General features: G+C 45.5%; 5 protein-coding genes across 13 annotated transcripts in view; all 5 read right to left on the bottom strand.

The window, feature by feature from the left end:
• Window positions 1-21,032: 21,032 nt before the first annotated feature.
• Window positions 21,033-36,114, bottom strand: TXN2 (thioredoxin 2). Of its 4 annotated transcripts, none has more exons than XM_077339634.1 (4): window positions 35,894-36,114; window positions 32,600-32,883; window positions 28,536-28,659; window positions 21,033-21,834 (listed from the first exon to the last, which is right to left on the bottom strand). In XM_077339634.1, the coding sequence occupies exons 2-4, from the start codon at window positions 32,881-32,883 to the stop codon at window positions 21,718-21,720; spliced, it is 525 nt and encodes a 174-aa protein (XP_077195749.1). In that variant the 5' UTR covers window positions 35,894-36,114; the 3' UTR covers window positions 21,033-21,717. The 4 variants fall into 4 exon arrangements, with proteins under 4 accessions (XP_077195749.1, XP_077195750.1, XP_077195751.1 ...); XM_077339635.1 differs by having other exon boundaries at window positions 35,903-36,074; XM_077339636.1 differs by lacking the exon at window positions 35,894-36,114 and adding an exon at window positions 35,516-35,661.
• A 1,023-nt stretch (window positions 36,115-37,137) lies between these two features.
• On the bottom strand, window positions 37,138-55,065 carry FOXRED2 (FAD dependent oxidoreductase domain containing 2). Of its 3 annotated transcripts, none has more exons than XR_013231379.1 (10): window positions 54,908-55,057; window positions 52,210-52,975; window positions 50,697-50,948; window positions 49,246-49,509; window positions 48,035-48,201; window positions 45,294-45,459; window positions 43,144-43,385; window positions 42,015-42,185; window positions 41,127-41,503; window positions 37,138-39,616 (listed from the first exon to the last, which is right to left on the bottom strand). XR_013231379.1 is itself a non-coding variant. In XM_077339630.1 (10 exons), the coding sequence occupies exons 3-10, from the start codon at window positions 52,773-52,775 to the stop codon at window positions 41,241-41,243; spliced, it is 2,091 nt and encodes a 696-aa protein (XP_077195745.1). In that variant the 5' UTR covers window positions 52,776-52,975; window positions 54,118-54,195; window positions 54,908-55,065; the 3' UTR covers window positions 37,149-41,240. The 3 variants fall into 3 exon arrangements, 2 of the variants coding, with proteins under 2 accessions (XP_077195745.1, XP_077195744.1); XM_077339630.1 differs by adding an exon at window positions 54,118-54,195 and having other exon boundaries at window positions 37,149-41,503; window positions 54,908-55,065; XM_077339629.1 differs by having other exon boundaries at window positions 37,149-41,503.
• Window positions 55,066-60,870: 5,805 nt separating this feature from the next.
• On the bottom strand, window positions 60,871-75,936 carry EIF3D (eukaryotic translation initiation factor 3 subunit D). Of its 2 annotated transcripts, none has more exons than XM_077339627.1 (15): window positions 75,668-75,936; window positions 73,679-73,812; window positions 71,648-71,693; window positions 71,097-71,233; window positions 69,602-69,687; window positions 69,124-69,196; window positions 68,830-68,942; window positions 67,918-68,050; window positions 67,024-67,171; window positions 66,407-66,537; window positions 65,337-65,422; window positions 65,025-65,154; window positions 64,350-64,492; window positions 62,008-62,288; window positions 60,871-61,027 (listed from the first exon to the last, which is right to left on the bottom strand). In XM_077339627.1, exons 2-15 carry the CDS (start codon window positions 73,799-73,801, stop codon window positions 61,014-61,016), a joined length of 1,644 nt encoding a protein of 547 aa, XP_077195742.1. In that variant the 5' UTR covers window positions 73,802-73,812; window positions 75,668-75,936; the 3' UTR covers window positions 60,871-61,013. The 2 variants fall into 2 exon arrangements, with proteins under 2 accessions (XP_077195742.1, XP_077195743.1); XM_077339628.1 differs by having other exon boundaries at window positions 75,501-75,734.
• A 41,774-nt stretch (window positions 75,937-117,710) lies between these two features.
• CACNG2 (calcium voltage-gated channel auxiliary subunit gamma 2) lies at window positions 117,711-258,033 on the bottom strand. Its single transcript, XM_077339622.1, has 4 exons — window positions 256,663-258,033; window positions 145,977-146,060; window positions 128,375-128,515; window positions 117,711-118,310 (listed from the first exon to the last, which is right to left on the bottom strand). The coding sequence occupies exons 1-4, from the start codon at window positions 256,871-256,873 to the stop codon at window positions 117,775-117,777; spliced, it is 972 nt and encodes a 323-aa protein (XP_077195737.1). The 5' UTR covers window positions 256,874-258,033; the 3' UTR covers window positions 117,711-117,774.
• An 18,531-nt stretch (window positions 258,034-276,564) lies between these two features.
• The window catches only part of IFT27 (intraflagellar transport 27), a 15,177-nt gene continuing 11,685 nt past the window's right edge, over window positions 276,565-280,056 (bottom strand). For all 3 annotated transcript variants that reach the window (XM_077339625.1, XM_077339626.1, XM_077339624.1), the window contains one exon: window positions 276,565-276,858. In XM_077339625.1, coding sequence (XP_077195740.1) covers window positions 276,840-276,858 — 19 coding nt within the window. In that variant the 3' untranslated portion in view covers window positions 276,565-276,839. The remainder of the gene's footprint in view (window positions 276,859-280,056) is intronic.

Genomic DNA, 280,056 nt, shown 5'->3' with positions numbered 1-280,056 from the left:
ATTATTAGCAACCTACCAAGACATTTGTCTGACCAAAAATATTAACTATAGAACTATGCAGCTTTCAGCCTGTGACCTCCTCTCTCCTTGATCAATCCAGAGCAAGGGACACATTTGTCCATGGCTCTTTTCCACTTAGACTTGCCAACCTCCAGGTGGTGGCTGGGGATCTCCCACTGTTACAACGGAACTCCAGGGAACAGAGATCAGCTCACCTGGAGAAAATGGCTGATTTGGAGGGTGGACTTTATAGCGTTATAACTCATTGAAGCCTCTCCCTTCCCCAAAGCACACCCAAGACCCAGCTCAGGATCCCTACCCAAAATCTCCAGGTTTTTCCCAACCCTATTTCCACCACCAGTCTGCCAAATTGTGCCGGCATGCTATCTCTTTTTGATCACCACTTTAGCATCTGTGAGTCCTGAGACCTCTCTACTGCCTTATCAGTTTCTTGGAATTCTTGTAGGTCTTCATATTATGCCTTGCCATTTTTACGATTGCTGGCAGTATACAAAGAGGATAGGCCACCGAGTTATTAATTTCTGGTCTAAAGGAACATTTTCTGAGTTACTGTGAATAAATATATATTTGAAGTTCCTTCCCCTCTAGCTTTGATGGGAGATCACCCAGAAAGACCCAAACTGCTATGCAGAGGAAGGCCATGGCAAACCACCTCTGCTCTTGTCTTGGAAACGCCATAAAGGGTCATGGTTGCGACTTCAGTGACCCATTATTCACAGCAGCAGCCATACCGGGCTGCTGCCAGACATTGCACCGGAGTAGCATGCCCCAGTGCTTCCCACATATTCACGGATGAGGGAATCCCCCGGCGTACATGGGTTGTCCCAGTGTAGCACGCGAGCACAAAAAGCCAAGGCTGGAAAGCCTGGCACACAGCCTGGAGGCAGCAGCAGTGGGAGGGAGGAGTGGGGGGCATGCTGACAGAGCCGTGCGGTGTCCCTACAGGGACACCGTAGGTTGGGGGAAGGGCTCTGCTGATTATGCACGGCGTTGGGCTGACCCAGCCCTCGCTGGTGCCCGCAGCATCCCGGTGATTGCGGAAGATTCTGCATTCCCTTGCCGTGGGCCTTATGGGGTGCTGGCCAGGGCTGGGATGGTGGCAGCATCATGCACAATTGGGGCTGCCCTGCTGCTGCCATCCCGGATTTCCTGCCCTGTGCATAATCCATCAGTCGCACTTAATTATTAATAAACATGGAGTTCCTGAAAATGGCCTTTGTAAAAGGTACTGGCTGTATACCTCAAGCGCCTTCCCCCCCTCATGTCACGTAAAGATTTGCCCTGTCTTTTTTGTACATTTCAAATCTTCACAGTGGTTTCTAATCTGGAAATTGCCCACAGTAGTCAAAAGGCCAAAACCTGAAGAAGTCAGGGCCAAAAGAACACAGCTCCTCTGAAAAGCACACAGGAATTTGGCTTCCTCCCTTTAGCACAATCATATAATCACTTTTCCTGGAAATAAGTCTCACTGAGTAAGATTTGGGATAAACTTGCTTAAGCTGTCACTGTAGATCTCTTGTTTTCCACCTGCTCTATCTAGAAACCCAGGTGAACCCTTTAGCCTCGACCAGGTTAGCTGTAGCCTTGGCCCGTTTAATGGGGAAGATACCCTACAAATGAAGTTAATTCCCTTCTGATTAACCTTTCATAACCTTTCATGGTGTGAGGCTAACGTTACACTAAAAGCTGGGTGCAGCACTGTGCCTACCCAGGGGAGAAAGTACTGTTGTTGCCCTTAGGATACCATAGAATCATAGAGTTGGAAGGGGGCCATACAGGCCATCTAGTCCAGCCCCCTGCTCAATGCAGGATCAGCCCAAAGCATCCAAGAAAAGTGTGTATCCAACCTTTGCTTGAAGACTGCCACCACCTCCTTAGGCAGCCTATTCCACTGCTGAACTACTCTGACTGTGAAAATTTTTTTCCTGATATCTAGCCTATATCGTTGTACTTGTACTTTAAACCCATTACTGCGTGTCCTCTCCTCTGCAGCCAACGGAAGCAGCATCCTACCCTCCTCCAAGTGACAACCTTCCAAATACTTAAAGAGGGCTATCATGTCCCCTCTCAACCTCCTTTTCTCCAGGCTGAACATTCCCAAGTCCCTCAACCTATCTTCATAGGGCTTGGTCCCTTGGCCCCAAATCATCCTCGTCGCTCTCCTCTGTACCCTTTCAATTTTATCCACGTCCTTCTTGAAGTGAGGCCTCCAGAACTGCACACAGTACTAAAGGTGTGGTCTGACCAGTGCCGTATACAATGGGACTATGACATCTAGTGATTTTTATGTGATGCCCCTTTTGATACAGCCCAAAATGGCATTTGCCTTTTTAACCGCTGCATCACACTGCCTGCTCATGTTTAGCTTACAATCCACAAGTACCCCAAGGTCTCGTTCACACACAGTGTTGCCTAGAAGCGTATCCCCCATCCAGTAGGCATGCTTTTCATTTTCCTGACCCAGATGTATAACTTTACACTTATCTTTATTAAATTGTATCTTGTTCTCATTTGCCCATTTTTCCATTGTGTTCAGATCTCGTTGAACTCTGTCCCTATCTTCTGGAGTATTTGCCAGTCCTCCCAATACCACATCATTAGTCCTGCTTTACTCACAAAGAAACTTGTCATATGGCAGAACTGTTCTGGGGCCAAGTCCCAGCATCGACAGAAGCGAAGAAGATAGGCTTGTCTTTCTGCTAGTGGTTTGCCCTTATTGTTTGACCTCATGAGCTTTTAGGTCAGTACAGTAGAACAAACAAATTGAGCCATGCATTTATTTTGTACCAAATCAACAGCTATCTAAAAATTGTCAAAAACTAAGATGGACGTCCAGGAGGAGTTTTCAGTTTTTGGTTTCTTTCTGTTACATCTTTAGCTCACCTCTTTTCAGTGAGCTCAGGGCAGTATATGTGGTTCAGCCTCCTTCCATTTTACCCTCATGATAGCCCTGTAGTATTGGACAGGCTGAGAGAGACTGACTAGATCACCCAGGAAGCTCCATGGTTGGGCAGAGAGTTGAAACTGAGTCTCCCCAGTCCTAGCTCGACACCCTTGCCACCATCCAATCCCATCTGTCAGTATATTTATTTGAAATTCTTGTACATGATAAGGCCTGGTGGGTCACAGTCAATCATGGTTTATTGTCGCCTCCGTTCACAGCTCCACTCAGGGAGCAAAAGGAGACGTTTATCAAGCTGCAACTATCCAGGGTGGCCAACTTGTAGGAGGAAGCTGGAGTTCTCCCAGAATTACAATTGATCTCCAGACTACTAGAGATAGACATTCCTCTAGAGAAACTGGCAGCTTCATCCCCTATCTGCTGAGCCTCTCCTCTCCCCAGACTCCATCCATCCCAAGTCTGCAGGAATTTCCCAATTCAAGAGTTCACAGTCCTTTGGTTTCATGAGTCATAAGGTATGCAGAATACCAGACTTGCAGAAATATCTCCCTGCTTCACACGGGAAAGAAAATGTTAGGGAAAAGGCACTTGTCATCTAGGCAAGTCAATTTCTCCAGCGCTGAAATAGACCTCCCTCATGTACAGTTTTTAACAAAGGCTTCCTTTTGGAGCCTTAATTAGGCAGTAGAGTTAAAAGTGGTGGCAACCAAAATAAATAAACCCTAAAGAATTCCAATTAAGCGGTGAGGGCTAAGAATCCTTTCTTCTGTTAACAGTTTGAAATGCTTACTCTCTCCTGATGGTCTGACAATTCTCCTGTTGTCATGGAAATCTGTCCGCAGCAGAACAATTTCTACCTTTTAAATTTTTTAGAAAAAATATTGGTTGTATAAACAGATCATGTTCTGCTTATGAATGATAATTAGGAAAATTATATAAAATATCTGCATGCCACCTTTAAGACAGAATCTGATGCTATTTTAGGAATCCCCTATGAACAGATGGTGGGAGCAATCCTAAACAGATCTACTGTTGGTGGAGCCATCAAGTTATATCTGACTTATGGTGACCCCAGAGGGTTTTCAAGGAGGTTTGCCATTGCTTGCCTCTGCACAGAAACCCCAGACTTCATTGGTGGTATCTCACCCAAGTTTTAACCAAGTCTGACTCTGCTAAACTTTCCAAATGTGATGAGCTTGAACCATCCACATCAGGGCAAACGTATTGTGCAAGCGGTTGGAGATGACCCTGGAGGTCCTTTCCAACTCTGTGATTCTATGATCTACTCTGTAGTAAGTCCTGTGTTATGCAATGGGTCTTATTCCCTCTAAAATGTTTCTAGAATTATTGCCTGCAATACCTAATAACATTTACCTGGGAATAAGTCTCACTGAATAAACTGGGACTCACTTCTGAGTAAACATGCGTAGGCTTGCACTGTGAGAGATGCAAGAGACACCTGAACAAGATTTGAAACAGTAGAGATTCAGTGCCTGACTGCTGGAGAAACGCATCAGAACAAAAGAATCATCTCAACTGGAAAAAAAAACACAGGAGTGACTGCAGCTATTTCCTTCTTCCTTTCCCCTCTACTTATCTGATTAAGTAGGCTGAGTTAAGATCCTGCTGGGCTATAATGTGTCACCTTTATCTTCCCACTTTCCTGCATAGTTACTCAGCCTGCCTGCAGGTATATCAAGCTTCAAGGAGATCCTACCAAGAAGGGAGTGGCCTCTGTGCTTTGCCCTAGTTGTCCTGATAACATAATGAGCTCACCACTTGGCACCAGATTCTAGAGAGGAAAGGGGCCAGCAACAATACTAACAAGAATTCCTCTAAGCAAGTGCAGAAATCATAATCCAAGAGCTACAGAAAGTGGTGGTGAGGGACTAGAAGCAGAGGATGGAGGGACACCTTTTTGACACTAAGTAAGACCCCATATACAAAATGGGGCCCATTTTTCAGGCTCCCCAAGACACTGCACATCCTAAATTATTCTGATTATACCGACATACCTTATGTCTCATCATTATATTTCCAAAATAAATGTGTCCTGGAGCAGCTTTGTACCTAGAAGACACTTGTGCAACATAGCTTAAAACTTTGGGGTGTGATCTATTCAGCTCCATTCCTGTGCCTTGAATCTGGAAAATCTGCCTTCATGGTGAATGGGGCTAGCTGGGACAAACTGTAGGAAGCCATAAGATGGCACACGCATATTATTTTTGTCTAATGTTCCTAACTGCCCTGTTTAACAATAGCTCTTTGTGAATCAAAAGCTTGCTTCCAGCATTTTAACTGAGCCAAAGGTGAAGATAGCTTGGTGGGCCCAACACAGCTTTCCTTTTTTCCCCCCAGCTGATGTAGCAACTTCCAAACTAGAAAACATTGCATTAAGAATTGAATTGCATCCTTGGATTTTTTATGTCGTTACAACCTAAACTTGTTCCCAGTTATGTGCTGGATGCCTTCTGAGAAGCAATTGAAAAGCTATTGTGTGACGCCCTATGCTTCTTTACAGTCATGCTGCCAGAAAGGTCTTGATGTGATTTTTGTACTGTAATTACTTCAGTCATGCCATTACATAGTAGGGGTGCTCGCATAACAAGGTATTTCACACTTTCCACCAGTTAAGATGATTGCAGTGCAAGGATATATATGTATGCAATCATAATGTGGATTTTTTTGTTTTTAAATTTGGCAACTTTGCCGCACAAAAGGCACTCATGGCTCACATTGCACTGTACTTTCCTACATAGCGATGACCTCTCTGTAGGAAAACTGTAAAATGTGAATTGGCACTCAAGACAGCATTTTCTCGCTTTCGCTATCCATGAAGGAGCCCCCAAAGTGTAAGGGGCATGGGGAGCCTTCTCATATATGTAGCATGACTTTGCATATAGTTTAGACTAGGCACAACAATGTATTATTACATTATGATCCCACCCTTCCTTCAAGGAGTGCAGGGTCATTCCGCACCTTCATTTTATTCTGGCAACAGCCCTGCAAGGCAGGTTAGGCTGGGAGCGACTGGCCAAAAGGTAACCTTCGAAGCCGAGCAGGGACTTCAAAGGAGGTCTCCTCTACCTCAGTCTGGCACTGGGACCACTACAGCACACTGGCTGCCTTATGAGGGACTCCAGCGCCCAAGTCTATCATGGGGGCAGACTGGAGGGCACCCGCTGAGAGTATAACTGATAAGGATTTTGGAAGAAGGGGCTTTTGTGTAGTTGAGCTATATAATATTGTTTTTAAAAACGTATAACCCACACTTTCCTTAAAGCTCAAGGTGGGTTGCAACATATACAGAACAAACAAATAAGATCTCCCAATAGCCATTAGCACCAGACACAGGGCTTTGAATTCCCGCCTGGCAGTTCTAAGGAACAGCCTCCTCTCACTTTGCATATAAAGCAAGATGGTTATCCTTGTTTCTTCCTTTCTTTTTTGGCAATGCTTTTTGATGGGGAGGGCAGAAGTCTGCCGTTCATTCCCTGTTTGGCAGGCCCGAGCTGAAAGCGAGCCGCAGGCGCGGAGGCTTCTGCAAGCTGCCCCGGAACAGCCTTCCCCCCGCCCCCCGCCCCCCTCCAGCTCGTCTCCTGGGCTGCCCCTCCGCTCTGCAGCCCTCCTCCGCTCGTGATGGCCGGCGAAGAACGGGCTTCGCACACCCCTCAGGAGGCCGCTCGGCGAAGGGGCGCGGGGGGAGAGGTGTTCCTGCCAGTGCGCGCGTGCCTCCGCTCCTCCGGGGCAGCCGCTGCGTCGGGACACGCCGCTTGGAGAGCTGCGCCCAGCAGGGGCGGGCGAGGAGCTGCGAACTGCAGGCAGGCAGGCAGGCCGGCTCAGGCGGGGCTGGAAACGGATCCCGGACCGCTTCGGCGGCGCGAGGGCAGGTGATGACAACATCGCCGCTATTTATGGAGCTTGGCGACAGTCGCGGCCTTATATGGGCACGAGAGGCCCGCGGGGCGGAGCGGCGGGAGAGCGACGCCGCGCCACGAACCCACTGGCCTCCTTGGACCGGCCCCGCCCGGCTGGCGGCTCTGGAGGGTGCCGCGCGCCTCGCCCCTCCCCCCAGAGGTCCGGCGGGTGGGCTCCGGAGACGACAGCTCCCTTCACTGAGAGGAGCTCAATACCCTTTCCCGCGCTCTACGGCCCTTCCGGTGCAGCGCAGATTTTCGAAAAGGGAAACTGGATCTAGAAATCTCTCGTGCCAGACAGGGAGGAGCCAGCTGTAGTAGTCATTCAGCTTTGAGAGAAAGGCCCTCGGCACACGCTCAGAGGCAACTTCAGACCTAGTAGTAGAGGATAAATGAGCTAAGAAGCCCCTGGCTGGAGAAAGAGAGGCGGGAAGGACCTAACTCACTTATCTGGCTGGGAAAATAGTACTTTTCCAGCAGCTGCTGTGCAAGAGGGTGGTGATAACACTGGACAGAAGGGGAAGAAAAAAGAAAAAAAGGGGGAGGGGACTGAGCCTGACCTGTCTAATAGTCCAAGATCAACAGGTAAACCTTAATGGGTGTGAAACCAAGCCCTCGTGGTCACAGCATTTCACATTGCTGTTAATGACAGAGCCACAGTAGGGGACTAAGAATTTGGCAACCAAGATTAATGATCCCCTCCCCTGTGGCTCCTGCCAGTGTGTTTCCTGATGCCCACTTGCTTCTTGGTAATAAAATCCCTAAGCTCCCCGCCAGCTGGGCAGGTATGCCTTATCCACACCTTGATTTTGTCACAGGTACAGACTTTCTTAGGTGTCTGTATTTTTTCCACTGTGACCACACAAAACCTCCCCTGTCTTTAGAATGCAAATCCAAAATAGTGTCTCTTTTCCAAAGTAAAGAGCCAGCTTAGCTTTCCACCTGTCCTCCTTGAGTGCAGATGGCACTTCAGAACAGCCAAGGAGGCCTCACTCTTGTACCTGCAGGAAGAGCTCATTCAGAAGTGGGTTTCAACTCCTGCCATGTTGTAATTTGTCTTGGTGGAAGCCATTGATTAGCAGCACTGTCACTACCCTGTCTCAAAAAGCACCCATAGGTGCAACAAGATTGGGAATCCTGAGGTATGAGCACCTTGGAGAAAATGCTATTATACCTCAATTTCCAGGCCTGAGCCCAGACAAGAGAAACAGCTTCTGCGGCTGAGCCCCACTTCAAAGTAATGCTTCAGTTTTGTTACTTAGATATTTATACCTTACTTTTCTCCACAATGGGGACTGGAAGCCGGTTATAACATGGCTCTCCCTTTTCCATTTTATCATCACAACCAGCACCAGTAAGGAAGATTAGACGTAGAAACCATGGCAGACCCAAGGATATTCAAACTTGGGTCTCCTAGACTTAGACCCTAGTCAAACAGTATCCTGGCTCCCACTTTCAGTCCAGCTGTCAATCCATCAATCATACAAGGACTTGCCTCAGAGTACATAGGTTAAGGATCATGTTGGAACACCTGCCTGTAGAATGTAATGGCTGCCCTTTATTGCAGAACTGCTAGAACAAAAAAAAAAGCACTGCTTTAAAGAGTCTTTCATTTTTTTTAACATTTAAATTGTTGTCAGATTGCTGGCAGGGCTGCATGAGAGCAAAAGGTCAGCAGGCCCAAGAGCTCTGCCTTGCAGTAAGATCTCATCTGTGCCCTGCCCCTGAGTGCCTCCTCCTCCAACCGGCTTGCCTGTCCAGTGGCCAGCTAATTGCCTTCCGTCCCCACCACCCCTGACCACCCCCTGCTCCTTCCACTTCCCTCTGAGGCTTGGAGGCTGCAGATCCCTGAAGCGTGAGAGCTGCCCCTGCCAGTGAGTTCTCTAACAGCTGCCTGTAGCCTTTCCAGGTCCTGGTGGGAAGGGGAGGCTCTCTGCAGAGTTCTTCCACTCCACCCCCCCCCCCCAACTAGCGCCTGTTGTGTTCCTGAATGCAATGGGCTTGGCCCCTAGTATGTGTGTGTGTATATACATACACGCACTCACACACACATATACATATGTATGTCTTCAGTAGTTTTAAGAAACAACAGCTAGGTAACAACAGTGAGGGGCAAGGGGTTAGATACTGTCATTGCCGTCTATTATATAGGTTATCAGATGATCTTATTTAATTGTTCTGTATATTTTGCTGCCCACCCTGAGCCTTAAGGAAAGTGTGGGTTATAAGTTTTTAGAAACATTATAGCTCAACTACACAAAAGCCCCTTCTTCCAAAATCCTTATCAGTTGTACTCTCTGTGGGTGCCCTCCAGTCTGCCCTATGATAGACTTGGGCGCTGGAGTCTCTCATAACACAGCAGTGTGCTGTAGTGGTCCCAGTGCCAGACTGAGATTGTATTGGAATTGTATTTTAGTATTTTATGTTTTAATGTAAACCGCCATGAGCCAGCTGATCCGAGAGTGGCGGTTTATAAGTGTAATATATAAATAAAGCCAATTTACCCATTGGAGAATTCTTTCTTGAACTCACATTCATCACTGAAAGCTCTGAGCATGAAGGACATCATATGTATCACATCTCCTTCCTTATTCTTGCTAAGTCCAGTATTCTGCTTCTAGTTGTTGCAATCGTTAATACCCCTGGAGAAGCCTTTGATAGACCCAGAATGCCTCTGTCAAACAACATAGCACTTGGCTGGTAACTGCTAGTCCAGTCCAGATCCAAGTTCAGTAGAACAGGTTCTGGCTTTTTCATGCTGCTGTTTCTATTTACCTCCCACTGCAGCTATTTAGAGCTGTGTGGATGCACTCCTAGCTATGCAAGGATAAATGCCTGTGTGACTTTGGCCTATTGTGCCCGGGTGTTTTCTCTCAGTTTTACTGTGCTTGTCTGGTTTTTTTTCCCATCAGTCAGCATTGATTTTCTTCCCTTCATCACTCAGTTCACTTTCTGGTCATTGTTTCCCTAGCTTCTTTGAGAGTATTTTGTACCGATTTCTCCCTTGTTTTGCTTCCAAGCCAAAGGTAATTCAAAGAATATAGATTCCCTTGGATTTCCCCTCCCGCCCTTTTGCTGCTCCTCAAAGGATGCTATCAGCCCACATCAAGGTAATTCCACCCACTATGAACCTTCAGCCATGTTCCCAAGCAAGCATCATCTTTCCCTCATTTTTTAAAAAAATTTAAGCATTAGACTGGTGATAGGAGACTAAGAGGGCTAAATTAAAAAACCTAAAATGATGGAGGGGAGTTTAAAAGGAGCTGCATGAGGTTTCGTCACCTGCTGGTATTTACTTGAAAGGGAGATCAGAGAGGAGGCAAACAGCAGAATCTCCAGTACAAACAAATAAGAGGATTTCAGTGCTTCATGCAAACAAAATAAAGGGGTGAGGAACAATCAGCGCGGAATAAAATTGACATGGGATGTAAAGAAAGAGAGACCCTGGGATGGGAAGCCTAATGTTTTGAAAACATTTTCCTCTGTATTGCTTTAGGGAACAAAGTTTTGGGGCAAGAACCATTTTGGCAGCCTCTGAAAACCTAACATTAAAATGGCAATGAACCATGTGGACCTTCTGCAAAATGCCAAACTTAAGAATTGCTTCATCTGGAGGAAGTGTGCAATCTGCAAAGGAGAGGTTTTTCAAAACTGCTGAGATCACAACCAGTGTGCAGGATCAAATTAGAGAATTTGATAGAGAAAACCACGCACTTTTACAAGGAAGGGCAGAAAATTAATATTACTTTATAGCTGCACAAAAGCAAGGGCAAAAATAGCCTCCTGTTCTTTTTCAGTTTAGTGGCGCACAGCTAAAAAAAAGCTCTTCTACACTTCTACTAGAGGACTCCCTCCGCAAATGAACTACAGCCCTGTGCAAAGTGAGGTGGAGTTGCAGTGGGCTTTGCACAGGCACATACACACATTGCCAATGATTGCAGCTTTCCATGGGTTCTGCAATGCATGCTGTGCACATTTCACCATATTATGAGAATATTGTGACTTTCCCATTATTCACAACGGCTAATAACACAGCAGAGCATCCCCTAATGCTCCACAGTATGGAACATGGGACTTCCGCACCTGCTTGTCAGTTTCAAATGTATAGTCTTATCAATTTCAACATTGGGTTTTTCCCCTTTGCCTGCGTTCCTTTGTGTTCCCTTTCATCCAACCAACTAATGCTTAAATGCATATGCAAAACCTGAACCACAAGGAATTAAATGAAAGGCACTTGCTGGATGCTACTGCACAACTGCAATAGGACAATTTCATTTTTTTAAAATTAAAAACGGGACAATGCCCCCATATGTTACAAGCGACGTTCCACCGTGATTTAGAAAAGTGCATTATAAAAATTGTAGCTTCAGGATAAATATACTGGAGAAAAAAAAGAAAGCTGCGTATGAATCCAAAGTCAAGATAAAAGTCTTATTGCTCTGAAAATCTGTAGCGAGATGTCTGTGCATAATGGCCCTATGTGTAAGTTACCTATTCTCAAGCAGGTCTGCAGCTGGGCAGCCCATGGATCCAATTACTCTTTGTTGCCCTGTGGATATGTTTACATTCAAGCTTAGATCGAGTCAAGTAGCTTCTATATTACTCATCTGCCAGTTTTGATTATGCTCCAGCAACCTTGAAATGGGGCTATCAGGTTTACGGGATATACCATGCTCCTCCAACTAGCAGGGAAGAATGACAGACATCACAGCCTTTGTTTCCCAGAGAGAACCAGACATGGCTGCTGTGGTCTCACTGCTGCAGAACAGAGCCTTTGAAAGCTTGAAAGAAAAATAAATGAGTAATAGACTAACCAAACATGTCAAAAATCACATTACTATGAGCAAAGGAATCCAGGCATTTTTACTGCGTTCAAAACCAAGGCAGTGCATGCTGAAGAGCAGGGGTCCCCATCATGGCACACAAGTATTTTTAGAAAATAAGTGCAGCCATTTGGGGCTCTTTGCCTACCATGGGCTTCCGACTGGCCACGGGATCTCTGATTGACTTGCAGATTAAAGTATCATCATCTCAATGACAGCTGTCACTGCAGCATCAACTGTATGCTCCTTCACACCTCTTTCTTAGTGTATTTTTAAAATTACCCCACTTCTGTTCTGCATTTCCTCTGGGTACATGGTTTCATCTCATGCTGCAACCATTTTGTAGTTGTGCCCAGCACATGTCCATAAGTGACCACAAGCTCCTACTGGTCTAGGGTTGTCAGGTCCTTCCTGGGAACTGGCGGCAGATGGGAGGACTTACAAGGAGCTGAAGAGAGGCTCAGCCAACTTGCAGCAACGTGCCTATGTCACACTGGCCACACAACCTAGAAGTGATGTCATCACATTGGGGTGATGCTCTGGTATTTGGGCAAATGCTCAATGGTAAATTTGGCCTCTACCACAAAGTTTTTCCCCAAACACCAGAGCATCGTCCCAACATTATTATGTCACTTCCAGTCCACATGGGCCATGATGTAGACATGTTGCTGCCTGTTGGCTGGGCTTCTCTCTTTTTTAGAGCTAGTTCCCTGCCACCAGCCAGCTGAGAACATGGTTGCGAACTGTGGGTTGGAAATCCTTGGCAATTTGGGGGTGGCGCCACAGAAGAGTAGGGTCTGGGGAGAAAATTTAGTGAATTATAATGTCATAAGAGTCCACCTTCCAAAGTTTTTTTTTTCTCCAGGGGAACTGATCTCTGTAGTCCAGAGATTAGTTGTAATTCCAGGAGATGCCCAGTCGCTACCTGAAAAGTAATTTAAGCTAAAAGCAGCTAGCCCAAGATCACCAAAGGAGTTCTAACAGCAGAGAGAGAATTTTAAACTAGGTGGCCCTGACTCTGGTCTCATACCAACCACTGCACTCCACTGTCTACAACAGCCTCCGCACCCAACCCACACGCTTAACAAAACAGGCTGGATTGGGCTCCCAATGTGTCAAGAGTTGCAGCCAAGGCCCCTGTTTCCGGACAGAACGTTTCCTCCTCCCAAAATGGCTGGCGGTGGCAAGAGAGGTTGGAAGGGGGCCTCAAGAGTTCATCCCATCCAGCCCTCTAGCCTAACAATTGTCCAAGGGCTGCATTCCCTTCTCTTCAATCCCAAGGAAGATATTTTTCCCGCCTCTCCCCAGAGCCTTTTATTATTTTAGGAAGAAAGAGCATTTGCTCCTTTGGTATTTTTTTCTGTAGAAGGTTTAGGAGGAGGTCAGCATAAGCATCTGTGATGGAGATAACATTCCTGTCTAATTAGGGAGCTGTGAGCAGAGAGGACTTCCTGTCCTGCTCTTCCCTCCCCACATCCTAAAGCAGCCAAAACAGCTCAAACGACTACCCAAAGAAGTCAGGGCTTACAGCTCAAAGGAGAAGAGGAGGAGGAAGCTGCTCCCCCCCCCCCCCCCCCCGTTTGCTGTTGTGTCAATCTGTACGCTTGAGCAGAGACCTCCTCGGCAGGGTCTCTTGGTTCCCACAGTCTGTCCAGAGCTCTTCCTCCCAGTACAAAGTTTGCAGTTGCTTTTTCATAAACATATTTAGAGTGGCTCTTGGAACAACCAACATTCTTTGGAGCGATCTGGCACGGCTATCCAGGCAGGAATGTTGCAAAAATATAGGCACTTAATGTACATTCTGGAGGCACAAGTCTGACTGGCCATGCATGGCGGTGTTGTCATTTCCTCCAACAAGCCCACTAAATCATACCTGCCCAGCAAGGTAGGAAATGGTCGGACTTTGCCTTGACTTGAGATATAAGCCCTCCAAAGCCTAAATAGATTCGCAGTCTACTGAATGAGATGTGTAGCAGTGTGGTTTAGTGGAAATGAGTACTGGGGAGCAGAGAGATGAGAGCCAGCTGGTGGGCACCAAGCAAGGGGCCCACTTCATCACACTGTGCTATTTTTTTTAAAGAGATGACAAAGTTTGCAAGCATTATGGTGAGAAAACTTGCAGCTGAGAACCACCGTGGAGTGAGCTCCTTATCTAAGGAGGCAAAGTCCATGTGTTCGCCTCAAAACCATTCTGTTGTCAAGAGCAAAGCTCTGCTTGCACATGCTGTTTCATGATCCATGGGAAACTCAGGGCCACTTCTACAGTGGTACATATAAGGTATATATAAGCCAGGGATTCCCAACCAGGGTTCCAGGATATCAGTAGACATCCCTGGAGTCCCCTTCCCCTGTTGCTCTACAGCCACAATACGGAAGTGGGAAATGATTGACTTCTGCATCTCATTTCTGTGCCCACTTCTCTGAAGGGCTTGTCACTACTTCTGGGGTTCCATGAAGCCTGAGAACTATTTCAAGGGTTCCTCCATGGTCAAAACATTGAAAAGGTCTGATTTCTCCAGAGGTTTGTGTTTATCATTTTTGAGAACTCTTCTAAGGTGCTTTTTAAACAGCCAATACTCATCAGTTATCAGATTCTACCACAGCTTACATCATCAAGATTTAATAATGCCGCATGGCTCTCTACCACCACAACAATTTGTTCGGGTTGGGCCCTTCCCCATCTCCCAGGCAGCCCTCCCCTAGGGACACTCACACCCTTCCACATCACTCATGCCGGGACTCACTGCCCTAATCCCTGCCATAAAACAACAGAGAGCTTATGACGTTTGCAAAAAAATTGCAAATAAAAGTTAAACGGCACCCATACTCGAACGATGTTTAGATAAGGCTAGAGCCTGGTGGCTGTTATCCCAGGAAAGAAAGGAAGAACTAAATAGCAAACTTCTTGGGGGTTTCCTGCCCGGTGGCAAAGCTGTACAATTATAAACACTGAACAATGGTTCTTCTTGTTTCTGCAGCTATTAAACCAGATACCTGCAGGACTTCCTGCAACCAGGAGGATGAAGGACAAGGGCTTTTCTACCTATATATTTAAAAAAAAAAAAATCTGTGGTATGGCTTACATTCTGGTTCATCTGCCTTGTTCCCTGCAGAGTGAACACTGAAGCAGAATATTTCAGCCTCAGAAAGTAAGATGTGGTTACTGGCCCTGCCTCTGTTGAGATGCATTTTCATCTCTCAGCCACGTTTCTCCATACAGCAAAGGGTTCAGGGATGATTCTCCCCATTAACCCCAAGTCAGCTCTTAGCCTGTTACAAAGAACATTCTATATAGCCTTAGTCACGGCTTACAGGGAGGAGCTATATCCTCTCCCCCCCCCCCATTTTAATAATTGCATAAGATTGCTGCAGGAACAATTCACTGGCCAACAAACTATTTAAAGGCACTACTAATTTCTAGAGCACCCTCCTATTTCGAAAGCATTTCACAAACATCCGCCAGTTGGCACCACTCACTGCAGCACTCAGAAGGTTGCAAAACAAATTGTGTTCTGCTCCTGTCTCCTGAATGCTGTTTCTGACCAGCCTGGCATTCCAACATTTAAATACTAGAACCAGAAATTTCCCCCCCCCCCTCACTGTCAGTCCGTCGGCTCCCTCCCAGCCCCTCTCTTCAATCCCTGCTCTAGGTGATTATTTCTGGAAACTCTGTCCTTAAACCACTTTTAATTATAGCAGTAAGGTTGTCTTCTTCTTTTAAAACCCACTTCTGCAGGAAGGTTTACAATACTTGTAATCCTTTTCCTAGTCTACACCGTTGTAAACTTGTGAAGATGAAAACCTGGCATGAAGGGACCAAGGAGGATCCCCGCTGAGGCAAAGTGACCTTGGCAACTGTTAAAAATTCAGATAAAGAATAACAAAAGTTAGATAAGTGTTTGAAGACATGCCCTGGCAGATGTGTGAGCTATTTTTAACAGTGCATCTTATTACTGCTAGAGAGGAACATGAGGCTTGGCCTTCCTTGGGGCCCAATCCTGCACAGCGGGAAGTAAGATATACGTATGAACTGTAATTTTAGAGCAGAGCAATGCATGTTATGATAGTCAGGTAGGATAATACCTTTTATCAGGAACGACTGATGCTCCCAAGTGCAGCATAGAAGACTAGAGTAAACTATGCATTGCAATCTCCAGGTGGGACCTAGGGGTCCACTGGAATTACAGCCCATCTCCAGACAGAAGTGATCAATTCCCCTGGAGAAGATGGGTGCTTTGGAGGGGAACTGAGCCCCAAATAAGGTTCCTGCTCTCCTCAGACTCCATCTCCAAATCTCCAGGAGTTTTCTAACTTGGATCTGGCAAATGTATCCCCCAGGGCAGGGGTAGTCAACCTGTGGTCCTCCAGATGTTCATGGACTGCAATTCCCATGAGCCCCTGGCATCATTTGCTGGCAGGGGCTCATGGGAATTGTAGTCCATGGATATCTGGAGGACCACAGGTTGACTACCCCTACCCCAGGGGGAACAAGGAGCCTCAAAGCCCCAGGTATGTGTTCCACATACCCAGTGAGAGTCAGACTGTCACTGATTTTTTTAGTTCTGTATTAACAATAGCAGACATTTTAACCAAATTTCCTCAAATCAGTTACCCCAGTTACCTGTGTGGTAATTCTTCTTTTGGCATGCTGACTAGTCATCTGTAGTCACAATGATGGCCCCAAATATGCCCACTGTAAATAAAAAGAGCTTTACCCCCCCCTCCCCACACACACTTTTCACTTCTTGATGGAGTCCCAAAGTGGCTTACCCATCTCTTTCTCTTCCTCTCCCCAAAACAGACACCCAGTAAAGTAGGTGGGGCTGAGAAAGTCCCAACAGAACTTCTCTACAAGAACAGTCCTAACAGAGCTGTGATGGGCCAAGGGTCACCCAGCTGGCTGCCTGTGGAGAGATAGGGAGTCAAACTCGATACTCCAGATTAGTCTGCCATTCTTAGCTACTACACCATGCTGATTGTCAGGCAGCCTAGCTTAATTCAGCTTACATCGTCTTTCAATATATAACCACAGTACTAGAGCGGTTTCATATCTGAGATTTCATTGGGGCACAGGATGTGGCCCATTAACCTCCAACACAAAGTGAGCACAACGCTGCACCTACTAAGCAGCATGGCAGCTTGCACACAGGAAGCTCTTAACCACTGGGAGAGGAGCAAAGCAGTTCAACATAAGCAGAAAGGCAAAAGCAAGCAGACAAGTGAGCAAGATCAAAAGATTTATCTCCCCCTGACCATTGGGTGACATTTTCTAAGCCAGGGGTGGCCAAACTATGGCTCTCCAAATCTCTGTGGACGACAATTCTCATGAGCCTCTGCAAGGGCTCATGGGAATTGCAGTCCACAAACATCTGGAGAGCCACAGTCTGGCCACCTCTTCTTTAGGCCATAGCCAGACACTGTCTGCAGAACCCTGTCAGATTGCAGCTGACTTCTGGCCATCCCACATAAGAGTTTGTAAGTCAAAAGACAGACTAGTCTGGCCTCTGTGTAGGAACCTGCAACATCCTTGGTGGTCTCCCATCAAAGCACTAACCAGGGTTGACCCTGCTTAGATCCTGAGAGTTGACAAGACTGGTCTAGCCTGGGCCATCCAGGTCAGGGCAGCTGCTCTCCCCCTGAGGGCAAACGAGGAATGAAAAGACAAGACAAGAACATGGTGTGTCAGCTATTTTAGGAATGAGGTTTTTGAAGCCAGTGGTGCAATGATACGAGAACTGTAACCTCTGAAGCGGAGCCCAACACCTTTGTCACTAGAATCACGGCTTGGTTTTTATTAAGACAAGAACAGAACAATATATGGCATCCAAAACAGACAATGACAGTGAGGGGGGGAAAGGTAATACTGTCAAACCCCTTTCTACATTATTTGGGGGAAGGGGAGAGACACAAGTCCTTCATGGTGTCTAACATGCCACCTATTATTCCAAGAGGACTTTCTTTCTCTTTGGCCAGTATCAGGAAGGCCAACTCTAATGGCAAAAAGGACCAGAAACTAAAAGTGCGGGGCTGGCTGTGCAATTGGGGGGGGGGATTGTAAATTCAGGACTCCAAAGCCTCCAGAGATCTTGAGTGGCTTTAAAAAAGCAAGTAGAGATTTGGAGAAGGCTAGTGGGGTGAGATACCTATGGAATCGTTGCCCCCTTTTCCTTCCCCCAAAGCATTCAGGTCAGCTTAACATATAAAAGGAGCAGCAATCTCGCAATCTATTAAGGTTTGCCAGTAAATCTTTGGCTTGTCTCGCTAGCACACAATACTACCCAGACCCCGGAGCCTTGGGAGGAAGTGATAAAACAGCCCATGTATGCAAGCTCTTAAATACACAATGCAAAGTCACAGGGCCTGCAGCTGTTTTTTCCTGCCCGGGTGTTTACGGTGGAGCATGGAAGTTAACCACTGCAAAAGCATACCAGGGCGAATCCCCTCCCAGGCTTTTCCTGCCTGTCGCTGACAATGCCTCTCTTTGCTACAGACAGGAAACATGCCTGCTCCAAAGGGGCACAGAGCAAGCAAGGAACTGGGATTCCAGTGCAGAAAAGTAAGCTATGGAAAACCAAGCTTCTGTCCCTCATTGTTCCAGAGAACACTTTGAAAAGACATTGAGAATGTGGCAAGCAGAAAAGCAAACAAGCACAGAGTCACCTTTCCCACCTCTTCAAAAGCACTAATTAAAAATACTTACCTATCACCAGCAGAAAGAACTTGCCAGGTTGTTCGTCAAAGATGAGCCTGTTACTTAAACTGACTGGCGGTTGTAACCAAGAAGGCAGCTGTGTTTTTTCTATGCCCCCTTCCCATCACTCCATTTCCCCAGACAGCTTGGAGGTGGCAACGCAAGAAGTCCTCCTGGCAAGAAGTCCTCCTGGCTCCAGCAGACGGAAGGCAAATGGAGCACAGGAGGTGTGAGCGGAGAGACACAGCTGCATCCTCCTTTGCTGCCAGGCATCCATTAAAGAAATAGGCACCATCTCTAGGTTGCGGCCTGGCAACCGTACAAGGGAATTATTACAGAGAAGAGAAGCTGGGTTTTTTCTACCCTGCTTTTTACTCCCCAAAGGAGTCCTAAAGTGGCTTACAATCACCTCACTCTCCCTCCAACAGACACCCTGTGAGGTAGATGGGGCTGAGCGAGCTCTGAGAGAACTGTGCCTAGCCCAAGGTTACCCAGCTGGCTGTAGGCAGAGGAGGGGAGAATCAAACCCAGCTCTCCAGATTAGAGGCCACTAGTCTTAACCCCTAACCCAAGCTGGCTCTCACTACCCGAGGGCAAATGAATTACATTAACTATACTACCCTAGCTCTTGACATTTTTAGAGAGACTTTTGGAGAGGGTTGCCATGGGCTGAGTACCCCATGGAGGGCAACACAGCAGAATGAAAGAGTCTTGCTCTTTGAAAGTACACTGAGGAATCCTTAACAGCTAATAAGACAAAACACTGTGCTTAAGACCTCTCCCAAATGTAATGGCATCTTCAACAGCAAGGCTGTACAGCAATTCCTCAAGGATTGAGCCCAGCCTCCTCCCTCCTCCTGCTTCCATTTCCTGAGGGACTCGCCCAGCAAGCAACCTGGCTTGGGAAACCTGGCTGGCAATTAGGGTTGCAGGAAAACACGCAAGCACATTAAGTGCGGCTTGCTAAAGGATTTGCTGCAAATTGTCTGAGGTGACAAGTTAACGAGTGAAACTTTTCCTGCGCAACAAACCCCTGACATTAATTACTATTATTAATAATTACATTTCTTACCCGCCACTCCCAGCACACTGGCCTGTGGTGGGTTACAGATCCTGTACGGTGCAAGAAAGGGAAGCAATTGAGGAGATCCAAAGGTTAAGCATCCCAACAATACTGAAAACTATCTCTGTAGAGGCAAAAGCAATTGAGGAGCCTATAAAGATAACATTGAGAAGTTAACAAGTATTGGCATTTGCCGGGAGGGGGGAACGCAGTTTCAGAGGCTGTGTTAAGGAAGCAGGTGCTGGCCGGCCCACAAGGTGCTTGAAAGGACGTAGTTCCTAGGAACACGCAAAAGCGGAGTAGCTGGGAGGGGCTACATTCAATAACAAGTAAGACCAACTCGTGACAGTCAAAAGGTTGCAGTAGTTGTAGGCCAAAGGTACAGCTTGACCAGCCCTGCTGTGTGACATAATTTCCACCCGCTGTAAGCTTAACAGTTTAGAATAAGAATTCTTTGTTAAAATCAGGTGAAATTTCAAATGGCATAGGGTAGAAATCAAGTGCTGAGCCATACGGCAAAGGAAGAACAGGCTGTGGTTGGTTTTGGCTGCCTTCCTCCAGAAATTTTTAGCCAGTTGTAATTATACTGAATTTCATTTCTGAAAACCGTTAGCGCCCTGCTCCCTCTTCCATGCCTGCAAGCGACTCTCCTTGCGGGCAGGCTGGCATTCTTGAAAACATGTGCTGGAGGCCAAAATCCAAATCCCGGGGTGCCAGTCATCACAAGAATTTGCTTGGATCCATAACACAGAGACCTTGAATGTCTTTACTGGAAGAATCAGCCTGATCCAAAAACCCAGCTCTCCAATGAGGGCCATCTGTGTGCCTTCGGGCACACAGTACAGTAGGGAACACCCTGGGTTCGTGTGAAGTGGGTTAAAGCACATGGCCTGCCCAGATACGCTCCTTTGCCTAGGGAATGTCCCTGAGGACAAAATGCAGAACTGAGAGACAGGGTTGCAGTTGTGCTGTAGGGACATTCCCAAGGGAAAGGAGCATATCTGGGGCCTCCTGCTTCACAAGACACTGCTGCTTTTTTGATAAACTGGCATGCTTCTCACCAGGGTTGTACTTTTGGCCAATACAGCATCCTTTACTAGAGAGTTCCAATTTCATATAGATAAATGCTCCCTTTAGATGGGTGATGGATGGATGATGCATACAGCCAGCTCCTTATCACCAGGCAAGTTGAAACAAACCGGGGAGATTTTAGGACATGGCTGAGCTGCGAACTGGGGCAGGCCATTAATATTTTTAACCATGAACTGGGGGTATCATTCTGCCAGTATATCCTATCTCATGCAGTGAGGAGGAGCAACTGGTTTGTTGTACCCCACTTTTTTCTATTCAAAGGAGTCTCAAAGCAGCTTACAATTGCCTTCCTTCCTCTCCCCTCTACAGATACCCCGTGAGGTAGATGGGGCGGAGACAGCTCAGACTGTCCCAAGGTCACCCAGCTGGCTGCAAGTGGAAAGGGGAATCAAGCCCAGTTCTCCAGAGTAGAGGCTGCTGCTCTTAGCCACCTCCCAGAGTGACCTTATCGATCCATCCTATAGTGCCCCAAAGGAGATACCTTACATAGCAAGTAAGGTATTCTCTACAAAAAGGACAAAAATAATTAAAGCAGTCTTTATTGCAGCTCTACAAATGAACCCAATCAATATTTCTCTTTATTTGGTATATAAACAGCAGCATGGTGGGAGGGCGGGGAGAGAAAAGACACAGGGCCTGTGGGAGCAACTCTAGAGCTGCAAACCAATTTAAAACCACTCTAGGTGGAAGACACAGGCCTGGCTGAAATGTGAGGCCAAAGCACCTGCTCACAGGGGGCTATCTGCACTGGTGCCTCATTTAAACTGGTCTCCCAGTGGCACAAAGCAGATAGGTATAGCAGGCCAGCTCAAACGTATCCCCAGGCAGCTGTTTTTACCTCAGCCAGGACCTAGTCAGGACAAACATTTGAAAAATAAAGACTGACATAATTTTGCCCCTTTCTCACCAGCAGCAGTTATGAACTACATTGATTCTAGCCTGGACCAGGTTGGATAAGGAAACTTCTCTCCCTCGACATGAGTCCCACCTTTCTTGTCCCTGGCTACTGGGCCATATCTCCACCACCAACCGACTGGCCTTCCCCTTGAGCGCAAAGCCTCCTGGGAGTGTTGCTTTCCCCCGCCCCTCAGCAGGAAGGGGGAAGAAGATGGCATGGTCCACTCCATCCAACCCACACGTCCCCTCCAAGCAAACAGACAAGAAGGACAAAACGTAAGAGGCCTCAGTGACTGCTGTCCTAGGCTTGCTCAAGGCCCAATGAGTTTCTTGAGGAAGGCTTCCAGCTGATCCTCATCTTTAATCCCCACAAATTTATCCACCACGTTGCCGTTCTTCAGAGCCAAGACTGTTGGCACAGCCGAAACCTTTAAAAATGAAGACACAAAAGAAACAACAGCTGAGCTCAAGTGACCTGTGACCATCATCGCAGGAGTGGAAGCAAAAGCAAACATTAAACAAAAGGTACAAAAGTGAATGATTAAGCGTCCTGTCTGTCCCCCCCCCACACACACACACACAGGAAGGTTTGCGAGGAATTTAGCAGTATCCTTCAGCTCTCTGAGAGGCTCCATGTGTACTTAATGTCTGTCACGTTGAACTGCAGGGAGCTGTTTACACGATGGAGAAAGAAAGCTGCCACTGAGTGATTCAAACATCTTGGATCTTGACGTTAACAAGCCTGCTTTAGGATACCAAAAGCTACATGTTTGGGCAGCCCAATGAAAACCATAGCTGTCTTGGTCTCAAGGGTCAGGCGCCACAATCCTTTCACCCAAGTACAAGGCTGTTCAAGTCGGCGCAACTTTATGAACACAAAAACCTCTGAAAATAACAAAGGCAAGAGAACAAGAGAGAACTGTCCCCCCCCCCCCCGACATTTTCTTTCAATAAGACCAGAACTGTTTCCTGCCTGCTTTCTAAACATTCCCAGGGGTTCCCAGTAAATGGAAGTTCTAACTGTTTGTAAAAGTTCTGAAGGGAAGCAAAAACTCTTCACAGATTTCAGGCCGTACTGCCGTGGGTGGAGAAAGACATCCAGGACACTCTCTGAATCTGCTTAGAAGCTTTCCCATGAGGCAGCCTATGGCAGTATGGATTGCTGGTTATCAGTGACCATAGCATTAGCCGCACCCTCTTCCATGCCCTGCCCCAGCTGCACAGGAACAAAGGTGATGCAGAGCTTAACAGCATGGCTAGGGATGACAGGTCTAAAGCATTTTATGCTGCTTATTCTGGTCACTGATTGCTACTGTGTATCTGCCATCTCATTCACCGATGCCCTCAGTCTGCATATGCTCGTAAGAGACCTTGTTTTCCCTGAATGTGTCTTTAAAGAAGTACAGATAAACATGGCCAAAGATGGATGTCCATGAAATGGGAGTGCTATAAAGTCCAAGCTCACACTTGATTTCAGCTATATGGTGAGAGGGTAGGAAGGGATGAGTCAAGTGCATCGTTCTTGTGGCCCTTTCTTATAAGCCCATGGAAATGCCAATTGCCACTTTGTAGTCAGAAAAGAACTCGCATCCAGGCCAGACTGCTCCAGTGATCCTGGAGGTTTTTTGCATCTGTCTGAGCATAGAGTACAAAGTCATGTGGGTGGAAGGGGGGTATAGCCTGCATTGCACAATGGCTTGGGCTAGATGACCTTTGGGATCCCTTCCAGCTCTGTGCCTGTGTTTTGTACACATATTGAGGCGGGGCAGCTCTAACCTATGGAACTGCTTTTTACTCAGTCAGACCACACATCCACCCTGCTCAGTATTACTTAGAACTGATTCTCAGCAGAGAAGGGCCTGCTACCCGAGAGCCTTTAACCGGACTGCCAGGGACTGAGCGTGGAGCTCCACCCATGCAAAGTGTGTCCCCTAGCACTCAGCCACAGCTCCTCCATTTCAAGGGACTCTCGTGCACGCACTGCCTTTCCATTAATGGAAGAACAGGAGGGTAATTCTGCCCTCTTTTCTCACTGCAGCCCCCCTGGGGGGTCCATTGATCCATAATATCAGGAAGGCACAAATGGCTGCTGCTGGACAGAAGCAGCAAGGAAAGTGAGCCATTTACTTGAACACATGAAGCTGCTTTGTTCTGAGTCAGAGCTCTGGTTTGTCAAGGTCAGACGTGTCTACTTTGACCGTCAGCATATTTCCGGGGTCTTAGGCAGAGATATTTCAAACCGTCTACTACCAGATCCTTTAAATTGGAGATGCCAGCGATTAAGTTTGAGACCCTCTGGATATCAAGCAGGCTCTCTACAGCTAAACCAGTATCTCCATTATTTTGCTTAATTCATTCTCTTTGTCATACGGAGGGACAAAGAACTCTTGCAGGGCACAAGCCCCCCCACACACACACACACACACTCGGCTGCCTTCCTGCTGTTGCCCATGTAACTAGCTAGTGACATGTCCTAGAGCAATATAAGGGGAAATGTCAGAAATCCAGTCTGAAATTTCTGCCCCTCGTAGTGTTCTGTCACATCCTATTATATTCTGCAATTCAATGTATTGTTTTATCAGGTGCCACCCTGGGTAGCTGTTTGTTTTTTGCTTAAGGACAAGGTGGCAAGCGAGGAGCCGGTTCGTGCAGAAGGAAGAGGACTCTTAAGACACGCTTATGCGGAACAGTCTTACACTGGAAGGCTAAAACAAAACCAAAAACCTCACAAGTTATGGGCAACACAAGGGCAAGCCCTTTTAAAACTGAGAGAACGACAGGGGGATTTTTGTAAATGCTTTAGAACAGGCCGACACATTCCACAGCTCCTCTGGCGCCCTTATCTTCAGGCAGCCCAGCCACTGGGTCGTGTCCCATCCTTATCTTGAATGCTGTCCATCCCTGGAATGCACCCTCTCATCAAACACACTCCCAGCTGCCTCGGGTCTTGCTGCCATCAGCAATTTACCACTAGCAAACCCACCCCAATAGACAGCTCTTCCAGAGCGGCTGCTCCAGACACAAAGGGCTGTTTCAACTGACCCCACCCTTTCCCCTCTGCTGGCCAATGCAGAACAGCTCCTCTGAGCACTACATGCCACGCTTTACCCAGGGAGGGACCGGTTCCACCAGTAAAGCAGTCACCTTTGGTGTTCTTTAGTGACCTCTAGGGGCCAGTTGGAAAACAACATGGTAAGCCCTCCAAATATTCCCCGCTTTGGGGTGAGGCAGGGTGGAGAATTTGAATATTCATAGGAACACATGTTTATGGGAAAGTGCAGGAATAGAATTTATTAGCAACACTTTTTTATAGATTAAGGGCTTCACCCTTCCATCATGACTGAAACGGGTAGAAACCAGATGGTAAAAGATACGCCTAAGCTGTACAGGAAGCTTATGCTGTGTAGGGTTGCCAGTTCTTGGCTTTGGGGTGGAGCCAGGAGTAGGCAGTGGGAGGGACCTCAGTGGAGTATCATGGTATGGATTCCACCCTCTAAAGCAGCCATTTTCTCCAGGGGAATCTGGAGGTGAGCTATAATTCTAGGGGATTTCCAGGTTCCACCCAGAAACTGTCATCCCTAGAGGCACAGCAGTGGTTTCTGCATAGCACTGAAAAGCACAACCTTTGAGTCACTTTGCCATTCACTACTACATGGTTTTCTAGAGTTTTCTAGAGTAGGGGGAGATCAATAATGAATCCTGTTCAGTATTGAATCCAGAGCCCCAGGGGAGGGCGGTATATAAATGTAACAAAATAAAATAATAACTGCTTTACATAAAAGTGAACTATCTCTACTTCAAACCTTTCTCAAAGGCCATACCTAACTACATAATTATAGAGATTTGGAGCCTAAACCCACCATGAGCCTGGGTTCCCTGGATTGGATAACTTTGTGGGTGCTTGTTTAGGGTTGCCAACCTCCAGGGAAGTGGCTGGAGATCTGCTATTGCAACTGACCTCCAGGCAACAGAGAGTCAGCTGCTTTGGAAGGTAGACTGACAGGTGTTATTCCTTATTTAAGTCTCTCCCCTCCCCAGGCCCCACTCTCCTAGTTCCACCCTTAAAATCTCCAGGTATTTCCCAACCTGGAGCTGTCAACCATTGTACTTTTAGATTTTGAAAACAGGCAGTACCCACCCATCACAAAATGTCTGCCACTGGGATGCAACCATCACACAACAGCAACTGATGGGAACAGGATTCAATTTTTGCTTTGCAGTTTGGCCTAGATTTGGAAACAAGGTGGGAGGAATATTTGCCCCCCTGCACTGCTCAGGAAGAGGCCCTCAAGCCCAGAGTTGTGAAGTGTGCATCTGTGTCCAAGTTCACAGTGTACAGCAATGTCACGACTGCCCAGGAGGTGGTCAGTGCTTTTGACAAGCAGACAGCTTGTACAGAATGAACAAGCTCCCATTTTTGTTTTCTTGTTCCATTCAAGACGCTCTAGATTCTTCCCTCCAAAGGATCAAATGGAAACACAGAGGTGGCCACCAAAGTGCTCAAGGGAATTACTCTGGGCAACCAACCATGTAAGCAGAAAATATGCATCAAGTGATTTTTGTTGCTGGAATGGCCACTTGCTTGAAGGAGAAGGAGTACTGCATTCAAGATCTGTGTAGATTATGCTGCAAAGGTGACAAATGGGGGGCTCTGGGCAAAGGAAGCAGCAGCCACCCTCTCCCCCCTCCCCCCACCAATCTGTCCATCAGCAGCACAAAGAAAAGGGTTACCACTGAATGCTCGGCTGGAAATTAATAGGAAGAACAGCAGCGAGTCAAAGCGAGCCCCAAAGAGCTCAAAGGGAGGTGGCTGCAGGCTGAGGCAGGCCCAACTTCCTGCCTTTCTGGCCACCACCACAGGAGTTATATATATATAGCAGGGAGAGGCTCTGGGCATGGAGTAAGAGCCATCTAGTTGAACATTTGGACACCCACAGATAAACCAGGCAACAGGCTTCCCTCATCCAAAAGCCAGAGAAACAGCAGAACTAAGGTCCAGGTGTCCAAATGTGAATATAGTGTGGTGGTTAAAATTCCCCACTAGGATCCTAGAAACCTGGGTTCAAATTTGACACAGAAGTTTGCTGGGTGGCCTTGGGTCAGTTACATGCTCCCTCGCTCTCAGCCTAACCTACTTCACAGGGCTGTTGTTGGGACAAAAATGGAGGAGAGAACAATGCAAACTGCTTTGGCCCTGCTCTTGGGGAGAGAAGCAAGATACAAACACACATGCCTAACCCACTTGAGAATTGGAAAACAAAGTCCTGGCTGATAGACAACAAGCTCTGGGAAGACTCTTCATGAATGTTATGCTCCCCACCCCCAGTCGGAAACCCATCATGGATGAAGGCTCCTCTGGGACAGCCCGGAGCCAGGGGCAGGCCAAGGCTTGTGTGAAAGAATGCACAGGCATTCCAAGGCTCACAGAGGGGGTCTCTTGCTCTCTCTCCATCTCCCTGCTAAAGAATCCACTGCCAAGGGGTTGTGAAATGCTCAGGCTGAGATGTCAGCCAATGCCTGGTAAACAGAGGGTGGGAGGCTGAGTTGAGGGGCTGACTGGCAGTAGGGAACAGGGCCAGGAAGAGAGCTTTTGGAAAAACAACAACCAAAATGATTTGCAATCAAGAAAACCACAAGCAGAAAGGCTTCAAAAGGTCAGAAACAGGGCTTCTGCTGTACCAAGCTGCCTTAAGGCCTGAGTATGCTGGATCTAAAAAGAACTCTGGCAGGGGCTGTAGTGCCTTAGAAAGTTGTGGGAGTGTTAGATCTTCCCCTCTATTCTGTTTTCCTCAGGCAAGACTGCCCTCTGCTAGTTGCGATACACCCCAAAGCGCCCCCTCAAATAAGCTCTGGTGTGGCCATGAAATTAACACTGGGGAAATGGTGCAAAGGTAAAGGGTCACACCCCACTCTTTCCCCAGCCCTGATCTAAATAAGCCCAAACAAGCACTTAGCATAGTTTAAATTGCTTTACATGCATTATACATTGTTATAATCCTTACAAATGAGCCACTCTGCAAACGAACAAGAGTCAGTATTATTGATTCCATATTTCAAATGGAGGGCTGAGAGAGGACAGCTTGAAGACTGGAGTCCAAGTAGGCAGTACGGTTTGACCTGAAGGTCCAATTCATAGCCCCTCACAGAGGGTAGGGGCCCAAGGCTCAGTGATAAGAGCATCTGCTTGGCATGCAGAAGGTACCAAGGTCAGTCAGTATCCAGCACCTCCAGTTAAGAGGATCAAATGGCAGGTGATGCTGAAGAATTTGGAGACCTTGGAGAGCTATACAATATGGACTTTGATGGACCAACCTAGCACTGTATTCTAGGCCTATGGGCTCAAGGGCAAAAAACTGAAAAAGTTATCAGACTTTTTCATGCTGTTACACCTTGAACGTAAAAAAAACAACAAAAACAAACAAACCTTGCCTAGATAAGCACTATGCTTATACTGAAAGAGAAAAAATATATATCACAGGCATTTTTCTTAGTGCTCTCTATATATTCCAATTTTCCAATGAAAAAATAAAAAGTCCATCCTAACAAACAAACAAACCCAACAGGGGGAGAAAAAAAATCTTTCCCTTGAGGGATTAACTGGGGAGAGCCTGCTCCAGGTCTCAGTTTATTCAAAGGCAAGACTGGTATTCTTCAAGGAGCAGAATCTTATCAGGGAGTGGCCCCAGAGTTTTGGAACGCCATTTCATAGGAAGTTTACCTGGCTTACTCTGGTAGTATTCTGCAAGATGGTGAAGACCTCTTCTGTTTTAGGCCAAGCCTTGGCAAGCAATATTTTGAGTCTTCTGGTGATTGGGTTTTTACTTTATTTACCCTACTAAATGGCTACTCTTTTTTTATGTCCTCGGCCCTGAGCTTGCAAGACCACAATAAGGTGATAGGACGGTCTGGAGGTCCCCAAAAATCAGAAGTGCCTTCATACACACACACACACACACACACTCTCATTCATACAGTTTCACCTTAATGTCAGTGGTAGTAGTTATGTTATCCAATGGCAGTATGCCATTTTGAATGTCGTTATGAGAAGTGCGATATTTACATTATGTAGACAAGAATTTGTCCCGCTCACACTCTCTCTCACCCCCACACAGCTCTTAGGGGCACATACCTCATACTCAAGGGCTAGATCTGTGTGGTCGTCAATGTCCACTTTGGCCATCAGCACTTTGCCCTTCTGCTTCGCCACCATCTTCTCTAGTCTCGGCCCCAGGATCTTGCAAGGTCCACACCACCTTCAGGGGAAGAAAGGGACATTAAATGTTCAGTCATGGGAGAGGCCAGGGCAGTGGCAAGCAACAAGATGCTTTTCAGGACACTGAGCTTTTCCTCATTCCCTTCAAGGGGGAACAGATTGTCAAACTACATGGCTGAACTTTGAACACTCACCTTGAGTTTGCTGTGATACCGTCAAGCATTTATAGGCTTGAATTAGACAAGGCCCCCAAAAGATATTTTTGAGTCTCTTCTGTGTTATTTATACCTTGTGTGAATTTTGTTAATCTGGGATAGCAAGCAAGAGTGTTTTGCTTTCAGAGACAACCACTGTGAAATCCAACATACACTCCAACCAATAGAACAAAGTTTGAATCCATTGTCAGCTTTAAGACCAGCAGAGAGTGTGTCCTTTTTCCTCAGAGACCCACTTGAAGCAGAGTTGTGTTGATTTCCCAGACTCTGCAATCACCTGCTTCCTTCTGAAGACCATCCTTTGACCAGAATGTCTCTTTACCAGTTCTTACCAGGGCCAATTACCTGCCATGCCTGGAATTTGAATTTGGTTTTCTTCACACAGGGCACTACCGACAGCTCCCTCCCCTCTTGTACAGGAGAAACATCAAGGGCCCCCCGTGGCCACAGCAAATGCTCAGTCTGCACAGAGGCACTTTTTAACATTGCCTGTACAACCATCAGAGAGCCTGCATTCTCGCCAGTTTGCAAACTGAGCATTTTGACCCAGATCTTCACACAGCATAACGTTCTTTCCTTCCAGCCAGATGGCCCCAGGCCCAGTTCACACAACACCATGATGATGCAGCGGCTGAAAACCAGCCTGGCTCCACATGGGTAAGTAAAGTTCCAGCACACAGCAGCAACATATGCAAGCAGTGGTAAAAAGGCACAGACGGCTGTCTGGCTTGCCATGCCAGCAGCCACACTAATGGGCACAGTGTCACGGAGAGAAGGGGCTTCAGGATCTGGCTGAATTATAGCTGGCACCTGGATCTGTTACAGCTTGTGGCCATGTGAGCTAGTGGGCAGCTTCTATGTCGCCACAGGTAAGGTCCAATTGGCTCTCCAAATTGTAAGGTCCAGACAGAGGAAACCCTGACAGGTTTAGGAACCAATTCAGTATAGTATGTCGACAGGAACACAATGACAAGCAAGTCAGTTTTCTAAACAAAGGCAGGTTACCATTGCCACATCTTTAAAAACACTAGAAGAGCCCTTCTAGATCAGAGAGGGGGGATTTACTGCCTCTGACTACGGAAGTTCTCTTTACTCACTGTTGCTAGTAGCCACTGATGGACCTATCTTCCCTGGATCTAACTAACCTTTGCAGCTACCTATTCTGGGCTGGAATAAACCTAGTCTGTATGAAGATGCTATGGAAATCAGCTCCCACTGTTTCCATGGTTGCCATGCAACCACCCACATGCAATCTCCACTTCCTCCTTCTCCCAACTAGCAACTGAAAGTGAAGAGAGAGAAAGATTTAGCATGATTTAAGAGTCTGATGGAGATTTTAATTTATTTTATGTATTCATTCATTCAATTTATAGTAGAAGAAGAAGAGTTGGTTCTTGTATGCCGCTTTTCCTTACCCGAAGGAGGCTCAAAGCGGCTTACAGTCGCCTTCCCATTCCTCTCCCCACAACAGACACCCTGTGGGGTGGGTGAGGCTGAGAGAGAGCTGATATCACTGCTCGGTCAGAACAGCTTTATCAGTGCTATGGCGAGCCCAAGGTCACCCAGCTGGTTGCATGTGGGGGAGCGCAGAATCGAACTCGGCATGCCAGAATAGAAGTCCGCACTCCTAACCACTACACCAAGATGGCTCTTATAGTCCACTTTCTTCCTTGGACTCAGGGCAGAATACAGAATATGAACAAAGGGCACAATCCAATTAAGTTAAACTTTATACTGCTTTGTTTCAAAGGTCACAGAGTGAAGATTTTGCCTCTTTCCTATAGTGCCATGAAGTAATTATAGTTATATCATAATCCACACTTGTATTTGACAGCCGTCAATCAGGCAGTAAATGCAACTCCACAAAAAAACCCCAAAACTTTTCTTTGTCACTCATTAGTGAAGTGGATCCATTGAATGCACTTGTGAATCTTAGTTTCAAAATGCTCTTTCTGTTCTGATCACAAAGCAATTGAGACAAGCAGGTAATGAAGATGCACTCAAGCAACACAACTGCAGAGCATGTGCAGAGTTGAAAACCACATTACAAACATATTGTAAACTAAAGAGTGACAGGTAATTGGCATATTATGATAGGATGTAATTCCCATAATGCATATATAGAATATGCAGAATTTGTCAGATTATTATTAGTGGGCTTTCTTTTTAATTTCAATATTCTTATTCTGAAGACATTCCTCCTGAATAGCCAAACAAAATTAAGACTCAGCCCTTGAAAAAAGTTATTTCTATGGATTTGAAATGATGGAACTTTAAATACTATGGGCTTTAAAAACTCTGTTCAGTTTTAGTACTTAACACAAACCCTTTTATTGCTGTCACAAGAATTAGAATTGAGGGAAAAATAAAGCCAGTTATATGCCAGTCTGCTCTGTAGGACAGGAGAAGGTCTCCAACAAGCAGAAGAGCTCAGCTAATAACTCATTCTGGACTGTTACCCTAGAGCTTTATCTCAAATCTGCCTCATTGGGGTTAAGCCCAGTTCCCATAGCCCTAGCTTCTACTAGGCTTTGTTTTATTTTCATTACCTTTGAAGAGGCTCCAACAGATTTGTTTCCCCCTCCACTGAAGTAGGGCCCTAAAACAAAATGATGATCCCAACTTCTAAATCACTCTTGACATAAAGAAATATAAGGCACACAGAGGTGCAACTGTCCACCCTCAGTCATTCAAGTGGCAAGAAGGATTTTCCCCAGTTAAACTACATGACACATCCTTGCAGCTTTTCAGCATTTTGCAATGGATTTGTTCCTACAATGTGTTAGTGAAAAGGGAAGATCACCACCATTTTATGGGATTTGAATCCCAACCTTACAATCAGTCCAAATGATTTCAGGCCAGGATTGTTCAGCCATGAAGGAGAGGGGGAAGCTGATGCCTTGCGCAGTGGATAGCCTCAATCTGACCTTGAAGCAGATATTTCTTCACAGCAAATTCTTGCCAAGCTCTATTAGAGCTGGAAAAATCCTGGTTCAAATAGCGAGAGGCAATTAATTTCTCATGTCTGGCAATGCCTCCCCTTAGGAGAAGCAACCTCAAAAAAGCAGATAAGCACAAACACAACAATGGTTAACTTCTTCAGCACAGGACTGAGGGAACGGAGAGGCAAAGCTGAGCCTCCCAGACTAGGGAGGATGTCATCCCAGCCTCTGGGCAGTTTGTTTAAGGAAGCACAGGAAGTCAATGCTAGAGAAAGAATGAAAGCAAAGGTTCAGACTAGATGTTCAGACTTTTAATGAATCAGGTTTGAGTTCCCAGATCTGACTCATATTCCTTGCAATCAAACAGGAGTGACGGGAACCTGCTTTTCAAAGAGATGCAGGGCCCCAATTCTGCTCGGGACTACAGCATGGGGGAAGAGAGATTTCTGCCTTTCTCTCGTACCTCTTCTTGGAGCTGAAATGGCCCCCAGAGAGTGTTATTTGCTCCATTCCAAAGCTACACATGCATTAAAATACTGCATAAGCAGATCTAAAATGCAACAAATAACACACACACATTTCAGTTTGGAAAACAGCACACAGGAGAAGCCAGGAGTTCTCCTAACCCCATGCAGTCCCAAGCAGAACTCAGCTCCTGCAGTACTTTAGAAAGTAGTTCCTTGCAGCTTCTGTCAGTTAGGAGAACACAATCAGTGCCGGCAAACCCAGACCCAAGTCATTAAAAAGCTGCAGCTCTCTGCCTAGCCTCTGGCAACTTGCAGGGTGAATCTCATATACACAGAGACACACACTTCCTACTCACTGCGCATGGAAGTCTACCACCACTGGCTTCTGGCTCTTCAAAACTCTGTCTTGGAAGTCATCCCCATCCTGGACATTAAAGGTATCTCTGAAGACCTGAGAAGTAGAAAACGTCCTAGTAGCTGTAGCACGTGCAGCAGTGGCGGGCAAGGAGCCACAGAAGATGGGGCAGCAGGACACAGCGGTCACCCTGGAAAGTAATGATGATGGTGGGGATTGAAGTGGCACAGAGAGATGCTTGAAAGGGATGGACCGGAATGGCCTGAGGAGGAGCTTCTGGGCCATCTGCAAAAAAGAAAAGGAAAAAAAAGGGGGGGGGAGGGACAACAAATTATCATCAGGGAAAAAGTACAAAAGTAGGGCCACTTAGATCCCTCCATCCTGATTTGTGCATTTCACTTCCAGTTTAGCTATTATTCTGAGACTCCAATTTCTCCCTTTTCAACTGGGCTCGGGTTTCCCATTCCCATTGTTGCTCAATTTGTTATACCCCATATGGGGTGCCCTTCACAGCCTTGGCAGCTTTATCATGTACCCTTGGAAGGTTATTCCTGCCCTCCAGTGTTCCTGGCACTGCCTCCAATAGCCTGGGATGCCAATAATATTACAGTACAGACTTTTGTTTGAGCACCATACACACATTGGACCTACAGACCCTGCCAAATGGGGTATAATCTAACCTACTTGGTGGGTTACAACCAACTTCTCTCTCTACTTTATCTCGGCTTCTCTTTGAGTTGCCAGGTCCAAATCTCAACATTTCATCTGCTCTCTGGAAACAGAACGTTCGAAAGAGAGAGGAACTCCGGGTAACATGCACATGGTTCCAGTCTTTCCTCAGCTGCTACCCCTTCCCGCCTTATCCCACCAAACATCTAACCATGAGTCCTTGCAGCTGAACTCAATCAATTCATTCCAGCCAATACACTCTTAGCTGGAGTTCAGTGGATTCATAAAGATGTAATACTGCTTAGGATGGTACTGTACACTCCCTGTTTTAAACAAACGGCTCCTGTTCCTCAATGCCCGGGCTCCAGCAAGCAAACTGGATATTTTAATCCCAACCTCTTTGGTCCTTATTATTATTCGTACCATTAGAATTTCATTCAGGATTTTCTGTGGACAAGTAGTTTTACAATTTTCATTTAACAAACTGTAAGGCAAATGCTAAATGATTTGCTGAAGGTCACTCAGAGTTTGCAACCCACAAAAAATCCTGTCCTGTTGCAGATCTGTTAACCACTATTGCACAATAGGACTTAAACTGTGACTGCACAAGTGTGTTTCTATCCAAATGACAGAACTTCTTTTGTTTACTTCAGAATTTTTCTACCTTCAATTTTTATGTTTTCCTATTTCACAAATGGCAAAAACGAAGACATTTCTAAAGTATGATACAGAACAGCAAACAGTCTGTCAAATATTGGACATATTTGATATTTTTATTACAGAATATTAAGACATTTATACTTCTGAATTCCAAATATGCCATACTATGATTTCATGAACAATGCATTTAGTCAAATCAGCAAAATATATTTAGGTTTGATAGGAGAGTAAGTAATGCATACATTTCAGTTTCCCCCAAAATTGCCCCCAAGTGTTTTTTGTTTTCCGAAGGTTTCAAAATGTCCAGAAATTTTATCTGAGACCAACCTTGTTAAGGATAGGATAGAAGTGGCACAATAAGCAAACAAATGCCACTTCTATGAGATGAAGAAGCAACTCACCCCAGAAGCATTTTCAGATTGAAGTGTTTTCATGAAGTCTTGAACACAGTTTTTTACATTTAAATCATTGTCACATTTCCATACATTTGGAAATACTAAGACTCTTACCATTTCAAAGCTTAGTATACACCACTAACAAAATCATGAGATCAATTGTTTTAAGGAAGAAAAAATACACAGCATTATTTTAAAAATGGGGCAGCTGAACTTCAACACTAGGTAAATGTTCTCCATGGTGGTGGAAAGCACATTATGCTAAGTTATGGCAATTCCATGGGGCTTTCAAAGCAAGGGATGTTTGGATAGTTTGTCTTGCCTGCCCCTGTGTCATGATTCTGGCATTCCTAGGAGGTCCTCCATTTAGGGCCAGCCCTGCTTAGCTGCTGAGATCTGAGGGGACAGGACTAGCCTGAGCTGTCCAGGACCCCCTCCACCAAAACAGCATATCTCCAACAGTACTAATGAGACCAGTAGCACCTTTAACACCAACAAAGTTTTATTTAAGGCATGAGCTTTCATGTACACAAAGCTCATACCTTGAATATAAGAAGTTTGTTCTTCTATACCACTTTTCTCTAGCAGAAGGAGTCTTAAAGCGGTTTACATTCACCATCCCTTTCCTCTCCCCACAGCAGACACCCTGTGAGGTGGGTGAGGCTGAGAGAGCCCTGATATCACTGCTCGGTCAGAACAGCTTTATCAGTGCTGTGGCGAGCCCAGGTCACCCAGCTGGCTGCATGTGGAGGAGGAGTTAGGAATGAAACTTGGCTCACCAGATTAGAACTTGGCACTCCTAACCACTACAACCAAGCTGGCTCTCTGAGAAAAACGTTGGTCTTTAAGGTGCTACTGGACTCCAAATTCGTTCTGCTGCTTCAGACAAACATGTACCTGAGCACTAACAAAGGGCATTCTTCTCCAGCCACTTTTATCGCTTAATACCTCTACGCTTTTCCCATCCAGGCCCTTTTGCCTTTAAATGCTACTTAACAAATAAAAACAAGTAAAATATCAGACTGCTCGCAGTCTCTTTTGCTTCTTAGAATTGACACACATTGGTCAACGGCATTTATTACTGCTGTGATAACATCAATCCGATCTCCTGCCATAAGACTAGAAGAACAAGAAAGGCTTCGCGAGCTGAATTTCGGGAGCAGGACCCCTGCCAGAAATTAGTTGGCACGCACACTTCCGGGCTGCAGCTGTTAGGCACCGTGCAGCATCTGGTTTCTGTTCTTCAGCCACACGGAAAGGCGGTCGGCATATGCCCAGCCCGGCACAGCACCCACTCTACGGAGCCCAGCTCAGCCCAGCCCGGGGTCCCCGTAGACTGGCTGTCCCCCCCCCCCCCGGGGTCACTCCGGGCATCCTCGGCCAGCAGCCTCCGGCCACTTTTCTGCTGAACCGCCAAAGTTTCTCATCCACAACCTCTATCCCCCCCCCCCTTCTTTTTTATTGCGATGTTTCCCAAGCCCCTCCCCCCCCCCTCAGCCCCTGAGGGTGAAGAAACAGCCCGACAGACGGCCAAGAAAGGACCGACCCACCGCCGCCCCCCTTCCTCTCACCTTCCTCACCCTCGAAGAGCCGCCCGCGCAACGGAATCAGAAGACTGGAGCAGCCTGGCCGCTGATTGGCTGGAGAAACGTCTCTTCGTCGACACCGCCTCGCTGAATGGCGGGCGTGAGGAAGGCCTCGAGATCCCCGCGAGGGGATTGGCCAGGGAGGACGCCGTCTGGCCTGCGAGGAAAGGGGAGCGCTTCCCGAGTGCTTATTGGCGGGGAAAGAAGCAGTTCCCGAAGGGGGAGAACCGTCTTTTCCCAGAATAAGTGCCGATTGGCTGTTGCAGAAGTCCGCCTTGGCGGCCAAATTCCTCCCTCCAATAGCGAGGCAGGGGCCTTTTCCGTCCCTCTGTCGCGGTTCCGCCCCTAGAAAGAGAGCCCCAGTATATACATTAGGATGGGGCGTGTTGGGCCTTATTGCATTCTTGCGCCTCGTAAGCGGTGCTCTGGCCGGCAGGGCTCAAGCTAGTACGATCTCATCGGATCTGGTGTAGCTAAGCCAGTAATTGGGTGGGAGACCACAGAGGGATCCTGGGGTCCTTAGGCACTGACTGGCAATGGGAAATCACCGCTGCACATCTTTGGTCTAGGGATGTCAGGCCCCAGGCATTAGAGCGCCTCTCCCGACTAAAGAGATCAGCTCCCCCGGAGGAAATGGATGGAGCCGGGTGGACTCCCAGGAATTTCCTAACCTAGGAAGGGAAAGTTGGGGGTACTAGCGGGAAGGTACCTGCCCTCTAAAGACCAGTGGAGTTCAGAAGAACTCATAAAAATAAAAACAAAATAGGAATGTTTTGGATAAACAGTGACTACATCCTCTTGGTGCTAAGAAAACTTAACTAAGAAGAGCTTAAAGAAACCCCCTTCAAAGCCTGTGGGAAATAATTTTTAAGCTGAAATAATTGAGTTGTATTTAGAAGCTCAATCTCCTCATTCCAGCTACTCTTTTGTTGTAAAATAAAATCTTTTGTTCATTGGTTATTAAAAATGCCTCAGTGCCATCTTGAAAAGCGTTATAAGAAAAAAAAAAAGCTCTACACTTTCTCAAAAAGTTTCAGGGCTAAGTAAAGCCAAGATATTGTCAGTGGCAAGGTGAGACCCCAAGTGTCATTTCATAACAAAAAGCAAAAACCACGCTACAAAGTCTGAGGGACATTTCATTTTGGAGGGAGAGACTTTTATCATTTTAAAAAGGTACTACAATTTCCTTATGTTGATATGCTGCTGTAAGAAGAGCCCTGCTGGATCAGACCAATAATCCATATAATCCAACATATATGGATATATAGTCTCACACATATATAGTCTCACATAGTGGCCAACCAGTTCCTCTGGAGGGCATGGTAGCCGAGGACGTCCCCTGATGTTACCTCCTGGCTCTGGGATTCAGTGGCTTAGTGCCTCTAAATGTGGAGGTTCCCTTCAGTGACCATGGCTAGTAGCCATTGACAGGTTTATCCTCCATGAATCTATCTCATCCTCTTTTATAGCTGTTTATTCCTGTGGCCATCCCTACATCCTCTGGCAGCAAATTCCACATTAACAAGACACATTAACAAGACACATAGACACATAGTTGTACTAGCTTTTGTTGTATGTTTTTTAAAGTCAGTTTTTAGGCTTTTCCCTTGCAGAGAAATCCCCTTCTCCTTATATCATCCTCAAAGCACTGAACTCAGTGCAGAAAGCCATGTGAGAATGGCCAGAGGCAGCCAGACATTGATGAGCATTGCTTGCTGAAGCAACCTGGAAAGGGCAGGCAGATCATAATTTTGAATGTTGCCAAGCTGCTTTGCAGAACATTAGTAGCCTACTGCACCAAAGAATGTTTGAAAGTTTATTCTAAACTACCTATCTGCCTTCAAACCCACAAACAATTTCAGTTCTTAATAGTCTACATACAGGCATTCTGTGCACACACCCTGCTCATCTTATTTTCACACACTGATATTTTCAGAACAAAGATACATAAACAGGATTTCAAGGCCAGTAAGGCAGACCATGCCATGCCTAAGCCCACTAAAACAATATGCTCAGACACTCCTACACTTGCATAAGACCAGTTCGTAGTCCTATGGCCCCACTAGCACTAGCAGTGTAGTTGCATGCTTTGAAATTCACTGACATCAGTTTAGAAGAGTGCAGCTCTAAGGACTGCATTGTGAAAGTCTAACTGTATGCAACAGCTCTCTCTGAAGCAGGCAGCCTTGTCTCTCTGCTGCCACAGTTATATAAAGTCTTTTTGTTTCCAGGCACAATTCAAAGTGCTAGTTTCCAGACATCTTTGAAATTCCAAACAGTGTGGAGCCAAGGCAGCTAACACCCCAAGCCACCCTAAGCAGAGTTATACCTTCCTGAGTCCACAAGGGACTTAGAGGCAGGTAACTCTACTAAGGATGGCATCACGGAACACTGGCTGATTTTGCATAAACTTTCTGAAGATAAGTCTTCAGAGACTTCTTGGTTGTGGCCCTTCATCTTCGGAACGGGCTCCTTGCAGCCATTTGCCACGTTTCAGACATGGCTTGTAAACACTTGTGCTCTCCCATGTATTTGTGGTTTGTTGCCAGTTGCTGTTTTGTGTTATATTTGTGTTGACTTCCTTTCTCTCTCGTTACCTTCTTGCCTGCTAGGTTTTGGGATTCTTTCCTCTGGCTTTCATGCTGTTGTTTTGCTGTTGATGTTTATTATTTTGATTATTTGTAGTTGTATTCTTACATGGATTTTGTTTTCATTTCTGTAATCCAACTTGTGAATTTCTTGGGGGGAGGGAAAGGGTTTAAAATCCTAGAACTTCCCACTCGACTGCAGGGCCACCAGGGAGAAAGGACTTCTTTTTATGGTCTTTGCAAAGCCTCTACATTCAGAGGCAAGGAGCATTATTTCTCTAGCCTTCTTCCACTTCTGCAAGCCTTTGACATTTCATGATCATTTAAAAAGCAAATAAGGACTAGTTTTCTGGACCACATGACTCTACAGATGTAAGATGGCAAGGCCCATGCTTTCGAGCTACTCAGTATTTTTAAAACCAAACATATTTCAATGTTGTGTAGTTTCTTAAACCCACGTTAAGATATTATGGCTGAAAGTCACAACACTGGTCATTGGGCAAGAGCAGAGGCACAGATAAAAGTGACTAGAGAGAAAATTTTGAATCCTGGTCAATTGCACATTAAATTGACGACAGCCACAACCTTCTAGCAAAATAAATGCAGTCCACCAACAACCGGGGCTTGGAAACGTTTTTAAAAGTTCATTCCAAAAACACAGCCATACGTGACACACTTACAATACAGCAACATTGTCAGCTCTCGACTTGTTGGGGAGGGATATTTAAAAATAATACTGTTCAGCAAGAAAAAGAGCATTAAAACCAGAGAGGTGGCTGGCAACTGCCTTGCCTACTGTGGGGCCATGAAGCTCTCTGCAAATGTCTTGAGAGCCAGCTTGGTGTAGTGCTTAAGAGCAGTGGCTTCTAATCTGGAAGCCCACTCCATTTGATTCCTCCTCTCTCCCAGGATGCCTGTTGTGGGAAGAGGAAGGGAAAAAGATTGTAAGCCACTTTGAGACTCCTTCAGGTAGTGAAAAGCAGGTTATAAAAACCAAGTCTTCTGAATGTGATAGGCACTGAGAATAAAGCCATGAAATGCTCCGTCCTGGCTTGGAACTAGATTACTGTTTGTGGAACAGCAGCACTGTAGATACAGGGCCTGGCCAGGAGGAAATCACCTGCAGAACAGGACAATAAAAAAACATCTTTAAAGAAAACCATTAAAGGCAACGCGTATAATGTCAATTTACAGCATGGAGTTATCTGGGGTATTTATGGTAGTTGGAAGAAGAGAGATTGCCAGCAGAAAGGCTGCTTGAGGCAAAGAATTCAAATCTGCCAACTTGAAAGGTCTTTGAACACTCCACTTTGACCACGGCAGCCCCAAAGGGTCAGAGAGGCATTTGTTGTTGGCTCCTACTGAAGACTCAGTTTTGCACAGGACTCCTCACTCATGTGAACCTCAGCACCTGCCTTTAAACAAGCACACAAAGCTCCCTTTGTTCCAATTAGCCACCACTGGCTACGTTGAATGGATGGATGTGGCACTCCAAGGCCTTGAGATCTTTTATCTGGTGACGCTGAGGATTCACCCTGGGATCTTCTGGTGTGCAAAGAAGATGTTCTCTGGGCTCTTGTGTGGCCACAGAGATTGTCTCAGCCTGTCCACTCAGCCCAGTGGGATTCTAACTTGCAGCAGCACTTTTGCTTGTCTCCTGTTAACACCCCAGACTCTTTCCAGCTTCACTTTCCAGAGTAAGCAGGTGAGACTGAAGGATTAGATGTTTACAGGTGAGCAAGGGAGCTAAAAGAGCATTAGGGCATCAGCTGCTGGAAAGGTGTCACCAAGGAAGCACAAGGGCAGAGATTAGAGAGGATTTAAAGGCCCCTCTTTCTTCCGCCTCTTCTAAGCCGATAGGAAGATCAGAGGCAAGAACTTGAACTCCTTCCAGTCGTCTTCTCCTGACTTGCAGGAAATGTGAGAAGGCTGTGCGATAAAGTGCAGATAGCTTTCCTGTCTGATCTATAAAAATGGATTGTTTTTTAAAAAATAAAACAATTGGAATAAGACACAGGATCACATCTTGACTCAACAGAACTAAGGAAGCCTTCTAAAAGGGGGAAAGTGCAAAGAAGAGAGATGTTTTGAAAGGGTACAGGGGCCTCCTGAGAATGGCAAGCTGGCACCTGGGAATACCCCTCCCACAGGACAAACTAATGCCTAAGGAGGTGGGTGCAGTTGGGCCACGCAGCACAAAAGGTATCCTGGCTTACGATGCCTTGGGAGACACTGGTCCCTCATGGAGGAGGAGGCCCCTATTTCCCAGCCTAGGAGGTCCCCAAACCCTTTCACCCCTCGCTCCACTCCTTCCACCACGTTGCTTATACATTCATGCACATACCATCTGGCAAGTCTATGCAAGCACACAACACAGACAGCACCCACAAACGACACGTCCCTTGCAGATAACCACAAAACATGCGATCAAGAATAACACTCCCTGGCAAGTCATCTGGGTATCACTTTTTCACCCCTTGCATAATAGACTGGCTCATATAACAGAAATGCAACACCATCAGCAGGCAGGGAACAGGAGAAAAGGGGTGACTTAGCATTACCCAGCGCCTGCTTTGGTTAATCCCATAAAGCACTTTGTCCCTCTCGAATGTGAAAAGACCCACACAAACCTTTGGCAAGTCATGGCCCCCATGAAGGAGTGCACAATGGAATTTAGAGCTCTTCGGCAGGTCCTTGTCACAGCACCAAGGTCACAGTTCCTTGTGGATTTTGACCAAGGAGTGCTAAAGTTCATCCTTGGTGCTCATAAGATGCTGCAGGTGATGAGTTGGCATCATGCGATCCTCCAGCAGGCCGTCATGCAACAGTGCATTGCCCTCTCCCGGGTCTTTTAGAGAGTCCACATCAGCATAGTCCTCCATTAATCCAGCTTCTACCGCATGACGTCTAAGTCTCTCATTGCCCATCAGTCCTTGTCTTCTCATGTACCCCTGCTGACAGAAGACTGGCAGCTTCTGGTGAGTCAGTGCAAAGAGGAAGCAGGACTCTGTAGAAGAGGGAGGGGGAAATATTACAATCCTTGCAAACATCTTAAATTAAGAATTTCCCAAACTACACAGGGAACCAAAGGACTAACCTTGCTGGTTTATAAAGAAAATGATTAAAGGTTCTTCCGTTATGATATGAAATTGGGGAGGTGCTGTGGCTCATTCATCAAGCATGTGTTTTGCACACACAGTAAAGTGGACTGGCCCTTTAACTTACTGAGGAAGTTCCCAGTGGGCCAACTGGCAGCCTGGCACTCCCTGCAGCATGCTCAGCCCAGCAAATCTTCCAAACACTGCAGGGACCCTCTGACTGACACCCGGTCTTGACAATGCAAAGGGGGTAGGGTTGTAGCTCAGTGGTAGAGCATCTGCTTGACAATCAGAAGGTCTCTGGTTCAATCCACAGCATCTCCAGGAAGGGGGTGGGGGTTGTCAGTGATGTGAAGAAACACCCCTGAATCCGGGAATTTCTCAACCCAAACCTCACAACCCTACTCTAGCCCCATTTACCTGCATAGAACCGGCGCAGGTCGATTCCCAGGCAGTTCTCCAAGAAACGTCTCAGAGGGAGGATGTGGGCATTCTGAGCCGTCCAGTCTGTCAGGAAGTCCTCCACAATGTGATGGATAGCATCTGGGCGGGGCAGGGGCCAATCTGGGGGACAAAGCCTCATTTCACGCTCTGTTGTGAGACAAGTCAGAGTAACAAGTGATTAAATAGATCCATGGAAAAAGCCAAACGGAGAAAGCACAAGAGGCCATAAAGAAAAGCAGAAAATTAGGATTTCCTTGTCTAGGTACAGTTGTTTAAAAGAAGAGTTGGATTTTCTACCTGCTTTTCACTACCAAAGGGAGTCTGAAAGCAGTACAATTTACTTCCCTTCCTCCCCTGTGAAGTAGATGAGGTTGAGAAAACCTTCATAGAACTGCTGAGAACAGCTCTACCAGGACTGTGACTAGCACAAAACAAAGTGTCCCTTCCTCCAGCCTGTTCACAGGGTTGTGGGGGTTTTTTTAGTGGAAAACTTTGTTTTTTCCAAACCTCAACCTACAATTTGTTTTATTGCTCTGAAAATGAAAGTCTTTTAGCAAGCACACCTCATACAATTTAAGAGAGTCCTGTGGAATGTGCAAAAGTGAGGTGCTACTGCTTCAACGCTTGCATGCAAAAGGTTTCGAATTCCACTAGTAGCATCTCCAGTTCAAGGACCAGAGTAGCAGATGTGAAAGATGCCTCTTTACATACATTATGGCTTAGAATTAGAAGACCTTTATTGGCCTACAGATTGTGGATTAGAAGAGCTGTTTTTTTGTACCCTGCTTTTTACTACTTGAAGGAGTCACAAACCAGCTTACAATCACCTTCCCTTCCTCTCCCTACAAGACACCCTGTGTAAGGCTGAGAGAGGTCTGAGAGAACTGTGAGTGGCCAAGATCAACCAGTTGTCTGCTTGTGGAGGGGAAGTAGGGGAGGGAATCAAACTCAGCTCTCCAGATTAGAGGCTGTCACTCTTAACCTCTATACCAAGCTGACTCACACCCATGAGGAACCCTCATGGAGAAACTCCAAGGTTCTAATGTTTCTGACTACTCCGTCATTATAACTGGTGGGAGGAGGAGGAAAGAATCACTGTACTTACCAGTGGGGAGTTGTTTGTAGTAATAAATGACAGGGTGCAAGAAATTAGACTGCCAGGCATGCTGCGCTTCACCCACTGCCCGGTTATAATAGAAGACATCCTTGTCAGGGCCAGAAAAGTTCTTCCCATACTCCATCATGATGACAAAAAGCCCATTCTGAACTTTCCTTCCTGTGCGCCATTCGAGGTCTTGCAGGACTCCAACTGGAAATTCTTCCAGATACTCAAATTCCGTGGCATTCCTAGACACAATCATCAGATACTGGTCAAGGGTACAGTGTATCGATTACTCTGCAGAAACAAGAAAGCTGCACCAATTGAGGGGGGGCAGGGAGGAAGCTGGAAGAAAATATCTGAAACGTGATCTTTTTCAGCAAAAAAGACACAAAGGGAGATAACCTGTACCACTGGACTGGATTGTATGATGATGATAACACCACATTGTACCTCCATATCCTTCTCTCTCCATAGAAGCCAATGACAAAGACTAGGGATTAAGACTATAAATCAGCAGGCTTTATGAAATGATTTATGAATTCCAGAAATGGGTACAACTGCTATCACAAAGAGGGCCATGTTCCCACAGGGAGTAGTAAACATATTGCCTCCTGTGAGCCCCTCCTGTCAATGCTCAACTGGACACTAAGAGAAAATTGGTGGGAGCAATTGTTGGCCTCCCAACATCCTGGCATGCTGATGTCACTTCCAGTGTGACCAGAAATCACATCATCATAGAGCTAATCCATAGAATCTGGCCTGAATGCAAAAGATTCAATGGAGATAGAATGACAGAACTCCATCTCCAGTGAGGACCTCCCATCAACAGTGAGTCTCCTGCCGAAAGATATGGTGGGAACTGCATGAAAGCTAGGTTTTGTGCTTTGCTGGCAAGCCTATGGACCACAGAGCTCAGAACCTGACTTTTCAGAACCAGAATACCCAGAGCCTAACTTTCATGCATTTCCCACCAAATCTTTCCAATCTTAAACGGAGGGAAAAAAGCATACACAAGTTTTTCATTTGTGTGAACATCTGAAAACCCACAGACAGCTTGCATTGAATGCTTGGGGTCTGTGTGATACAGCCTGAATTGCATGGGACTTAAAAAAAAACCATACAGAGAAGGTGTTTATTGATCATCTTGTTTTTTCATTGCAAGTAAAACAGCTTCTGCAGGCAACGTGGCTGCAGTAGGATCTCACAGTATTGTTGGGAGGATAAGATGCAGAAGGAGGGAACGATGCACATCCCCCTCAGCTCCTTGACAGAGGGCTGGGAGAGAAATGTGCTAAATAAATAAACCAAATCAATACTGGCCTAGGTAAACAAGGGTATAGCTAAACCCTCTAGAAATGACTACATAAGGGGGCTTAGAGTTGATGAGGCACTTACTAGAGGGAGCATATCCTATATGAATAACATAATATGAAAGTCAGTCCACAATACTTGATCAATACTTAACTCCAAGTTTTCAAAAACAGTCTATTCAGATTGTGGCCTGCCAGCCAATACTCCCACATCACCCATTCATTCCAGTGGACAGTTCTGAGCTGAGCTTTTGGACCACAGTATTGTGCTTTGATAATGCAGAATTCTAAGCTTCCGGCGTTAGCTACAAAGCTGGTGGCATTTATTTCTCCAGTCCTAATACAAAACTGGTATTTGCTTGCTGGGCTGATTTTATCCCCACTGGGCTACTGAATAGCTCTGATGAATTTTAATCTGATAGAAAACTTGGATGTGGGAGGAAAAAAAAAGCATTAACTTGTTGAAGACAAGACCAAGGCAAAAGCTGTGCCATTCTCCATCAATCTCTTTTCATTTCAAAATGATGTTTGAGTCCTGATGGCACCTTTAAGACCCACAAAGTTTTATTCAAGGTATGAGCTTCCACGTGCAAACACACTTCAGCAGATAACAGACTGTATCTAAAGATGTGGGCATGCACACGGAACTGTATACCTTGAATAAAACTTTGTGCCTCTTAAAGATGCCACTAGGACTCAAACTTTGTTCTGCTGCTTCAGACCAACACGACTATGCACCTGAATCTATTTTCATTTCCAAGTTATGGAAGTCCCTGGCAGCAAGACACGCCTCTTTTTCCCAAACCACAGGGGAGGAAGGCACTAGAGGCCTAATATACTCACTCTTTCAGCAGAATGACATCTGCCAGCACCGTGAACATCTGGTAGAGGCCAGATGCTTCGTTCACCCGCCTGACAATGGCGTTGGTTAGCTGAACAATAGGGTAGGTAGAGGATGGCCATGGGATGCCATGATGACGTACTTCTAACAGACGATGGACGACACGAGCTGCATGGTGCAGAAGGAAAGAAAGAGGTGTGCCATTGTGGTTGAGAAATCTAAACCTTGCAGTGATACCACCGACAGCGCAATCCTAAACAGTGGTGCATCCTTCAAGGACCACTGAAGTCAATGAGTTTCATTGCCTACGATTGCCCTACGTGAAGCAGGCATCTAGAGAAATAACGGATGCCAGGCAAACAAGCAAATTCCTGGCCCACCTTTATCAAGAGTTGCCCATTCCAGTTTGGGAAATTCCTGGGGATTTGGTGGCATGACACGGAGAGAAAGCCCAGTAGGGATGCAATGTCACTCTGAGTCTTCCATTTCTCCTTCATGCTATGGTATAACATAGAATCTGCTCTCCAAAGTTACCATTTTTTCCAGTGCAATTTCTCTCTGTAGTCTAGAGATTAGTTATATGTTAGGGAGAACTCCAGGCCACACCTGGAGGCTGGTGACCATGGTTTCACCCTACAGCAAGTAGCAGGGGAGGAGTGTGTGTGGAGTTACTGCTGTATTGCTGCCCAAGAGATCTTAGGAGAGTTGGTTCTTATATGCTGCCTGAAGGAGTCTCAAAAGAGGGTTACATTCACCTTCCCTTTCCTCTCCCCACAACAGACACCCTGTGAAGTAGGTGAGGCTGAGAGAGCCCTGATATTGCTGCTCAATCAGAACAGCTTTATAAGTGCTGTGGCGAGCCCAAGGTCACCCAGCTGGTTGCATGTGGAGGAGGAACAGGGAATCAAACCCGGCTTCTAACCACTACACCAATCTGGCTCTCAAAGTGATAGGTACAGACAGAGTTTGCAGCCAACCCCCATGGAACACTGGAGCTCTGTAATTATTGAGTTTCTGCAAACACTTTCTTGGGAGGAAGCCCCACTAAACAGACCTAAGAGGGATTAGACCTGTTTAAGAGGGCACCCTAAGTGTGGACAGCCTGACAATGGGGAAAGTACCCCAACAACTTAGCCGCCACCTGCTGTCTCCTCCTCTCCCAGCAAGACAGCATTGGCCCTCTCACTACTCATCGGCCTCCTTGTGTCTGCTGACAGTTACCTGAGCAAAGCCCGGCAATGGGCACATGAGAAAACAAAACGCCCCACCAAGAGGGGGTGGAAACTAGGCATGCTAGAAGCACCTTCCCATTTTCGTTTTCTTTGCCCTTTCAACGTTTTATGCGAGTGGTTCATAGCAGATGGGAATAAATCACAATGAATTTTTGAACAAGCTTAGTCTTTTATCCAAACAAGACCCAAAATACCATCTGGTACTGTAAGAGAAAACAGATTCCAGCCCCCCTACCCCCCCCCAATAAATTAATATAAAAACCTTTTAACAGCACATTACAAAGCCTATGAGAGCAAAACAATTAAAAAGAATAGCAGAACATTAACTTCTCTTACGTCCAACCACAGTGTTGTCCTACCTATACCTTAATTAGATAAAGCATGGCTGTAAATGCAGAGATGCCTTGTTTGCTGGAATTGAAAAGATTTAGGATAGTTATGATCCTATTCTTCAGTTTCAGCATTTTAAGGAACTGCACTGTAAGGAACATGGGGACTATCACAAAATTGAAATGACTTATGTGGGCAATAAATCAGTTTTTGTAAACCGCCACGAGCCGTTTGGGAGTGGCAGTATAGAAAATGAAATATAAAATACAATAAATAAAAAATAAACATTGCAGCCCTTGTCAGAGACATCTTCTCCCAAGCCCAGGGAAAGCAACTGACTTATGAAGGTATTAACTCTATTAAGGATGTCCATGCCAAGAGGACTGTATACATTCTTTCTTAATGTATTTAGTTAGGTAGTTGGGAAATAACTAAGAAAAATATTGAGAAAATGGCAGGTGTGCTAAGGACAGAAGATGCAAAGGACTAACTCAGCCTTTTTCAATCTTCTGAAATATTCTTCAGGTTCAGGTAACCCCAGAAGTGATTCCAGATGACCATGTTTCCCTGCCACACCCCAAGAAGCCACTTGTTTACAGTGTGCATGGCATTTCCTCACAAATTAAAATGCTTGTTAAATAAGTTAGTTTCATTTTTGCGTGTGCAGTACCTTGCCTGAGCAGAACAAGGAAGCATTTACCTCTGCTGTCATAATGTCCATCATGCAAAACAGCAATTCTCCTCTGGGGAGGGGAAATGATCTCTATAATCTGGAGATCACTTGTAACTCTTGGAGATCTACAGGCACCTCAAGAGGTTGGCAAGATTTTTCTAGGGTCAGAAATGGCCACCAGGGCTAGGGGAAACGTGGGAAGAAAGGCAGTACACATTCCTTACACTGGATCCAGTTGTAGTAGCTCTCAGCTATGGATGGGACCTTGGGATCTCCTGGATTCACAGTTCATCTGCAGACTACAGACTGCAGAGATGAGTTTCCCTGGAGAAAATGGCTGCTTTGGAGGGTAGACTCTGTGGCACGGTCCTCTCCTGATTTAATATCTGAATCCCTTTGTTTGCATCAGTCTTCCTCCAGCCATTTTCTGCCAGTGGGACTCCGAGAAGAAATCCTGAGGGAGACAAATTTGAGGAGCCAATGGGGGGGAGCGCAGCTTTGAGCTCACCTGTGTATCGGAACCCATGAATAAAGCCTCCGGCAGATTTGCGGAAGTCAACTGAGTGGCTTGCTGTGCCCAGTACGAACAGGCCTCGTGTTGCTTTGGCTTCATAGCTGGGCTTGATCAAAGGGTATTTTTTCTTATTGCCTTTGCCATGCATCAGCCCCACAGACCTGATTAGAAAAAAGAAACAACACGTGCTGTTATTATAGAAAGTGATAACTGGAAGTTTGCTGGATACAGAGAATGAATCAGAAGTGATGAGAAGGTCATTAGAGAGGAGTTCCTCCAACCCTCTCCTAAAAGCATCCTCCAGAGGGAGCGAATGGCAAGGCTAACACAGCCTGAGCCACAGGGTAGCTCTTTACAGACACTGCCTGTGCAGCCAGGAGCAGGCCATGCAAAAGAGGCTCCTACACCACAGTGGTAATGTCTGAATGGACCTCATTCCAAGTTTAGTACACAGCCGACCTTCTGTACCGTGGTATCAAAGCAGGGTAAATCACACACCTTCTCATCCCTTCCCGCTTTGAACACTTCAGAGAATCATGTGATTGCTTACATTGCGATGACTCTCCACTCTGTGCCCTGCAAAGCCTGTCTGCCATTTTTAACACAAATTTCTGACTGAGCATTCTCCTAGTCGCCTGTGGTGGGTAACTATTATCTCCGGGCAACAGAGAACACCCACGGCCACAAAACCAGGGGATTAGCTTCCATACGCCAGGTTTTTTATTAAGGCCAGGATGTGGAGGATCTAGGGACCCCTCCATATTTAAGGACAGCTTTCTTACCTGACACCCCAGGAGTTTCCCTGAGGCACAGGGGGGGGAGGGGGGGGGAGGGGAGGGGTTGAGGAGATGTCCTTTTTACTTTTTTTGCCACTGTTTTTTAAGTATTGATAGTGGTTGGTTTTTAACATTTCTATTTTATGTGCGTTTTTAATCTTTGATTGTAACCCGTCACGAGACGGTTCCCTGATAGCGGCGGGTAATACATCCAACCAATCGATCATTTATTTATATTAATTATATTTATATACCGCCCTCCCCTGAGGCTCTCTTGCCGCTCACTAGGATCAGCATTCTGCTATCAATGGCACAGGGAGCGGCTCAGAAACGTCTCCGCCTGAACTCAAACCATTCTATTTCAGCCACTTCATATAAGGCCGCCTCCCACCCAGCCTCCCTGTGACTTTAGAGCCACTTCATTCTTACTTGTTAAATATGGAGAAGTCAAACTGCCAACCCAGGCAGCGGATGGCGCGGTCATAGGGTGCCCGAGTGGCAAAGTTGTCCAGCTCGTCCTGGGGGAGGGTGACGGACTCTTCACTGCTGTTGTGGTGCTCCAGGTAAAAGCGGAGGGTAATGTGAAGCTTCCCTTTTTTGTCCTTCACAAGAACCAGGTCTTCCAGGTCACCTTCCAGTAGGCCATCCAGAGACTTCAGCTGATATGTGTCCAAGAGGCCATTGTTAATTGCTCTACAGGAGGGCGAGTTGGGAACAGATCCAGAAGAGAAGGAAATTTAGAAGTCTGCGCATCTCACTTGGAAACATCACAGAGAATGAATGCGGACAACCTGCTCAGTTGAAACCTGCAGCAATTCACAAAAGCTTGAAGGGATTTTTTGCAGAAGTGAGTCAATTCCTGATCCCCAACAACTGTGCTTGGAGACACCATGACACTTGCCAATGCATTTCCTGTAGGCCACATTGTACTTTTCCAAAAACCCTAACAAAACAAAGAGCCAGTTCTGGCTTTCCTCACATCACTGGGGCAGGAGATGCTTTGGAAGAGCTCTGGCATAACACAGGCATAACAAATTACAAGTCACAAAATACTAAAACAAAATTAAAAGCTGAACAAAAATCCAGCATTCACTAAAAACTGGCTCAAACTTGGCAGCAGCAGAAAGATCAGTTAAATTATACAGAATCAGCAGAAGCAGAGCTTCCCCTGGAACCCAGTCACAAAGGCAGCCCCAAGAGACCAGGGAGTGCCTCTTTTATGTGGGCACTCAGGTGCTCATGCTTTGTGATCCACCAAACAAAATACGATCTGCCAGCCATGTATAAAGATCAGAGGGCTCAATAAAATTCCTGCTGCTCCTTGCCTGGATGTGCAGGACAGGTATCTATGTGTATGAGGATGAGAGAGAAGCACTTGGTAGACTACAAAACTCAGTTGCTGGGTTTTGTTTGGTATGTTGGGTTACAATCTGTATAGGCCTGGTGTAGACATATCACCTCTAATGCTTGTCATTCCAGATGAGCAGCTGAGTCAATAGGGTTGCCAGCTCCAGATTGGGAAATACTTGATTCAGAGAGTGAAGTCTGTGGAGGGTGTGATTTGGGGAGGTGAGCAGATATAATGCTGTACAGTCCACCTCTCAAGATAGCCATTTTCTGCAGGGGAACTGATCTATTGCCTGGAGATCAGATGTAATCCCAGGAGATCTCCAGGCACCACCTGGAGGTAGGCAACCCTATGTGCTGATCTCTGCCCCCCAAAAGAGAGGCACACTAACCCTTCACGATTCCCGAAAGCTTATGCTGAAATAAATTTTGTTAGCCCTTAAGGTGATACTAGTTTTATTCTGTTCATTTATTCAGCTTCTGTTCTATCGCTAGATATATTTACTACTCAATTCACTTTGGGGAAGACTTACCTCAGATCCCCAACATAGTGGGTAGCCCAAGAGAGTCGAACTCGAGAGCGGCTCACCATGTGTATGAAATTGGTGACTCCCAAAATGTTCTCCGCTGTTTCAAAGGCAGAGTTGCCTCGGCCCAGGATCAATACTGATTGGCCAACAAACTCCTCTGGGTCGACAGACACTGACTCGTAGCCCTCGACATATTCCGAACCAGGAAAATTCACTTTGTGAGGAATCCATGTCCCCGTGGCCACCAAAAGAACACTGCAAATCCAAGGTAACAATTCTGATCAGGCTCACCAAACAAAGGAAAAGATACTTTCTCAACCAGAGTTTCATGACACCCTGGGGTTTCTTGATGGCTCTGTAAGAGTTTCCCAAATGGGCACGAGTTAATACATTTTAAATATATTTTTTACTTTGCTAAACATTTATTTGGTGATATGACCATATACGATCATGTCGACCCACCCACCCCTCCCAAAATGGCCAATGATGGGCCTGGAGGGGGTGGGAAAGGGAGGGGCCCCGAGTGGGCATATACACAGCTATGCTTCCCAACCATATTCTGCATAATCGTGCCACATCTGGGGGGTTTCAAGGCCTGAAGAATGTTTCAAGAGTTTCTCAATGTTAAAAAAATTGAGAAAGGCTGACATAGAATCACACAACTGTACTCTGAGGTTTACCTCAGTTATATTTAATGTGGAATGAGGAATGTGAAAGCTAGTCAGGGCTATGGAAGCATTAAGCTGGCTTTAATTTGAAAGATAGTTCTCCTTAGCTTTACCCTTACCAGTACAATGTACAAATGCTGGAGGGGAAAACTGCTGAAAGCGTAGAGAAGTGCACACAGGCAGGTACCCAGTGTCATCTTGGTGTGCAGTAGCATAAGGAGAAGCTTGTAAGAGTATTGGAAAGGGACTGGAAATAAAATGGCTAATTTCACAAGACCTTTATATCATGCAGCCCCAAAGAGTTCTGATCACCCCACCTCCTAGAGTGCAGAAAAAGTGTAGAAAATGACAATGAACACTGGAAACCCCTCTCTACAAAGAAAGAGGCTTTTTGTTTCAGAAAAAAATGATGACTAGGGAGATGAAAAACATGACAGAAGTTAATCAAATGGCAGAGCTTTATCCCTCCTTCATACTACGAGAATTTAAGGTTAGAAAATGAAGGTCGTACAAATCTCTTTGTATCCACTGGGCCGCAGACCGGGGGTTGATGACCCCTGCCTTAAACGATTTCCAATTGTAGTGATTCCAATATTCCAAGAGTCCAGAATGCCTTGATATAGGTAGCAGTTCATCCTTGTTTAAAAATTTCACAAGGAATTCTACTAACCTGTTTTAGCTCTACCTTAGGCGGCAATTCAAGCTGTTGTTGTTGTCGTCTCTGTATAACAAAGAGCCATCATGCTAGGACAAAGGCCAAGACCGGTGGCCCTTTGAGGGGACTACCATTTTGTAATCAGGACTCAAGTATGCCTTAGCAAGCTAAAGTGGGCTTCTTGGATACTTACCTGCATTTATAGAGCTGAGCGTTCTGATCGGTAAGGAAAAAGTAGTGCCCGTTCCATGCCTCGGTGTCCTTCTCCAGCACCACATGAGTAATGGATGTGTTGTAGCGCACCTGGAGGTCTAGGAAGGAAGCAAAGTCCCTCAGGTAGCGCACCATGGCATCAGCGTCAGGGAAGTAGTCAGGGGAGTAGTGTCGGAAAAGAAGTCTACGATCATGGCTGAGGAGCGAGTTCCAGTCGTGGCGGAGGTTGAACTCACGGTTGGCTTTGCCCGTGTAGCGCTTGTTGATGCTGATAAGCTTGCGGTGGCGGGGGTACAAGGCAAAAAAATGTCCTGGTATGTGGCTACGTTCAAAGAGCACATAGTCCCGGCCCGCGTGTTGGAGAAAATAAGCCATCTGCAGTCCTGAGGGGCCAGCCCCAATGATGCAGTAGTCGTGGTGCAAAAACACTGGAAGGTCGTTGGCCCAAGTAGAGACCAAAGAGAATGCAAAGGTTAGCAAAAGTTCTAGCACATACTTGGAGGCAGATGGCAGCATGGTGGCAGCAAACAAGTCAAATTTGTTCATCACAAAACTTAAAAGCAAGGCACTTGGAAGAGCCAAGGCAGCAGGAAGTCAAACCAATCCATGAGAAAGCCACTGTGAGTTGAAGACAAACCAATGATGGCATTTGCACCAGCACAAGTCACCAATTGTCCTGGAGAAAAGTCACCTGTCCCTTCAATGAATATCCTTCTTGATGTTTCCCATCTGGCTAGATGTCAACCCTGGAGAAGATGGAAGACACAGAGTTGCCTGTATGATGTACTTAGATGGGCTGGTACCAGTGAAGCCACCTCTATTCTAGGAATGCATTTGGGAGGCAGGGCACAAGCCTTGTGAGCTTGCATGACACATGCCAACTTTTGCATGTGGCAAATATGTTACAAAACGAGTGGGCGTTCTCCCTGTGGCATACTCTACAATGGCCTAACACCAAATGCCCCCATCCTACCCAAGAACACCCCATGAAAACATCTCTGAATAGAAATTATGCTACAGCAATACCTATATGGATGCTGCTGGTAGCTCTGGAATGTGGTTTTAAATGTGTTTAAAATGTCTATTGCTTTTGTCGTACACTGCCCTGAGCCAGTTCCTGGGCTGGTGGTATATAAATCAAATAAATACATTTTTTTGTGAATGGAACATTTTCATTTGTGGCATAGTTAGCTGGTGGATGCATGAGAAGTGTCTGCTGGTTTCATAATGAGCGAAGCAGAAGCCCCACTTCTGCACAACAGTTTCCCAACCTTTCATGCCACTGCTTCTCTCCCCAGCATTTCGGTTAATTTCCCTCCCATTGGTCATTTCCAGTTGCTAGTCACAGGTTGTATTTTCTTCCTTTAACATACTCCAGCTAGACACCCTTCTCCACCTTCCCCTGAGGATCAGACTCAGTTACTTTGGGCTTTATAGAATATCTCAGGCAGGGTGGTATTTGGCAAATGTTTACTCTGGACTTGCTCTTTGCTCAGCAGTTATCTTTGAACAGCTGGTCAATGTCATATGGCTCAGGGTGTACCCTCTGTTTGCACATACAAAAATGTAGTAAGATTAATCTACCACACAGATGACATTCTTCGCCATCTGTGGAAATCTAACATGATTGGGTTGACTTCCCAGCCGTTGGGACCCCATCACAGCTGCAGCAATAGATCTGGGATCAGTGCTTCATTTAAACAGTGCAATCCTAACCAGAGTTACTTACTTCCAGACCTGTTGACTTTTGAGGACTGAGAAGGTGGCGACACTTCTTAAGATGGCACTGCAATGTATTGTCTTTAACAAACTGGTGTGGGGACTCTGCAAACTCAATCTTATCCATTTTTATTTGGAAATAAGTTTGACTGAGTTAAATGGTAGTTACACACTCAAGAAAGCATGCCCAGGACTGCAGCTTGAATCATCCATGTATTAGTTGGGGCAGCTATGCTTATCTGTTTACCTGGAAACAAGAGCACTTCTGAGCATTCACAAGGTGCATATCAGAAGTGCACATTTTCAGCCCATTCACCTCCCGGTTAATCTATTGATTAGACTCACTGATCCTCCCCAGGACTAGAGCTCTCGTCAAGCCCTGGAAGCCGGATACAAACACAGGATTCCTATCAATTCGAAAAGGACGTTGTTGGGTCGGTCCACAGAAAAGGCAAACCCATTACTGTCTTTTATGAAGATCAACAACAATAACGCAAGAGCAGGAGATCTCCATAAAATAGTTTCCCTCGGTTTCTATGCCCAGGGATGGCGGTGGTCTTGCACACCTATAGCAACCAGAAACAGACGAGCCCCGCCTGCTCCTTCCCCTCCCCCAGCCAGAGGAGCCAGCACGGCTGGAGGGGGCTTTGCCAAGAGAGGCTGGAGCGAGACCCCGCACACGTTAAGTACAGCGCTTTGGATGCCCTTTAGGAATATCTTAGCCTGTTCCTCACGGGAAAATGCAGTTGCAAAAGCACAGTACAAATTTTCTCCAACGCGAGCGGCATATAGAGCAGACCCGCGGGTCGCCCCTGAGAACTCTCAGCGCGGGGCGCCCTCTACCGGCCGCGACGCGAAGGGACTCGGTCGCGCCCACGGCTGACCGTCTTTCACCGCCCAATGGGAAAAGGGAGCGAGACCAGCCGCGTGACGGTCTGCGGCGTGACGCGCTGACGTACCTGGCGTGTCCCCCAGCCGCCGCGAATCGGGCAGGTGGGTCTCGGCCTCGCGCGGCTGTCCCACGACATCACAGAGGCCCGGCCGCTCCGGCCCTCCAGTAAAAGGCCTTGCAAGGAGAGCAACGAGATCCCCGGCTAGCGCGGCCTCGCTTTTCCTCCCTGCAGACAACCACTCACGGAGTGTCACGTGATCGCCGTGGCGACTTCGCTGGAGAGAACACTTTCGTGCTGCGGCTTTGGTCACGTGCGGGGAGGAAGGCGGAAGCGCGTTGCTCTTAAAGGAGCCGTCCGCCCTCGTCTGCAGCCCCGTAAAGCCCCCAAGGTCGGCGTTGGTTTTACGGGGCTGGCTTCATTAGGTGCATTAAGTGTCTAGTCAGTTGGCAATTGGTTATAGTTAAGAAAAGGAGGTGTGGCCAAACTGGGTCTCCAGATGTGCTGGCAGAGGCTCATGGGAATTGTAGTCCATGGACATTTTATTTATTTTAATTAACATCTAGAAAACCACAATTTGGCCACCCCTGGGACCAAGGGAGCAATACAAAATATGAGTCCAATAGCACCTTTAAGACCAACAAAGGTTTATTCAAGGTGTGGCTACTCACTTGAATCTATCTTCATGGGAGCAATAGGCATTTAAATGAAATGACCGAGAACTTCCAGAAGAACAGGCAGGATTTCAAAGAGCAGAGGAACTAGAGATCAAATTGCCAACATATGCTGGATCATGGAGAAAGCTAGGGAGTACCAGAAGAACGTCTACTTCTGCTTCATTGACTATGCTAAAGCCTTTGATTGTGTGGAGCACAACAAATTGTGGCAAGTTCTTAAAGATATGGGAATACCAGAGCATCTTATCTATCTCTTGAGAAACCTATATGCAGGTCAAGAAGCAACAGTGAGAACCGGGCATGGAATCACTGATGGGTTCAAAATTGAGAAAGGATGTATACTGTTGCCTTGCCTATTTAACTTGTATGCGGAGCACATCATGAGAAAGGCAGGGTTAGATGAGTCACAAATTGGGATCAAGATTGCAGGGAGAAATATCAACAACCTCAGATATGTAGATGATACCACTCTAATGGCAGAAAGCGAAGAGGAACTAACGAGCCTCTTGATGCGGGTGAAGGAGGAGAGTGCAAAAATTGGCTGGAAACTCAACATCAAGAAAACGAAGATCATGGCACCCGGGCTTCTCAATTCCTGGCAAATAGATGGGGAAGAAATGGAGGTAGTGACAGATTTTATTTTCCTGGGCTCCAATATCACTGCAGATGGGGACTGCAGCAAATAAATTAAAAGACGCTTGCTCCTGGGGCGGAAAGCTATGGCAAATCTAGACAGCATCCTAAAAAGCAGAGATATCACCCTGCCAACAAAAGTGCGTTTAGTCAAGGCTATGGTCTTCCCAGTTGCAATGTATGGCTGTGAAAGTTGGACCACAAGGAAGGCCGAGCGTCAAAGAATTGAGGCTTTTGAACTCTGGTGCTGGAGAAGACTTTTGCGAGTCCCTTGGACTGCAAGGCGAACAAATCGGTCAGTCCTAGAGGAGATCAGCCCTGCCTGCTCCTTAGAAGGCCAGATCCTGAAGATGAAACTCAAATACTTTGGCCACCTCATGAGAAGGAAGGACTCCCTGGAGAAGAGCGTAATGCTGGGAGTGATCGAGGGCAAAAGAAGAAGGGGACGACAGAGAATTAGGTGGCTGGATGGAGTCACTGCAGCAGTCAGTGTGAGTTTAAATGGACTCCAGGGGATGGTAGAGGACAGGAAGGCCTGGAGGATCATTGTCCATGGGGTCGCAATGGGTCGGAAATGACTTCGCACCTAACAACAAACAACAAGGCTCAGGCTATGGGGTTTAGATGCAAAACTTTTAAAACATAGAACCTAATGAGCCTTCACAACAGCAAGTCAAAACAACAGTGCAGTTTACTGGAATCAAAGTGGTTGATAAACCCTGGTGTAATATTTCACTCTTATTAAGTTTCTATTTGTAGTCAGGGTGTCTGGGACTTGAGGTCTGTAGCACTGTTGTGTTTTCAGTAACAACAAAATCTTCAAATGGAGATTGCAGCATGAAATTGCTGCTCTAGAGTTGATGAACCAGTTTGATTTCTCTTCCCCTGCAGCTGTTAAGGCAACATGGAAGATCTGGGCAGAATGTAGATAGTCTTGTAGGGTAGCCCAGTTCAGATTTTTGTGATTTTATTCTTCATCAAACTGCCCACTATAAAGGATGGATTTTGTATTATTAGAAACTGCCTTATGAACACGGTGCTGAAAGGCAGGGTGGGGGCCAGGAACTGTGGCTCAGTAGAGGGACTCTTGTGTTGCATCCTGAAGGTCCCAGGTTAAATCCCTGCAATCTCCAATTAAAAAGATCTGACAGTGACATGAAAGATCTCTCCCTGAGAGCCTGGACAGCCACTACCAGTCTGAGTAGACAGCACTGACCATGAAGGATCAAGGGTCTGATTTGGTGTAAGGCAGCTTTCTGTGAGCCTGTGACACATCTCTAACATATGCAATATAAGTACATCCACAGAAGTAACTAGTGGAAGACTGTGTTATTACTAATAACTATTACCATGTGGAGCCACTATCTCTCAGCAGCCCCTTATGAATAATATGGTGATAATACCCTCCGGTATGGACTCTGGGATAGAGGAAGGCCTGGAGGATCATTGTCCATGGGGTTGCGATGGGGTGGACACTACTTTGCAACTAAGAACTATACCCTCTTTATAGCATTGTGAAGCTATGAAGGGCTGAAGCATATTTTCTTCCATGACCCCAAGCTTAGGAGGACAGCGAAATGCACATGCAGGGCCAAACTTCACTTCTTCAGAGCACTGGGCAGCTTTGAAATACACCTTCAGCAATCTGTGAACGTCTCTGGGAAGGACATGCAACTTCATACTGGAATGTTTACCTTTTGCATACATACAGAAGATCCCAGGTTGCCCCAGTGGGGCAAGTTGCAGTTCCCTGGAACTGTTTCCAGTTAGGAAAGTAGACTGGGTGAGGAGGGTTGCCCCTTCTTTTTGCCCTATGTGCCTGATTTTAAGACAGAAAAGGGAGATATACACACATACATGGTAGCTGTTCCCTGCTCAATTGATATATCAACTCATTTCATTTTTTCTACAGTGAAACTGTTATGTATAGGCTTTTAAAAAACGTGAATGACCCATACAGTTTTGAAAATCCCATACATCCCACACATCATAGTGAACTGCATATTTATTAGGTATTTGGTAATCTTATATATATTCATGTTTATTGAAGTATCTTTAAGATTTCATGATTTTTAAAGAGACATTTTTTTTACATTTTTGTATTTTCTACATGATTTATTGTATATTGAACTTAGAAAGATCAGGTAGTGTTCTTTGAAGAGTGTATCTGATCTGCATTCAAAAAAGAAATGGTATTTATTGTTATTGTGTCTTTCTTGCATGTGAACTGATTGATGGTTGGGTGGATCTGACCTCTGATGAATGCATTACAATACAGTTTTGAGTTTATATACCTTATATTTTTCAGATATTGAAATGTTGGAGTTTGAAATTTATTCCCTCACCAGTGTTTATTTTTTCGTTGTCACAAGCTTTTGATTACTCACCCTCCTGCCTTGAGTAAGCTTGCCCAGTAGAGACAGAACAGCAGCATTAAATCACATCCAGGCCAATTATTTGTCCTTTTTCCCACTTTCAAAAGAAGTGTTACTCTCACATATGAATAGGTTGAAATAGCCAGTTCCAGCAATTAGTCAGAATCAAGTATACCTATGCACTAACACTGCAGTCATGCCTACAAACCTGGGGGTTAGTTCTATTGAATATAGTGGGGGATTGCAGGGAAATTTGCATAAAATTGTGCTGCAAAGCAGCTAGTAATTTATAATGATCACAGCAAATGTACTTCATTTCTCTTCAACGGGACCCCAAACTGCATGCATTTCCTCCATTTTATCTTAACCACAACCCTGTGAGGAAGGTTAGGCTAGGTGTGACTGGCCCAGGGTCTCCCAGATTTTAGTCCAACACTGTTCATGTTCACTGGTTAAATCCAGTGTCAGCCAAAGATAACCTCAAGGTCCAACTGTAGAAAGACAAATATAAAATGCCTGCAAATGTGTGCTACTGCTTTGGACATAGTCAAGACACATTCACACTGAGCAGTCGCATGCCTTCTTTCATGATACCAGTTGTTGCTCCTTGTTCTTCCCTGTGTGTGTGTGTGTGGGGGGGGGAGAATTAATAGCTTCTGTTGCTGCTACAGTGCTGCTCCAGCTAGTGGTGCATTGGTTCCCTGCTGTGCATTGCTAACGAGGCTGAGAGCGCTGTTTATTATTTTGAGAAGGACTTTGGGGATCTAAGACGATAATGAACTCAGATCTCGGGCTCCAATCTCTCAACAGTTAAAACGCTTGGAACAGAACTTCCCGTTCTTCCTACGGAGCACCAAGCATCACACGTATGCCTCTCTGCAGCAGCTGGAGAGAGATAAGGCCACGCGGGAACTATTGGGATATGAGAGAAAACCCCGCAGTACCCTCATCTAGCCAGGTTTGCCTGCCAAGGCCATTAATGAGCAGAATGCCGAGGTTCAAGCAATTGCCCCCTCCGGCTCTGCAGCATAAAAATTCATTTAATTGACAGCCGCTTCCCTAGCAAGACATCCAAGGCATGCTTCTGGCAACGGAAGAGTACAAATTCCATCCATTAAAATGTTACTGATAATAGCTTTTACTAGTTTATTGCAATTGGTGAGCAAAGAAAAAAAATGTTGTATTTTGTATTTGAATTCCGTCGCTGAAGGCCCTGGCGAGGGAATGCGCACAATTCCCTCTAAAGTGGAGAACAGAAGTCGAGGCTAACGACAGGAAGACTCTTCAGAAGTTACGTTTTTAGTGCCTTGGGTATGTCACAGTACAGAACCAAAGTCAAAAGCTGCTTTATACCTTTCTTTGCAATTTGCAATGGCAGCTCATTACTGAACAAAATTTCAGAGCAGATTATTTTACAAACCTATTTCAGTTGTTTCATGAGCACAATCACAGCCAACTTCCTCACGTAAAGGAACCACACAATGCAGGTTCTCTTACACTGTATCACATTACTTTATTTTCTAAGCAGACCTGATCACTCCATTGTTGCTTTGAGAGCATTGCAGAGAGGGCCTAAGCAGATCTAGGGGCATATGAAATATTGAACATCTTGAGGAGCTGGCCATGTTGCATCTCAAGGATATTTACCACCACTTGCTCCACAGGGTGAACCTCTCAGTGTAAGGTCCATTCTGTATGTGTTTTATATGTATATTACATTTACAGAGCGCTCAATTTGAATTTTACCACTGAGGAAGGTTTTTTAGCTGAAAAACATTTAGTATTGGTTCTTGCATATGAATATAATTTTTATCTTTTAACTTTTATTTATATGATTTGACATTTATCTTTATACTAGGGAATAGGTACTTACATGCAGAACCCCTGTATTGTGGGTTTTAAATATTTTAGCACTTTTGAATGTATAATTAAATTATATGTGATATTTTGTACATTAGCAGTATGCACACAACTATATTTTACTTTCATTTTTTTGTCTCAACCTTTTTGGTTAGCTTTCTTGTGTAAGGCTGAAGGTTGTGCTTTTCTCCCCCCCTTTTGGTCATACACACACAGGGAGTCCTTGTCGTTCCCCCTGGGAATAACAAAGCTTCCCTGCTTGCAGCAAACCATTACTGTAGCTTTCTCACCCAGATGGCTGTTTTCTATATTCAAGAGCCTATTTTCCTTTCCCAAATGAACACTCATATAATTCCTCACCTGCAGTCTGAAGCGGTCCAGAAATACTGGTATCATGCAATTCAGACTTAAAGCTAGAAGGGCAGTACTTGTTGTTAGATCTGTCAATGTCCCCTGCAACATCCTTAATAATTAGACAAAAGGAAAATTCATTAGGAGAACTGATTTTATTGTATTCTTTAGGCTGTAAGTAAGTGAGGCACGGATTCAGTTTTGATCCCTCTGCTGAGAGTACACTACAAGTTGTGTGTGCTTTTAAAGTCACTGTCACTTTGATGTCTGGCGTGATGCTCAGCTCTCTTCCTCTGGAACACAAAAGAAAAATTAAAAGAACATTTCTTTCCATCCCAAGCCAGGCAGTAAAGCAAACATCAGAAGAGGATACCAAAAAATATATCCATCTTTGGTCCCCCTTTCCCACACAGAGCTAAATGTCAGTCCATGCACAGCCAGACACTAACTTCTTACACAACAGGCCTTTCCAGCATGTTGATAGTATATTTTTTAAAGCACACATTTATTTTAGCAACCTCATTTCCATGTCTTTCTTCTGCCCATTTTCCCCCCCCCCCATAAAATATTTTATTTGGATCGTCTGCCCATTTTCAAAGCTCAAACAAAAAAGAAGAAAAAGGCAAGCAGATGCTTCGCTACATCACACACAGGATACCCTAAAGATGACGAAGTGTGCCAATTGGCAGGTAGGCAGTGAGATTCTTTTGCAAAAACAGCTATTTGGTAACATCATTGGACATTTGTTTCACCCACTGGGTACCAAGAAGGCATGGGGAATGGGATGAGGAAAGTCCTCAATGTTATGTCACCTCCAACAACTGCAGACCTCATGCTCTGAACAAGCAAATCCTTAATTCTTAAGTATTCTCTTGATAAACCTGTTTCAAATGATCCTGTCACTCAAAACTATTTTATTTGTTAGGCTTCTTGACTCTTCTTACTACATGGTCTAATTTGACAAAACTGTAGATTTCATTAATGGTTTTCTCAAGTCCGCCCTGCTGAGACTGCAGCTGACAGCTGGCTTGGTGTGGTGGTTGAGAGCATCAGCCTCTAATATGGCGAGCCAGGTTTGATTCCCCGCTCCTACACATGCAGCCAACTGCGTGACCTTGGACTGGTCACCGTCCTGTTAGAGCTGTTCTCAAAAAGCAGTTCTGTCAGAGCTCTATCAGCCCCACACCGCATTGTGTGTGAAGGGAAGGCGATTGTGTAAGCTGTTGTCCTTTACACTGCAATGACAATATCTGAAGCGTAACGTTTTACAAACCTTCCTCTTCCTCCTCCTCCTCCTCATCATCATCGTCCTCATCGGAGCTGAAGGTGCCATCAGGCAAGCTGTAGACCCGAATGACTTGTTTGTTTGGGTCTTTCAAGATGAGGTACTTGCCCTCCTCCAACTTCATGCAGATGTCAATGACACAGCGCAAGATGCCCCAGGCGTTCTCCATGCTTAAATTAATTTGGCTGGCAAATTCGTTCGGCTTGAACTGCTGGGTGCCCAGGATCACATGCCGTGCGGAGTCTTTGACATGGTAGCGGGAGACATACCTGGAAAGGTTGGCCAAAGGAGAGTCAGGAAAGGCAGTAATGCAGCCCAGTGCCACGGATATGGGCGGGGGGTCAAGGTTATTTCAATGAAGTTCATGGACATTCTTCATGCTTAGCTCTGCACAGGTGTCATGTCCATGTCAGCTTTTTCCAAAGGAGACTGATACACACATTATTTAAACATCTATTTGAAAATTACTCTTATATTCAACGGGACATGCTTCTGAAGTCTACATTTTTTTAAATGCAAAAACGGCTAGGAAAAGAATGAACTCCCATTTTGCTTGTCTTAAATATCTGGATGCTTATTCTGTGGGCCTGAAGTGTTTTACTCCTTGGGGTAACTTCAGTTACTAATTTTTACTCAACATTTGAGGTGAATTTGTACATTTTTTGTCTGTGTAGCTTTCTGTCTATGCAGTCTATTCAAGGTGTCCGAAGGGCTTACAGATTAGGAGAACAAACGTCAAACTAACTGGAGCACTCTGCCAAAGCAGCAGCTTTTGAAAAGTCTTGAGCTTCGGAAGCTATAAACCAAGAAACCAATTCCAAGGGCCTTATATAGATATACAGCAACTATATCCAGAAATTGAGATTTAGTACAAATTAGAGGATATAAAATGTCTAGAGTACCGCGGTTGATGCTATCCACCCTGGAGGTGATAATCACATGGATCACTGTGGCTAGGTGTTCTGAGGCCAGGTAGGGACTTGCAGGTTTACTTGGCACAGATGGAAAGACACCTGCTGAGCTACTTTTGTGACGTGCGCTTCCACCGTAATGGAGGCATCGAGGGTCACTCCCAAGTTCCTGATGGCATGTGTAGCTGTTAATTGTACTCTGTCAAGACAGGGGAGGCACACTTCCTCTTATGGCCCCTTCCTACCCAGCCACAGGACCCCCATCTTGAGAGGACTGAGCTTCAGGAGACTTTACTGGAGCCACTCAGTCACAGATCCCAGACATCTGGCCAAAGATCTGGGTGGAGGGTTAACAGAGCTGGTCGTCTTGCACATACTGGTGACAACGAAGCCCATATTCCTGGACCAGCTGTCCTAGAGGGTGCATGGAGATGTTAAATAATATCGGGGAGAGAACTGCGCCCTGGGGAAGTATCAGGGAGAGAACCGCATCACAGCAACTCCAACATTGTTGGCCAAACAGATTCTTCTTCTCATTTTGTTTAACAGCCTTCCAGCCCGTTGCCAACGTGGTCTTGAGCAAATTTATGCCCGCAGCAATACATCGCTTTCCTCTGCTGCAGCAGCACAGATAGAAGATCCCAGACCTCAGCAATGCTGTGCTTCTCCCCAGGAAGCGTGCATCGCCAGTAACATACCAATTGTGACCTTGTGCTGCCTGTGTGCGCTTGCAACCAAGGATAAATGAAAATCATTAGCTATGCCACAAAGCACTAGGGACCCAATTAACGCTGGCTGTAATGGGGCCAAGGAGACTAATAGACAACCCCGTAGAAGGTGGCAATGTATGATTGCACAGAGAACCAGAGAAAATCTTTTATAAAAAACACAAAAGCTACTTGGCATCTCTGGGGAATCTGCCTCTTGGTTTGGATCACTCGCTTACTAACAGGGTTTTAAAATAGCTATTGGGTGCTCCATAAAGCTTCTACCAAAGCAGCAATCAATTCCTTGACAAATAGGCGATGGAGTCCAGTTCTGAACGGTGGCTCAGGTGACGCCCAAGGTTTCATTAAACACATCAGGCTCCCGGGGAAACTTCAGAAACATCAATATATTACAGAACTAAATGGTCAATGTGGGCTAAGCCTCTTTTGCTTGTATAGGCAGCCATTAAACAAGAGTCTTAACAGCATTTAAGGAAGACACAAAGAAAACATGCCCCACGCTATGGACATTTCAAGTTGTCACCCTGATCATTCAGTCACATTTCTGTTTCTTTGGAAGAAGTACCAGACGGGTTGCTGCAGTTCTGACTCTCAATCTTATCACAGGGGGTCTCTGATAAAGGGGCATTTCCCTATTCTTACACACCCAACCTTCATACAAAAATCATTTGAGAGGCATTTTTGGTCTCACCCAAGTTTCAGGTATTCTGATCCAGCCAGGAGTGCACAACATGTCCAACGGGCAAGTTTGTAGCTGTTGTTTTTCAGTTCGGTGGCAATCACGGCTCCCCTCTGAGAGTCCAGTTTCTGACGCCAGTCTACTCCATTGCAATGCTGGAAAAAAGTAGGTATAGTTATGAACAGAACATAGTTTCAGTCCAGTGGGCCCTTTAAGGCCAACAAAGTTTAATTTGGGGCATAAGCTTTTATGTGTATGCATGCTTGATCTACTGTACTGTGCTTACATACTTCGCCCGATTCCCAGAATTAAACGCCTTGGTCATAAAGGGGTCATAAAGGGCTGAAACTGATTTCGTAACGGTTCTCAATGGTGAGCAAGATGTGATGATCCCACATTCCTACCTAATATACTGTGAGCACATTAAGGGACTTCTCTGGGGTCCTTCCTCTATCACAAACCGACTCCCCTTCAGAGGAGAGGGGGAAAGACTCTGGCTGCCACGTATAATTAAAGAACGCTAGTTAAAATTGCCCAGCACGCACAAGTCATAGGCAGCTAGATGACCTATGAAATAGTCTTCTGAAGTCGGTGATACAGTAGGTTAATGTACTGTTTAGTGACTTGGATACTGTACCCAGCGACAACAGACACCATAAAAACTTAAAGTGCCAGGATCTTCCTCACCCTTGAATCCCATTCATTCAATGTTTTAATGTTGATGAATGACACTTCTCCGTTGGCTCCAGTCATCACTCCATCGTGTTCACAACGTACAATCAGGTCTATGTCATCTCCCAGCTTCCATCTTCGATACCTACACCCAAGAACGCTGGTCAGTAACATTATCACTAGAGATTCATTCATATCTATCGTTGCAACAAGATATGCAGGCAATAGTGGGCTTGCATGGAGTCTCCAGCAAGTCTGGAAGTTATCCCCATCAAAGCAACGTGCCCCTGACCCCCATCTCTTCACAAGGTAGTAACCATCATGTACCGGTATGCAACAGAAGCCACCTCGTTCTTATCCATGTCATCTTCCACAAATGGGTTTGGATTGGGAAAGGTGTATTTTTCTTTCCCCTGTAAAAGAAGGCGTGCAAAAATTTTAACCCAATGAATGACATGAGAACCTGGGTTTTAGACAAGTCTCCTATTTTTTCATCTCAGCGATGAGAAATCAGAAGGCTTCCTTTCTTCACCAAACCCTTCCCCCTAGAGCTTGAGTAGCATGATAGATTTCCTTATAACTACATCAGCAGTATCTTCCTAGGCATTTCCTAGCATGCATATTAATCTCACAAAATAAATCTGGAGACCTTGTATTTTACTTAATATTGCTGATGTGGAACACACCTTCTGGTATACCCCCTGGGACGGAAATAGGTACGGACATGACATCTGTAGTCCTGCCCCGCATGCCAGAAGAGACAGGGAGACAGCTGTTGGTGGAGGAGGCTGAGGCACAGGCCAAGTTGGTGCTCTCAAGGCCTCTTGGGGCTGGGGTGCTAGCCACAATGCCGGTAGAGTCTGAGGTGGTGCCCATAAGGCTTCTGTGGGCCAAGATGCTGCTCATAAAGCCTCTAGGGGCCAGGGTAGTTTCAACACCAGTGCAGGCCAAGGTGGCACCCACAAGACCAGAAGAGGCCACAAGAGGTAAGGAGGGAGGGAGGAAGGAGTCTTTGTTTGCATCTTTGTGTGTGTGTGTGTCTGGGGGGGGGCAGAGAGGAGGTTGAGGAAGGAAGAGGGAAGAGGGAAGAGGGGGGGAGGAAGGAGTCTGCGTGTATGTGTGAGGGAGGGAGGGACCAAGGAGCTCTGGATCAGGTATGTGTTCTACATACTTATGCGAGTCTGGCTCTCACTACTTTTATTACCATCAGCCTTTTGGGGGGAACTGTTCAAGGTGGCTATAAGCAAAGCAACTCCTTGTCTGTAGATATGATCCCATTTCTGCTTGCTAAGAATGGAAATCCTCTCATGGAAAAGTAATTCCGAACGGCCATAGCAGTCTCCCCCCCCGCGTCTTTACACAATGCAAAATGATTCAAGCCCATCCTTTCGTCTTACCATCCTCAGGCACTGCTGAGAGAAATTGTGGTTGATGTAGGTGGCTTCCATAGCAAGGTTGCGGGGTGAATTGAAGGAATTGCCCTCATCCTGTGGTGGCTCATTAGCAGTCTCACTCACTGTTAGGAGATCTGAGGAGACAGCAAAGCCAAAAATATCAGACATTCAAGATATCACAAGGGGCGCCAAGTCAGTACATCAGGAAAATATCACAAGGAGCGCCAAGTCAGTACAACATGAAAATGTGGCTCAGACACTGCAGCAGATTGGTGTTTTCCCAGCCCTCCTTGACTCTTAGACTAATCTTTCCTTCAGTCAGAAATTACAAAATCCAAAATTGACCTTTCTCAGCCATAAATTGAGCATCCTGGCCTGGTGGAACACTCTCCCTAGTGAGGTCAGGGCCCTCGGGGTCCTTAAATAGTTCTTGAAGGCCTGCAAGACAGAGCTATTCTGCCAGGCCTCTGATTGAAGCCAGGAAACTAACATCAAAATATAAGCCTTCCGGCTTGAGAATCCACCCAACTGCCCACAGACTAGCATCTACCACCCCCTCAGAAGATTTGAAAATTTAGAACAGGCAGTTTTAGTATAATTCTAACACACTAGTGACTCACCAAAATCAGAGTTGTCCCTCTTGTCAAAGAAGAGCTTGGATCCAACTCTCTGAACAATGATGTCCCAGGAATACACTGAGCGGGTACAGGACATGAGTGTGGCCAGGATCGCATCAGTAGCAAACACATTTCCCTGAGTCTTGGCCAGCTGTGCACAGAAGACAGTCAGAAAGAGAACGTGAATCTTTACCCTCACCCCATATGGCCCTCCAAAGCATTATTTTGTCTCTGTAGGAGGATGACACTGTGTCCAAGCTGCCCTTTTGGGAGGATTCTATCTTTCAACAATTATAAAATGGGGTAGAGGGGAAACAGGCGAGCTCACCTCAATGAAAATGGTTCCTCCAAGCCTGGGAAGTAGTATTCAAAAACCTTCACAATCCATTATTTAACTAGACTTTTATCAAGGCAGGCTCTAAGGCTCACAGAAAAGGTTTAAAAAACTCTCCCACCTCTATAAAGTCTTATATCTAACTTCCCCCTTAATCTGTTAACGATTACTTGCTTTCCATGTGAACATGCTTAACTGAGATCTTCATCAGAGGGTAAAAGCTAATGGAGAGAGTGAGATACCTGGATTGTGGGATGCCTCCCCTACCCATCTGGGGCCTGTGCAAATCTGGAATGTCTTTCCTACTTCCCCCTCCTTTCAACCACAAGTGAGCCTCACTGTGTTCTAAGCTCTGTGGCTATTTTATCATTTCTGATTCTATATTGGATGTTAACTGTCTTTATTGACATGGAGCGTTCGCTGCTGCACGTGCTTTCCTTGCATCAGGCACAGCTTCCTTCCTCACTGAAGTATGTGGTGCCAGCTGCACTCACTCCGCATTTTTTAACCAATGCCTCTTAAGAAGCAGCAGCTAGTCTGCATGGCAGGCCTAAGAGGCAGACCTTGCGGATGACGGGATCATCAGTCGTGGTTACGGTATGGAAAATGCGCTTGATGCTGCGAAGGGTCTTCTCGTTTCTTGTGGTGACGCGGTCAAAGCCTTTGTCATAGTATTCCAGAGCCCCACAGCACTCTCTGCAAGTACAAAGGAAGGACCATCAAAGGGGAACACTGACAGCCAAAAGCAGAATTGCCAGTTCCCCCATCTCTGGATGGAGTTGGTTTCTTCTAGGCTTTTCCTTTCTGTGTCTGCTGTAAAATAACAAGCAGGAGAGCTGCTCCTTTCTGAATGCTTCTTCTGACAAAAAAATCCAAGAAAGGAATTTTTTTTTATTTTACAGCAGACACAGGAATTTTTAAATTATTTATAAAACATTGACTATATTTATTTATTTTTCACTGATTCTTGATCCTCAACCGAGAATTCACAGTCAAAACAAAAAAGGCTTCTTGGGAACTCTGAGGAATGAAAACAAAGTAACCAACGTCATTATGTTCTTCTCAAGGTGAGATCAAAATCCACTAGGACAGCATATATGCACCACAATCTGACTTTATGTTGACTGGATCGGAGTTGAGGGACCAGGTCAAGTCTCCAAACAAAATAGCCACAACCACAACTGAAAAATGTTCCGTATGCATGCCTACCATATCACTTTGGGCATAGGGCCCAGCTTCTGTACTTGGATTATTTATTAACTAAAACTCCCAATGTCTGTCTAGAACATAGTTGTACTGATTGGGAAGAATAGGGACCCACAACCGTAACCAGTTAAAGATGCCCAGACAGTGGATCCTAGCTTGTGACTTGGTGAGCATATGATTAATCATCATCATGCCACATCTGAACAAGGGTACAGCCCATACACAGCCAGTTCCAGGACCCAAAACCACCCACTGACTCAAAGTCTTACATGTCTTGTGGTTCTGACACTTCCAGATATCTCATCTTCATCAGCCTTGGGAAATCCATCTCCTCCTTCACCTCCCAGTCACTACGAACCTCAACAGAAGAGTCACGAGGCTTCTGCCATGTAGGCAGCGGACGTACGATGGATGGGGGGAAAGGAGACAAAACAGCCATAGTTAACAAGGGAGTAGGAGCTGAAAGGGAGCAAGAAGGTGGCACCCCAGGAAATATGTGAGGCTGGCTGCAAAAATATCAGGCAGAGAGAAACCTCACCAATTTAGAAAACAGTTTATGTTACCTGCGATTTTTGGTCCCACTTCTGCCTCACTCCAAACTGTTTCTGAAACTTTTTTTGCAGACGCAACCTATCCCTGCAATGGCATAAGAACAAACAGCAACATCAGGACAGAGGGCCCCTGCCATTCCCAGTTCCTTCCTTTGCAGCGAATATTAGAACTTGTTGTAAATTTTGAAGGATGTTTGATGATCTTTTTGGAACTAGAATGGCTGGAAGCCGGAGTGTAGATCCAATTCAATAACCAGCACTGCTCCTTAGAATCAAATGAAAGATTTCTGGCTCTGGAGTTGGTTTTGGGGTCCACTCAAGAACCATACATTTAGGATAGATCTCAGCAGAGCACACCAAAATGCTTGGTTACCAATATACTTTTTCTGATGAATCGATAGGTTTGTTAAGCCAGCTCTGCTCAACAACTGCCACCTCGAGGCACCCAAAGACCAACCTGGATGTTCTCTCACAAGCACAGCAAACTCACCTTTCCTTCTGCTTGGCACTTTTAGGCAGCGTCTGCAGGTTGAACTGAAGTATGTTCCTGCGATCCTTGTCTCTCCGAAGGTTCCTCTGAAAGAGGTCATACATGTAAGCAAGAGAGCCGGCCAGCATCACGTTCTGAATTGTTTCCTGAAGGGCACGTGCTGGCAGACAACCCAGCAAAGGATTTCTGTCTGGAAATCCTGCATGGAATATGCATTCAAATGCATCCCTAAATGAGCCCAGAAGCATGGTGAACATTACACAGACAGGAACCCAGGGAAAAGCATTACTTGGGAAGCAAACCTAAGCAGGTCTGTACTCAGAAGTAAGTCCCATGTCATTCAGTGGGGCTTACTTACAAGAAAGTGCTCTTAATATACAGTTACCACAGTTCCAATTCCTAACCCTCCTCACACACTGGAGAATTAAAATAAAATTTTAAAATAATAAATCTCGCAGTGATTTGCAATCCTTCCAAATTTTGTTTAGGATGGCCAAGAAGCAGGTGGGCTTTGGGTCCTGTCCGACTTACTGCAAGCACAGCAATCATTTTCTAACTAAAGAAAACTAGAATCTCTATATCAGTAACCTGATTATTTCTTCACAATAAGCTTTCCTTTCTTTTCAAATGATCTAACCTTGTAACACTGTAAACTAGACTTGAATCTAGCTGTTCTACTGCAGACAACACTTCCCAGGTGTGCAGTTTCCCAGGACTATCTCTTAATAACCCATGAGATTAGATTGTTTTTCTACTTTGGCATCCGATCAGTACAGCAATAATAACCGTTTCCAATGTCAGAATGGAGACAGAATGGCAACACAGAAAGCTGAGACTGCCAGAGCCTTCTCCACAACAAATGGAGAGGAACATTCCAGCTGTTGCATCCCAGCAGAGTTGAGAAAGAAGGACCAGCTTTTTTGATAACAGGGAACTGTGCAAATGGGAAAGGTACTGAGCACTTTATATGTGGTTACGACCCATGTTATTATATACCCAGTCAAACCCGGTCACCAATTGTCCTGCAACATCTTTTAGAACTTTTCAATGAGTGCGTCCTACTGGACAGATTTCAATAGGACTGAGTAAACTGCTCTACTCAGAATCCAACACCCAGGAAAATAGCATGGCACTGTAAGTCCTCTCTGTCACCCCAAGCACAGTAATGGATAGGAGGCAAACCAGAACATTTTGTTAGGAAGCAGTTCAATGCAGGAAAATAAATCTTCAGCAGACCCTAACAATACATCAAGATGGCTAGCCATGTGAGTCTATGCATCGCAACAGAAAAGAGCAAGAGTCCAGAAGCATCTTAAAGACTAACAACATTTTTGCCAGGGGATGAGCTTTCATGAGTCACTGTTCACTTGTTCAGACACCTGAAGAGACTCTGTTCATTAGGAGGACGGCTCTCAGCTTTACATATGTGCATGGAACAGAAATCTCCCCAGGTGCAGGGGCCAAACCCAAGCTTTAAAAGCAGTCTCTATCATACCTGCGCAAACCTCATGCGATTCCTCTGGTAGGCAGTCTTCTGTGTCCGTGCTGTGTCCACCAGCTGGAAACTGGCCTCATCTTCCTCATGGAAATAAGCATACTGGCTGCCTCCGCCAAACTGGGATGAATATTTATCTGAAAACACAATGACCTCGATCACTTCACTGTTCAGGACTGGGGTTTCCTTCTTCGCCTGTACTGAAAAACTGGAGGTGACATACCCAAATCTTATAAAAATGAGAAGTGAAGTACCATTGTGTGATTTTGCAAAGAGGTCACAAACCTCCCCATGGATCACAAAACGAAAATGGAAGCTTCCTCTTCTGAAGCTTGAGAAAGGAAAAGCAGCTACTTTTCTATATATCAGCACTGAGATATGACATCCCCTGGAATTCGGCCTAGCGAAACTTTTGCTCTATTACTACATCAGTGTTTACAAGATTAAATCCCAACGCAACCATCTGGAACAACCTGCAGGTATTTATCAAGCTCCTAATAGAATCTTCCCCTTAAAGCACAGCAAGCAAAAGCAAGCAGTACCTTACTTACTTGTGTATCGCTTATCTTGATAAGTAGCTCCAGTCCAATCTGCAACCTACCCAACAATAAGCATAAATAATAATAGGTCTGTGATCATTTCCAACAGAGTCACTAAGAACACTTCCTATGCCAGCTCAAGTATTGAGCTTTTTCAGTCTGAATTTTAACACCAAGCCCTCCCCCTAAAGAGTCAGTGTGCATTATGCTTGCCGATGGACTTCTGCTAAAGGGGGCAACCCCATCTCCACAACCTTAGCTATAAAATGCAGTAGCATAACGTGCTGCTGGAATTGCTGATGTCACAGGAAGCATTCCCACGCCCCTGCTAGATAGCTCTGGTGGTACTATGGAGACTCTTAATGTGACAGTAACAGTTCTTATGAGGCTGAGCCTACGGAGTGCTAGAACCATCTTAAGAATGCAAACTGCAAATGATAAGCAAAAAATAAGCCCCCCCTATGTTAACAAATAATCAGACATTGACATGTATCTGGTACCTTCATATGGATTTTTGTATCTTATTTGGGGAGATCTGATTTCTGGTTATGACATTTCTCAATAAATTTGTGGATTTTTAAAAAGTAATTTTGTCCTGTTTGAAGAATACAGCTGTATCATTTTATTGGATCTAATGAGCTTGCACTTGTAAAGAAGCCAGTTTGATATTTAATTTGTTTTAATTCTGCATTTCAAATGTTCCATTTAACTGCACTTTGATATACTGTATGAAAGAGGAATTATTCACCGAATTATCCACTTTGAGGCAGTACATCAAAGCAGTATTCCACGCACTTTTCTGATCAACCGTATTTATATCAAACCATCCACATGACTGCACATTATACCTGGGAGAATGCACCAAGGGAATGCCTTTTTCAGCAGGTCATCCCTAAGACCTCCCCAACGTCTTAAAGCAGTGGTCCCCAACCTTTCTGAGGTTGGGGACCGGCAGGGCATCGGGGCGCGGCCCACGCGGCCCGCACCCACGCATCGGGTCGTGCCCGCACGGGTGCGGCCAGCCCTGATTCCCTCTCCCCGCCCTCCCACAGTAAGAAGCTTCCTGGGCCGCAAGCTTGCGGCCTGGGAAGTTTTTTTACTGCGGGGGGGGGGGGGGCGGGGAGAGGGAGCCGCGGCCCGGCGCCATGGCCTTCGCGGCCCGACACCGGGCCGTGGCCCGCGGGTTGGGGACCACTGTCCTAAAGGGTACAGAACTGGGAATGTCTTAAATCTGTATTTATTAAAAGTTTCCAAAGAGCTGTGTTTAACAAAAGTTTAACAAGAGCCATGATATAATTTTATAATTAAGGTATTCACTTGGTACTAACTTTTGTTTTGTTCCTTTGTTTAAACTTGCCCTGCAATGTTCTAGCAAGCTAACTCCAGAGCTGACATGATCCATCCATCTATACTGTGAGGTCAGCAAGTCCATATAAACTACCAATTAACAATGACATTTAATGTTGCAGGTAACTCCCTAAATCCTGGCATGTATTTACATGAACCTTCCTCCCCTGAATCTTTCTCCAATGTTCTTCTGTTAGAGGAAGCTTCAAACATTGCTCAACAGAGAGGCAGAAAATCGGGGGCAGCATAAAGAGTGTTGTCATTTCTGGTCACTGCAGCAGTGACATTCTAGGTATTTTTTCCAATCTCTATAGTCTTAACAATAGAGATCGAAGAATTCATAGTGCATTGGTCAACAGGGTGAAGTCACTGTTGGGTCTTCACTTAAAAAGTGGTGTCACATGCAACTCCTAGCTCCCTGGGCGCCAACAGCACAGGTCTGACAATTCTACTTAAGAACCACCCCCACTGTTATATAATATGGCTTAATTTTAGTCATTTTTAAAACTGTGCCATGTGAATAGCACCTTAAAAACTGAGATATGAATTCCTGCAGCATTTGATAAGAGAACACTGTCAAGAGCAGTACACTAACTGACTAGCTGCATATTTTGCAGCAGCATAAATGGAAACACACATATCTTGGGGAAAAAAATAACTCTAAGTACAGGTAGCAAGAGCTGACATGCTAAGTACCTTTCCCAGCCGGTCCCCTTTACTGAAAGGCTGATAAGGCATGTCTTTGAACTGCTCAGGAACAGCACATGGACCCCATCCTGAGGGATTGTCCTGAATCACGGGTGTCATGAATCTTGCCATCTTCCACAACCCTAGGGAAAAAACAGGCAGAAGGAAAGAAATGTCAGTGAATTAATTATAGTGCATTCAAAACTGCTTTTCAGTGAGCAAGATTAAAAAGAAATGGAAATGCTAGAAAAAGTCATCTTGGAAACCTAACCCAAGCTGTTAGGACTCAGTCTTTATACTTAAGAGTATGCTTAAACAACTGACAGACATTAAGAAATTAACAGGGAATGAAGTATGCCCTTGTATCTCTATTCCATTTTGGAGGTACGTACAAGATCCTAAAAATGGGCAGGGCACTCTACTGGCTTCTTAGATTCACACCAGTATTTCAGACTACATCATGAGTTCTGGGTAGTGTACATGGCCCTCTGCTTTTATCACCATGACAAACTTGTGCTGTAGGTGGAGTTTCATGACAGAGGAGATTTAAGTTTGGTCTCTTCCTCAGAATCTCAATCGCAATTCAACGAAATATTAACTTCCTAGCTCTCATGTCCATAAAGAAAATCTTCGATGTCTCACAATTTTCAATATTTTATATTTTATCTACTAAAGCCGTATAACCTAGAGCGAATGCACCTTTTAATTTCTGCCTTTGGCAGTTCGTATTTCTGAGATGTATTTTCATTCCTAAAATATAACTACTGAGGTTGCAATTTAACTATTTAAAGATGGAAGCACTATACTTCACCTTACACCAGAACCTGCTCAACTTATACAAATGTGATGAACCCACTAAAGAGCAGTGGTTAATGAAAATTAATCTGCCTTCTGGTTGAAAAGATACAAAAACAGTCACATTCCCAGAGCTCTTCATATACTTCCAGAAGGAATATGCCTATACAATCTTGTGCCCAGAAAATTCTAAGAAAGCAAGAAGACAATTCCAGCTTCCTCTAGATGCATAAACAGAATTCTCAATCTAAATTACGAACTAACTACTGAGGATCTTGCATCAGAGAGCATGCAATTCTCAAGGAGTCTAATTAAAATATCATTGCACCTCTATAATTATTACCCCCAAGAAGTAAATCCAGAGTAGTATTTTAAAACAGTAATCTTGTGACTCCTTAAAAGAGGCTTTTATTCTAGCAAAACGTTTGTGGACTACGATTTTAGTCTGTGGAAACTTCTGTCTGCAAAAATACTAGTCTTTCAATTTAATTTGATTAGACATTTATTTATTGCCTAATTTATATACTGCCCTTCTCAAACCAGTCATCTTGGGCCAGAGTACAACCTTAAAATATGAATGAACACAGCACAACATGTCCCCCTTTGCCCTCCAATGGTGATTTACACCACCCCCTCCCTTATGTAGTAGAATAAGGGAGAGTTCTTAACCCAGTGTCAGACAGTGAGCTTCCAAGGCAGCCTGAGAATGCAGCCTTTCTTTTTCAGATCCTAGGCCAGACTCTAATGACTACACCCTGCTAACTCCCGTGTAACTCTTTTACTAAATTCCAACGAGGAAACAGATGTTCACTTTTTAGGGCATAGAAGAGTATAGTGTCAGCGGGCTGCTAAAAGAAGGGCCCCAAACACGAATCCAACTGCACAATTATTTAGGGACTGGGTCTATATAAGCCGCCTGGGGGCACTTAGCAGTTTAGACCCCCACACATTTCACGGGGTCGCCCCCTCGTGCGTTACTTGTCTAAGGGACGTGGGTCACAGCAGCCGCCCCAAGGAAGGCCGAGCAGGATTCTACCTGGGCTAAAGAGGCTAATTCTCACACGAGCCGGGGCCTAGTCTCAGACTCCAGGCCTCTCCCTTCACTCGAGGGTCTGGAGGCCCGCCGCCTCGCGCGCGGAGGCCAAATGAGGCGACGGAGGAGGCCTCCTCCGACCCAGGCCCAGCCCTGGGCCCCCGTCTCACCTCTGTGACCCCCGCGGGCCCCGATGGAGACGGATTCAGCCCGGGAGGAGGGGGGCCCGGACAGCTCAAGACTCACGCCCGACACGGAGGACTCCGACTTCCGGCTCGGCTTTCCGGCGATGACGGCATCGCGATGCGACGCTAGAGCTGTCGCAAAAGCTCCCGTACCTCACGGGCGGGCCGTAAAGCACCGGCTTCGTTAACGAAGCGAGTTTTTCTGAAGCTCCGTGTCCCGTGGTGTACACTTATAGAATCAAATAATAATAAGTAGTATACGATCGCTGTAGTTGTAGTCGCACGCAAACTTAGCCGTTTGAACACGCTGGGGCTTAAAATGGGCGTGGGTAGGATGCGAATGCAACGCCCTGCCCCGTCGGCCACTCCCCGTCCCAGGGCGTTAGTGCTGTCGAGGCACGCGTGTGAATGGAGAAAGACAGGGGGGAGGTTAACGGCCCTCGCCGGCTCTTTGGGGCGTGTTCAGTAATAGCTGCCCGCCAGCCCTATCTACCGAAGGGTAGCAAAGTGTGTAGCAGTTGCAAAGGTTTTTGCCTTTTAAACTCCAAAAGTGTTTGTTTATTTGACCACCGTAAACGGAAAAACAGGCTGGAGAGAATAGTTGCTTCTGCTCTAGCACAGACCTGTGCACCCTCTGGATAGCTTTCATCCCCCCCCTTTCCCAGGCACTTCAAGGATTTTTTTTGTATTATTAAAAGGGATAAGTATGACAACCACCATCCACCTTTCTTCCTCAGAAGCAAGATTTCCCCCTCTTTTTTTTCTTTTTCATCTCCGTGACCATACTGCTGTAGTTTTCTGTTTTGTTTTTTCCTAAATGGGAGCCCCCCTTAACTTATACAGCATAAATGGCTCCCAAGAAATATTAGTATTCCAATTTAATAACATATTTTATTCAACATAGATGGGAAAGGTCAGGTGAAATCAGGGCTAAAATTTCTGGGGTATCTCAATATAGAGAACTGAGGCAAAACCAGTACATGCACAGACTTCAGTTATTTTGTTTCAGGCTAAGTTACTTAAGGTATTCAGAGTTACTTGAAATCTTTGTTAAGAGGCTTTTGTTCCTGTATTGCCCCCAAACACTCCAGTACACATTCTTTGAGTATTCTCTGACTTTTGGTTTCCAGAAGGCTAGTACACTCTTTCTAGTACCCAACCCCTTTCTCTTGAAATGCCAGTACTTGTCTTCAGTTTTTAACTGAATCTTAAGGTCTCCAAAAACAATTTCTAACCAGACCAGGGATCTCTGCACTCTTCAGGGCTAACTCTGTTTGACTGGGTAGGGAACTTCTCTCACGAAGATCTATCCCCTTTCTTTGGCCCAAATGAAAATCTTTGCCTACTTCCCAACCTCTTTGTCAACTTTCTGCCAGTTCTGTCTGTGGTAAACTGTTCTTAGTCATGGCTGAATTCTGAAACTCTCAGTAAGAGTCAGTTTGGGGTAGTGGTTAGGAGCACAGACTTCTAATCTGGAGAGCTGAGTTTGATTCCATGCTCCTCCATATGCAACCAGTTGGGTGACCTTGGGCTCACCACAGCACTGATAATAGGGCTTTCTCAGCCTCACCTACCTCCCAGGGTGTCTGTTGTCGGGAGAAGAAAGGGAAGGTGAATGTAAGCCGCTTTGAGACTCCTTCAGGCAGAGAAAAGTGGCATATAAGAACCAACTCTTCCTTCTAATTGATTCTTCTCAGCTGGGGCAGACATTAAATGGAATCTTTCCTTAGTTTGCTGCTTTCAAGTCTTTCTCTGTTCAGCTGTTGTTAGCCAATCAGATCTCTTAAAACAGCCTGTCAAGGCTCTCTGTTTCTGTGAAGAATTAACCAACCCTTCATGGCCCTTGAGCTGTTTGTACAGCACATTTAAGCTTTTAAGTAGTATATTCAATCACAATAAGCAATGGGGAACATGTGCAACTCAAAGAAAAAGAAGAGAACAAAGCCCAGCCTTGCATTTGAAATGAAAACGGCAAAAACAAATTTGAATCAATCAGCTTCGGCAAATTCATTCAAATAATGTTTTCATGGTACCAAAGAAAAAAATGTAATAGCATTTTCTGACTCCTTGTCAAGTACAAAAACTCTTCCATGATCATTCAGTTGCTGTGATGCTTTGTACTTATTTTATACAGAAGTTCCATCAGAAATACTGAAATTTTTAAGTTTAGAAAGAAGCCAAGAGGGGCGAAGAGGTTTATAAAATTATGCATGTGATGGCAAGAGTTGACAAGACTAATTTTTTCTTCCCCCCCCCCCTCCCAAAATACTAGAACTAATGAAACTGTTGGGCAGTAGGTTCAGGAGAGACAGAAGGAAATACTACTTTGCACAGGATCAACAGCAGAAATCTTTGCAAGTGATATGGTGAGAAGGATTATTGGAAAGGCCAGAATGATATCCAGAGACAGCTTGCTACAAGACAAGCCAAAAGAAATTGACAACTGAACATCCCTGGTGGTCAGATGCAGCTCACAACTCAAGCCAGTTCATAGAAGTCCATTAGCACTAACTGCCGGCTCTGTCCTAGCCATCTGCTATCCTACAATCATGGGGTTGTCAGGACTCTTCATACAGACACAACACTTGCCCCTTTCTTTCAGCTGAAAAGAAAGGTTTCTTTTGAGCAATGACGAGTGCTCAAACAGAGCCATTTCCTAACACTGAGGACTTAGCTTCTTCCATAAGGGTTTTTTTTCTTTTTGCAGACAGCGAAATGTTTCCATGTGATTTGATGTTGTGCTCTTTTTGCACATGATTCCTAATGGCCTTTTGGGTCTTTCATGGTTGAGCTAGCTTTAACAATAATCTACTTTTGTTAGAGCCAGTGTGGTATAGTAGTTAAGAGTAGCAGACTCTAATCTGGAGAACCACGTTTGATCCCCCACTCTTCCACATGAAGCCTGCTGGGGTGACTTTGGGATGTGGACTGTTCTCTCAGAGCTCTCTCCACCTTGCCTATCTTAGAAGGTTACTGTTGTGGGGAGAAGGAAGAGAGGTTATTGTAAGCTGCTTTGAGACTCCTCAGGGTAAAAAGCAGGGTATAAAAACAAATTCTTCATCTTCTACTGCTTTGATCTCAGCCAATTAGGCACTGCCAGTGGATGCTCTGCCTGCGACCAATATGAGGAGGGGGATGAGCTAAGCTCCATATTTCCTTACCCCTTGTAGCTCTTGTTAATAGGCTTTTTTAAATTTGACACTGGGGAAAGCGAAACATAAGAGAAGTCCTTCTAGATTAGACCAATGGCCTATTTAATCCAGTATCTGTTTCTCTCAGTGGTCAAACAATTACTCTGGAGGGCAAAGAACAGGTCATGGAGACATGGGCCTTCCCCTGATATTGCTTCTTAGTACTGGTATTCAGAGTCGTACTTTCTCTATGGAGGTTCTATTTATTTACCATGGTTAGTAGCCATTGATACACCAGTATGAATCTGTATGAATCTATCTAATGCCCTTTTAATGCTGTCTATGCTTGTGGCCATCAGTATATCATCTAGCAGCAAATTCCACATTTTAACCACTCATTGAGTAAAGAAGGATTTCCTGTTATTGTGCCAAAACTACTGTATCAACTTCATTGGATGCCTCTGAGTTCTGCGATTGAAAGAGGAAGACAAAGCTTTCTCCCAGCTTTCTCTACCACATGTATAATTTCATAAATCTTTAGGGTGGCCTCAGACACCTCTTTTCTAGGGTGAGACATCTCAGGCTTTTAAGTCTTTCCCCAAAGGAAAGCTGTACCAACCTCTTAATCATTTTGGTTGGCAGGCTGTGGGGGCCCATAGCACAATGGCCATTGTATTGGGGTAGTTGTTGTGTTGGCACAGTGAAGGAGCAGCAGGCAGTGCTTGGATACATTTGGTGCAAAGCTGTTTCCACCTGCTTCCACACTGCTTGCTGCTGCTTCCATGCAATGTGCTGCTCCTGCTGCGGCAGTGGGTCCTTTTGCTCTCCCTCATGAGGAAATAGCAATTAGTCATGACACATTATTGTTCCCTTTATTATGCAGGATATATAGATCCATCGTCATAGTCTAAGCTACATTGAATATTGTTTTAATCGTCAAGGCTGCTGCCCTCCCTGACTCTTTTGCAACTATCTCAGTGGGGGTTCCCCAAGAGGATCATAGCCCATTTGAAAAATGGTGCCAACAAGGTCTTGAGATCTGAGTTGTTTGGGAGCAAGTCAGCTATGAATTCTTCACATCTTGTACAGTCCATGGAATTTCATTCCTTGCCATCTCATCATATAAAACATGTTATATACAAACACTGATATTGTTGCAAGATTTGTTAAGTTGTTAAATTCTTCCTTGAGTGGAATTTCATAAGCTGGTTGAGCTTACGGACAAATTGCTCCATATAGATATTTTGGAAGAGCCTCTTGTGGCGCAGAGTGGTAAGGCAGCAGACATGCAGTCTGGAGCTCTGCCCATGAGGCTGGGAGCTCAATCCCAGCAGCCGGCTCAAGGTTGACTCAGCCTTCCATCCTTCCGAGGTCGGTAAAATGAGTACCCAGCTTGCTGGGGGGGTAAACGGTAATGACTGGGGAAGGCACTGGCAAACCACCGCGTATTGAGTCTGCCATGAAAACGCTAGAGGGCGTCACCCCAAGGGTCAGACATGACTCGGTGCTTGCACAGGGGATACCTTTACCTTTACCTTTATAGATATTTAGGAGTGTCCCTCCAAACAAAATCATAAGGCATTGTCGATGCAGTCATTTTTTGTCCTGCATTCAGTCTCTTAAGAGCAAAGATTCTTTCAATAGACAATAGATGCCACAATTTGAAACACTATACGAATTGTAATTCGAGCCAAGTAGTCCATGTTATCTCATGTCTGTGTAAGTTAATGTAAGTGGGACAGACCACTAGAGCCCTCATTGTAAGAATTTCAGAACATAAAAGCAACATTCTGTCTGGATCCATGGAAACCTCCCATAGTGCACACTTTTCATGATATAAACAAAGGGCATCAGACTTTTCCCCCCTCCAGAAGCATTTCAAACTTTGTTCTTTAAACCCTTAAATATGAACCAAGTCCTTTTAAGGCATGAAGATTTTTGGATTCACAGTTAGTATTAGGAGTTTAAATGACAGGATGGATCTTATAGCTTTCTTACAGCCTCCTGGTGTTTTGTCCACTTAAATACATGGAAGTTAAAGGCTTTCGTGGTGTTTTTCCTCTAGTGCCAAGACATTTTAAGATTCAGGATTAGAGAAGAGCTGTTAAATACCAACTGTATCTTCTTTAAGTCTTTAAAAACTTTATGCAGCCTTACCATTCATTCTTTGTAAAGGTAGAATAGTGTCCCTTCATTCTTTGGAAAGGTAGAATAGTGTCCCATCCCCCTCCCCTTAGGCTTTTTTCATACTTTTTGCAACTTGGAGGTTAATGAATATGGGCACTTTTTATGTTTGTTGTTGGAGTAGGAAAGCTGGGAAATATTGAGACCCACTTGATAAAGTATACAAGCATATGAAGTAGAAAGGACTCATGAGAATTGCGTGAGATGGATTCTCCTCAGTCCGCCTATTTTTATTTTTAGCCCGCCACTCCCCTAAGGCTCGTGGCAGGTAACAACATAAACCCCCTAATACATAAATCATCCAACAAAACAGATACATCGTCCGACCCAACCACCCCAGCAACGGCAGCATTCCCAGGGAGGAGACCAGGGATCACTGCATATATAGCCCTGAGAAGGGGGAGCGATCTTACCAGGAGGCGCCGGCCTCAACCATAGGCCTGGTGGAAGAGCTCTGTTTTGCAGCCCCTGCGGAATGCTGACAAATCCCGCAGGGCCCGCAGCTCTACTCCCCAAATTTTTGAAACTGGAGTTGGCACCCCATTCAGAAGGGGTAACCCAAGTACAGGATGATTAAGTGCAGTCACCTGGGATGTTCATACTGTTGGAAGCATGTCCATGAGTCCTGAGTTTCCAGCTCCAAAGCACGTCCCCTCCTGCTTTCCATGCAGCTGTGATTCTCACCTAATTAAAACGTTGCAACCATCTCATCCATTCCCTCTCCAGTGTCAGTATTCATCTTCACCTCCCTAATGTCTTCCAAATGCTCTGTTGTGCCTCTCTTGAAAAGGGAGGACTAGGGGAAATTATAGACCTATTATCTTAATTTATCTCTTTGTGGCCTGATTAATGCAAATTTTTAAACAAATCAATTTTTAAGTGTCTAAAAAAAAACCCAGAGTGATTACTAGTAGGCAATATTGATTGATTACTGTGAAATCATACCCAAGCAGTCTAGATTCCATTTAAAAACCCAACCAAAACACAACAGACTGACAAGTAGGATGGATGAGGATATTCCAGCAAGGTTTTTGACACGTGAACTGATGTTTATGCAGTTGATACGCTGGGTGCTCTCCTTCCCTGGAAGGCAGGGAAAGGGGAGGAGAGAGTCAGCAATTCAACCCCTCCAGCTCACCATGTCCCTGAAGGAGAACACCCCTGAGGGAGGCCATTGAAACTGGCAGAGCTGGACTGATTTTCACATCATGGACAATTGCACGTTGCTCAGCTTTAAAATACTTTGAATCCCTTGATGTGAATGGAAAGGAACAGAACAGAAAGTTGCATCAGCTCCAGACAATCAGGGACAGTTTTACAGATCTGGACAATGTAAGATGAAAAACAATCTGTAAACAGCCCGTGGCGCCACGGACTGTATAAAGGAGTAAGGGGTAGTGGGGAGGAGTTAGGGCGGGACCGGTCCGGGATAAAAACTCGGGGGGGGGCCAATCAGGAGCCGCGAAGCGGCTCCTGATTGGCCCCTCCGAGTGTCAATCCCGCCCCAAGCAGACAATGGGGAGCCGCGCGAAGCGCGGCTCCCCATTGCCTGCTTCACTCGCTCGGAAAATGGCGGCCCGCCTGGTGAGAGCCTCGGCTGGGGGGTGGGCCGGGAAGCCTTCTCTCGGCCGGCGGAGCGGCCTCGCAGCGTTGTGGACGCTGCGAGCCCGCTCCGCCGGCCGAGAGAAGGCTCCAGAGAGCCTCGGGGGGGGGGCTGGATGGGGGGGGGGAAGGGAAGCCCCCGCCGCAAACACAACACAAGACTCCAGCCGCCGAGAAGCTGCAGAGAAAAAAGAAACACCCCCGGAGGAGCCTTTCGCCGCTAGCGCGACGAGAGGCAGCAGAAAAAAAACCCCTGTAGGAGCTCCAAGCCGGCGCGCCGACGAGAGGCAGCAGAAAAAAAAACCCTGAAGGAGCCTTTCCCAGCTCCAAGCAGCAGAAAAAAAAACCCCTGTAGGAGCTCCAAGCCGACGCGCCGACGAGAGGCAGCAGAAAAAAATTAACTCTGTAGGAGCCTTTCGCAGATCCAAGCAGCAGAAAAAAAAAACCCTGTAGGAGCTCCAAGCCGGCACGCCCACGAGAGGCGGCAGAAAAAAAAAACCCTGTAGGAGCCTTTCCCAGCTCCACGCAGCAGAAAAAAAAAACCCTGTAGGAGCCTTTCCCAGCTCCACGCAGCAGAAAAGAAAAACCCTGTAGGAGCCTTTCCCAGCTCCACGCAGCAGAAAAGAAAAACCCTGTAGGAGCCTTTCCCAGCTCCACGCAGCAGAAAAGAAAAACCCTGTAGGAGCCTTTCCCAGCTCCACGCAGCAGAAAAAAAAAACCCTGTAGGAGCCTTTCCCAGCTCCACGCAGCAGAAAAAAAAAACCCTGTAGGAGCCTTTCCCAGCTCCACGCAGCAGAAAAAAAAACCCTGTAGGAGCCTTTCCCAGCTCCACGCAGCAGAAAAAAAAAACCCTGTAGGAGCCTTTCCCAGCTCCACGCAGCAGAAAAAAAAAACCCTGTAGGAGCCTTTCCCAGCTCCACGCAGCAGAAAAAAAAACCCTGTAGGAGCCTTTCCCAGCTCCACGCAGCAGAAAAAAAAAACCCTGTAGGAGCCTTTCCCAGCTCCACGCAGCAGAAAAAAAAAAACCCTGTAGGAGCCTTTCCCAGCTCCACGCAGCAGAAAAAAAAAACCCTGTAGGAGCCTTTCCCAGCTCCAAGCAGCAGAAAAAAAAAACCCTGTAGGAGCCTTTCCCAGCTCCACGCAGCAGAAAAAAAAAACCCTGTAGGAGCCTTTCCCAGCTCCACGCAGCAGAAAACAAAACCCTGTAGGAGCCTTTCGCAGATCCAAGCAGCAGAAAACAAAACCCTGTAGGAGCCTTTCGCAGATCCAAGCAGCAGAAAACAAAACCCTGTAGGAGCCTTTCCCAGCTCCAAGCAGCAGAAAAAAAAAACCCTGTAGGAGCCTTTCACAGCTCCACGCAGCAGAAAAAAAAAGCACCTCCTGGTGTCCCCTGGGTCCTAGCGCCCATTGCATTCCTGGTTGCAATGGGCTTTCTTGCTAGTAGAAGGAATAAAGTTTAAAAGAATTAAGTTCTCAGTTCTTCATACGACATTGTCTTGAAAACTGAAAAGTACCCTCCCACTAGGTGGCTGGGCAAAGTAAGAGCTTTTGGTTTAAAAATGGTCCACCTACCATTTTGTCGTCGCCCCCCCCCCCATTGCAATACCTGTATTGAATACTGTTAAAATGACTATTTATTTAGAAGAGTTGTTTTCATAGCTCGCTTTTCACTGCCCAAAGGAGTCTCAAAGCAGCTTACAATCACCTCTCTTTCCTCTTCTCACAACAGAGGTAGGTGAGGCTGAGAGGGTTCCGATAGCTTTATCATAGCTGTGATGAGCGCAAGGTCACCCAGCTGGCTGTATGTGGAGGAAAAGTGGGGAATCAAAACCAGCTCACCAGATTAGAAGCCATTGCCCCACTGGCTGTCTTATCCATCCATCCATCCCCTCCCCACACAAAGCAGCTTACAGCATTCTCTCTGCTTCCATTTTATCCTCATACAACCTTGTGAGGTAGGTTAGGTGGATTGTGTATGACTGGCCCAAGGCCATCTAGGAAGCTTCCATAGCACAGTGGGCCTTCCAGATCCTAGTCCGGTACTCTAACTACTTGCTCTACACTTGCTCAGCAAAACATTTCCAACTTCAGGGTGGCAAAAGAAGACATCTGACACACTGCTACAATAGCTGCTCTGGAGACTGACCTCCCTTTACACATTCAGGATTCCATGTTTCAAGCCCAAAGAACTGTTGAGCTCCTGCAGGATATCTGAAGTGAAACCTTTCAAACCCTGTGCTGCTTGGGTTATAGAGAGATAATTTACAATGAAGTTATTTTTATTCTGAAGTAGAAGTGATGACTGTTTTGCAGAATTTAAAATCCTGATAAACTGTGTTTCTAATGTTATGATTTGCTGCATTTTATGGTCACTGTATCTTTTGGAGTAATTGCACAACCTACCTTGATTTATTTGTCCTTTTTATCACTCTGTTCTCCTCAATTGGGCTCCAAAGTGGCTTACAGCATAATTCTCCCCTCTTTCATTTTATCCTCACAACCACCTTGTGAGGTAGGAAAGGCTACGAGTATTTGGCAGAGTGGAGAGTTGAACCTGGGCCTCTTGGGTTCTAGTCTGACACTCAAACCCATACTGACCGTCTGGTTCAGGGGTAGTCAAACTGCGGCCCTCCACATGTCCATGGACTACAATTCCCATGAGTGTTCGCTGGCAGGGCTCATGGGAATTGTAGTTCATTGACATCTGGAGGGCCGCAGTTTGGACTACCCCTGGTCTAAAAAGGTAAAGGTAAAGGTATCCCCTGTGCAAGCACCGAGTCATGTCTGACCCTTGGGGTGATGCCCTCTAGCGTTTTCATGGCAGACTCAATACGGGGTGGTTTGCCAGTGCCTTCCCCAGTCATTACCGTTTACCCCCCAGCAAGCTGGGTACACATTTTACTGACCTCAGAAGGATGGAAGGCTGAGTCAGCCTTCAGCCAGCTGCTGGGATTGAACTCCCAGCCTCATGGGCAAAGCTTTCAGACAGCTGCCTTACCACTCTGCACCAGAAGAGGCTCTTACCCCTGGTCTAGTTATATGATTAATTATCCTGTTCTAGATCAGTGGTTCATCCTTTCCAGACCCAGGACCAACCTTCAACACCACTGAGTTGCAAGCATGTGGTAGTAATCATATGATGCCAAAGTCACATGACAGGAAAAGGAGGAGCCTGATTTATGCCCTCCATGGTATCAAAAACCCAGAACCAAGCCACAGACAAGGAGAACCAGGGACAGGAAACACAAGCCAGGCACCAGGGAGTGTAAGGGACAAGACAGGCCTCAGAGCTATGGAGAAATCCTCTCCATCATTGAGTGACCTTTGACCTCCAACCTGCTGCTCCTCTCAGCATGCATGTAAAGAGCAGCAGTTGGTATGGTACCCTTGAATGAACGTGGCAGCAAATCCCTCCCGGAAGTGGCACAATAAAACTAAATATGAAAATGGCGCCTCTATAGGGGCCATAACCTAAGGATGACGTTCCACGGCCCACCTCCGTGCTTTGATCCATGGGCTGAAGACCACTGGTCTAGGAGGAAGACATTGCAACCTGGCCTTGAGCCTATTTACCCAGAAGCAAATCTTTGAGGTGTATGAGGTTTGCTCAGAAGAAAGCATGCCAAGAAGTACAGATTTAATATAAAACCTACTCTGCTCACACACCACCAATAAGAAAAAGTCCCTTTCATTCCAGCTCTCCTTTGCCACTCCTAACTTGTATGTATTTCTTCTTCAGGAAGATGTAATCGCAGGAGGACCTTCTCCCCATTTTCTATTGCCATTGTATCTGTCCTTTAAAAAAATGATACTCCATGAAAATCCAGCTTTTAGGGTGTCTTATGTTGCATTCTTTTACCAGTGATTGAAAAACCCTCACAAAGCTCTTCAGCATCCACTGTGTCTTTTTGAAAGAATATCCTGTGTGTGTGTGTGTGTGTGTGTGCGCGAGAACATATTGTACCGTGAGGCTGCCAGAGCACAGATAATAAATTAGCATCCCAAGCCATACTGCACCTCTGGCACAAGCCTGATGGGAGGAAGAAGGCTGGCATCCGTGGAGAGCTTGAAGATCGAAGAGTGTCCTCTATTACCCTGGGTACTCTGAGAAGGAAGGGATTGTCCTGCATTGCTGAGCTGCTTCCACAGGAAGGCACTGCTTCCTAAGAGATGGAGTGCAGAGCAGAAGATGGGGGAAGAGAACTGAGATCAACATCATTAATAGGTGAGCAGTGGTGATTGACAGACCCCTGGAGAGCATGTTCCTATCTTTTATTTATAGCTTTTCACATGCCTCGTCCTGCCAGCTCCGTATTAAGGCCTCTCTGGACCTGGCTAGAAAGGTAGCTCTGTTTTCTTGACCGTTTTAACTCTTGCCCTTTTGCAGCAGGCACCAGGACATAAACCGCCACCGTTTCTCAAACTTGTTCCAAAGCAGAATTCCCAGGCAAAAGCCATGTAAAGCTTTTATTTTTTCCTATATTTGGGTGAACTGGAATAAAACAAAACAGTTGAGAAGGCATGTGGCTAAGTGGAAGAGCATCTGTTTTGCATGCAGGAGGTCTCCGGTTCATCCCCAGGGTCCAGTATTAAGGGAAGTGAGTGAAATAGCTTTCTATAGTGCCCAGGGAGAGAATCCGGACTTTGAGAGGCCACTAGTCGGTCCAGCATAAGGTAGCTTCATGGGTATTTCCAGCTTTCTAGAACTCTACATCTGGAGGGATATTTAAAGAAGGAGGGTGAGGAAAGGATGCCTCGGGCCATCGATGCCATCTTATAAGCAATACTCAGCAGGTATGGATGTTTACGCTGGTATGTCTGCCAGGTTGCACACATGGCTTTCTGGGAGGAAGAAGCAAAAAATACATAAAACAGAAGGAAGCATACCAATGGGGGGGGGGGGGGCAGCAGTTCATCAAATGCCTTTCCAGTACCAAATGGAAGCCCCTTAAAAGGATAAGGGCAAAGAAAAAAAAACAGGAGTAAATTGGTTACAATATTGGATAGTGTAAATTTGGAACCCAAACTGAGTGATGTTATTTTGGTCTGGGGAAAACCCATATAATCACAATAATTTCCTATGGCATTTTTCCTTTCATGGATAAATCTCATTCTTCTTCAGCTAAATTTATTTATTTATTTGATTTATATGCTGCCCCTCACTGCAGCGTCTTGGGTGTGGTATTGTAGGCCATTTCAGCAAGGGTGCTCTGTTCAAGGTTCAGAGCTGTTGGGGAAACAGATTCCCCCCTTCCCCGCAGCATCCTGGTGCAATGCTGTGCCTCCTAAAGTTTCTCTAGCTTTCTCAGTTCTCTTTCAAATCTATTTTGCTGTAAAAATTTTGAGAGAGATCTGAGCAAAGCCAGGATGGCTGCTAAGTTTGCCAACTCCAGCTTGGGAACAGAAGCAAATTGATAAGTAAACTTGTAAATAAGTGAGTGGAGATGGATGGGACTAGCAACAGTCTCTTTTAATTGCTTTTTTCCACAACTCGGGAAGCATCTGCCATTAATCACTAACTTGACATTTTTATATCCCCTTTGTTTTTTGTGAATGACAACAACCCAAAGGACAGATTTTGTTATTCCAGCAAGGAACTATCCAGTCTTCAGCATCATGCTGCATATTTGTTGTGATGCTGTTTACTAATTTACTACTAATTTACTCTCCCCTTATATCTATACTCTTATCATTTTAATTCCATGGTCTGAGGAAGAGTGAGTGCACGTGCCTGAATAAATAACACACCTTGAATAAAACTTAGTTGGTCTTAAGGGTGCTGCTGAACTTACCTTTTGTTCTGCTACTTCAAACCAGCACAGCTACTCACCTGAATCAATTTGTAAGTAAGTAAGTAGCCCTATGTCTGACTAAATGTTCTCTGGAGGGAAACAGGCAAGATGTGTACTCAAAGGAGCAGGAAGTCTCCAACTGAGTCAATCAGGGCACAGGAGGAGAATATTTGAAAATATAGTTCCTAAACATGCTAACTATATATCTCCTCCGATGCCCCGTGTAGGATATTCTTCTTATGCTGATAAATCATGCACATTACAGAGAAAGTGGGAATGGCCACTGCGGAGACACTAGAATATGGAAACCGCTGGGGAATCTGCTATGCAGAAGCCCTGCTGTCATTATGCTGCATTGAGAGCCAAAACAGCAACGGGAAAGTAAAAAATCCTGTCCCTGAATGGAAAGCAGGGGCAGCTCTCACACAACAGGGATCTGCAGCCTCCAAGCCTTAGAGGGAAGTGGAAGGAGGAGGGGGTGGCCAGGATTGGGGGATGGAAGGCAATTAGCTGGCCACTGGACAGACAGGCAAGCCAGTTGGAGGAGGAGGCTCTCAGGGGTGGCACAGCCACCCTGAGTGGGTGTTAAGCACTGAATGGCACTTAAGACATGAGACACACTCCTCCTCCAAGGCCTTACCAGAAATATTAAGTGGAAAAGATAGAGGTCAGATGGTGAAGGTGCTACAACACTTCCAAAGCATTACAGAGCATATACTACTAAATGACAATTAGACATTGAAACAGTTGATAAAAGTTCAAAGATGGACTTTCGGATATAAGGACTATTTCACTTCATCTTCAGTTTGTTTCCAATTTTCTTCTAAATCAAAGCATTTCAGGCATTCTTGCAATAACAACGCTGATGATAATAACCTGAGTACAAAATTATGAGTTATGGGCACCATACTGCTGGAAAAAAAAGTTTCCCTTAACTGCATTTTGCCTACTCAAAACTCCATTTTGCCTACTCAATGTTGCGTTTTGCTTTGTTGATTTTTTTCACACTGTGTGTACCCTCCTTGTTCAGCCTAGAAAATACACATCAAAAGAGATGCAGTGAAGAAGACAGTATTTGAGAACTGAAATGCAGGCATGACCTGACTAATTGAACAAAATCTGGGAGATGAGAGCTACATAATCAAGAGGAAGTGGAGGGCAAAGAGAAAGAGCTCAGATAAAGATATCAGAACATTGTAGAAAAGACCTGAGGGTGGGGGAATCTGTGCTGGGATATAGCTGGGTGCATTTTCCTTTTGTTTTGTCTGGAATGCCATGACAGGTTTTGTATATGCTACTTAACCACCTTTTTTAGCCGTATAGTATTGATGTTTTTAGAAATCATTAATAACTTCAGTTGCAACAAAGGCCTTACAGCGCCATCTTAAGCTGAACTGCATGCCTCTAAGTGTGTTGAAGCCAATGGGCCTAGAAGGGTGTAGCTCTGCTTAGGTTTGTTCTGAAGCTTGGCTTCCCACCCCAGATCCAAAGCCATCTTGGATGCTGTAAGAAACCTAGGCTGTTATCAAGAAAAAGCTGCTGGCTGGAGACAGCTAAGAGAAAAATAGGCAGCTACCTGGTGCTAGCAGTAAAGACCACTGGAGGGGATAAGTCTAATGGGAGCTTTGAAGCTGTTTCGGCTCCCCTTCCCTCCCCCTCACAGTGCTGGCTCCCACCCAGGTCCTGCCACCCAGGTCCTTAACTAAAGATTTATTGTCACTATCCATGCACAGTCTCCACATTCTGACACTCATGAAAAGCGGCTGGCTTTGCAGCATGGTAGTTGCTGTCAGACCATGCACAAGATGCCTCTTTAAGTCAGTCTTTGCGGGTACCGCCCGAGTCAACATCATAGCAGCATTCAGGAGCTACCGCAGCACTGAGCAGAAGATGTGTGCTTGGTTGCTTGCACTCTGAAGATGCTTCCTCCTCCTGTGATTTAAATACAGACACACTCTGGCGCAATGTTGTGTGGTGCCCTGGGGATGTTTCAGTATCTTCGTAGTAAACCACATGAAGAGCTCTGAACATTTATCATAAAGACAACAATTGCTAATGCAGAGTTACAGGACCGTAGAGTAAACACTGGATAGCACAATATAACGATTTCCTTTTAATATGCAAAACGTAATGTTATTCCGTTTGTCTCCTTTGTGGTGCCTTCGTCACGTGGGAGGCCAGTGATACTGTCATTCCTGATTTATAGAATGCAACAGGGCTTAATACAAAAGCCAGGCTGGCCACAATTCATCTCCAGCACATATTTTCAATGCAGTGTGCAGCATTAGAACATGTGAAATAGTAATCCTTGGCTAGCCCACATACATGGTGCAGAGTTTCTAAGACAGAGGGTGAGCATACCCTGTCAGTTTATGTTTTAGAGATTAAATACTGCACATGGATCAGGCCAAAAGAAAGAAAAACAGTGCCCCATTAACGCCCCACACAGATAATCTACAGGAATGGTAGGACATGAACCACTGTTCTAGAACAAAATATGTGCTTCCTGTTGCAGAAGGTGATACAGAAGTGGCTCCCATAGGCAGCTGAGAGAGATCATTGACTTTGAAAAACCTTTTGGGTTTTTAAAGGGGGAAATGACAAAAATAAATTATGATGATATCCCGTTTTGCTTCACAAGAGGTAGGGCTGGAGCATTCTTGGAGATTTAAGATTAGAGTCTGGGAAGGGTAGCATGGAGCCTCAGAAGTATATAATTACAAAATAGGCATGGGGGGGGGGCAGGGGAACTGATCTCTTTTGCCAGAAGATCTGCAGTAATTCCAGCAGATTTCCAGACCCCAGCTGGAGGCTGGCAACCCAAGCAAGGGTGTGGGAGACTGACTGACCTAAGACTCTGACCCCTACCATATAACACCATGCTGGATCGTCTGGTGGTGAGGTCTTCTGGCTGGGATGATGTGAACCTATGCAACTCTCAGCTCTTGACGTGGTCCAATTAACAACTTTGACGACGGTCAAGAGTATGGCCATGATCTTGGATTTTTCTTTATCTAAGAAGGCTCTGGTCCCAAATGTTGCCCGCCAGGCTTCCTGCCATCTTTGCCAGGCACTGCAGCTGGCACATTACTTGTCAGCACCTGGACTAGCCACAGTGATCGATGCAGCAGTCACCTCCAGACTAGCCTTCTGCTACTCACTCTGGGCAAAGCTAGATTTGAGGTTGCTCGAGAAACTTCAACTATTCCAGAATGTAGCAGTTCAGGTGTGAGTGTCCTGCATAGTGCAGGGGATTGGACTAGATGACCCATGAGATCCCTTCCAACTCTATTATTCTATGATTCTATGATTCTGTGATTCATGATCACATTTCAATAAGAAGTCTGGAAAAATTACATTCAGCAGAGGGAGATGCTTTCTGTTGAAGTCATGAGGGAGACAACAGTTGTGTTCTGTACTCCCAAACTTGTTCCAGACATGGTGGGCATCAACTAATCTCGCAGTTATGGAATCATTATTACCCAATCAATTGTTCCGAACTAACTCAAGAGGAAGAAAAGCAAGACTGTCAAGGGATCTGAAACCATATCCTTTAATTCAATGGAAATCCCTCTTGAGTGTAGTCCTTTGTAGTGGAAGATTTGAAGTGGGTTTGAGATATGCACATTGACTGCAAGTTGACTTGGCTGGAGGATTGGTTGTGGATGTGATAGGCTGCACAGATGGGCTAGTGAGACATGTCACCATCAGCAGCAGCAATAAAAACAAAACAATTTAAGCTGCTAGGTAGGATGCTGCTAAGTCCAGAATTTCCAAGCTTTCAGAAATCCTCATGGATCCCTGGGCAGAGCTACCCAGCCAGCCAGAACTGCACATGCACATAGAAAAGATATGCTAGGATTTTTCCTTTGTTGCATGTGCCTAGTGGTCTCAGGTGAAGATATTTATCAGGGATTTCTCAGAAAGAGATTGAAATTCCAATGCCAGAATAGTAAGGCCACTACATAGATTTATGGTGTAGATGCAACTGGAATACTGCATAAAGGTCTGAGCACGTCATCTCAAAAAGCTATTATAGAGCTGGAAAAGGGCAACAAAACTAATTAAGGTTTTGGAGCATCTTCCTATGAGGAAAATCCAAAGCGCCTGGGGATTTTTAGCTCTGAAGTTCAACCAAGGGTAGAGGCATATAAAATTGTGTTGGTGAGTGGAAAGTGGATAGGGTGTTTTCTCCCTCAGAAAACTAACACTTGGGTCACCCAATAAAACTCACTGGCAGTAGATTGAGAACAGACAAAAGGAAGGATTTCTGCACACAGCACGTAATTACCTTCTGGAATTCACTGCCACAAAAATGTGGTGATTATCGCTCGTATTGGTGATGACCGGACAAATTCATGGAGGATTGATTTGCCAATGGCTATTAACCGTGACAGCAGTAGTGTTGAAGAAGTGTGCATGCACACAAAATCTTATACCCAGATTAAATCTTTTTTTTTTTTGCCTTAAAGGTGCCACTGGACTAAAACTTTGTTCTGCTACTTCAGGCAAACCTGGTCCCCATCTCCATGTAGAAGGTCGGGAGAGCCTCCTAAGGAATGTCACTGTTAATCTGACAGAATTCAAGGCTCAGCTTCCACCTGCCAGATCCTACATTTCAAGCAAAGCTGTAGGGAACATTAAAGTGTGATAGTTAGGATGGCAGCCATGCATTCTGGGGCTGTTGAATGACTTCAGGTTGTATACTCCAGTGGGACTCCCTAGGAGAGCAGACAGCATTGGGTTGCACATCAACTGATTCAAATTTCTCATCTGAAAAGTATAAGCTGCCCTTTCCGTATGTGGAATAAGGTGACTTACTTTCCTCCTTATTGCTGTTCCTCCTAAGACTCAAGGTCTGATGCTTTTGGGGTCTCTGGAATGTGGTACAGTGGTACATTAACCTATGACGGGGTGCCCAAACTGTGTTAGTCCATGGACATTTGGAAAACCACAGTTTGGCCACCCCTGGCCTATGATCTGGAAGAACCTCTGAGCTTACTGAGAGACGATGGGCCAGTCACTCTCCCTCAGGCTAACCTACCTCAGAGGCCTGCTATGAGGATGAAATGGAGGTACAGAGAACAATGTAAACTGCTCTGGGTCCCCACTGGACAGAAAGGCTGGGTATCAATTATGCAAAAGAAACAAACAGAGAATGCGAGGCTTGCTCACTGTCTGAGGGGATTGCATCACCGTAGCTGGGTAGCCTTGGACAAAGTCTCAGGTGTGGGCTATTGGACAGTGTCCATAATATCACTGCTTATGAATGACATCTTCTCTCCCCATGTTTCCATGGCAGCTTTTGGATGTTTCGTTTTAGTGTGATCAAGGAGGCATGCATGTCTACTTCTCTGCATCGGCCTTTGTAACCAAGAAAGAAAGAGACAAGTTCAAGGGTATACACTAATTCACAAATTGGAAAACAACACAATGGAATATACCTGTTATGTAAATTATTAAATTAAGAAGCTTGAATCGTGGCTAGTTCCTTGGTAGCTCTAAGAAGAAAGTCATGCATTTTGCTGAACCCCAAGGGGTTCCCATTGTGGTGCCAAAGGATACTGTGCAGCTCACCAATATCTTTCTGGGCCCTGCCAAGTGTTATAAGGAAGTGGGTGGGGCCAGCAGTGGTATAACTAGAGTATGGTGACCAGGTCACATGCCCTAGTCGCTACTTGATGGGGGGGGGGATGCCATGCAGCCCTCTAGTGAGCTGCCCATCCACCCAGAACTCCTGTGGTGTCCTGAGCCCAGCTGGGCCACTCCTGTCACATGCACTTCTCCACACTGGCCCAGCCAGCCACAGGAGCAGTAGCCCCAACTGGTCAATGATGTCAATGGTGGAGGAGCCCTCCTGCCCACCTACCCTGTATATCATGGCTGCCTCTGCCTCCTGCTCACCCCACCAACGCCTCTGGGAGGCCCCAACTGGCCAGCAACATTAACAGTGGAGCAACCCTCCTGATCACTCTTCAGCACCACCTGGATGAACTTTGGCTGGATGCACCACCTGCTCTGGCATCCACAGGCAACATAGGACATGGGGTGTGTGTGGCTGGCAGGTAGTTAGGGTTGCCTGTTGGCTGGTTGGGGGGGTTGCCAGCTTTGGGTCTGGTGACCCACCTGGAGGTTGGCATGCCTGCCCACTCTTGCTCCACTAAGCTCCGCCTACCTGCCTGCCCCAGGCAGCCCCACTGCCCCAAGTTCATGGTCTCTGCCTTTCATTGCAATGTTGGCTGGGCAGGTCTTGAAAAAAACTAACTGTTCGGCTTTATCTATTGATGGGCATCCCTACATCATACAATGCATGCGAAAGGGATAAATGTTTGGAAATAACATGGCATTCAAATGCTGGGCAAGCACTGCGAGAGACCAAGCAAAATCTCACAGAACCTTTGAATACAAGCTTAGCCCACCCATGAGACCTTGTTTTGATCACCAGCTCCTTAAAAGCAGCATTTACTATGACAGATTAATTAGTTCATGTTTGTAAAGAGCATTGAACATGCAAAGTGCTCTATAAATGCAGAATGTTGTTATTAATCACTGTTCCGTAGAGCATGCTCTCGTCCTCTGGGAGGAATGGAGCCCTGGAGGCTTGTAACACACAGTGTCTGGCCCTGGGGCCTCCCCGCTTCCCAGCCCTCAGTTCTGATTACCTCTTCCCTTAACAAGAATCCTTCTGGGCTTAGTATATGCAGCAGACACATGACACAAATTCGGAGAGCAAAGATCAAGCTTCTCTGGAGAAAGGAATTACCGATCTGTCCAGTCCAAGCCAGGAGACTTGCTCCTGGCAGGGAACTTCTTGTTGATGGATGTAGCCCTTCTGGGGATAACCATTTCCAGATGTAAGCTGTGTTTTCAAGGCAGGAAGCGCTTGATTTAAAACGATCCAATAGATTACACAGGAAATAATAAGATAAACACACATAGAGCAAAAGCAGTGTTCATGTGCAGCTGCTTTTTGTGCCCCTAATCTGGGTTAAGGAGGATGGGTGGGGAGAAACCCCTACAGGAACGAAGTCATACTAGATGTCTGTTGACAGCTATGTTCATCTCCATAATTCCATCCTGCAGATTGTGATCATTTGCGTTTGTTGCCTAAGAGAAAGTAAATGCTGTTTCTCTTCAGAGCCATACTAGGTCAGATCAAGTGTCCATTTGGTCTAGGGTCCTTTGTTATTCCAAGGACAGCAGGATCCAGGCGGTGAGCAGCACAGCATGAAAAGCCACAGTTCTTGCCTGATCTTTGGCCCCTAACTTCTGGAAGACAGATGTAAGTATTCTTAGGACTCAGTCATCACTATCTGGGCGTAATTGTAATTCTTGCAGAGAGAAGTCAAGCAGGCTGCAGTGATGAAGGAAATATACTTAGCAGATTTTTTTTTTCTGTTGCAGGTAATGTGGCCATGACCACAGGTCAAATGTAAAATCCTTGTCTCCCTTAAACATCCCTTTCCTCAAGCTCCCTCCAATGTTTAGGAATGTCTCAATTCCCAGAGAGCCACCCTAAGACACCACCACCAATGAACAGCAAAACAAAATTACTTCCAGTATTAACAAATGGCCCTTTGAAAAAAGAAACTAAAAAGGCTTTTCTGAAATCCAAGAATAATGAAACCACATAGGATCCCTCATACTATGCCAGAAGATTGCATTGTAATACACAAGAAAAGGCTGGACTACCATTGTCAAAGAGCCTCTTGTGGCGCAGAATGGTAAGGCAGCAGGCATGCAGTCTGAAAGCTCTGCCCATGAGGCTGGGAGTTCAATCCCAGCAGCCGGCTCAAGGTTGACTCAGCCTTCCATCCTTCCGAGGTTGGTAAAATGAGTACCCAGCTTGCTGGGGGGTAAATGGTAATGACTGGGGAAGGCACTGGCAAACCACCCCGTATTGAGTCTGCCAAGAAAACGCTAGAGGGCATCACCCCAAGGGTCTGACATGACTCAGTGCTTGCACAGGGGATACCTTTACCTTTACCTTTTTACCACTGCCAAATTCCCGGTGGCTGGTATTGTGACTCTGAAACTATAGTAAACGCTTCCAAAAGTGCAAAGTCGTAATTTATAAAATATAAAGACAATCATAATGACGAAACAGTACTGTAAATTTTTACACAATAATACAACAATTCAACAAGTGTGATACAAAAAATAATTCAGGCCACAGTTCAACAGGTTAGTTCCAACGGAAGCCCAAATGAGGATCTGATAGTCTCCCATTTCACAAGGTAGCTTCTGCAGTGGACCTAACAGAAGCAATCATATTATCAAGTTCCTCAAGCGAATAAATAACAAATGGATTTAGAAGAATTCTCAAAGAGTTGAACTAATTTCTTACCTCTCGGATCCTTCCCTGGATCATAGAACAGGCTTTGTGCAGCTTGAAAAAGCACCATTGGCGAAAGAGATTATTCTTAAGAATAAATAAAAATGTTAATCAATTAATTAATTTTTTAGCGCCCTTCTCTTATGGGCTCAGGGCAGTTTATAACATAACATATATAATAAAACATAGTCACAGCCTTAAAAACAGTAAGTTGCCATTGTTAAAATTGTTGTAAGCTGCTTTGGGACTCCTTCTGGTCGTGAAAGGCATAAAAAACAGCATAATAGCTGAGCGGCACGACAATCACATTGGGTCCGGGTATTTTGCTCCAGTTAAATGACAGGTTTGCATAACTGCCAAAGCCTGTTCATATTCTATTAGCCAACTTCCATGCTCCAAATGGCAAGTCAAACCCTGTGGGTCTCTCGTTGGTGTTTGGATATTGGGTGGGACTGATGGCATTCATGTTTGCAGCCATTCCCTGGATTGAAATTTTGCGACTGCAGAATATGGGCAGACCTTATTGCTGGGTATCAGGATCTTAGGCTGGGGGTGGTGGTGGAGCAAAATTGAACGCTCAAATAAGGCCCCTTCCCAGGCAATCCCCGCCCTCATTCTCCTGGCTGCAGCAAGCTATGGCCAGGAGAAAGGGGTGATGGCCCTGCGGCCTAATCAGGGTTCTTTTGGCCAGTGCAACTGAGAGGAAAGCCTTTTAAATATTTATTTACTGCAGCGAAAAACAGACACAGGGGAGTTCCCAAATCTGCACAAAGAATAATACAATTGCATAGTGTTAAATACTCTCTCCTGGGAGAGATGATGCCCTTCCAGGGTGGGCCAATAACCTGGGGACTCCACCTCCCATTCCATGTCATGGGACCACCCTGCAGCTACTGAGCCAGGCCCCCATAAACTGCTGAGAAGGTCCAAAAACTGCTTTTATGCCTCCCCCCCCCCAGCCTCCAATTGTTTACATAAGTGGTAGTAACAAACACTTCCTTTCTTCTTCTTCCCGACCTTGGGATTAGGTCAGTTTGACATAAACATAGCATAAACATTAGCTTCAGGGAGCCTCCTTCCACAAGCTTATAAAAAAACTACATTCTAGAGAGGAACAGGCTGCTTTCTTAGCGACTTTCTCTGCCTGGCAAGAACCAAAGACTTGAACCAAGATAGATTGACATGCAGAATTATAGCCAATCCCTAATAACTGTATGACAAATAGAAGGTTGCAATCATTTTCTTTACCACCATGCTAACAAGGGGAAGGAAATTCCTTTCCTGGGTGACCCCCCCCCCCTTTCGTCTAGCTGCAGCAAGTTATGGCTGGGATAAAGTTGGAAGGGAAGTCCCAGGGTGATCCCCCCCCCCTTTCTCACAGTCAAAGTGAGCCGTGGCTGAAAGAATTGAATTTCAGTTCAAGGATCAGTTCATGGGACAACCTGAACCCAAATGCCTTTTTAAGGTTTGTGCCTATCCGTAATGAAGATTCATCACATTGCTTCTACCTCCATTGCAAATGCAATGGAGATCCACCTTAGTGGCGGAGCTTCTGCATGTGGGGTTTTCTGCATACTTTCTTTTTTCAGACCCTTACTGCCACCATTTCCCATCATTTATTTAGCTGACCAAGGTCTTGAGTTACTAAGGCCTGAATGAGTTTAGGACTCCACAGTTTACATCTCCAGGAAGGTGGCCATGATGACCTACTCCTCTCCCCCACTGCTGCTCGTTATGGCAACCTAAACAGAGAAGAAGATGGTGTTAACCAACACAACAATGTCACTTCTGGATGAACATCCAGATGTAATGTCAGCACACTGAGTGATGGTCTAGGAATTCCCCCAGTCTCCATGGTCATCATAGAGACTGGGGGAATTCCTACTGCACTGGTCAACCCAGTGACATCTTAGTCTTTATCTGCCTCTGCAAGCGATGCTCTCCCTTCTTGATGCTCCCTCCCAAATCCTGGGATTGCCAGGTTTATGCCTGGAAAGTGGCAACCTTAACTCCAACTTCATTCCACCCCCAAACAGAACCTCCCACCACTTGCTGCCAGCAGGAGTAGGGCAGAAAGCTATAGTTTTAGCAATCCTGCCAACCAGAAACCTTTCTTCCAGTACTTCAATTTATTTATTGATCACAGGCATTTCCCTAGTCACCCACTCCAATTGACTTTGAATTTTTTAAAAATCCAGCTTGCCTGAATGATTGAGATGGAAGTTTCCCCACCTTCTCGTTGTAGCTTGGTAATCGCATGCTCAGTTTAGGCTTTGGGGTGAAAACTGTCTACAATAACATTGGTTTCACTGTAATTAAAGCTATGGATCACAGAACAGAAAAACATATAATGAGCCCATGTGCACACACACACACAAGTCTAACTACTGAGCAGAAAAGTAAATAAAAGCAGTAATAAACTCAACCCTCTTCCCAAGGCTTAAGCTTCTTCACCTGAGAGTTGAAATAACCCACATTTGTTCCCATCCTTTCATATTGATTCTTTTAAAATTCGGAAGCCATGGTTCCCGTAAGACTGCTTCCACACCGAGATGTGAAAATGCGACATCTGGGTCCATGTGGACTCTCTGCCCACAACCACTCTCTAGTTTACCTTTTGAGCCGCATTTAAAAAGGTTTTTAAAAAATGGAATTCAGAGGGAGACAAGGGTAGCATAATGTTTGAATGCTCCCACATAATAAGCATTGCCAATGCTTATGGGAAAGCAGCCAAAGCCTAGACTGTACTCCTCTGTCACCTCAGAATTCTCCTTTTCTTAGGCACATCTCCTGCTGGAAACCACTCACACTAACAGTGAAACAGAATCAAGCAAATGACACTGAAAACCATTTTAAAAGAACTACCAGGCCCCATCCCTTGGTGGAAAATTCAAGGCAAACTTAATGCATATGAAGTGAGCTTTTGTCCATTAAAAACATGTACTTTGGTCATTAAGAAGCCTCCAGACTCCTATTCATTTCATCTTCAGCGAGCTTCCATTGAGGAAATCACGGCAAGGAGCTGAAGACAAATTTAGCCCAGATAGATCTCGGCTGCTGCTAGCTTGCTGCCAGCAAAATCTTCACCACAACCCCCGGAGAGTTTGCTATTATACCGATTCCAACTGGTGGTAGTTTCATGAGGTTCTATTCCCAAATTTAGGGAGTATGTAAGGGCCCAGAAAACTGGCAAGGCAGCTGCAGGGACTGTTCAGGGGAAAACAGCAGGCAGCTAAAGAATAAGGCAGTCCCTCTCTGAGCCAAGGACACTTTGCAACAAATGATTGGACTGTACTGTAAAATATAGTGCCCCCCCCCCCCCCCGATGAAACACAATGTTGTTTATTCCTGCTATCAACTATTCTTCCCTAACCTGCATAGCTCAGAGTAGTCTGATCTTGGAAGCTAAGCAGGGCCAGCCCTGATCAGTACTTAAATGGGAGACCACCAAGGAAATCAGGGTAAGCTACTAGAGGCAAGTAACAGCAAACCATCTCTGTTCATCTCTTACCTTGAAAACTCTATGTAGTCTGCGACTTGGGGGTCCATTATACAGATCAAGCTCCCAGAGAAGAAAAGGTTCATGTCAGGCGTCCAGGATTGAATAATATTATTTCATATTATAAAGTTTCCTGCTCCCACTCAGGAAATGCCTGAAGATGGAAAGGGTGGTGGGTGGGGTGAGGGGGTGGGGGCCCTAGCTCAGCATTGGCTTGGCAGACTGAAAGTCCAGTTTCCAGCATCTCCACTTAAGGATCAGGTAGAAGATGATGTGGAAGACCTCTGAGAGCCAGCTGTCAGGAATTTAGGTTTCCGTAGCATCAGCGAGACCATTCTTCTGACTTAATCCACATGACTCTGGAGAGCAGGTAAAGGATAAATTCCTTACTGAAGGTATTCGTAAAGCATGATAGAAATCCAAAGCATAGCAGAGCGCATAATTTACTGAGACACAGAGTAGGGATCTAGACAGCCTTTTATAGTTCTGGAACTACAGGCAGTAAAAAGGGGTTCACATCAAAAGCACCTTTGAACTATTTAGGCACGAAATGTGGAAATATCCAAAGCAGCCATTTTCTCCAGGGGAACTGGAGCGTATCCAGAGGCGGGCAACAAAGATGATGAGGGGTTTGGAGACCAAGACGTATGAAGAAAGGTTGGGGGAGCTTGGTCTGATTAGCCTGGAAAGGAGACAACTGAGAGGGGATCTGATAACCATCTTCAAGTGTTTAAAAGGGTGCCATATAGAGGATGTAGCAGAGTTGTTCTCTCTTGCCCCAGAGGGACGGACCAGAAACAATGGGATGAAATTAATTCAAAAGAAATTATGTCTAAACATCCAGAAGAAGTTCCTGACAGAGTGGTTTCTCAGTGGAACAGGCTTCCTCGGGTGGTGGTGGGTTCTCCATCTTTGGAGGTTTTTAAACAGAGGCTGGATAGCCATCTGACAGAGAGGCTGATTCTGTGAAGGCTCAAGGGGGTGGCAGGTTACAGTGTATGAGCGATAGGGTTGTGAGTGTCCTGCATAGTGCAGGGGGGTGGACTAGATGACCCATGAGGTACCTTCCAACTCTATGATTCTATGATCTGATCTCTGTCAGTTGCAGTTCTATTACGAACATGGCTAGGGAGAGTTATAAACAAGGCTAAGCAGAGATATTTAGAACGCATACTTTTGCATTAGAGTTTAATGGGGAAATATAAACAGGAGTGTTGTAGCACCTTAAAGGCTAACAAGTTGTTATTCTAGTGTGATTTTTTGGTGTGGACTGACGCATGCCAAGAGGCCTTACTCAGTCTTCATGCATACATATATACATAGGGGTGTGAAGGAATAAAGCTATAAACTACAGGGTTAAAGGGCCAGGAAGCACAAGAAATATAGGGTGAAATATGATTATGTAAAATTCAAATGTATTGGGGGGGAAACCACGGAGACCACTCACAATAGCAGTCATTGGTGATCATGCCCCAATCATACCCTTAGGTTCGCTAAGCCAGTTAACACCTATAATGACTGGGGAATCTCAAGTCCCTATTATGTGCTCTGGAGATGGTCTCAGACTTCTCAGCACCTTCTAATTCAGCAGTTTCTCACACCAGAATCTCCCTTTGAACACACTAACATAGCTGCCCCTCTGGCGTTGGCAAGTATAGAGAAGGGAGATGAAAGACGAGTGAATGATGGGGAGGCAGAAGAGGGGACACAGGGCAGAGATGGTGTTTACAAATGACTAAGTGAATGAGTTGTGGAATTTTAATATGAGGCCCCAGTATTGATCAGTATGAGATGCAGCAGGCGAGACCGAGAGATGGGGGAAGGAGAGAACTACAGTGCTATTAATACAGAGGACATACTGTAATCTATCAACGTCAGGCCAGGGAGCCAACCTGCTGCGTTAACCCTCTCGATCTCAGAGAGTCCCAACACTTGATTTGCTATAATCAGACCTGTGAATAGGGTTGCCAGGACACCAACAGGGGATTTGGTTTCCTGAGCCAGGTTGGGAAATTCCTGGGGATTTGCAGGCAGAGCCTGGGAAGTACAAGAACCTCAGTGGCATATAATGCCATTGTCATGCCTGTACAGGTTGCACCCTGGATCAGGCGTCAAAGGGCACTGACCCTAGGGTATTGCCTGATGCAGATACACTCCCAGAGGCCCCAGGAGATCTGGCCATTGATCCCCAGATGGATGAACAGCCTGGGCACAACCCAGCCCTACTATGTCCAGCCCCTGGATAAAACAGCCACCAGTCTGGAAGTCTTGCCGGAGGAACAGCTCCGGCAGCCTCAGGCCAAGGCCCCAGCAAGCCCTGAACAGCAACGCTGGATGAGGCAATCTACCCTGACAGCTGTCAGATGATCAGCATGCTCGCTAGCTCACTGTCAGGGTAGATGGGACCCAGCTATACTGGCTTCCCTTGACATGATTAGAGCTAGCTACAAGCCCTCTGGCTGAGTACTGCCCCACCTGGTTTGGCTGTACTTTAGAAGGGCCTTGAAGCTACGTCTTTTGTGGGGACAACACGTGTGTTACCCTGCCTGTTTTTGCAGACGACTCCTGTCTGGTTCACTATGGCAAAGCTCTGTTCCTGTGATTCCCGGTTCCAGATTCTCCACTTGACTTTTGACCACATTCCAGCACTTGGTCCCTCAGCTTAGTTTACAACCCTGTTCAGTCTCTTTGTTTCTCAGCTTAGTTTATGGCCACATTCTGGCTCTTCAACCCTCGGCCTGGCTTTCAACCACATGCCGGCTCTTCGACCTTCAACTTGGCTACTGACCGTCTACGTTTTGACTCTGCTCCCGACTCAGCTTGACTCTGCTCCCCTCCCCACCCCACTTGCCGTGAACTCTGCCTCCCTTGGCTCTCAACCTCCTGAACTGGGCTCTGGATTCTGGCTGGTCCTCTGCCTTGGTATAACCACCCAGCTGAGTAGGTACAGCCCAGCAGTGCGGCACAGCCATAAAACCCACCCTCCAAATCATCCGTTTTCTCCGGTGGAACTGATCTCTGTAGTCTGGAGATGAGCTGTTTGGCTTCTGCCTGAGTTTTTTTGAAAGGGATAATCCCTCCGTATACATAGGTGGAAATCTCATTTGCTACCAGTCTTAGAAGTTTCCTAGAGTCACTAATTTCCACATCCAGCATTCAGGAGACGTCTATTTTTGGTAACAGAGCCTCTCTCTTAAGTGCTAAGAACCATTTGTTAAGAAGGCCTTTTCTCTCATCACTCATCTTAGAGAGGCAAAGCATTATTATTAAAGTGGAGGTATTCTACATTGGAGAGAATATAGTATTAATGATATTAAGTATGGAATTGTATATACTAATTACCACATTAATGGTGCAATTCTAAGACCATTTTTCTTGGGAGTGAGTGCTATTGAAAATACCAGTGGGTATAAAGACGCATTTGTCTTTCTTTTATTGTGTGAGACTTTGACTCTCAGAGGTCCATCTAAGAGGTAAATGAGATTCAATGCCACTTTTGTGTCCACCACAGGACCACAACTGCCATTTTAAAGTGGTTTTAAATTACTCTGGAGCCTGAACCTGAGTGGGCCCACAGCACCATGGGCTGCGGCATTTATTCCCCCCCCCTTCTTTTCAAGGGCTGAAATGGCTGTTTTTGCACTGTTTTGCACTTAGGATCAGGCCCTCATGGCGTTTTTTATATCACTGGAACATGGCAGCAGCGTCCCTGTGGCAGACAGAAGAACTCACTGTCTTGTCAGCTTTGGCCCTAAGAACCAAACATCACATTACATTCTTTTGTTATTTGGGTTTAGTTTCCCTGACCCAAGTCGCTTTCCCTGCAAACACATAGCAGCCATGGGGAATGTTTTATAAAGATCCAAGGAAGCCATTTTCCTCTTGGAAATTCAGTCTGGAGAGAGGTGGGGCTTCTGCCTCTCCTCACACCATTTTCAGAAGCTGAAATGGTCCTAGTGTCATGTCACCTCTGGCTCATGGCATGCTTCTTAAAGGGAAAGGGGCTGTTTGGGAGCATGCTAACGGCTGCCCATTGGCTGCTTGACGGCCAGGGGTGGGACGAGCTCGGCAATAGCGCTTCCTTTCTAGTGATTTTTGCTGAGACCGGAAGCTTGTGGGAAACGATAGAAACGCAACTGGATTCCACTACAAAGTCAGGTATGCATAATGACGAATTGCACTATTTTAAATGGCGATTTTTCGTTCAGCAAACAATTTGCTACAAGGATCCCGGTGCGGAAAGCCCCTCAGCTTTGCCACTAGGTGCCTCATCCATAGCCCACATATCCTGCTTGGTCTTCAGTAGACCTGGGTGGTCTTTATGCATACATGATGTCACAGGGGAAGACCTACAAAGCCTGCCGGTCTCTCTTTTCCTAGAATTCATGGGGATACTGAGGGTTGCCAGCTTTCAGGTGAAGCCTGGAGGGGATCTGTTGAGCCAGGGGATCTTCTTGAATTACAACTGATCTCCAGTCTACAGTGATTAGTTCCCCTGGATAAAATAGTTGATTTGGAGGGTGGACTTTATGGCATTAGAGGTCCCTCACCTCCTCAAACCTCTCCCTCCCCATGCTGTACCACCAAATCTCCAGGAGTTTCCAAATCCTGAGCTGGTAACTCCAGGGATACCACCAGGAGCACTGCACCTACATTGGCTGTCCTCTTCCCTTCTCTCCACTGCCTTGGTTGGTTGCTGTGGCAGCTGCAGTCCTCAAATCCCAATAAGCCATCTTGATCAATTCTCCTGACACTGAGAGATAAATGCATTCATAATTAAAAAAAAAAAACATTTGTATCCAGGCAATGCTGGTTAAGGGCTAGATTCAGATTTTCCTGTCTCCCTCTCTCCCACTGCAGTACACTTGTATGCATAAAATGCAGTTCCTGGGAAATATGAGACCCTGAGGAGTGACATGATGGGATTGGTGGTTGTTTGCATTTGGAATGGGAGGAAACTGCAATTTCTTCTTGATCCAACCTGGGGGTTCCAAGTAGTCTCCTATCTTGGCACTGGTCAGACCAAAGCCTTTTGATTTCATCAAGATTGCTACATCAGGTGCTTTCAAACATTGTCTTAGGCTTCAAATATGCTCTGCAGCACAGTAAGGCAGAGCAAGGCACTAACTGGATGTTATCTCTGTAGCTGTTGTTCCTGTTGCAAACAGTTGCTTCCACTGAAGTTATTTATTCTTTACTCTTTCCAGTAATACACTATGAAACTAGCCTTTTAATTGTAGAACGGATAATGTACTTTATGTATGTAACAGACTGTACATTATTAAACAGCAAAGTAATATAAAGTAGGGGATTCTTGCAGCACCTCGGAGACTGTATTTTTTTGACCAAGGAGTGATTCACAGTCCCATCCTAAAAGTAGAATTACATCCTTCTGATCCTAGTTGATTTAGAAAAGTGTTACTCTTCTTAGGATTACCCAGTTCTACCAAAGAGGCACAAAAATATAATAGGTACAGTGAGAATAATTTAGGATATTTACATTAAATATAGCAGTCCTTGTTTGAATGAGGTGTATTCCAAATGAAGCACATTGTGAAACGTTATTTGCTTTTAATTTTCTGCAATGACTCTGATAAAGCAGATTGTCTAGTTTCCTCTGGAATGAGAGCTCTCTCTTCCTAACTGTGTGCACAAAAATTATTCATATTTGTATTTAATTACTTTAAAATAATTGTATTAGTTTCCTTTATTACTCATGTTTGGATTATTTCAGTGATATCAAAGGAGAACACCTTTCTAATGGTAACATTTCCTTCCATTTGGGATGGCATTGCTGGGGACTGTATTTCTTATCCAAGGTGTCCTCCTCGCCAAACTGCAAAGGGAAGTATGACAACATAGGCATGAATTTTCCCCTATGTTCTCAGATCCTCAAGTGGGTGGGGAAGTTGCCCTCTCAAAAACAGCACACAGACCATCCTGGCCTTCCTCTTAACTTAGTGTGCTTTGTTGATTCCAACTATTCCCTCACCATAAAACCTGTACTTCACATGTAAATGATCACCTAGTTTGGCCTTGAACTCAAAATATTTGTGTTCCTTGTCCCAAAATCATTCTCTTGCTCTTGTGGCTGCTTTTATATAAAAAATAAAGATCTCAAGAGGTTTCAGATTATCAGTCAGTGGTTCTTTCTCACATAGGAATATATGACTTTCTGAGTTATTTGGAAAATTTATATGTCATCTCTCAAGAGACCTGGACTGATTCTGCACTTGCTTTGTTTATTCCATTGTGGATCCTGCTGAATTCAGATTGATTTGAACTCAGGTTTCCTCTACCCCCCCCCCCATTGAAACAGAAAGTGTTCTGCATTCTATTGGGAAAGCTCAGAACGGGGAGAGGAGCCAAGTGCAGGAGACTCTCCCTTTCTTTTCTTGAATAGGAGGGGGGAGGATTGGAGACAGCAGAGGAGAGGGAAATAACAAGAGGCAAATCTTTGCTGAGACCGTTTATGCACTGGGAACTTCACTGCCCCAGCTCCTGTGCAGAAGCAGAAATCGGGGGCGGATGAGGCACACCAGTCCAAATGTTCCCCCATGTGGATGCAGGAAGAGGTGGGGCAACCTGCCATGACTAAATCTCCAGCCTGCAGCCTGGCATGAAACCTCCAGTGTGTAAACGGTCTGAGAGAAATTAGAGCTTCTAGAGCACAGTAACTTTAAGGGAAGCCTTGCAATCGGGAACTTTGAACTGACATCCTGGCCAGTCAGGGAAGACTACTTTGTCACCAGGCACAAAGGAGTTAATTCACAAAAAGCAGGAAGCTGCACTCTTCCTGATGCTGGTTTTTCAAATATAGAGGCTTATATCCACTCCAGAATATTGCAGGGGAAAGGTAGGATAAGCATGAATCAATCATGCGTGTTGCAGAGAGAAAATTTAAAGCGCTCAAAATCAAAATGGAAATTGAATTCAGTGTAGACTGCAGAGATTCATTCGAACTGGGCATGGGTAAAATGCCCTGTGCAGACTACACATTGCTGGAGGCTGCCTATGCAACCCGTAACTTAGTGGATCTAACCTTCCTTATGCTGCGACCCTTTAATACAGTTCCTCATGTTGTGGTGACTCCTAATCATAAAATTATGCAAGTGTTCTTTCACAGAAATTAAACTGAAACTGACCAATGACGTGAATATCCATTATTTATGATTGTATCTAAATTGTTTTTTTTTCCCCAGGGGCATTGCTGGAGTGGCTGGTGGCCGAGCACAGGCGCCTGCAGGAAGAGCAGCAATAGTGGTGGGTGCCCCCCCCCGCCAAGCTGCTTGCCCTGCTGCGACCCCTGTGATTATTTGACTCCCAATGGAGACCTGAACCCCAAGTTGAGAACCACTGCCCTAGCTAGTAATGTAATGAGCCAAAAAGAAGAGGAGCCTCTTTGCTCATATGCCTGACTACAGGTACAAGCAATCTGAAATAATGGAAGGCTCATACAAACAGCTTCCATGTTATATAGAACCAAAGAAGTCTTCCCAACCTGTTGAGAGGGTACTATGTCTGGCAAAAAAGACTGTACACACAGAAATAAGTTTGGATGATCCTGTTCAATTGCTCAGTTGACTGACATCCTGTCCACCACATATCTCCTAAGTCACTCTCAGTGCTCATCTCACAACTTGGTTGAAAACAGACAGCCAAGCACCAGAATAATAGTCAGACTGAAATGCTTACAATTGTTGCCCAGTGTTGATCCTTATTTCAACTGGATCAGTTACATCATCTCTATTAAAGAACATATTGAGCTTATGTTTGGATTTTGATTAGTTGTCATCCAACTACATATTCACTGCTTATTATATTTTATTCCCAACTCAGAAAAAATGCATGAATCATTTTACCTCTTTCTTTTGTTGTTTCATCTAGTTGCTCTATAATGTAGGTTTTTCATCTGTATGGAGGAAAATGAGAATGAGAATGTGATGCCAGAATAGCTGGAAATGGAAACTGAATAAGAAATCTTATATGTTCCTAGAAGCCGCAGCACATCTGTTGCTCTGCATTGTAAAGCAGAGCTATCCTGATAATTACTTGATCTGATCTACTAAAATATTTCTGATTAGAAGACAGCTCAATGCATCCCTGAATATATCTGTGTGCACTGTGTACATGTACAAATTTGTGCATTGACATTCCATTGGAAAAGTTATTATCCATAATTTACAGAAATGTACATAATTGCTGAGGAAGAACATGCCTCCAAACTGACTAGTGCAAATATGTAGAGCTGCTTAATCCCAAGGAAATTGGCAGGATTTAAAAATGCCCAATGTGACATTTTGTCAACAGAATGGGTAAATATAATTTTTGCCTTAACCAGATCTATCCATCTATCATCTACCTACTTACCTACCTACCTGAAGGTGACCCAAAGCGACATCATTTCACACAACAGCAAATTTATGAGGGTAAATTAGGCTAACAGATTGAGATGGGCGCAAGTCATCTGGCAGGCTTCCACAGCAGAGTAGGGGCTTCAAAAACAGTCATCCCAGTCCTAGTTCAACACTAACCAGCATTTAATACCTCCATGTTTCGTTGCTCAGTTGTGTGCAGGAGAGGTAGGGTCACATTGACTTCTGGCACTTTGTGGCAGTGGGGAGAGAAACCATCAGGCCTGAGATAACCCTTCAAAAATAGCCCCTGAATAATCAGAGAGTACTCTTTTATGTAATAATATGGAAGGCTGTAAATTGGTTAATGCTTGTAGCCCTAATAAGAAAAAATGTATTTACAATACTGTATCAGAAATGTCATATAACTGTTATCTGTTGATTCCAGAGATTGTTCCTTTTTGTTGCCAGGAAAACCTGTTTATTACTATTGTTTAGAAACTTAGCTAAAGAACTGCTTTTATCCAGTTCCAGAAATCTCATCAGGGAAATGTACCTTCTGTACTATTTACTGATTTTAGTAAGGGAACAATGACAGGGAATCCATAAGGACTCTCACTCAAGTGAGTCTTTCTTGTATGAAGTCTTCTCTTGTATTCTTCACAGCCCATGCAGCTGCTTCTCGTTCTGTTTTCCTCCCTCCGCCACCGTTTCCTCCCCTTTTGTTCCCTTTCTTTCCTCCCTTTTACTACTATAACTTTACTCACGTCTACTTTGTCTTTCCTGCCTGTTGACTCCTCCATTTCCCATTAATTAACCTTCAGTTTTTGAAGTGAAACTGTGACGGTCATTTTTAATTATCTAGGCAGCCACAGTTTCCTACGCAATCCAAAATGGCTGCCAAGAAATTGTGAGGTAATCTTTGTGAGAGCTCATCTTTACAAACGTTTAGCATTTTCTCCCACATTCTCCATTTAAAATAAACCAGATTTCCCCCACCCTATAAATCCAGGACAGCAGAGCAGCCCCACATCTTTAAAAGCAAGTGAAGCAAATGGGTGGGGGCAAGCAACAAGAGCATACAACCAAAAGATCTCTACCTGCCTGTCACTTTACCTCACAACCTCAGCCCAGAAAAAAAGTTGCCCTTTTTCCTGTTAGCTGGGCATATGGTGCTTGTTGATGTAGTTGAAAGGTAAAAAGTGGGCAGATATTCAGAATGCAGACTGGGGTAGCAATGTCAGCCTCTGAGGAACTGAGGACTCCCAGATTTACAGCTCATCTCCAGTTCCCCTGAAGAAAACGGATGCTTTGGACCAGGGGTAGTCAAACTGCGGCCCTCCAGATGTCCATGGACTACAATTCCCAGGAGCCCCTGCCAGCGAATGCTGGCAGGGGCTCATGGGAATTGTAGTCCATAGACATCTGGAGGGCCGCAGTTTGACTACCCCTGCTTTGGAGGGTGGACTGTATGGCATTGTACCCCACTGAGTTCCCTGTCCTCCCCAGGTTCCCTACCAGGAGCTTCTCAACCTGGCTCTGGCATCCCTACCTTCCCTTCCCCTGTTGATGGCCAAGGGGGACCTGGCCACCGAGGCAGGGAAAGGTTCAGCTATCTCCTTTGAAACTCAAATTGCATTGTATCCCTCCCGCTTTCCATTATTGGAGTAGACTTACAGTTAAAGATATAGGTAAAGATAAAGGCATATTTACAAGTAGCTTAGCCCTGAAAAAGGGGGGGAGGTTAAACACAAATCTCTTCATACTTAGCACCAAACCATGTCCACTTCCAGATTTTGCGGGGCCCTGGGCAGGTAGTTCCTGTGAGCCCCCATCCTATCCACTCACTCATGTGTCTTGTCTGTGCATCTTTCACTTGCCCTTAGGGATACCCGTCTCCAAGTCAGACCTGGGGATTCCCTGCAATTATAGCTAAAGAGATAAGTTCCCCTGGAGAAAATGGTCGCTTTGGAGAGTGGACCCTGTAGCATTATACTCCACTGAGGTCCCTCTCGGCACCAAATTATACCCACTCCTGGCCACCCCAAAGTCTCCAGGTATATCCCAATCCAGAGCTGGCAACTCTACTTTTTCTGTTCTGCTTGCAAGACCTTCAAATGCTCATGCTCACAGATATCTGCACTGCCTGCAGCCTTTTCCCTGATTGCACTGGGGAAAGTACAACTGGGGGAATAGGTTGTAGAGCACTTACAAGTGAGCCCCAGAGGATATGCTGATGCTGGCCCTGCACCAAACATGCCTCCTGGTTCTTGAACTTTCGAGACAGATATTGCAGTTCTTCTGCTTTCAGTTGGCTTACAGCACTACAAAATTTGCACTTCTTGCCAAAAGATGCAAGGACGTGAAAACAAAACAAATAATTGCCATGCATTTTGTGATTTAAAGAGAGAACTGAAGAACAACCTGAGTGAAGGGAGGCCTAACTTGAAGTTAATATGAAGCCAGTGTGATATAGTGATTAGAGCAGCAGGCACCTCTGAAATTCTGGCACAGGCTGCTGGGTGCAGCCCCAAAATGGCTGCCACAGAGGCGGAGCCAGCCACAAAATGGCTGGCACAGCTTACATTCAGTCATACAATGAAATTCCTTGTGACAGCTACTGTTAAAGCAACGTTTTCTGCAAAGTCAATTAAATCTTCAATGCCCATTCAAAAGTCACACTCGCTTTCTAAAAACACTTAGGGGGCATCATGAAAGACGTTAAAGGGCCCCATGACACCCACTCATACCACATTGGGGAACCCTGAGTTAAAGTGTCAAACTAGGATCCGGGAGACCCAGGTTTGGCTCCCCACTGTGTCATACATGCTTGCTCTGTGACCTTGGCCTGCTCATACACTATTAACCTAACCTACCTCTCAGGGTAGTTGTGAGTATAAAATTGGGAAAATGTTATAAGCCACTTGGGGTCCCTGTAAGGGAGAAAAATGGAATATAAATAAAACAAGTAAATAATAAATCACACTGAATCAGTCTGTTGTTCCACAAAGGGGTTGCCATTTCTGATTACAGCAGCTCTTTCAGCAGCAGAGAGGCATTCCCCAACATCAGGGGTGGGCGGACACAGAACATTGCGTAGCTATAGTGATATATTGCTATTTAAACAGTGCTTTTAAGAAAACATATTGTTGAGTGTACCAGTATAAACACGGATTCAAAACAAAACAAAGCAGCGGTGCTGCCAGCAGCCATGGTAGCAGCAGCCAATACAAAATGGCAAAAGAGGTGACGGCACAGGGAAGCGGGTGGATGTGGAAGGCAAGTTCAGAGGCTTGTAAAATCTTGCACAGACCAGCAACTGCGCCCCATCTTCAAAACTATTGGCACATGAGTGGTACAAAACGAAGATGGAGAAAAGTCAAAGCAAAGGACCAACAGGTGTCAAGCAATGTGTGTAAGTTTCAGGGTAAACCATGGAGGGTAAATTTCAGGGTAAATCATTGCTTTAGGATGCTTAGGGCTGATCCTGCGTTGAGCAGGGGGTTGGACTAGATGGCCTGTATGGCCCCTTCCAACTCTATGATTCTGTGATTCTATGATGGAGACCGTTTGGAAGCCACAGCCGCAGCACTCTAAGGTCTCTTAACTGGCAATGCAAGAGATTCAGCCAGAGACTTTCTGCATGTAACAGGTGCCTTGCCACTGAACTGTGACTCCCCTCAAATTTTAGTGCATGGTCAGGGATCACCCGTCAGTTCCGGGGCTTTCAGTTTAAGCCCAAAGCACCACAGGATTTTATTTTCCCAGCACTTCTGTGAGGTCGGATAGGTTGAGAAAATACATAAGACCGTACAATCCTAGAGTTGGAAGGAACATCCAGGGACTAGATATCATCTAGTCCAACCCCCTGCACAACTGTCTGCCTACCCACAGCGACCCACAGCGACCCCAACTGTGTGCCCAAGCGATTCCCCCCTCCAAAAACCTCCAGAATCCAGCCTGGCCTGGAGGAAATTCACCTGCCATCCCACAGTGGTGATCAGCAATTCCCTGGGTATGCAAGGAAGGGCCACAAGAGACAAACACTGGTACATCCTTTCCTGCCCACCCACTCAGAATCTGCCTCAGTTCATAAAATCAGTATTAGTGGTTTTATATATTTTATGTGGGGTATTATACTACGTAACCTGCCACGAGATGGCTTGGGCTTGGCTGATAGCAGCGAGCAATAAATATACTACTACTACTACTACTACTACTACTACTACTACTACTACTACTACTACTACTACTACTACTACTTTCTCTGCCTAAGTTCATCTCCTATGCCAGCACTCTAGACAATACTTCACATGGGATGTCACATTTTTCTTTTCTGAATGCTTAGATTATAACTATGTTCCATGCAGGCTAGATCCTTGTGTTTACCAAGACAGCACTTTTTGTGTGAAATAACAACTGATGAATAACATTTTGAAAGCTGGTTGCCAACTCCAAACATTAGCTCAGCTATGTTTCTCCTCCTGAGTATTTCTGTCTTCCACAAAACCTTTCCAGGTTTACTGTGCACTTCCCTAATCTCTACCATGAGTTATTATTTATTTCATTTATATCCTGCGTTTCTACCCAACAGGGGCCCAAACTGTACATATTGTTCTCCTCTTTTTCATTTAATCTCTTTCCCTTTTTGCCTTACAACAACCCTGTGCAGTAGTGAGAATATGTGTGACTGGCCTAAGGTCATGGCAGCTTTCATGGCAGAGTGGGGATTCAAATGTGGTTCTCCCAGTTCTTAGTCCAGTATTCCAATGCACCACACTGACTGTCATTTTCTACTCTTTCCTTAAGTCCTGCTTTTCACTGTTGCTGTCCATATCTACAACATGTATGTATGCCTACTCTTGGGGAAGGAGGAGGAAGAGAGCACGAGTTACTTGGTCATTTGTGGCAGATAGCTGCTTGCACCACAGTTTTGTATGTGTTAGCTGAGTTTCTAAAATTATAGGACAGGAAGCATCACGATAGATATATTTCAGTTAGGATTTCTGCTTCTGTTCAAAGTAGTACTTTTTAAATGATAAAGCCTAAATTGAGCTTTACACCACTTCACATATGTGTCTTAAAATGCATGCTTTACCCTGTTTTCACCTAGTCATTTTCTTTTTTAGTTCTTAAGTACATTATAGCATAGACCATCACTAGCGTGAAAGCTGAGGTCCCCAAACTCCTCAGCTCCATGAAGTACTAACATATTATCTGGAAAGCACATCTTTCAAACAAACCTAAGTAAAGTTGGTGCTAGCTTTGGACATTAGGAGGCCTGGTTCAATTTGCCTCTCAGCGATGGAAGCATGAGCACACACAAGAGTAGACACAATGAACAGGTTGTGAACTAGCATGACATACTAAATAACCGAAATATTACAGGGGCATGCCTGAGGCCTTAGCAGAGCCTGTATGTACACTGTTTACTTCAGAGCAGGCATTTGAACCTCTAGTTTCAGGGACCATTCAGAATCTATCCTAAGTACAATATCTAATCAAACAAAGATTGCCTGAATAAGATATTTCTGAGGAAATCTGAAAAGATCCAGCTTGCATCTACCTGCTAGAGAAACACAAATCATTCTACCTAATTACATTTATTTGAGATGAGACACAAAATGGCAAAAAAAATTGGTTGCATGACTTTTTTTCTGTGCTTTTTATACGAGAGCAAAGCTGGAATTCTTGCTGTTAAGATCTTCTGTCATGACAAAACGGTTCCCTTTTACTTTCAGGATGAATTGCTTATTCAGGGATTTCTCCATGAAGGATCAAAAATATCCTCAACCTTCCAAACAAACCCACGTAAACAAGAACCAAGTTATATAAAAAAATCTTTATTTCATGTACCAGGATTTTTTTTGTTATTTTCTTCTTTTTAAAATTTTTCTTTTTAACAGTCTGAAAAAAAACACAAAATAAAGAAAATGGAGGTTTGTTTCTTGAACTGGTTTGAGCTGAACATAAGCAGTATCCTTGGAAAAACTTCCCTACCAGTCCTAGTCCTCATTCTTCTCCCCCCTTTTTCCCTCTTGTTCTCTCTTTCTCTCTCATACACACGCACACGCTCACTCACACACACAAGAGCTCATTCATCTTTACACAATCAGGAGAACTCTACAGGCATCAAGTTCTCAAAAGCAGCTTTGGAATTTCAATCAAAATACCATCCTCTGTCTATGCTGGAGTATAGGAACCCAGTTTTGACTCATGGGGGGTGGGTGGGTTCTGGAAATTTAATGCCTTCTGCCCTTTTTTATTTTACAGATTTGCAGGCTGAGGTTTTGGGATTCATCAGGAGTTCTAGACATTCACTAGCATGTGGGATACTAATGTCACCCAAGCAGAATCTATACTCTTTAGCCAGTACGGATCCACCTGTTGAGGCCTGGGAAGAATTCATTCTGCCACTGGCTCGGTTTTCAACAAGCGACTCCCCTACCCTGTCCTGGGAAGATTTCTACTCTCCTCTGCAAGAGAGGAAAAGCAGGAGAAAGCAGCAGCAGTACCTGGGTGAGGGGTGCAGGGTGTTTGTTGGTTTTCCGACTCCCATTAAGTCCCAACAAGAGCTGAGCTGTGGGAAGTGAAGATTCCTTGAACTGCACTAGTTTCAACAGGAAGAGTCAAGCAAGAGTCTCAAAGGGCTGAAAGGAAGCAGCTGACCCCTCTCAGCAAATTCATTCCATCTCTTGGTCCCAGTCATCTCCACACCTTGATGCTAACTCAGTGCCATCCAGTCTCAAGTCTGTCTTGCTTGTTCTCCTACTACCTCATCAGAGCCTGTTTTCTCCATCTCGCGGTAGTAGCATTATAGGGGTAATTGCATTCAAGGTGGCTCTTGTTGCTCTGTAGCAAAAAGCCATGACACCCAATGTCCCTCATGCGCACAACAGTGACCTGGATGTATGCTGTGAACAAACCTGTGAGGGGATGGGCTGGGAAAGACAGAAACGCCATCTGCATGTATGTATGAGTGTGACTCCTTTTTTGCTGAGGTAAACCAAGTGTAACAGTTGTCGAATCAGCAGCATACGCCTCTGAACCAAGTAGCAAGAGAAGAGAATTTGGATCTCAGAGCTGAGCTCTCCACAGCCTTGCAGCACTTAGGGGCTCACTCCAGAATGAGAGCAGAAGGTTTACCCCCCCCCCACCCGCCGCCCTGGATGAGCAAGTGGAGAATTTGGATCAGGCCTATCAGCAAAGCAGGGATGGGAAGCTGATCTCCTCTACCCTCAATGTTGCCTCCTGTCTTCATGAGTGCTGAACAGCAACTAGGGCATGCCTCCACCCGAAGGAGGCCGCGAGAATGGGAGAAGCAACACATGCCAAATCCCTGCTTAATACTCAGCTAGTAAAGGCACAGGAGCCCCTTACAGTTAAGGGGTTGGCAAGGCCTAGCTATGGGCCTGTGGTATATACACCTACTTTTAATGTCCATATATAACAGCAGGCATAGTCAGCCAGCGGAGGATCAATAGGCCATGGGGGGAAACTCTGGGCCCATGGAAGACAAGACCCATGGGTCCCTCCTCTTTCCCTCTGTTGCAGCTATCACACTCCTTCACTCAGTGGCTTCCCCGAGGGCTCCCACAAGTAGTTCCTTCTGGTCAACTTCCTGTGGCAGAGATGGGCGATGTTAGGGGATGTATATATATATATATATTTGGTACAGATGCAGGGCTTGTGTATGTGTGCACGGCTGACTTAAACATGATGCTGGCTGAGGGAAAAGCATTCCCCATGGGGTTTTTCACTCTCGCAGGGTTTTGTTTGACCTGTGTTGCTACTTGTGCAATGCAGTGCAAGTACAAAACCCCACTGAGCTTTTGAATCTGTGGGTGAATCTGGCAAAACCTAGCCGTGAATCCGAAAAAGGTAGCTATGTCAAGAAGCTGACATCTCTGAGCAAGCAGCAGTCGCCTAGAATGTGATCTTCTTTTACAAAGAAGATCTGTCTGGAACAGAGAGCAAGGGAACAGCATAGTATCTTGCCTGGGAGTAAATGTGAGCAGAGGTCTCCATGTTGCCACCTAGTCTACTTCCTGCGTCCCAGCCCCAGCCATAGCAGCATCACTCTTTTCCTAGGAAGAGGTGTTTGTTTGCCCCAATCCCTGGTTTTCATGGTCATTGGGGAATGCTAGCCACTCCAACCAGCTGACCAAGTTCTGGGTATTTTTTACGTGTATTTTTGTTCAATGGACTTAATTTCCATTTTCTCTTTAGAAGCCTCTCAACCCCTAAGATATAAGTTTTCACAGTTTTTTTCAAGCTGAGAAAAAAAAAGAAAATAAAAAGAAAAATACTATCTGGCTTTCTTGCAAGTAAATCCACTTATTATATTTACAATTATTTATAGTTGGTTTGCTTTTATTAAAAAATTGCCACTCTTTTTATGAAGCTTTTTTGTTTTGTTTTGTTTTGTTTTTTTTGCAATGTAACTTAACCCCAGGGTAATCACAGGCTAGCGGAGCTGAACTGGTCAGCCAGAGCTTCCTGAGACCTGGAGATCAGTGAATCCGCATTAATCCCTGGAATCCCCAAGGACAGGAGAGTCACTGTTAAGCCCTGTGGACCAACAAGATCTTGTTGAATTATTAGTCACTCCAGGGGGTTCGGTAAATTTAGGCAGGCCACCATACATGTGCAAACAGGCGTCCATTGCGACACCAAAATCACTTCAGTTCATACCGCCCACCCCTGGAGAGCCTCAGGAAACTGTGAGTCCACAGTGGGTTAAAAGTGAAAAGAAAATGTAAAATTAAAGGATAAAACAAACAAAAAGATCCAAAGAGCTGCCTCCTCTTCCCGCTTGGTATTTTAATTTTTGTTGTTGTTATTTCTCGGTTCCTTTTTTAAATCTGTTTTTATTAAATGTTAAAATAATGGTACATGGGAAATCATGCATTTTCTTTTAAATTTATTTTCTATTTTTTATATTTCTTTCTCTTGATTTTTTTGAAGTTTTTTTTGTTTTTCCTTTTTTTAAACTTTTTGTTGTTTCTTTTCAGATGTTTCACTTAAGTTTGTTCGTTCGTTGTTGGTTTATTTTTATTTTTTTGCTTTTGGAAAGTTTCCCCGTGGTTGCTTTCTCCTCTCCCCCCCCTGCCCGCCCCCATTGCTCCCTCCCATCTTGCGCCCAATGCCCACTCCCACCTTCCCTGCCCCCATTTTCAGCCCCTCTTGATGGCTTCATACGGGGGTGGTCCGGCGGTTGGCTGTGTTAGTGTGGATAGAGTCCTTGTTTTCTTTCTGGATACAATTGTGAACCTGGAGGAAGCTGTTATCCCTGTCTGAATTGTAGGTGGCGGTGGGAGTGGTGGCAGCCTTCAGGGGGTCCCTGGTCAAGGTATACATCGAGATCTCCGTTGATGGGAGGGTATTGAACCCTTTGATCCCGACAGGAGAGGCATCCCTGGAGTGTGAAGGCTCAGTGGAACGGGAACTGGAGCGACTGCGTCTCTGATAGCGGTAGCGGTAGCTGGGTATGCGGGTGATGGCAGAGGACTGGAGGTAGTCCGTGGCATGAGCACTGGCACGCAGCTGTTTGTGCCGGTCAATGAACATGTGTACGGCCAGCACTCCCACCATCTCAGCTATAATGAAGGACAGGGCCCCAAAATAGAAGGACCAGCCATAAGAATAACTGTTCTTCTTGGAGTCGCTTTTCGAAGGGTCTCCAGCATTGGCTGATATGTACACAATGATGCCAATTATATTACTCAGACCTGTGGATAAAGGGCAAGAGAAAAACAAACATTAGCTGGTTTCAGGTACTCCATATATGAATTGAAGAGACCATATAGACACAGGTCCTGTGTCTTGGTCCCCTTTTCTAGAGTGTGGTGAGAGACAACCAACTTGTGGTGGCTTCATGCATGTAAAAAAGAAAGGTTATGTGACTGTAATAAATGCTTTGCCAATGACTTGGCATCTTCTCAAACAATGGCAAATGGGTTGTATTCTTTACACACACACACACACTTTAGAGCAAACTACAGTCAGTTTGAGATCAACAGTGTATCATCTTTGTTGCAAACTCTTAGCAAAATGAACAGAACATGCATAGCTATACATAGTATGTATAACTGTAATAAGAACATACAAATGGGGACCTGCTAGAAACTTGTAAGGAGACTGCATACCTTCCCCCCTTTGCTTCCTTCCTTCCTAACAAACTTCCTTCTCTTTCTTTCACCTCCCCTTCTTTGTCAACCTACCCCCTCTCTGATTCTCCCCCTTCTTTCTACACCTACACCTTCTTGCTCTTCCCCCCTCTCCCATTCTTACCTTACCAACTGGATTATTTGCAATGTCAGAAAGTTGCTCCAAGCCTGAAATGACTTCCTTATCACTGATCCAGGAATGGCTCTAGGCCTCAGGCCTGGCTGCAGTGGTGATGGAGTCTGGAAGCTGTTCTGGGCCTGGAGAGCCTTCTGGTAATCTGTACCACTGCACGAGAGCCCAGAGGGCTTTCTGGACACAGGTCCCACTGTGGTTGCGTCCAGAGAGCCTCCCGGAAGCAGGTACCACCATGGTTGAGACAGAGAACCTACCAGTATTTGCCACCATTGTGCCTGGAGAGGTTGCCAGTGTCCTCTGCAAACACAGCTAAGCCCAAATAGGTTCCTGGTATCTGCCACCGCCTTGGCTGGGTTTGAAGAGGGTTTCTGTAATGGACACTGCCAGTTGCACAAATAAACTGGGGAATTTTGACCATCCCAATGGTATTTTAAACTAACTCATTTCAGATTTAGGTATCCAAAATTTGCAGAAAAAGCTGTTTAGTGTCAGCATGGCCTTGATCTGTAGATTTAGTTATCTGCAGGTGGGTACTATACCTTGATATTAGATATATAGATTCTCTCCCTGATCACATTTACCTACCTTTCTGCCCTTCCAATGTCTCACTTGTGATGAATTTTAGAATAGCACTGCTTGGGCTGAGAAACAGGGAGACAGTCAAGCCATCATTTCCTGTTTCCCTTTTTCTTGGGGAGGGGGGGAGGGTGAGATCTGCTACATTTTTATCCTGTCTTTCCTTGAAATAGCTCAGGGTTGAATACTAAGGTGACCAGATTTTAACATTGGTAAAGCGGGACACCATTGACCGGGGGGTTCTTGATAAAAATAATTTGGTCCATATGGAGCAACAAAAAGTTTCATAGAACGAAAAAATAGTATTGTAATATATATTTTACCATTGAGAACCCCCTGAAATATTCTTCAGCCCCTGGGAACCCCCAGAAGTGGCATGATCATGTAGAATAGGGTTGGGAAGTGTAGCTGTGTACATGCCCACCTGAGGCACCTTCCCTCCCCCTCCAGGCCCATCGTTGGCTATTGTGGAAGAAGGGCAGGGCAACATGACCATATGGTCATATATGGTCATATTACCTGATAAATGTTTAACATTTTAAAAAAATTAACTGCCTCCCATTTTGGAAACCCTTCCCGGGCTGTCAAGAAACCTCAGGGTTTCACGAAACCCTGGTTGAGATAACATGCCTTAGACTCCCGGCATTGATCCTGCTGACACAGTTTTATGCCACCTGATTAGTGCATCTGAGGCTCTACCCACCCCCCTGTTTTTTCTGCCTTGACTTTCAAACGGGAATAGTGTTTTTTGGGGCATCCACATGACATCATCCTCCAATCACCTCCTTTCCAGGTTCTCCTCTTGTTTTGTTCTGGTCTTTCCCAATCCTGTTTTACCAGAGTCTCTCTGGAGAGGCTGTGCTCAAGCAGGTTAGCACACTGGATGGATACTCTAGGTGAGCATTTTTAATCTTCCCCCTCTTCAATGCCATTTTACTGCCATCTTCCCCTTCTACCTGCTGTCTTCCCTGCTATGCCCCTGGAGACCTTTTTGCTAAGAAGATTAATAGCTGCTATATCGCTATAATATTACTAGCTATAGTAATTACCTTTTAAAAAAAGAACTCATAAAAAGGTCTCTGGTGTGCTGGGAGGGTAAATGGTAGCAACAAGCGGATGACTGAGGAATGTCCATAGGAAAATCTTGTGCAGGTGCTCTATTGCCATGGCTCTGCATTGCTGGTGATGCAATGACCCCACTTCTGGCATGACCATAAGTGACACTGTAGCATTCAGCCAAACTCTGCAGTTGAACTGAAATGGGAGACGGGGCATCCCTGCTTATGGTGGTAAGTCCTGTAAAGTCATAGTTGACTTATGTCGACCCCGTAGGGCAGCATTTTCCAACGTTTTGACTATGGAAGAACCCCTGAAATATTTGTCAGGTTTCTGGGAACCCCGGGTGACATGCCCCTTCAGACAAGTGGGCGCAGAGGTAAGATGCAGGAGCCATCCAGTCGATCGCTCGTTGAAGTTTTCCATTTGTGAAGAAAGAGACAAGGATGCTTTAGGATGCTTAGGGCTGATCCTGCACTGAGCAGGGGGTTGGACTAGATGGCCTGTATGGCCCCTTCCAATCTATGATTCTATGATTCTATGAGACTAGGCCTGTAGAGCAACAGGGGAAGAGGGCTCCAGGGATGTTTAGTGATGTCAAAGGACATCCAAACTTCTGGGAAAGGCCACTTAGCCACTTGGGAGCTCTGGCATAATTCCTGTGATAGTATTTTCATGGCAAGAGACATTCAGAGGTGGGTTGCCATTGCCTTCTTCTGCATGACAACCCTGGTATTTCTTGGAGGTCTCCCATCCAAATACTAATCAGGGCTATCCTTGGTTAGCTTCTGAGATCTGATAAGGGCCCTGACACCCCTACCTCAAATTAAATTATGACATACCAGTATAAGTTTTATGAAACACTATGACACTGAGGTTGACTCAGCCTTCCATCCTTCCGAGGTCGGTAAAATGAGTACCCAGCTTGCTGGGGGGTAAACGGTAATGACTGGGGAAGGCACTGGCAAACCACCCCGTATTGTGTCTGCCAAGAAAACGCTAGAGGGCATCACCCCAAGGGTCAGACATGACCCAGTGCTTGCACAGGGGATACCTTTACCTTTACCTTTATGACACTGAGGCTTGAAATAAAGGGACACCCATTATGCCCCATAGGCTGATAACCCTCGAAAGTGACACAAAACTACACTTTGTTCATGTGTGTTAATGCTGGCTGAAATTATCCTGGATGGCACCTGGTCTGCCAACATTTAAAAATCCAATTAATGTTCATTAAGGGCCTTGGCAGTGACTGGTAGTTTTAATATCATAAATGCATATTGATGTATTTTGCACCCATTTTACTTTGAGGAAGTGTTTCTAAGGTGGTAATATCACTTTTGCCCCAGATACTATATTCAGTTTCTTAAATTGCAATTGCTATGGCCCATCACTTGCTGGATTCCATCTGAGTTATTGGCTGTCACATACAAAGCCCTTCGTGGCCTTGGTCCATCATATTTTCCAGACTGTCTCTCCCCCATGCTCCAACACTATAATTTTGCTCACCTGCAGGTGTTGTACTGCAAATGAACCAAATCAACAATAAGCCGTACATATGCATTCTCTGTTGTGGTTCCCACTCTACTGACATCCCATAAACTATGTAAAACTGAATTATTCAGAAGGGCATTTCATGCAGGGCCCATTCTGCACACATAGGATAATGCACTTTCAATGTGCTTTGGCAGCTAGAATTTCCTGTGCAGAACAGGAAAATCTACTTCTGAAGTGCATTGAAAGTGCATTATCTATTGTGTGCAGAATAGGCCCTGGTAAGAAGGCTTCTCTGATATAAAATGGTTCAAAAATGCTTTGTTAAAAGGACAGGTGCTTAGGGAGGGCAGGCTTTGGGGAGAGGAGGGACCTTGGGCTCGCCACAGCACTGATAAAGCTGTTCTGACCGAGCAGTAATATCAGGGCTCTCTCAGCCTCACCCACCTCACAGGGTGACTGTTTGAGACGCCTTCTGTTAGAGAAAAAGTGGCATATAAGAACCAACTCTTTTCTTCTTCTAACAGGGAATCAACAACTCTACCAGTGATTAGGGATGCCAGTCACCAGATGGGGCCTGGGAATTCCCCCCCCTCCCCATTTTACAGCTTATTGCCAAGCAACAGATAACAGTTCCCCTGGAGAAAATGGCTGTTTCAGAGGGTGAACTCCATAGCATTTAATTCTATTAAAGTCTCCCCCTGCCCCAAATCCCACTTAGGGCTCCACCCCCAGAGTCTCCAGGTATTTCCCAAGCTTGCAAGGGACATCTTGCTACCAACGCCTGCAATAATCACCAGTTCCCTTCCAGGCAGGATGGAAATCTGGGCCCGTAGCCCCACCAGGGATGCTCTCACTCTGCAGGAAGAGTATTGGCAGAAGGCCCAGGCCAAGGCGGCCCAAAGGAAGTGAAGTGCTCAACTGGCAGCACACAGCTTCATCCCAGAGCCAAGCAGTGAGAACAATCATTTCCAAGCACAGTGCAGCCACAGGAGGGCAGCTGGGCAGCTGACCCTGAACGCTTCCTAGCTAGTTTAGCTAAGGCCTTCTTTGGATGGGAAGGCTGTCTCGCTGGGTCTCCTGATCCCCTATGTGCAAGCCCCTGGGCTGCCTCCAGTTCTAGCTCCTGGCTAAAAGGTGTTTGAGCCTTGCTATCTAGACCTGAGGGCAGAGCTCCCATGGGGACCTGACTGGGCTGGCCTGTGGAGCACAGGACAGCCCCTTTAGGGCAGAGCCCTACCTAGGAATTCCCCTGGAAGTTATGTGGCCAGTACACCTCCCCTTATCTTCACCATCTGAAATTGCATTGAGGATGAGGGAAGTGATCCTGCTCTGTGTTTCCCTACCTTTGCCTCATGACAATGGCTATTATTTTGCGGAAGCACAGAGAGGAGTGCTGAGTGTAACTGGTGTCACATGATGTGTTTGCTTTAACAAACAATACCAAGAAATTCAGGGAGGTGATATAGTTCAATAGTGGTCATGCATTCACCTGAGTATGTTGTCTGACCCTAAGAAAGAGGTACATCATCACACCAGAAACGAGCTAGTTAGCATCCAGTTTTATGACTTCCAGATTCCAGCCTTTTACATTCTTACACTCTAGTCCAGTTGTGGCCAAACTGTGTGCTCTCCAGATGTCCATGGACTACAATTCCCACAAGTCCTTCCCAGCTGGCAGAGGCTCATGGGGATTATAGTCTTTGGACATCTGGAGAGTCACAGTTTGGCTACCCCTGCTCTATTCTATTAATGACCACTCTGTCTTTGGTCCTATAGGGGTGGGCATTTCAGATCCTCATACTACCATGTGAGAGAATCTGGTAGAAAGACCGAAGAACACCATCATGATATTCTGTATTCTGGCAGTGGCAGTCACTGTGGGCAAGTCCCAAAAAAAATATTTGAAAGTATTATATTAAAAAGACTGATATTACGGTTCCTAAATCATATTATATTATATGTTTCTAACAGGATAAGAGGGTACCATATAAAATTGTGTATATTCTTCTGATGATTTGCTGAACATTCTATAAAGGTAAAGGTATCCCCTGTGCAAGCACCGAGTCATGTCTGACCCTTGGGGTGACGCCCTCCAGCGTTTTCATGGCAGACTCAATACGGGGTGGTTTGCCAGTGCCTTCCCCAGTCATTACCGTTTACCCCCCAGCAAGCTGGGTGCTCATTTTACTGACCTCGGAAGGATGGAAGGCTGAGTCAACCTTGAGCCGGCTGCTGGGATTGAACTCCCAGCCTCATGGGCAAAGCTTTCAGACGGCTGCCTTACCACTCTGCGCCACAAGAGGCTCAGAACATTCTATAGCCTCCAGATAAAAACCTCACCCACATGAAGAGTCTTCAGCCTGAAAGGGTGGCACGGGGAGGAAGGAGCCGGCAAGGTGCTCTCCTGATGGGAAAAGCCACTTCCAGGCTCCTTAATTCCCCCACCCCCTGCCCTGTCAGGCAGCAGGAAGAAGGCTGCCTAGCATCCATTGCATTCCATCATGCAACGGGATTCACTGCTAAAATAAGAAAAACAGGTATTGCTGTCTACTTTGGTGCAGGCCGTTCCATGAGAAGTATAGGTTAGGATCCATCCTGAGATTTAATGCTATTGCTCCCTGGGCTTGAATAAAGACTTGGGTTTCCTCACTCAGTATCGATGCTGTTAGTTCAGCATGACCCACCTTTTTGACCATTAATAGCTCTGCTTCTTCTGTTCCCCACAGTCCCTTCCTTGATTAGATCTGATTTCATGTTTTTCCTATTCTGTTCTTCTATCTAAAGCTGAGAGGGGAGCTTATTTACTCTAAATGCTTTGAATGCAGTTGGATTATTGATTCTAACCAGCCTCTCTTTGTAACTTCTCACTGCTCCTACTTTTCTTTGGCTTTTAACTTTAAATATAATGCATCTCCTATGGATGTATACGCTGTGCATCAAAAGAAGTAATTCCTGACTTAGGCTGGGATAAATTTTGTTAGCTTTTAGGGTGCCATTGGACTTCAAAAGAGCCTCTTGTGGTGCAGAGTGGTAAGGCAGCAGACATGCAGTCTGAAAGCTCTGCCCATGAGGCTGGGAGTTCAAACCCAGCAGCCAGCTCAAGGTTGACTCAGCCTTCCATCCTTCCGAGGTCAGTAAAATGAGTACCTAGTTTGCTGGGGGGTCAACGGTAATGACTGGGGAAGGCACTGGCAAACCACCCTGTATTAAATCTGCCATGAAAATGCTAGAGGGCATCACCCCAAGGGTCAGACATGACCCAGTGCTTGCACAGGGGATACCTTTACCTTTACTGGACTTCAAATAAACTCTTAGGCTATCCTCCACAAAACTTTTGGTGCAACAGAATATCATGGTTACCCCTCTGAAATTATGTTCGCCAGTGTTTTTTTTGGGTTGTTGACCTCCAGGAAAAATAATGAACTGGAGGGGTGGGTCCCAGTGAAGAAACAAATACAGAACAATACAAACACACTGGGACACCAATATGGCAATAAAATATCCAAATTGGACTTATATAGAGTCGTCTGTCTTCAGTAATTCTTTTATTCTTATTTCACACAAGTCCAATTTGGATATTTTATTGCCATATTGGTTTCCCAGGACCTCCTCGAAATTATGGAGATTTCCCTGAGTTACAACTACAGGCTACAGGAATCAGTTCCCTTAGAGAAAGTGGGTGAACTCTATGGCATCATACCCCACTCAAATCCCCCCATCCCCCAGCCCTCTCTCTCCCCAGGTTCTACTCCTAAATCTCCAGAAATTTTTCAACTCAGAATTTGCACCCCATGTTTTCCTGAGACTATATGCAAGAATATACTCAGAACACCTGGTTCAATCTGCACCCTAGGCAATTTCCCTAGTCAGAGTTCTACTTTTGGGAAAGTAAACAACAGAACAGGCAACTCAGAAACCTTTCTTGGATCCCAAGAAGACATTTTGTGCTAATGGTTGGCTTTAAAACAAGCTGCTCAAACCCCTGTATGATCTGCACAAGGCAGCCAGATCACCCCCCCCCCCATTTTCCCAGTTCATTTCCCACCTCCAGGAGACACAAATGGGACCGTTTTTGCCTGCCCAAGTTGTGAGAAGACTGGACAGGTAACTGAAGCCCAAAATATATATTTTGTGCTAATGGTAGGCTTAAAAACAAAGCACACACATGACTGAATGATTGGAAGAAAGCTGCTTGATCACTCCCCTCCTTTCCCAGCTCATTTCCTACATCCAGAAAACAAAAATTGGGCTGTGTTTTGCTTGCCTGATCCCAGATTCTTCATAGAATCAGAGAGCCTTGAGTGACAGGCTGCTCCAAGAGATCTGATTGGTTCGCATCAACTGAGCAGAGAAAAACTTCTAAACGGGATGCTGAGGAGGATTCTATCTGTTTTCAATCCAAGCTGAGTCAAGAACTGACAGTTTTGGAATTCAGCCCTGACTGAGAGCAGTTTAACACAGACAGGAGAACTGGGGGAAAGTTGACAAGGATAAGTGGGCAATTAGACAAATACTCCCATTTGGAACAAGGAAAGGGGATAGATCTTCTAGTGAGAAAAGAATTTCTCTACCCAATCAAACAAGGAGTTCACGCAGAAGAGTAAAGAGATCCCTGGTGTGGTGTGGTTAGAAACTGCCTTTGGAGACCTTAAGAGTCAGTTCAAAACTCAAGGTAAGTACTGATGCTTCAAGATAAGGAGTTTGGAAAGAGTGTACCAACCTTCTGGAAAGTGTCAGAGAATATGCAAAGAAAGTATACTGAAGTGTATGGAGAAAACAGTGGAACAAATGTCTCTCAACATAAATAAGTAACTCTGAATAGCTAAAAAAAAAAACCCTCTTAGCTTGAAATAAAAGAACTAAAGTCTTTGCATATAGTGATTTTACCTCAGAAATTTCAACCCCCGATTTCACCTGACCTTTCCTCTCTATATTAACTAAAATATTTCACTATTTTGAATTTCAAAATGCCTCGAGTGCCATTTAAGTTATTTAAGTTAAAGTGAGCTCTTGGTCCTTCCTGTGCTGAGCCTGTTATATGTAAGATCTGTAGTGTGCAGCATTCAAAAGGGTATGAAGAATATCCTGAAGGGGACATCTGAAGAGATGTATATTTAGCATAGTTAGATTAGGAACTTCCTGATATTTTTTTCAGATATTCTCTTCCTATGTCCTGATTGGCTCAGCTGGAGACTTCCTGCTCCTTTGAGCACCCTTCCTCTCTGCTAGCCTCCAGAATAGATAGAATGAAAACTTAACCAATAATCTCTCCTTTCTTTACAAAGTTGTTTCTCTTTTCAATAAAACTCTCTTTTTTGTCTTTTGTGGTTTGTTTCTCTTTGTATATTTAAATTCTGCCAACAGAGCTAATTGCCATAATATTGTTCTGTGACAGGGTTGGATAGCCAGAGTTTTTCATCAAAGAAGAAAACACATCAGTAGGGCAGCTCAGTCAATAAAGGGGGGGGGGATGGAGGAAAAAGGACAGGCCATCAGATCCTTTCTCAGCCAAACCATTAGGGAGAGAGAAATTAGAGTTGGGGCCCAATCACCATCTTCTATTTTACTTTCACCATTTGCACAGAGAGAGAGAGAGAGAGAGAAATTCACTTCAGGCACGCCTGGTTTCACATATATGTGTGAATCAGCTTGAAGCCTCCTTAAGGTCTGAGGCATTTCACACCTTCCGGTCCAAATCATTTGGGACGGCAACAGACCTCGATTTGAACAATCGGCTATAATCCCCGTCCCAAGGATTTCTATGTTAGTAGAATCTGGTTTCAACAAAGGGGCCTTTTTGTGGCATCTAGTCTGGCTGCTTCCTAAAGAGGGCTGCCAACTCCAGGGTGAGAAATTCCTGGAGATTTGGTGAACAGCCTGCAGAAGGCAAAGTTGGGGAGGGGGAGGAGCTCTCCTGAGATGTGATTCCATGAAGACTGCCCTTCAAACTTCCCCTCTCTAGTCTGAAGATCTGTTGTAATTTCGGGAGAACTCTAGGTCTCACCTGGAGGGTGGCAAATGCATATACCTAAACCAGGTTAACCCCCCAGGAAGTGGCACAGCTGAAGAATGCAGCTATATATCCTCTCTTGAAGGGGCTAAGAGCTCCTCTTTCTTCTCCAAGAAATTCATTGGCTCTCCAAATTGAGCACTTCTCACAGTGGCTCTGGAAATAAAAGTACACTTCACCTTCTCTCCTCTTTGCCCTTTTTCCCATGCCTCCAGAAACTAACTGTTCTCTTGGCCTCCAAATGCACCAAGAACCTCCCTCACTTTGGGTTTTGGACTTACACACACATGCACACACACGCACAGCACTGCAGAGGGGCAGCCCCCCACTCTCATCCCTCAGCCCCTTTACCTGCAGACACGAAGAAGATGCCGGCACTAAGGATGATGTTATGTCGGGTTTTGTAGAACTCGCTGGCTGCAATGCAGAGTCCACCCATGAAAAGCAGAATCACACTCAGGATCGGAAAAATACTAGAGGCCCTCACAGCCCCTGTAGCAAAGAAAGGGGTGGGGAGGGGAAGAAATGGGAGAAAGAACAGCATGCAGGTAAAAGAGGAAGAGAGGGGCATGGAAGACAGGTGTGAGAAGAGAGGTTCAGGGAGGGAAGAGAATCAAGGCAGAGGGAGAATTGGAGTGAGGAGGGACCAGAAAGACAGAGCCAGAAACCAAAGATTCAGAAAGGCAAGTGATAAAGGGAGGAAGGATAAAGGGAGGAAGGATAAAAGGAGACAGAAGGAGAAGAGAGAAACAGAGAGTGTCAACAGAAGAAGAGAGCTATTCAAATGAACTGTCAACATCTTGGATATTAGAAACAAACAGAGTCCTTTGGGCTGGGCAGCATCTCGTAGCAGAGGTTTATCCAGGTTCTTTTACGCAACCAGAATGTCAAGAGTTGTTTCTCTTTCTGTGTGTTCAAACAGAAAATGAAATCTACGGATCAGAAAGCCACCGTTGGAGCTGGGGAACAAATAATCAGGGTCTGGATGGTCGATGCAGTCAGCAGGAGTGCTGGGAACAAACACAGAGATGGTTTTCCTGAAGTGGAGATGGAGGATTCATTTAAGGCGAGCCAAATATATATACCAGGACACACATGTGCATGGCCATACATGCTTGCTAAAGACGATATCCATGTCTGGCACCAAAAATAAGGGCAATCTTGTATGCCCCCTTTCTTGTCCACTCCTATTCCCACATCTCCAGCAGATGGCAGTAGCAGACAGATGTAGAAATAAAATTCCACACAAAAGCAGATGCACATGTATGTACACACATGCACACATGTACATCAGGTTAATTGCATGCAGGTTGCAACTGCTACAGGAAATATAGCCATGCTTTACCAGTGTTTCCCACAAGCATGCTGGTGTTGCACAGAGGGAAGGTCTGTGGCTTTACTACTCAGCCATGGCTCCTTTCTTTTTGCCGTATCCGCACACACATGCTTACTGTGTGAAACATTGCTGTTTCTTGGTTTGCATGGAAAATGTCCCACATTCAGTCCCTGGCATATCCGTTTAGGAACAATCTCAGATAGTGGGGAAATATCCTTCTGTCCCCAAGCCCCTGGAGAATGGCTGCCAACTAGACTAGAGAATCCTGAGCCATAGGGACCAATGGCCTCTCTCTTTAAGAGGCACCTTCACATGTTCATATATATGTTCACATGCATATTTGAGCATGAGAGAAACTAAAGTGGGGCATGGTTCCCAGGACTGTGAATACTGGTGTTTAGACATAAATACATTAGCAAGTGTATGACACATCCACACTTTACCCATTTGCTAGATATACCACCAGAACTAATGTTTGCCTTTTGACCGTAATGTGTAGAGCTGCAGCTAAGACTCCTGTACTTATGAAAACACTGTTAGGGCCTAATTCCATGTTGGTTTTTTCACAGGTTGTATCTAGGTTCCTTCCTCTGACTTCCAGTGAGATGTTAGCTGTGATTTGCGCCACACATATGAACCCCATGCAGTTTGGGACCATGGAATGTAGGGATAATGAGCTTAAAATAACCCCCTCCCCAAGATTCCAGCCTAAAATGACCCCAGGAAACTTTTGTGTATCCCATCATGTACAGGAGCAGACCCCAGTTGAATTAATAGTACCTGTTTCAGACCAGGAAAACAGGATAGGGCAGGGGCAGTCAACCTGTAGTCCTCCAGATGTCCATGAACTACAATTCCCATGACATTTGGAGGACCACAGGTTGACTATCCCTGGCATAGGGGAAACAAGACTTCTCCCTTCTCTCCACATGCTATGATCCTGATTCAGATTAGGTCCCTGCAGATCAGAATTGAGTTCTTAGTGGGGTTCTCACAGCTGACACCTGTCTGCCCTGGGGCAGACCTGGGGAAAGTATGTGAAAAATGTAACTAGTAATTAATCGAATGATCATGATGCAGAGAGAAGTGCATTAAAAAAATCAACCTAGTTATCATTTTCTAACTACTTTGTTTGTAAAAAGGATGGCTATATTCAGTGTGTAAAGACTGAGCGAGGTCATTTGAAAAAAATAAAAACACTAAAATATCTACTGAGGTCTAATGATGATAGAAATTACCAGATATCTCTCCCCACCCTTGGGGGGAAAAATCCAGTATTATTTCTGACTTGTTTTCATCATCTTATGTCTCTAAACTTCATTTCTTCCCAGGTTCTGCATTCCATTTAGATAATCAGTACTTCTAATTAATGGGAGCATATCCTATAACACAGTAAAGTTAAGTATTGGAGAAAGGAAGCAGCTTCCCTTCTGGGGAAGAAAACACAATTCAGAGACCTTAAACTTTGTCTAAACAAGACAATTTACCACATTCCTGAATAGGAGCTGATGTCTAGCTTGAACAGTCATATCTGCTGGTTGCTGCAAACATGAATATGCATTAAATCATCTAGAGGATTTTGAAAATTTCCCCAGAGCAATGGAGGACTTAACCCATGTCATAGCAAGCTTTTTGAAGGAAGCTGTAGAAGGTAATATTTTGAAAGAAGAACTACAGACACTGGCAGCTAGAATGCCCCTATTCTTTCAGATGGTTTGTAATTTTATTATTTATTTATTCATATTTAGATACTGCCCTCCCCGAAGGCCAGATGATCCTTAAAGCTTTATTCCTTGGAATTATAATATAAATGTTCTAATTGCAATGGGCCAGAAAGATGACAGGAAACCACCACTATGTTGTTGAGGCAGATTCCTGGAGGTGGCAAATATATATTGTAAGTCTTCCAGCAAATAGATCAGTTCCCCTGGAGAAGTGGCTGCTTTGGAGGGTGGACTCCATAGCCTTGTACTTCATTGAGGTTCCCCCCCCCATCCTGCCCATTCTGAGCTCCACCCCCAAAGTCTCCTAATATTTCTCAACCCAGATCTGGCAACCCAAGAAATGTCCCTGTGAGCAAAGACAATTTACTTGTTAAGCTGTCATGTTGGGTCTCAATAGTTCCGTGGAAAATGTCATGGCTATACAGAATTAGGGTGTCTTCAAGATCTGGGTGTGGAAGAGGGCTTAGCCATACATAGACCACGAAGATACAAATCCACCCATGGGTATACATGTGCATCTGCTGCATGATGCACAGCTGGGCCTCATGGAAATGCATGGAGGCAACTTTAGGTGTGGACAGGAATGTGAATCTCATGAAAGGCCTCTATTGGTTATATGTGGCCTGCTGGGTGAGACAGGAGGAATGTAAGTCGTGGTCCACATTAGAAGTTTACCTTTGGGAGTGGGAGATGTGGATAGGGATGGAAAGAGGTGGGGTATCAGCAAAGCATTATGGGAGTTTTAGAAAGGCAGGTGGTCTTTCTTGGTCTGTGCCAGGCTGGAAGGAACTGAGCTGAAGTGTATGCAGTAAAAAGGTCTGGGTAATGACATAAATGCCAACCAAAGGTGTATCTGTCCCAATCAAATCATATATAAAGAGAAGAGAAGCACATTGAGTCAATTGGATGCAAGAAACAAAACTATCCAATTATTACAAAGCAACCCAATAAGTCGAAGAGCTGTTTGAGCTGCCCACTCTTCAACAGAGGGACATTTATTTATTTAAGAGTCTTCCTTATTGTTCTTTTAGAGAATATTTCCCTACAAGAAATGGATAGTATACAGCTTTTCATGGAGACGGTACAGGGAAATTTGCAGCAAGATACTGCTCCCCTGATGAAGAACTGTTACCATTCAAAACGTGTTGGGAGCCACTGGGAAGAATCAAGGAGTACATATCCAGGAGAGTTCTGCAGTGATAACAAATTTTTAATGCCACTGGAATCAAAGGTCAAGTTGCACCAATTTTGGTGTGTGTGCGTTAAACTTTTGCACTAAACAAGGTGCCAGAAAGGCACAAAGACACTGGCATGAAAACGCTGCTTGAGCTCCTGAACTCATTGAGCTTTGCTTCGTGAGCATCTTCTGCTTTTCCTTCGGCTCCTTTTGAGAAGAAGAAGAAGAGTTGGTTCTTATACGCCGCTTTTCTCTACCTGAAGGAGGCTCAAAGCGGCTTACAGTTGCCTTCCCTTTCCTCTCCCCACAACAGACACCCTGTGAGTTGGGTGAGGCTGAGAGAGCCCTGATATCACTGCTTGGTCAGAACAGCTTTATCAGTGCCATGGTGAGCCCAAGGTCACCCAGCTGGCTGCATGTGGGGGAGCGAGAATCGAACCTGGCATGCCAGATTAGAAGTCTGCACTCCTAACCACTACACCAAACTGGCTCTCTTTTTTGGGCTTTGTCAAGTACAAAGGGGGATCCCCTTCACCATGCAATCCTATTTTCCAATTAGGTGGGTAGATTCCTTCCCCCACTTCCTGCGCGTTTTGCTCAGGAGTCCAATTCTATGTAAGGCTTCTCTCTAAACTTGGTTGACAATGAAATGCATAAATAAAGTAATTCAAATGAATTCCTCATTTGCAAAATGAGCTGGCGTTTAAATATTGGGTAAGCTTTTTATACCTTCCCTCCAGGACACATATTATTACTCTAATATAGGTAGTTAGCACTAGCAGAGCTCATTGCTAGGGAAAACGCAGGAGGGATGCTGCTCAGGTATGGTGGACTTAAAAATCCATATTAGACGAGCAAAACAAATATTGCTTGCCTTCCCCAGTTTTCTGGCCATATTTCAGACATGGTGCGCTGCTATGCTAATGACTTCTGGAAAGCACTAATGAGATTTAACAGTGGGGAATGTCAGCTAATGCCAGGATACGCTCGTTGTCACTAAATGCCCTACACCAGGGGTAGTCAACCTGTGGTCCTCCAGATGTCCATGGACTACAGTTCCCATGAGCCCCTGCCGGTGTTTGCAGTGGCTCATGGGAATTGTAGCCCATGTTAATCTGAAGGACCACAGGTTGCCACAGGTTGACTACCCCTGCCCTACACACCAAGGGACTTTTTGAAACCACAGGTGTGTTCTACCATTTATTTTTCTTATTTATCGTTAATTAATCCAACACATCAGGGGTAGTCAAACTGTGCTGTGGTCCTCCAGATGTCCATGCTGGCAGGGGTTCATGGGAATTGTAGTCCATGGATATCTGGAGGGCCACAGTTTGACTACCCACTGTAGTCTTGGGGCACCAACATGAGGATTTTCCTGATCTAGTTTTGACAGGCTGGGAAAAGTCCATCACTGAGTGGATATTATGCAACAACTAGGCAGTCTGTGCAAACTGTGCCCCATTGCATGGATTTCTGTAATCACAGAAGAAGAAGAGCTGGCTTTTCTTACCCCACCTTTTACTACCCACAGGAGTCTCAAAGTGGCTTATAATCGCTTACCCCTCCTCTCCCCACAACAGTCACCCTGTGAGGTGGGTGAGGCTGAGAGAGCTCTGAAAGAACTATGACTGGCCGAAGGTCACACAGCTGGCTGCATGTGGCGGCAGAGTGGGGAATCAAACCCAGTTCTCCAGATTAGAGGCTGCTGCTCTAGAAGCAGAGAGGAGCATATGCTCAACCCTACACACATTTACGGTACGTGAACCTAGACCCTTCTTTGAGCAGAAGAGGAGAAAGGAGTGAACTCTTTGTTGTGTGTATGAGGTTACTACTGGCATGTGGGGCTGATCAGTGGCAACAAGGAGGACTAAAAAAATTCCTCAGAAGTCTATAGGCATGACCTGATGAAGATTCAAAACTCAGAGACAGCCCATTTGGGATTCCTAGCATTTATGAGGCACAGCTTCCATGCCCTGGCTTGAGTTCCACCTAGAATTTCCATGTGTGCAAGGGGGGGGGGGGCATTTTCATCCATTCCTCACTTCCACAAGAGACCTCAAATTCTCTCCTAAGTATGATGTCATAGCTACAGCATTGGATCAGGAGAGATTCAAATTCCTGCTCTGCCATGGGAGACTGCTGGATGACCTTGGGCCAGTCACGCACTCTCAACCTAACCTATCTCAAAGAAGGAGCAGCAGAAGGGGAGGATGATGTAAACCACTTTGGGTCTTCATTGGGGTATAAACAGAGTTTCCAGGCCGGCTTGGAAACCAGCAGGAGACCAGGGACATGGTAGGGCAGCCACCACTGGTGAGGTCACATGTTCTAGGAACCACTGGGAACTCTACAGTAAAATGGCAGGGCTTCCAGTGAGTCCTACAAAGGACTGTTAGCTATTGCTTTAAAAGTTAAATGTAAAAAAAAAAAAAAGAATGCGCTGGAAGCACAGAAGTTTTATACCAGCTTTTCTCAACTTTTTACTACTGAAACCCCCCTGAAACATTCTTCAGGCTTCAAGAAACCCCCAAAGTGGCATGATTACGCAGAATGTGACTGGGAAGCATAGCTGTGTACACTCCCATCTGGGGACCCTCCCCTTCCCAGGTCCATCACCTGATAAAAGTTTAACAAATGTGTGTGCATCTGTGTATACATATACATGTACATGTACATGTACATACATACACACACACATACACACACACACACACACACATGAAACTCTTCCAGGGCCATCAAGAAACCCCAGGGTTTCATGAAACCCTGGTTGAGAAAGCCTGTTTTACATAATATCCCCAATCCTCCATGTTTCCCAGTTAAAGGAAAATGCTGTTCAAACAAAGATGATCTGACTCCAGTGGTAGCAAGAGAAAGATATTTTACTTACAGAATAGAAACACATCTTACATGAGGCATTCAAGTAGGTACATTGAACTTATTGTGAACAGATTAACTTCAGAAAGGTTCACTTTCTACTGCTCCAAGTCCAGGTAAGAGAGAGAAAAAGAGGCCCTTACGTAAGATGAAAATGAAAAGCAAGCAACGACCAATGAGACTCAGCATCTAACCTGGAGTTGGAACCTTGAAAAGGGCAGTGTTTTTTCTCAACAGCCCCCTGTTCTTGGCATGGGTATATTTTGGGATGGGCAGACTTCAGAATGACAGCTGCTGCTATTCCAGTTCAGTTTGTTCATTCATTTATTTGTTCAATTGTTATACCGTCCCTCACTTTATAAGGCCAACAAGCAATTTCCCGCACAACCAGAAGAGCTTAAAAGTAAACCTGGCTGTTGTTGAGATTTTAAAAAAAATTGAAATTAAATCTGACATGTTGACAATCTCAAGTATATTAGGACAAAACAGTAACGGTGCCTACATTTACTGCCTTCAGGAAAGCACATAAGATGGCTTCAATTCAAGGGCATTGGGTGGAAGCTGTCCTGTTTGGTCTTGCTAATGGATAGTTAGGTTACTGTTGTGTCCTTGCAACTTGTCGCTTTGTGAGCTGCCAGGAATCAAAGGAGATAATGCAGGTAGGCATGTTTTAAGTGGAGCTCTTCCACCAGGCATTTGGTTGAGGCCAGGGCAGTTAAGATTAGGGCCCCCTCCTCAGCTTCCTAGGACAGCAGGCTCATGACCCCCTCATTAACCCTGAAGGCACTGGGTTGGAGGTTGTTGAGCAGGTGAGGCTTTTAGTGTTTGTAGTCTGGGAGGGTTATGGTTTTAAGATGGGGATTGTTTTGCTGTTTTAATGTGGTGTTTTACTCTTTGTAAGCTAGCTGGGAGTGGTGGGTAAGAAATCTAATTAACATTAATAAATAATATAATAAAATAAATGAATTCAATTTCAGCTAATCTGAATGAAAATTCAAGGTGGGCTTTTTTTTGGGGGGGGGGCTACATTTGGTGTTAAGTAAGTCTCTCATTCTTGTCCCTGGAAATGATTTCAAGTCTTGTAGTTGTTAGAGTTTTCATCGACTTATTGCTGGTTTAATTACCACAAACAGAGAAGGTTGATCACTGAAAATCATTTACATGTTGACTACCTCTTTCAGAACAAAGCTGTTTTGCCTCACCCAAAATATCTGAGGAGAAACTCAGAAAACTAACTTGTCTGGGGCTCAGGAGCTACCACCCCAAGCATTAGCTGGCCGGTCTGTTAATCTGAGGATGCAGCCTGAGCCTTCTACTTTTTTTTTTTAAGGGAGAGCTAAGGATCAAAGTAGATATGAAATTGGCTGCCATGTTTTCCTACTCAAGCAGAAACCCAATGGCACCTTAGAGACTTACAACCCTTATTCCTGTGTGTGCTTTTATGAGTCAGAGTTTACTTCTTCAGAAGCCGTGAAGAAGGAATCATATTCAACCTTTCTATAGGGGAAATTACTAAAAGGGAAGAGTTGAGGTAAAGGTACGTTTGGTGTTAATCCTGTTGTAAATCTTTCAGCTGTGGTTGTCTGTGCAAGGAAGTGGGACAAATAAGGCTGTTACACGTGACAAGAAAGTAGGGATGCCAACCTCTAGGCTGAAAAGTGATTGGGGATTTTAATCTCTCTTCAATTCAGATTACGTACAGCAATCTTCTTGACTGCTCTGAGATGAAAGAACTATACCTATGTGTTCAAGAGCAGAACTTTATGGTCCCCCTTAAGCTTCCAGGGGGTGGCTTTAGATATCCTGTTATTGCAGGTAATCCCCTAGCAACAGAGATGACAAAATGGCTGTTTTGGAAAGTAGTGTCTATGACATTATACCCTGCTGAAGTCCCTTCCATCCCACACCCTGCCCTCCCCAGGCTCCACCCTGCAGGATCTCCAAGAATTTCCCAATCTTGAGATGGCAGCAACACTGTCTCTCATCCCAAACATTCTTGATTTTTCTCAGTGTGTACATGGGAGGGTGGGATACAGAAAGTAAAATATCTCCCAATCCCAGGTTCACCCAGCCAAGAAGAATAATCATCTAGAAGGTAGGTCTCACAGGGTGTCCCAGGCAACAATGCACATTACATTATATCTGTGACATTTCTACCTTAGTCTGTCTGCTCCCCATCTTGTGCCAAATGAACATTCACAGAGGCCTCATCATGTTATGAACTGGGACCTCTCCTCTAAATCACTCTCTTCAGATTAAGAAAGGAATCTTCTTACCGCTTTCAGTCATCCTTCCAGATCTTCATAAAGTAAAGAGGCCTTATCATTGTTCCTTTGGGAGAAGTTCTGCCCACCCTCTCCAGCAGTGGATCCTCCATCCCTGATATATAGAACTCAGCCTCCTCTGCCCTTGAGTGAGTCTATGACATATGTTTTGAAGCAGAGGCTAGATATACATGTGACAGAAATGCTGATTCTGTGAACATAGACAGCTTGTGAGTGAGTAGGCAGACGGGACTGTGTCGATGCTTGGCTTTTGTGGCCCTTTCTTGCATGCCCAGGGGAATGCTGATCACCACTTTGGGGGCAGGAGGCAAATTTCTTCCAGGCCAGATTGGCCAGGGATTCTAGTGGGGGGACGACGACACATCATCTGGGCATGGAATTAGGGTCACTGTGGGTGAGTGGGTAGTTGTGAATTTCCTGCATGAAGCAGGGAGTTGGACTAGATCAAGGGTAGTCAACCTGTGGTCCTCCAGATGTTCATGGACTACAATTCCCACAAGCCCCTGCCAGAAAATGCTGGCAGGGGCTCATGGGAATTGTCGTCCATGAACATCTGGAGGACCACAGGTTGACTATCCCTGGACTAGATGACTCTGGATGTTCCTCCCGACTCTATGATCCTATGTACTCAGAGAGGAGAAGCCACAGCCCTGCACTGAACTAGATGGCAATATTATATGGAACAGTTGATTCTGGAAATAGGAGAGGCAGAGTCAGTAAAGCAGAAATGGGAGCCGTGGCCTCTTCAACTGTTGCAAGAAGATATGCACAAGCAAGTGTTTGGAATATTTATTTAGTTCATTTATACCCTCTGCCTTTCTGCCCAGTTGGCACCCAAAGTGGCTTATCCACTCCTTCATTTTATCCCTGTGATGTCACTTAGTGTGTGTCACTGGTCCAAGGTCACCCAGCGAGCTTCTGCGGTAGAGCAGAGAATTGAACCTGATTCTTTGAGACCCTAGTCAGCAAATCTAACCACTATACCTCACCGGTTCTCTGTTTCACATGTGTATTGAACAAGCACATCGTTTTCTGTTCGGTCATCTCAGTGTGACACATACATGCATATTTTGAACACAGGCTTCTTAGGACTTCCAGCAAGATGCTTTTGGATGACACACCGCTGAAGAGGAGCCTCAAGTGATCACAAGTATGTCACCCAAAATCACGATCAGCATGCTCTCTTGAATGTGCAGCTGCCTCAGCCAAATGGGACGTGACAAGAGATCATCGATCTCCCTTCATCTTTTAAAGGCAAACCACAGCTGGGCACAGCCTGCACCAGGGGTGTGCAAGGAAGGAAGAGGGCTTTTTAAAAAACCCTTTATTATGCACAGTTTCACTAATCAAAATCTCCTCTTCCTTACAAAAGAAAAAACAATTGCTTAAAATAAACTCAGTTGGCGTGTATCAATCATTTGAAGAATGCAGATTGCACGTCCTGCCAGACCTCAGATGCAGGAATATTACATGTGCTCTGGGAACGCCTCTTGGTTATGTCATTTTGGCAACCAATGCTAAGAGAAATAATTGGCTATCGTTTTCTTTTGGAATCTAAGGTTTTCTTATTGTTCTTGTTGATGACATACCCTATATGTCCCCCCAGAGAGCACTAAGATTGTGTAGTCAGAATCTACTTAGGGTCCCTGGCCCCAAAGGAATAAAACTGGCCTCAACCATGGTTAGGGCTTTTCCAGTTCTGGTCCTGGACTGGTGGAATGCTGTCCTGATAAGATCCGGGCCCTCTGGGACCTTAAACAGTTCTGGGGGGCCTGCAAGACTGAGCTGATCTTTCAGGCCAAGGGTTGAGGCCAGGAAATAAGATGCTGGCCTCCCTACCTGAAAACTTTTATTTGAAAATTCTATCAGGGAATTCATCCATCAAAAAAGGAAAATCGCTTCAGCACAGTGACACCTTGGGATATGAACTTCAGCCTAGCTGAGGGGCTGCTTGTCTGCTTACGCCCCTGCAGGGTTGTTTGCTCTGTGGGTGCAAATCTGCTTGTGGTCCTTGGCCCCAGAGAAGCACGCCTGGCCTTGACTTGGGCCAGGGCTTTTTCGGTCCTTGCTCTGACCTGGGCCCATTCTGCACACACTGGATAATGCACTTTCAGTGTGCTTTTGCAGCTGGATTTTTCTGTGCAGAAGAGGAAAATCTACTTTGAAAGTGCATTTAAAGCACATGATCTAGCGTGTGCAGAATGGGCCCTGGAGGAATGAGGTCCCGGAAGAGCTGAGGGTCCTGACGGAGCTGTCTCAGTTCTGCCAGGTGTTTGGTTGAGGCTGGGTTTCAGGGACAACTGGGGCTTCTCCTCTGGCCAACGCTATACCACTCTGTGAATCTATACCTGTGATGCTTGACTATAGACCAGGGAGGACTGGGGATTATGCTGCTGTTTTACAGGTTTTTATGGCACTGAGGGATTTATGATTGATTTTACTGGGGTTTTAATCTGTTTTTGTGTAACCAGCCACGAGTCCACAGGGAGTGGTGGGATATAAGTCAAAGTAACAAATAAATAAATAAATAAATAAACAAACATAAATAAATAAATAAAATAAACAGTGTTTAAAGTTTCTAAAACCTAAATTAGCCAATATGATTGTTTTAACATGTCTACTTTATTTTGGGTTGTTTTAAGACTTGTTAGCTGCCCTTGATCACACAGGGAAGGGCAGACTATAAGAATAAAATTATTTTCACGTCTTAAACTGTGCTGGCACTAATGATGTAGAGTTTGTTACAGTTTTGAGTACTCGTGGCTCAGAGTGCATGGCTAATGCATGGAAAACGAAAATCCCAGTACTGATTGCGGGTCAGTGAAAGAACACATGGGCCAGGGCACTTTTGATTGACATTTAATATTAAAGGGAATTGGAGAGGCGTTTATAGGAAATTGGATTTGGTTTCTCACTGGAATTCTAGGCTTTCTGAGTTTGTAAAACCTTATGTATATTTTTTACTTGCCTGAAAAATATTTTTTAAAAACAAGCATGGAAGACATCTAGAAGCTAAACAGTTCTGCAGGGCCTGCAAAAAGCAGCTCTTCTGCCAGGCTTTTGGATAAGACCAGCAATGAGGACACCATCACTAACCTCACTGCCAGGAAGTGCTAGGTCCCTTTCATATGTTATCTTGCTCCTGTTAATTGACAAAATACTGGTTAGCTGCAATTATTGTATTTCTTTGTTTGAAGTGGCTATGAATGTTCAGTGTATTTTCTTGGTCCTGTTTTGTGTACACCGCCTGAGACTTCACGGTGAGGGGCAGCATATAAGCCGAATGAATGAATGAATGAATGAATGAATGAATGAATGAAGTATAGTTGAATTTTCAGACACACGGGGTTCAGAACTGAATACACCTGCAGTGATAGAACAATACCCAGTGACTTAGGAGCTGCCTAAGGCTTTACCAATGAGCCTCTTGTGGCGCAGAGTGGTAAGGCAGCCGTCTGAAAGCTTTGCCCATGAGGCTGGGAGTTCAATCCCAGCAGCCGGCTCAAGGTCGATTCAGCCTTCCATCCTTCCGAGGTCGGTAAAATGAGTACCCAGCTTGCTGGGGGGTAAACGGTCATGACTGGGGAAGGCACTGGCAAACCACCCCGTATTGAGTCTGCCATGAAAACGCTAGAGGGCGTCACCCCAAGGGTCAGACATGACCCGGTGCTTGCACAGGGGATACCTTTACCTTTACCTTTAAGGCTTTACCACAAATTCAAAACTTCAGAATAGCTACCAGTGTGCTTCTTTAGAGTCCAGAAAAAGAATACATGAATGCAAGAAACTGCCTACTACTGAATTGAACCACTGGTCCATCCAGGTCAGTATTGCAGCAGTTCCCTCCAGTGTCTGAAGCAGAGTTCTTTCATATCACTTACTTCCTGGTACTTTTTAAACTGGAGATGCCAGAGATTGAACCTGGGACCTTCTGCATGCCAAGGAGATACCGCTGAACCACAGTTCTTCCGTTTTTAATCTGAAGCCTGAAATCTCTGTTCCTTTTAATTAATCCATGATGAAACTAAAGCCAAATACAGGTATTTTAATTCGCATTTGTTCTGATCATAGAAATAGTATGATGTTACCTATGAGCGTGGGTCAAGGACAAATAGGAGATCTCAACTTGTATTCTTACTTTGAATGCTGAGGGAAGAATTTCTTAGAAGGTCTGTTTTGCAAGACCTTCGATCAGATTTTCTTGAGCAGGGTATTGTGAAATCCTGTATGGGTGGGAGTTAATTAATTTTATATATTTTTAAAATTTGTTAAACATTTATTGGGTGATATAACCCACCTCTCCCAAAATGGCCAATGATGGGCCTGGAGGGGATGGAAAGGGAGGGGGGTCCTGGGTGGGCATGTACCCAGCTATGCTTCTTAACCATATTCTCTGTGATCACACCATTTGTGTTTTGAAAAAATGTTTCTCAACAGTAAAAAAGTTGAGAAAGGCTGCCTTAGATTCAAGTTGTCTAGCAGCTAGGTATAGTAGCCAAGATCTTGTGAATAACTGTTCTGAATCTGAGCACCTGCTCTGAGTTGAAAACCTTCCCCGTTCAATCCGTTCAATCCACAGCGTCTCCAGTTCAAAGGCTACAATCACTAACTGATGGGAAAGATTTTTATCTACTCAAGAGAGCTCCGGCTAGTCAGAGGAAACAGTACTCAACTACATGGATCAATGGTTTGACTTGAAACAAAAGGCTGCTTCAAGTGTTCCTAAGCTGGTTAATTGTCATGTTTACTAATGTCAATGGTTAAGGTTGCTAGAACATTTTGCTGCACAAGGCTTTGCAAGCTCATTTGCATGTGCTAATTATTCAGAACAAGGACAAATGAGAACCCAATACACAGACGCGATGCATTTTTAATATAAGACCCTTGTCCTGCATGCAGTTACTGACAGTGGCCAGGCAGATGTTCACCAAGACACTGTCTTTCCCTTCTGCTTCTACCCAGAATATTTGACTCCGAGCAGGGCTGTGCATCTCAAAGGGGCCAGTATGGATCTTGACTGAACCTGAGTGGACCACCCTCTAACAACACCAGGCCCTGCCTCACACAGTAATGGTACAAAATATATATTTGATTCTTTATTTCTTTATTCATTGTTGGGACTCCCCAAAGCGGAAGTGCTGCAGGGGCCAGCTCTGTAGAAGAATAAGAAGAGCTGGTTCTTTGTGCCCTTAAGACCTGAAGGAGTCTCAAAGCGGCTTACAACTGTTTTCCCTTCCTCTCCCCATAACAAACACCCTGTGAGGTAGGTGAGGCAAAGAGAGCTCCAAGAGAATGTGACTGTCTCAAGGGCACCCAGCTTCCTGCAGGTGGAGAAGTTGGGCAGGGGATCAAACCTGGTTTTCCAGATTAGAGGCCACCAGTCTTAAGCACTACACCATGCTGACTCTTGCTGGCCCTCACTGTGGCAGGGAATGGACCAGGCTCACCTAAATTCTGCTCCCTGTTGTCAAAAGGGGGGCGATAGGACTATCACAGTAGGGTCTTGGAGCCCCAGAGATGATGACAGCAAGCAGCTGATGGAGGATGAAAGGCAGAGAACAGCATTACAGTCCCTTCCTAGGGGAGGGGAAACACTATGCCTGAGAGACCCCTTGGACCCAGGATGAAGTGCAGGTGCCTCCCTTCCCAAATGGTGGGAGTGAGTAGGCCACAAAGGCCACGAGCTGCTCAATAGGGCTCTGCAGGCCTTATGTTGTGTACCCTTGACTCAAAATCAGGTTGCCACTAAGCATGGGCAGTCTGTTTATCTAATAGTTGTGCTTGCTTGAACTTTGAAGAAGAGCCACCTTAGAGCAACTCAATGACCTCAGTAATCCCTTCATGATTGCCTTTGGGTGGGGCTTGTAGCAATGAAGGAGACCCATGAGGGAGGGAAGCTTAACCCTTCCAGGGACAGCTGATTCTCCCCTGAAAAGCAGATTCAAGAGCTCCTGAGACTGAGGATGTTGCAACAGAGTGGAGGCCCTGGGGAAATGAACTGCAACAGTAGTTTGACTGCTATAGGAGGAAGTGAAACTTAACTACTCCTGCTTCTGCCTAGCCGTTCCTGGAGAAGTCTCTGCATTGGCCTTGTTTTCCAAGAGCCCCACCCTAAGAATGATTTTTAAATGGTTTTAGTTTTGATACACAAGTGAGATTAGGGGTGCCAGCCTCCAGGTGCAGCCTGGAAAAGCCCTGGAATTCTGACTGAACTCCAACTTATTGAGTGAATGGTGGTTTTGGAGGGTGGCATCTGTGACATAAGAGTAAGGTGACCAGATTTTAACATTGGTAAAGTGGGACACCATTGACCCGGGGGGGGGGGTGTTTCTTGATTAAATATTTGGTCTATATGGAGCAACAAAAAGTTTCATAGAATGCATAGAACGCAAAAATAGTATTGTAATATATATATTTTTAATTTCAACATAAGTACAATTTGCCAGGTGCCCCCAGATGTCCCTCCAAAAGTGGGACAATCTGGTCACCGTACATAAGAGCCTGTTGAGGTCCCTGCTTTCCTTAAATGCCAGCCTCCTCAGGCTCTGCCCCGTACTGACCAATCCGGAGTGGGCAACCCTAGATGCAGTGATTTATGCTGGGAAGGCACAACAGAGTTTTGCCACTTCTGTGCTAAGCTGGAAATGCAGGAAGTTGGACAAATCAGATGCATGGGGCATTACAAGAAAGCGTTAAAAGACACGCAGAGTGACAAGGCAACTGAGAGGGGAGGGGAGGCGAAAGGCAACATTTCCAGATCCTGGGCACTCTGGAGGTCAGGATGCCGAGTCAGGCATTTCTAGTGCAGATCTATAAACCTTGTGGCTGCTTTATTGAGAAGCAAAATGGGATATCGGGGCATTCCTAAGCAGAATGACACCCTTCTAAACCCCCGGGGCTTTAGTTCTGCCCTTTGTGTGACCCTGGGGTAACCACTATTTCTTAGCCTAGTTTCATCATAAGGTTGTTAGAAGGATAAAATGGCGCCACCATCTGTACTGCCCTGAGTTTGTTGGCTGAAGAATGGGGAATGAACATGTGGACTGGACTGGACCATAGGACTGCATGCTACATTTAGATAGAACTACTGATTAGTCTGTTTAGCCTAACTCTCGGTTGTATGCTTTGTTTTCATAGGATGTCTGAGTGGCATGATGGGGGGGGGGCTTTCCTGAGGGCATCTTTATCGGGGAGGGGGCAGAAGCAGCTCGGTGTCTTTTATAACCTGGCCCTGTGCTATCACAAGGCTAACCTCTATTGCACTACACAGTATTATATTGCTAGGACTGCATTTTCCCACCTCAAGTGTCAGTGAGAAAGGGGGAGGATAAATGAAGTAAGGGAGTCAATAAACACATCCTTGGATGGTTGCTGTCATAGTGGAGCCTCTCAGTTTCTGCCAAGCAAAAATTGCCCAAATTCTAAATATTTGCACCATCATAGTACCACTGTGCAGTGAATAATGCAATGCTTTTGGGGACGTTGCACTAGTTGAGCTATCACTATTTCGTTCTAGGAATGTTCCCTTCCTGCTCCACCACTGGCAGCCTAAGGGACATAAATTGCTTGTTACAAGACAACACACCTTACTTTGAAAACTTGGGTATATAAAAGGACCAGGGGGTCAATGGTAACCATTAGTTCTGAACAGCCCATTGCAGATACATGGCTTTTTTGCATTCTCATTTTACTGGCTCTGAAGTTCCTGTTTCCTCTGAGGTGCCCCCCTTTCCTGTTCTGCACATGTTTACCTCCCTCTAGTGGTTGGTTCCATATCAAGCCATTTTATTTTCAGTTTATCTCCCTGCAGTTTAAATCTACAGGGAGATAAACTGGAGATAAAGATGTTTGATATTGAATAGACCACTAGAGGGAGATAAACAGGTACTTAAATAGCTAGTTAACATGAGAATGTGGAACAGCTCAAAAGACTTGGAATGCGCTGATGTTCACTTTGTATTTACGACAGGAAAATCCAGACATTTTTTGAGCATGTGCACCTGACAGGTTTCTGTGTGCATTTCTGATTCTAAATAGTCAAATGTATAACACTTAAGATGATGCCTCTGCTTTTCCTCCAATCTTCCATTGCACCTTTCTTTGCTGATCATCAGGACTGCTGATGCCCCAGTCCACAGGAGCAGCAGGTATATGAGACCGGTGAAACACCTGTGCAGGCAGATTGGAGAAGAGACTAATAAATTCTGGTTTATTCACCAAACGGCATGGGTTTATTCGGCATTGCAAGAAATCTTAGCTTAAATATCTATCTATCTATATCTATATCATATGTATTTACCTGTAAATGAATCGAAAACCCTGTGAAGTTATGCACAGGAGAAATAGGAAAGGCACAGAATGGCAGAATATTTTATGGCAGATTCACTGAAGGGTTCTGCTTGGGGGTTCACATTTTGTCCATTCTAGCATGTCCATCCTTGAGGGAAATTAGTTTTGTCTAACGTCATCTCCTGGAAGCGAAAGGCACTCAGGTGCTAGTAGGCACACATGCGAAGCGATTCAAAAGGGGGAAAGAAAGAAACTGTGGACTTACGGAGGAAATATTCTGCTGTGTCGGCTTCATACTCCGTGTCCTCGAGGAAGTGATCGATTTGCTTACACAGACCTTTAAAATTCCCTACAATACAAGAGAAGAGACAACAAATGCGAACATCAGAAACCGAGCCAACAACTTCAATTGTGTAATCTCAGCTTCCTCTCAAAGGGTCTTTCCAGAGGATTGTTTGTAGTTGTGTAAAAAATGCCCTCTCCGTTTCTTGCTGGGGACCTAACAACAGTTTTCTTCCAGCCAGAGCATCCCCCTACCATTCCATCGACAACATTCGCTGCTGCTGAATACAGTCCCACCCCCAGTCCCCTGGACAGGGCATCAGTCAACGGTGCGGGGAAAGGGATTGTGGGAGAGTCCCGTTACCTACTGACTTCTCTGGGTCAAGCAGCTGCACAAAGGGTCCCTCTCCCTGCTCGTGCCATTCGGTGCGCTTTGAGATCCCATCTTTTAAAAAAGAATTCATTAGAGGCGGAGTGCTCCCTGCTGTACCATTCGAGCGTGGCACAGGGCACTCATGCAGCCATTTCAAACAAACAAAAAAAAAAAAAATCCAGAATTTCTGGCAGAAATACCCGCGCTTAAAAAAAACCAACAGTTTTAAAAGAAGCTTTTAAAAAGCTTTGTGTGTCCTGTCTCCAGTGCTGCAGTGTACATCTGCCCTGAAGGTGTGTGTGTGTGAGAGAGAGAGAGAGAGAGAGGACTAGATATAGCTGTCTTAAGCACAGCTAAGTGCAGTTATCATCTTGATAACTGCCCCCCAACCCCTCCCCCCCAAAAAACCCTGGGTCCCGGTAAAGGCTGCTTTTATGCTAAGAATAAAAGATTTATATTTGGGTGATCTGAAACGCCCAGAGTAATGCGTCTACCCAAATCCATGTCATAGTTTTATAAATTAAAGGATCTACGCCTGCTTCCATAGCTACGCAGCATGCTGGATGATCTGCTGTAAGCACTCATATGGGCAGAGACGTACACTCCGTATTTATATACACAGACGCCAAGTGTATGGCAAACATTCAAATATCACAAGCTGTGCGCACTCTGGAAAAGGCTCTGCGATTTGGTAGAGCAACCTGCTGCATGGCTGCTGCATGGAAACGATAGAATTTCTGCACAACAGATAGGCCTGAGCCAGTGCAAGGTGGGCATACATCCCTGTGACATAATCCAAGGTTGATGAAGGGAGTTTGTCTAAACCAGTCACTTAGCAGCTGGATGGATAGGAGGCATGGCCAGGATGTTCTGATGGTCCAGGACAATGTTTGACTGAGCCTAGTGTTGCCAACTCTGGGTTGGGGGACTTTGGGGATGGAGCTGGGAATGGGCAGGATTTGGGGCAGGGAGAGACCTCAGGGAAGTAAAATGCTATGGTCCACCCTCCAAAGCAGTCATTTTCTCCACGGGAACTGCTCTCTGTCTCTTGGAGATGAGCTGAAAACCCGGGAGATCCCCAGGTCCTACCTGGGGACTGGCATCCCTAACCGAGCCTGGAATTGCTTTACAGCATGGTGGTATTTGTGTGGCTTAGCCCCTCTCAGTGCAACTCTGTACATAGAATAAATCAGGGCTAAGAATGTGGATCATGTCACTAGCATTGACTAAATACCACTATCATTTACTCTACCATCTGGTGCTGCCCTGACCTCGATGACCCAGGCTACCCCAATCCTGTCAGATCTCAGAAGCTGAGCAAGGTCAGTCGATGGATAAGACCTATGAACATCTCTTGTCTTGAAAGCCCTACAGGATTATGTCAAGTGCAACTCAATGGCACATTCCTCCACCACTACCACTGCCAACAACAATAACAACAACAAACTCACACCTTGACTAGCCTGATCCCACGGTTCTCAGAAGTGAAGCAGTCAGCTCTGGGGAGTCCCTGGGTGGGAGGATGATGAGGAAGTCTAGGGCAGCTACACAGAACCCCCTCTGAACATCTCTTGCTTGGAAAGGCCTGCGGGATTGCCACACATCAGCTGTGACTTGACAGCACTTCCCACCCTACCTCTGACAGATGCCCAGCCTTTCATAAACACACAAAACAACAACTTCAAGTTCAGGAAAATAGACTGGGATTTTTAGAATTTTTATTTTATTTAGTTATTTTCGCATTTATACCCCATCCTTCCCTAGAGGTCCAGGGTGGTTTTTTTATTTAAATAAATCAGTAAAAAAATTTTATTTTTTTTTTAAAAAGAACACCTTTCTATCATTTTAAAACAAATGCCCCAATGGTTTACAAAATTCTAAGTCTAGAAGAAGAGCTGGTTCTTATATACTGCTTTTCTCTACCAGAAGGAGTCTCAAAGTGGCTTGCAATTGCCTTTCCTTTCCTCGCCCCACAACAGAACACCCTGTGAAGCAGGTGAGGCTGAGACGGCTTCAGTACTAGGGATTTGCATTTTTAAAGGGTCTAGTTTTTCACCCATTTGTGCACTGACATTTGCCTCTTCAGGTACAGAGCAAAATTGCCCCCTCACCTGCCCTGCAGCAAAGGAATTCTCAGAAAACCAGCTTTCATTTTTTTAAATGAATTCTAACGGGGTCTAATTGCGGGCTGCCAAAAGTGGAAATGTATGCAATCAGGTCCCCCCCCCCACACCTGCCATTTTGAGTTGTTCGGGAATAACTCTTTCCTTGTCACCATCCTCCCTCTCTCCCCTCTGCCTCCCTCCTTCAGTTCTGAAAAATCTGCCTGTTTTTTTAAAAAGGGGTGATCACATTACAACACTGTTTTTAAGTTTTTAAAAAGTAGTATTGCAGTCTTACACAGCACTGTTATATTGTTATAACCCAAGCTTAAAAAAACAACAACATTCAGAACACTTTGAGGGGAAGGGAGGAGGCAATCAAGGGTGCAGAATAGTGGGATTAAGGGGCACGAAGAAGAAGAAGAAGAAGAAGAAGAAGAAGAAGAAGAAGAAGAAGAAGAAGAAGAGAGTTGGTTCTTGTATGTCGCTTTTCCCTACCTGAAGGAGTCTCAAAGTGGCTTACAGTCGCCTTCCCTTTCCTCTCCCCACAACAGACACCCTGTGAGGGAGGTGAGACTGAGAGAGCCCTGATATCACTGCTCAGTCAGAACAGCTTTAGAAGAAGAAGAGTTGGTTCTTATATGCCACTTATCTCTACCTGAAAGAGGCTCAAAGGGGCTTACAGTTGCCTTCCCTTTCCTCTCCCCAGAACAGACACCCTGTGAGGTGGGTGAGGCTGAGAGAGCCCTGATATCACTGCTCGGTCAGAACAGTTTTCTCAGTGCTGTGTTGAGCCCAAGGTCACCCAGCTGGCTGCATGTGAGAAGGTGCAGAATCGAACCTGGCTCGCCAGATCAGAAGTCCGCACTCATAACCACTACACCAAACAAAGGTCTAAGCAGGCACCATTTTGCAAAAAACATAGTTTTTTAAAAGGGGAAGGGAGCAAAGCATGATGGGAGGCTGTCTCCATCGGACTCAGACTAATTCTGCATGGAGGCGTAAAATGTGCGCCACCTCCTGCTTGCAAATGTGTGATAGTAAACTGGGCACAATGGTACCAAGACTGTTATGTGTTTCTCCTTTCAGACGGGCTTGCCCCCGTTTGCACCCTGATTTGCAGCATGACAAGAAAGGGAAATCAGGATTTTGCAATTTCCCTCATTACGGAGTAAACTTGATGAAAACTCGCACCACCCACTGGAGAGCTACAGGTAGCTGCTGATGTCACGAGGAAGCAATATTAAAACCTGTGAGCAATGAGAGGCTGTGCAGGGGCAAATTCCTCATATGGAATCACTGTGTGGAAAGCACAGAGTCATGAATTTTAGCCTGGGAAATAAAGGGAGGAAAGCCCAAATGCAGAAAGGCTAGAGTCGTAGTATTCAAAGGAAATCCAAAGTGAGGCCAGGACAAGGTATGTCTCCTAATGTGGAAATGGCCTGAGAGAGCTCTGAGAGAGACTGCTCTGTGAGAACAACTTCTAACAGGGCTATGACAAGCTGGTTGCATGTGGATGAGTGGAGAATCAAACCCAGGGCTCCAGTTTAGAAGCTGCCACTCTTAACCATTACACCAAGCTGGCTCTCTAGGGCATTCATATGCAATGGAAACCTTTTGTCTGCTAAACTCCCATGCCCAGTGCTCTGGTCAAGACTTACAGTACATTGATTTCTGTGGGCCTATTTATATTTACATCATTGCAACGTGTGAAAGTTGCCTGTATATCCATGCTTGTAAATAAATATTCACAGTGCCCTTAATAAAGACAGCAAGAAGCTGAAGATAATGGCCCTTAAGATTGCAAGCAGAAACAATGGTAGGATTTTGGGTTGAAGAAAGGGGCTATCCTGGAGCTCACTTTGCAATCTGATTTCTGAATCTGAGTCCAAAACTAGTATGACTCGTATCTTGGGATGCCAGCCTCCAGATAGGATTTGGAGATCTCCTGGAATTACAGCTCATCTCCAGACTAAAGAAATAGGTTTCCCCTGGAGAAAATGGCTACTTTGAAAGGAGAACTCTGTGGCATTCCCCACTGTTCTCCCCTGGCTCCCCTGTCCCTGTCCTCCCCGGACTCCACCCCAAATCTCCAGGAGTTTCCCAACCTGGAACTGGCAATCCTACTCAGGTCTTATCCAGAACTGCTCTCATAACCCTAAATAATGTGTGTGTTGAGGAATACTTGAACCACTTGAACTTGTACAAACAGAAGCATAAAGCAGCAAGACCTAAGAAATCGATTGATACACTGTGTAAAGGTTTCTTTTTCAGATTGAGTTCTCTTGAAAACCACTCCTGTCTCCATTGTATGTGAATTCGTGTAAGCGCTGTGGCTTCTCACAGATAATTCTGAGCATTGGAGATTATGAAAGGTGCCGAGATCTCCAGACCCTGCCTCCTTAGGGACAGGAATGACTGCCAAACAAGGCTAAATCTGTAGTGTAGACATGGGCCTAACAAAGTTACTCTTCCAGAATTCAAAAGCCAAACTAAATTAGTTTAACACCAGAATTATTTTGCAGCCAGGGAACATTGTAAAAATGAGACCATTCTTTAGGACTCTGAGCCTGGATATTTGATTCAACTGTAGCCATTTGTAAAGTAAAACCCACACAACCTTTGAAAGATTCTCAAAGATCAACAAAAGTGGAACCTGCTCATATTGAAATAGCTAGAGACACAATGCAGTTTCAGAAGGAATGCCATAAGTCAGCCATGATTTGATGGTGTTTTACACTCATGTACAATCAACATATTAAAGATATTTGTGTGCTGCTGCCCAACACCTGGATAATTTTCTCCATGCTAGCACAAGCATTAAAAAAATTATATTGGGATGAAGAAAATTGCCTGACCTGAGCAGGAGGCAGCAGCTCTGGTTGCTAACCTCTGGCTGGGGCTTGGAGATTTCCTAGAATTACAACTGATCTCCAGACTACAAAAATCAGTTCTCCTGCAGAAAACTGCTGTTTTGGAAGGTAGACTCTGGGAGCTAAGGCCCCTTTCCCCCAGGTTCAAACCCCAAATAGCCAGGACATTTTCCAGAGCTGGCAACCCCAGTAGTAATAGCAACTAAAGTGCACACATATTGCAATTTATAGTAGCCTCCAGGTGTCAACTCTTGTAGATGTACCAGCCCACACTTGTGCTCCGAGAATGTTGGTGGCCATTTTGTAGAGATAACAGTGGAGAACACCAGTGACTGTAGCCTTCAGATTATTATTATTATTATTATTATTATTATTATTATTATTATTATTATTATTATTATTATTATTATTATTATTATTATTATTATTATTAACATTTATTTCCTGCCACTCCCGAGACTGTCTCATGCCGGGTTACAATTTTCCATGCTAAAAACCCCAATAAAATCCCATTAAAACAGTCCAAGGACAACAAAAAACATACAACAACAAACCCAAAAACATGCCGGTAGTCTTCAATCTCCCATCTCCCAATAAAACATCTAATAAAGGGAGTGGGAAGAGGGGGCCATAGTTAACAGATGGTCTTAATGTTGCCCCAATCAGATCTTCCTCACCTCTCTGGCCGCACCCTGGTGGAAGAACTCAGTTTTGCAGGCTCTGTGAAATGCCAATAGCTCCTGCAAGGCCCACAGCTCTACTAGAAGCTCATTCCACCAGGTAGGGGCCAGGACTGAAAAGGCCCTGGCCCTGGTCAAGGCCAAGCACACTTCTCTGGGGTCAGGAATGACCAATAGGTTTGTGGCCGCAGAGCATAAGGCTATGCGGGGGGCATAGGACAACAGACAGTCCCTCGGATATGCGGGTCCCAGGTCATGAAGGGCCTTAAAGATCAAAACCTTGAACCAGATCTGGGCGGCAACCAGCAACCAAGTTCCCAGCACAGGCTGGATATGGGCCCTCCAAGATGTTCCTGTGCGGACCCTAGCAGCCACATTTTGCACCAGCTGTAATTTCCGGAGCAAGTTATAGAAATCTGTTCTAGAGGTGACCATCGCATGGATCACTGTGGCCAGGTGCTTCCCTGTCCAAATTATTTACTGCCTGTTGAAAGGGTATGTGACATCAATACTGAATCATGATACTGAAACCTAAATCAACTTTTTCTACGTACCCTGACTCAGCCCCATTATACTAGTACAGAGGGATGAGGCATTGAGGGCAAGTCATATGGAACGATTACTTCCTGCTTGTTCACATCCTATTCTGCCGGATACTTCCCCCCTGCATCATCCATATAATCTATCCAGCGTAGCTGTCGGTATGTCCCATTTCACCTCTACTTGATTGGCTCCACAACCCTCCTGACATCATCCAAGGTCACACGGAATAGACTAGGCTGGACTTGAGAGCCAGCATGGCTTAGTGGTTAATGTGCCAGTCAAACTAGGCTCTGGGAAACCCAGGTTTGCATCTCTGCTCTGCCATGCAAACTTGCTGGGTGCCTCTGGGGTAAGTCACACTCTCTTCACCTTACCTTCTCATAGGGTTGTTGTGAGAATAAAATGGAAGAGAGGAGAATGCTGTAAGCTGCTTTTAGTCTCCATTCTGTAGAAAGTCAGGGTATAAATGAAGTAACTGCATAAAGAGAAACTGTGTGGCATTCTAAATCTTGGGTTAATGCCTCAACAAAGGATGGATTCTTGACCCAAGATAAATTTCTCCTAAAAATGTACCTGGCCATCTTGCTTCATGTACTCATGTCCTCAAAATGAAGCCTCTGTATTGGTCTTGAATACATATATTAGTCAAAGGAGCAATGGAATAGATGAAAAACCAAACACACCTATATAGGATGGGGGAGGCTTGTTTTGGCAGTATATTGTGCGAAAAGGATCTAGGAGTCTTAGTAGACCATACATTGAACATGAGTCAGCAGTGTGACTCAGTGGCTCAAAAGGCAAATGGGATTTTGGGCTGTATCAAACGGAGTATCATGTCCAGATCACGGGAGGTGACGTTACCACTTTACTCTGATCTGGTTCGGCCTCACTTGGAGTACTGTGTTCAGTTTTGGACACCTCAGTTGAAGAGGGATGTTGACAAAATGGAATGTGTCCAGAGGAGGGCAACAAAGATGGTGAGGAGTTTGGAGACCAACACATATGAAGAAAGGTTGGGGGAGCTTGGTCTGTTTAGCCTAGAGAGGAGACGACTGAGAGGGGATCTGATAACCATCTTCAAGTATTTAATAGGGTGCCATATGGAGGACGGAGCAGAATTGTTCTCTCTTGCCCCAGAGGGACAGACCAGAATGAATGGGATGAAATTAATTCAAAAGAAAGTCCATCTAAACATCTGGAAGAAGTTCCTGACAGTTAGAATGGTTTCTCAGTGGAACAGGCTTCCTCGGGAGGTGGTGGGTTCTCCATCTTTGGAAATTTTTAAACAGAGGCTGAATAGCCATCAGAAGGAGAGGCTGATTCTGTGAAGGCTCAAGGGGGTGTCAGGTTACAGTGGATCGCAATAGGGTTGTGAGTGTCCTGCATAGTGCAGGGGCCTATGCACTATGGCCTGTATGGCCCCTTACAACTCTATTATTCTATGATTCTATGATTCTATAGAGATCAGATTGCAGACATTTTTGCAAAATTTAGGAACCAACTTTGAAGGCTAGGGACATCTCCTGTATTTACTAGTGTATTCCAGACTGCCCTCCCCCCGTTTACTTTCTTTTCAATAGGGACACTCTTGGATTTCAGATTGCCTGTAAACTGTTGCCTTTAAACAGGGGATTCTCTGCTCCACTGACAACAGAAACCTATACCACAATGAATCTGTTATTAGTCTCTATGATAACCCAGTTCTCTTTGTTGGTTTTTCTCTGAGAGGTTAAAACAACGGTCTGTCCTGAATATATCTGTTTCAAGACATGGATGCTGATTAGTTTTTAGAAATCAAGGGCGTAAGAGGAGACCACATTGGACGAAGGCTGAGGAGACCCTGTTCTATGTCCGCATTTTGCCATGAAGCTCACTGGGTGACCTTGAGCCATTCAGACTCTCTCAATCTCAGGGTTATTGGGAGAAAAGATGGGGGTAAGAACATGACAAGAGCGGCAGGTGCCATGCTGAGCCATGTGCACAGGAGGGCAAGAAACCTACTGTCACCTTTCAGCAACATTCAAGCATCAGTGATCAGGCTCAGATTAGGTTCCAGTAGCAGCTGGGTGACTCGCTTTTTGTGTTCCTTTCCACATATACATGTAAATCAATTGCAGCATTTAAGACAGGAAATCGCTCGTGTCTGTGGACTTATATCTGTATCCCCCCCTAGTATCTCTATGGGCCTACAGCTCTGAAAATTGTTAGTATTGCTACAGTTGCCAACCTCCCGGTGGGGCCTAGAATCCTACAAAGTAGTCTCCTGACTCCAGCATTCAGGTCCCCTGGAGGAAAGGAAATAGAGTCCTGTCCCACTGTCAAAATCCCATCTCCCTATGTGGGGTTGCTAGCTCTGGGTTGGGAAGTACATGGGGATTTGGAGTCTGAAGAGGGTGGAGTCTGGAGGGGGGAGAGACTGCAGTGGTGCATAATGCTATAGAGCAGGGGTAGTCAACCTGTGGTCCTCCAGATGTCCATGGACTACAATTCCCATGAGTCCCTGCCAGCAAACGCTGGCAGGGGCTCATGGGAATTGTAGTCCATGGACATCTGGAGGACCACAGGTTGACTACCCCTGCCATAGAGTCTACCTTCTGAAGCAGCTGTTTTCTCCAGGAAAACTCTCTGGTCTGGAGACCTGTTGTGGTCCCAGGAGATCTCCAGTCACCACCTGGAGCCTGGAAACCCTCCTCTCCAGGCCCCAACCTTCCCTGCATATCTCCAGGGATATGCCAAGCCAGTTTTGATGACTCTGTATGTTACCTGCCTATTTCCTTCTCTAAGGGAAATAGGAAAATGTCTCTGTGAAGTCAGATTGAGTTGGACAAGTCTAGGAGAGTCAATCTGTACTTGCAGCATTTCTTCAGTCCTTCCCTTCCAGCCCAAATCCTTTTCAACTGAGGACAGACTTCAGCACGCCAAGTCTGTCCTCTGCTCTCTTCCCTAATGAGGAGGCCAGAGCTTTCATGTCGACACAGAAAGAGTGCAGGCAATGTCCCAGCTGAAATCAGATTGGTTTAGGCTTGTTCCAAGCCTGCCAGGAACTAACAACGGAGACAGACACCTGTCTACAAGATAAATGCTTACATAACTGTCTGAAAACAGGCTCCCGGGTCTGGGGGCTAGCAGGAAGGTTTCATTTATAACTGTATTGTTTTGAAGCACGGTCTGGGAACACAAATGCGAGGAAAAGGAAAAAAGACCAATCCGGGGAGATAGTCTCCAGCTGATTGAACCAGGAAGAGCAAAAGAGAGCCCCATATGGGCCTGGCCCTCTGCCTGAGTCTTTCAACATTCATTTAAAAAAGAGAGGCGCTTCCTAGCCTTTTTGTTTGGGGTAATATAAGGCAAAGTGTGCAAACAGTACCCTACCCAGTTGCCAGCTTGTTCCTGCTTACCGCTGTTCCGGCCAATGGCTGCAAAGGCGTTGGGATAACTGGCAAACATTATGCTGTTCTCTTACTGGACTCATATTTAATACATTAAGCCTGCAATCTTAAGAGCACTTTCTTGGGAGTAAACCCCCTTGGATAGGGTAACAATTACTTATGGGTAGAATTAGGGAAGGCCTGGAGGATCATTGTCCATGGGGTCGTGATGGGTCGGACAGGACTTCGCACCTAACAACAACAACAACAAGAATTAGGGAATAGGGTTACCAACCTCCAGGTAGCACCTGAAAATTCCCTGGAGCTTTGGATGGTGGATTCTGTGAAAGAATACCCTGCTGAGGTCCCTCTCCTCCCCTCCCCAAGGCTCTGCCCCTAAAATCTTCAGGTATTTCCAAACCCGGAGATAGAAACCCTACGTGCCAACCTCCAGATGGGGCCTGGAGATGACCTAGAATTAGAACTGATCTCCAGGCAACATAGTTCCCCTGAAGAAAATGGCTCTTTTGGAGGGTTGATTCTGTGGCAACCCTCCCTCCCCAGGCTATGCCTCAAGAACCTCCAGAGTTGGCAATCTTAGTAAACCTGCTAAGTAGGGTTGCCAATTTCCAGTTTGGGTATGGAGATCCTCCTATTACAACTGCTCCTCAGACAGTAGAGATTGCTTCCCCAAATAAAATGGCAGCTTTGGAGGGCAGAATCTCGTCTATGGCACTGCACCCCTCTGAGATCCCTTTCCTCCCCAAACCCCACTCTCCTCCGGGTTTACCCCACAAATCTCCAGCTATTTCACAACTCAGAGTTGGCAACCCTAATTTCTCTATAAACTTCGTGTTGTATAACTGTTTTTCAATGATTACCCAACCCCCTTTGCCATGTATTTCCTGTCCGGTGAGAGGCATGACAAGACTGGGTTTGAGCCTGCCTTGTTTCCAGTCATTGTTAGCGGTTGCTCGGTTTCAACACTAGCGGTATATTCCTTTATTCCTTCCTTATATTTCTGTTCTGCCCTTCCACCCCCACGCCAGGACCCAACGCAGCATACCTGGGAGTTCCTCTGCCCAGGCACTGACCAGCTTCAAATCTGCTTAACTTCAGCACAGTTGTTGGCATTGTAATCCTTCAAGATCATACCCTCTGTTGGGAGGACTGCCAGGACTCCATGGGTGGGATTACTGAAGCATATGCCTCCCTAGACTACTCAGCATGAACAAGTGGCAGCTGAACAGGATCAAAATGTATCCTTCAAGAGGCGATTTGATACACCAGGACACTTTTGGGCTGCTCAGTCAGTCCTTTCCTGCCATCAGCTGTAAGCAAAGAAACTGAACTCAGTTCCATATGGCACTTAGCCACTGGATGGATGCCTGGCAATATATGCAATGCCCCTCTCCCCCCTTGCTTAAGAACCAACTATATCTTGCTTCGGGGCAGGTCCCGTTCAGCAAAGGTTCAGCTTCACCCTGTAGTTCCCTCCTTTTCATTGCTTTTGCAGTCTAATTCATTCTCCTCGTTCTCCAATGGCCGTGGCCATCCTGAATAGACTATTACCAGTTTTTGCTTTGTCCTGCTTTATGTTTTGCCGACAAAGCCATTGCGCATGGCCCTTTTATGATTCTCATAGTCCAGCTATAAAACTGTGATAGATAAATAAATAAATAAGAATAGCAGGTGTAGCGTTGGCTACCAAGTAAGAAGCAGTAGCCCATCTCTCCTACCAGCCACCTCAAGAAACAGTAATTAACTTTTGGTTAAGACATGCTATGACCCACTGTGAGAAGACAGGAAACAGTGAAGCCAGAAGCAGAAACAAAGGAGGAAAAGACAAGGGCTTTGAGAAGAGCTCTTTGGTTGGCTAGCCTGGCTCCGCAACCACTTTTCGTTTTAGTTTAATCAACACAAATCAGATCAGAAAAATGACTGGAGGAGAACAGGGTAAACACTAGAATGCAGTGGGTTGCCCATGATATCTGCTGGCTTATCCACTAAAATGCAGATGAATAATGTCAGTTCCAAACAAAGTGACTAGTATGGAAACAACTCCAAACAAACGAAGAGAAAGAAGGAATGACTCATTGGGTTTTACAAGTCAGTCACGAAAATGGAGGAGAAAAGATCAAAATGACGGTGGAATAATAGACACAACGCAGGTAGTCAGCCTACACCAAGACTGTTTCCACGGCCACAGAAAATGGCACCATGGCCGTCTTAATGCTCTGCAGAATTACAAGCATTTCACACAAAAATCTCAAAATTCAGACAAAGGTCTGAATGTACTCCCTGTTTGCTCTGTGGTTTACGAATGCGAATAAAACCAGATTCCTCCCTTTTCTCTGGGAGGAAATTTCTGGTTACCTAAAGTGGAAGCTCAAAAGAGTTGAGTTGGTTCCTCTGTTTCCTGCTTCAAAGGATGACGTTTCAACTCCGACCAATGGTCTGTCTCTCTTCCCGCCCTCCCCTCATCCCCTCCATGCTGTAGGTTTTTAAAATTTTGAACATGATCACATTGCTGTAGTAGCATAAGCACCAGAGTACAGATCAAATTCTACAACTGCTACAGACAAAGGCGAGGATTCGGAAGAATGTTGGGAGAAAGTCTGTGGGATTTCATTGTGTAACCTGCAAAAACAAGGGCTTCAGGTTCCCTGCTGAACTCCTGCGGACCTTCTTCCAGCAGGCTTCATCCTCTTAGTTCTTGCCTATAGTGGTTGAAGAATTTGAACGGTTATCTTCTCCCTTGAGTAAATCATAAGGAAGGCTCTGACAAGGTAGTTATTAAGCTCTATTTTTCCCGAGGGTAGAGCTGTTAGCCTATTCCTTAGAAATTCTGGCAGGGTTTTCCATTATCTATGATATTCTAACCTTAGATATTGCGTAATGTTGCTGCAGGCCGGCAAATAAAACAGGCAGTCCTCTTCCAAACATGGCCACAGCTCCTCTTGCATACAAGCCAGCCACAAAACTGACTGTTGAACAATGGACTGTTTCATTTACTCCTAGCAGCCTAACAGGGTGAGTCATAGTTTTCTGAAATAAATTTACAAATGTTGGTTATCTAATTTGGGCTTTGTAAGAATGTAACAGCCTGATTCGAGGCACGCTACTTAGAAAGCCTTTTAAAAGGAGAGGCAGGCGATACATCTTTTATAACATATATATATGTGATAAAATATATATATGTGATTGTGTTAAGCACAATTCTTAACAGAGTTAAGCCCTTCCAAACCTATGATTAAGATGGGTGTGAGTCTAAGACTGTACATGCAAATGCTCACAGCCATGCAATTGAATCCTCTTCTTCTTTACTCAGATTTTTTTTTATTGTGGATGTGATCAGCATCTGTGTAGGGAGACCACAGGGAGCCTCACATAAGTCATTCCAGAGGAAGAGGATGGGTATATGCTAAGTTAAAAGGTATGGGGTGGGGGGGATAAGGAAAGGAACATAACAGACTACTTTAAGTCAGAAGAGAATAGCACACACTTTATTTAGCAGGACTTACTTCAATGCAAAGCACAAACTAACTGTGACTGTGGTACATCTGTGTTCTTAAAGATCTGCCCTAATGAGAAAGAGAGGGTGGATGGGGGTGCAAACTAAGCCAGTAGTAAGAAAGTGGCTGATAGGATGCCTCCAATCCTCTGGTATAAAATCGAATTTACTGTCAACAGTCTGAAAAGGCTGCATCGTTGAAGAATGAGGAAGTCTCCCCCAGCCTGCAGCTCCCTCAAGCTCTCTCCCCGACAAGTAGGTTTCTTTTCATCCAGGCTGGTTCTGAATCACAGGCGGGGTTCAAACGGCAAGAAGGTAAGTTTCAGGGAGGGGAGGCATTCAGTGCCCTTGAGCACACTGGAGCTGCCTTGTACTGAAGCAGACCTCGGTCGGTCACAGTCAGAATGGTCTACTCACGCTGGCCGTGGCTCTCCCACATCACCTCCTTTTAACTGACGATGCCAGGGATCGAGCCTGGGACCTTTTGCAAGGCAACTGTGCCCCCTCCACATTCACACTGGGCATATACCTGCCCTGGGCATATACCTGCCCTTGTCCATCGCAACCTTTTCTGTCCTGCTTGGGCTTGCAGAGATTCTGAACTGCAGAGGGCAGTGGTGTGAGTGTGTCTGCAGCACCTGCTTCCCCTTCCGTTCCAGCCACCTTCCTCAATGGCCTGCTTCTGAGGAGGGTTGCTAATTTCATCCGACCTCCAGTCACCAGCAGTGGATGGGGAGTAAGCATAGGCTTGCCTGATCCAGGTGGGGAAACTACTGGAGATTTGGGGATGGAGACTGAGGAGGACAGGGACTGAGGTACAGTGGCATAGAGTCCCCCCTCCAAGCCATCCATGTTCTCCAGGGGAACTAATCTCTGGAGTCTGGGGATGAGCTGTAATTCCAGGGGATCCTCAAGTCCCATCTGGAGCCTGGCCTCCCTATTTTTAAGCCTGGTATGGAGCTAGTACAGTAGATGGCACATGCTCATTCAACTCCTCTTTGAATTGCCAGGCCACTTGGCAGGGGATGGAGGGCATAGTGTTGCCAGCTCCAGGCTGGGGAAATCTGGGCCCCATTGATGCAGCCCTGTTTCTTTATTTCCAAGGTGGCCAGAACTTCATAACACCAGGGAACCGCACAGAAATCTAGGAGCAAAATGGAATAGAGCTGTGATTTCCCTGCTGGTATACTTGGGTGGTACACAAACCTGGTGATCTGTTCCTATGCTTATGATTCAATTTGAAGTTGCATGTGACTGAAGTTGTCTGAATTTAATCCCAGTTTTGTTTTATTTTTTTATTTTATTACATTTATATACCACCTTCCCCTGAGGCTCAGAGTGGTTCACATGGAGCATGAAGTAACTGTACATCACACTCAATTTTACATATTGAATAGAATCGAATAATAACAGTGGTAATGATAACAACAGCAATAACAACAACAATATAACCATTTAACAGAATAATAATCAAACAGAACCTTGGTTGTCTAAGTCAGGTGCATGGATTCCTGGGAGGGAGGTTCAGGGGCCCAGTGGGTGTTGTCGGTTCTGGTTGACCTTAGCCAAATGCCTGGTGGAGGAGCTCCTTTATGCAGGCCCTGCGGAACTATTTTAATTCCTTTAGAGCCTTGATCTCTTTTGGGAGAACAGCCACTTCAAGAAAAAAAATCAACAAAATATTTGGGGAAAGAGAAGAGTTGTCACTCCACACTGAAAGCTAGACAGGTTTACAGTGCCATCCAGTGCAGAACTGGACCCTCCTAAGTGCATTCAAGTCAATAGAATGGCTTCTGTGAGTTAGCAAAGTTTCACAGACTAGGATCTGGAAGACCACGGTTTGAAGCCCCACTCTGCTATGGAAACTTGCTGCATGATATTGGGCCAGTAACACATTCAGTCTGACCCAACTCTTAGGGTTGTTGTGAGAATAAAAGGGGACCATAAGCCACTGGGAAGAAAAGTGGGCTATAGGTGAAGTAAATAAATACAGGATGGCCCTGTCAGTGTTAGGTGAGCATCCACAGGAGCTCCATTACAAAGGAGACCCTGCCTCTTGTAGCCAATCAATAGATGGGGGCCTCCAAAGCACGGCCTCCAGGTATCTTAATCGATGGGCAGGCTCACATGGCAGCAAGTAGCCCAAATGGTCTGGGGCTGCAAAGTTAATAACCATTACTTTCAATTGGGCCTCAAAACAAATTGGCAGCCAACAGAGACCGTTCCGATCTGCCAAGATATGTTCTTTATGATTTACCAGCCAGTAAACTTGCTGACACATTCTGAACCAAATGAAGTTCCCAAATACCATTCAAAGGCAGCCCCACGTAGAGCACATTGCAGACGTCTAACCTAGATGTGATCAGAACAGTGCCCACATCATGCAGCCCAAAGGACAGGTACAGCTGGCACACTAAAGGAAGACGGCTGTAGGTGCTACGCACTGCAGTGGAGAACTAAGCCTACATCTTACTATGAGAACTTATCTCAGGAACACATTTTTCACAGCCAGAGTAGTTCAGCAGTGGAATCATCTGCCTAAGGAGGTGGTGAGCTCCCCCGCACTGGCAGCCTTCAAGCAGCAGCTGGACAGATACTTACTAAGGATGCTTTCGGTTGATCCTGCATTGAGCAGTGGGTTGGACTAGATGGCCTGTACGACCCTTTCCAACTGTAGGATTCTATGATTATATTACATTATTGTCTTCTGAATTGCTGGTTCATGGTTATTTTGGGTAGTGTTTTTTTTTTGCGGTATTAGTCCATCCTCTGTGACCTGCAAAGTACTATTAAGGCATCTAGCTGGAGTCAGGCTGTTGAAGACACGGATGCTCAAGTTTTGTTTGGGGTGGTGGAAAGTTCCGCCAAGTCACAGCTGACTTATAACACTCCAGCAGGGTTCTCAATGCAATTCAGAAGTGGTTTGTCATTGCCTGCCTCTGCATCACGTCCTTGGTGGTCTCCCATCCAGCATCTGACATCCAGCTTAGCTTCCAGCATCTGACAAGATATGGCCACCCTGGAGTATCCAGGTCAGGACAAGCCCTCTCTTCTGTTCTTTATGTGTGTGATGGTGGTGGGAGTATGATTTTGTCGCAATCTTGACATTCTCTGTTTTTTTTGGGGGGTGGGGAGGAAAATTCAGACAATTTCTTTCCCGCCCTGTCTAGAAGGAACTACAATAGTAGAGGCACAAGGAAAAGAAGTGAATGAGAGGAAGATGAGTGGGGACGATGCTGCTCCCTAGCTGCCTTCCCGTCTCTAACCTCAGGACTGCTCCCTTTGGGCAACTCTGTGGATGTTAGCACTTTGTGTTTGGACCCTTGCTTTTCCTAATCCAGTATTAGGATCTGTCTGTTTGCCAGCCTCCTGCCATGGGCATTTGGTATTGCCATTTTCCAGGTATCAATGATGTATCAATAGTCTATCCTATCGATGCCAGCTGTCACTCTGTTCTCCTTTGTAAATGGGGGACGGGGAATCTGTCAAATTGTGAGCAGACCTGGGAAAATCGAATTGCTTGTAGCTGTCTCTGTCATTTTGCCTCTGCTCTATATCTTTTTGTTCTCTTGTGCAGTGTAATTGCCAATTTTTACTTCAGAAGAGGGAACTGTGGGAGAGGGGAGTTGGACCTGATTGCTGGACGGGCCTTGGATCACCTCGTGCAAGTGATGTAATGTGCACCTGGGTGCAGGACTGATTTCTATGCTTCCCCCCTGGGAACAGAGCCCACCTTTTCACCATTGGGGCATTTTCATGTGTGGTTGGAAATGGGCTTTGGGGATTACATTGACCAGTGTATTGCCTATCAATTTAGTTCCAGCAAAAATAATTGTGAAATTCGTATCACTATCTCAATAAATGGCTTTTGCTGCTATGCCAAGTGTGTTCAATAAGAAAGTTGATGGAGATCTGTCAGCCAGGACAGAACTATATAAAAAAGAAGGGAATAGTGCCTGGGGACAAAGGGGCACTCCATTGGAGATGGAAGGCCCACCATGCTGCTGATTTTAGGAATGAACACAGCAAAGACTAACTAATGAATTCAGGAGAAGCTGAAGCCACTGCAAATGGTACACTCCTAAATATACTTTCTTTAGAGCTGTCCATTAATCTACATAGGAATGGCGCATACTTCTGAGTAAGCATACTTATGACCAAGATAGTTTTAGGAGGATAACAGTATTGGTCTGCAGTAGAACAGCTAGATTCATGTCTAATAGCACTTTAAAGATCAACAAGATTTCTAGGGTATAAGATTAATTAATTAATTAATTCAATTCTCATTGCGGGGGGGGCGGGGAGAAGGAGCCGCGGCCCGGTGCCAGGGCCTTCGCGGTCCAGCACTGGGCTGCGGCCCGGTGGTTGGGGACCACTGAGTTATAGGATACCTGAGGTATGAAGTTTTGACTCAAGGAAGCTTGTACCCTAGAAATCTTGTGGTTTTTAAGGTGTATTTGACCATTATGTCTATGAGGGCAGGCACCATGGGGCTACTGTTGTACTTTTGTCCCTCTTGTTTTACATCATGGAACTTCAGGCGGGGTCCCTGAGAGGCCTCCCATACAGCTCGTGACTAGACTGGTTGATCTTCAGCAAGGTGGCACACTAAAGGTAGAACACCAAACATCCTGTGGTTCCAAATACCATGCCCATGCCATAAGGAATACAGCATTGTATTGAGTGTTGCATGGAATTATCAGTTTAATCTTGTTTCCTCTGGATAATGGAAAGGCAACCCTTCAGCAGCACTAAAGGGCATTAATGTGGAGAAGATGAAAGATTAAACATGACCAATGGGAGTCAATGCAGATGGTGCATGTCTAGGTACCAGATTCTTGATCTCACTGGCTTGGACTGCATGAGGATGACTAGTTTAGACCAAGTTAATTGAACTATGTAGGAACTGGATATATGTTCAGGTTGAAAATTAGGGGGGGGGGAAGCCTAATTCTAAGAGCAATTTCAACAAGGGGGGAGTACTAAAATCCTGTTCCTTGGAGGTGTTCCCAAAATGGTTGACAGGTATATTACAGGTCTCTTTTAGGTAAGGGAGTGCCTGACCTAGGACAAACAGTTAGACAAGGCAATTCACTGGATCTTTTTTATCTCTAGAAGCCAGTACATTAAAAGTTGCCACCGTAATTTAATGTCACTCTCCACACTATAGATGTGCCTTGTACGTCTGCTAAAACAACCACATTTGAACCTGCTATGTATGTTTTTTAAGCTGTGTGGATGCTAGTGTACCAAAACAGTCCCGAGAGCACGTTTATAGTACATGCTGAGAGCCTCATGGCCTTTAACCAGATCATGGGGATGATAGTTTTGTCTAAATGCTATTTTGTGTTTGACGATACCTGACTTCTATACAGATCGATGGTTGTGAAGTTTCTTTTAGTTAGGAGTCCAAATTGTTAAATAAGTTTGAAATGGATTTACATTTTATTGTATAAACATAGAAGGATAAGCCTATTTTGATTGTCCTCTGTGGATTAAAATTGGGGCCTCCCCCTTATGTCTAAATGTATGTTGATAAGTATAACAATAGCACATGAGCTGATCGAGAATTGGCCTGAATTCACAATTTCCTCATTTTTATTTTTATTTCCCTTTCTAAGTGGGCCTGACAGCCAGTGGGGGATCAGGAGACTCTTGATCAGGTTTCTTGGAATGCCAACAAACTGCTTAGTACTTCTAACATAGAGATTAAACAGCACCCACAGAAATTGGCCCCCTGCACTTGCCTTTGTGGTTGGGCCTGGCCTGGTATATATTGATATCCTCTACGTTTAAACGCACCACTCCAATAATTCCTTTTGATTTTAACTCTGTGCTTAGAGGAATCTTGGCACATGAGATTTCTCTACTCCCAGAGGGAGCCCCCAAAGTCCTCTTTTAAATTCCTCTTTATCAATTGCAGTACAGCAGAAGAGAAAACTGGAAACCTAAAGGCAAGGTGTGATAGGATGGGGGAAATGCAAACAGACTGCACCGACCTGGACCCATTATGCATATGTTGGGTAATGCAGTTTCAGTGCCCTCTAGAAGTAGAAAATCCAGATGCAAAATCACATTGAAAACTCATTATCCAGTGCATGCATAACGAGCCCTTGTGTTGCTACAAATCTAAACATTTTATTTATGAAAAAGCAAGTAAGGCACATTTCTCTAGAATCTAACCAAGAGAGGCTAGAAGAGCTTACTTATGTTGGTTCTGCCTTTGTGTGTTTGATAGCTGAACCATCAAAAATATCACTGGAATTGTCTTGCTTTCTCCCCTGTCTCTTCCATCTGGCTCCTGAATAGCTCCAAATGGCTCATCTGAGCGGGTATGGACTATGCTTTCAGTGGGAAAGCTTAACAAAGGACAGTCCAGAAGGGTGCCAGACAAACAAAACCTCTGCCCAGCCTTCCCTGCTTCGTAAGAAAACTATGCTCTCCTGACCTGAAACAGCTTTTTGAACTCTGAATATTTCATTAAAAAGAGGGGTTCAAGGCTGATGTTTAGCAGATGCTAGCGGAGTAGGCATCCACATGTGTGGACTAACAGTGCTCACATAATACATTGTGGTGCATGGCACATGGCAATGGAGCACATTCTGGTTCCAGGTCTTCCTCACACATCTGTGTTGTGGGTACCATTGTCACATTTGTACGCCACCATGCTGACTTTCAGGCTAGAGTAGTATATACTTCAGGGATATCATTAACAGATGTGAGAATCCAATAATCAATCAATCAATCTTGAAGTATCTTCTTCAAAATATCTCACAAAAGGAATTGCAGCATCCATGATCTTTTTGTGCTCATGTTACAGAAAACATTAAATACCCCAAACACCACATAAGGTTCCCTTTAAGCTATTCCAGCTATTACCATCCATGATATGTATATCCATGATATGTATATGTATATGTCTTAAATGTTCTATGCATTATTTTCATCTGGTGCCTTCTAGGTTCTCTATGATGAGGCATAGTAAACAGCTCCTCCTGTTTCAGTCTCCTCCCTCAACGCCCCCCCCTTCCCCAAACCAGACTCATTCATGATTTCTACGCCTCTATCACACATTTGCTACAGGAAAAAGGTGACATATATCACATAAAGATGGATAGAGCATGGAGTTGTCAAAGGAAGGTTTCCTGCTGCTCTTTCTGGACGAGTCTATAATTGTGTCACATTTCAACACAGCCTCCGAGGGAGGGCACAGGGCTCTGAAGAGAGAGCCAGCCGTGGCTTCCGTATCCTCGACACGGGTGTGTCTCCACTCACCAGGCACAGCAGACAGACTGGCGTTGTTGTGGCTGATGACAGCTGAGGACAAAGACACCACCAGAATGTGTTGAACTGTCAAAGCATGAGGCGTGCGGGCTGTAAAAACAAGGGGCACAGCTTGCGTTTCAGCAGAGGACAGGGGCAGAGTAAGTGCAGCACAGATGTATTCCTTTCAGCTCTTTTTACGGCTGCATTTTTTTCAGGCTTCTAAGAAAGCTGCTTTAAAGCGTTTGGTAGAGGTGAAGTAGCATGAATGCAAGTAGAGGATCGGAGACAGCAGAGCTAGATATGTGCATAAGCTAAGTAAGCTACAGCTCGGGGCTTCAAAAGACAAAAAATAAAAATTATTCCACAACTAAACTACCATATTTATTGCTACTGCTGTGTGTGGCCTCTTAAACTTTACAAAATTTAGGAGAAAAAAAAAAGTTGTTTTTTATACCCCACGTTTCACTGCTCGAAGGAGTCTCAAAACAGCTTACAATTGCCTTCCCTTCCTCTCCCCACAACAGACACCCAGTACTGTAGGTGGGGCTGAGAGAGCTCTGATAGGCCTGCTTGGTCAGAACAGTATTATCAGGACTGTGACTAGCCCAAGGTCATCCAGCTGATTGCACTTGGGGGACTGGGGGAATCAAATCCGGCTCACCAGATTAGAAACCGCCAATCCTAACAACTACACCTCACTGGCTTTAGCACTGCAAATTGTCTTAATCCAGCCCTGGGTGGGGAGTGGGAGCAGGGTGGTACACTCTGTCCCCAGTGCAGGCATTTCTGTTGGCATGTCTGGGTATGTAGAGAGCCTACATGCATGCAGCTGTAAATGTATTTAATTATATCCCCATGTGATCTGTCCTAATGGATCCCTATTCTTCTCTAGTTATTTGCTTATTTACAGCCAGACTTTCTCACTGAGATTCAAGATGGATGACAACTAACCACAAAAGAGGAAGAAAAATATTACTCATTCAGGCCATGCTTACTCCATAGTAATCACAAATAAAATTAGAAAACATTGCTCTAAAACCACAATATAGTATAGACAGGTATGGAGAACAGTATAGCGAAGGAATATACTGACCATTTCCACACAGGGAATCTGTTCCTGGACAGCCTTCAAATGTTGGCAGGTTTTAGAGCCTCCCCCACATGGTGTTGCCTGCATCCTGAAGCTGTCCAGTAGCTGGGTTGAGTTTTGGCCATTTTTAACTTGCAATTTTGGGAATCGCCAAAACTGGATTTACATCCCTAAATCACGCGTCCTATTGGTGAGTAAGCAGTGAGCAACCAAGGGCAGTCTGTACGGAGGGGGAATAGTGATAGTCTTGGTAGCTTTGTCCCACCCTCGCACACACCCTCCCCTCTCCATTTCCTTCTTTGAGTAATTTGTTTTTAAATGGCATGGTCCGTGTTGCAGTGTGACCGCAAACCTACATTGTCAAAGAAGAAGAAGAAGAGTTGGTTCTTATATGCTGCTTTTCTCTACCCGAAGGAGGCTCAAAGTGGTTTACAGTCACCTTCCCTTTCCTCTCCCCACAACAGACACCCTGAGGTGAGGTGGGTGAGGCTGAGAGAGCGCTGATATCACTGCTCGGTCTGAACAGCTTTATCAGCGCCGTGGCGAGCCCAGGTTCACCCAGCTGGTTGCATGTGGGGGAGTGCAGAATCGAACCCGGCTTGCCAGATTAGAAGTCCGCACTCCTAACCACTACACCAAGCTGGTAAAATAAAATCTTATTTAAAGTGTCCACGGTCTTTTTGGGACAAGACAGGCAAAATACAGTGCCTTTTCTGTTTTCTGGAGGTGGGAAATGAACTGGGAAAGAGGGGGGGGGGGCGGTGATCGGGCAAACTTCTCCCGATCATACAGGGGTCTGAGTGCTTTGTTTTCAAACCAACCATTAACACAAAATGTCTTTTTGGGTTCCAGGGACCATGTTCAGCATCTCAGAAATCTACCCAGACATAAATAATGTCCCAAAGAACAGGAATCCCCCCCCTTAAAAAAAAGGGGGAGATGCTGTATAGTTCTGGCATTTCTCCATAGCAAAGTGGCGGTGTTGATTTTTTAAATTAAAAATGCATCTGTGTTGTGGCATTATTGCATAGACATGCGGAAGTGTCTTTTTCCAAATTAATTTCAGGGCTGTGGGGGGGGGGGGGAGAGAAAGTTTCAGTACATGAAAGAACTGCTGTGATGTGACTGGTGGCTTGCTGTGATAGGCCAAGTAGTGGAGGGAAAAGTGCATTTTGTTTTCCCTTGCAGCCTCATCAGGAGACAAAAAGCCATGATGGGGCAGAGGGAGAACGTGGGAGGGGTCTCCCCATGAGGAGAGCTGCAAACACGAGATTTACCATCCCGCACTTGCAAGCAGGAATCCATTCGTGTTTTACCCCTCCGCGCAGAAATGACTATATAAAACAGACATTGCAATAAATCTATAGAAACCCCTGTGTTTTCCAAGGAAGCCAGCTTGGTGTAGTGGTTGAGCAGTGATTTCTAATCTGGAGAACTGGGGTTGATTCCTGGCTCCTCCACATGCAGCCAGCTGGGTGACCTTGGGCTAGTCACAGTCCCATTAGAGATGTACTGACTGAGTTGTTCTGTCAGAGCTCTTTCAGCCCCACCCACCTCACACGCTGTCTGCTTTGGGGAGAGTAAAGGAAGGCAATTGTAAGCTGCTTTGACAATCCTGCTGAGGTCCCTCCCATTCCTAAACCACACCCTCCCCAGGCTCCATCCCCAAAATCTCACAATCTAGAACCTTGACTGCATGTCTGGTCTGTGTAAAGAAACACCAGGCCTCCATCTCCCTTCCTCCTGTTCATCCAGTAGGGTTGAGTTTTACAGAACAGCTGGCTCACTAAGAAGCGAATCCAGAAAGCCTCTTCCCAAATATCAAGTTTTACTATTTCATTGGTCAGCACATATTAAATGGATATCGGGGACATATCTACAGCAATGTGAAAATTACAGAGTGCATGAAATAAAAGAAAACACCGTGGCTTATTGCTTAAAACACTTATTCAACACCTTCCAGCACCTTCCTGCTTTGGAAGATGGATCAACCCACTCAGTCAGCATCTGGGCTTAGCAACTGGACTCTCAAGCTGCAACATATTTGGCACCCCTACTTCTAGGGTGGTGATCGTGGTCAGGGATTTACCTCTTTGGACCAATCAAAAAGTGGGGTACCAGTACAATACTCCAGCCGAAGGAATAGTTAACCGATATGTTTTTACTTCAGGATCCTGGGGTGTACCCAAATGGTACAGTCTGCAAACAGTGAGCTGCGTGCCAAGAAGAAGCAAGATGTGTCAGACTGGAGAAATGCTTCATTGAGGCCCTCCCCTCAGGGTTTAGTGGAGACTGTGCCAGATGGCAAAGGGGCAACATCTGTATGTGGATCTCTCTCTCTCTCCCACCTCCCCTCTGGGTTGTAACTGTGCTGTGTCTGTCTCCATCTACATCAAATGGAGTTTTGGATTTTACTGAAAAGTTGAAGAGTGTGTGAGAGAGAGAGGGGGAGGGAGGGAGATCAATGCCCATTTGTATGTAGACTGTTTGCACACACATTCAAATGAACACATGTAGCTCAGCTTATTTGGTTGCCCACCTGCAGGTGGGGCCTAGAGGTCACCTGAAATTACTACTCTTCTACAGACTACAGAAACCAGTTCCCCTGGGGAAAATGGCTGCTTTAAAGAGTGTGGTGTTATATTCTGTTGAGGTTCCTCCCCTCCTCAAACTGTGCCCTCCCCAGGAACTACCTCCAAATCTCTGGGGCAGGAATGCCAGCCTCTAGGTGGGACCCGGGATCCTCTCCAATCTTCAGAGATCAGTTCCCCTGGAGACAATGGGTCCTTTAGAGGATGGACTCTATGATGTTGTACCTGCTGTGGTTCCTGTCCTCCTCAGGCTTCACCCCCAAATCTTTAGGAGTTTTCAAACCTGGATCTGGCAATTATACCCCCCCTTCCCCACTGGTGATTGGAAGAACCTGGCAACCCTCTTCTGGGGATTTCTCAAGCTGGAGTTGGGGGAATGGAGCCTGCCAACACGTTTCTACTTGGTGCATTCTTTCTACGCCTTTTGAACATCCGAAGAGGACTACTCGTTGCCCCCACTGTGTCCCATATTCCTTTTTCCCCTCTGTTGGGTGACTAGTCAAATAGGCATTTAAAATAATATAAAAACACGTAAAAGCTTTTTTGGCCACAGCTGAAAGTAGGATGAACAGACACACCACGAGCAACAATTCCTCTTTCAAACCACCTTCAACACCTTGGGGAAGGAAAAAAGCCTATTGACTCTCTCTAGTCCAAGCAGAATTCTGTCTCAATTAAATGGGTGTAATGCTGGAGTAATATGCTTACCTCCTGAGGTTTAGATTTGTTTGAATCTCCACTGTAAGTGAGATAGAATCTGCCTAATTAGTTTAAAAAGTATGTAAAGTGCTCTGGGGTCCTTCAGGATGGGAAGAGCTATATAAAAGTTATTAATAATAATAATAAAAAAAATACCCCAGGGCTCTTGGGAAATAATCCAGAGAATGTACCAAGCCAATTATACAGACATCTATCAATCCAGCTTCCCCTCTGCTTGGCCACTGGTTCCATGGCTTCCTCTTCTTGTCCCATAATTACACAGTAGTTTGGAGCATGTGATAATAGTCGTGGGTGTCTGGTGGTCTCGGTAGCATGCGCTGAAATTGTTTGCAGCTTTCCACAGCTGTAATAAGCACTACATAAAGCTATGTGAAATGAAGGAGTGTAATCCTTTGTCACCTCTTTCGCCTTACACGCATACCCATATGTGCATATGCTTCACAGGAGCTTGTGAATGTACCAGTTTTTCCAAATCCTTAGAGCTGAAACATCGCACAATGAGTCTGGGTTACGCCAGGCAATTTAGTAAATTGTTGCCAATGTGTTTCACTTCTATCACCCTGGGCACAAAATTTGCTAACAAATAACACAAAAGGAAACAAAAACCCAACCTGGGAAACAGGTGAGGACCACAAAAGCAAGGGATAAAACCACATATAGAAAAATATAAGCAATTTATTATCAGAGCTTCAAGTGTTTAAAAACCATAAAAGAATATCTTATCTGTTGGGCACACACAAAGCCTCCCGGTGTGTACGCCACTGATGCCAACAAGATCAAACCTCATGCGTTTTGATCGTGCTGAACTTCCTCAGAGGTCTGTAGACAGATACACAGTTATACAGAAAAAAATTCTATTTTCAACAGGGGGGTAAATATCTGTGGGTGACAGAAATAATGAGAAATGAGTGCTGCTGTTATTGCTATTAAATTGCGGCCGGAGAAGTGAAACTGACCTCATTCAGATCCGGGACCTTCTCTGCCCTGGCACAAGCCTTTTGGAATGCTCTTCCGGAAGAAACTAGGGCCGTGAGGGACCTCAAACAGTTCCACAGGGCCCACAGAGCTGTTCTGCCAGGCCTGCGGCTGAAGCCCATAGTTTAACAGCACAACTGGCCTCCTTACGCAGAAATCATATAGGAAATAACACCTAGCTACTAGTTATCTTCATTATTACAGCACTTCAAATGTTCTAACAATGTGTTTTAACTAATTTTACTAATATGCTGTGAGCCATCCTGAGCCTTCGAGGAAGGACGGCATAAAATGTGATAAATAAAATTTATTTTCCACTTGTGTGCCACCCTTCCCCACCCCCAGGGCGGCTCAGAATAGTTATAAATCACATAAAATCACATAATATCAATAAAATCACCAGTTTTAAAAATTATTAACATTAAAAGTGTTCAACCTGGTCGCCTTTTTCTGTTCTGAGAGAGAGGGGCACATAAAGTGCCTTTTTGGGTGTTAATGTCCCTTTTGACCGAGATTAGCCTTTCTCAACTGCTTTACCCTTGAGAAACCCCTGAAGCATTCTTGAGCCTTCAAGAAACCCCAGAAATGGTGCAGAATATGGTTGGGAAGTATAGCTGTCTATACACCCATCTGGGGTCCCTTCCCTCCCCTTTCCACCCCATCCAGGCCCATCATTGGCCACTTGGGGAGAGGAGGAGCAGGTCAATATGACCATATATGGTCATATCACCCAATAAATGTTTCACAATTTTTTAAAACATACAAAAATTTAACTTCCACCCATTCAGGAAACCCCTCCAGGACTATCAAGGAACCCCAGGGTTTCACAAAACCTTGGTTGAGAAATCCTGACCTAGATAGCCTAGGCTAGCCTGATCTCATCAGACCTTGAAAGCTAATCAGAGGCATCTCTGGTTGTATTTGGATCGGAGACCACTAGAGTTGCGGGACAGATTGACTGACCCAAAGTCACCCAATGAACCTATATGGAAATTTGAATATGGTTCTCTGTGCTCCTGCATGGATTTTGCTTCCTTCAGCATTCCCTTTGCTGTATGTTAGGTTTATTTAAAAGTACAATTTCTCTGATTTTCCACCTACCTTTTGCCTTGGGAGTGAAGGAACACAAGCATAAATATTTGTCAGATTGTCCCTCCCTCAAGTAGTCTTTTCCTGCTCCAGGGAGGCCAGGCAAGGGCAGGACATCTAAACACACACACACTCACTCTCCCACTCTCACAGGTAGATGTTCACTTGGACATTTTAAGTAGAGATGCCAGAATTTTGATTTTATTTCTTGGCCTCACCCATAGGCCTTTCACCTTCTGCGGAGGTTTCCTTTCACTTGGTTGTTGAGGCAAGGAAAGGGTTACTTGATGGTGCATTGGCTACAGTGCTGGTCCAGGACTTGGGACTGAGCTTCAGACCCCCACTCACGATGAAACCCACTCGATGACCTTTGGACAACCTCTATCAGCTCTGCTGACCCCACAGGGTTATTGTGGGGATTAAATGGAAGAGGAGACAGATCCACATATGTTGCCCTGATCTCTTTGGGAAAATGGTAGAGTAAAACTGTCCTCAATAAATATCATGTTTTCCAAGTGGGGCTAGCAGCGAGGTGAACAAAGGCACAGGAGACAGAAAAATGAGCTTTTGCTGTTTCGCACCAAGTCACAGCTGGCTTCTGGTAATCATACTGGGTTTCCAAGGGACGAGGTGGTTTGCCAATGCCAGCACCTGTGTAGCAACCCTAGTGGTCTCCCATCCAAATACTAAGCAGGGGTACCCCTGCTTAACTTCCAAGAACTGATGAGATCAGGCTAGCCTGGGCTACCCAGGTCAACAGAGGCTTATGCACCCTGAAGGCATCATTCCCCAGGATTAATACATTCGTTTCTCTGGCATCTCTAACAGTTTTGCAGGTGTCTTTGCAGCAGAGATGACAGTGGGATAATAGAAACAACAAGTGCGAATACCATGGGAAACCGTGCTCCTGTGACATCACCTTCAACTTAATAGATCCCTCCCCCAGACCTACTGTTGACCTGACCAGGTTTGAAGGATTTGGCAAGGCAGCACTGCCGGATACCCTGCCTGTTTGTTTCATTTTGTTTCGCGAGGGCCTTAGAAGCTGCCGTACTGCAGCAGAATTTATTTTGGGAAGCTGACAAGAGGAGGCTAGAGCTGGGGATTCTCGTACCCCAGGGAGCACAAAGCCCTTCATGCAACACTGAGAAAGACCCCACAGTGCACTGATGCTGCAGACATACATGGTAGCCATTATGTGCTCAGTGATCTCTCACTCACATGCCCTCCGAGACCAGAATCTGTTTTAGAAAGCTAGAGCGGATTGTCAACTGCTATCCCTCAGAAAGAGCCCCAACACCTTCTGTACGGCTCTGTAGGAAGCTCACCAGAGAAGGGAAAGGAACCCATTTTAATATTCCTTAGGTTGTGGAATAGCTTGAGGGAGAGGAGCCATTCTGGTTGTGGAAGCCTAGCATTCTTGGCCCAGGGAGGAAAGTCTGGTCGAATAAGCCACACCCTGTTTAGTGCTTGCTGTAAACAGGCTGGAAGAAACATTGCCCTCATATTATGTGAAGCTGATCACTCAAACATTAATGGGGATGTGTGTCAATAGCCTTCACTGCTCTATACATAGCTATTGTTCTGATATGCAAAAAAAATAAATTCAGAATACGTATAGATGTATGTGCTGCGCTCACCAAATTAATAGTTGAAGGCCTACTATTTTATAGTAAAAAAACAAATCTGGCTGAAATGAATATGTGTACCAGTCCACAGAACCAAGTGTGTACATCAGGAATGTATCATATTAGTTGCCAGATGGACAATTTGAGTACATTATTGGTGAAAGTAAGTTGGTAAGCAGGACTAGCAAAAAATGATCAACTGGCATTTCCATCTTCTGTTCCAAGGCTCCACGTATGTGCTTGTGCACACTTATGCAGACCAGTAAAGAACTGATGACTCTTTCCCTCCTGGTTTAAATATGAGATTTCTATGGTCTCTGCCTATTCCAGCAGTGAGCTGTGACTTCCTAGCCTATTGACATAACTATAAGATTTTCTTTTTTTATTATCCTTGTTTTTAATCATTAAAATAGTTCATTTTAACCATTAAAACATTTTCAAATATTCTTCTGATTTTTTGTCCCCAGGGTAATAATCACTGGTCATTTTTGGTAATTAAAATACATAGTGGCTCTCTATGAAAGAAAGACATGCATTACTCATAAATTGCCTGGGGCTAGGAAATACCGATGCGTGTTGAAGCTCAGATGAGAGCCATGACTGAGGAACTATCCTCGGAAGCCACAAAAGAGTTAGCTGAAATCTCTTTGGTTTCACTCTGGTATCCAGCTCCAGAGTAATACTCTGTAATCATATGGCGTCTATGGACATCTAACTACTTGTCAAGAATAAATTGATCCACGCCTAAGGGTTACAGAAAGAAGCCCTGAAACACAGCTCAGAATTAGCTAGTTGGCTACCAAATTCTCAGAAAATCTGAGGGGGGAAAGGAGTCAAACATCAAAGAATTATCAGCAAGGAACAGTAGCTAGGACCAAATGTTTCAATTAGAATCAGAATCATAGGGTTGGAAGGGACATCCAGAGTCATCTCATCCAATCCTTTGGAGCTGTAGTTCTCAACCCTCCTAATGATGCGACCCTCATTTTATGGTGACCCCCAACCATAAAATTATGCAAGTCTTCTTTCTTTCACAGAAATTAAACCGAAACTGACCAATGGTGTGAAAATCAATTGTTCATGATTATATAAAAAAAAAATTTTCTGGAGTTTCTCAGTTCAGTTCTGCCTCTTGTCCCACCATGCTGATCTCAGTCTTTTCTGCTCCAGACAGACGAACGCTGTATCTTGATCTAACCCTCAAGGCTGTTGTGTGGATGGCGTTTCCCCAGCCAAGCTGCTTGCCCTGTTGCTACCCCTGTGAAATGGTCATTCAGCCCCCCAAAGGGGTCCTGACCCCTAAGTTGAGAACCACTGCCTTCAGAATGCAGGAAATTCACAACTGCCTGCCCATCCACAGTGACCCAATTCCATGCCCAGATGATGCCCTGCCCAAACCAGAATCCATGGCCAGTCTTGCCTGGAAGAAAGTCACTTTGTGATCCCAAGTGGTGATTGGCATTTCCCTGAACATGCAAGAATGGTCCACAAGAATGGACCACACAGTCCCCTCTGCCCACCAACTCACAATCTGCCTAAATTCACAAAATCAGCATTTCTGTCATATGACTATCTAGCCTCTGCTTACAAACTTCCAAAGAAGGAGAACCCACCACCACACAAGGAAGCCTGCTCCACTGAGGAACTGCTCTGTCAGGAATTTCTTTAGTGAAAGTTCTTTTGAATTAATTTCAACCCATTGGTTCTGACCCGATCCTCCAGGGCAAGAGAAAACAACTCTGCTCCATGTGACGGCCCTTCAAGGCTATCATAACATATCTTAGTAATCTTCTTGCCAAGCTAAACTGACTAAGCTCCCTCAACCTTTCCTCTTACATCTTGGTCTCCATGCTCCTCATCATTTTCATTGCCCTCCTGTGGACACACTCCAGTTTGTCTACATCCTTCTTCAACTGGGGTGCTCAAAACTGAACACAGTACTCCAAGTGAGGTCTAACCAGATCAGAGTTCCTCACATTGGTTCCTAAAATGAGAACTCCATTACATCAAGTTACACACAGATATACCTTCCCATAATGGTAGGAAGTTTCTGGCAAGGTAAATTTTCCTTGGGGAAGAGAAGACTTCCCAAAATTCTTGTGACAAATGTACTTCATAGAACTGCAGAAGAAAGAAAATGTAATTAATAGCAGAGGGCCCAGATCTAACTAAGATGTTAGCAAACCACCCTTTTCAACCTTCCAATGTAGGCATGTATTCTTCACCTTCAGACTGGACAGCGCAGTTTCTTCCCCTTCAGCTCTGCAGGTTAGTGTGACTCAACACACATTTAATGTTGGCTTTAGACAAGCAGCAGCCAAATTCAACATTAATGCCCGTTGTTCCTCATCAATGACCAAGCAACGCCAAGCCTATGGAGAGAAGCCATCTCTCCGCTTTGCTCCACACAACAACGTGACTCATGACTGTGCCTGATAAGCAAACTTATCTTTAAGGACAGAAGTCTAAAGCATTAGGACAGAAACAGCATCCTGTATTTTCAGTCCTGGCAACGCTTTTTGCATCTCTCTAATCTCACCCCATCCCAGACTATCCTATTACTTTCTTAAATAAATTTCATGCTTGGTTTGCTGTAAATTGGATTGGAAGTGTTGCTGGTGTCAAAGGGTGTTGAACCAAGGTGCACTAGCAGCAGAGGCTGCGTTCTCCAAGGATATTGGCGGAAAAGGAAGACTCGACAGAAGAACAACTCTGAAAAGCAAAGAGTATGGTGTGGCCTTGGAAGTCAAGGTGCTGAGAGCTGAAGCAGAGTTTGTTGCTCATTAAAGCAGTTGCCGTCAAAGGGCCCAGGCCAGACTAAATGGGCAGTAGTTCCCCCTTTGCCCTGCAGATACCACCTTGGATTCCACTATTCCCCAGGAGCAATGTTCTGTGGGGATCGGGGGGGGGGGGAAGGCAGGTACAGGAGGGAAAATAGGCAGGCAGGAAAATTCTATTCTGCCTTTGGAAATTTTAGACTGGACCAACTTAACTTTATAACAATTAGCCAGTCATAAGATAGGGAACATTACCCATTACTGATATGGCCAATTGGTTGCATTTTTACATTTCTCCTCTTACATGAAGCTCTGGGTGGCAGACATGCTTCCCCATTTCCTGTACTCCAGGGGTGGCCAAACATGGACTACAAATTCCCATTAGCCCCTGCCAGCATGTACTGGAGAGCCACCGTTTAGCCACACCTACTTTACACTATCCTCATCACAGTCTTGTTACAATACTAAAGTAGATCACACTGGGGCAGATTGACTGGCCCAAAGTCACCCAGTGAATATATGTGGAGATTTGAACATGTCCCTCCATGCTCCTGCATGGATTTTGCTTCCTTCAGAATTCACTTTGTATTCCCTTTGCTGTATGTCTGGTTTATTTAAAAGTGCAATTTCTCTGAATTTCCCCCTTCCCTTTGTCTTGGGAGCGAAGGAACACAAAGAGAAATGTTTCCTTCAGATTTCCCCTCCTTCACATGGCCTTTTCCCACCCCTGGGAGGCCAGGAAAGAACAGGAAGACTAAACACACACACTCTTTTTACAGACGTCTTTGACTCTGCGCTCCTTGCAGAAACTGAAAGTAATCTGTTTAAGGTTTGGCAGTGCTGGAAAGACATTTTTGTGTGTGTGCAGGTGCTTTGATCCTTTTGCAGGCATTTTAAAGGGGTAATGCCAGATAGCCGGGAGGGAGAAAGCTCACAGGAGCTGTGAGCATTGGAGATCTATACAGGCTGAAACCTCTGGCTATAAATGGGCTGTAATAAAATACAGGCACAGGCTTGGTCTATCTGTCCTGCTGTACTTGTGGGGGAGTAGAAAAGTGCAGACTTCAGTCACAGGATCCAAATTAAAGTGGTTTAAAGCTATACCGACTTCCATTCAGTGATAATCTGAGGTAAACTGGGTATGCAGAAAGGGCCCTAGTTCAGCATTCCATCCCCAACCTCAATGGCTTGTGAAAAGAAATCATATTTTACATAATGGTTAAAAATATGTATTATTATTTTAAAATATTTTATATTATTAGCTGTAAATTATTAGAAAGTTGGGAAGTTGGGTAGGGCACCTTTCCTTTGCACTTTATACCACTATAATAGTTGGCCATGATTCCAAGAAGTTTTGCCACTGCAAGTCTATTGGACTTGGATGTTGCCATGTATCTGAAAGCAGAATGTCTTTATTGACAGAGTGATAATTTATCCCACAGGCTGTTAATACGCTACATCCACAAGCAGTTTCAATAGTATAAAATGAATATGATAAATCTATTGCAGTTTGAGTTGTGACTTCCAGGTAGGGCTTGAAGACCTTCCAGAATTACAACTGATCTCTAGACTACATATAATAGTTCCCCTGGAGAAAATGGCTGCTTTGGGAGGAGGGATTCTATGGCATTATATCTTGATGTGGTCTCTTCCCTCTCTAAATCTCAGCTTCCCCCGGCTTCACAGTTCACCTCCAAGTCCATAGGAATTTCCCAGCCCAGAGCTGGCAAGCCTATTTTATAAACAGAAGGTTTGGTATCCTTCTAGGCACAGTTGACTTGTGTGACCCTTATGGGTATCCATGCACACTATTTACAAGTCCTGGAGTGGTGAGAAGAATTCCAGGAGCAGTGCTACCTGGGCTGGTTTTCTTTGGATGAGAGAGCACTGGGGACTTAAAGCTATTTTCCAAAAACCTTTCATTTGTTTATATAGAAACAGAGCATAAGTGGAGGTGAAGAGGAACTCCTGCAAAGCTGCAAATCCATTATTCCATACCAGATCCCAGGGGAGAGAGAGACTTTATGTCCTCAAGGTGTTTCACCTTCAGCTACCTCCAGCAGTCTCCTCTTTCTCTCTAAAGGTGCTGCTTCCACACAAACACCACTCCCCAGATGGAAGAAAAGCTTTCCTGTTTTCCAAGCTTTGAGGGGGTGTTTAAACAAGACAGCTATTTGGAGTCTATCTTCTGACAATTAGCTTCCATTGAGGCACAGTCTATAGCCCTTAAGGAGCATTAGCATATTTTTGTCTCAGACCCAGACCCCCAATCAGATGCCACTTTAGGCAGTTCACAGGGACTGCATAGTTTTTAGATAGCCTTTTCCCATCATCCTTTCTGTTTGCAATTCAGTGTATAGAATATTCAGCCAATTTGTAGTATTTCTGCAACATTCTCTTTCTTCTTCTTCTTTAAAAAAACCCCCAGGTGTTGGAGACCAAGTCATATGAGGAAAGGTTGAGGGAGCTTGGTCTGTTTAGCCTGGAGATAAGACAATTAAGAGGTGATATGATAACCATCTTCAAGTACTTGAAGAGTTGTCATATAGAAGATGGAGAAGAGTTTGATGGAGAAGAGCTCTAGCATCCATGTGGATGCTAGAGCTGCCTCAGCTGGTGACTCCTGACAACAGTCACTCAATGGGTGGGGGAACTGTAGATATCGGTGTCCCTTCCAACTCTATGATTGTATGATTCTATGATGCTCTAGGAATTTCCCAAATCTCTATGGTAAAAACCACAGAGATCTGGGGAATTCCTAGAGCACTATACAAATGCTGGTTTCCTTCCTTCCCATTTGTGCTGCCGCTGCTCCATTCAGCAACAGTGGGAGCTTGGGGGCCAGAGGGTTGACACAGTGGGCAAACTGCTCCCCTCAGAAAATGGCCATTATGTCCTCTGGCTGTGAATTACACCATTTAATTACTTGTTGAATGAAAAGCATTTCCTTGTTCCTATCCTGCGTCTACTGTCCCTCAATTCCATTGAGTGTTCTCCACAGTTTTAAAGTTAAAGAGGGTCCTTCCCACACATCCGTTATTCCACGGATGAGAGCCAGTTTGGTGTAGTGGTTAGGAGTGCGGACTTCTAATCTGGCATGCCGGGTTCGATTCTGCATTCCCCCACATGCAGCCAGCTGGGTGACCTTGGGCTTGCCACGGCACTGATAAAACTGTTCTGACCAGGCAGTGGTATCAGGGCTCTCTCAGCCTCACCCACCTTACAGGGTGTCTATTGTGGGGAGAGGAAAGGTAAGCCACTTTGAGCCTCCTTCGGGTAGAGAAAAGCAGCATATAAGAACCAACTCTTCTTCTTCTATGTTTAATATAATTTATACCTTAGTCACTGTTGTGCAAAAAAGAGGAGGGGTAGTTTCCCCAGATATATGCAACTCCATTATTTACATAATGTTCTATCTTTCACTAATTAATTAAATAAAACATTGATGTAATTCAGCCCAGAGGACAAAATAAGTACAATAATTTTACAAGTGGACACAAGAGTCGTACAGTAGTGAGCAAATCACAATAGCAACCCACTGCTATGGAATCTGTAGCCAAAGAATGTTTGAAAATCTTAACTTTAAATTAATAATCATCCCTTCCCCAGTCCAGAAGGCACATGTTCACATTTAGAAATCCTCATAAATGCATCTTTTCCTTTGTACTCACACATTTCACACTTTCAAAATATTCAGCATTTCAAAATTGAGCACATGTCAGCGAAGCTGTGAGATCCAGATCCCAAGTCAGACAGACAGAATATGTTGACAGTCAAATTAGGCGTGCCACCTTTTCCCCTGACAGACACTTTCTCAGACAGACTGTGCCTCACCAGCGACACAAACTCTTGAGTTCCCCAAGATCTCTTCATACGGCTGGATGTTCAAAACAAAAATAAAGGGATGGAGGAAGAGGGAAAAAATTGATTCAGGGCATGCTGGAGAAAACTGCACAAGGAATACAAAACGAAATTCACGATTGCACCAAAGGCTACTGGGATAGAAACAAGCAATTTTGGTTTTTATTTTTTAAAAGAGTTGGTCCTCACGAGAGTAAGCTTGATGTAGATCAGCCTTTCTCAACTTTTTTTTTTACCATTGAGAAACCCCTGAAATATTCTTCAGGGTTTGAGAAACCCCAGACAGGGCACAATTGTGCAGACAATGGTTGGGAAGCACAGCTGTATATATGCCCACCCAGGGCCCCTCCCCTTCCCATCCCCTCCAGGCCCATCATTGGCCATTTTCGGAGTGGGGGGGGGTCAACATGACCATATATAATCATATCACCTCATAAATGTTTAACAAATTAAAAATATATTAAAAATGAATAACTCCCATCAATTTGGGATAAACTTCCAGAGCTATCAACCCCCCCCCACACACACACACACAAACACACTAGGGTTTCATGAAACCCTGGTTGAGAAAGTCTGCTGCAGAGGGTAAGAGCAGTAGACTGTAACTGGAGAATCAGGCTTGATTTCGCACTCCGCCTCCACATGCAGCCAGCTGGATGACCTTGGGCTAATCCCAGTTCTCTCAGAGCTCTCTCAGCCCTACCTACCTCTCGAGGAAGTAAAAGCAGAGTTCAAAATCTCTCTCTGTCTCTCTGCCTCTCATAAAAATCAACAATGGATTTGGGGATTCTTCTGTAGAGCAAGGTGGCTGTGTTCGACTTCTGTTTATTTAACCGCCACGTGATCTGAAGTCAGTAAGTGATGCTTCTCCACTGTTGCTCCTCCGTGCTAGGAACAGCTTCCCTGACTCAATTTCTGCTTGCCACGTCGCTTTTAAGTGACAGCAGCATCGGCTGTCAAGCCAGTGCACAAAAGATGGCAGCCATAAGCTGCCCGTGAACACTGAGGTTTGGCACAAATTAGCTTGCCCCAGCCAGCATCAGGAACACAGAGTGAGGGGAAAGGGGGAGGGAAATCAAACTTGATCCATCAAAAAGGTATGAGAAAAGACTGTAGCTCTTCTACCACATGGCAACCCCCTTTCTTTTCTTCTTCACAGTAACATCTTTTGTTGTTAGCTCTGTGGCAGCTGCCTAAAACTGGTGCTTCCCCCTCTAGCAATGTATTTTTTTATTTGCTCCACATCTACATCGGCAAGTATATAACACTTTCCATAATGCTCACAACAGCATCCTCTCCCGGACCTGCCAAAATGTCTGTGATTCCTACACAGGCAGCTTGGCAGTTGCTCATCCAGGCAGACCCTTTGTTCTGCCAGATCCCTTTGCTGATTGTCCGTGTGAGTTTTGCTGGTTGAAAACAGAACCTGATAGACAAGAAGAAAAAGAAGAAGAAGAAGAAGAGTTGGTTCTTATATGCTGCTTTTCTCTACCCAAAGGGGTCTCAAAGTGGCTTACAGTCGCCTTCCCTCTCCTCTCCCCACAACAGACACCCAGTGTAGGAGGTGAGGCTGAGAGAGCCCTGATATCACTGCTTGGGCAGAACAGCTTTATCAGTGCTGTGACAAGCCCAAGGTCACCCAGCTGGCTGCTTGTGGAGAAGAAGTGGGGAATCAAACCCAGCTTGCCAGATTAGAAGTCCAGATCCTAACCACTACACCAAGCTGGCTCTCAACCCTGCATCCCCCTGTTTGGCCTGGGGACTACAGGTTAACAGAATTCCTATTAAGAATGTTGTTATAGGAACTGTCGCTGAATTCCAGTCATCCGCTCCTAATAGTGTCAGGCTGAAATCTCCAGATTTGAGGCATCCTTCTTGGAACAATTCAGCATGATTTTCATTTTGTCATTCCTTGACACTCTTTACTAGGTTGATAATGTTTGTTCCCCCAAACATTAGCAGTTCCGTCAAAATACTTTCAGCTCTACTTTCAAAACAGAATGTTTCTGTCTCGTTTTCAGTGCCTATCAATGAACAACTCGCACCTGCCCCTCCTTTTTGTTGTGCGGTAGAGTTTCCCAAATGAAAGATGTAATGTAGTTTTATAATACTACGTGTAGCCATTTTGAAATGCCAGGAACGTGACGTGGAGGCAGGCAATGGGGAACCACCTCTGTACATCCCTTGCCTCAAAAACCCCCATGAGATCTCCGTAAGTCAGCTTTAACTTTATGACTCTTTCTACCACCACTCCTTCGTACAGAGGACTGGTATCTTAGGGGGGAGGCTCAGAGTCGTGAGGGGAGGACTGGTGGAGATCAATGCAACTTCTAGATGAGTAATGAATGGATGTCATTCCATCCTCAATCACAGAAACAATGGTTTTGAGCTAAATCATTTTGGGATTGAGATTTTCTTTGCTGATCTCTTCCCCTATTCAATATCCAACTGCAGTTTCTCAAGACCCAGGACGCCCGATCTCTCTTGATTTTGATTGTGCCAAATGCTACCTCATTTGCTCCGGGGCTGCGCCTTCTCTCCTTACTGATCTATTGTTGTCTCACTGAAGCTCCATTGAGAAGTGAGGTTATTAATTGTCTCAAAAAATTATAATGACTTTGCTTAACCACAACATTTCTCTATCAGCCCCAGCGCTGGAAGATTTCCCGCAGAGGAGCAGACAGGAGACCATTTCCTGCCTAGTTGGAAATGCTGTGTGTAGAATACCTGCCGCGATGGACAGGGAGCAGGCGTTGGATTCATTCCCAAAAAACGGCAGAGCTAAGATGAGGTTCTCTGTGAAGGATGCTCAATTGTGACAGTGGAAGAGGAACAGCCGGACAAAAGAAGAACAGGAGAGAGGAGAAAACTTGGGTGTGTAAACTCCCCCCTTCACCCCCCTGAATCCTCACAGAACTGAACACTGTATTTAACTATTAATTTTTATGTGATCCTACCAAAATGTATGCCCTGGGTGGTTTTAAAGTAAGCTTGTTGAAAACCAAGTTTGTCAAATAGTGATATAAGGCAGGCTTTTCTCAGCCAGGGGTTCGTGAAACCCTGGGGTTTCTTAACAGCCCTGGAAGGTTAAAAAATGTAGTTAAAAATATAGTTAAAAAATGTGTTCAACATTTAGTGGATGATATGACTATATATGGTCATGTCAAACTGACCCCCCCCCCCAAATGGCCAGTGATGGGCCTGGAGAGGGTGTTAAGGGGAGGGGCCCTGGGTGGGCGTGTACACAGCTCTGCCTCCCTACCATATTCTGCACAATCACGCCACTTCCAGGGTTTCCCAAAGCCTGAAGAATGATTCAGGGGTTTCTCAATGGTAAAAAAAGTTGAGAAGTCAATGACAGTTTGGCCCTAGGGGGGGGGGCCACAGCTCAATGATAAAGCAAAAATCAATTTCTTTTGTTGCCCAATGGAGCAGTGCCACGGTGACTAGCTTTGCAGGGTTTGGAGTCCTGGAATTGCAATGTAGCTGGCCAGACTACATAGACTGGTTTCCCAAAAGAAGAAGAAGAGGTGGTTTTTATACCCTGCTTTTCACTACTTGAAGGAGTCTCAAAGTGGTTTACAAACACCTTTCCCTTTCTCTCCCCACAACAGACACCCTGTGAAGTAGTTGGGGCTGAGAGAACTATGGCAGAACTGCTCTGTGAGAATAGGACTAACTAACAGGACTGTGACTAGCCAAAGGTCATCCAGCTGGCTGCATGTGGAGAAGCAGGGAATCAAACCCGCTCACTGGATTAGAAGCTGCCACTGTTAACCGCTATACCAAGCTGGCTCTCTTGGTGATCAGAGAAGGGAGTGTTCAGAGGGGAACATGCCTCAGGGCATGGTCCAGTCTTCCGGAAGCCTGCATGTTGTGTTAGATGCAGAGCAGAATCAAATAGTAGAGTTTTCAAGTTATACTTGGTATTTCTCAGAGCAAAAGGCAAAAAATAATTTGCACTGCATTAGAAAAATAAACTAAAAAAAACCCTCTCTATTATATCTCTCAACTAGCAAGACTGAAAAATCCCTTTTGGGAAGAAAGGAGAAGATGGAATACTTGTTTCTTGTATGGCATGTGTATAGTCCAGCTAGGAGATCCTAGGATTTCCAGGCAGCCGGACAAGAGATGTTCAGAGGTGGTTTGCCATTGCCTGCCTCCACATCATGGCCCTGGTGTTCCTTGGAGGCCTCCCACCCAAATACTCATCAGGGTTGACCTTGTTTAACTTCCTGGAGCTGAGAAGATCAGGCTTGCCTAGGCTACCCAGGTCACAAGGACACCTTGCCTTCTTTCACACATTTTCCCATTCAACATCATCCTAAATTATTCCAAAACTATCCTTCTGTTATTTTTTTCTCCAGGAGGGAATGATTCTTGTATTTTCTCCAAGAGCAGAAAAATCTCTCTCTGTGTGTATGTGTGTGAGAGAGAGAGAGTGAGCATGAAATTAGCTGGGATGGGTGGGGAATTTGCTTTCTCGCTCAAGGTTTCAGCTTCCTCAGTGCATTTTGGTTTTGTTTTTTTTAAATCAGGGCAAAGTCACAAGGACCTCTGTGTTGTCTGGCCTGGAGGAAGTGGACTGAAAAGGACCCTTGTTGGGGATCCTGGAGAGCCACCGTCAGGGAGGAGGCACAGATCTGAGTCATTATAAGTCCTCGTTATGTTTAAATTAGAAGGAAAGTCCATTTTAAAAATGGGCTGTAGAAAGGCAGAGGGAAGGGCCTCCACAAACCAGGGAGGGCCTGGCAATGAGGTGGACCACTTTTGCAGCATGGTAGAATGAGGGTGGACAGGATCCTCCAGCTCTCCTAGGAGTTAGGAGGCTTGAAAGTGCAGCACGGCCACAGCAGCGCAAGGGGAGTGCAGGGAGTGCAGGGAGCATTGCACAGGTGCTGCAGAGCATTGTGGAGTGCACCTGGATGGCACCGCTCTCCGGCTTACCTCCTGTCAGGGTTGGGGAAAATCCTATGATTGGCCATCAGTGGGGGAGTGCCATCGCCCTATTGGGGGCATGTCCCACAGTGAGGGCCAATCAGAGGCCCAGTACGTCATTGGAAGGACCATGCGCTTTTAAAATGGGATAATTTTGATGATATAGTTGGGACAGAATATCTCACAGAATCCTACCTTAAGCATCACATTGTATCTGGGCTCAGCTTTATAAATTGGTCATGGTTTACTGGTCTGGTTGGGGGGCAGTTGGTTCCCCCATCAACCTGTGAACAGCAACATTACCCTGGCTGCATTTTTTCTGTACCACATTGTCTTTCTCGCTAGCAGCATTCTTTGCAAAATGGTCTCTCCTCTTCCTATCTTGATGCGATAGAATTAGATCTGCCCAAAACCTCCCTAGCTCAACTAGCGACCATCAAAACTTTTTCCTCTCAAGCCCATGCTTACCCCTTAAGAACAAGGCTAAACTAAAATAGCATCATTTGCCTGAAATTTCACCCCTAAGTTCTGGGCTGCCATCATTTAATTTTATCCAAGTAGCAGCAGCGGGGGAATGAATAAATACCGACATTCTGAGTGAGATGACCTAACCCCAGACCTGATGGCAGTCACTCAAAGAATCTCTGGGAACTTTTACCACTGCTTCTTCGGTGATCTATAGAGCTACTGCTATGGTTTCCACGTTTCCCCCGGAAGTGACATCATCACACTCACAATGCCGGCACTCCCACCATGTCCTCCCACCTCCCCTGCCAGGTGCCACCAGGCTTGGCCTGGCAGCTCTGCCATTCTGCTGTGGAAGGTCAGTGGGAGCTCTGGCAGTAAGGCCCAGTCTGCCAGGTCTTCCATCCAAGTGGCAAACCTCAGTGTTCCTTGCCAGCACCTGAAAGGCTGGCAGGAGAAAATGGCACTACATCTGGGATTTTACCATAGGATTTTTTTTGTTACTTTTCAGTTTCATAAACCATATAAACAGGAAAGTCAAATGACAACACATACAAATAATGCAAATAATTCAATCCCACCCCAATCTATTGCCTATAATCCTAATTGACAAATTTTTCCATAATATCAATTTAAAAAGATAATACTGTAGATTAGCGATCCCCAACCTGTGGGCCACGGACCACATGTGGTCCTTTGACTAACTGGAGGTGGGCCCCGAAGGACGCCTTCTCCCCCCCCCCTGGCCCTTTACTTCATCCCCCCGAGCCCTTTACAACACACTTCATTGTTGTGGCTGTATCTTATTTTGAAGGGATGTTTAAACATTACCATAGCGATCAGAGAGCACTAGGGCAGTGGTTGAGAGTAGAGGAGTAAACTACCCCCTCCACCGGGCCTCAGTAAAAGGCGTTGAGTGGTCCCCGATGAGTGTTCCCCGGCGTTGAGTGGTCCCCGGTGATAAAAAGGTTGGGGACCACTGCTGTAGATACAGGGGTAGTCAAACTGCGGCCCTCCAGATGTCCATGGACTACAATTCCCAGGAGCCCCTGCCAGCAAATGGACCAGTCCATGGACATCTGGAGGGCCGCAGTTTGACTACCCCTGAAGTTTTTGTAACTGCTGAAGCACACCATGCTGTCATTTCTGGTTTCTGCTGGAAGCTATACCAGTGCACTGGAAAGATTCTGGCACCCCTGTCCTGCCCCCCAAATGCTCCTGGGAGTTGCTGGCTATGCTCTAGCAGTAACCCTACTTATGTAGGTAAAATGGAAGAGGAGATACTAATGTACACTACCCTGAGGTTTTTGGAGGAAGGGCACAATAAAAATAAACCTTACCATATAATGAGCATGAAGGCATGACTATGAACGGGTTACAAAGCAACAGAATATGACAAATAAATAAAATAAAAAGGACAATGCACATCGTTGCAACACTGATTGGCATCCTTGCCTCCCCAAGGAAAGTGTGAATCAACTAGTGTCCAATGAAGCAGGAGCCTTCTGTGGGAGTCTACTCTGCTTTTTCTCAGCAATCCATCCCGCAATGTCAAGGCTACAGAAAAGAAGATGTTGGTACTTTTATGCCACTTTTCTCTACCAAAAGGAGTCTCAGAGTGGCTCAGAGTGGCCTTCCCTTTCCTCTCCCCACAATAGACACCCTGTGAGGTGGGTTAGGCTGAGAGAGCCCTGATATTGCTGCTCAGTCAGAACAGCTTTATCAGTGCTGTGACTAGCCCAAGGTCACCCAGCTGGCTGCATGTGGGGGAGCGGGGAATCAAACCTGGTTCGCCAGATTAGAAGCTGCTGCTCCTAACCACTATACCAAGAGAAGATGTGGGACTTCCCTGAGGACATACACACCATCCAAGTGAAAAGTTCAGCTAGAAGAGGCTATTGCTCTCTGCTGGCCCATGGGTCCAAGCTAGAGAAGATGGGCCTCAGGTCAGGATAACAGTGCCCAGGTGGGAAAATTTAGACCTTGTTAGATGAGTTTAGTTGGTCTTCAAGATGCCATGACTGAGATCAGCCAGGCATTCTCCCCCTCCTTGCGTTCAGTTTACCTAATATTATTTAGCATCCCTCTAATCCCATTAGAGCAGAATACCTAGCATAACATGAAGAGTACTGACTGTAAAAGTTAGTGCCAATGCCTAAAATCAAATTTGCCCGATTTATCACGGCAAGGAACCAAACAATATTTGCATAATTTATGTAGTTTATGTAATCTATTCGGTTTGCATTGAAGTTGTCAGAACTGCCTGCTCACCTAGCTGGATGAAAGTCTGAAAAATCCAAGCCCTGCAAATGAAGAAGCAAACAGCTGACTCTGCATCCAGTAGGGGCTCATTCACCCTGAATTTACCCGGGAGCAATAAAACCTGCATTGTATCTCACCGAAGCTTGCTATGTCAGCAGCGGTACATTGCACACACTCAGGTTTTACAAAACATAAGCACCCCTCTTGGTAAAGAAACATGCTGTACGCAGTAATTTCTTCAGCCTTTTGACACAATCATTATGTTGAAAATTGACAACGTGCAACAAGAAGGACACTGTGTCCTTCTAGCCCTGTGGTCTACAACAGCTGTCCCTAACCTCCGGTCGGGGGACCGGGACCGATCCATGGATCAGTCGGTACTGGGCTGTGGATCCTCCTCGTCCTCCTCCCTGGCTGCTGCCTCAAGGGCTGTCCTGCCACTCTGCCGCCGGCTCACCTTTGGTGCTCTCCAGCGGCCACCATGGCTGGGGCTCCCCCTCGGCGTGGCACTGTGCAGCTGCTGCTGGCAGCACCCCCCAGTGGGCGGCGGGAAGTCAGGGGTGCCAGTGGGAAAGCAAGTGGAGCAGGGGCTCAGGCGGCGGCAGTGATGTCCCTTGGCAAAAGACTACCCCGCCCGGACTTCAATAAAATTGTCAAGCGTTGACCGGTCCCTGGTGATAAAAAGGTTGGGGACACTTTCTTCAAGCGGGGTGTTTTGGGAGACAGAACCATCCACATGCCCTGATGCCTGGGCTCAAAAGTATTCTACCCACACCTCTCACCTCAAGCAAGGCTGCTGAGAACGGTCAGCTCCCCAGCCAAAGATCCCCCCTGGAGGGTTCATAATATTATCCAGACACAATCCAATTTTTGTACCTCAAAGGCCATAAACCTCACATTTTGCCTGGCTCCACGGGCTTTCAGAATGACCAAGAAGTGGGGTTTTTAATACCGTTTTTCTCTACCAGAAGGAGTCTCAAAGCAGTTGACAATCAATTGTAGGCATTAATGCCATCACTTCTGGCATGAACCTGGAAGGTTCTGCGCCTGCGTGTGTGCGCCAAATGGTGCGCCAGCACCCGCGTCTCTCCCCCCCCCACCACGCCGCGGCGCTAGCTGCTTCGGGCACGAATGGCCACTTTGGACGCCGAAGTGCCCAACCCTAGAAGGGATACCACTGCATCAGAGCAACGATCTAGGATTCGATTGTAGCCTGACATTTTGCCAGCTCATGAGGGATGCTCACAGTCTCACTCCACTCTGTGCGGAATAACATCAGAGTCCAGTGGCACCTTTAAGACCAACAACGATTTATTCAAGGCGTGAGCTTTTGAGTGCAAGCACCCTTCCTCAGACTATGATCTTCTTACATGACAGGGAATATATAGCAAAAATCGATTCTGTTACATCTGTGTCACAACCAGATACAGCCAATGATAATCCTTTGTCAAAACAGCCAATCAATCCCCTAGAATTCAGTGTACTTTACAAAGAGAAACCAAAATGCTGCTATTAGAGATCAAAGGCTATCACCGCCCCATATGTTGCTTGCTCCATACAACTGTGAGGCATTCCTTCCAGGGAATTGCTGGTCACTTCCCAAGGTCATGCCTTGAATAAATCTTTGTTGGTCTTAAAGGTGCTACTGGACTCTGATTTTATTGTGCTACTTCAGACCAGCACGGCGACTCATTGAATCCACTCTGTGCGATGAAGGATGTGTCTGGCTGAGCATGATGCCCCCATGAAGGTGGCCAAGGCTGTCTGGGCAGGCACTTCCTTCCTCTCTCCTTCCTCCATCCTATAGGCAATAGGCAGGGACCTTTTTACAGGGTCTTTTTTCCTCCAAGTATGCTCCTGGGGCCAGTCACAGACCCTGGGAAAGAGAGCTTCTACTCTCTGCAGCAGAAGCCCTCAGAGCTGGGTCTGCGTGTGGCAGGGAGGTCTCTCCCCACCACATGTAGATTCAGGGAATATCTTCTCCTGTGGTGCAGTCAGGCTGGCTTTAAAAATATTTGTTTTTTCTTCTTGGGTCTATCGAATGCAAAATATTTCAGAATTTGCAGACAATTCTCGATCCAAATACCAAAGTGATATTCAGATCAGGGATTTTTCAGAAATACCGAATTTTTGAATCCAATAGACACAACCTGGAAGAAAAAAACAATTTTTTGAGGGTACACCCCTAGTTGGCATCATACAGCTGAGCCACAGTTTTCCTAGGTAGAGGCTGCCGGGGAGGGTGACATAGAGGGTAGTTCTCGGGTACGTAGGGTTGCTAACTCAAGGTTAGGAAATATGTGAAAATTTGGGAGACGGTGGGGTTTGGGAAGGGGAGGGACCTTAGAGAGATATAATACCATAGTGTCCACTCTCCAGAGCAGCTACTTCCTCCATGGGAATTAGGACTGCCAACCTCCAGGTGAGGACTGGAGAATACCCAGAATTACAACTGTTTTTCCAACGAAAGAGATCCATTCCCCTGGAGAAATTGGCTGCTTTGGAGGGTAAACGCTAAGATATTATACCCTGCTGAGATTGCTTCCCTCCCCAAATCTTGCCTGTCCAAGGCTTCACCCCCAAATGTCTCAAGCTGGAGCTGGCAACCCTAAGGGGTGTTGATTTCCATAGCTGGGAGAGCTATGGGGGCTTTCAGGAAAGGGAAAGAATAAATAGTGGAGTAGGGGAAAATGAGATGCCTTCCGCAAGTCCTTGCCAGTTCCAGCCTACCTATATATCTGTGTTTCAAGTGCAGCTTCCATCTGCAGATACCTAAATCCCTGGATCAAGGCAATGCTTACCCCAAACTGTTTTTTCTGCAAACTTGGGCGACCCTCCAAGTTTTCAACAATCTGCAATCTATAACAAAATACATGGGGGCCTGTGTTAATAATTCTGATAGTCATAAGAGTATTTTGAGAGCTGCCCTGGGCCCAGTGGAGGCAGCAGTGGAGCTTAGGAACTGCACAGAGCCCAGCGGTGGAAGTGGAACAGCCTGGGAGAAACAGAGACTTGTATGTAATCTGGTGCCTGTAGCTACAAGCTCATTTTATCAGAGAGCCAGTTCTTCTCACAGCATTGTTTTGATGATAAAATGAGAAATACACACACACACAAGACATATATACACACCACCCTCAGCTTTTTGGAAGAAGGATTGGAGAAAAGCACGAATCAAGGTCAAGGGGGCACCATCCACAAAAGTAGAGATTGCATTGTCTCTCCCCCGGGTCTTCCTTGTTCCTGTTTATCGTATCTGGATTGTTGTTGTTGTTACTGTATGTAAAATGTATTTCATCTGGTGAAGTGCATAGTCTGGGGGAGCAAAGTCCATTAAGAGGGCTGGAACAGTGGAGTGGAATCCATGCTGGGGGGCAAATGGAAGAAACCAAGTTAGAATTTGAAAGGGGGGGGGAAGGAGGCGTTGTGCAGAACTGCGTTGTGCAGAACTGTGTGTGTGTGTGTGAGAGAGAGAGAGAGTGGGGGAGGCAGAAAAATGAAAGTACATATGTATGCTTGAGGGAAGAAGAGGCTAGGAACGTGCTGAGGCATTGTGAGTTTAGTACGATGTGGTATGTGAGCAGTGAGTGGGCAGGAAACAGCCCTGAATTGTGAGGCTAGGAAATTTGAATCTGACAGAGAAAGAGATCAGAAGCCAGTTTACGACATTCAGGGAGAGCTGATGATGTGGACTCAAAGCAGGACACCAGGCAGGCAAGATGGCTGCAGCGTATCTCAGCGTGCCTCTGGGCTTCTGTGTCCCAGAAGAACGGAGTGGGCTTGCTTTTGTGAGCTGATCTGAACTGGCTGGAAATGGTGCTGTCTCTCTAATTGGCCATCTAGGAATCTGACTCCTGCAATACAAGAAGCTGTCACAGGAAGAGGCCTTCCAAGCACACTGCAGACTCTGTCACAAGCCACATAAATATTATTGACTCATTTTTCTCCTCTTTTCTTTCAAGATCAGGTCAATTTATATGCCCCACCCCTGTTTTATCCTCCCTTTGAAGGAAACTAGGCTGTGGGACAGGGGGTACCCCAAGGTCAAACAGCATCTTACGTGACTAGCCAGGCGTTTGAACCCAGGTCACCCCGTCCCAATTCAGCATTCCTATTACTACACCACATTCACTGAATTTAGGATTTGGAAAGTTCTTCCTCATCTGTACCATGCATCCGAATACTAGCAGCTTTAGCAATTACTCTTCATAGCTCTGTTTAGAGCAGTGGTTCTCAACCTGGGGGTCGGGACACCTTTGGGGATCGAACAACCCTTTCACAGGGGTCGCGGCAGGGCAAGCAGCTTGGCTGGGAGGGATGGTGCCATCCACATAACAGCCTTGCGGGGTAGATTGAGATAGAGCATTTCTCTGGAGCAGCAGAAAAGAGTGAGATTGGTATGGTGGGACAAGAGGCAGAGCTGAACTGAGAAACTCCGGGGGTGGGAGAAACAATTTAGATTCAATCATGAATAATGGATCTTCACGCCATTGGTCAGTTTCGGTTTAATTTCTGTTAAAGAACCCTTGCATAATTTTATGGTTGGGGGTCACCACAACATGAGGAACTGTATTAAAGGGTCACGGCATCCGGAAGGTTGAGAACCACTGGTTTAGATGAAACAGGTTGCCTTCTGACATGGACTTTAGCCCAAACCTGGGGACTAGTAAACCTAGGCCTAGTCTGCACACAATAGATAATGCACTTTCAATGCACTTTTGAAGTAGATTTTCCTGTTCTGCACTGGAAAATCCAGCTGCCAAAGCACATTGAAAGTGCATTATCCTTTGTGTGCAGACTAGGCCCTAGTCTTTTGTCAGCTCACTTTTGCCAAGGGAGAACTTTCTTCCACCAGGGAAATGATCCCATTCTTTCCTCCTGCCCCCCCCCCCCCATCAGCTGGGAATTTGGTCAAGACCGCTCCTTTTAAACACGAGCAACATTCAAGAACATTAAGGAGATGTTTTTGACTGTTTTCTGATAAGGAGGCAGAAGAAATTATACATTCAGTGTTTGAACCAACAGCCTCTGGGGAGTCTCTCACCAAGATGCAATGAAGTGACAGCCTGGAGTAGGAAGGATAGCACAGCTGGGGAGAGGCAAACAGTCGACATATGCAAATGAGATGCAGGTAAGGAGCAGAGTCTGACGGAAAGGAATGGAGCTAGGAGCTTTGTCTCCAAGTTGTCTCCTCTGTAGGGAAAGGCTATTGTTACAACACGGGATGGGGGTCATCAGAGTCTAGTCACTGGGTGGGCAGGGGATAAAATAAGCACAGACTTGAGGACTGGCCTTGCCCTGATGGCTAGGGTATGATAACAATTTAGAAATAAAATAGCCTTTTTTCCTTTCACGAGTCACGAGATTGTATGTGCAGAAAGAGATTGGATGAGTTGTGGAGTTTTTGTGTTGCTAATGCTGACCAGATAAATGATCTTGGGCCCCTACATCTGACAAGATGGGGCAAGAATTTCCAGATTAAGATGACTGGGTGTTCTTTACTTTGCTGCATCTCAGAAGGCATGCCTGTACATCTTTTAAAAATGGCAGTTGAAACTGTCATGGTATTCCCCAGAGAACTCTGGGAAATGTAGTATGCTGAAGGCATTAAGAGCTTTATTTATTCATTTCATTTTTATCCCACTTTGGCTTCGAGGAGTTCAGGATGGCCTGCTTGGTTCACTCCTCTCTCCTTTCATCCTCTCAACAACTCTGCTAGGCTAAGCTGAGGGCTCCTTACCAGATGTGGTCTGGGAGTTCTGCGTTCAAAGTTCCCAATGATTTTTAAAAATGCATCACTCACATGATTTGGCTGGGGAGAAAAGCACAAAGGAATGAGGATTTAGGCCTCATCTGCTGTTTGACCTACTAGAAGTGGCCCCTGAAATATGGGAAAGAATGGCTCCTCAGGGCCACGGCAGATCACTAAATTGTGCCGTGTCAAGTCAGGCATGTTATCAGCCTGATCTGAGTAGGGCTCAATAAACCTGACAATTAAATTTGCAAAAATCATTGGACTTTCTGAATACAGAAGTCCCAGCATAAGTCTAGGAAGGCTGGGTTTGCCAGATGGTCACTGTCAGCCAGCAGGAAGGTCCATTTGGGTAAAGAGGTGGAAATGATGCCCCACATACATCGTTTCTGGCTGAAAGACTGTGAGTGACATCGCCACATTTTGTTGATATATTAGGAGTCTTGTAGATCTGTAGCTTTCTTAGCACTGAGATCTAGGGGATTCTGAGAGAGTCATTTCTGATTATTTTGGAGTGGTCTGGAAATAATATCACAATGCTTACGCCATTTTCACCTCTGTTGCTCATTTCAGCAGTGGTGGGAGATGAGAAGGATTGATAGGAACTTTCCTGCTAGAAGAGGGGAAGAGGCATCTCTAGGACCATTTATGCCCTGGAGGTTTCATGCCAGGCTGCAGGCGGGAGTTTTAGTCGTGGCAGGTTGCCCCTCTTCTTCCTGCACCCGCACAGGGGAGCATTTGGCCTGGTGCACCTCATCCGCCCCCGATATGTGCTCCTGCATGGGAGCTGGGGCAGTGAAGTTCCCAGTTCATAAACGGTATAGGAAAGGCCTTGTCTCTGATGGAGGGGCTGAAGGACACCAACTGAGTCTCAGAAAGGAGGGGGAGCTGTTACAGATGCATAACTTTCATCACACAACTAGAGTTCCCAGCATTTGCTGGTGACATGGCTCTACTGTATTTTTAAACCAGGGCAAGCCTTCCATCCCTTTATTTTTTATTCCAAGATCTTCTGTGCATTTGAATTCCTCCTCACTCAATGGCCTCTTCCGGTGTGTATGATTGTGTGGCTTCTGTGTCCAAGTTTGGCATGCACAATTATGTTCTTAAACTCTGAAATATGTTATGCCTCCCAGCCTGTTTCTTGTTCCGTCACTTTCTCTCATTCCCCACCCCCCCTTAACCTATAACAGTAATTCTCCCTTGGCACTTATCTACATTGTAATTTACCACAGCACAAACTTGCATGGGGGTCAGTTCACAGAAGAAGAAGAAGAAGAAGAAGAAGAAGAAGAAGAAGAAGAAGAAGAAGAAGAAGAGTTGGTTCTTATATGCCGCTTTCCCCTACCCGAAGGAGGCTCAAAGCGGCTTACAGTCGCCTTCCCTTTCCTCTCCCCACAACAGACACCCTGTGGGGTGGGTGAGGCTGAGAGAGCCCTGATATCACTGCTCGCTCAGAACAGTTTTATCAGTGCCATGGCAAGCCCAAGGTCACCCAGCTGGTTGCATGTGGGGGAGCACAGAATCAAACCCGGCATGCTAGATTAGAAGTCTGCACTCCTAACCACTACACCAAACTGGCTCTGTGTATGAGCACCTCCGTATGGATCGGGTGCCAAGTTATTTGTCTGAATATTAGCAAAATCTATACTAGTGGCCATCACTATATTTTGTAGCCATGAATATTAAAATTGTACATTGCTGCATGAAGGGATATTTCCTTTTTTTCTGGTTCTGAATCTCCTTCCTGTAAACATAATTGAGCGTCCCAAATGTTAGTATTTTGTGAGAGGGAGATAAAGTTCCCTCTATCCACTTTCTTCATGCAATGCCTAATTTTATAAACCTCTGTCATATTTGTACTCTCAAGTTATCTTTCCACCCTTAAACTGAATTATCCCAAATGGTTTCTCCTGATCGCATAGGGAAGTTGATTACTTCAACTGCATTTTCCTGTACCTTTCCCAGCCCTATGATAACCTTTCTGAGATTACAAGATTGAAAAATATGCAGAATTCCCGAGGACTTTCATCCTTCTCCTGGTGCTCCGTTTCCTCTAACTCTGCATTCACTTCATGAATGTTTCCTCCTGGAGTGGAGCTTGACAGTGTGGCAGAGATTTTCCTAATGGCTTACAAATTTGTCACACAAATGCCCTGGGGCCACATAAGGGCATATTTTAGGGGTCAAACTTCATTGAAAGGCAAGGACCTTAATTGGTTCTTCAGGGTTGTAAAATGGAACTGTTCCGCTGGGCCTATGGATGATGCCAAAATAACGTCTGGAAGTATTTACCTCTTTGCCAGAAATCCACCAAATTAAACTAAATTGACTCCAGTTAAAGGGTCTTATGGTCCTCCCCCTGCCCTTAGCAGAACTGACAATATTCGGCAACAGCTTGTAATAGTTTGATGGTTTTAATCAATTAATTTAACTACATTTTATATTGTACTTTATCCCTTTTATGTATTTTGTTTTGCTGTAACCTTCTCTGAGTCACCAGAGAGAAGGTGGGGGACAAATATAAACACAATATAAATAAAATAACACCCATGATAAGATGCTACCTGTGTTTTGAACGATCTACTACGGGCTGTACAGCAGCCACGGTTTGCATTGAGACTATGGGGGAGGGGATGGTTCAGCTGTCTCTTAGGCTGTTCTGCTGATCAGAATGTTATCCCCGGTGATATTCTTATTAGCCCTCAAAGGAAATATAGAGAGGCATCCCTAAGGTGGTTAAAAAGAACCCTGAGTGGAGAAAGGGGAGATGCAGAGAAATGCCTTTTACCCTAGAATTCACACTGATATTCAGAAAGTTGAGGCTGGAGCCCAGCTGTTAGCTTGTAGCTGACAAATAGAAAAGGTGCCTAGGGATGAGTTATCAACCCCCAAGCACAAAACATTTCATTATGGATCAACCTGGCCTGAGTGGAATAAAGTGTTTACTATCTAACACCTTGCTGGAATGTCACTCTGCAAGAATGAAGACGAGGAAAGCTCAAAGGCCAGACTTTCTCTTCTTCCTCCTAGGGAAGAGGTGATCAGACTTGGCCCCAGAGGGGCATAGGCACCCTTGGGGAGATTATAAATCCTGAGGCCCTGAAGAAGAGCCCCTCTTATGCTCCCTTATCTTTGTTCTTCTGTCTCAGATGGGCACCAGCCATGAAGGACTACATCTTTACATAATGAATCCATCTTGCACAGGTGTTAATGCCTAATGGGAGAAGTCCCAGCTCAGAGATCTAAGATAATGATGGTCTTTCATTACTGTTGTTGCTTCAATCCCAACTAAACATTTTAAGGAAAACTGTAGAGTTGTCAACCTGTGGTCCTCCAGATGTCCATGGACTACAATTCCCATGAGCCCCTGCCAGCATTTGCTGGCAGGAGCTCATGGGAATTGTAGTCCATGAACATCTGGAGGACCACAGGTTGACTACCCCTGGTTTAGAGGATTGTGTGTTTTCACTGTTTCTTTTTATTCTTGCTCAGCCTTATGCTTTTACAGTCCCTTTGCACTCTTTTTATTTGTTTAATAAACTTTATATTTTGAATGATAAAAGCCTGATCAGGTAACTGCAGGTTTAATTGCAGGTCTATTTGTGGCGCAGAGTGGTAAGGCAGCCGTCTGACAGCTTTGCCCATAAGGCTGGGAGTTCAATCCCAGCAGCCGGCTCAAGGTTGACTCAGCCTTCCATCCTTCTGAGGTCGGTAAAATGAGTACCCAGCTTGCTGGGGGGTAAACGGTAATGACTGGGGAAGGCACTGGCAAACCACCCCGTATTGAGTCTGCCAAGAAAATGCTAGAGGGCGTCACCCCAAGGGTCAGACATGACTCGGTGCTTGCACAGGGGATACCTTTACCTTTACCTTTGGTCCCGCTTTCCAAAGAGTGGTAAAGGTTCAGCTCACCATCCGAAAGCACAAAAGTGAGAAAGTTTAGTAGTCCCCACACTAGTTAGTACAAGCGAAGTTGGAGATGTAGCAACTAGACTAAGCCTTTAAATAGCAAAACAGAGATAGTAGATGAACAAATCTGTTAAGTGGGAGATACTCTTTCAGAAGAAGAAGAGTTGGTTTATATACCCCGTTTTTTACTGCCCAAAGGAGGCTGGAGGTGCCTTGCAATTGCCTTCCCTTCCTTTCATTCCCAAGAGACAAGCTGTGAGGTAGGTGAGGCTAAGAGATGAGAAAACAGCTCTGTGAGAACAGCTCCAACAGGACTGTAACTAGCCCAAGGACATCCAGCTGGCTGCATGTGAAGGAGTGGGTAATCAAGCCCAGATAACCAGATTAGAAGCCACTGCTCTTAACTGCTACACCTGGCCCCCAGGTTTGTTGGCGGGAGCAATTACTACTCAGAGAGAAGTTGAGACACCCTGGGAAAAGGATGCATGTCTTCCATGCAAAAAGAGATGTGGAATGGCCACAGGGCTTTTTTTTGAGCTCCTGGGAACTTCAGGAACAGGGCTTGCAAATCCATTTGTTCACACCCTGTTTTGCAGAGAGCCAAATCATAGACTGAAAAGATTTAAGTTTCCCCTACCCCCTTCTGTACTTTTCCTTGGTTGAGAAACCCTGTCCTACTTAAGCTTTCCCCTGCAACTTTTCACTTTATCTTGGATCATGTCCTCAGACACGTCTCTTCCCTATCCCTTTCTTGCATCTTGGCAATGCTTATATTTCTCATCAGGAGACTGAAGTACTACTGGGTTTAAAAGCTGTATTCAGTATTTTCCTCCCAGGATGTGCCACATTAAAATGACACAAAATTACCAAAAATTCTTTCCTTTCGACAAGAAGTTTCCTTCCTCAGCAGCTGCATTCTTCGGCACACAAAGAATCTTCAAGAATCATTGTTATCATGGCCAAGAGAAAGAGAGAGAATCAGCGAGCAATTCTTCCAATTGTTCAACCCAAAGAATGTCATCCCAAGGTTATTAATGCAAGGAACCCAAGCTACCTCCACTAAAATGTCCTCATCCACATAGCTTTCTAGTAATTTGTCAGAACCCCCCCACACACCCCGATCTCCTGGTTTGTTATAATGCTATTTTTCTTAGTTATTGACTGCAAAAAGTACTTTCCGATCTCCTGGTTTGTTATAATGCTATTTTTCTTAGTTATTGACTGCAAAAAGTACTTTCCATATGAGCAACTACGTATAATCAAGCTAGGGTTGCTAGATCCCCCTCCCAGCCACTGATGGGGGATGGGGAGCTAGAATGGCCAGATCCAGTTAGGGGATCTCCTGGAGATTTTGGGATGGACCACAGTGGGGCACAGCTTCATAGACTCCACCCTCCAAAACATCAATTTTCTTCAGGAAAACTGATGTCTGTAGTCTGGAGATGAGCTGTAATTTCAGGGATCCCCAGGCCCTACCTGGAGGTTGGCATCCCTAATAGGAGCCCTGCTTCAAGTTACCTGTTCTGTTCTCCTTCTCTTTATCCTTCTGTGTGTGTGTATGATGTTCATTTTTCATATGCCAGGCACCAACCTGGATTGGGAAGATTTTTGATTGGACTGTTGCTGTAATGAAACAGGTCACAGTCAACACAAAATAAAGGATTCCACTGTGTCCCCTCATGAACTCTTAATTGATTTACTTTTGACCAACTCCAGAAATGCCTTTTTCAAAAATGCAGAGATTATAGGTTTACCATGAATGTCAATTTCCTCAAAAACATATACGTCACTCACCCATACTACCGACTGGGGGCACTGGGTGGGTGATGTTTCAGACTATTTTTCAAGAGTACCCATCTCTGGGTTTTCTCTCAGATATAAAGAAAAATGAACTGTGCAGAGTTTTTACAGTTTAATTTTGAAATGACCCAAGAACAAGTTTTTGACCTTTGATATCAATGATGCTGTTATACTGAAATCCTGTTGCTTTTTTCCCTTCCCCCCTTTTCTCCCCAAATTTGCAGGCATTCCTCTTCATCCACACTTAAAATCAAGATACAGGACCTGATCCACTGTCACACCAGACAGTGAATGTATCTCCAGGTTTATTCAGAGGCAAGTTCCACCTGTTCCTTGGTGGGGCTTCCTCTCAGATAAGTGTGCCCAGAGATACAGCCTGTGGGAAGCAATCCTAAAAAGGTCTACTTAGAAGTGATTCCCATTTTTATTCAATGAAAATGACTCCTAGGAAGTGTTCTTCAGACTTTGAAGGGTAGAATTCTCAGAGCGGCTCTGTGTAACTATAGCTGGACCAGGGCCCAGCCAGTAATCGTAAACACATTTGTGTAATCTTCTTTTCCTCTATTCTCTTTTTTCTCCAGCACGCATTATGCCCAAATGCCAGGCAAAGCCAAACACTCAGATGTTCAGAACTGCTAGATTTACAATTGCTCATCAAAGCTTTATTCTGCACATCCGGAAAACGTAATGGGTGCAGGAGGCCCGTAGACAGTACGTGACGGGCTTCGATCGCACTGCCATGAACGTGCCCCAGTGGGCAGAACGAACGCTGTGGCCACAAATCTCACCTTCCCTAGATTTTGCCACCTCACTTTCGCCATGCAGATCAGAATCCTTTCCTGTTTCCCTTGGGCCTTTGCATTCTGTAGACCAGGCTGCCTGCAGAATGCCCACTGGCGGCGAAAGAAGCTTTCTGTAGGTAAAACAAAACATTGACAGCGGAGCCACCCTGGCGTAGGAGGATGGCGAGCCAAGAAACCGGCCCCAGACCGGAGCTGTGGCAGTTGGTAGGACGTGCAGGACAGTGCTCACACCCAGAGTCCAACCTGTCCCAGGTGAGGTGAGAGCTCACTAACTGCGAAGAGCTTTCCAGCGCCTGTCTCAGTGACAAGTTAGCCTCCGCTGAGAGGTATCTATCTCTATGAAATATTCATTGAACAGCCTGACATCCCCTGCATTCACTGGCTGAATACGCTGCCTGACCTCAAATCATTTGCGCTGGTGCTGTTGCTGTCCTGAGCGGCCAGGGGACTGTTACACTATTGACCAGTATTGGCTGAAACGCTGGAATCTGTTTTTTTTCTTTTAGAACAGCAACAGCAAAAACTGCAGCACGTGGTCGCTTCCATGCTGTAGCAGAAGAAGGCTTCTCATCCATCTAGAGAAACCAGGAGGAAACCTTCTCTCTCGCCAACTATCTTTCACACATTTTAAAAGGCACTTCCTCTCCTGTGCTCCCTCCCCCCCCCCCCACTGCACCACCCGAGTACAGCTGCCGTTATGCCTGCACTATCCTGCGAGGGAAATTGGATGCACCCACGCATTGCATGACGGGACTATTGTCTAATGCAGTGCAAACAGCCCAACAGATCTGATTGCATAAATCTCTATCTCTGGCTAATCATCGGGGACCTAGATTCCGAGGGAGGGATTCGTAATCTCTCCCTTGCCTGAGAGGACCCTGCTTTTCACTGCAGCCCTCTATATACTCGAGGTTAGAACGTGGAGACCCTGGCCAGAATGTGCCCTTGAACGCTTACGAAAACATGAGCCTGACTCACATTCATGGATAACCCCAGCAAATGACATAACGCCTCTCTATTTCACTCGTCCTAAGTATCTCCTTAGGGGCCTCTTGTGGCACAGAGTGGTAAGGCAGCAGACATGCAGTCTGAAAGCTCTGCCCATGAGGCTGGGAATTCAATCCCAGCAGCCTGCTCAAGGTTGACTCAGCCTTCCATCCTTCCGAGGTCGGTAAAATGAGTACCCAGCTTGCTGGGGGGGTAAACAGTAATGACTGGGGAAGGCCATGAGTCTGCCATGAAAACGCTAGAGGCCGTCACCCCAAGGGTCAGACATGACCTGGTGCTTGCACAGGGGATACCTTTACCTTTACCTTTTTAAGTATCTCCTTACTTTGTGTTGGCCACAAAAGGTTAACCCAATGGAGACTGGATGCATGGACCTGAAAGGACCAAGCTGGAATTTGTTTTAATATGGTATTTATCTGCATTCACTAAGGTTATTACACTGTACTTTACTAGACATATTTGACAATATGCCAATGCTGTAGTGATTTCCCACTGTTGGTCATTGAGCTGAAAAACTCTGGCTCCCCCCTCCCCCCGTGGTTTCTTTCACCATCAGTGCAGGATGTGAGAATCTCCTTCAGCCCTGACCACTTTTCATGGGATTTACATCTTTGCATTTTATATATATTTATTATCTGCCAAAATATAAGGGATGCTAGCCTCCAGGGGGGACCTGTAATTACTGCTCCTCTCTAGACTATAGAGATCAGTTCCCCTGGAGAACATGGGTGCTTTGTCGGGTGGGCTCTAAGGCTCCCCATGGAGTTCCCTGTCTTTCCCAGGCTCCACCCCCAAATCTCCAGGAGTTCTCCAACTTGGAGCTGGCGACCCTGCTCTCCCACCCCCTGTCGGCAGCCCAGGGGACCTGGCCACCTTAATATGTAGAGGGGGGGGCAGTTGCTGAAAACCCATGGTGTTTGGCCTGGTGATTTTGTGTCTGAGGATGTGATTTGGCATATTATAGCTACAGTATGCTAATCTCCACAAAATTCACACAAAGTGCTTTCCTTGGCTGGCTACCTATGCATTGCATATGGAGGGTTTTGAAATAGCAATATTCTGAAGCCTGTGACTTGGAATCTCCTGTCATAGATCAGTACATAAAAGCACCGCTCCACTGAGAAATCAGGGTGACTTTCAAGGTCTGATAACTCGCGAATCACCGAGATAAAAAACACACACAAAAAAACCCCCTGAACATTGCTTATGCTGTGTGCCACTGGAAATTTAGAGATCTCTGCCTTCCAGGAATATATAGCCTGTGCTACTCATTCTAGCAAAGCACAATGGTTAGGACTGCAACATTTTTGCAATCGGCTTCTTCCCTGCCAGTTTGTGCATGTTCTTAGGGGTGACAATTCTGAAAACAGAAAGTAAAACTGTTCTTCCTCAAAAGGTTTGGAATGATAGCTGTCAAAATAGACATTGTTATGATGGCAGAAATGCAGAATTTAGCAAATGAAATGGTGTGCAAGGACATAGGTAGCATTAAAGTGTATTAGAAGGAGAGGGGAAGAATGGACTCCCTTACACTCAAGAGCTCTACTACCACTAAAAAGAACAAATGTCCTGTGGTACCTTTAACACCAACAAAGTTTAATTCTGGGGATAGGCTCTCGGGTGCCTGTATAATTCAAAGAAAGGCTATACCCAGAATTGAACTGTGTTGGCCTTAAAGGTACCACTTTAATTTTGTTCTGTTGTTTCAGACCAACATGGCTATCCACCTGGGGACCTGAGTATCCCCTGGATTATAGCTAATCTCCAGACTTAAAGAGGTCAGTTCTCCTGAGGAAAGTTGCTGCATTGGAGAGTGGACTCATAGCATTTTACTCCACTGAGATCCTGTCCCACCCCAAATCCTCCCCAATCCATCAAAGTCTCCAAGTATTTCCCAACAGGAGGCAACCCTATACCCGCATGAAATTTCCATTTAAAAGAAATGGATATTAGTTATACCCAAGAATAAGGCATCAATGAAAAATACCCCACACTTGATCTTTCAGTCTTCCAGCCATTCATTTTCTCCATTTGCTATTCTGCCAAGACAGTCAGGGAGACCTTGTCCTCACCACAACTGGGTGAGAAGCACGTTATACTGCAGGAGGCTGACCGGCCTATGGGGACCCAGCATTCTTTGGGACACAGCAGGGATGTGAATCTGGATCTCAAAAGTTAACACCAGTACAACTCACTGGCTTTCATTTCAGAACAGGAGAGAAGCTAGTTGAGAGATAAGCAACACATTATTTGTAGGGTTCCATGACTGGATGGATCTCCTAGATTGATTATGCATGGGTGGGGAAGGGCAAGCTGGCACTTGCATGACAGCAGGACTAATCCCCGCTTATGCATGACTGGCTTTCCCCACCACTACCTATGGTGTCCCCACAGGGACACAAAATGCCCTGTTCAGCTGCAGACTCCTGAGCCCCTCATTCCCCCTGCTGCCATCATCAAGCAAATCTAAAGGGGAGAGATGGCCCCATATTCTTGGGACAAAGGGATGGGAGCTTTCACTGAGAGATGACTCTATATAAGTCCAATTTGGATACTTTTTATTGCCATATTGGTTTCCCAGTGCATCTGTACTATTCTATGTTTCCCTTCCATTGGCTCTTCTCAGCCCTCATGTTCCCTGGTCTGCCCCTGGAGGGTTTTTTTTTTTAGGGCATTAAAAATAACCATAATTGCTATACTGCTATAACAGATTTGAGTTCAGTAGTACCTTAGCAACCAACAAGATTTGGGGGGTACAAACTTTGAAGAATTTAAGCTCCCTTTGTCAGACTATTGAAAGCTTATTCCCTGGGAAGCTTGTTACATACATACATAAGACTTTATTGTTTCCAGACATAGGCCATTACAATGCGATCAATATCATATCAGTTGATATAAAAACAGTAAAAGAATTAGAACAATACATGCGGTAGTCCATAGATAATAAAAGACAATAAGAATTCAGGTTTCTAGCTCTCTGGTGGCGTAAATTTGGCTCGAATTTTCCTTGCTGCTAATGCAAATAGTGAAACATTATAACTAATTAGGGGGTTGGTATCCGATAATAAAAAAAACTATTTTGTCCAAATTCGCAGGGAAGTTCTGGCCACTCAAACATCTCTCAATATATTTGGTTCTTGGCTCCAAGTATAGTGGGCAATCCAAAACATAATGAAGCTTGTTGGTCTTTAAGGGCTACAGGGTTCCAATCTAACTCTTCTCCTGCAGACCAACTGGCTACTCTCTTGAAACTATAATGCTATAACAATGATTGATTTTTTTTAAAGCCCCCCTGGTTGCATGATGGAGGGGAAATGCAGAGGAACTAGCTGTTGATGGAGGCCCATGAGTAGACAATGCCCATGTGGGTGCTCCATTAACAATGAGCCTTTACACTAGTGATACAAAATAGAGAATCCTCACTGTGTGGAAGACCACTCTGACTCAGGGTAGCCAAACTATGGCTCTCCAGATGCCCATGGACTACAATTCCCATGAGTCCTGACAGCATGTACTGGCAAGGGCTCATGGGAATTGTAGGTCATGGACATCTGGAGAGCCACAGTTTGGCCACCCCTGAGTCTTAGATGATAGCAATTGTGAAATGCAAAGAGACTAGGAGTATACATCTTAAATGAATAGACTGGACCTGCCTTTCCACCTGTGAAAGCCTGCAGCTGCTAAAAGGTATTCTAAATAGAAAAAGAGGAGGAGGAAGAGGTGGAGGAAAAGAAGAAGAGGAAGAAAGAGTTAAACATCACCTCATACAGCTATCCTTTAGGTCTGCTAATTAGTTTATCCTCCCCTTACCACCATCAAGGTACTAATCACTTATCTCCTGCCTCAGGTCTAATTTGGCCCAGTCCTGATGGCAAGCTCATGTGATGATATTGGTCATGTAAACTCTGACATCAGTTGCCCTTTCTTGTTAGATCTTGGAAGCTTATCAGGACTGGTCCTGGTCAGTATTTGAATGGGAGTCCACCAAAGAGCACCAGGGCCATGATGTGGAGGCAGGCCATGGCAAACCATCTCCAAATGTCTCTTGCCTTGAAAATCCTGTGGGGTTGCCATAAGTCAGCTGCTACTCGATGGCAACAACAACAGAACGTGAACACATTAGACAGGACTCTTTTGTACTCAGTGTGCTTGGAGCGGGAGAGGCCATTTACATGCTCAGAAGAAAGCTTGTGATGTATTCCAAAAATGACATTGTATCTCTTGAGAAGTCCCATTCCCCCCTCCCCCGCTTTGCATACTGAATGTTCAGAAAATGAGAAAATCTTGGTATTCTGAAGAGCCTGGAACATCTGCCTTCCTTTTAAACAAGGCAAGGATGCAAATGAAATTAAATGGTATATATCAGGGTTGGCTAAACTATGGTTCCCCAGATGTCCATGGACCACCGTTCCCATGAGCCTTGCTAGCATGTCCATGGACATCTGGAGAGCCACAGTTTGGCCACCCCTGGTATATACTAAGGGATGGAAACAGCAGGAGCAGGACACAAAGAGAAAGAAGATCTTCATAGCTGGGAAATGAAAAATAAAGATTTGGAGTTGGACATTGTCTATGGAATAGTCTCTGCTCACAAAGGGGAGAGGAATAGGAAGGCGAATGTAAGCCGCTTTGAGCCTCCTTCAGGTAGGGAAAAGCGGCATATAAGAACCAACTCTTCTTCTTCTTCAAAGGTTCATCCTCCTTGGCTGGTCTGTAGAGCCTCGAACAGTTAAATTGCTGACCTGGGTATGGTAATTAATAAATCAAGGTGTTGGTTTTGGCTTTGTATAATTTTTCTGCAACCCTGTGAACGCCGAGCCTTCTGTGAACAAGTCAGAAAGTGTGTCAGTGCTGAGTCGTGGGGTGCCTACACGAGGCAGAGGGAGTAGGTAGGACTGGAGGTAGTTAAGCACTGTGTATCCGTCATAACAAGAATAACCTGTCACAGTTCCCAAATCATTTCGTCAGGCTGTGTCTCTAAAAATGTTAATTTTCATTCCTCTCTCTCCTTGACAAACACCCGATTGCTTTTACCATTCATGGGGCCCTTTCTTGACTACCATGGGCAGGGGATTCCACTGTATGCTCCTTATCAATCCCTGTTCAGCTGGGGAAAAATAGTATTCTTGTTAACAGCTGCTAATGTGCATTTTGCCCCAAGTGAAGCAAAATGCATGTTAAAATATGTTCATATGAATTCAGCCTCAGAGATCTATTAATCTGCTTGAGCAGCCTCGGCCAGCAATAAATCCTCGAAAAGCCCATTCTACCTATTTCGGCAGTGAACCGAATGGTATTATACTTTATAATAATGCATACTCTTACTGCTGATTTTGGATTTTATCTATTGCTTTTCGCTTCCTAGTGTGGTACAAGGTCTACATTTCTTCAGTGGAATGTCTCAGTCCCTAACAGGATAAGATCTAGGCTCTTTCCAAGACCCGATCAGCTAGACCCAAACTTACAAGGGCACAGCTCCTTTGAAAGTCAGTGACAGTCATCAGAAAAGGCTCCTCCAGGAGGTAAATTGTTAAACAAGCTGTTTTAAGAGCTCGGATTTTATGCAGGTTTATGCAATTATTTTAAGATCTGAATGTTCAAGATCAAGCCAGAGTTCTTTACACGCCTTTACTTGATATTTGGTCTTCGTTTTTGAAGAGTTAGAATGGAAAACAAGCGCTAAAAGGCTTAGTGTTAACTCCCCCCCCCCCCAAGTGAATATAAACATGTACATCACTCTCTCGTGTTCATATTTGCCATAGGACAGGGAAGGTAAAAAGGGTTATAGCAAGACTTCATGGCATCAGTCCATTGAATTCAACATGGCCAAGTCTGTGGATACTCAGATCCAGAGAATGGAGACACAAAGATATACAACAAATCTTCTAAGAAGGTCTTATTTGTGTATCAATTACACAGCACCAATGTGTTATAGTGGTTAGAGTGCTAGACTAAGATCTTGGGGAGTCAGGTTTGAATCCCCTCTGCCATGGAGCTTGCTGGGTGGCCTTGGGCTGGTCATTCTCTCTCAGCCTCAGCTATCTCACAGGGATGCTGTTTTGAGGATAAAATGGATGAAGGGAGAACCCTGTTGTGAGCAGCTTTGAGTCCTCTTTGGAGCGAAAATCAGGATATACACACATTCTTATTCTGTTTTTCCTTCAGTGAATTCAAGGCAGTATAAACAGTTATCCTCATTTTATCCTCCTGATCAGAGTTGCAGTGTAGTTGTGGCTGCCTAGATGTGAGCTTCACAGCAGAGTGAGGCTCTCAAACCCAGACTTTCCTAGTTCTGCACTTACTTTGTTTATTCCATTGTCAATCCTGTTGAATTCAGATCGATTTGAACTTGGGTCTTCCTCTCCCCCCCCCCCATTGAAACAGGAAAGTGTTCTGCATGTGGTTAGGGAGGCTCAGAAGGGGGCGGGGGGGGGGGACCAAGCCTCTTTCTTTCTATTCTTGAAGGGGGCAGGGAGAGGAGCCAAGCAGGGAGCCTCTTTCTTTTCTTGGTGGTGGTGGTGGGGGGGGGGAAGATCGAAGAAGGCAGAGGAGGGGGAAAAATACAAGACCGACAGAAGTTGCGAGACATTAGGGGCTTCTCCTTTAAGGCAAGCTTGTCACATGACCAGCTTTCGCCTATCAGGGGTTCTCTACCACGCAGCAAAGCCCAGATTCAAAACAGCCTGTTTTCCCAATCCGGATTTTATAAATATTGAGCATTAAAAGCACTCTAACATATCGCACAATAAAGGTAGGGTCACTCTGGATCAATCCTTCTTGCTGCAGAAGGAAAATTTAAATCGTCCCAAATCAAAACGGAAATCGCATTCTGTGTAGAGGGCAGGGACTGAATCGACCTGGGATTGGAATAAAAACTCCATGCTGTTTACACCCATGTCTAATTATGCAATGACTATGCCACATTTAAATATGTATGCACTTTTTAAAATGCTTACTGACTAATACCATTCCATATTCTCACCATGGCCCATATTGTACTGGTTAGAAGGCTGGACTGGGATTTGAATCCCCACTCTGCCTTAAGTGTGCTTGGGCCAGTCACATAAAGAGATGGGCATGAACCACATTTTTGCAGTTTGTTTTGGTTTGTGGCCAAACCAACAAATTGAACCAAATACTGATATATGCCACAAGGTTGTTTTTGCAAACTGAACCAGTTTGTATCAATTTGTGAACCTTGCTTTCTGATCACCACTGTCTTTTGTGGGTGGCACAAAGCAGGGGTTTAAATGTCCCTGAGTCATCTAACCCCCTGCTTTCTGTTCCCTGCCCCTCAGCTTTTGTGTGTGTGTGTTTGAAGAGCAGAAAGCAGGGGTTTAAATGGTTTGTAGCCATTTAAGTCCCTGCTGTCTGCTCTTCATGAACCATTACAAACCACCACAAACTGCCTTAAAGTTTATGGAAATTTATAGCAACTCAAGTTCAAGAATTTCAATTCACGAACCACAAACCAGCTAAAATTCAACATGGACTTTTATTCACAATCAAATTCATACCCATTCCTAGTCACATCCCTAGTCACCCATCCCTGTAACTTGCTCTATGCAGGATTTCCCTTGTCCTTGACCCGGAAATTGCAGCTGGTACAAAATGCGGCAGCCAGGGTCCTCATGGGAACACCTTGGAGGGCCCATATCCAGCCGGTGCTGATGCAGCTGCATTGGTTGCCAGTTGTGACCTGGATACAGTACAAGTTTCTGGTCTTGACCTTTAAGGCCCTTCACAATCTGGGACCCACATACCTTAGGATCTGCCTATTGCCTTATATGCCTTGCAGGGCTTTATGCTCTGTGGGTACTAATTTGTTGGTGGTTCCTAGTCCTTGAGAAGCTCACCTGGCCTCAACCAGGGCCAGGGCCTTTTTGGTCCTGGCCCCAACCTGGTGAAATAGGCTCCCAGTAGAGCTGAGGGCCCTGCAGGAGCTTTCACAGTTCTGCAGGGACTATAATATGGAGCTCTTACGCTAGGTCTATGGTTGAGACTGGGGTGTGGAACATCCACTGGGCCCCTTCCTCAGATTAGAATGATTTGGCATCCCTAAAAATCTGTGCCCTGAGGCATTTAGAGAGTAGGGGCTGATTGGGTGTGGAGGGGTGGGGGATGTGAGTTGATTTTTCTTCTCGCTGCCAGTGCTGTTATTTTGTAATGTTCATGTTTTAATGTTTTATATGATGTGAGGTTTTTATTCTGTAATCTGCTGTGAGACGTTTCATGAGAGCGCAGGTAATAAAGCTAAACAACAACAATATACTGTTAGCCTAACCTACATCACTTGGTGCTTATGAGGAGAGAATGAAAGAGAGGAGAATTATGCAAGCCACTTTGGGTTCTTACAGGAGAGAAAGGTGGGATCTAAATGAGGTAAATGGTGAATAAGCACATCAGAATGGCTACCAGATGCTACCTGTCTCTAAGGTCTACCTCTTTCCCATAAGTTTGGGCTGCTTTGGGCTGCTTTGGGCTGATCCTGCGTTGAACAGCGGGTTGGTCTAGATGGACTGTATGGCCCCTTCCAACTCTATGATTCTATGATTCTAAGTTTTCCACAGCTGATTTGGCTTAAACCTGCCAGAAGGCAACCTTATGGTGTCCTGGAAGCAGCCCTCTAGGCACCCTAAAAGAGATTGCTTTGGGCATGAAACAAGTACCAGACTATAAGTACCACATTGGGGATCACTGCATCATGTGTCTCAGAATGACCCACAGACCCTGAGAAGCTATAGTTCATCAACACACATCTCAGGTTGCTTTCAGACACTGGCTTTGTTACAGGCAGAGACCAGCCTGCAGGTTCAGAGCACGGAGCATCTAAAAGCACATGCAGGTGGAAAACTGTATACAGACTAGCAGGTTCTGCTTGAAGGGTTGGTTGGAGTTGACACTGAGCCCAAATAGCAAGGTCAAAGACACTTCAAACTTAATACTCTTTAAAATGGCCTTCTCTCTTTTAAAGGATTGTTTTCTGGCTGGTGATAGTCACATCCAGATATCTCTGCATATACTCCTCTATTCCATTCCTCACATTTGTATCCCAGGTTTTTTTTTGTCAAGGAACTGGGGCAGTGGCTCCTTGGGAAAGAATCTGCTTTGTCTGCAGAAGGTGCCCGGTTCAATCTCCAGCATCTCCTCTTAAAAGGATTTAGGCCGCAGAGGATGTGAAAAAAGCTCAGCTTGAGACCATGGATATGGGCTGAAAGTCTGAGAAGACAATATCGACATTATTAATAATAGATATACTATTTTTAAATTTTATTTGATTTGGTCCTCGATGGGTCAAAAGTCAGTATAAGGCAGCTTTCTGTATTCATATGGTCCTGCCATATTATCTTCATAATGATCCTGCAAAGTCATGACTGGTCAAAGGTCATCTTCACCCTACCCCCTCAATAAACTACAGAACCTGATGTGTAGATGGTCAGAGGTCTTTTCTAAATGTTTTTTTTGTTATTGTATGTTTTTGGTTATTGGAGGTATCTTTATTATTATTTGTTATTGGGGGTTATAGCAGTAGTGTTGGTGGTAGTGTTTCATAGGTCTTGTGTCTTTTTTTTTTTTTTGCAGTTGTGTAAAACTTTCAATAAAAAAATGTTTAAAATGTATGTCACCAGAGTGGTGGACATACCACTGGAAAAAAAAATAAAATAAATGGCTCTTGAATGTACAGCCATACACCAGTAGTAATAGAAGAATAGTTGGTTCTTATATGGCACTTTTCTCTACCAGAAGGAGTCTCAAAGTGGCTTACAGTCGCCTTCCCTTTCTTCTCCCTACAACAGACACCCTGTAAGGTAGGTGAGGCTGAGAGAGCCCTGATATTACTGCTCATTCAGAATAGTTCTATCAGTGCTGGGACGAACCCAAGGTCCCCCAGTTGGCTGCATGTGGAAGATTAGGGAATCAAACGTGGCTCACCAGATAAGAAGCTGCCACTCTTAACCACTACACCAGGCTGGTAGCACACAGACTGGTTTTCTAGGCAACCAGGGTCCTCAACATTTCTTCCCCCCTGTTCTCCATCCCCTTCTTGGCAGCCTTTACAGGACTTCCTTCCAGTGTTCGCTGAATAACATCACATCGTTACGGATGCCATCAAGACCAGGTTTGGGGACACAAGTTTGGGATCCTGGTTCACAGGCTCAGCCCAGATCCCAATGAAAGCAGGCAGTGACTTCACTTTGTGAGTGTGCCTTACCATTCCAAGTCTGCAACACTATTAATTCCAGAGTCTACAATTACCCAACTGCACCACTGCATTCCTTCCTGTGGAAGGGATCTTCCCTGCAGATAGGGAGCCCAGTTCCAAAGAAAAGAAAAGCTCCCTCTACCTGTTGTCCATGCCACACTTTATTGATTGATTGATTGATTTATACATACATACATAAGGTAAAGGTATCCCCTGTGCAAGCACCGGGTCATGTCTGACCCTTGGGGTGACGCCCTCCAGCGTTTTCATGGCAGACTCAATACGGGGTGGTTTGCCAGTGCCTTCCCCAGTCCTTACCGTTTACCCCCCAGCAAGCTGGGTACTCATTTTACCGACCTCGGAAGGTTGGAAGGCTGAGTCAACCTTGAGCCGGCTGCTGGGATCAAACTCCCAACCTCATGGACAGACAGCTTTAGATAGCATTTCTGCTGCCTTACCACTCTGCGCCACAAGAGGCTCTTACATACATACATACATACATACATACATACATACATACATACATACATACATACATACATACATGTATTTCTTGATCGCCACTCCCAAACAATTGGCTTGTGGTGATTCACAACGAGGTCCACAAGGACCATTGCAAAAGAAATCCATAAAAACGCATCAAATCATAACAACAACCCACATCAACAATAATGGTGGGTTAACCAGCTATTTCCTTCCCCTACACACCCCTGGCCAATGACAACAAGCCACAGACACCCACAGGGATCTACCATCGACCTCAGGAAAAAAATGGCCATGTCCAGGTGGCCACAGCATGTGCCTTTTGTGACCATATAGCAACCTGCACAGGGAAGGACCAGATCTTCCTAGCCGAGCTGCCATAGCTCCATCAGGGCCCACAGCTCTTCCGGGAGTTCATTCCACCATGTCGGGGCCAGAACTGAAAAAGCTCTGGCCCTGGTCGAGGACAGGCAAACTTCCCAGGGACCAGGGACAACCAGCAGATTCATACCTGCAGAGCTCAAAGACCACCTTACCCAGAAAGGCAAGATGCGAAACCGGGTGGCAGCTGGCGAGGTCCCGTGGATCCAGTGATGGTCTTTTCAAGAGAGTACGAACCTTTGAAAGTAGCAATTGCTTCCTTTCTAGGATCTTGCAAATCCAAATAATTTCACTTGCATTACATTCCCAAGAGTCACAACATTGTTAGCAAGTGGGTTGTCATTAGTTTGCACTTTGTTAATTCACAGTTATACACAGTTCTCACTCAGTTACAATCATCTGTTCTTTTCATTTCTTTTTCAAAGCAAAGAGGTTCCACAGGAGTCAAGGTTGCTGATGTCCCATTTTCAAAAGGCACAGCGGTGGCAAAGAACGTCTTGGCTGTGTCATGGTGTAACTTATTTGTTTAACAGAGGAAGCCCATGATAACCAAGGATAATCTGTTTTAAATTGAACTCAGTGCTATCTAATTGACTAGCAATTTACATTTTTAAGATTGTTTAATGATACTCAATATAATATCTTATACAAGCAGTGAAAAAGGGGAAATATTTTGTACCTTATTGTGTGTGTGTGTATGTGTAGGAGGGAGGGAGGGAGGGAGGGAGGGGGCAGAAAATGGCACACAGGTGCAAATTCCTTGTTCATGCAAATATTAATATTCAGCTGGAGTCAGGAAGAGCACCTGCTCTGAGATACAGTCATCAGCTTCTGGTCTTGACAGGTGCTCCTGTGCTAGGCAAACAAAGGCACATTTCCTCATCATTGCTGTAGCTGGGTAAGTTAGCACTTAGCTGTGTAAGACTGAAACCTAAAGGCACAGGAGCCCTAGTTAGGCCAAGAGCTGGTAGTCCTGGGCTTGGAGCGTGCTGAGAAAACGGACAGACCATGCAACATTCTCCAGGGAAAGGGTTTAATCCAGGGCTGAGGAAAACCAGCTGTTCAGCCTTGCCTGACCCCATGACACTATAAGCCTGCTTTTAATACCAACTCTGCTTTTACCAGGAGACAGTGTTCCATCCAGGGCTGCTGGGCTCAGCTGTTAGGATCCAGACCCCTCCGTGGGCAGAGGGAGAGTTTGCTTACAAACCACCCTTGGGACAAGGTTGCCTGCATCGCATTAGCAAAGCATCACTTGGCCAGAAATGTACCAAATTATTTCAGTTTCACCCAGGAATCTCACCCAGCCATGGTTGCTCTCATGCAGCAAATATCTCTAGCTGGATGCCACATCCCTCCAGGAGGACTCTGGAGTACATAGAGCACTATTACTGTTTTCATGAGGGGCTTCTTCCATTGACCTTTCCCCTCACCCTATGTTAATAAGGCTTACGGATGGGATAATGCCACTAGTCAGGAACTTGTTGTTTTCTTTGATAGCTTGAAATACTTTTTTCTCACAACTGTGGTCATATTTCCCCTTAATTAGTTCATCCTTGCCTCATCCATTTCCCTTCCTCGGTTGCCAGAAAGTCAAACACCTGGAGATCTTAGCTAGTCATGCTTTTGTCTTCACTTGGAAGAATATTATGAAGCACATCTGATAAACACATTAGCACTTTTGTTTTAGGGGCTATCTGCCCAGCCTTAATCTCCAGAATGAAATAGGGTATTTAAACAACGACACTTGTGTGTGTCGGTCCTGTATCCAAACTGCACACCCAGTATATACACAAGATGTCTTGCTGTCTGTCTCTTTCTGGTCTTCACATTGCAAAATGCAGCTATTAATCCTTTCCTGACTCCAACTATTATATCCTCTATCACACCATCTCAAACCTTTGCTTTTTTCTTGTATGCTTGTGTTAGTATAAATCATGTGAAAGTGTGTTAGTGCTTTATTTTTGCTTTTCAATAGAATCATTTTTGTTTTGTTTTTCAGATTTGGCCTCTCCCCATATACAAAGGTTATCCCTCTCACTCAGAAGTCTCCTAGAACCAGTTATTCCCATTCAAAATCCTGGAAGCTTTAGGCTGATCCTGCACTGAGCAGGGGGGTGGACTAGATGGCCTCTGTGGACACTTCCAATTCAATTTACAGCATCCCCACACACCTTTTCTAATCTGGCATAGCCAGGGGGAAAACAGCAAGCAAAAGACAGCAGTCCTGTACTGAGTTTCATGATCATTACCATTTTTTTAAAGCCCTCTGGTGAGGGGTGTGTGGGAATGATGAAGGCTTGGAGCAAGGGGGACACACCACCCTGTGGATGCTCTATTGCTAGCATGAATGCCTCTGTATTCCCAGCAACAAGAGGCACAGGAAATGCCATCACTATGTGGAAGTACCTGAACTCCCACTGAACTCAGCATGACTTACCTCCAAGTAAATACATCGGATTATGCTGCACTGCACTTGTGCATGCAACAACTGCTCCTTGGATCTGTGTAACTTTCATGCACGGCTCAAATTACAAGGATAAGAGATGGTTTGTGTAGGAAATAGGGAAGTGTTTCCATCTTGTATTCACATCCTTAAGCCCTGGGCCATTCATGGGTCCCTGCACCAAGTGTAGGTAACTGCCAATAACCAAGGTACCCAGTCCTGACCTTTGCAGAGAAGGAACCAGTGACATTCTGGGTAAGTTGCTAGAGCAGCACAGCATCTCGGGAAGAGCCTCCTTCAGTTACACCAGCCCTTTTCAATTTCTTTTTTATTATTATTATGGGAACCCCCTGAGCCATTCTTCGTGTTTCAAGAACCCCCAGAAGTGGTGCAATCATGCAGAATATGGTTAGGAAGCCTAGCTGTGTACACGCCCACCCACGGCCCCTCCCCATCCCACCCCTTCCAGAACCATCATTGGCCATTGGGGGTGGGGATGGGGGGGGGTCACCTGATAAACACTTATCAATTCAAAATAACAAATTCAAAAACTGGATTAAAATTAACTCCCGCCCGCTCAGGAAGCCCTTCCAGGGCCATCAAGAAACCCTGGGTCTCACAAAGCCCTGGCTGAGAAAGCCTGAGTTATGCATTTGAAAACGGCCAAGCCCAATAAGACGAGTGAAAATGAGGATGAAATATAATTGCTAAATTGAGCCACGTGTCTCGATGCTGAGGCCGTCCTCCCTCCGTGATGCCCTCAGTGGAGGAGAGAAGCTGTGCCCTACATAGTCGGCAGGAAATGGTGCCAATGGAGCTGCTGCAGAGGCCGCAAAGGGGCCAGGCAGCCCTTTTATCCCCGGCGAAGCTAATTCTGAGGCAGAGTGACAGCTACGGAATTAGCACTAGCAAAGTGTAGATCGTTTGCCCATCTCACTCCAGCCATTGACAGGGACTTATAGACCCACTAGAGCTTAAACACATGAGCCCTGCTAAATCTCAGTTTCTCAGTCAATAGAGCCGAAGGAGAAGTGCTGCTTCTTCTCCGATGTCAAACTAGGGAAACTTGAACTCCCTGGTTTGATTCATGGTCTGTTCTGGTCTGTTCGCCAGTGGTGAATAGAGAAGAATTTTTTAAATCAAACGGTCCGCTGATCGCAAATGCTTTTTGATCAGTTACCTTTCACCTATTCCACCAGCGTCCTCGACATAATTTTAAACATGCTTCTTTTCAGCCCGCTGAGTGTTCTGATTTCCATTCTCTCCCGTTGTCACTGCATACTGATTGGCGGACAATCATATATTTAGACTATTTATTGGTTGCTGTTCTCCCTGATAAAACTCAAAGCAGCTTACAGCAATAAAAATACAATAAAAGGGGGGGATGCAATGTAAATTTACAAGCAAACAGAAGGAACCAATTTTGGTCCTAAATCCAGCAAGTGAGCCTGTCCGGAACTACCAAGCACAAATTTAAGTCACAAAGACAAAGACAAAGAGATGCTTGACTCTTACCCTTCAGCTTGGTCTTAAGGTTGCCAATTGGCCTGGGGGTGGGGAATATGCTGTTCATTTAGCTGAGGTTTAAAGGGATGTTGTTTACCAGCTGGTGCTATTGACCTCCAAGCCATGAAAAACTCCCCTGGGCCATTTCCACTCATGAAGCATCTAATGAAGGGTGAAGACCTTTTCCCTCTAGACAACCTTAAGGGTTTCTGCCTCTGGCCACCCCGAAAATTTATACCTGACACATGCAGAGCAAACAAAAACACAGGTTAGATGACACTGAGCTTATTTTGTCCATGGCACATTCCCCCCCCCACCCCCATTTTCCCTCCTTGTGTCATTGAATTACTTGACCCAACCAAGCATAGGCCAGGGAGGAGTCATTAGCCCTACTGCATAGATACAAAACCACCTGCAAAGCAAGGAAATCTCTGCTCCCACTGCTAGTGCACAGCTGCAAAGATGTTCAGCAGCTTCTTGAGGGGGATGGCGGACAAGTACACTCGTCAGACTTTGGCTCATGGGTGCCTGCAGCTCTTGAGCATGATATGTTCGCTGTCAAATGTGTTCAATGGGGAGTCTGTAGCATCCTTATGCCATATGGAACTGGACATTGTGAACCAGTATCAGTCATTGTAGGAAATCCCATCCTTTCTCTAGGAGCTTTGTTTTCCAGTTATCAGCTAGCCAGAAGTTTGATTTGGAAAGTATCTCCAGCATGGAGATACAGGAAAGGTTTGCCTGTTGAATTTCAAGACTGGGAATGACATGAGATGGATATTCCCAGGGTAGGGTATAGTTTGAAGGCTTGTGACTTTGCAGTCTTGTTGATGCTGAGCTCAACACGGTGCCGTTCGGTTCCATGATGTGAGAGAAGGAGGATATGAACATGAACATGAATATTATTCTTGGTTTGTAACCATGGGGGTAAAGATCATTCTGAATTCCTGCCATGCTTGATAACCCTCCTGCTAGATGCTTTCACTATGCATGGTGCTGTCCAAGAGGACATTGTACTGGCTATTGATGGAAATGCAAAAGTATCTCATACTCAGAAAAAGAGACAGTAAAGAAGCATTTCTTTTCTTGGTATGGCGTCTAAAAGGGAGGGAAGGTGGCATGGTACAGCCTCGCCTCATCAGATCTTGGAGGTAAACAGGGTCAGTTCTGGTTGGGGCTTGGAAGGGCGACCTCCAAGGAAGTCAATGGCTAAGTACTTCTGCTTCTTACTAACCTTGAATGCCCCTGGCTGAGGTTGCCATCAGCCGGCTGCAACTTGATGGCTCTTGACACACACATACACACAAGGCTTTTAAAAATGCATGATCACAGAAAGATATTTCATTTGTGCATCTGGAGGTATTTGGATCTCAGCTACTCGCTCCAAGAGGAAGGGCTTGTTTTTAATACTCTGCTTTTCACTACTCAAAGGAGTCTAAAAGCATCTTATAAACACCTTTCCCTTCCTCTCCCCAGAACAAACGCCCAGTGAGGTAGATGGGACTGAGAGAGCTCTGACAGAACTGCTCTGTGAGAACAGCTTTAACAGAACTGTGACTGGCCCATGGCCACTCAGCTGGCTGCCTGTGGAAGAGTGGGGAGTCAAACCTGGTTCTCCAGATTAGTCTGCCACTCTTTAACCACTACACCACATTGGCTCTCCAAGGTAAGGAGTGATGTGTGTGTACGTCATCTATCTTCCTCAAATACCCATGAAACAGAAAGTTCAATGATCACTACCACAGTTTGCAGTGGAGAAGCTGAGCCATCCATGCCTTAGCAGACACTGTGGAACCAAGTGTTTTCATTCATCCTTCTAGGACACAGGCAGCCAAACTGTGGCTATCCAGATGTCCATGGACATCCCATGTCAGGGGCTCATGGGAATTGTAGTCCATCTGGAGAGCTACAGTTTGGCTTCCCCTGTTTTAGGGCATCACAAAACCAATATGTTTCTTAAGTGTTATTGTTCACTGAAGCCGTGCCAAATTCTGCACAACTAGTCCTTAGGATCATCCAGTATCGGAAGAAAAGCTTCAGCCTAGAAAGGTCCAAAAGGTCACATGATCCTTCTTAGCCACGGACTTGAATCTTTGTTCTCTGGGTTGTCAATAGAAGAGAAAAGCAGTTTCTCTCCCCTCCCCCTTCCCTGGTGTCCCAGATAAAACTCTAGCAGCTGAGCTAAGCTTTTGTGGTTTCTTGTAAACCAAACACACAATGTAAGTTACATATAAAATCTACCTTCTGTGATGCATATTTCTTTCCTTTCCCCAGCCCCTAAAATATGTTATTTGAATTGATTTCCTGTATCATTTCTCACCCTCATTTCTCAGTGTTTGGTTATTTTTTTAGAGACAATGTGTGTGCTGCAAGATTTCCCCAATACATTTTGTCAGGATTTAGGCCACATTTTTCTTAAAGTGTCCATTCCTTCCATTTCCCTTACATTAAACAGGCATTGTTCTGTTCCTTGCCAACAGGAGAGGGAAAAGAAAAGATGAGCCCTGCACCCATCTTGTACTGGCACAGCTGGACTGGGCATTAAAAGGGTGATCTGGGCAAGGGAATGTCATCAAGCTGGTTGATGTGACATGGAGAGCCAGCTTGGGGTAGTGATTAGGAGCAGCGGCTTCTAATCTGGTGAGCCAGGTTTGATTCCCCACTCCTCCACATGCAGCCAGCTGGGTGACCTTGGGCTAGACACAGGCCTGATAGTGCTGTTCTCACAGAACAGTCTTGTCAGAGCTCTCTCAGCCCCATCTACCTCACAGGATGTCTGTTGTGGGACGAAGAAGGGAAGGCTATTGAAGGCTGCTTCGAGACTCCTTCAAATAGTGAAAAGCAGAGTATAAAAATCAACTCTTCTTCATTTTCTGAACTGAATAATCAGACTTTCAAAAGACAGTTTCTGTCTAAATGTGATTTGGGACATGGAAACCAAATAATTTAATTTAACCCCTCCTTGAAGCTTCTTCTAAGTCAGAAACGGTGATTTGGAGCGAGGACTGGTACAGACATGGCAGCTGAGATGTCCATGGCATTTGTATGGAAGAGACATTTGTTGAGCACAAATTTCTCTGTGCATAAGAAGTTGTGAAAAGGACAAATCAGAGGAGCGGAGGCAAGAATCTGTGGGGCTAGTGAGTTTCCTAGGATACATTAACACATGAAGCTGTCTTATTCTAGCCCTGTTCAGTGAATGCATCTACAATCTGTTCACAGGGTACACTTGATTCGTCTTTATATATGAGCTGAGTAATGTTACATTCAGTGCATGTACTGGTGAGTGTGGGATTTAAACCCGACATTTATCCTTGTACTGCCCCATGGTTTCATTGCTAAAGTGGATGTGTATTCCCTCTCTCTTATGCATGTATATCCACGATGTACATGAGTTCACTATAATATATGCACAGGTCACCGATGAAGGTCAATTATTGTGTATTCTGATGGACAGCAAGCTCTCCAGAGTCCTAGCCAGGGGTATTTTTTTACATCCTTTTAATTGGCGATACGAGGGATTGAACCGGATACCTTCTGCATGCCAAACAGATTCTCCACCCCTGAGCCACAACTCACTCCTCAGTCTCTCCTTGACCTTCTGTATTCATTGGCCAGTTAGAGATAGAAGACTAGTACAGAGGGAATTGTTGGGGCAGGCCCCTTAATACATAAAGATAACAATTTAGCTTTACTGTTTACAATAAGACTGATTATTGTATGGCTGACTAGGAAGCAGAGAGAGATTTATATAGGATCGGGATGGGGTTGTTGAAGGCTTAAAGGCCTAGTGCTCATTAAGAAGTGGAGCAGAGTGATAGTGGGGGGGGGCTCCTCAGGTTTCTCTTGGAGATAATAGGTCTGGCTTTAAAAACTTTGAAACCATGGCACCTCTCAGAAAGCTAATCTACTGGACCCTCCTTTGCCAGCGTTTCTTTATGGCAGCAACTGTGAGGAAAAATTAGATCTGCTTGCCACAGGGAGAGAAGGCAAAGGAAGAAAGGGAAGGAAAGTAGGTTAGAGCAGAATCCAAGCTGATGTGGTTATTGTAGAATAATAATGATGCACTTCCTTGTCTTGCTGCTACACAGGATGTGAGCAAAGATCACCCCTCTACAAACATCCGTGTCAATGAGCAGGGAAATAAAGAAAAGCCTCATTTAATGCAATGTAGGGGAGCAGTTGCCAGCCCTTCTTTGTATCTAACACAGGTAGCTGCATCTCCATGATTGCTTTAATCCTCTGTCTTAGGAACTAGAGCTCAGAACTTTGCTCACATTTCCTGATTTACATGTTCTGGAATATTGTATTCCTATTCCTACTGCTTGGCTCATTGGAGGTCATATACTGCAGGGGTAGTCAACCTGTGGCTCTCCAGATGTCCAGCATTTGCTGGCAGGGGCTCATGGGAATTGTAGTCCATGGACATCTGGAGGACCACAGGTTGACTACCCCTGACTGTATGCCATTTTTCTCTCTCGTCTGTACACTGTGATCCAGCTCAATGAGAAAGGTAAACTATGAATAATCCAAGAGGGGGACCCACAAGAATTTGTGGGGGTGGGGCGGATTTCATTTCCCACTCATCCACTGTTTCTTCTCCCCCCCCCCCCGGCAGCCCCCATGGCCTTTCCTCTTTCTATTACTGTGTTAGCCAACCCATCTTTGTCTACACTCTCTCTTCAGATTTCCCTCCTTCCATTTCCTTGGCAGCTTCTCCTTGGGAAAATTCTGGTCAAATTGCTCAGTGATAGCAATTTGTGTGGTGGAGGACCGATTTGTAGGGGTACCTCACTTTCCCTTGGTATCCTTTTCCCAACGTTATTTTCTCTTCCCCTCTTCCTGGCAGTTCCCATACCCTCACCTTTCCCAAATTCTTTTTTCTTTCTCATCTACACATCCACCAGCTTACCTTTTATTTACTTCATCTACACTCTGCCTTTCTCCGGGATGGAGACCCAAACCAGGTAATACCATTTCCTTCTCCATTTTCTCATCCCAACAACCCTGTGAAGTAGTTTAGGCTGATACTGTGTGACTGGCCCAGGGTAGTCCAGTGAGTTTCCACAGCAGAGTGGAGAGAAACATGGGCCTCCCAGACCCTAGTCTGAAATCCTTCTAACTACACTGACCTTTGTGTGGTGACTGCTATTGGCTGAGTCATGCAAACCACTGCTGCTGAATCCTCCCTCAAAGGCCAAAACAGCCCCAGAACGGGACTTGCTTCTGATCCCCTGTCTTTTGCTGACATAAACCAAGGCTTAAATGCTAGCAATAATTTTATGGTTGCTTAGCAATGGCCACTGAAGGTATCAGTTTCATAAAGCTACAGGCACTTCTATAATTTTGGCTTTAAAAAAATCCCCCCAATATATTTTTTTCAGATTTAAGATTTTTCTACAAACCTGGGGGCTTATCCAGTTTGTAGAAAGATCTGTCTTGCCTGCCCTTGGTCTCTCTCTCTCCAGATTTAAGAATCCACAGATGGAGCCTTTTTGAAAATTAGACATACTGATGACATCACAGAACTAGGCAGATTATGAGTGGGTGGGCAGGGAGGGATGTGCCAGTGTTTGTCTCTTGTGGCCCTTCTTTGCATAGCCAGGGAATTGCTAATTGCCACTGTGCCAGGACAGGCTGGATTTTTGGTGGGGTGGTGGTTTTATAATTTTGGCTGTGGTTAGGCAGTTTTTTGTGAGTTTCTGCCTTGTGCAGGGGGTTGGACTAGATGACCCTGGAGATCCCTTCCAACTCTGTGATTCTACATTCTAACCACTTCATTGACTGAAGATTTTTATTAGCATGTGAAAATAGCAATTCTACAAAAATTAAGCACACTCTGATGCATGCCTGTGCCAAGCCAATCGGCTCCGTCACAGAAGAGGAATGCTTTTTCTAACAGGATGTCTGTTCCCTTCCAGGTTTTTGTAAAGTGGCGTCGAAATACTAAACAGCTTAAAAACATATATCATCTGCCCAATTAATCAGGGCAATGTTTCAATCAACAGGCAATGCCAATGAATTGGCTTAGAGAATATTCTAAAATTAATATTTAAAAATTGATTCCCACCTTTCCAGACCCTAGAGCCAGTCCATTTTTCAATATATGCAAGCAAGGATATTTAAATTCCACTGCCCAAACACTGGAAAGTGTAAAATCCATTTAAGGCAAAAAGCTAGCTTAAGTGGATGCTGGTACCCTGCTCTGTAGAAAGGCATCCAACTGAAACCCTGGGTTCCCACTAGTAAAGCATCCCCAAACCTCTAGGGAGGGACCATATTCTTTCCCATTCCCATATTACATGCTGTAGTCGATGCTGTCCAACTATTCAGAATCTCCCTGTAGCCTTGATAGGACTAGGCCACTAACAAAGACTCCAGCTGTGTGGCAATATGTTGCCTAAAGCAGGGGTAGTCAACCTGTGGAATGCTGGCAGGGGCTCATAGGAATTGTAGTCCATGGACATCTGGACTTCTGGACATCTGTAATCCATGGACATCTGGACATCTGGAGGACCACAGGTTGACTACCCCTGGCCTAAAGGATGCTCTCTCGTTCCTGGGTGGGAGCTGAACCAAGTTTTGCTTTTAATCTGCGGGGAGAAAGGGGGAGATCTGAGCGGGAACAAAACCAACGCTTTGCTGGCAAGAAGCAGGCTTGAAGAATGAGCTGCTGCCGCTCATGGACGATACGCTTTCTCAATCCCTCGCTGCTCAGCCGGCACATGTGTAAATAAACCAATATTACAAAGCACCACAGTCTCCCTTCTTCACTTCTCACAAGGAAACTGCAAAGCTAACCAGGGAGTCCGTATCACTCAGGGAGGTGCAGTGAATGAAACAATAATATCTTGTTTCTTTTCATCACAGATATGTCTGGAATTACAGCGAAAGCAATAGTCTGGCGTCCTCTCTTCCCCCTCTCCTTCTAGTTCAGCCGTGGAATAGGCTGCCTAAGGAGGTGGTGAGCTCTCCCTCACTGGCAGGCTTCAAGCAAAGGCTGGATACACACTTTTCTTGGATGCTTTAGGATGCTTAGGGCTGATCCTGCGTTGAGCAGGGGGTTGGACTAGATGGCCTGTATGGGCCCTTCCAACTCTATGATTCTATGATTCTATGATTCTATGATTCCATGATTCCATGATTCCATGATTCCATGATTCCATGATTCCATGATTCCATGATTCCATGATTCTATGATTCTAACCAGCAAAAGAGAACCAGGCTCTGGATCTGAGATGGAGTAATCAAATAGGGTAGCACAAGTTCTGGGGGAGGGAGAAGACGGTTGGTATGAGTGGTGCTGGGAACCCCCCTGCCTGGCCTTTTCATGCCTGTAGGCTAGGCTGGCAGAGCTCAGTACCAATTATCTGGCATTCCTAACTGGCATGCTAAAAAAAGGAGAAGTGAAGAGTTGGCCCCTGCATCATAAAACCCACACCTGTGTCCTTCCTTTAGGAGAACAGTGCCTGCCATTTCCAAGCCCTTCATGCAGTAGATGCCACACAGTTCTTGCTAGCTGAGGATGCCACAGAGCGGCCTGATAAACCTTCAGAAGGCTTATTAATGCCAACTCTTCGCTTCTTTGGCCAAGCCAGTCAGGGATGTTGGAGATTGCGGCTGGGCTGGCCTGTACAGTCGCCACATAAGAGGAGTAGAAGAGTTGGTTTTATACCCTACTTTTCACTACCCAAAGGTGGCTCAAAGGGGCCTACAGTTACCTTCCCTTCCTCTCCCCATAAGACATCTTGTGAGGTATGTGGGGCTGAGAGAATTCTGAGGGAACTATGACTAACTCAAGGTCCCCCAGCTGGCTTTATGTTTAGCCCACATCAGATCTCATATAGAAAGTCACTTATCTGTACATGCTCATATGTGAAAAAAATGTGTCCATATCAAACGTGGATGTCAGAGAGAATATTAGATTAAGATTTTTCAAGATCCAGCTCTTTGCCTCGTCTTGAAGTATGCTCCTGTCTAATCACTGTAAGAGATGCCATTTTTCCGAGTAGTGCTTCTGTGCCTTTCATGACTGCAATTCAACAAGTGCAGCCTTTGCTTAGCTGCAGAAACTTGACAAGTCCAACCTAAGAGCAGCCTGGTGGGCTGCTGCCAGCGTGGGCCACTGGTAAGCAGATCCCCCACAGTGTTGGAAGCACCACATCGTCTACTCAGCTCAGACATCAGCCCTGGCCATGATGGCAACGGGTGTAGGCTAGCCCAATGGGCATCTTTTTTTGTGGCCCAAGCCCAAACAGAGAAGACTCTATGGCTCAGTTTGCTTCTGAGTTGTTGGAATATCCCCCTGCAGTCCTGTTGCATTCACTCGAGCAAATGACTAGCTGAGAGCCCCTCCACCCCCAGCACCCCCTGTTGAGTCTCCTCTCACAGTCCTGCACACTGCCTTGCCTGTCAGGATGTCACCACAGATGCTCTAGAGCAGCCTTTCTCAACCTTTCTTTACCACTGAGAATCCCCTAAAACATTCTTCAGGCTTCAAGAAACCCCACAAGTGGCACGATGGTGCAGAATATGGTTGGGAAGCAGAGCTCTGGACATGCCCACCTGGGGCCCCTCCCCTTTCCACCCCCTACAGGCTCATCCTTGGCCATTTCGGGTGTGTGTGTGTGTGTCAACATAACCATATATGGTCTTATCACCCAATAAATGTTTAACAAATAATAATAAAAATTAACTCCCACCCATTCAGGAAACCCTTCCAGAGCCATCAGGAAATGCCAGGGTTTCACAAAACCCTGGTTGAGGAACCTGATGTACAAAGTCAGTCTTATTTTTGTAGGTGACTCCTCTGCATTCCTCTTGGTGTGCAGGACCCTCTGTGCCTTCAGAGGTCTTGGCACATGGCCTTGGGTTCAGGTGATCTGATGGCCTCAGAAAACCTCAACACACCTGGGACAGGCCCCTGATGGTTTAAGGGAAATAGGAAGTGTTTCAGCTCTGCTTTATGAAGCCCCTGGAAAATTTAGGCTAAACGACATGCCACAGACTATATTGATGCGATACATTTTGGAATGACACCCTGGGGGTGCAAATTGGTTGAGTATTCTCAAAGTCTTTTGCTGGAAATGCAAAGATGAATGCTTTTTGCTTATTTGTGTGGGTAAATTATGTGATTGTATGCAGAGGACGGGCTGAGGCTGCCGTCTGTCTTTTCATCATTCACAGAGCACGTAGTTTTCCAGGAGGTGCTCAATAACAAGCAAATGGCAACAACACAACATGCCACACTAGTGCACTGAGCAGTTGGTGATGAAGTGGAATATTTATTTAAACTAAAAAGTCCATCTCCATTACAAGCATTCCCAACCAGCCATTTCCAACCTTGTAATTAAAAAATTTCCAACCCTTATAATTTTAAAATGTTCATGGATACCCCTTCCCCAAGCATCCTCACTGGCCCCCACCATATATCAGACAGACCCTTTCCAAGTAATATGACAGTCTGCACGTGCCCCATGGAAGCTTCTGTTCTCTCATGCCCTCAAAACGATATCACAAGAAACCACATTAGCTACATTATAAAAGCAAGATTTAAATGTTTTTCTGTGGTTTAAAAGATCAAGCATCAAAAGGTATTCTTTCTTTCTTTCTTTCTTTCTTTCTTTCTTTCTTTCTTTCTTTCTTTCTTTCTTTCTTTCTTTCTTTCTTTCTTTCATTCATTCATTCATTCATTCATTCATTTATTCATTCATTCATTCCATATACCACCCTCCCCGAAGGCTCAGGTGATTCTATAGCTGATTCTACAGGGCCTACAACTCAACATGCTCTTCTAACCTGTCATCTGTCTCATCCCTGGATTGGAAAAGACTTTGCACCAGAGACAGCAATAAACTCGATTGATCAGTACAATTGAGACCCTGGTCAGCTGACTGGGGGTGAGGCGGAGTTGGGCCTGGGAAAAAAATTTAAGAGCTGCTCACCAACATGGGAAGAGACCAGGATCACACAAAGCCTGACCTTCTGGTGCTCAGCTGAAAGACAAAATCGGCTACTACTGTCCATAGCTGAGGACAGACCTCCCTCTGTCTCTGTTGTGCCTATAGACCTGCCAAGGACTGAGCCTGAGGTCCAAGGCAGGATCGTGAGTCTGCACTACAATTAGCCAATGTGCAGCTAGATCCCAACTGCAGGATCCATTTAGTGTAAAGTGAACCTGACCGATAGTGTGCACTGGCAGGAAGATCCCATTGTGCACGTATATAAGTTGGGGTTTTCAGGGGGGTTTGGTTCAGTTTCGGCTTGGTTTCCTGTTTGTACCATCATGCTGGGGACCTAATAAAGAATTCAAATTGTTTCCAGTGTCTATGTCCACTTCTCAACCCACGGATGTCGCAGTCTCTATGATGAAATTCCTAGCAATGGAAGACAGAATGAAAGGTGGTTTGGTTTCATATGATGATGGCTGAATGAAGACTGTACCTTCTCAGGACACTCAGCCAATGAGGTTCCAGAGCTGAGCTATGATACCCTGAGAATCCATCAGTGCAATTTCTGGCTGGCTCTTGTAAGATGACCTGGAAGCCAGGTGAGGGTGGGCAGTGACAGATCTAGGATTTCCCTCTCTTTGGAAGAGGGGGAGCCAGATTTCATCTCCATTGTCTGAGACTGAGAGTCCCTGTTCCATTCGTAGAAAACTCAGCAGGCTCTTCAGTTACTCTGAACGGCACGGGCATGAACAAGGGTCACCCTCTGCATTCCGAATGGACATGTGGACCGCCAGGGGTCCCAAACCCCTAGTTTTAAGAATGCTGCATTACAGCATAAACGATCCGTGCTGAGAGAAGGCTGGGAGTCTAAATGTGATTGATGCAAAACAAGGACATCTGTTCCTGGCACTATTTTGCAAATGAAAAAATAAATGAGATGTTTGTAACAAAAATATTATTCAGGCTTGGTGACTATTTTTTAAATGAAGCCATCTTGCCTGTCAGTGGCAGAAATATTTATACTTTCTATACCATTTCACTGATGCCGTTCCCTACCTCACCCCCACCCCCACCCCCACCCCCCGGCAAATGCCTGTTCCGACAGCCACTCCACGAAAGGGGCTATTTTCATTAGCTCTGCTTCGGTAAGTGTCTTATTTGCCATGAGTCCAATTGCATGGACCTCACAGGAATTTGTAAGACATGCTAAAAATAAATGACCTCTAATATCAATTCAGAGCATCAACTAACACAGCTTTGAATCCCATCCACCACAACATGGTTTGGTCCCAGGAAGGTTGGCCAGATTCTCCAGTTTTCGTCCATTATGAAGAGTTTCTTTCTAAATCGCAGCTTTGTTCTAACTTGTATTTTGGCCTAGGACAGACATGGGATGGTCTCAATACTGTCCTCATTGCCCTTTTCTTACCTTGGTCGTGAGAGTGGCAGTCACTTGGCAGAACAAATTAAAGGAACAGCTTTTGGTGCAAAATGAAGCTTCCTAAAGCAGAACTCTATAAGAAGTGATGACCCTAAACCTCCCCACTCCCCCCCCCCCCAAAGCTAAAGGTCAAAATGATACTTCCCTTACAAACTGGGACCTATTTAAAAATAGGATAGATGATAGGTAGGTAGGTTCAAAGGTAGGTAGGTCCATTTCAAATATGCCGCCACCACCCGCCCATGTGCTGGAGCGGCACATTCTCTGAGTGCCGATTTGCTCTTGGTTAAGATCAGGCCTCAGACAGATGGTCTGCTGGATCCCTCCCCTGTTTCTTGGCTTCTGCTTCTCTAGTTGATTGACATTTTACTCTGTCCCCAGTGCCACTGGGCCAGATGTGCTACCATTTGAGAACACTTGTACTTCTAATCTTTGCAGGATAGTATGGGGTGCATGGCAGAAGGGCAATGTGTATGTTTTCAAGGCCGCGGACTCTGCATGGCACTACCCGTGCTTAAACAACAGCCCCATCTGAGGCAAGAAATCCCCATATCAGAGAATCCTGAAGAAATGGCATTCGGTTGAAAATGAGCAGGCAGGCAGAACCCAATGCAACCCTACTGTGACTCTGTGACTCAGCTGAAATCTACACGGCACCTTAGAATTTGCAAAGACCAAAGCAAAGGCGCCATTCTAGCACAGCATGACCCACTGCGTCGATCCTGTAGTTATTGGATAATTGCAAACGATATAACCATTCTCAGGAAACTATGTTGAATGACGCAGCAGTGTGCTTTGCTGTAGCTTTATTGAACCATTGTACTCTCATTGGTTTGGAGTATAGACCCACAGGGTGATTCAGCCAATTAAATGAGCTGCTAACCCACAAAAGCATAATTAAACACATCCCTCTTTTTATTATGCCGTTTCCTATCAAGCAGTTGGGATTGCTCTGTTGCCTTGCTCGGAGGAGGGCATGACTGCCTTGCTTGGGGCAGGTCAGGTGAGTTTTGATTGGCTGCCATTCAAGGAAGCAAGCCTGGTTTCTGAATCATACACTTCTGAATCATGTTTACATTTCTGATCATTGCAGTTAGCTAAGAATGTCTGCCAGTCTGTTCCTCCTCCAACTGTTGGGTGGCTCAAATGTTATTCCTTAGCACCCTCTTTTAAAAAGTTGTATCTATCTATCTATCTATCTATCTATCTATCTATCTATCTATCTATCTATCTATCTATCTATCTATCTATCTATCTATCTATCTATCTATCTATCTATCTATCTATCTATCATCTATCTATCTATCTATCTATCTATCTATCTATCTATCTATCTATCTTCATCATCATCATCATCATCATTTTATTAATTCAATTTGTATGACCACCACTCTCAGAAGCCAGCTCGCGGCGGTTCACAATGTTTCTGTAAAAATCAGTACATTAAAACCATTACAATTCCCCATTAAAACCCCATAAACAATGACTCAGTCACAATGATGGCAATTAAATAAAACTATTCCCATACAGGTACACTGGATGGGCAGCAGGGACAGATGGGAAACCCAAAACAACTTTGAACAAAGGCCTTTGTAATCCTTCAGCTCTGTCATATGCTCTATTTTTAAAAGGGCAGACTGTTTTTCAGTATCTTTCAGAAACTAGATGGGTGAGCAACAGAGATGGAGCCTTTTCAGTTGTGGCTCCAAGATTCTGGAACAAACTCCCTGGAGCAGCTTGCTCAGCACCCGGCCTGCAGCCCTTTAGGCCTCAGATGAAGACGGTTCTATATTTTTGAGCTTTTGTATCATTGGCTGCCGCCTTCTGCAGATTTATGAATGATTTTCAGCAGTGGCACTGTTTTTAGACTTTAATATTTTATCTGCTCAGTGCTGCTCTTCGTCCCTTTTTCTCTGCTCTGTTTCTCTCTGGCTGGCGTTTGTTGTGTCTCGTGTGTTTTAGCTGAAGATCGTAAGCTGCCTTGAGAATATTTTATAGAGAGAATAGGATAGAAGCATTTTCAAATAAGTAAATAAATAGAACTGTCAGAGCAGCTTACAGGGGAGAAAAACAAGTTAAAAATACATTAGACAATAAAATACGTTCTATGGTGGTAGACTTGGGTGTGCTACCATCTGTACTCTTGTCTGGGAGCGGCAGCCATGACTTCGTGCTTTCTTTCCCCTTTGTTCCCGCTGGGCTTTGCTTTTTGCAAATTAAGGGAGTTTAGCCACCTCCCTGGAGGTGGCAAACTTCTCCTTATCTCTCCAGTAGCTCTGCCACAGGCAAGCTGTACTTCTGAGTCATGACTCGGAGGGAGAGGGTTGGGAAGCAAGAGTGGGTTTGGATCTTCACGGACCATTTAGTCCAGGGGTAGTCAAACTGCGGCCCTCCAGATGTCCATGGACTACAATTCCCAGAAGCCCCTGCCAGCGAATGGTCATACAAATTGAATTGGACATCTGGAGGGCCGCAGTTTGACTACCCCTGATTTAGTCTTTGACCTCTCAGCTACGCCAGCCAAACAAGGAGGACATTTTGTGCCCATTGGGGGAGCAAATGAAAAGAGCCCAGCCCCCTGCTTAGGTGTTAATGGAAAGACACTTTTTCATAGATTATTTTCGCGCAGGGAAGGGGTGATAGAACCAGCCGGTTCAACGAAACTGATAGGCCGGGGAAAAAAGTGATCACAGCTTCCCGTCATGCTTCTGTTGCCAACAAGAAGCATTGCCACAAGCTGGAGGGCTGGTTTAGACGGAGAAATGACTGTGGTAGCTGAGAGTGGTGGGACAAGCTTGTTCAGGAAAGTAGGCCTAGGAGACCAACAACTGGAGATCACTGTTCTCATCTCCCGACAGGGTGGCTAATGTTGGGGTAGGACAACTGGGTTGGTTGGGCCTTTGGAAGGATATTTGGCCGGATTTCCAAAAATGTTGAAGTCATGGGGAATACCTCCTCCAGTTTTCTCGGGGGGGGGGGGGAGAGGACACATTGGGGGAGACAGACATATATGCAACACTTACTTTCCTATCAAACCCAAACACACTTAAATGACCGAACAACATAAAATGCCTCTTTTACGACTAGTCAGCATGTTAAAGTGTACTGTTTGGCATATTTATGGGATCCGAAAGTATAAATATCTCCATTTTGTATAAGAAAAATTACAACTACGCCCTGTGCTTGCAAAAGATTTGCTAGCTGCAGCAGCACCCAGTGCTACCATGGCAATGTATCTTTCCTTTTTTGCCGTCTGAGTGGCAGGGAAAAATAAAAGTTAGGCAACAAATTCTTTAAGGAACAAAAGAAAATACATTATTTGGAGATAAACTAACCAGAGAGTCGCAATAGGTAGGTCTGTTGGCATGCTCGGGTATGAAGCTGAAGTTTATAACATTGGAAACACTGAACTCTTTAATAATGCATCATCATTGAACACATTATGGTACTAATTGTTGCCAAAATGACTTATATTTAAATGCAATCGCTTGACATTTTTGTGTATTTTTTTTTATTGCTCCCTCAAATTTCCCATATTTTCGATTAGAAAATTTGAGAAAATCCTCAGACTTTTTCATGCTGTACATTCGGAATGAGAAAATATTCTGTAGATTTTTTTCTGTGTTTCCCCAAATACTTTCTGTGCTATAAATTTTGAGTGAGAAAACTCTAGCTGGAGGAAATATTTTACCTACTGAAAATTGGTTGAGGGTAGTCTTTGGGAAAACCCAGAAAAAGCCCCTCTTCCTAGCAAGGCAACTTATGAGTATCAATGACCCTTTACGCGCTGGGAACTTCACTGCCCCAGCTCCCATGCAGGAGTACAAGTTGGGGGTGGATGAGGTGCACCAAGCCAAATGCTCCTCCATGTGGGTGCAGGAAGAGGTGGGGCTACCTGCCACGACTAAAATTCCAGCCTGCAGCCCGGCATGAAACCTCCAGTGTGTAAACAGTCAATGAAGTTCCCTGAGACATCCATGTCAGTTTGAATAACAAATAATCTTATGGCTGTAGCCAGCTCTGATTTTCTGACTGACCCCATGGCAGTTGCCTGGATTTTGGAGCAGTGCAACATGATATCTCTCCACTCCACATGAAGTGCTGCATCAGCATGAAGAGCCATCGGACACAGTGTGCTGCATGTTCTCCAGGAATAATTTTTGCACTAGTGGTTGTTCTCCAAAACTTACACGGGCAGCTCTTATGCAGATGCATCCATAAAGGAGCAAGGCCAAAACATTTCATGAAATAACCCAGCTTTCTCTCTATAGCAGGCGATCTGGACAGTCATGGAAGGGTTTCCTGAATGGGTGGGAGTAAATTAATTTTTATATATTTTCTAAATTGTTAAGCATTTAGCCGGTAATACGACCATATATGATTGTGTTGACTTGCCCCACCCCGATGATGGGCCAGGAGGGGATGAGAAGAGAAGGGGCCCTGGGTGGGCATGTGCATAGCTATGCTTCCCAACTGTATTCTGCATGATCACACCTCTTCTGGGGTTTCTCAGAGCCTGAAGAATGTCTCAGGGGTTTCTCGATGGGAAAAATAGTTGAGAAAGGGTGGTATATAGACATGGCAGGTGCTTGTAGGACCAGGGAGCTGGGATGCAAGGAGTTTGAGTTAATGAGGACTCCAATGCGTGTCCAAAGTTCTTTGGGTGAAGTAGAAATGCAGAACGCCCTTTGAATGATCTACTAATTCAACTGGATCCTATACATCTTTATTTGGATGTAAGTCCTAATGTTTCATTGGGGGTTATTTTCCAAGCCATAAGAGACTAAGTACATGAGACAGGGAGAATGGCATGAATTAGATCCCAAACTTTTTGGGTTTAAAAGCAGGTGTGTGGGGCCCCTGTTTTCAACTGGGCCAGAGGGGGGTGGGTGGAAATCTTAAGCTTTCCCTCTGCGCCATTTTCCTGATGAAAAATAATCGTGTGGAGGATTTGCCCCACATTCTGGTCCAGATGAGTGCAAAGAGTCCCTGCCGCAGGGACTGTCTTCCCTCAACCCACCATGAGAATTGATCAGGCCATCAGACACGAGGCACCAAAGGTTGCCAGACAGTAGTAACCTCATTTCCAACCTGGTTGGTTGGTACGTTGGGCTGGATGACAACTAATGCCCTGTAGAGATCCTTTTGGTGCTCCATGCTGCTCTGCAGGCGCTGTGGGAAGCATTTCCAAAGCAAGGATCTCCGATCGTTATTTAAAAGTTGCATATATTTTGGCACTGGTTACTATTCTTTATGCAGTTTGTTGTCTTTAATTATGAACAGGGATGGGGGACTCATTCAGCACCAAGGGCCATATTGGAAATTTATGAGCTGAAGAGCTGGAGCTCATCTGCATACTTTATTAACATGTTTGGGAATTGTGATAAGTGAGTTAGTTTCATAGCTGTATCTTTCACTCTACTGAATCGCCAGCTGCTCATATTCTGCAGCCCTTAAAATGTGTCTCCCTCCCTCCACGTTTTTGTGATATTAAGTTAAGAGTCTTTTCTATTTGCCTTCCAATTTCCAAGTCTTTCAGGAACCCCCTTGTTGCATTGGCAATGTCCATGAGAGCTAGCACCTTATCTAGAAAAAAATATTCAAGGCTAAAACTATGAAGCTTTGGTTGGTTAACTACTTTGCATGTATATGGTCCCAAGCTCAGTCCCTGTTAAAAGTGTAACCAGTGTTGATCCTGAAGAATAACTGTAGGAATCACCACATTTTAAGAACTAGTTCCCTCTCTTCCCCTTCAAGGTGCTAATCAAAAGACGGAAGCAGGTGGGGAGCTGAAGGATTAAATCCTCTCTCTCCTTTCCAGGGTCCTGATTCAAATTGCATCCGTGCACCTGCCCAATTTATCTTTTCCAGGCTGAAGGACATTTGTGATATTCGTCATGCCTGTTTGTGCCCTGACCTCCAAGGATGAAGGGTTGGGCTCGGTACGTGACAGGTTCAGACTGTTTCTCATCCTGCTGAAAATAATTGGAGCTGTGCAACAGACCTGGAAGAGTTTCATTTGTGGAAGAGTTATTAGGCTAGGATACAGCCACCATGCTCATACTAATACCAATGCCTCAATGGCAGACACGGATCCCTCTTTTACTTCCACTCCAGGAGGATAACGGATCACTTTTAGATGTTTATGCCCCACTTGTCACCATTCATATACCTTCCAGCATCTCTTCCAGTGCAGCACTCTGGATGTTGTACTAATGTTTGCATTTATGTATATATCTATGCCCTGCTCTTTTGCCCAACGGGGACTCAAAGCAGCTTACAGCAGCAGCTTTCTCCTCCTTCTCCTTCTCCTCCTTCTCCTTTTGCTCCTTTTACTTTATGTCTTCACAACTGCCATCCTGTAAGGTAGTTTAGGTAAGTGCTAAGCCCAAGGTCACCTTTGGGAGCCTTGGCAGTCCAGTGGGGATTTGAACTACCCAGATCCTGGTTTAGCCTTAAGGCCACTGCACCAGGCTAGCTTTTGGGAAACAGAGCCTGGCAAAAGGGCTCCTGGTTTAACTGGGGTTTGGAGGCAGAGGAGAGTGGGCTGGAGACAGCCGGCTTTTCCCCTTGAGCTCACAAGATTCCTTTCTTTGCTGCAGCCCCTGATCAAGGTGGCTTTTGACATGTTGGCTTCACGTTAAGTGTAGCCTTTTTGGGTCCTCCAAAGGAAGCTGTTACTTTCTTTTTCATGAGCAGAAATGTTGATTGAATCCACCCCAGTATGAGGGCAACACCTGCAGCTTGTTCATTACAGATAGTTTAAATATTTTTTTAAAAAAAACCCTGTCATTGCATGCTCCAAAGGACTCTGGGGATTATTGTTGAAGGTGCATAGAAAGATATGGCCGGATATCTGCTGGGTGATTTTGCTTTTTCCTTTCCCAAGGAGATCTATTGATAAAGACCTCATGACGTCATGACGTCATTTCTAATGCCCCTCCTCTTATAGCCCCTGTGCTTGTTCATTTGTTTGTTTGTTATTTCTTTCTTTCGATATCAAACACTCTGCAGTTCGTGCAAGCTATCGCTGTTTCTGTTTGTTTCCACCACTTATCCTTCAGGTTAATCATTCGTACTCATAAGTCTGCCTTCGTGCTGATCTTTTCTTATTGTGAATTTCTTACAAAAGATGGGGGGGGGCTATTTTGTTGGAAGACCTTCCAGGAACAAGGATAAACATCTCTAGTTTGAATAGACAGTGCAGAGGACGGTTACTACCTTCGTGTTCTGACAGACAAGTCAGTAGCTAGAAATACTCTCAGCACCCTTCAGCAGACTCTCTGCAGGCCACGTATGGCGTGTGTTCAGCTAGGGCTCCTGGCTCTCTCTCGGGTCTACTTCTGCTGCTCATGGAAACTGCCAGTACCTGGTTCTGGTTGTTGTGCTAGCACTGGACCCTGAACACAGGCCCAAGGGAGCTTGGCAGCCAAGAGTGGACTCCAGGAACCATCACGAGCAGTGAGGGCAAATCAGAGAGAGATGGCCAATTTTAGCTGCCCTGCCACATAGACTCCCAAGAGCTGGGATGAAGGCTGCACAATTGATGGTCCACTAATTCTAATGGGACCGATGAGCCATGGCTGGCTACCCATCAGTAAGCCTGACCGTGACTGTGTCGGCCTGTGCCGGGCCATCCCAGATGATGCTTTCGATAGGACCCAAACTTTCCCCTTAGAGACACTGCCGTCTGCTTGGATGACTGCATGCCAGGCCCCAGCCCACCCAGCAGGTGGCCCTGAGGGATTTCTTAAAGTGCTGGAGGGGTGGGGGAGGGCATCAAAACGCCAAGTGGCATCCAAGGCCCCGAGCTGCCACCTGGTTTTGTGGCAGGCCAGCCTGGGCCTGCTCATGCAGTCTGCCCTCCCCTGGCCACATGAAAGAGGGAGGGAGAAAGGGACAGCAGGCAGCTGTGAGTTCTGCTGCTGCCAGGCTCCCCCACCCACCCAGCTTGCAGGAGGAGAAGGTTCCTCCTTGCCTGCCCAGCTCTGTGGGTACCTGGCTGCTGGTGGGTAGGTTCTGCATGTCTGATGCTGAAAAGTCCTGGGATGGCCTTGCTTCCTGTAGTAATAACTGGGGCGGGGGGGGGGGAAGCAATTGCTCTTGACCTGTATCACTGCTGTGCCAGAAAAACGGGGGGGCAGCTATCTGGATCTTTCCTTTGCAGCAGGGATGACTTCAGCTTCCCATTCGCCCTGGGAAAGGCAGGGTCTTTGTCCAAACCTCCCCCCTCCCAAAGTCAGCCCTCCTATCTGAGATGAAGGGATTGGGGGAAGCGCCTGCCTGACAGTGCAGTTGCCAGGATGAGTGAGAATGCATGAAGAAATTGTGGAACTTCTGTACAATCTCAGTATTTCATATTAATATTTCTATAATCTTTGTTTCTAAGTGTTCTGATACTTGGCAGTCATGTGGAAGCCAGTCTCTCTGATCGCAGGCATGCAGCGATTTATGTTTATGATTTCTGGTGCTAGTAGTAGAATTACTACTGCTGCTACTACTAATAGTAGTCCAATGTCCTCAGTGTCTGTGGCACTTTGCAGGATAAGAATCACAAAATCATAGAGGTGGAAGGGACCTCATGGGTCATCTCGTCTTACAGTCGCCTTCCCTTTCCTCTCCCCGCAACAGACACCCTGTGAGGTGTGTGAAGCTGAGAGAGTCCTGATATCACTGCTCAGTTAGAACAGCTTTATCAGTGCTGTGGTGAGCCCAAGGCCACCCAGCTGGCTGCATGTGGGGGAGTGCAGAATCAAACCCAGCATGGCAGATTAGAAGTCTGCACTCCTAACCACTACACCAAACTGGTTGTCTATGCATGACACTCACAACCCTATCGCTCATCCACTGTAACCTGCCACCCACCTGATCCTTCACATCTGTCAGATGGCTATCTAAAAGGTATCCCCTGTGCAACCACCGAGTCACGTCTGACCCTTGGGGTGACGCCCTCTAGCGTTTTCATAGCAGACTCAATACGGGGTGGTTTGCCAGTACCTTCCCCAGTCATTACCGTTTACCCCCCAGCAAGCTGGATACTCATTTTACCGACCTCGGAAGGATGGAAGGCTGAGTCAACGAGCCGGCTGCTGGGATTGAACTCCCACCCTCATGGGCAGAGCTTTCAGACTGCATGTCTGCTGCCTTACCAGTCTGCGCCACAAGAGGCTCATGATGGCTATCTAGCCTCTGTTTAAAAATTTTCAAAGATGGAGAACCCACCACCTCCTGAGGAAGCCACTGAGAAACTACTCTAACTGTCAGGAACTTCTTTTGGATGTTTAGACAGAATAAGTTCCTGGCAGTTAGAGCAGTTTCTCAGTGGAATAAGGCAACCATCAGTTCTGAGGTGCTTTGCATGTAAAACTGGATCCCAGAGGAAAGGAGATGAAGGTGCAGGTATGTAGGAAGATGTATTGTTCTGTTCAGGTACACAGGTTAAGTGCAGGTAGGACTTGAGGACTTGGCAGCGGTGCTAAATGCTGCATAGAAAAGGCAGGCTCCAAAGAGGGATTTGGTTACTTATTGGTAAGGAAAGTCTGCCTGCCTGTCTGCATCTCTCTCTCTCTCTCTCTGTTTTTATCCTGCCACTTCCACATAGTGGCTCATGGTGGGTTACAACGATCATCCCTAACCCCCCAAACAATCATAAAACCCTATTCAACCCATTACAACCCACTTTGATGGCTCTAATCTTCCCCAGCCCCATTTATAGCTTGCCTGTTGGAGGCCTCAAATGGTTTGGGTCATTCTCGTGGAGTAGGTAAGGCTGAGAGCTTGTGACTAGACCAAGGTTCCTCAACAAGCTTCCATGGCAGAGTTGCCATTCATGGTCCTATGGTATCAGGAGAGGACCTTGGCCTCCATGCCCTGGTGCTGGCCCTCCAGAGAAACTGGTTGGCCGCTGGTCTGATCCAGCAGGGCTCTTCTGTTCTGAGGGACTGCCTCTTCCAATATGTTCTACACAATTCATGCCTATACATTTTAATTATGTTGTAAACCACCTCAAGCCCATTTTGGGAGAGAGGCAGTCTAAAAGTCTAATAATAATAACAACAGCAGCAGCAGCAGCAGCAGCAACAACAACAATAATTCTTATGTGGCCTGCAGCAGTGGAAGAAAAGGTTCCAGGCCTCACTCAGCCAGGTTTCCAAGCAAGCTCTGCCTTTCATGTGTAAATGAAAACCATTTGTCTTCCCTCCCCCTCCTTTCCTTGCAGCCAAATGGGAGGTGTTGCAGCAGTTGGGGCCTTGCTTTAACTTTGCCCTCCCCAGTTCTGCCCTTGCGTTGTGTGTGTGTTTGAATTTCTTTGTGGTTTCTGAGTGGCAGGCCTTAGCGTCTTTAGCCTTAGTGAGCTCCTAATGAAGCCTGGCTATCTTCTGCCACCTCCACGCTGGCTCCTTGGGTGCTGATGATGCAGCCCTGGGCCTAGACAAGCCTCATTTGAGTGACAGGTGTCAGCCTGAGCGGAGAGGTAGACAGACGATACCACTGTGGGCCGGGATCATCCGGGCTGACGTCCAATAAGGGTGGTGAAGGAAGGGCAGCTGGATGCCTTTGAAAGCTCTGGGCTTACATCCACTGCTTCTTCCCTGACTGACAGCGTTCTGCAGGAGTGGCCAAAAGACCTGCCTATGCAGCTGGAAGCAACTTTTGCAACCCAAATACTAACAGAGTGATGTTTTCATTTGCAGCCTTTGAGGCAATGGGGTGGGGGGTAGGGAGTGCTGGGGCTTTGTGCATGAACATAATTTGAATAGAAAACAGGTGAACCTTCATCACCCTCGGTCTGCCCCAAGGATGCCAAAGGCTGCCTAGTGCAGAAATGGGTAGGCTGTGGTTCAGAAAGCCCCCTTCCCCAGATCTTTCCCCTGATGCAAGGCAGCTGGCCCCGGAGGCTCCGGTACAATTTACAGAGGAAAGATCTAATCAACATCCTCCTCCTCCCGGCATGTTTCTTTCCAGTTCCTCTTCAGAAGTGCAAATAACTACAATGGGAAGTTCAAAGCAAAGCTCGCTGTGTGCGTGCCGTTCTCTCCTTTGAGTGCCGACATCTTCAGAGCATGAAGGCCACAAAGGAGAAACGCTGCACTAGAGCTTCAAGTTGGGAGCCTTTTAGGTGTCCTCAGGGAAACGGCGGCAGTGCAGGAAGAAAACAGAGTGGGCTGCAGATAATAAGCCAACCAGAACAAGGGGCTCCAATCAGGGCCGGATTTTCCTATAGGCTAACTAGGCTTCAGCCTAGGGCCTCAAGATCAAGAGGGGCCTATATTCCACATTTTTATAAAGGTTAGTACCAATCACAACAAGTTTCATTTAACATATTGACATATATCTCAGTAATTATGTATTTTATTATCTCTCGTATAATTTAGAAACTAAAAAATGGGAGGTGAAAGGCCCACATAAGTGGAATAGCCTAGGGCCTCTTTTCAGGTAAATCCGGCCTTGGCTCCGATACGGCACAGCTTAAGAATCAGCACTTAGGAGCAATCCTAAGCAGGCCCACTCAGATGTTGTGTCCCTTGTATTCCACAGGGCTTACTCTCAGGACAATGTTCTTAGGGCTGCAGCCTTACTGTTGCGGGCTGGGAAATGTCAAGGGCTGGGAACCTTTCCCAAATTAACCACTTTTCCATGTTTGCCATGGAACCCACACATGCTGCGGGGGCATCGGAGGTCTGTTTTAGGCTACAGCGGTCACAAGTGAAACTGACCTTGCCATGGGAACCTCACCAGTGCCCCATGTGAGTGCCTGCTGGAACATTGCCCAGCCCTTTTCTACCCCTGCACTATCCTGGGGCTAACCATCAGTCGGCTAGGGACGCCAGCCTCCAGGTGGTAACAGAAGAAAGAACCTACCCTAGGCTATAATAAACATTTAAACAATTTAACAATAAATATACATAGAAATGTCTTATCTCTTCTTTTAATTGTCATAGAACAACCAAAACGGCCTCCAGATTTAAACCGTTTTCAAAGGTATTTTCATTAGTGGTTGTTATCAGTGGTTGTTTTTCCAACTTAGTATTTGCTGGTGAAGTCCTTCACTAGGATCTATTCTTTTTCACAGAATTTAAGCAATATATATATATTGGCCTTTGGCTCACAGGTATGGGGAAGTTTTGATAACAACCACTGATGAAAATACCTTTGAAAATAGTTTAAATCTGGAGGCCGTTTTGGTTGTTCTATGACAATTAAAAGAAGATGTAAGACATTTCTGTGTATATTTATTGTTAAATTGTTTAAATGTTTATTATAGCCTAGGGTAGGTTCTTTCTTCTGTTCTCATACTCATTTCGAACCGTCCTCTTTTCGTGGTAGCCTCCAGGTGATGGCTGGAGATCTCCTGGGGTTCCATCCAATCTCCAGGCAATGGAGATCAGGTCCTCTGGAGAAAGTGCCCACTTTGGAAGGTGGATTGTAATGCATTATATGCCATCGAAGCCTCTCCCTTCCCTGAACCCTGACCTCCTCATGCTCCACCCCCCCAAAAATTCCCAGATATTTCCCAAGCCATAGGTGATAATCCAAGGAAGTTCCTGAAGAAGGTGAGTGCCTCACATTTCTCCTACAGTGGAACCTTCTGGCCTCAGTGTTCAATTTCCCCTTTGCATGATTCCCCCCCCCCTCATACAATATAATATTTGGGTTATTTAATTCTGCACTGTGTGTGCTCATTTCTTTTGGACTTTGCATTGTTTTTATGCTTGTTTGGTTTTGGAGTTAAAAAAAATATTTTTATGCTGTCAGTTAGCAAAGGCTGTGCTGCAATTGGCGGGTTTTTTCATTTAAAGGTGTGGTTAGATAGTTTAGTCTTCCACTGCTTAATATTTAGTGAGGTTGCTTATTTTATTGGCTTCTAGTTTTATTTCAGATTCATGGAGGTGGTTCTTAGGTTTTTATTTTAGCAATGTATTATTTTTATTGAATACTGTATTCTGAGTATCAGCTTTTCTCCAAATTTGTATTGGCTGCAAATATAGAAAATCGATACTTAAAATTAATATTATCTGCAAAGGATATTCCTGAACGCAGAGAACAAATTCAAGTAAATCCCATTTTATTTAGTGGAGCTTAAAAGGTAAAGGTATTCCCTGTGCAAGCACCGGGTCCTGTCTGACCCTTGGGCTGACGCCCTCCAGCATTTTCATGGGAGACTCAATACAGGGTGGCCTTGCCAGTACCTTCCCCAGTCATGACCGTTTACCCCCCAGCAAGCTGGGTACTCATTTTACCGACCGCTTGTTTCACACTCCTTTCTATACCCATTGTGCAAGCTGCATGGTCAAGAGGGAAACATTCTTTCCCTGGATCAGTTATGCCACTGCCCTTAAGACACATCCCCACTAAAGAGAGATGTGATGCTCCCCGCTTCCAAAGAAGCATCAGAAGAGTTTTTCGGTCTCTGTAGGACAGCTGTCAATAGAGTTGCTGCTGCTGCCACCACCACATTCCCTTGGTGGGCACAGATCATACCCAAGCAGAGTGAAGAGTTTTAGATCTATGTTTAAGAGTGAGAAGGGGAACTGAGCCTTTAGGGAAAAGGGCAAAAGAGACAATCTAGAAGGAGGAATGTGGAAGGGGAGAAACTAGAATGAATGGATGAGTAGAAGGAAGGAAGGAAGGAGGGAGGGAGGGAGAGATGGAGGGAAGGAAGGAAGGAAGGAACAGCAACACAGAAACAGATGAAAGATTTAGGGGCAGGCAGCCAAAGTCTAACAATGTAACTGCCCTTTTTGCACAAACACAGAAACATACTGCCTATCTCATAATAAAGGATTATGGCTGCGGATACATCTGTGAGCAGCTGGTATGGAATTCCTTCACCAAAGATCACGCAGCTGTGAAGCCATAGGGGTTTGTCAGCAAGATTAGTAGATATCTTACAATGCTATATCAGTTTCTATAGGGTAGCAAGAGTAGGCTCATAGCAGCCACCAATATATTCATTGCCTGTTCCCAAACATTTGCAAGCATGGAACAGAAGCAACATTGGGATACTTGGTCAACTCTGCCCTTGAAACACAGGTTGTTGCCCCATTCAGAGATGGATGGTGAGACTGGTAATTCTAGCAAATCTCTCCAAAATAGGGACGAGGCAAGATCCCAAGAGAAGAGCTTGGGATTTTGGAGCCCGCTTTTTTACTATCCAAGGAGTCCCAAAGCAGTTTACAATTGCCTCCCCTTCTTTTCCCCACAGTAGACACCCTGTGAGGTGGATGAGGCTGAGAGGGCTCTGAGGGAACCTGTGACTGGCCCAAGGTCACCCAGCTGGCTGCACATGGAGGAAGAGTGAGGAACCAAACCTGGCTCTCCAGATTAGAGGCTGCCACTCTTGACCACTGCACCAGGCTGGGACTGTCTTTGGCTAAACAAGGATAGCTGCAGCAGGAGAACAGAAGCGAACTGGTGCAAATGAACCAAGTCAGGAATCAGAATTCCAGAACCTTGGGGCTGCCCATTCCCATAGATCTCTCAACTGTCCACGCTGAGATTCATTATAATTTCTTTGGTAATAAAGCAAAGCTAGTTTCTTCTCCAGAAAACCAGTGATGCAAGAGGATGGATTGTCCACAGAGCAGCATAAGGACTGCCCAAGGCAGGTTTGGAGGCCTCCAGGTATGGAGCGCCATTCCTTTGGGCAGGGCCTTGGACAGATGATCCTTCACATCAGCAGATTCTGAATATGGGTCTTCCCTGCCCTAGCACTGACATTTAGGCCAGAAGCCTCCACCAATTTTTAGCATTCCAGTGTGACACTGAAAAATGCAAGATGGAGAGAACCTAGTAAGCAACTTGTGGGGTATACAAACCCCAAGGATGCCTGTGGGCAAGACATTGTTTCTCTCTCCTGAAGGCCCTCCCGGTTTGGAATGCACTTCTGTGAGTAAGAAGAAGAAGAAGAGTTGGTTCTTATATGCCGCTTTTCCCTACCCGAAGGAGGCTCAAAGCGGCTTACAGTCGCCTTCCCATTCCTCTCCCCACAACAGACACCCTGTGAGGTGGGTAAGCCTGCTGCTCCCGGCATAAGGCTCTCCTCAACCCGGCAACTCTGCTGGCTTTTGCCAAGCCGATTCAGGGGACTGCATCCAGCCCTTCTACCCCTCAGCAAAGGAGCCCTTTCCTTTGGCCTGCCTAGCTCCACAGGGGCCCAGCAGCAGCAGCTCCCATAGAGAGCAAGGCGTCTTCCACTGGGCAGCTTTCACTGATGTGCAGTTCACATTTCTTTGTTATCCATCTTAGGTGTCACTCTTGAAAAACAGGCAGTCAGGCTATAAACGTGGTGAATAAATCACAAATATTTTAAACAAATATATCCCTGGCGCTTCTTCCAAATCTTATGCTGCGCCATTTGAACAACAACTTGAAAGGATGTGTCTGGGTAGCCACCCTCCCTGAGTCTGTTCTTGTATCCCTGCTCCCAAATGTGCTTGTGAGCAGGGGTAGTCAACCTGTGGTCCTCCAGATGTCCATGGACTACAATTCCCATGAGCCCCTGCCAGTAAATGCTGGCAGGGGCTCATGGGAATTGTAGTCAATGAACATCTGGAGGACCATAGGTTGACTACCCCTGCTTGTGAGGACTTGGCCATTGCTCTTCTGACCATTTCAATCCAGCTGCGAGGTGACCTTCAGTGATCTGTGGAGCCCCCTGACCAGTCGTCCACAGAAGCCTGAAGGAATGACAGACAGCAGAAGAGCCTCACCTTCAGGGTCTGGGACCCTACTCTGGGCATATGGGAAAGGACACGGAGATAAAAGCCTCCTGTTGTACTATGAAGTCTCTGAGGAGCTGTTTCTTCTGCTCTCTGCCTTGGACTGTCTGCTTTTTGCCAAATGCATAACAGAGATAAGAAATCTTTTACCAATCCAAGAGGAGTTCTCAGCATTATAATGTGCCAATAGAGTGGAATCTCTTATGGGGATACTTATATTCCACACGGTTTTTCAAACTGAGTGCGCCCAGGAGAAAGAGGGGAAACGCATGAAGGTGTTTGATGCAACAGGATGGAGAGTGAATAGATGCGCTCGCTTCATGACTCACAGAACAAACAGAGGCCTTTTCCTCGTCTTGATTTCCGCGGCTGGAGCTACCGATATCCCAGCAAGGGAGTCTGAGATAGGCATCTGTGATATTAATGCGTTCAGAAAACCAAACGCCTACCTGCAGTCTTGAGAGAGGCTTGTAAGAGGCTCGTGGACAGTGGTGTGCATCCAATCATTCATGCACAGACATGTTCTCACATTCCTCTCCATTGCTGCAGCCCCTTCTGATCCCCCCAAAGATAATTCACCAGGCTGCAGGATCCACAATGAAGAACAACAATGCCCATTGACGGGCTGGGGCGCAGAAAGCCATGCTGCATTTTTGGAACAGAAAGAAGCGATTTTGTCCACTCGTCCTCACTCCACCCTCCACCCAAGACTGCATGTAGCGTGGCAATGCCTCCACAGGGCTCCTGCAAACTAGGGAATGGTCTTTCCCAGAGTTCGGGAAGGGCTGCAGGAACACAGTAGAATGCAGGAAAAGTCCATGATCCATGCACAGTGTTATTTTATTTATTATATTGTATTATATAGCTACCTGTTCTATTATGTAGCTACCTGTTCGGAGGTTTGGCTCATAGTGTTACAACTATCCAGAGGCAGATCACAGACTAATCAAGTAGACTTGGTAACCACAAGGAGATATCACAGAGACACTTGCAGTGCCACCCTCAGCAGGGTCATGCCCTTCCAAGGCTTTTGAAATCCTAGGATCTCTGCTCAAAATGGCAATGTCAGCTTGTCACTCATTTGGACACTTAGAGCCAGTTTGGTGCAGTGGTTAGGAATGCGGACTTCTAACCTGGCAAGCCAGGGTCAGTTCTGCACTCCCCCACAAGCAGCCTGGTGGGTGACCTTGGGCTCGCCACAGCACTGATCAAGCTGTTCTGACAGAGCAGAGATATCAGGGCTCTCTCAGTCTCATCCACCTCACAGGGTGTCTGTTGTGGGGAGAGGAAAGGGAAGGCAACTGTAAGCCGCATTGAGACTCCTTTGGGTAGAGAAAAGCGACATATAAGAACCAACTCTTCTTCTTCTAACTCAGGGGTAGTCAAACTGCGGCTCTCCAGATGTCCATGGACTACAGTTCCCAGGAGCATTTGCTGGCAGGGGCTCCTGGGAATTGTAGTCCATGGACATCTGTAGGGCCGCAGTTTGACTACCCCTGTTCTAACTAGTACGTGTGTTAAGAGTCATCAAGTTGCAGCCAACTTACGGTGACCCCATAAGGTTTCTGAGGCAAGGGCTCATGCAGAGGTGGTTTGCCATTGCCTTCCTTTGCAAAGTGTCCCTGGGTGGTCTCCCATCCAAATACCAACCCTGCTTAGCTTCTGAGATCGGATACGATTGGGCTATGCTGTAACATTTCACATCCCCGGGGCTCACTGGATCCATGTGGGTTTATTCACACATCTGGGCCCATTCACATGAAAAGCGGGGGACTGGGGAGTCTGTTTTTTTAATTATAGTTTTCTGCTTGAGCGTTGTCAAACGTTCCCAGCTTAACTTTCATTCTAAAGACTTAATGGGGAAATGAGTTGCAAGGAAACAGAAAACAGCACCGATTTTTTAAAACCATCTTGATTTCCGTCCACACAAAGAAATACAATCGAAACAGGATTTTTTAAAACCAATGCTGCCAGAATGAGAAAGACCTTCAAAAGCGATGCTTTGTCTCTAGCCGGGATGAAAAGATATAGCATTCAGTTCAAGATTTTTCAAATTAACTATACAGGCTTCATATTTTGATCTGTTCCTTCCCTGGCCCTAATTCTTTTGTATGTGCTCTGGGAAAAAGCATGAAGGGAGGAATTTTTACTAATGAAGGAGTTGGTAAAAGAAATTGTTCCTCTGAGCAGGAACACTGATTATGCCAACCTGTATCTTCTCCCTCTAATTACAAGCTCAGGAGGCAAGGAACAAAGCAAGGGTTGAGCTTTTCCTGAAATAAGATGCGCCTCCCTAGTCTTACAACACCCAGGGGCTCTGAGGTCCACAAGGACTCTTTCTCTTTAACATTTTCCTTGTCCATTTTTCCTTGCCTACTGGTCCGTATGTCAGAATCGCCTCTAAATATGTGCATGTGGAGGGCTCATTCAGACCTCTGACTGCAGGGGAAGAAGGAGGGCCAAGTCATCAAAGGAGATGGTTCTCAAGATACCTGGAAAAGAACAGGTGTTTCCTGTCTCCCCGTGAACCTGCTCAGGATGGTGGTCCTCCTGCTATTGCTGTGTACTGCAGCCCTCACGTCTCTGGTGCTCCCGCTCCCTCCCGCTGTCCTGAAAACAGCCATTCGTGGTGCCTTTCAGGACAACATGAACCTACCCATCTCCTCTGGGACAGCGAGGGCTGTGATCCTGGCTCTTTGTTCTTGTAAGGCTAAGGGGGATTTGCTGAGCTGTGCCTCAGCTATTGTCATCGTTCTTCAGAACGCTCTGCAGAATTCGCACCAGGGAATTCGTTTCCTCCTCCCAGTGACTAAAAGGTAAAGGTAAAGGTATCCCCTGTGCAAGCACCGAGTCATGTCTGACCCTTGGGGTGACGCCCTCCAGCGTTTTCATGGCAGACTCAATACGGGGTGGTTTGCCAGTGCCTTCCCCAGTCATTACCGTTTACCCCCCAGCAAGCTGGGTACTCATTTTACCGACCTCGGAAGGATGGAAGGCTGAGTCAACCTTGAGCCGGCTGCTGGGATCGAACTCCCAGCCTCATGGGCAAAGCTTTCAGACGGCTGCCTTACCACTCTGCTCCACAAGAGGCTCTCCTCCCAGTGACTAGAGAACTCCTTTTGGTTTTCTCAAGGGGATTCTAGGTTTGGCTTAAGAACCACAGGAACCCTGTCGGGGCTAGGTCCAGGCGGGGGTTTGCCTCTGCATGGAAGGAAGGAGGCCCCGGATTTAAAGGGAACATCCATATGATGTGTTTCTGATTCCAAGCAGCACTCATGGCATTCCCTTTAAGCTGAAGAAAAAACTGTTGGTCTCCTGTTTAAAGGGGTGGCTGTGGGTGAAGCAGCCACCAACCTAACAGGATGTGAGGAAGGGGAAAGCTAAGCTCTGCCTTCAAAATGCCACAGGGCAGCTATGTATAGAGATCAGGTAGCTGAGGGGGGAAGCGAAGGCCTTAGCGAGCAGCTCATTCAGGCCCAAGATGCTGCAGAATATTTCTTCCACACTGATGTTGTCAACTTATCTGCTTTCTTGGACCCAAGACAGGTGCACTGTTTCCCTATTTACCTAACCTTTCCCCCTGCAGAACTTAAGTGTGCATATGTTTTTCTCTGTGTATTTCTCAATAAAATACAAAATTATTTTTGGAACCAAATTAAAGGTAGGTAAAGGTATCCCCTGTGCAAGCACCGAGTCATGTCTGACCCTTGGGGTGACGCCCTCTAGCGTTTTCATGGCAGACTCAATACGGGGTGGTTTGCCAGTGCCTTCCCCAGTCATTACTGTACCAAATTAGGCTTGCTTATTCCAGGATTTCTCCCAGGTGAAGCACCCCGTAAAAATTGATATAAAAGATCTTGCATCACCCAGCCTTTGGATATATTCATAATTCCTCACAATCCCTTTTGAGGGATCCAATTTGGGTAACAGTGTTACAATTTGACTTGGGAAGGGAAGGGGATTTCTGGGCCTGCAGGCAGCACACTTGCTGTTGTATCTCGGCTTTTGCGGAGGACGGAGGGCAGTAGCAACATATGGCACAGTGACAGGAAATCCTGGAAGCCCTTTCCCCGTGCCTTCTCCTGCAACAGGGTTCCATTTATGCTGGATGGCCAGCCAACGACAACTGCCCTGGGCCCTCTGCTATAGGAGGGCTGACTCCCCATGGGTCTGCCCCCTGGTGGTGAAGGGAAAAGGAGGAGCGGAGCAGGCTGACTGCCCATGGGTCTGCCCCCTGGTGGTGAAGGGTAAAGGAGGAGCGGAGCAGGCTGACTGCCCATGGGTCTGCCCCCTGGTGGTGAAGGGAAAAGGAGGAGCAGAGCAGGCTCCTGCCGCTGTCACTCACAGCTGCCTGTTTGGGGGTTGAGCCACCCTTTCATGGGGTCCTACAATCATGGTGACATGCCACTTCCACTGATGGACCTACCTTCCTCACAGGGAATGAGTGTTGCTCCTGACTTGGCTTCCAAGGGGGTGGGTGGGGAGAGAAGTAATATTGCAGCCCCATCTTGAACTTTTGTCAGGGGTCCCAGAAGAAAGAAGAAGAGCTGTTTTTTTTACCCCACTTTTTATTACCTGAAGGAGTCTCAAAGTGATCTCCAAACACCTTCGCTTCCTCTCTCTGCAACACCCTGTGAGGCAGGTGGGGCTGAGAGAGCTCTGAGATGACTGTGACCGGCCCAAGGTCACCCAGCTGTGTGCGGAGGTGGAGTGAGGAATCAAACCCTGTTCTCCAGATTAGAGGCTGCCATTCTTAATCACTCCACCAAGCATCCAGTGTTGGAAGCAGCCCAGTCAAGCATTCCTCCCTGGTAGAATACGAAGTGCCCGTCTAATCCCCTGCCCTTGAGCAGAGAGGTTTTTGGGTAAAGGAGTTAGAAAGGTTTACTGAGATTCTTCCTTAAACCCGAGGGGCTAAAAACCTGTGTGGAGAACACAAGCTCTCCTGCAGGGCCTTGGCCCTTACCCAAACCTACCTGCCGGTGGACAAAGTAAACCACATGTTGGACAGTCACAAGCGGCTCTGTGTGAGACACATGCTCCATCCAGGCCTCTCGCTAGGAGACGACCGCCCTGCCTTCGTCCACAGTGATTAAGTGTGTTGTGCTCACAGGAGATCTGAGGCAGGAACAGCATGGGAGGCTATCAGCCAGGCTGGAAGCGCACGAGCAAAGCTGTGTGAGCCTGGTGCAACTAGCGGGAGTGTGGAGCGGCAGAACCGAGGAGGAAAAGACTGCAGAGGCTCCAGACCGAGAACAGCAACGACTGCTACAAATCAAGGTTGTGCTCCACTGGCAAACCCCAGCTGGAGATTTATTAATACTAAAAGGGCATTCTGAAGCTGAGGACACGCAGGGACAGAGGTGTCCTGGCACAACCAGGCGGGAGCCTTGGGTTGGACATCTCAGGTGGCAGAGCGATGAATCATGGCTCAGTTGCGCTGGCTGGGAAATATGGGGGCTTGGGACTGGATCGCAGGGGTCCGATGCGGGTCAGGGAGTTGTCAGAACAGGGTGAAAGATGTGCTGGCCAAAGTCTGCTCCTCCTCCTCCTCCTCCACGCACTGCCTTCCTCCTCCATGCGCTGCCAACGTGCGGCTTCCGTGAGTGTGGCCATTGCACTCCAGCTCATGTGCAGCCTGCCTGTTCTGCTACAGCAAGCCACAAAGAGGAAGAGAGCAGCTCATTCATTTCCTTTCCCGAAGGGTCTCTAAGCTGGGGCCCTTTTCGACAACAGCCTCCGTCCAGTTCCTTGCCTTCACACCAGGCAGCTACCCAGGGATGCCTAACCCCTCGCAAATCACTCCTGCTTACCCTCGGTGGCTTGTTCTCTCCACCCTCCGCCCCACATACGAGCCTCCGAGACCAATCCCTTTCTCTGACCGTAATGACATGACAAAACCAATAACCATGCAGCGAGAGGGAATCAAATTCATTCCTGTTTGCTTCACAAGGCATCAGGGAGCCAGTCTCTTTTTCGCTCTGGGATGTCTGCAGAAGGAGGGTCCAGTCGGTCTCTAGGTATGGAGATTAGAGCTCAGAAAGAGGGTTCATGAAAATGAATAGGGAAAGGCCGTGGAAGGCAGAGTGGGCAAGAACAGGCAGCATGGCTGAGCGGCGTTTGCAGTTTACAGACAAGCACATGAGCAATGGCAAACCCCAACGATCTCTTCCAAAGCTTCCCAGCTTTGAAAATGATCACCGCAGCAATAGTCAAGCGTTGCAAGGAGCCCCGTGACATAGTGGCAATAGTTTGCAGCTGGTAAGATGGAATACAAGAGGTGTGTTCTACTTGATGGGATTAGATCCTGCTGGATGTAAACAAAACAGGCTTCAAGGTGTGCATTTCTGCATCCTGAACAAGATAGAAAGGAAGACTTAAGCTGCACTCCGAAGTGCATTTACTGGGGACTAACACTGTAATTCTAAGTAGGTCTACTCAGAGTCCTATTCAGCAAGGTTTTACATTGTGCCTTATTAAATGTGCCAAAATCCACTTGAGCTTCAGTGCAACAGAAGAAAGGTGAATGTGAAAACTGGGTTTGGAGGAGATAGTGATACTCAGCAATTGGGGGGAGGGGGGATTGATCTGTTGGCTTCCAACAGTTGGCTTCCCTCACTCTTCTCCAGATGTTTCACCTGAGATGAGACTCCCAAATTAACTCCCAAATTAATGTTGATGGCCTCTGTATTCATGATCATGTATAGTTTCTACACAGAAGTGATAACTCTATGGAAAATCCAACCCCTTGACCGAATTTGGAGTGTGGATCCATTTCTCCCTAAAGCAGGGGTGGTCAAACTGTTGCTCTCCAGATGTCCATGGACTTCAATTCCCATGAGCCCCTGCCAGCATGTGCACCATGTGGCCACCTGTGACTCATGGAAATTGTAGTCCATGAACACTTGGAGAGTCACAGTTTGACTACTCCAGCAGGAAGAGAGAAAGCCAGGCTGGTCATAGATGGATGAAATAGAGGAGGAAGCAGGAAGACTGAAGAAGGCATTTCTGACTGCCTGGCCTGAGGGCTACATCAAACACTTCCCTTCCTAAGCATCCCCAATCGCATTTATTGACATAGTACATTTCAATATGTCCCAAATACTTCATACGTATTATCCCAGGAACAACGATTCATTAAGTAAGATTAAGGATATAATTCATCTTTTTGTCTCAGGAGCTGAGAACTCCACAAACTTCTCCCAGACCCTGGTCTCGTACTCTACACCACGCTCTAGTTTGTAGCTTCACCCTCCTGGAGCAAATGCATTCAGACAGAGGCGCATGCCCTAACATGTGTATACATTAGGTGCAAAAACCCAAAAGGGAGTTGTAACATTACTGTGTGGAATATCACTGTTCCTTGCAACTTGAGAAAGTATCACCTTTTTCTTGGGGTGGTGAGTAGGGGGATGAAATGAAGGGAAAACTGTTTACAGTGTCTCAATTAAAAATTGATAGGGCTACCATGGACCAGACAAAGTAACAGGAGGAGGCAAACCTGGCCTATAGGTGACCATCCCTGCTGAACTAAAATTTCATTTAGAAGATCTACACAGCCAGAATCTAAATGAATGTCGGTTTCTCCTTGACAGCCCTGCAAGTCCCCATTCAAACCCAACAGGATGATATTCAGGCCAGACACTGATGTGGGGAAGGGGCATTTGAGCTTAGCTGCCTAATTAAGTCTCACCCCTGACTGCTCAGGACTGAAAAAGAGGAGCTCTGTAGTGCTGGGTACCCTACCCCAAACTTTAGGTGGTTTAAGAAGCTTTGTATGTCTAGATTGCGTAGGTAAGGTTTGGCAATTTAGAACAGAATTTTCTTGATCTTAAATTTCTGACCAGAACATATATATGAAAAAGAAGATGGGCTCTTTTTTGTCATATTGTAATACTGGGATTTTAGATTGCAATTTGAGTTTTTAAATTTGTAAGCCAGTAGATGTATGCTTTGCAGGTAAAGATAAAATAATAAAAAAGCCAATAGGACAGGTGTGTATTCATAGAATCATAGAATCATAGAGGTGGAAGGGGCCATACAGGCCATCTAGTCCAACCCCCTGTTCAACGCAGGATCAGCCCAAAGCATCCTAAAGCATTTTACTGACGGAGAGGGAAAGTGCACAATCTTCCAAGAAATAACTAAAACAAAGAGAATATTCTGAAAAAATTGAACATTTGAAAAAGCCAAAGGGGCAGATAACAGCAGCGGAACACCTTAGGGCATCCCAGAGACCCGGTAGCACTCGCTACACTAAATATTACCATGTTGGAATGGCACAGCAAAGAATTGCTCACCCTCTGATACATGTTTTTAAAAATCCCACCCAATGCATGTTTATCTTCACTAGGTCCTACGGTGCTGGAAAGGGGCAGTGGCTCAGTGGGAGAACATTTGCTTTGTATGCTGAAGGTTCCAGGCTGCTTCATCTGAAAGGATCAAGTTGTCCTAAGTGAGCAGCTTCCCCTGAGGCCCCAGGGAGCTGTTGCCAGCCAGAGGAGACCCTGCTGCCCTTGATAGACCTAAGGCCTGACTCACTGAGAAGCTGCACAGGCATTCCCAGGGGCTTACTTCCATAGCACTGCAGCCATCACTGACGCTGGAGCATTACAGGAGAGAAATGGTGCCACTCATCACTGCTCCTGTTCACCAGTCTGTCTTCCCTCCAACAGGTGGCTTCAGGAATCTGCCTTTCCCTGTCCTAGAAATTCTCATCCTGGGCAAAGTTTGAAATGGCAAAAGCCACTGGGAACCAGCAACACAGGAGGAACCATGTGCCCCAAAGAGCTGGCATCAGCAACAGCTATGCTTAGGTGGGCAAGGATCACGTTTCCCCCAGGGTCAGAATAGAGCAGAGGTGTCTCAGGGCAATATTTTGGCTGTAGGTGGCCCTGCAACTAAAGTATTGCCTTGAGGCAAGGCATCGGTCAGCAATTGAGGAGGCTGTGTGGAAACACCACCACAGGCCTTGACACCCATCCGGGCCTTCTGTCTGTGGACCTGATGCTCCTTTAAGGACTGATTGTCAGTTCATGAAGGCCAACAAAGTCTCCCACATGAAAGACATATCCAGCACACAAAAATGCATGCTGTTCGTTTGGGTTCCCTTCGAGGGCAATCCTGATCCATTACAGCTTTGAAGGGGGGTCTAGGTGTAGAGTTCAGAAGTCCCACCTTCCTTGCCAGAAAATGAAACAAAAGAAGGGATCCCTTCTTTTCTCTTGCCACTGGCCGCCCTCAGAGACAAGCCTGGAAGGGAAGGGAGGAAAAGAGTCTCACCCACCCTGTCAGTGGGCAACCGAGTCAGGGAAACTTGTCAGCTGGCCTGTCTTCTTCAGAGAAGGAAGACTAAAAGAATTTTTTCCAGGGGACAGCTTCCCAGTCCAAGGGAAACAGAAGCCCTGTCCCAATGCCTTTCTTGGGAGCCATGAACCAGCCCGTCCATGGGCTTGTCAAAATTCGCACTGTTATGCTGGGATGGGGAGAAACCAAGAGCTTCCCTTCCAGATGGGAGGGCAGCTGGGTAATCCGGAGGTCACCTGGGCCTAGGTGCTCCCTTTGGGGCTGCCCAGCTCGGACCTCCGGTCCCCCTGACCCAGGCCAAGGGGGATGCTTCTTCCAGGGCCACGGTGGGTGGCCGGTGGCCCCTGCCTTGGGAGCGGGGACTGGGGAGGGCAAGTTTCTCTTAGCCAGTGAGGTCCAACTCCAAGCTCCAGTGGCGCTGCACAGGCCGGAGGGGGAGCTGTGTTTGCCAGCACCCTTTCTCCCCCTTCCTCATCTACTGGGCTTTTGGGGGGAGGGGAGGGGAGGGGAGGGGGTGGCCGTGACCCCATCCCGCAGGGCCCCTGCTGGAGCCTCTGGCCTGCCCCTCACGCCCCTTTGGCAGGGCTCCGGTTTCCCAAAGGCCCGTTTAGACCGGCAGAGCGAGAGACAGAAGGAGCGAGGGACGTCTTGGGAGGGGCGGGGCAACGAGGGGCTTTTAATTAATCGGCCCTTGCCCTTTTAATCGCCCCGTGATCTCAGCACAGCGGAGCCGGGACGGGGGAGGAGAGGCGAAGCGGGACTCGCGCAAAAAGGGAGCCGGGAGCAGAAAGGGCTCCGCTTCTCCCCCCTCTCCCCACCCCCAGCCCCGCCGTCCCCCGAGAGCCCCGCCGGACTAGCGCTCCAAGCCCGGCCCCTTCGCCTATGCCTGGGGGTAGCGGGGTGGGTGGGTGGGTGGAGGCGCTGGATGCCGGGGAGCGTGGCCAGGAAGGCGCTTGGCTCTTGGGCCCCCTCCCTCCCCTCCAGCCTCTTTCCTCGAGCCTCCTCCAGGCTTCCTCCGACCGCTGCACTTCCTGGGGGCTGCCCGGGTCCCCAAGAGAGGAGAGCGCCTTCTCCCAGAGAGGTGGGGGGGGGGGGTGTGATGGGGTGTGTGTGTGTGTGTGTGTGTGTGAGCCACCCCCGATGAATCTGCCCGTGTCGACTGGGGGGGGCGGGGGGGGGGGGCGGCGGGGCGCTCTCCGGGAGCCTTTGGGCAGGGAGGTCCTCTGCGGAATGTGGGGAAAGGCAGCGGCTGGGCGGGCGGGCGGGCGGGCGGGCGAGCGAGAGGGCAGTATGCAGTATGCGTCAAAGAGACCATCGCTCAATGAAGTCACTTAGCTATTCAAAACATGTTCAACCATCACTCAAGCGTTTGCACCAAGAGCGGGGGTGGGGGTGGGGGCGGGGGTGGGGGGATCGGGCGCTTCTTCTCGGCCGCAGCCCTTGCGGGAGAGCTTTCTGCCCCCGACTTTCTTTGGGGGGGGGGAGAGGGGGAGACACAGAGGCGACCCCCCCCCCCCAGGACAGCCTGCCAGTCTCTCCCTCCCGGTCCTCCACGGACCCCCTTGGACCGCTTCCGCGGGAGCCCGTGCTCAGGCAGCGGCGGCAGCCACGGCGATCGGAACCGGTTCGGTTGAGGCGGGGACCACATCGGCATGTACATGCGTGTCGACAGGAGCCGTGCGTGGCCGCCGCCCCCCCCCCATCCCTCCCTCCAAGTTCAGATTCTATTCTTAAACATACAGTCTACGGTGATGCGATACCCGGCCGTCGAGCACCCCTCGATTTGCATCAGCCTCCTCCCCCCCCTTTCCCACGCACGATCTGAAGAGCCCCCCCCGCCCCGCACACACACCAGCTCTCCATATCTCTCCCGAAAGCAATGCTGAATAGCACATTTCAAAGCAAGCCACGAACCTCCCTCCCTCCCTCCCTCTCTCCCGCCCGCCCTCCTCCCCTCGCCTATTCACAGCCTCGGATTTCAGAAACTGGCTGCAGTAGCGATTCTCTGCTGCCATCAGACATGTCAATCCGGGAGGGGGGGGGGAGAGAAAGCGCCGGGCTCGCTCTTGCTCAGGATCCCTTCTGACCGGGAGGGCAGGGCAGGGCAGGGCAGGGCAAGGCAGGGGAGAGACAGGGCTTTCTACCACTTGTTCAATGGGAGATCTGCCCATGATCCCCGTGGAAAGCAACGCAGACCAGACCACAGCCCAGCCCAACCGAGACGCAGCTGCTTGAAGACACTGCGAAAGAAAAGTCTGCCGGAGACGACCGCAAGCCCTGGAGTGGCACCGAAGGAGGCAGCCCCAGACAACCGCCAGATCTGTTGTTGTTGACATTAGGAGCACTGTTGATGGGAAGGAAAGCGGGCAAAGGAAGTTGTGGGGCTCCCCCCACCCCCCGTCACTCTCCCAGACTTATCGTCATCAACCCAGTTCGCAAAAGGAGACCAATTATTTCTCCCCTGTCATTACAAGCCAACAGCGCACTCCAACAACACAGTAATCCCTTTTCTCTTTCTTTCCCAAAAAAAGAACCCCAAAAGAAGCCGGGAAGAGGTGGGTCGAACACAGTTTCCTTTTAAGAAGGTCTTTCTGGATGCTTTCACAATACGGAGTGTTTTTCAGTTCGCAGGGCTTTCAGGGGGACAGGGCAGGGGGAGGAGGGGAGGGGGAATGGAACAGAATGAAGACGTGTGCCTTGGATATTTTTAACTTTGTCCTCAGAAACTAACCCAAGCACCCTGGCTCCCTGGCGGTGGGGCTGAAGTGAGAAAATGGTGGCCTGGGGAGGGGGAGAGGGGGCAGGAGGGAAGGGGAGGAGGGCGATCCGGAATCAAATACCTTCCAGGCAGCAGGTTCTCCATAATCCAGAATGGGTCATCACTTCCTCGTTCTTTTTGCTGGTTTCATTCTCGCCGGTACCTTTCATCTTGCAAACCCCTCTGGAGTAGAGCCAGTAATCGGTCCCCACAGCTATGGTCATGAGGCTGAAGGCAGCGAAAGCACCAACGGTGGTTAAAAGCATCTGAACACCTCTGTCAAAGAGCCCCATAATTCTTCATTATACAAATACCCAACCGCCTTCTGATTCTTGGGCTGTGTGGATGTCTGTATGTTAATAATAAAATAAAATAATATTTCCTCTAATAATAAGAATAGTATAATGGATATCTATTTGAGATCGATAGAGAGAAATCTATATATATATCTATATATATATATATATATATATGTGTATATAAAAAGGGAGGTAAGAAAGCCCACAGAATCAGTGTAAATGAAGAGAGAGAGAGAGAAAAAAAAAATCACACGGGAAGAGGCTTGCCTTTTGAGAGAGAAACGTTCCAGCTTGTTAGTATAATATGTGTGTCTGTGTGTGTGTGTGTGTGTCTTAAAAAAATAAAATAAAGGGAAAAAATAGATAACCCCCCCCCAAAAAAATGAGATGCCTTAATCCCTTTTTCTAAAATTCTGGTCTCCAGTTTCCATATGTAATGGCTAATTTGGAGATGGCTTCCACAGTGAACAGGGGAGCAGCGGCGGCGGCAGCAGCGGCAACAGAGACAGCATCCTCCTCAACACACTCTCTCATTATCTGGACCTAGACAGTTAGAGACTGTAAGAGCAGCGATGCAACCTTCAGCCTTCTTGCTTAGCTCTGCAGCCTGCGCCATGAAAAATCCCTTTTCTTTCCCGTTGAGCTTCCTTGGATTTTTTCTTCTTCTTCTTCCTCTTCTTCTGGTGGGGGGGTTCGCGGCTGGCTTGCGCTTGTTTCAGTTCTCTCCTCTCTCCCCCTCTCTCGGTCTCTCTCTCTCTCCCCGCTTCCTCTACCACCGAGCCGGACTGGCAAGTATAGCGTAAGCCCTTGATTTCGGCTGAACAGGTGCCGAGGTCTCGCCTTCCATGGCTGGCCCCCCCTGCCACCAGCACAGCGGCAGAGCAGCAGTCCTTCTCGGTGGTGCTGTTGTGGGTCGTGGCGGCAATATGGGCAGAGGAGGGGGGAGTTTCTCCCGGAGAACCAAGACGGGTTTCCCTTCCTCCCCCCTCTCCGCAAAGCTGCCGAAAAGAAAGGAAACCAGGAGGCTTGCTGCAGGATAAGCTGCCCGTCCGTGTCTCGCGCCTCTCCTTGCCTTGCTAGTTCCGCTCCCACCTACTGCATTAACGTGGTGGTGCTGAAATGGACAGCTCCCCTGCACCGATCACTCCGCGGTGCTGAAGAACAGCTCTTTTACCTCTTTGCCCGGGGTGCTGCTGGGAAAACTGGGGGGAGGGATTGGGGGGGGGGAGATCTTCCTCTTCCTAGATCCTGTCCCCCAGCATCTGCAAGTGATAGTAACCCTCCTAGGTTCTCCCGAGCAGGAAGGGCGGGGGCGATCAGCCTTCCTGCTTGTCCTTTTCCCGTTTTTTTTTTTTACCCCTCTTCCAAATTCTGAAATGATTACTCCCTTAAGCTTCAGAAGCTCAGAGAAAGGCGTAGCTGGATCTCTGTGTCTCTCTCCACCCCCCCTCCCATTCAGCCTCCTTCTCATTCCAGTTATACATGCCCAGAGCTCCAAACACAACCCTCACATCACAATTAGACCAGCAGAAAACTTCAATCAGCCGTTTCTTTCCCTGGGAGACACTGAAAATGCAAGCGGAAGGGTAATTTGAAATATTCTCTCTGTTTTAGTTTTTAATATATATATATATTCATAAATCACACCACCTTTTTTCATTGTCCTAGGTTGTGAGCTAAAAACAGTCGTATGTGTGTGCATGTGTACAGCTGTGACTTTATTCCTCTTTTAATTATTGGGCATGGATCTATGTGATATATGTATCACTGGTAGTCCGGAAAGTCTTTCTATGTGATATGGGATGGTGTGTCCCATCCAAATGACATTATGAAGATGTGGAAATGGCAAAAAGGGGTAGAATAAAACGGAAAGCTGCTGCATGTGTAGATGTTGTATTTTCCAAGTTAGTGTCCCTTAAATGTTCTTGTTCTTATATTTTAAATTATATTGCTTATATTCATTAACAATGTGATACTAAGCAGTCTATTGAAAACAGTGGCCTTAGAAGGATCTAGCTGCTTAGGACTGCACTGCTAATTTACTAATTTTCCTGGGCCAATCATAACTTGTTAGTCATGGACTTGAGAACCTCTCTCTCTAATACTAACATTAAAATATGACGAAATTCCCTCATTTCTTCAGCAGTCTCATTTTCCAAGGATGATTTGACACTTCTTAGTTTGTAACATGTTCAGTAAAGCAAAGGTACATAAACTGACTCCTAATTCCTGAGAAGAGACCAGAAGGGCTGCTTGAGGATGCCTGTAATTCTGCCAGAAGGGTGTGTGGGTGAAGCTGAGCCTGTTTCAAGAGGCTGTGGGATACATGGAAATAGCACAGTTTTGTCCTTGCAGCCTTCTTTGGCCTTGTCTTTCAAGAGGCAGCTGTATGTGTTAGTGTATAACTCAAAGCTCGGTCAACCTTAAAGAATTTGCCTAGGAGAGGCTTGCCAACCTGTTTCACAGAGCATACAGGAAGTATCCATCGCTGCTACAGTTTTGTCCTGTGCAATAAAGAGAAAAATACACACTGCACAAGTTTTCCAGGGCCACTAAATTTTTCAAATAAAAATAATTAATTTTCAGATATTAACAACATTTTGTTTTGTCTTTGACCAGGGCTATGCTTAATCAATAATTCCCTTTTGGGGGCAGAAAATCATGTCATTGTGTCTCCAAGGTATATTTTTTCTTCTGGAGAAGCTCATTGTTCATTTTCCAAGGGCTCTAAACTACTAACCCTCATGGGTCACAGTTGTGCAAAGTGCTTTTCAAATTTGTCTTTTATAGTCTTCCCTTTCTAGAGTTGCTAAAAATGACATTATTATTATTATTATTGTTATTATTATCCTTTAAAGAAGGGCTGTTTCTAGCTCTTTTGAGGTATCCTCCATAGGAGTAGGTCTGGTAAGGCCTAGGAGTTGTGGAAAATTCAACTAAGCTGCAGACAACTCTGAGGGAAGAAAAGTTCTGTTTATTCACATTCTCTACCACTTCAATCATTTTATAAGCCTTTTTCATGTCCCCCAACCATTTCTTCTCTGATCTGAAAAGTTCCAGACTGTTTAGTTTTTCATTGTAGGGAAGGTACCTAATTATCTTGGTTGCCCAACTTTTGAGATATGGTGACCAGTACATACTGTCAAAGCAGGATTCACCCTAAATCTACATAGGGGTGTGATGGACAGCACTACAAAAATAAGGTTCCAAGTGGTGAAGTAAAAGTAACAAGTGATTGAAGAGTTAAAAATCTTCACTAGGTAGAGAAAGCCAGAGTGACAGGTTGCTTTGAGCACTCTGATTGGCCAGCAACAGCTGAGAGGGAGATGATATTCTAGCTGTATGCTGGAGAGATTCATTCTCTGATTCTGATTTGGATGCTGGCTCAAAGAGCACTCTGATTGATTCTTAGTTGACCATCTGCTCTTAGGAGAAGCTTTAGTTTGAGAACTGAGGTTTTACTGTCAGCTAACCCACACAGTGTTTGGACAACTGGGGCAGATATTTGGCAGTGGGAATTTGGGCAGTAAGCGTATACTTCCAATTCAGCCCAAATTGGAAGGAGAATTCTTCTAAAGAGAGAAGAAGGACCCCTGCCCTGTTAAAAAGAGGACTTCAGGTACAGGGATTCCCTCAAACTCATGTGTAAGAAAGTATTTTAGGCTCCTTGATAGACAATGGGATACTGGTTCTTCTAGGAAGGGAGAAAGTGTTAATACTAGCCAATAATGCCCACCTTATAGAAGTCAGTGGAATTCACAAAGACCAAAGAAAAACAGACATGTTTAAGCATAAACATAGTAATAGAACCTCTCAGTTTAAGAGAAAACTTAATCTAAGAATAAGCCTATAAACTAATTTAAAGCCTGTAACTAAGAACTTCTTGTGGAATAATATATCATTTATATAGAAAAACTTGATTCCTCATTCCTATTCCTCTTTATAAAATAAAATAATTCATTTGTTTGTTATTGAAGAAGTCTCACTGCCATTTCTGGCAGAGGTTAAAGAAAAGAAGGCTTTTACAACTTCCCAAAAGTTCCATTGCTGAGTAAAGCTAAAAAGATCTGTCAATCACAGGACAGGATAGTAAGCTTCATTTTATAATAAGAAAACTATGTAAGTGAAGCATCCTCCCAGTAGGAAGTCAGTTGTTTTTAGGGTCTCTGGTCCTAGAGAGGGGCAGACAGCTTCATGTGTTCAGCGTGATGCTTTCATGCAGGTGGTGCAATCAACATAAGAAAGGGGGGAATGAAGTACATTTGTCTTGTCATAAAAGCATATGTACCTGCATTGTACTGAGTCAGACCAGTGGTTCATCAGTACTGGCTATTCAGATCGGCAGGGGCTCTCCAGCGTCTCGGGTCAAAATCTTGCACTTCACCTCTAATCTGATCCTCAATTGCAGATGCGAGACTGAATTTGGGACTTTCTGCCTGCCAAGCAGATGCTCAACCATTGAGCCACAGCCCTTCCCCAAATCTAGGTCCTGGAATGATGGGAGGATGTAAGCAGAACTTCCAAGGATACCCACAAGAATGATGGCTTTGCCCACTGCAATTCTACAAGACTAAATGATCATGTCATGATTGATGGTCCCCATCAGCCTTCAAAGGGAGAAAGTAATTTCCCCCAAAATATAATTATGCTCTGAAATTTTTGAAGACCTTTTTGTGAAATTGAAATCAATTTAACACATCTGTGTTTAGTCTTCAGGTCAACTTCCATGAATATATATTTCAGCTCCTTTCAGAACTTACAAACAATTTCAAGCTGGTAAACTTGCTTCCAGTTCATTGTGGGAATTTCTAATTCTGTCATAAGAGAGTTTTAAAAAAATGTACTCCAGCTTGTCCTGAAAGCAGAGGCCTCCTGTCTAATTGTTTATTTTTATTTTTGTTTCTTCAGCCCACCCTTCTCTAGAGGCTCAGGGTGGATTATAACAGAGTTAAAAACATACAATCCAATTTTATAAAATTACAATACAATTCACCTTACAGTTCATACATTCCTAGAGATATAACAATGCTATACAAAACTATAACAACACTACACAAAACCTACAACAATACTACACAATTTTATACTGATATTGCCATGGGTTAGTGGTTTAAATCAGTTGGCCCAAGAAAGATTTATACAGATATGCCCCAGATGCAGATTGCAATTAGAACTAAAGGAGAATAATTGTCAGAAATATTTTTCCAAAGCCCAAATAACGTGACAAAGAAGAATTAGGCTGGACAAAGTGCAGCCTAACAGAGCAACTGTACTTCACAGCCAAATCCTTTAAATCTGCCATCATTCACCTTATTTGAATCACCAAAATTGTTACCCTTAATTTTTTCCCCTTCTGAGTGGAGCAGTTCACATCCAGAGCAGAATATAACTGCTGTAATCTTGAAATGGGCAGTGCAAGACCCTGCCTGGCTCCAGACTGCTGCTGAACTGGACTTACCGTCTTAATGAGCAGGCATTTGCCCACACAACTTAGAGAAGGGTTTCTCAACCAGGGTTTCATGAAACCCTGGGGTTTCTCAGTGGTCCTTACTGCCAAATGGCTGAGAGTTAAGTTCTTATGTATATATTTTAAACATTTATTGGGTGATATGACCATATATGGACATGTTGACCTGCCCCCTCCCATGGCTAGTGATGGCCCTATTGGGGCTGGGAAGGGGGGGGGCCTGGGTGGGCACATATACATCTAAGTTTCCCAGCCATATTCTGCATGATTGTGACACTTCTGTGGTTTCTCAAAGCCTGAAGAATGCTTAAGGCAGGGGTAGTCAAACTGCAGCCCTCCAGATATCCATTGACTACAATTCCCATGAGCCCCTGCCAGCGAACACTGGCCTGGCCTAAGGGGTCTCTCAACTGTAAAAAAAAGGTTGAGAAAGGTGGACTTAGAGGGAATTTAGTGAAGAAGATATCAGGGTGGGTTTAAACTTCAAGTACAACGATATAGGCTAGATATCAGGAAAAAGTTTTTCACAGTCAGAGTAGTTCAGCAGTGGAATAGGCTGCCTAAGGAGGTGGTGAGCGCCCCCTCACTGGAAGTCTTCAAGCAAAGGTTGGATACACACTTTTCTTGGATGCTTTAGGATGCTTAGGACTGATCCTGCGTAGAGCAGGGGGTTGGACTAGATGGCCTGTATGGCCCCTTCCAACTCTATGATTCTATGATTCTAGGGTTTAATCCAACCACTTTAGACAACTGAGGAAGTATTATCAGGATATGTTTTATGTATGATTTGCCTTGCAAATGCTAGCAAATATACTGAAGTCATAACAGTAATATTAATGAGAAATTTAAAGCCTTAACCAAAACAATGCAGATCTCCCACAAGCCATTTTAAAGCACCTTTCCTATCTCTGAATTTTGTTTCAGCACCACACCTCTTTTTCTTGTTTCAGCACCACACCTGACACTTGCCACCATCGTTCTGCCCATGAACAGACTTTTGCCCAACAATTGGTCCAGACAAATCCCCCCAAAGTATTCGAAACAAAACTGTATCTCTTTACACAGTATGGAATACACAGGCTGGTCAAATGTCACCATCCTGTGTTCTGTGTAACTTTTTGATACAAGCTGCAGGTCTTTCTCAGTTATAGTGTCTGTGGTCCCCAATTCAGATTGTGACTCTGGTGTGGATGAAGAAGAAGAGTTGGTTCTTATAGGCTGCTTTTCTCTACCAGGAGGAGTCTCAAAGTGGCTTACAATCACCCGCCCTTTCCTCTCCCCAAAACAGACACCCTCCTTGGCCAGAACAGCTTTGTCAGTGATGTGGCGAGCCCAAGGTTACCCTGCTGGCTGCATGTGCAGGAGCAGGGAAACAAGAAGCGGCAGCGGCAGCAGAAGAGTTGGTTCTTATAGGCCACTTTTCTCTACCAGAAGGGGTCCCAAAGCGGCTTATGTTCACCTTCCCTTTCCTCTCCCCTCAACAGACACCCTGTGAGGTGGGTGAGGCTGAGAGAGCCCTGATGTTTCTGCTCAGTCAGAACAACTTTATTTTGGCCATAATGAGCACAAGATCACCAGGCTGGCTGCGTGTGGGGGAGTGGAATCAGACCAGGCTCACCAGATTAGAAGTCAGCGCTACTAACCATTATACCAAGCTGGCTCTCAAAGTGAATTCAGCCTTCTCCCTTATTGTATTCCTAACTGGAACCAGTTCAGCGAGGCTGCTATTTGTCTCATTAGAGAAACCCATGAGTTTACAAGTGAATTTCCCCAGTGAGCCAAACAGTACTCCTTTGGGTTGTTTCAAGGTAGGAAATGATATGGGGGAAGTCTGAAGCCTCTTTTCCATATATGTCACAGCCACAATTTGAATCGGGCACCAAGCATTTGAGAATTAAGGACCCAGCCTGTCTCTTCTGAGGTATATGTCTTTCTGACATCTTAGTTCTCTGTGTCCTGGGTTTCGAATGCAGTATCCGATCTTGTTTTCTCCCATTCCCCTCTCCTTTTAACATACTGCTGATCCACTAGGTGTTATACTGTTCTCAGTTCCCAATTGCACCCCCCCCCCCTTTGCAGCATGATATCTTTAATATTCTCTAATACGAGGATTTTTATCTAACAGTTAAAATTGCTGTCCAAGCATTTTTGAACATTCCTAAATAGCACAAGATGTTTTGAACTGGTTTCCAACCACTATTGAAACCAGAACTTCTGAATTTATTTCTTCTAGGACTCCATTCTTTCATTGCCCCTCCACCCAGAAAAAATACACCTCTAAGAAAAGCTAGACATTGTATTTATGTATTTGTTATTTACTAATTAGTCTTATATAATGCCACTCTCGGACCAGCCAGCTCTTGGCCGTTTACAATAAAAGCATAACAATAAAAAATACAATATCCCCATGCATAACTATACAACGAATGGCAGCGACAAATTTATCCTCTACTTAACCACTTTAACTTCTACTTAATTACTTTAATATGCCAACATGAGGGAAATTTTTCACATTATCCCCCCTCCCCCCATATGGTATGCTGGCACTCAAACACCTGCTTCACACAGTCTGAAGGCACTCAAGGTTTTCCCCATGGCAAGTCCTGAATGCGTGAAAGTGAGATCCTCAAAGCATTTGCAAATGCCCAGACATTTGGGGAGGCATGATAGGCTGCAGTCCCCTTGTGGGTACCCACCATGAATCACTCAGTGTTCAGGGATGTACAGGACTTTTTATATTGACTGTGGCAATATACTTGCTTTTCTATACTGGAACAAGGCCTGGGAGACCCAGGTTCAATTCCTCACTCAGCCATGTTAGCTTGCTGGATGACCTTGAACCAGTCACACACAGTTTAACCTACCTCACAGGGTTGGTGTTCTGAGGATAAAAGGGAGGCAGGAAGAAGGATGTTGTAAGACAGTTTAGGTCTCTACTGGGTAGAAAAATGGGTCAAAAATATCTAAAGGAAATAGTGAATATGATATAGTGTGAAGCAACTATAGTTAATAGTGATTAATATGAAAATGTTTTTCCAGAACTCCAGGTTTTGGCTCACTTATTTCTGCCCCCTTTTCATAATTTAAAACCTAAATAAATTATATTGGCTTTAATTTATTGTTCAACCCCCCCTGAGACCATGAGGAGACGGACGGCCTATAAATCGAAACATAAATAAATAAGCAAGTTGAGACATTGAAATGTCAATACAAATTAGTAGCATGCCTGTGCAAGAAAGATTTGAGGCAGAAGCTGAAAGCACTTCAAGGCTAGCAACTTCTTTTTTGACGCTTTCAAAAACTGAACTGAGATGGAGTTACAACCCGAACTGTAACAGGTTGAGTAAATCGGAAAGTTTCACTTAAAGCAGAGGTCCCCAACCTTTTAATCACCGGGGACCGGTCAAAGCTTGACAATTGTACTGAGGCCCGGCGGGGGGGGGGGTAGTCTTTTGCCAAGGGATGTTGCCATTGCAGCCTGAGCCCCTGCTCCACTTGCTTTCCCACTTGCGCCCCTGACTTCCCGCTGCCCACTGGGAGCACTGCCAGCAGCATCTGGGGGAGCCCCAGCCATGGCGGCCGCTGGAGAGCACCAAAGGTGAGCTGGTGGCAGAGTGGCAGGGCAGCCCCCGAGGCAGCAGCCAGGGTGAAGGACGAGGAGGAGCCGCAGCCCGGTACCAACTGATCCATGGACCGGTACCGGTCCCCAGACTGGGGGTTGGGGACCACAGACTTAAAGGAATGCCTCAGTTCCATGGGTGAGACTAACTAGGCCTTATGTACTTGCCAAAAAAGTAACAAGAGCTCACTCGTTCCAGGATCTTTTCAGGGTTTTCTTGAGAGCCAATATTAAACCAAGTTTCTATGTTGATCTTAAATCTTATAGCACTATTCTGAAAAGTTCTTGACTCTAACATGTGCAATCCTCACAGGTATCTTTTTGACTCTCTCAGGCCTTTTCCTAGCAGCAGCTTTGTCTCAAAGACAGCCATTTTGGTGCAGTGGTTAGGAGTGTGGACTTTTAATCTGGTGAGCCAGTTTTGATTCCCAGCTCCTCCATGTGCAGCCAGCTGGGTGACCTTGGGCTCGCCACAGCACTGATAAAGCTGTTCTGACTGAGCAGTAATATCAGGGCTCTCTCAACCTCACCTTCCCCACAGGGTGCCTGTTGTAGAGAGAAGAAAGGGAAGACAATTGTAAACCGCTTTGAGATTCCTTCACATAGAGAAAAGAGGCATATAAGAACCACAGCACTGATAAAGCTGTTCTGACCAAGCAGTAATATCAGGGCTCTCTCAGAAGCAGGCTTTTGCCTGGGAGAGCACCAGCCACAGTAAATTTTGTTAGTCATCCAACTACCCGACTACAACAGGCCATTTCCCTACACTTCATGGGTGAAACGGCCCCATAGCATTTGCCGCCAGTATCACTTGCATTTCAACAAGGGCTAGAAGAGTTCTTGTGAAAAGGAACAGCTATGAAACAGAATGTGCCAAAGGAGAACATGCTTCTAGATGGCAGGCTCCTTCCAGTAGCCATCCCACAAACTTCTACCAGCAATCCGGTAAGAAGCTGGCTTTGTTGACAATGATAATCTCGTTGTGCAGGAGAAGCAGCCCCTTAAAGATGTTTTCTGCTACTGTGTGCTGAAAGTGAAGGGACAAGGAAATAATTTAAACCTGTCAAGTTTGGATATTGCTCAAGCTTTTGAGTTTGTGATTACAGGTTCTTGTATGGCCACTTTCCCCACAGCATAGGATGTGAGCTGAGCTGATGAGTCAGGAAGTGGTATGTACTTGTAATCCTGACTAGGGTGATGAGGTTTAGGGCATTTCTGCACATTGAAAAAAAATAGCGTTACGCCAGTCGTAACGCTAAAAATTATTGCGTCTCCTGCCATGCCTCACCTTCTGGCTCTCTCACTTTCGTCTGCCTCCTTCTTACGCTTCTTAGCACTCTGCATGCCTGCTTGAAATGGCAGAAGAGAGCAATGTGCTTTACACGTGATTCTCTTCCACCTGTCAAGCAAGCCAGGCAGCCAATTACCTTTCAAAGGACCCGTGATGCCAGCTAATTTCTTTTTGTAAAGTAAAACTTCTCCATTGAGACGCCTATGCATCTAATCATAGATGCATAGTGCTTTTTATAATGCCACCCCTTATGGAATCAGGAGCCTTGAATCTTTTGAAAATTAATCTCATTCCTGATTTCTGTTGTTGTTGGAGGGACTATAGAGAGGCTTGGTTTGCATTTTAATTGAGGGGGGGGGAAGTTTTTTTTTGCTTTGCCTGCAAAAGGAATACACCTACACTCTGAATGGAGATAACTGGGAATATACCTACACCCTGAATGGATATCAATGCCTGATGCAGCAGAGGTTATCTCTTCTTAAAGTTGCAGATTGATTTTAACTGTTGCCTGGTGGGCTTTGAGTACTTCGTCTCTGGCCCGAAGGAAACGCCTAGCCTCGACCAGGGCCAGGGCCTTTTCGATCCTAGCCCCTACCTGGTGGAATGAGCTCCCGGGTGAGCTGCGGGCCCTGCGGGATTTGTCAGCTTTCCGCAGGGCCTGTAAAACGGAGCTCTTCCAACAGGTCTATGGTTGAGGCTGGGGTCAGCGAATCAGGGACATCGCTCCCCCCCCTTGGAGTTGGAGTGTACATGATTCCCCTATCCTTTCCTCTTCACCTCTTTGATAATTGGGGGAGGGATGGGATTTTTAGCCATCATGTTAGTAGATTGATGTTTTAATAGGAATTTTAATGGGGTTAGTTGTTGTGACCCGCCTCGAGCCTGTCGAGAGAGGCGGGAAATAAATCTAATAATAATAATAATAATAATAATAATAATAATAATAATAATAATAATAATAATGTTTCAGTACAGGGGAACGTGTCAATGCAGACTGGTATCCCCATACCTATGTGACCCTGTGGCCAGTATTATATTATTATTACATATAAGGTTTACATTCTTGATACCTATAAAATTGATAAAAATATTGAAGACTCAGAGGACCTGTCACTGATGAAAAAATCTCACTGAAAACGGATATTACCTGGATTCTGTTTTGACAGAAGTCCTACAGAATAAACAGATAAGGAAAACTACAAAAAAGGACACTTTTCTTTCTTTTATGAATATATTTATTGTATTGCCATTGGATAGGTCTACTTCTCTCTGTTTGGTTTAATTATTAGACCTGAATTCTTACCTGGGGAGTGATCAGCATCAGTGCACAAAATAAAACAAGCACAACTACAGTGGATCAGGTCATTGATCAATGGAGCTCGATATCCTGTCTCCAACCAGAAGTTGCTGAAGAAGGCACAAGCCTACCTGAGGAGTGAGCTGTCTCCTGTTCACTGCCAACGTCTGGTGTTCACAAATCCCCCCCCCCCCAAGTCTGCAGCCTCAGCTATTTTGGCAAACAGTCACCAGTGGCTGTCTTCTCTGAATAGGCTTCAGTTCTGAAGGCCATCCTCCATAACACCCCCTTTTAACAACTGAGCATTAAGAAAGAGATGCAGCAGATTTCTCTCATTCTCTAATGTCCACTTAGGCACATTAGACCAAGTGACAATAACCTAAAAAATAATTTCTGGGGAAAAAATGTAACATCAAACAAAACAGCATAATGAGGGAAAACTAACTGGGGATGTCCATTCACCGGTTCACATCTAATTTCCCAGAGGCTCTGAGTGCAGCGAGAGAAATAGACAAATAAAAGGTGTGTAAGCTCAGGGAGCGCAGTAGCCTAAAAGGGTCACACTATGAAGCCTCACAGAACATATTCCTGTCTCCACAGGCAAGTGGGCCATTGGATATTGTCACTGCTTTGAGAGATAAATGAAATCTCCAATGAAATCTGGCCTCCAGGATGGTTAACGCACGTCTACTGCAGGAACCCCTGAAGGCATTTGCTATCACAACCCTCTCTATGACAAATTCCACAAAATAGGAGCAAAGCTATGAGGATAGATCATAGAATCATAGAATAATAGAGTTCAAAGGGACCTCATGGTCTAGTCCAGTCCCCTGCGCTATGCAGGACACTCACAACCCTATCGCTCATCCACTGCAACATGCCACCCCCTTGAGTCTTCACAGAATCAGCCTCTCCGTCAGATGGCTACCCAACCTCTGTTTAAAAATCTCCAAAGATGGAGAACCGGCCATCTCCCAAGGAAGCCTGTTCCACTGAGAAACTGTTCTGTCAGGAACTTCTTTCTGATGTTTAGATGAAATTTCTTTTGAATTAATTTCATCCCATTGGTTCTGGTCCATCCCTCCGGGGCAAGAGAGAACAACTCTGCTCCATCCTCTACAAGGCAGCCTTTTAAATATTTGAAGATGGTTATCAGATCCCCTCTAAGTCGTCTCTTCTCAGGCTAAACAGACCAAGCTCCCCCAACCTTACTTCATATGTCTTGAAAACCTTAAAACCTTACTTCATTTTTTCTAAATGTCATTTTTCATCCTAGGAGCATCATATCCTCACAGGTAAGCGGTTCACACCACCGAAGGTGGAAGAAACATCCTTGGAAAGAAGGGGGGCCCTTCCCAACCTGGAACCACGAAGCCAACAATAAGCTTATTTTTCAAATTTAAGGTGCTGGGGCTTTGAAACCAGTTTGGAATACTTCTCCCCCCTCATCAAAGATTTGTGGATACTGGGAAGGGGAAAAGAGAGAAAAGCAGTTAGTGCCTGCTCAGATACTTGTTTTGTTACTTGGTTCTAGGCAGAGCCGGGGAGAGAGAGACAGACAGAGATGAATCCTGGCTCTGACCTAGAACTGGGCAGTCTTCAGTAGCCTCTTAGTCATCTGCACCAGCTAAGTAGGATCACTATAGCAATGCACCGGCTCTCTAAAATTAAAAACAAGCAGAACAACTGGTTGACCACTGTGTGAAAAGGGACACTGGATAAGATTGACTTCTAGTCTGATTAAGCAAAGCACCGCTTAAGTTCTTATGCCGAACTTTCACTAATTCTACAGGGATCTATTAACTGATTTAATGTGTGCATGGTACTGAGCATGCAGATTTATGTATACAGGTATGGAACCAGTGCCCTGCAGAGAGTCAGTGCACTGCAGCAGTTAAAACATTAGACAGCTGTTGGAGGGGCCATTTGGACTCAGGGAAGAGCCAAACATCTGATTCAGAAAGCCTGTTTGTAGAACTGAAGGCCCTTTCCTATCAAATGCAAGCAAGACCGCTTGAGACGAAGCAGCAGTTCTTGCAATAAGGCCTCTCCCAGGAAAGTGCAGGCAGTTGTTGGGCAAGCTGGGCCATGACCATTGTCAATGTTCTGATTGCCCTAGATGTAAGCCATCCATTCATGGTCAATGGGAAACAGGAGGCTGCATATCGTTCGTACTGTGTGTCGGCACTGGGGAAAATGGGATGATTCTCGGCTGCTCCAGAGGTTATGAAAGGCCTATCTCTGGACCACTTTGTGAGCCTCTAAGGATCCTATTCCCCACCCCCAGGCTTTTAAAAAAGAGTTTGCGCCTATTTGACATGTGCCTCAAGGGGCACTGTGGATTAGAGTCAATGTGTTTAGACACAGCAGTGTCTTGCAAAGACTGCAGAGCTGCTTTTAGGAGATGTAGAAATCACAACAAAGCTCCTTTTGTGCGTTAACTGCCTGTTTTGCAGTTCCCCCGGACTTCTTATCTTAGGGACTGTTAAGTTTGTTCTTCCTAAACGGGTTCTTGTGCCTTTGGGTACAGTTTATCGGATTGAAGTTCAGTCGGTACAGCCTTTAGTAGCATGTAGATTAAGTGATGAGAAAACCTTTGCCCTTTCTGCATCTGTTGAGGCCCTTGGTGGGCCTTTTGGGGGCAGTGGAGGGGGGGAGATGGACTGCCTACTGGTACCTCCCCCCCACCCCCAAAAGCCCCACTGGAGCCTGTGTGGCTCTCAGCAGTCCTTTGGGGAGTGGCGGGGGCGGGAGGACACGGACTTTCTGCTGGTACCTACCCCCACCCCAAGAGCCCCACCACGGCCTGCTCAGCCCTTGGCGGGGGGGGGCTGCGGGGCAGGGAGATGGACTGCCCGCCGGTGCTCCCCCCCAAAGGGGACAGGAGCAGGGGGTAGGGGTGGCCTAGCACCTGTTGTATTACTGAATACAATGGGCTTTGCCTCTAGTATATAATAGGGAGGATGAACATCATTTCCAAGATGGAGGAGGTATATGAAAACCAACTGCTGGAAGGAGCAGATAGAAGAAGAGCTGGTTTTATATACCCTGCTTTTCACTACCCAAAGAAGTCCCAAAGTAGCTTTCCTTTCCTACCCCTTCCACCCTAGGAGGTCAGTAGGGCTGAGAGCTCAAATAGAAGTGCTCTGTAAGAACACGCTCAAAGAGAACTTTGGCTAGCCCAAGGTTACCCAGCTGGCTGCACATGGAGGAGTGAGGAATCAAACCTGGCTCTCCAGATTAAAGTCCACTGTTCTTAACCACTACACCACGCTTGAAAGAGCAAGTGCTTAATTCAAGAGTTTCGGTTCACTGTGATTGCAACCTATTGTCCTGGGAAAGAGCCCCAAAGCCTGAGATCTGGCAACTCCATCCACAATCACTGCTTTATGTTCATTGTAAATATACGGAAAATATGCAGACTGATGCTCTGGGCATAGCATTCTATTTCCAAAGTTTACTTTAAAAAAAAGAAAGTACAAGTTCTAACATTTATGGCTGCAAAAAATATGCTTCAAAGTGCGTGAAGTCTGCTGAAATCTTATACGGAGAGTTCCAGGCTTCAGAAGTCCTTGAAGTCTGGTTAGCTCCTGTCTTCCAATTTCTATCTGGCACAGTGGTTAATGTAGCAGAATATTTTTTGCAAAATAAGTGAAATTATGCAAATCTGCTCAGTTTGAGCTACTTAATCTGTCTAAATCATCCCAAAGGTTTTGCACAGAATTTGGATTTTCCAGATCCTTTTTTTTTTGTACAAAGCACAGATTTCCCTGGTTATTGGCATGTTCCACTAAAATGTTGGGAGACGGTTAATTCCTAAGAAACCTTGGTGACGAGTATCTGGCGGCAATTCATCTAATTTGGTCCACTGTGGGGGATGGGATTGCGCATGCCTGTCGAGAGCCTTAGGCTGTTGGTTGTTTGCATTCATCTCTGTCTCGGCACATGTTTTCTGACCACAAAGAGAGCACATATTTTTATTTATATACTGACTGTTTTGCAAAATAACACATACATATATAAACGTCCAGATGCTGTCTCCAAATCCTAGTGATATAGCTTTTGCAATCTCAAGTGTCGTTAACTACTCAAAACGATGTAGATGGAAGTCTTGTTCTGTAGTAGGTATGAATTCTGTTCCCACTGGCAATTGCTAAAAGAGAAATAGCTACGATTTTTAAAAGGTGCAATTACACACAGCCACCTGCTCAATGCCTCTTGAAAATGTTTTGGAACAAGGGAGACATCTGCAAGATGGCCAGGCTGGCTTCTGCGGTGGCACAGTCTCACTAGAAATGCATTGACTCCAGTCAAATGCACATTAATGGCAGAGTGCATTGAAAGATCCAGGGACTCAGACAAAGATTAGGGATGCTCACCTGAGCTGAAACCGGAGTCCGATAACTGTTGTCTCTTGCTGGTTTAAAATGATTGTCTTTTAATACATTGGTGTGTAGCCTGGTAACATGCCTTCACGTGATGGCACATTCATCCAGTATAGTTGTGTGGCTTTAGTGCTCAGTTGCCATGCTTTTGGTATCTTGCCAGAAACAAGATACTTCTGTGTATACTGCTTAAAGGGGTCTTCCCTGTAACTGACCTAAATTCATTTTAAACTGTTTGTTCTTGCCTGCACTCCCCCCTTGGCACACATCCTGCCTCTCCCCCCTGGAAAAAAAAACACCTTTCAGATCCAAGGGCGATGTAAAAATAAAATGATCACAACTTGTCCCTCTGGGAATTTCAGTTTTGCAGCTTGTCCTGCTATGATGCTGATAGAATTCACAGCCTAGTTCAAAGGAAGAGAGAAAGAATGAGAAGGAGACAGACAAGAGGAGAGGGAGATTAGCTAAAGGGGTGCTGAAGGCCCATTACGCATGCACATCTTACTGCAGATTTTCAGAGCAGTAAGCCTTTAATCTTGACTTTGGATTTTGTGCCTGCCTCAAACACCATTCCTTTTCCTCCGGTGTATTTATTCTGCAGCCACAATTTTAAAACCCCCACACTTTTCAAAATAGGGGTGGCATCACTTGTGAAATGGAAGGGAGTTGTTCAAAGTTTTTTTTAAAATAAAAACTTACGCAACATTGCAGCTGCATAGTGGTGTCCAGTAAGCGTGTTCCGTTGAAATCCTCGCGGTTCAGGTATGTGCATGCATTTTAGTTAAATGAAAGGTAACCAGAAACAAGCGCAGGCAAAAGAGAACCCAATCTTGAAATTGACAAGCCATTTTTTCAAAAGACAAGCAGCTGTGAAACCCCGTTTTCTATATCACAGCGGACTCTGCTGTGTTATCAGCCAATGTGAAAAACGGGAGTCACATGATGTACATTCCGATGTACGGAATGCATGATAGAACCCACTGACACTAGTGTTGCAACTGTGATTGCTGGCAATGTGTGTGTGCACAGACCTCTGGAAAATCAGCTGCAACTCAATCACACTTTGCGCAGGGCTGTAATTTGTACGGGGAAGGACTCCTCGGGCAGAAGGTTGAGAGAGCTTTTTAAGTCTTGCACCACTAAATTGAAAAAAAGGGTTTTTTTTTTCAATTTAGTGGTGCAAGACTTTAAAAAAAGGTGTGTTCTTTTTGCTGTTTTCACTGATGCCGTAGTGCAGCTGCATAGTAATGCTGATTTTCAAAGCTTGAGACTTCTCATCCCAGTCTCTCAATGCATCTCATATTAATTTCATTCCATGCTAATCCTCCCCCCTTTATCTTGTTTGTATGCAACACTGAAATCCTCCCCCCCCCCACTAGAGATACTTCTGTTTGCCTTCTCTCTGCTCTGCAATACAAGAAATGGAAGCTTGTGCAGTTCCTTTTAAACTTTTAAAATGTTAACTTTTAAAATTCAGCTATCTGAGACTAGTGATAGTTTCAGATTGCTACACTCATGCCACTTGTCAAAATATTAAAGATGTAAAAACTATGGGAAAATAGAGCTTGTACATTGACAAAGGGGGGAGGATGGCGGAAGGTGCAGAGTGGGTGGAAAAACCTTGATTTGGGCAGAGAATGACCTCTGAGGGGGCAGTAAAGGGGAAAAACTGAGGGAATTAGTATGCTTTCCCCTTTGGATTGGAAGGAAAACAAGGTAAAAAGTGGCACAAAAGCACACTCGGAGAACCCAGAGAAATAATGGCCAGAAAGCAAACTAAATGATGAAGAGAGGAAAATCAATGCAGAACAACAAAGAAAACTTGACGGACATGCACAGTGAAACCAAGGGAAAACACCCAGGCATAATGTGTCTAAGGCCAAAATTCCTCCACATTGGTATCTGGAAGGCATACCCTGTTTGAAATGAAATTATGAGAAAGAACAGGAAGGAATGTAGTGCAATGCAAAAATGAAGACAGAGAAAGGGATACTCAGAATGCAAAGAACTGAATGATAAGGAAGCAGGGATATGTGAGATAATTAGCAAGAAAGAAGAGGATCAGGTACCCCACAAACTTCACAGGTACAATCTCTTTCTGACAGCAACTGTAACACAGTGGTGTTGTTAAAGCCATTGAGGAGCATGCATCACAACTTGGCCAAGCAGTGATGCATATTCAGAGAGAAAACCATGAACTAAGATGTTCAGTGTACCACTTACGATGGAGTAGCTCCATACAATCCACCCATTCCTATTCCCAGTGGTGTGCCTAATCTGAGCAGACTGCTTTTTACAACTGAGGCTCAGGCAATTCTATATACTTGGAGGCCTGCATAATCTCCCTTTGAGGAAGTGATGAATTCTTGTCACTGTCACCACTATTTATCAATTATTTGTATACATGGGCTGATAATAGACCCATAAAATCAAACTGTATGGAAATGCACCATGGCTGCCTCTGAACTAGAACAGGATCCACATGTTTCCCTGCAGTAGTGAGATCCACTACCCGTAAAAGCAAATCTTCAGCAAACAAAGCCAGAATATTTGGATTTCTGCAGAGAACCAGAATTGCTCTGTCAAAAGATATTTAATGGTTCACTACACACATATACTATACTGGGGGTGGGGGGAAGAGAGAGATATGCTTACAAAACATAACCTTAGCTGAATGTTACTAAAACAGGCAGGCAGTGAAGGCAAGATTAGGGGCCTTACTTACAGCATCAGCTAAGAATTTTTCACCCAGTCAAACGCATCTCCAGAAAATCAAGATGGGAACAGAATGTTGAATTAGACAGGCAACATATGTTTAGCTTAGGTAGCTCATATAAGCAGGTGTATATTAAAACTAATTGTCTTGAGAAGGAAACTACTAAGAATCTCATCAAACATGCTCTTTTTCAGCTACGATTTTGGTAGGGGGAAGAAGTGCCAGCAAGGTGTACTGGGTGAAGTGTTAAACTAGAACTTGGGAAACCCAGGTTCAAATTCCTGCTGTGCCATGGAAGCTCTGATGAATGGACTCTGGGTCAGTCACCCTCTCATTGGTTTCACCTACCTCACAGGACTGTTGCGGGGATGAAGTAGAGATGGCGAGAATGATTTTGGAAGATGCTTTTGGTTCACATTGGAAAGAATAAAGGTAAAGGTATCCCCTGTGCAAGCACCGAGTCATGTCTGACCCTTGGGGTGACGCCCTCCAGCGTTTTCATGGCAGACTCAATACGGGGTGGTTTGCCAGTGCCCTCCCCAGTCATTACCGTTTACCCCCCAGCAAGCTGGCTACTCATTTTACTGACCTCGGAAGGATGGAAGGCTGAGTCAACCTTGAGCCGGCTGCTTGGATTGAACTCCCAGCCTCATGGGCAGACAGCTTCAGACAGCATTTCTGCTGCCTTACCACTCTGTGCCACAAGAGGCTCTTTGGAAAGAATAGTGGTGTATAAATAAATAAAACGAATAGAGACACGAGAACTGTGATGCACCAGCCGACATATAGGTCCTATATAGGGCTGCCATACACCAACCTGAAGAAAAGTTCTCCAGTCATATATTCTGTCTCCATGGAGACACGAACTGTATCTCCCTTCCCCTCCCCACATATATTGGCACAAATCTCATCTGTTTGCAGCTTTCCAGGCCACTGGATTTATTTTAGGTAGAAAGTTCCAAACAGTGGAATTCAGCTGTACAAAATTCTTGCCCCTCCCTGCTTGTTCCTTGGTGGAACCTCATAAGCACTATAGCTTTTAAATGGTCAGAGGTCTTCTGAGAATTTCTGGAACTTATTTTAATATATTCCTCTTTCTTCTCTTGTCTAGCTGCACAAGACCTTACAACTTGTTTTGAAGTGAAGATCTCTGAAAGCCAACTGTTCTTCTTACCTTGGCTGTGGTTAACAAACAATATGAGGTCTAAAAACGAGAAGAAAAGGACAAGGATAAGATACAGACACATTATACTGCCAGATATTCTTAACACTACCCTAACAACCCATTATCTTTTGTATTCATCCTGGAAAAGGGAACACGTAGAACCTGTGACCTGCAATACTCTACTATTGGGTGTCAACTGAATTACTGCTCTCATTTGTTTCACTGGAAGCAAATATAAAACCAGTCAAGAGCCAATATCATCGTTCCCATAATGGTCATTGCATTTGGCTATGTATATAAGATACATTGACCCAGCATTACCATTAAGTCCTTCCAAGTTTAACTTATTAAAAGAAAACTACGTCTAAAGAGAAGCTAGCAGTTTTCCCATATTTTAATAAGTTAAGCTTGAAAGGACTTAATGGTCTAAAGAGAGGCTTTCAATGTGCTCTGAATTCTAGTAATAGAAAACACTTTGGCACGCATGTCTACGGGAACCAAGCATCCTCACGTTCTAAATGTTAGATCACCATTTCACTACATCATTTCCCCGATTTGTACTTATATTGTCAATAGTTATGCTATGGCCGTCTATCCTTTTGCATTGTTAGGGAAGCATAGTAGGCCAACATTTGTGACAACAATCTTCTTTGTCTTCATGCATTTCAGGAACCCAACTCCTGCATTTATTTATTTATTTTTCACATTTATATACCGCCCTCCCGGAAGGCTCCCCTACAACCTGTCAAAGATGCTATGATGTCTCCCTGACAATCTGAGGAGTCCTTTCCCCTACACACTGTAGTGTCCTCTAGCTGCCCACCTTCCTTCACCTTGTCCATGAAGTTTCTCTTTCCTTCTGAGTATGGACCTACCTACCTACCCTACCTTTTCAGTCACTTTCCTCCCATGTTCAGACAACCCATTTCTCACTCTGCCTTCTTCCGCCATAAGGTCTAGCCCATCAGTATTAATTCATGCCCTTTGAAGCTTTTTTGTATTGGTTTCCTAAATGCACCAAGGGGCACCCTTCTGCCACTCTTCATCCAGATCTACTAACTCTGGCTGCCCATACCTTCTTTAGATGATCCTTGTTTCCTCCCTTCCACCATCCTGCCCTTTTACCTCATCCGTATGATGCCTCCTAACCATAGCTCACTTTTTGGCCTCTTCCCCTTCCCCCAATACCCTGCTGATTTTGTCCATGCTTCTGCATCTCACAGTCCATGCTTCTGCATCTCAAACACTTCCAGGCCCTCACTCGCTCGCTCACTCCCATACTGAGAGGAGGAGGAGGAGGAGGAGGCGGCTGCAAAGAATTTGCTGCTGACCGCTGCATTGCTAGGAGGCAAACACATGCCTGGCCTTGTGCAGGCCAGTTTCCGCCTGAGTGCCCCAAGTCACATATCCCCAGCATCATCTCCGGCACTGAGAAAACAGATGGTATAATAAATGAGTGCAGCCTGATAGGGGGATGGAGGGGGTGCCTGCCTAGGAGAACCCCCCACTCAGACACTCAAATGCTCGAGTTTGCAACACCAGGATTACCCTGGATCTGCTCAGCGTCCTTCCTAACACTAGAGAGTAAAAGGAGAGCTCAACTCTGAGCAAAGTGTTAAATTGCGGACATGGAAGCAGGAGACAGGAGGAGAAAGACGCCTTCAGGATTGGGTTTAGGATTCAGAAAAATGTGCACGACTGGTGAGAATCGCAAAGAAGCCGAAGATTTGTATGGTTGGCTTAATAAGGGGGCACAGGAACATGAACAGAGGCTCAGATCCTTTGCCTTTTCCAGGCTTTGGCTAATGACCCTCATAGGGAGTGGCTACAATCACAGGCAAGAAGTTTCAGGATATACCCCCCCCTTTGAACTTGGTAGAAGAGGAGAGGTATGTATAGCTGCCTGGTGCCCAGAAGCCCCCGTTCTGGCTGTGTGCTCTACCCAATCTCTTCTGCAAGCCTCTGTCACTTCTGTTTAGTCATGTCTCCTGTCTGTGAGAACAAGTGAAAGCCACACCACTAGACGGGCTTCAGTGACAGAGCTATCGGCAGCAGAAGTAGCAGCAGCAGCAGCAGCAGCTGTGACTCAATCCTTGCCCAAGAGAAACATCCTCAGGCTTTCAGGGAGGGGGAGACCACGTAGAACGGAAAGAGCTTTGTTTTGAGGCTTGGCTTTTGACACAGACATGTGATGCTCTCCTACTAAGACTAAGTTTAATTTACTACATTGGCTGTAAGCACAAGCTTGGCCCCAAACGTTTGCTCAGCAGCTGCCTGACAAGACTTGTTCTCTAGCGTAGTGCCTCTTTTAAACATCTGCCACGCCAGATTTCCAAATGGATCCTCAGTCTGAACATCAAATCAACACAATGGGCTGAGATGAACCCTGGATCACATCTTGCTATGTTAAGAGGACTCTATGAAAATCAACTCTAAGGACCAACCAGATGCCTTTACTTCTTTACCCCACTGTAGATTCCTCAAGCCCAAGGTTTGTGTCCATCTCAGCTTAGCCATATCTTCTTACTCGTATGATGAGCTTAGCTTCTTCCTGGACACATCTGATCAGCAAATGACCTCAGCCAACCAATACTATGATACCAACCTGTGACCCATCTAGTGGGCAGCCAATAGGGAACACCAGGGCAATGCAGAACACATAGCAAAGAAAATCCCAAACACCTGGGCCCCACTGCTGCCACATTAAGGAATCCCACAGAAAAATCCATCCATAGTCCACTTAGTGATCAGGCATCCCTCCAACAGCTATCTGTGCCACTAACTTCCACTGCGATAATGGAAGGCAGGAAGCAAACATCTCCTGAGCTATGCCAGCCAACCTCTGCATCTTCAGCCTTTTAAGTTGTACCTGTCGAGTGACAGCGACATGGCTAACCCAGGGAATGCAATACCCCACCCTACCCCACGCCACCTTTCCTGCCTTCACATCCCAACGGGAGCTAAAGTCTTCTCTTCCTTCACCTAAGACACTATTGAGCTATTCTGTCCACGGATTCAATGTCCAGACTCTGGTCCTCAAGAAAGGTGGGAAAGTACTGCAAGAATCTTTTGCACTAATACGGATGCATGTGACTTTTGGCGAACCTGTAGGGTTTTCAAGGCAAGAGGCAATCAAAGGTGGCTTGCCATAGCCTGTCTCTGCATCATGACCCTGGCACTCCTTACAGGTCTCCCATGCAAATACTGCCCAGGGCCAACCTGCTTAGCTTCCAAGAT

The sequence above is a fragment of the Paroedura picta genome, chromosome 5 (genome assembly GCF_049243985.1).
Source record: "Paroedura picta isolate Pp20150507F chromosome 5, Ppicta_v3.0, whole genome shotgun sequence".
Taxonomy (NCBI): Eukaryota; Metazoa; Chordata; class Lepidosauria; order Squamata; family Gekkonidae; genus Paroedura; species Paroedura picta.
The sequence above is the reverse complement of the archived record's forward strand: the minus strand, read 5'-3'. Positions and strand labels throughout refer to the sequence as shown.

Excerpts from the sequence above, each read along its gene's own strand:
- TXN2 (XM_077339633.1), bottom strand. Across the intron at positions 28,660-32,599 it reads GTGGTAGACTTCCATGCGCA|GTGGTGTGGACCTTGCAAGA; the intron begins GTGAGTAGGAAG and ends CTTCCCCTGAAG. Across the intron at positions 21,835-28,535 it reads ATCTAGCCCTTGAGTATGAG|GTTTCGGCTGTGCCAACAGT; the intron begins GTATGTGCCCCT and ends TCATTTTTAAAG.
- FOXRED2 (XM_077339630.1), bottom strand. The coding sequence starts at position 52,775 with ATGAACAAATTTGACTTGTTTGCTGCCACCATGCTGCCATCTGCCTCC. Across the intron at positions 45,460-48,034 it reads TCATGGGTTCCGATACACAG|CTCGTGTCGTCCATCGTCTG; the intron begins GTGAGCTCAAAG and ends TGCACCATGCAG. Across the intron at positions 41,504-42,014 it reads CCTGCGCCGGTTCTATGCAG|AGTCCTGCTTCCTCTTTGCA; the intron begins GTAAATGGGGCT and ends CCTCTTCTACAG.
- EIF3D (XM_077339627.1), bottom strand. The coding sequence starts at position 73,801 with ATGGCAAGATTCATGACACCCGTGATTCAGGACAATCCCTCAGGATGG. Across the intron at positions 71,234-71,647 it reads TCAAGATAAGCGATACACAA|ATAAATATTCATCCCAGTTT; the intron begins GTAAGTAAGGTA and ends TTGTGTTTTCAG. Across the intron at positions 65,155-65,336 it reads GTGGCTTCTGTTGCATACCG|GTATCGAAGATGGAAGCTGG; the intron begins GTACATGATGGT and ends TCTTGGGTGTAG.
- CACNG2 (XM_077339622.1), bottom strand. The coding sequence starts at position 256,873 with ATGGGGCTCTTTGACAGAGGTGTTCAGATGCTTTTAACCACCGTTGGT. Across the intron at positions 146,061-256,662 it reads GAGAACCTGCTGCCTGGAAG|GGAATTTTAAAGGTCTGTGT; the intron begins GTATTTGATTCC and ends CTTGTATTGTAG. Across the intron at positions 128,516-145,976 it reads CACAGCAGAATATTTCCTCC|GGGCTGTGAGGGCCTCTAGT; the intron begins GTAAGTCCACAG and ends TCTTTGCTACAG.